At 34.3% G+C, this 288358-nt stretch overlaps 9 protein-coding genes across 25 annotated transcripts in view; 2 read left to right on the top strand and 7 right to left on the bottom strand.

Moving 5' to 3' along the window:
* Positions 1 to 9613, bottom strand: part of lap (like-AP180) — a 33920-nt gene extending 24307 nt beyond the window's left edge. For 5 of the 11 annotated variants that reach the window (XM_053759330.2, XM_053759332.2, XM_053759335.2 and 2 more), the window contains exons 1-2: positions 9335 to 9603; positions 2605 to 2747 (exon numbers count right to left, since the gene is read on the bottom strand). In XM_053759330.2, the coding sequence (XP_053615305.1) occupies positions 2605 to 2747; positions 9335 to 9485 (294 nt within the window). In that variant the 5' untranslated portion in view covers positions 9486 to 9603. Of the gene's footprint in view, positions 1 to 2604; positions 2748 to 9334 lie in introns of all 11 variants that reach the window. The other 6 variants (XM_053759327.2, XM_053759328.2, XM_053759334.2 and 3 more) reach the window with 4 other exon arrangements.
* Positions 9614 to 10462: 849 nt separating this feature from the next.
* LOC128678197 (uncharacterized) lies at positions 10463 to 13451 on the top strand. Its single transcript, XM_053759582.2, has 2 exons — positions 10463 to 10956; positions 11186 to 13451. The coding sequence occupies exons 1-2, from the start codon at positions 10711 to 10713 to the stop codon at positions 13298 to 13300; spliced, it is 2361 nt and encodes a 786-aa protein (XP_053615557.1). The 5' UTR covers positions 10463 to 10710; the 3' UTR covers positions 13301 to 13451.
* A 3166-nt stretch (positions 13452 to 16617) lies between these two features.
* On the bottom strand, positions 16618 to 81052 carry LOC128678198 (uncharacterized protein). The gene is made up of 5 exons (XM_053759583.2): positions 80908 to 81052; positions 26809 to 26928; positions 21512 to 21640; positions 19873 to 20025; positions 16618 to 18617 (listed from the first exon to the last, which is right to left on the bottom strand). The coding sequence occupies exons 2-5, from the start codon at positions 26924 to 26926 to the stop codon at positions 18424 to 18426; spliced, it is 594 nt and encodes a 197-aa protein (XP_053615558.1). The 5' UTR covers positions 26927 to 26928; positions 80908 to 81052; the 3' UTR covers positions 16618 to 18423.
* A 3920-nt stretch (positions 81053 to 84972) lies between these two features.
* LOC128678243 (uncharacterized protein) lies at positions 84973 to 87351 on the bottom strand. The gene is made up of 2 exons (XM_053759660.1): positions 87201 to 87351; positions 84973 to 86345 (listed from the first exon to the last, which is right to left on the bottom strand). Exons 1-2 carry the CDS (start codon positions 87214 to 87216, stop codon positions 86068 to 86070), a joined length of 294 nt encoding a protein of 97 aa, XP_053615635.1. The 5' UTR covers positions 87217 to 87351; the 3' UTR covers positions 84973 to 86067.
* A 1162-nt stretch (positions 87352 to 88513) lies between these two features.
* On the bottom strand, positions 88514 to 91070 carry LOC128678242 (trypsin CFT-1-like). Its single transcript, XM_053759659.1, has 4 exons — positions 90967 to 91070; positions 89950 to 90130; positions 89469 to 89724; positions 88514 to 88877 (listed from the first exon to the last, which is right to left on the bottom strand). Exons 1-4 carry the CDS (start codon positions 91004 to 91006, stop codon positions 88566 to 88568), a joined length of 789 nt encoding a protein of 262 aa, XP_053615634.1. The 5' UTR covers positions 91007 to 91070; the 3' UTR covers positions 88514 to 88565.
* Positions 91071 to 92705: 1635 nt separating this feature from the next.
* LOC128678241 (trypsin, alkaline C) lies at positions 92706 to 95026 on the bottom strand. Its single transcript, XM_053759658.2, has 4 exons — positions 94919 to 95026; positions 94252 to 94432; positions 93295 to 93550; positions 92706 to 93070 (listed from the first exon to the last, which is right to left on the bottom strand). Exons 1-4 carry the CDS (start codon positions 94956 to 94958, stop codon positions 92765 to 92767), a joined length of 783 nt encoding a protein of 260 aa, XP_053615633.1. The 5' UTR covers positions 94959 to 95026; the 3' UTR covers positions 92706 to 92764.
* A 6516-nt stretch (positions 95027 to 101542) lies between these two features.
* On the bottom strand, positions 101543 to 105852 carry LOC128678261 (transient receptor potential channel pyrexia-like). The gene has a single exon (XM_053759693.2). It carries the CDS (start codon positions 105815 to 105817, stop codon positions 102860 to 102862), a length of 2958 nt encoding a protein of 985 aa, XP_053615668.1. The 5' UTR covers positions 105818 to 105852; the 3' UTR covers positions 101543 to 102859.
* A 9732-nt stretch (positions 105853 to 115584) lies between these two features.
* Positions 115585 to 118280, bottom strand: LOC128678383 (uncharacterized). 3 transcript variants are annotated; one of them, XM_053759879.2, is made up of 3 exons: positions 118242 to 118280; positions 117796 to 117888; positions 115585 to 117448 (listed from the first exon to the last, which is right to left on the bottom strand). In XM_053759879.2, the coding sequence occupies exons 1-3, from the start codon at positions 118276 to 118278 to the stop codon at positions 115647 to 115649; spliced, it is 1932 nt and encodes a 643-aa protein (XP_053615854.2). In that variant the 5' UTR covers positions 118279 to 118280; the 3' UTR covers positions 115585 to 115646. The 3 variants fall into 3 exon arrangements, with proteins under 3 accessions (XP_053615854.2, XP_053615855.1, XP_053615857.1); XM_053759880.2 differs by having other exon boundaries at positions 118211 to 118276; XM_053759882.2 differs by lacking the exon at positions 118242 to 118280 and adding an exon at positions 117980 to 118191.
* Positions 118281 to 134490: 16210 nt separating this feature from the next.
* On the top strand, positions 134491 to 284307 carry smash (smallish). 5 transcript variants are annotated; one of them, XM_053759923.2, is made up of 17 exons: positions 134491 to 134718; positions 182510 to 182560; positions 212166 to 212412; positions 243783 to 243986; positions 249339 to 249478; positions 272131 to 272263; positions 272950 to 274596; positions 276251 to 276583; positions 276880 to 277212; positions 277776 to 277940; positions 279162 to 279218; positions 279711 to 280180; positions 280313 to 280436; positions 280924 to 281031; positions 281360 to 281478; positions 281941 to 282056; positions 282537 to 284307. In XM_053759923.2, the coding sequence occupies exons 3-17, from the start codon at positions 212308 to 212310 to the stop codon at positions 282722 to 282724; spliced, it is 4242 nt and encodes a 1413-aa protein (XP_053615898.1). In that variant the 5' UTR covers positions 134491 to 134718; positions 182510 to 182560; positions 212166 to 212307; the 3' UTR covers positions 282725 to 284307. The 5 variants fall into 5 exon arrangements, with proteins under 5 accessions (XP_053615898.1, XP_053615900.1, XP_053615896.1 ...); XM_053759925.2 differs by lacking the exon at positions 182510 to 182560 and adding an exon at positions 162653 to 162687 and having other exon boundaries at positions 272950 to 274422; XM_053759921.2 differs by lacking the exon at positions 182510 to 182560 and adding an exon at positions 162653 to 162687.
* Positions 284308 to 288358: the final 4051 nt, after the last annotated feature.

The raw sequence follows: 288358 nt of genomic DNA, 5'->3' as shown, positions 1-288358 counted from the left end.
TATTCATATTAGTTAATAGTTAAAAACATTGTTACGTTGTTAAGGTCGTGAGGTCAAAGATCTTTGAAGTTTTGTATAAAAACTAGATCAAGCATGAATATAGAAATCATTGTTAGTAACGTGTATGAGTCATAACATCATATGATAATGTTTATTCATGAAATACTAGCTGCGTCCCGAGGCTTTGTCCCCGTGAGAACGTCGAAATAAATAGTATTCTATGTGTTTTCTGTGTCTTCTTAGAAACATGATGCAGTGCACACGGTGAATGCGTTGACCGTGGTATAGTTTTCTAGAAGAATAGGTTCTATTTTTCATCCTCTTAGTATCTTCTTCATATTAAAATTGATAGTGACTGAAACTAAACACACTTTCAGCCTACCGAATTATATCGTCAACTGTACAATTTTGAACCACATGGATTGGAATTGACTTGACACGTGTAAGAACCCGTGAGGCGTCAGATATACCCTCTGACCTCTGCCACCACTAGTCAATAGTCGGGATGTAATGAAGAAGGACAAGCACCGTCCAACTTTATTGACACAAGTGGTTCAGTTGCATCGACGTTATATTGTTCCGTCTTGCATTGTAGCTAGGGATGCTACAGTTGATGTTTACGCAACTGTCCTGAAGAAAAGCGTAATATTTTCTATGTTTAGTAGAGGCGTTTCGTTTCATTATTATAACATAACGCGCTAATTAGATGATTAACACGTCGTTCGTGTTGCTAATGTTACATACGTAGAATTACGGTTTTTTTTAACTTCTCATTTTACCTCTTTATCCCAGGGCTGTGCCTTTCAAGTTCATAATTATTTTTTTTTTCTATATTTACTTAAAGGGGCTTTTGTCACGCATGTTGTATTGTAACCATGTCACTTGCGTCAGGTTAGCAACGAATGAACTGCTAACATATATTTTTTAGTTTTATAAGTTTTTTATGGACAGTTATAGAAGCAGAAAGGGGAGACCTTTATTCAAAAGCGGGACACAAAATAGAGGCAAGGTCACACCTAAGGCTCAGCTAATTGTCTAAAAAAATTGAATGAGAACTTATAAAATAGCCTATTCTATTGCCACAACAAGACTAACGTTTTTGCCTGGGGCTTGTAGCGACATCTAGACAATTCTCAAATCAGTTAACCAATTTATGATGAATAAACAATCTTATTAAAATATTAGTCCATCAAATTATTAGAAATTAAAAAAAAACAATCTATTATATTTCCACAAAAGAAAACATAACACGCCTTTTTTGAGCAGCCGTGTAAAAATAAAATTGATTATAATCATTAAAAGAGTATTCTGCAGTGATTAAAAGTAAACATTCTATAGTTAAAATGTTATCAGGCTTGTATCAAAGTAATAATGATGCTGTTAACGATGGCCCGATATAAATTTTCACTGAATTATAAATCTTATAAGGTTTCCATACAGGTATTTACATCTAACAGCGTTACAGCTAATGATATTGTAGGATGAGAGATGATATTGTAGATGAGAGTTGTAGTTTTCATAGGGTTCATAGAAGGTTAAATTTTGATACAACCCGTAATTAACATGGGTAGCAATAACGTGAAATCTGAAGAGACCTGTAAGGCCAACCATCAACTTTTTCAGAAGCATTCCAGCAACTCAGTCCAATTTAGGAACCTAAAATGAATCGCATTCATAGAAAAATTTAAGTCGATGGTACGAATTTGCGATGCATGTCAGTTTTGGTCGAAGTGGATCGCGTGAAGAGATGATGATAAGCCCCCTGCTATTCCCCCCGGGGATTAAATTTTTTAAAATATTTTTTCAATAAAAGACGACATACACGATATAATACTTATCGAACTGCGGTCAACTTCGCAGGATTATTTTTTTTAAAGTAAAGGTTTGACTTAAAAAATTTAGATTATTTGCTTTTTTCGTTTTTAGATTTGATAATATCGACCACAAAATGGCTGGCTGACGAGCTAGCTATTTTAGCATTCAAAACTATAGAAAATAATTCCATGTTTACACAATATAGCAATATTCCTATTAGAGCGAAGCCCTGGAGCGTAGCTAGTAATAATATTTAAACGTATTATGCAATTCTCTGCAAAGCCTACAAATGGAAATTACTCGTGATAGCGGTGCGTACAACCGGCAAATTAATATTTGATAACGCTGTTATGATAAAAATGTTTCGGGTTTACATAATCATCAAATTTTTGTCCAAACAATGGTCAATTTAGGTCTCAAGCTTTTGAACATAGATAATAATTTTATATTCGATTTATACATTACTAGCGGCCTGTCCCGGCTTCGCTCGGTTAAAACAATAATAAATTTTAGACCTAAACTTTACTCAGAAATTACACTATCTATTGGTGAAAATTGTACAAAAATCCGTCCGGTAATTTTTGAGTTTATCACGTTCTGTATAAACGACAGACAGGCGCGACAGGGAGTCTCTTATCGCGTTTGTCTGTCTGTCTTTTGATAATAAGGATTAGGCGGTTGATGTTTACGTAATAATTATTAGGTAATTTTCTATTGTAATTATGTAAAATGGAAACACTCTTAACATTGGCGACCCTCGACGACGGGATGCCCTCAAAATAATCTCACCTCATTCCCATAAGCTAGTAAATGATGTACGGTGATGAGCGCTTTGTACACCACCACCCAATTGGTGTTCTGCGTCCGCTCGACGAGCAAGTTGGCGAGCTGCGGTATCGATACATTCGGCTCGTTTGTGCAGTGGACTAGATCTGTGAAAAAATAAGATAATATTAATCATATGCACCATAATACGTCAACGAAACACACAAGGGTTACAAACCCACGTGTGGATACAAATCCACGCAACTAACATTTACTTGACGAGCAATCTGTTAAACGAATTGACTGCTTGACTGGGTATAAAATAAAATGCATATATAGGTAACTATTTAAATAACCAAATACAATAACTAATATGTCACTTTCATTGACTAGTTTTATTAATAAGGAGATATACAATTTTTTTTATTGAGGTAGCTGGTACCTTGGATTAACACATTAGGTTACTTTTTGTCATTAAAGTACGCGATTCCCGTAGTATTTGGACAAAAGGTTCAGCTAGTAATATAATAAATCCGAACAAAATAGAAATTCAATATGGTTTATGCGATTGCATTACCTACATAACAATATATCGGGTAGTTTTTAAAAACAGATACCAATGTATTTTAGTAATTTGAGATGCTGATAAAATTGTTTTTGACAAACGAAAAATAATTTTAAATCGTTTAACACCTATTGGTGCAAGTATATTTCGACTGACTTATGTATAATTAACCCAAAAATTCCCACGGAAAAACAATTTATTTTCAGCTGATATAATGACCTTAATATTTCTATTTTCTTTTCATCATAGGAACATAAAATTGGTCGGTCCCAATGGTTGACTGTTAGCATTGAATCCAGCTTTTGTACTTTTACTATTAGCATTTTGTGCAATAAAGTTTAAATATATATATAAAATTGACGCTAGAAAACAAGGCCATGAACGTTGAGAGGTCGAGCGGGAAGCGTAGCAAAATAAAAATCATTGTACGCTCGCGCTTGACCCCATTAACTAACAATACGTACACTAGCAACTGCATGCCATGGATGTTACCCTCATTAGACCTTTATGCGATGGTGATAAGGGCGAATTTGCAATGAGATCTGGTTTGTTGTGTTGTTGACTGTAAAGTTCGCGCCCGCAAGCGCGATGTGCGAAATAGATTTAATCTACGATTTTTATTTAATCACTCCGTATTTGGTACTGCAGGGCAGGTAGCCTATATTCAAAAACCTTGTTGTAAAGAGATAGGAGATCGAATTAGTAGACAGATAGTCCACCCAAAAGTGTACACCACCTCCAGTGGACCCAAAAGCGGAAAAGGTTCTGGACACCAGTTGACCACCCAACATTTTTTAAATGTTATGCGTAAAAAACAAAAAGAGCTTTTCCCGACCGATTTCAAGAATATGGAATGAGTCACGGTGAGGAATGCGGTGCAGGGTAGATACAACATCAAAAGGTTTATGTTATTCTGGACTCCAGACTAACGAGTCTGGGTGTGAGTGGTTTATGTACAACAAAGGTATTTTAAAGGGATTTTTCAGGGAATGAATAATGAGAATAGTATCAGGATTATATAGATACGCTTAAAATTGAACATTATTAAGTGTCTCCTAAGGTTTGTAAAACACACCGAATCAGGGCAATTGTTATGTAAAAAGTATTTGAAACAAACGCAGGTGGTGACACGTAAGTTCTGGCAGAGAACCAAACTTACTCTTATAAAACTTTAGCTTCGGCTCCCTTATTGTACAGTCAACAACACACCAACCTGCCCTATTTATTGCAAACTCGCCGTTATTGCCGAGCCATACCAGACATACTATTCACTACCAATAAATCATTACAATCAATGCCACTTATCAATGCAAGTTTTGTTAAGATACTACTGGATCTTTGTTTTTCTATCTGCTTAAGTCCCACTAGTGGACAAAAGCCCCACCTAATTTCTTTCTTTGGTGTTCTCTTAACATTTATTGTCGAATCCTCTAAGTCATCCGACCACTTTTCATAGGACATCTCTTAGTTTTAATTTTATTTATTCATGGCAACAGACAGTGATGTACAAAAGAGTAAAATTATAATAATATTAGTTCCAGTAGCCATTTTGACAATCTATACTATTATTATAAAGAGATAAGCATTTGTGAGTTTGTATGTTCGAGGCGGACAAATTCCGAAACTAATATATTTCAAAAATTCTTTCACCATTAGAAAGGTACATTATCCAAGATTGCTATAGGCTATATTTTAACATATAGTATTTGATAACTTACTGCGAATAAATAACAAACTCTAAATGGTCTAGCTAGTCTAGATGGAACAGTTAAAACAGAATTGAATTATCATCATAAGCCTGTGGAAGTCCACTGCTGGACATAGGGCCTCTCCCAAGGTGCGTAGAATTGAATAGTTATATTGATAACAATCACAACCGCCTACTCGTACCGACATCACTCAATGAAATTGTAGAGTTCGTTCCGCCGTCCATTTCGAGAATCATATAGGTATTTGTTATTAGTTGTGTATTTATTGGAAGCGGTGGTGGTGTAATGGTTTAGACGCCTATGAAACGAAAGGTCCGAGATTAGATTCCTACTCATGCCACGTGAGTTTGTACCAATATGTTTTCATAGACCACCTACATCCAACGTAGGAAAACATCGTGATGAAACTGTAGTCGAATAATTTATCATCTAGTGTGTGAAATGGAGAAGGCAATGTCAAACCACCCCATTAATATTGCCAAGGAAGAAATATGTGCTTCATTCTACTTAACAACCACGACTGAAGGAGATGTTTTTGTTATTAGTATATTCTAGTCTCCTGTCATTTAGGAAGCCATGGGAGTGAAAGACAAAACAACCAAATATCAAGTCTGCATTAGGGGACATTCATAGTCTCACTGCACTCATACTAAATTCCTAAAAAGTGATTCCTGATTGTTCTACCTTTAGTTATTGAGGTTGCATGTTAAACTCTCGCACGTAATAATCGCACATCGCACGTAATTTCTGTTGTGACTACAACTATTATAATAGGTAGTATGTATGAAGAACTAATGTAGCCTACCTATGAATCGATGCGCGCGTATTCTAGGATGCAATTTGATTGCCATCTCCACTTTCTGTGACTGTCTGTGAGAGATAATTCTAATCGATGGGAAGTAAAATTATATAGGTAGATAGTAAAATTAACTTTTTTCCAAAAATGAAATTTTTGACACAAGCTTTTATTGTCGACTGAGAGATCTTACTGCCTTTAACATGTGGCAAAAAATCATATGTACGTACATAGTTAACCGTTGATGAGTTCCCTCGTCGGAAGCGGATCCTATGTGCACCATAAGGTCATATATATCATAATAATGAATTGATGACAATAAAAGCTTGTGTCAAAAATGACATTTTTGTGAAAAATCTTATCTGAGAAGACGGATTTGGAAATTCCTGGTTATTTGCATCTTTTTTCAGAGTGAGATGACATCCTAACAGTTCTCTGCCGCGTATATCTATATCTATCTGTCTGTCCGTTCGCAATAAACTCAAAAACTACTGTATGGATTTTCATGGAGTTTTCAGAAATAGATAGTGTGGTTCCTGAGGAAGGTTTAGGTTTATAATTGCATGCATTGCATTAAATGCATTCTACTTGGGGTAAAAACACATTTTTTGATGTTTGCAACGCGATAACTTTCGAACCGTTGGTCCGATTTTGATGAAATTTAAAAGGTATGTAGGATCTGACAATGGAATTTTTAAGTTCGTGTGGGGCAAAAAAATCGGCTGAGCCGTTTTTGAAATATTCACAATTTTGTAAAAAAAAATATTGTGTTCGCGAGGTGAGTTTGCAAGTTTGAGGCGGGTAATCTCCGAAGCTACTAAACCGATTTCAAAAATTCTTTTTGAAAGCTACATTATCTGAGATTGCTATAGGCATATTTTGAAATAAATTAGTTTTCAGCCATATCAATGAACACTTATAAAGTAATCAGAAAAAAAAAGCGCTACCGAAAATTTTACGTGCGTGCGCTAGCCTTAATGTTGATTATACATGCATATAATGTACTACAAAAATATAGGTTTTTAATAGATCCATAAAAAAGTCAGCGACACTATACATCTATATTTTATATCTAAAATAAGGCATTTTATATGTAAAATGGGAATGTAAATTAAAAGGTGTATTTTGACAATTATTACTTACTACGCAAGCATATTAATCCTTATGATTTAAAGTTATTTCATCATCAAGATAATTTCATGAAGATAAATTGTGTTGCACATACGTATCGTGTAATTAAAAAATACGCACGCCCAATTAGTTTATGTAGGTAGGTACCTATATATTGTCAACAATATATAGGTACATACGTATTAACAATTACCTTCATGAAATTATCTTGATGATGAAATAACTTTAAATCGTAAGGATTAATATGCTTGCGTAGTAATAATTGTCAAAATACACCTTTTAATTTACGTGCGCGCAGTGTTCAAACACTGCACGCGCTGCCGCCGTGTGAAGACAAAATCATGTAACTTTAAAAAAGGTTTTTTGAGATATTTGACATTAAAGTTTTTAAATGAACTATGGCTTTTTAAAGTATTAACTGTCAGTGAATGTATATTTGGCTCTGAATTTCTACAATTCGACTTGGGGAAAAAATACATTTATTGTATGTATGTTTGTAACGGGATAACTTTCGAACCCATTGGTCTGATTTTGATGAGATGTAAAAGGTATATATAGAATCTGTCAATAGAATTTTTAAGTTCGTGGGGCATCAAAATCTGTTAAGTGGTTTATGAAATATTCACAATTATGTAAAAAAAAAAATTGTATTTGTGAGGTCTATGTTCGCGGTGAAAGTAAGTAAAAGTAGTTTATAAATATTTTTACCCGAGCGAAGCCAGGACAGACTGCTTTTGATAGACAATAAGTAGTTGGACCCAGCAACCCTATCAGTAATTTCACCTTGATAATAAAATAGTAGGCGGATATGAGAGGAACATCAGACGACCAGGCCATGTAAAACAACAGATAACACAGGAAATGGTCCCTGTTATCTGGTTTGGTTTCCCCACAATCGGAGCCTGGCTGGACACAAAGTAACAGATTAATAATCACTGTTTATTAGACATTAGATAGCTTATTAAAAACTAGCCTTTTACCAGCGGCTTCACCCGTGTGATTTTCTACGGGAGCAGTTATTTTCCCAGGGATGAAAGGTATCCTATGTCCTTCTACATACTTCAAACTATATGTATAGAAAATTTCAAGATGTTTGAGTAGATAGAGTGTGAAGAGATAACTACTAAACACAAACTACTAAACTACTTTTGCATTTATAATATTGGGATTTTGCTAATATAAAATGGTTAAAGCACCTTCTTTACCAACACAATATTGCCCATGGGATAAATATTTTTATTCTGTTGAAAAGTACTCTTTACAACATGGTAAAATGTACTGATCACCTGATGTCTTCCTATCTTTTGTGTCTAATGCCATGGAGCTAGTATGTAATAACAAACTTGATTTCTAGGTACCAAATTATTTTTTTTTGTGGTTTTATTTTGTGTGGTTTAGAATATTTGTTTGTGAAACATATGTAAGAAATATCAACATTTTAGTAACAAACATCTGATAAACTTTAAAATTTAAGTCCTTTATTAATCCTGGTTTTAGACAGTAAAGTTTCATATAAAATGTATCTCTTGGAAGGGTGAAATGGTCCCAGATTGGAAGGACCAATCACTAATGGTATAATAATCTGGTAGATTTTATTACCAAAATAGCATGAGTATCCTTGCACTAGTTTTTGAGTTTATTGCAAACATGACAGATAGGCAGAGGGCTTTGTTTTATAATATGTATGGATTTTGACCAGTATGTTGATACTTCAATTCGCCAAATTTATATTTGGTAGGTTGCTACCAAATATAAACAAACATCTGATAAACTTTAAAATTTAAGTCCTTTATTAATCCTGGTTTTAGACAGTAAAGTTTCATATAAAATGTATCTCTTGGAAGGGTGAAATGGTCCAAGATTGGAAGGACCAATCACTAATGGTATAATAATCTGGTAGATTTTATTACAAAAATAGCATGAATATCCTTGCACTAGTTTTTGAGTTTATTGCAAACATGACAGATAGGCAGAGGGCTTTGTTTTATAATATGTATGGATTTTGACCAGTATGTTGATACTTCAATTCGCCAAATTTATATTTGGTAGGTTGCTACCAAATATAAATTTGGCGGTGATGAAATTACGATACTTAAACAACGTATCTTCGCTATAAACCAGTAGGTAAGTACATATTAGAGTTCTTATCCTCTGGTTTCTTACATAAATCTTGCGGGTAGGTAGGCAAGTTAGCGTAAACAATCGATTTTTTTTGCGACTACGAACATGTTACATACTTTCCACCAGTCTTCAACATGACATAATGTGAAACTGTGTCAATAAATGGCGTGAGAGCGGATGATGCAAATATATTTCGACATCAACATCAGACGAGTAAATTAACAAGTTCAATATTATTAGCTAAGACAAAACATCGTTGCGATCTAGCGATAGGCTGCGAAAGGTAGGTAGGTATGTTCAAGATCATAGAAATGTTATCGACCAATAATGTTCTGGCAACCTGTCACCATTATTGAACGCAAAAATAATACGCCTCCGTGCAACTGATAGCGCGAATTATAATACCGTCGTGGTTAAAATATAAATACTTACAATCTAAATGTTTCTTTTTGGGTGCAATCATTTCTTCGGTGGTAGCTTTGCACACAGATTTTGCTAATCCTTGGCCGGCGATACTGTGGCGAGCGGCTAAAAGCCTATCGTTAATAGTCTGACCCGCCATCCTCACGTTCAGTCCTGACATAAACTATTTACACCCCAAAACGGCACTATTTTAGCTTTTCCAACAAATTCACAAAAATTATGACGATGACGGGTAAAAATATGTCACCGCCCCCCCGACTAGCACAATACTAAATTCAAGATGGCGTCGTCTGATTAATTTGAGTGTTGCAACCACGTAGTATTGAATGTTACAAGTAGTATAAACAAATGATCTTTAATCTGAAAGAGGGCATGTTACGCAAAGCTCAGCGCAGATGGCGCTACTGGTACAACTAAGGTACACAAACATTGCCAATGGAGGCAAAAAGCGCCAATTTTCAATATTGTTGCAGATTTACGACCAAAAATACCTACTACGCAATTGTAGTGCGAGTTTAAAGGAAAAAGAAAGGATTTGGTGAATTATCCTGAAAATCTATTTTAGGTTATATTCTGCATTATTGGGCAACTGTGGTCATAAACTGATATAAACTTGATTTTGACTGAAGATCTTACCTGTATGAAGTCCCTATTTCAATAAGTCTTCACGTGTGAAGTGTTCCGAGCTTCTTTTCGACCGTTTACTGGCTCGAAAATTTTACGGTGTGAAGCATATCCCATAGTTTTCGAAGTATTTTTATCTTATGGAAAACGATTTTTCCCTGTATTTCGGCACCTGAATATACTACATTTTTTGTGGTACACCTAACATGTTAGGTACACCTAACATACAATCTTCTCTGGCTGATAGGTTAGCGCCATAGTTTAGCTTAATATACAGTGTGTCAAGCAATGATCCATACTAATATTAAAAATAAGCAAGTCTGTCTGCTAGTTTCGCTTTCATGGCTACACACCCAATTAGTGGAAAACCATCCTATATGCACAGATTAAAATGTTTTTATATCTGTGCCTAGATGTCATAACTTTCGGTGTTGCCAACTTGGGCTGGATTGGCCAATACACAGGCCAAGCTAGCCAGCTGAGCTGCCAGCTGTATAATAAAAAAAAACTTTCGGGTCCGCAGCCAGCCATGTTGCAGTGGCGGCTGATCTGATTGTAGATTTTTAATTTGGTTTACCATTTTTACCAAGCAATAAATAAGAAAATCTTGAAGGAAAGGTACATAAAGGTTATTGGAATATAGTGATTAGATATAATTATATTCCAATAATATAACGAAAGAACTATAATATTGTCCATTTAGATATCAATAATTTCTTGCGCTTGCAAGTAATACGTTTAAAACTAATAAGTCAAACAAAATGGCTAAAGCCAAAAAGAAAAACAAGGTTAAGGTTCCGAACCAAGCTGCAGAGATGCCTGATTTGCCTGCGGATATCGAGAAAGTGATAAGTGACAGTGTAAAAGCTGCTGCCAACAGTTCAGTTGTTCCACCTGTGTTGATGAAAGTTTGTAGACTTTGTGGTGGTAAAGAGGGTCCTTTTCTCAATATTTTTGACCAGGATCAAAGCACTGCAATTAAAATTGACCAGTTGATGCCATTCAGGGTGAGTTTTAATATAGATGAAGCATGGAGTTCTGTTTGTAGTGTCGACAATCCCAGTTACCAGTTTAGCCCTGTATTAGTGGAGACCTAATAGAGTATTTATGAATCATACTCTTTAAACACTGTTGTTCATACACCTTACATTAATATCCTTCTCATAATTCATTGTACCACAGCAGCTTAGTTTTGTTATTGATCACAGTTTAATCTGTTGTAATATTCTTTTGTAGATTGAAGAAAATGATGATCTACCACACAAAATATGTTTTCGTTGCTCTGCAAAACTTGAAGAACTCCACGAATTTGTCAGCAAGTGCATAAAAACACAAGAGAATTTACATACCAACATGGGAAAGAAACCTCCAGTTATATCTAGAACAAATACAAGACAGATGTGGGAAGAAAAGCTTTACAAATCCAATATGACCAATGAAGATATATGTAATGCTCTTATTAAGAAAGCCATGGAAGGTATCAAAGATATATCTCGCAGTCCGACACCAGATGAAGAACCTGTTATTGCTCCTAAGAATGAAACTAGAATTGTAAATAAACCAGGTCCCTGGTCAAAGAAAGTTCTCAAAAAAATTGAAGAGGAAAACAATGTTCAGTTCAAGGAAGTTAAACTATCATTAGATAAATGTGATGAACTACCCAAAAGATCATTACGATCTAAAACTGCAGAGAAACCTCCAGAAAGCCCTGTTGAAAGGCGACTAAAACCTACAAGGGAAGCAACCAAGCCTGTTATCCAAGATTCCAGTAGTAGTGATGATGATGAGGTTGAAGAAGAACCCAATGTGAATAAAAAAATAACCAGCTTAAGTTTTGACTTTGATGAAGGACCAATTGACAACAAAAAGAATAAAGTTGAAGAATCCATACAGAAAAAGACTGAGCCAGAACCACCAGAAAAGCCATTTAACATTATGGATCATATTTGTATGATTAAGGTTAATGGTGTGGGTGTGTTATTTCAGTGTAAGTTATGCAATAGAAATTTCTTGAAGAAAGAAGTTGTCCAGACACATTCTTGTGCAAAGAATGGCATACCTAAAGTAGACCTCACTAAAAATATAAAACCACCGGAGCCCCCTAAAATAGCCACTGTGAAATACATAAACACGAAAGTGGATGATGCAAAGAAGGCTGTAGTTAAAGAAGAACCTGTGAAACCACCATTGGTGAAACCTAAGCCAAGAATAGGACCAGCTAGTAGAGTTAAACATAATAGTGACACAGGCAGTCAAAACCCAAACACATCCCAAAATTGTAATACATCCCAACAAATAACCCAGAACCCGCAACAATTTGTACAGCCAACCACTCCGAATCCTCAACCAGCGGCACCTGTTGTAAATTTTCCTTCCATGCCAGGCCTGAATGGTCGATTCAGACTAGTCCCTGGACCAAATAACACCTTTACCCTATGTGAAGATAATTCTATTCCAAGTACTATCACTCCAGCTCCTAGTCTTACAAACAATGTAAATGTAACATACAATGTTTCACCACCAATTAGTAATAATATTCCATCACAAATTAGTGCTCCCATAATTACAAATAAGAATGACACAAAGAAATCAAGAAAAAGAAAGTCAAATATTCCAGTAGAAGAAAATAGTAAATCTTTGCTTAAACCTCAGTTTTCTGCACAATCTGTTGTCCCTAATCAAGATATTATGAAAAGCAGATCGTTTATTGATTTAGTTGATAGCGAAGAGAGACCTCAATTCACAATTACTTCAAGGAATCCCACCCCAGTAGCACAACAGCCTGTTATTAATTCTGTTCATGACCAACCTTATCCCGTTGGACTCTTTCAAACTGTGTCCAGAGCACCAGAACCGCCGGCTTTTACAACTCCCGCTATGAAAAAACAGTCGTATACTATAGTACAGACAGGTAATCCTAGTAAACTGTTAATATCTACCAAACCACAGCCAGTTGAAGAGGCTCCAAAGAAAAAGAAGAAGCCGAAACTATCAAAGGCCCCAGAAGAAGAGAGTCCGCCGTCTTTTAATGTTACATTAGAAGATACAACACGGGCGAAAGATTCTGGATTTTTCACGTTTATCAACGTAGATCCATTGCTGCAGCCATCATATGTTTTGCCCACAGATAACATAATACAGGAGTCTCAAATATCAACCAGTACCGCTATGGTGCAACCACCAGCTGCCAGTAAAGACAAAGATAAGTATTCATGTAATATGTGTGATGAGACATTTTCGAGGGAAAAGAAGTTGTTGGCTCACATTCAGTCACATTTTACCAAGATGGATGAGGAAGATCAGCGAAGAGCTGAAAAATCTGAACCAAGAAAGAGGAGTAAGAGACTTTAAGTTGCATTTTATTAAGTTTAGTTTTCATACTGGGTGTATTCACTATGTGATCACAAGGAGATGACTACTTACTTCCCTCATATGGTTAAAATCGAGAAAAAATACAGGCACTTAAACATGACAATTATAAACTCGCTCTTATTATAAATATAAATAAATTATTCTTATGAAATATTCATTTTCTGTAATGTTAGCTACTATATTATTGAACTGAAATGGGATTTTTTGACATTATTGGAATAAAATTTTGTTTAAATAAACATTTATCCGCGAAAAAATTGACCACGAATAAATCGGAGGGGGACGGGAGGTCCATTGACCAATGAACCATGACACACGTGGTCATGGTCCAGGTGTATGAAAATTGTGACGTCAAGTTTATTTTAATGACAAATAATGTCGTATCTCCAACTCTTGGATACCGGTCAATTGCTGCAGTAGAATTTCTAACCGATTATAATTCTTAGTGATAATCACAGTGTCTTTCTCAATCTTGACAGCCATAAAATTAAAAAATGAAATGAAATGAATAATCATATGATTATATATTCGTGGCCAATTTATTTGGCCTAGAACCCACCTCCCATAGATGTCGTACGAGGCGACTAAAGGATACAAAGACTTAACAGCTGATAGGCGATGATAGCATTCTCAAAAAGAGTTGTCGTCAAGCGGGTGATCGGTTGTAAAATCATAGCCAAATCTTCCAAATTGAAGGGAAATTTTTTACGCTCACCCTGGCCTTTGGGGCGTCACTGCTCCGAAGGTGAGAGTACGAGAGAGCGTATAGGTACCTAGTTTCGTAACTAAATTTCGCCACGAATAATTATTCAAATAATTTTTTCCCATCTCTGCTAAAATAAACAATGCTGTTGTCAAATTTAAAGATAACATTTTTTCGAGTTTAACCATTTGACTATTCGCGTGGTCAGTTGCATGTGGTCACGTAGGGAATAATCCATATATGGTATAACTATTGTTACACGGTGAAAAATGTAGGTAGGGAAACTTATTACCACGAGCAAAGTAAGATCAAGGAAGATTGGTTACAATAATTTGGAATTTTGAAAATTAGAACATTCTTTTGGCTTTTTTGTCAATATCTGAGCTAAAATATGTGCCTTTGGCGATAAATGTTTTTCAATTTAATAATTTTGAATTATGAAATTGTTTCAATTTACGTACCTAAACACTTTTAAATATTATTTGTTTATTTACTAATTTTGACAATGTTACTATAAAAGTTTCATTCCAATTATTATTTTTATTTGTAACTTTACACCAATCGATTAGTTCATAATCTATCTCGCGAAATTGTAATGATGGGAAAATTGTTTACATCCGACAAAATGACATAGTTGTCGAATGTAAACAAACTGTGTTTAATGATTGAGTATTGTTTTTTTCCGGGATAAATCACAGGTTTAAAATTAGTTCGTTTTATTTCACACAAAATAAAGTAAAGACCATTTAAGATCATGTTAAAAAATTATAGGTCATATACAATTTTGCGAGATAGGATTATTAATTAACGGTATGTACATTTTGAGACGATAAATTAAATGAGAATTGTATTTAATAAAGAAAATAACCTAATACTTAACAGATTAGGTAAAAAACTTAATGTGACATTTCAATTTTTTAAAACAGTATTTTTGCTTGTTCTAAAATGGCTGTTTGTTCGTTGAGTCTATTCAACATTTTGTTAAATGCTTTAATTATAACGTCGGTCTGTATATAGTATTTAGTTATTAAGATCTGAATAGCAATTTATTCTTTGTTTATCCCAGAATTTTGTCCCATATAAAGAATTTCATGTCTTCTGAATATTGTTTGGTTTTTTTGGTGTAGAATAACTGAAGAATAAAAAATAAGTTATATTTGTAAACTTATCAAGTTTCTTTGACCAAATTGCTGGTGTTGTAGATAAATAGTCAGTTTTACTATCGATTCGATAGAAAAATCTCGAAATATCACAATATAGTTTTTGTCAAACGCGTGATCTGTAAATTGAATAGCGGCATATTGTATGATATTATTTTATGCCATGAAGACGATAAAAAAAAGTCACTTGATCAATGGACGGCCCATAATTAACATGAAAACCAGCAGTTGGTACCCATGCATTTTTCTGCAATTTGACAAGGGGATTCACAACCTTATGCCGGTTCCATACTATTCGCGTACAGTTCCCCAAATTTTGGTGAGTTGTATATCTGATTATACATTGCTGATTTTGCAACATGGTAAATAAGATCACTTATTAAAACTACGCAATGATTATGCATTCGCGTCGATTGTTTGGAGCCTACATTAGGTATTATTTAAGATTATTTTAACTTTTAATATCGGTATAAGGACACTGCCATAGTTTACGAAGAGATGTTAGAATGCCGGTTAAAAATCAGTGTTTATTATTATATTATTTATTTTCAAGTTTTTTTATACCACTGTTTGCTTTGAGGCAAACTCTTCCAATTCTTTGACCAATATAATTTCAACTAAGTATCATTATGAAAGAGACAGCAATAATTTTGGACCAAGAATTTCACAAGTGTGTGTTGGTCATTACACAAACTAAATGATCGCGTTATTCTCTAAAATTATATTTCATGTTTCACAATATTAGACTTTATTTTTTATGCATTAGGGAAGTAATTTGTTTAATGTTATTTTTTAAAATATATATGTTACAAATGAATGCAAAAGTAGAATTTATAAGGCGAGTTTGTAATGGTAGTCCTGTAAATATATTATGTAAGTATTATTGAAATACATTGATATAATTCATGATTTTTTTTATTGGACACTGGTACAGTCAACAGCAAATCAACTTACCCAAATTAATTGTAAACTCGTCGCTATTACCGCGTTACATAGAGGTTTATGCAGGGTATCTTGATGTGCTGTTGATTGTACGTGCGGTAAGATAGCAAGTAAAGTGTCATCTGCATTCTTACGAAAAAATGTCGCTCTGTGGAGGTGCATAGCCAAAACAATTCAGAAATTAGGCATTTTTAACGTAAAATGTATACTACTTTCAAATACTATAAGCAATCTTAATTTGGTTTATTTTTCTTATGAGGTAGCACACTAGCGCCACCATCAAAATTTTATCAATTGCTTTAGTGTAAAAAAAATCTTTGCAAATTATGCTACACTGTAAATGTTTACTCTAAAGAAACTTAGTTTTCACATAATAAAATACTTTGTCTAGTTTATCATGTAGAGATATTTGTAAATTTAGAAAAAGGAGATGGATAAAAGTGCGATGGTGGCGCTAGTGTGCGAGTGTGTTGTGTGAAATGAAACACCAATTCAAGATGATTCATTTATTGATTTGTTATTTAAGAACAATAAGCCATATACTTAGTTCAAAACACATAATACCATCTAACAGAGCTTTATTTTCTCCTGTAGACATAGACTATACTTAGATCTGACGCAAGTTAAAATTATACTATAGTTCATTGATATTCCAAAAAATTCTTAACATCTAATATGAAATCCTAATTTAGGGATGTCCGTTTCTATAGGGATCTCTACGGGTTTGAGAATAGCATTGAAAAGTTTAACTTCTGGCAAATACAGGCTATCAATACGCCCGTAACTTAATAGTAGAAAAAAAAAACTTTATTTTCTTCTAGTCTTAAGATCGTTAGTAAATTTTCAAATTAATCAATCATAAGATATCGTATCTGCCGAAGCGCCAACCTTATATCGTTTGTTCCTGAGTTTGACATCCACCTAATGATTTTTCTCAACTATAATGATGATTTTCAACACATATTTCCACAACGTTAAATTTACATTCGTAATTCGTTGTCTTCTTAGCCCGCATTTGACAAAAGTTTTGTATATATTACAGATACAATAGGTGACATGACATGACCATAAACAATTTGGCAGATGATAAATTTGATAAAAATGGTGTTATGCTAGGATCCATAGTTTTAACAATTTTGTCAACTAGAAAATTGGTAAGAATCAAATTACCAAACTTTGAGATTTTTTTTCCAAAATTCTTCAAATAAAATATTTGTTAATCATCGTATTTCTTATGATTTTTATTTTAGATGTTTTTAAATTTTTCTAGTTAACAATTTTGTGCCAAAACTTCCCCTAGCAGTTTTTGACAATAGTCATGAAAAGTTGAAGATAAAATACCTACCTACTAGGATATAATAAACTCTGCCACTACGCTATAACACCCCATAATCTAATATTTATTATTAATCACATAATTTTGATATGTCTGGGAAGTGCAGCACCGTAAACAACAGGCTTTATTAACTATATTTCAATTTTAATGATGAAGTATGTACCTACTAAATGGGACCTATAAAATGTTTCATAAACACTACAATACCGATCATATTAAAATAATTGTACTTTATCAACTACAGATTAAATCTATGATATGTATTTTACCGTTTATCCTACTCTAAGTTTACAGTGATATGTATCCATGGTCCTATTCTGGAATTTTCTAAAAGCCAGATATAAAGCGCATGCATTCTTTCAACGATTCTTAATATTTAATAATTCTAAGGACATTTTCTCTCGAACATAATCATTCTTTAGCTTTATATCTCGCTTATTATGAACATTGACGTATAATGGAGTCGCCTCTGATTTCGACGGGTAGAAAATTGAGATGGGGCGACGTTCATACTTATCCCTTCCACTCTTCACACTCAGCTATGGTCAAGATCGCCAGCCAAAAGATCAGCAAGAAGATCGCTAAACATTTTGAATGACGATGACGCGAGTAGTCCTCAACCATATCTGTTTTCGTTGACTACATTTCTATTTTTTTAAAGACAAAACAATGTAAAAATATATCAACTAGTTGCTATTAAAATTAAACCTTTCTAACTAATAAAGCAGAATGAATACCATTCGTCATCAGGTCGAGTCTATGTGGCCGGTTTTAGAGCTCGTCTGATCTACGATTGGGTCTCATCAGTTTAAAGAATCACATCATTCGCTCGGGAGAAAAAGTGACAGGAGATTTACTTCCTGTACCTTGGTGGATCATAGGGGAGATAGCTGTAGAAGGAGGGGTTAAGGGGAGCAAATTGGACGATGTGGTAGTATTCAGAGGCAGACTCCGGTGCTATTCAGTCGAGGAAACCGGTGTTAACCAGTTTCTCGAGGAAGAATTTGACGTCTCCCAATTCGGAGTCCTTGATGCCGAGAGATTTGAGCATGCCCAGATCACCATTCTCAACTGCCATGAACACGGAGCGGAGGTGTTCCAGGTCTGACCTCATGAGGTGTAATGCCGCGCCGAAGTCTTCGATCGTTTGGGATTCTGCAATAAATCAGAAGTTTTTAGAAGCTGTTATAATTTATTGCAGCGTTTACTTAAAACGTATATCTTCAAACATCATAATACTGCGTTTAAAAGTCAAACAAAATAACAACTTGATATTGTATTGGATTATTTGATATCAGCAATTAATGTGCAAAAAGGCCTCAAGGTGGGCGCCAACCACAGATGGTCTGTGGCGCCAGCCATCTACCCGCAATCTGGCAAGTATAAATAATCATAGACCTTCGAGCAGTTACATATATAATAATCGTATAATATGCTACGGTTAACAAGTGCTAGAATAACAAATTGCAATAAATGAAAAGATATAATGTAAAATGATATATTAATCTGCTAAGATCTGCTGACTCTCGTTGATCTAAAGATACGAATATCGATACCATATCTTTCAAAATAAATATTCTTTTATCTACTAAACCACCTAATACTTTGGGTAAAACCGTTTCTTAGTCTAGTAATTACAATAAATAATTCCGGACCGTAATATGTTCATCAATATTAAATATCTAATCCATAATTCAGGAACCACAATAATATATTTTATGATAGAAATTACTATGGGTAATTCGTTTATCAATGTTTGCGGTTTATGCTGACAATAAATCTTACAACAGGGGTTTACCGAATTAGGTACCAACAGTGATGCCATAATATCCGGATTATATTCCTGCGGTATTTCGCTAAGCCGCACCCAGATGTGGCATAAAATAAGATTAATTAGCATGGGAAAATATAGCCCTTATTAAAAAGTTGTACTATGATAATAAGGCATAATTAATGGCTAAAATTGCTACTGAATAAGGTCATTGCTGCTTTATTTCACTTCAAGTTTATTCATTAAAGTATAGCATGGTGTTAAATTTGAAGTATTTAAAGAAAAAAACATTTAACAATAAAACCTTGACTATCCATCGATTTAATTAAAATAAAAGAATTAAAAAAAACTTGCGTTTGTTGTATTCAATGTATATCAAATTTGCACACAAAATAATACAAAATACAGAAATTAAAAATAAAAGTTAGTGGCAACGGCCAACTTATCCCATGAAAGGAGCTGTTCCAGTCAAGTATTTTTTTATGCCGACTTCACACAACTTTATGAATTCGGTATACATTGCAGGTTTTTCAATACGGTAAATGGAAGCACTCATACAAACTATGCAATCGTATTCGCGTCGGCATCTGTCCGAGTTCGGCTATAGTGTGTTGCCGGCATTAAAATTACAAGTATTACCTGAAAGAGCAATGGCGACTTTCTCGACGCCCCCTAGCGGCGCGAGCGCATCCCTCGCCTTGCTGCCAAACAATTTCTCCAAGTAGTTGGGCCCGTGAGACGCCAGTAAGGACTGCAGGAACGACGCTGTTTCCTCTACTGGAGGACGTTTAGCTGGAAATAAGTTAAAAAAACAGTTTTTAAAAAACATATTTAGCTAGCCCTATCGAACCTTATAAAAGAATATATAATGGTAAGCCCTTCTGGCATGATAGTGATAGAGACGAACAGCAAAACCAACTAGTTTTTTTCGGCAATCCTTAGCAGTGGTTCTATTGAAATGCTAGTAGTTTGTTGCTATAACAAAAATTATTTATTTTTAAAATATGACGTAAAAGTGATGGTCTAATTTCTGAATAACATCTTTTTAAATGCCTCTGCATGGAACTTGTTTAATAATTTTCCACTTTGATCCATAAAAGACCGTCGAACCTTTTAAAGCCATGATCTGTTAATACAAAGTTTATGATTATTGCGGATGTTTTGTCTCACGTTACAAATATTTAATGTGTAAATACGATATGAAAAAAATAAAAATGTACTGAGACGCAACAGCGATAATTCTAATATATTTGAATAATTCTTGGTTTTATTCCGCAAGTAAAACGAATAGCTCTTATATCAGGTTCTGTGGGATACATTCTAAGTATTGGAAACTCCCAAGTGGAGAGGTATCTAAAATCGCTAGTAATCCTCTATACCTACATAACCACAACAAGGATATATTTACGGAACATTTAAGTAAAAGTACTTAAGAAGTACATATACGTATAATATATATATATATATATACATGTATGTAATTAGTAAATGGACGCCCGATGTAGCGTGATCGGGAACCGTGACTTTGAATTGATACTTTGGTGTGATAAATCTTTGCGGTGGTGTGGTTCAAACCCTACACCACCGCAAAGATTTATAATTTATTTTAACGAAAATAAGAAATTTGTGCCACTTGTATTTTTTTTAATGGAAAAAAACGTTTTCTGCTGGAAACGTTGTTCTAGCAATAAAATTTTAAACTAATAATCGGAGAGACATAATAACATTGACCTATTTTTATTTAAGTCCGTAGTATAGGAATAAGAATGTGTCCGTTGACACTTTTCTTAATGTCTATTTTAAGGGGAAGCCACTTCGTTCATGTGTCTTATAATACACTATTTTGATCACTACCTATTAAGTTTTGTTAGCTATTGTAGTTGAAATCATCATCATTAATTATTATAGTATCTTCATTTTCATAGTTGTATTCCTCATGGCTGAGGGTCGTGGTCATTACGTGGAATGAAACACACACAACAACTTTCTTGGCATTATTAATGGAGTGGTTTGCCATTGCCTTCTCCATTTCACACACAAGTTAATAATAATCAACCTGTGTGCAGGTTTCCTCACGACGTTTTCCTTCACCGGAAGCAAGTGGTGGTCGATGAAAACTACTATATATAGTCAGATTTGTATACAAACTCATATGGCACGAGTAGGATTCGAACCTGAGACCTTTTGATCCACAGGCGGGCGTCTTAGCCATTACACCACCACCGCTTCACACTATTATAATATACCATCTATTATTATTATAGGTTTTGTTACATACCAGCAGTGCAAAGCTTGGAGTCCTCATCATAGCCGTCGATGCAGTCCGGCGCGCCATCGCAGAGGTATTGGATCGAGATGCAGTTCCCGTCTACTGGGCATTTGAACGGCTCGTACGGGTGGCAATATTCTGCAACAGAAAGGGAGAATGCAGCGAGACATGTCATAGTGAAATTTGTTAAGAAATTAGAGTGGGTTACACCAGTCAACTTTGACGTTAACTTTAACCTGCTCGCTGCCGCTTATAAGACCAATTAGGTCGCTTGGTTTCGTTGTTGTGCGCAATTTAAAGGTTACGTCAAAGTTGATTGGTGTAACCCGCTCTTAGACTTTCCTAGGCACTTTTTACGTCATATTAAAAAAAAAACGAACGAAAAACACAGATTCAAAATTCAAAATTCAATTCATTTCAATTTAATTATTTTTCAATTAAATTTTTTTATGAAATTAGTCTACCGCCAACTTCCAAAGCGCAGGTGAAAAATAAGTGGCACAACCAACTCATCGTAGCCTTTTCTTCAAATCAGTTTTATTTATATATTAAAAATTAAGTGGATGAATGTTTACAGGACATTATTATTTATTATGTCATAATTTTAATTTAAAAAAAAAACATTTAGAAAGTCTTTCAGCCATTTTCTCTGAGAAATTGTGACAGGGATATTATTTACTGACTGAAGTGAGAAAGAAGTGGCAAGCAGAGAAATTATACCTAAAAAAGCTTTCAGAAAGCTTTATAAAAAAACTGCAAACGTAGTATTTTCGTTGTTTCGTACGAAAGGGTTGGTTAATTAGATCTGAATAAATATTTATTCCTTTTCATTTCGGACATTTGTATATTTTAATACAAATTCAGGGTTTCGCAAAAAATTTGTTCAACAAATACTTAGTATCATCGACGAAGTTTTTGAAAAAATGTAACATATTTATTTATTCAAACCTTTATTTGCGAATATGATGATGTGATGATGTCCGACTGATTTCGACATCTTCAACGATTTTGAACTCGCTGGTTTAATTAATCCGTGAACATAACAATTATGTTTAGGTTTATATTTCCAACAATAGTTCTGAATTATTAATAAATAAATATATACGGACAAATCACACAGATTGAGCTAGCCCCAAAGTAAGTTGTATACTTGTGTTATGGGATACTAACTCAACGATACTATATTCTATAACATATACGCATATAGATAAACATCCAAGACCCAGGTCAATCTGAAAAAGATCATTTTCTATGTTGCCCTGACCGGGGATCGAACCCGGGACTTTCAGTGTAGCAGTCCGAGTCATGATGACCATTAGGCCACGGAGGTCGTCAATTAATTAACAACACTATTAATCAACAACAATATTCACTTAGTGAATTGTTAAAGTATTAATTTCGGGTACAATCTAAAACTTTAGTCAAGAATTGGTTCAAGGACCTATGAAAGCAATTTGGAAAATTAAACTAAGATTTGTACGAGAAATTTCTAGAATATTAATAAAATTAGAAGTTAATTTCAAGAGATGAAAACTTATCGTCTGAAAACTTTAATACAACTGGATTAATATTAATTATAAAGTTTGCTCTATTGTATATTTGTAAATGTCAATTAAAAATATGTAGCCGAGGTATTTTGAAAAATATAGTTTTTATTGCTGACAAGAGGAAACTATCATCAAGATTTGTCAAGATTGAAACACCATTCTTACACATATTTGAAATACTTGTGCATTTTATTAAATACATCTTTATAATCGAGAAATGTTGGCTTTACAATGACGACATGGTCAAGGATGATTACGTTCGACAGTCCGACAACTAGGTATGCCGACGACCGTGCAAAGAGGAGACAAAAAAAAGACACAAACAGAGAGAGAGAGAGCATCTTCGAAAACAAAGCAATATTTCGCATAGTGATCTATGATGGAACAACCAGTCAATTAATCCAAGACATACTTACAAGTAATAAAAAAAAAATCAACATGTTTCAGTTTGACCGCAGTGTTTAGAACGTGTGCACAAAACGTAAATCCGTAGGCGGCTTAAAAAAAAAAGGGAAAATACAACACACAGTTTACGCTTGTTAGTTCGAAACACGAGTTGATTTTGCAGTCGACATTTTTAAACTTCCACACAGAATTATATTTCAAGGATTTGTTATAGCTGGAATAAATGTTGGAAAATATTTGTAAATTTATTGACTATATGTATAAACGTATAAAATGTATAAGATATATATATGTTCACTGGGCACGTTCGAATATGAACACAAATATACAAAGAATTAAATGTGTAAGTTTAGTGTGATGACAGAGAGAAAATGTGTAAACCAATAGGTCTCGTGACCTACAATTTGTGGTCAGTCTACGAGATTACAACTGGTTATGGCTGGCTGGTCTACGAAATTGTAGGATGAATAGTCTACGTATACGGTCTACGAGTTTGTAGACGGTCTACGAGTTTGTAGACGGTCTACGAGTTTGTAAACGGCCTACGAGTGTTGGAAACGGTCTACGATTATTATATACGACGTAAAAGTATTTTTAAAATGAGTTAAATTGATATGAACAACACAAAGTGCAATGCTATGTTGTATTCTACCTACTAGTACAACTTAACCGTCCTAGGTGAGCGGTAACGCGTAATTGCGTTGCCGACCCAGGAACACAGGCACGACACAGGGCCCGAGTGTATATCTCAAATGTTTATTTATAGTTATACTGCTAAAGACCGGGACAATCCGCACATATACGAATCTCTATCAAATTTTAATATATTTTTTTAAATTATTGACGAAATACATATATATAGGACAATGGTAAAATACTTGCCTCGGAACCGAGAGGTCCTGGGTTCGATCCCCGGTCGGGACATGATGGAAAATGATCTTTTTCTGATTGGCCTGGGACTTGGTTGTTTATTTATATGTTATAAAATATAGTATCGTTGAGTTTGTTTTTTACACAAGTCTTGAACTTACTTTGGGGCTAGCTCAATCAGTGTTAATTGTCCTAATATATTTATTCATTTATTTTACAGTTTTCTATTCGACAGAGTTGACACAATTAATTAGTTTTATATGATAAATTTTATTAAATTTGCCAATGAATAAAAATAAATTGACTAAAACGAGATAGTGGTGGTATTGATAAGCAGGGAGTTGAGAAAGATGCACACCCCCATCGCGTCATACAGCGTCCCGTCGTTCACCTAGGACGTCGGGTCAGAAAATATCACTGGGAGCCGAATCTACAAGGCAACCAAATCCGTCGCTTCGGAAATAACACGAAATGGAGAGGTATTTTGGTATTTCCATATTTGTAGTCGATGTCGAGCAAATATGATTTTTACGCTCAATTTGGACGTTTTCCCACGCCTGGTATTTGTGGTTAAGGTTTAAAATACTTTTTTAAAACGAATGTTGAATCATTTACTTGAAATATTAATTGCTTAATTATATAGACAAGCAAAACCTATTGATTTTTTTAAAATTTAAATTTGAAAATAAAAGAACAAATTATACAATTGACGACCTCGGTGGCGCAGTGGTGAAGTGCTTGACTCTGAACCAAGAGGTCCCGGGTTCGATGCCCGGTCGGGTAATGATGGAATTTTTTTTTTTTTCTGATTGGCCCGAGTCTTGGCTGTTTATCTATATATGTATATGTATATGTTATAAAATATAGTATCGTTGAGTGAATCCCATATCACAAGTCTCGAACTTACTTTGGGGCTAGCTCAATCTGTGTGATTTGCCCTAATATATTTATCATTTATTTATTTCTAATTTTAAATATTTGTAAGTATGAGATTATGTGTATTATGATATTCGTATGTGATTTTATTACCTACAGATTATATGTGATCAACTCTCGTTGGTAATGCTGTCCTTGCGTATCAGCTGTCTGTTTTGTCACAACGGGAATAGAGTATGTACTATTTTAGGGCTGAAAGGAATTGCATTAGCGATAAGTGCGCGTTTGAGCTTATTATGTTTGAGTTTAATACCTTGTTGAAGCTTATGATTCCTTTGTGAAATAAAGAGTTCATTTATCTATCTATCTATCTAGGGCGATAACCACATGCCATAACAAAGTTCAAATTTCTGTGGCAACATTCAGTGAGGCGAAAATCACAAAGTCAAATATTATAAACCGTAACATCAAAGAGCGCAGTAAAAATCCTAAAGTACAAGTTAAAATGTCAAGAATACATTGGCCACGACTTAACACACTCTGGGGGAATTACTTAATGACAATTTTCATGAATCTCCAATAGGAATACTTGATGAAAGGCTCATTCCGTGTTATTTAACGCATTTCAGATGTATAAATAACCAAAACCTTATAATAAAACACGCTAAACTTATCCTTATTCTCGAGTTACTAAGGTTGAGATTAAGAACTTTTAGAGATACGTACTTAGGTGTAATCACAAGAGAGTCGCTCGGAAAAACCTTTAGAATCTCTCTAAGTTGGTAATTAGTGCTAGACACAGAATTTGGAATTATAGAAGCCTCCTCTTTCTGATCTCCGCATGTTCCCGGCTGTGTTCGACGCCGTGAAGCCCGGAGTCAGGGTTTAAATAACTTTCAAAATGTGAAGATGCGGTGGTAATTTAACAACCATCCGCCAGTCTGTCGTCAACCCTCCTTGGGAACGATATAGTCTATCAGTTGCCCAGGCTTCCTATCCCTTAGTCGCACGACATCCATGAAAGGATAGAACTTTTACGTGGCTCACTCTTAACCCTACTCCTGTTACTGTAAATTGAGTATGGAAAGAGACCAGACCAGACAGACCATTATTCGGTTGTGTTCAACGCAAACGAATTGTTTTTTTTTTGTTTTGATTTATCATTTCTATATATGAATATATAGTGCAAGTGTGAAAGTGGCGCTTCTATTTGCGTTGTTATTCTAAATTCTGTGCTAGAATATGTCGTTAGTATATGTCAAGACATGCCGTTAAAGGTTTTTATTTAATGAAAAACAAAGAGATGCCGTTCATCTAACAGTGTCCTTCAGATAATTTCTCAATATAGTTAACATATTTTTATCTAAAGTTGAATTGACTTATAATTATTAAAATTTGCCAGCACTACAATTTAGACCGTGTATTTTAAGAAAGAAAATTAATAGTAATAATAATAAATTAATAAGAATAAAATAAAATCTCTATACTTATGTATATGTTCATTATCATATTCCTTATCATTTCTCATCATTTGGGATCGTTGCAATATGTACGTGACTCGACTTATTGACTCGAATTTGAGGCTAAAACTGTAGGGAGTCGTGTTACCTGATCTCTTATGATGACCATAGAGTTTGTTCAGGTCCAGAGCGGTGACAGTGTTGGGCAGCGCACAGGACACCGCTGCCAGTGCCGCAACCCACGCGGCTACGCGACACGACGACATCTCTGTAACAAGAAGAAATGTTAAATCATCACTACATATTATAAAATAAAGTCTCTTTCTCTGTTCCTATATCCCTATGTATGCTTAAATCTTTAAAACTACGCAACGGATTTTGATGCGGCTTTTATTTATATATAGTTGATTCCTGAGGAAGGTTTAGGTGTATAATTTATTAAGGTTTTACCTGAGCGAAGCAGGGACGGGCCGCTAGTACAAAGTCGACATCTACTTGAGGATCTGTGGTGGTTCTATTATAGGGCGGAACCACACACCAAATATTATGGTTAATACATACATATTGTCAGCCTGTTTCCCATGGAGGTAGCAGAGACTAGGGATTTCCACTCGCCACGATCCTAACAAATCTCACTCGCTTCCTTTATATACTCATGATAACTTTTTCTTTCGGTATATATATGCGTGTGTTTAGCAAATAAATTATATTTAATTGGAAATACTTGGATATTATGTGTAAAAATAGATAAATAAATAAATATATTAGGACTAATCACACAGATTGAGCTAGCCCCAAAGTAAGTTCGAGACTTGTGTTATGGGATACTAACTCAACGATACTATATTTTATAACAAATACTTATATAGATAAACATCCAAGACCCGGGCCAATCAGAAAAAGATCATTTTCCATCATGACCCGACCGGGGATCGAACCCGGGACCTCTCGGTTCAGTGGCAAGAACTTGACCACTGCGCCACCGTGGTCGTCATAGATGAAATAAGGTAAGCAAACTAATCATTCCCCATTCTGTAAGAGACGATGTCATATGCTATTTCAGGAACAACCTTGAACCTCTTTTACTTACACTTACGCATTTTGCGAATAGCAAAAATACATCTTGAAAACTTTGCAGATGCAAATGTAGGAGGTTGATACTAGTAGGAGTTCAAAATGTTTGTTTAAAACCGACGTAAGAAATCTTTTTCCATGTGTCGACTCGTTTAAATGTATGATGAACAATACGACGCCTTCGACACAACAATTATCTGTGACAGTAATGTTTCTTAAACTTTCGCGCATTGAACATATAATTTTATATATAAATTTATTAACGGGGCTTAGCACGAAACTTTGCGAATGTTTCTATGAATGAATATGTAATTATCTGCGACGTCACACATGCCCTTCAGTGTGCAGATGACAGGGCACACAGGACAGGACAACAAATGAGACATGGTGTGGGGAGAAATAAGATAATTTATAATTAAAAATGTAATTTTGTATAGAGCTAACGACAGTTACGGTTGGCACGGGGGGCGTGGGCCGAGTCGCAATCGTCTTAAGAATTATCTTTTAAAATTCTAATGGACGTTATTAAACTTTACCCATCTTATAGAAAAGACACGACATTAGTTTTGGAAATTAACTATTTATTTACGAGTCTTTATATTATTAATTTTTAATTATAAATTTCTTATTGTGTGAATACATTTAATAACTTATTATCTTTTTATATTTTAGACTTTAGTGTTCCCCAAATATTGCATAATTAAAATTGAACATTCAAGAAATTTACTCAGATTCAACGTAGATATAGTTACTAGTTAGCTCGTGTTTAAACTTTCCGTTAAAAGTTAAAGCTTAGTATATAGACGGTTAACTTTCGAGCTTTCGTGTGGTTTCAGCTCGAATTATGTTGGTCATAACTTTTAGCAGAAAACAGGATGAAGTTTAAAAGTTGTTGTGTCATAGTTTGCCGCTTTAGTGTGATTTAAGATCTTTTTAAAAGGACGAAAGCTTTTGACAGCTTTTATCTCTAGCTACACTAAATAGTTACTACATTTTTCTTTATTATACCTGAGTACTTAGGATATAATATAATGTCAAGGGATATAAAAATAATAGTTAACTTTTGGATTTGATTTGAATAAATCTTCGAAGGATATCACAAAAAATCATCATTATAATAAATGCGAAAGCCTGTGGGTATGTCACGCTCTCATGCTAATCCACTGCTGGGCCAATTGTGATGAAATTTATAATGCCAGCTCCACACTGTCGCCGAACTCAGACACACCCCGACGCGAATGCGTGAACATTGCGTAGTTAGTGTGAGTGCTTTTATTTACCGCAATGAAAAACCAGCAGTATATACTGAATCCGCCAAAGTTTGGCAAACTGTTCAACGACAGCCTGGAGCCGACATAATAGATTTAATTAATTACTTAACGTCAAACACAGGTTAATGTTCTTTTGTGATACATTTTTAACAGTTTTCAGTGTCCGGCTCACAATAGCGGTTACAACATCACGTTAAACACTCGAAACTTTTACTTTGAGCATCACGTATGATCCACCGAGAGGGCAAACAGACCTAATAAAATTACCCAACTGTTCTCGACTGAACGATCGATTTACCAAAGTCATCTTGAGCTGGAGTTTTGTTACCAAGTGGTGTAAAGTGGAGGCTTCTTATAAGTTTTAAACTTACTAATTGAAAAGGGTTGAAAAGGGCATATTCGTTGAGAAGTCTGTGATTTGTAAGTTTAGGTAGGTATAGTAAAAAAATCTAGTTCACTTTTGAGGCCTGAGGGCGAAGTGCGTGTTTGCATTCTCACTTCTCACCATCGAATCGATTCGAAGTGAGACGCAGCGAACCAATGACATTGCAGTGTGGTTGTCGTTGCGTCACAATAATGCAATGTGATTGGTTCGCTGCGTCTCACTTCGAATTGATTCGATGGTGAGAAGTGAAATGCTAACCCGCACTTCGCCCACTGTTCAGGTACACCGACATCGTTGCGTGCGCCTGCGCTTTTTCATGAAATTATTCGGCTTCAAACTCCATAAAAAGCGCATGCGTGACGCACTAATTGTGTGGTTATAAAATTTATAGGTACTTAAACAGGTAACATAAAAGAAGCTCAGTTAATAGTGTTGGTCCCTATAATACCAGAATGGTTTACCATTTTTATTTTATACAAATCGGCTATGTTACTCATATGTAGCCGGTTGGATGTAATGTCTGATCATGTCTGATACAGCTGTTTTAAAAAGCCAGTGACCTTCTGTTAAGTTACTCTTTGTGTCACACTCATGACGTCACGTTTAAAAGGCTCCATGAAAAATGAGGCGGTGTAAAAATATTCAGATCATTATGTGAAATGTATGGGACCACGTGATAAAAGGTTTTTTGAGGAATAAAGAGAGGAGTTCGTAGCAAAGTGACATGTAGCTTGGATTTTTTGTGTCGATGATTATAGATTGTAAAGCAAAGTCTATCCCAACTATTATTATAAATGCAAAAGTAACTTTTTACGTTCTAGCGATTCCAAAGAAAGTAGGCTAAGTACGGAGAAAAGAACTGTTCTCGTGGAAATTTTTCCTTCAAATTTCTGTGATAATGATTTAGCTACATAAATAAGCATGATATGATAGCAAATATTTTCTACTGGACTCATTCCGATGAAATGTGGTGAATAGGTAGAGTAAATCTTTGCATTATGGATACTTCCTATACCTAAATTCCTACGGGAACGAATTCCCGTTATTAAAAAGTAAGTTATATTATTAGGTCCTAGTCGTATAAAGTCTGTATAAAAAAAGTATATTAGCTTAATAGTGGTCATGTTATTCGCTTTTCAGAATCTCGTTACCGAAATATTGCTCTTTTACAGCCTTGTTTGGTGTCCCAATTTCCAACTTAAGTCGTAAAAAAAGTTATGTAAAATTACAATTTTTGCGCACGTCAGCACTTCTTTTAAATATCATTTGATTTGATGAGAAAATATTCTCAGTTATATGAAAACTAAAAAAACAAATAGGTAATATGTAATAGTGTAAATTATTGCTACCTGCAAGCAAATTTATCCAAAAACTTATAGGTATATCACATAAGGTTGTTTTCTACTGTAAAGATAGATATATAGTTCACCAACCATGTCAGTCTGTAGTGCGGGTTTGTATTTAACATCCCTCATCTTTGTTCTCGGTTGCGTTCGGGGTTGCGAAACCGCGAAGCCCGCGGACAGCGTAAAAATATCTTCTATCCTTAAAAATTTGAAGATTCGACTGTGATTTTACAACCTGCCGTCAAGTCTGACGTCAAAACTCTTTGGGAATACTATTATTGCTTATCAGCTGTGTGTTCCTTAGTCGCCTCGTCCGACATCCACAGATATGGAGTAGTCCTATTCTTAGGCGGAACCACACGCCACAGGAGATAAGAATTGCAAACCCACACTATATACCTAAATAAATGTCTATTGTATTTGGTCCAGCGGCTAGCAGCTCTATAAAATAAGCCGACGATAAACGACCACAGACAAGAAATACTAATGAGCATAAAGTACCACAAAGTTTTAATTAGACTGTGGAAAAAACAAGGAGTTTAAAACATTATCGAGTAAAATCTTTTTGTTATATATTGTTGACTTATTCATTATACCTAGTCTATATTCTGTTTTGCGATCGTAATAAAAAAGAAGATATGCTGGTGAATGTAAATTTGCTGATAAGATCCTAAGTTTATTTTACTAAAATAAAGTTTCTGGTCAATACTTAAAGTTATGATACATTATTTATTTCACAGACGGAGACAGAGAAGAAAATTACGCTTAAAAATAAATATTTATTTGTAATTATGGAAAACTACGCTCATGTCTGATATACACGGCCGAGATGTGGCGAATACATTGCTTTGTAACAAAATAAGGAAAAACCAGCAACGTATTTCGATTTACCACACACGGCCATATGTATATACTGACATCAAAGAGCTCATAGATTTGTAGGGCTACCTCCATTTTTTTTATGCTCCTGGGAAAACCGTAATGAAATATAGCCATTTAGGTAAAATGTTAATTTATCAACGAAAATGTTTGTTAGAAACAAAATATCACAAGCAAGAAGATTGCTTGTGATATTTTGTTTCACTAATGTTTAGTTCAAAGTTCAGTGACATTTGTTTCATCCGATGTCTATTCGGCCCCTCGAGAATTTAAATATAAATGTTACCATACGTAAATTTCACGTTTGTATTATTTTATTATTGTGTACTAGCTTTTATCTTTCGCGGCTTCACCCGCGTAAATTTATATATATATATATATATATATATATATATACCTATATATATATATATATATATATATATATATATATATATATATATATATAGGTATATATATACTATGGCCGCTTCCGCACAACAGCATTAAAGCATATTAGATGCTGAGCAAAGATTTAGTAGTAATAGTAGTAACATATAAAATGATTACAGACAACCAAAATAATTAAAGTCGGCATAATAAACAAGTGATAATAATAAACTAAACTTAAAACACGCCACGGTAACTTTAAACACGCCCAACATTTTAAAAAAGTGAAAAGTATTTGCGGCGCGGATGCAGCACCCAGTATTTTTAATTAAGTAGATACTCTTCACCTTATTTTTTTCTGTTTTCCCGTTTAATTAAATACTGCAAAAGACTCAAAATTTGTCTAATTAATTTTCCAAAATTTCATACGGACGTGCTTGTATCTCATTAAATTTTTAGTGCTTCTTATAATTATCGTCACGTAAATACGTTTAGTTGATTGAGTTAAGTATATTCGAACGCCAGCGCCAAATAGATTTTTACGTGATGCCTGTAGACGAAGTGTTAACGATGGCAAAAATATATTATAACCTACTTTTAATCACACTCCTTATATAAAATAGCGAACCAATGATAATGGAAAAACTTATGAATATTAACTTGGAAACTGAAGAGACTAAAGTTCCATCTGTGCTAACGATTTTAATTGTGAAATTGTTTCTCGATATTAATTTTACTTTATATTTTAATATGTTCCCGGTTGTATACGGGTTTATGAAGCCGCGAAGCCCAAGATCGACGTAAAGAATGTGGTTGGAAGAACCTGGGGCTCATTAAATAGTATTTTAATGATGAAGGTAATGTTAAAGACTTAATGTTTTTATTTGATGTAGCTCCAAAAAGATACGATCACGCATAAATAAATTCACATGGCAGTAAATGTAAATATTTAATGTACCTACCGCGCTGGCAAGGATCAACCATTTCTTAGAAATTCATATCAGAAATTCGTAAAGCATAACAAATTTATTGTGTATTCTCGTTTCGCAAAATGTTGGCATCCCGGCGCGTATTGCAGAGGTGAGATCCAAATGGATGTTGATTCATGCAAACATTCGTGAACTGCTGAAGCTGTTGAAAAGCTATGAAAAACATTGTATTGATGACATACCATAACATATGTTATTCATAAAAAAAGTTAAAATATACTCTAAGCTAAAATATGTATTGATTCTTTCTAGCAATTTCAAACATTATAAAGTGCGGCAGTGACAAAACATATTTTAGCAAAGTGCGTTATGTTTTAACTTGAATGAATAGCAGGGATTGTTTTCTAACAATATTTTATTAAATAGCAAATTGTGATGTCACCATCATCGAAACAATGAAAATGTATATGCCACCGGAATACATTTTTATACATTTTTCAAATCATCGCTACATAGTATAAAACTCTTTTTAAAAGTAATTTTTCGCCGTCTCTGTGTGTTTTTCTATTGTCTTTAAAACCTCGCAGTGATTCAAGAGGCAAGTTTATGTAACTGTATAATTATATTATGGTTTTACCCGAGCGAAGCCGGGAAGCCGCTAGTATAAATAAATCTAACTCTTTAAAAAAATGTATCAAAATATACAGGACTGTAAATATTTCTTTTATACATATATCTATTCGTACAGGACGAATTTTGTCAGGGTTGTTTTGCAAAATTACGAGAAAAAATTCGTTCCTAGTTTTTGTACAATCGTGCTACCGATCTAAAACTCTATGAGGATATTAACTCCCGGATTTTAAATATAGAACGTCAATCCCGCCGCCATTGTTGTTTCCCAGATTTTCTCCAGAACTATACCAGTTTCTGTTGAATTTTGGACAGATTCTTATCTCATTCAGTGTGCATGAATTATTTCACTAGACATTTCTTTGTAAGATAATTCTGAAAGGGTTCACTGATTTTCTTTTGTTTTTTTAATATTCTACATTTGTTTGTATTGCTACACTACGTTTTTAATCCGAAGAATAACGGAGCGATCACTTAATGAATTCCGTTTTACATATCTTATGTAATATGTAAAAGGAGGTGTCTAAGTACCTATATAGGTATAATTTATTGATTTACTTAATGATACTTTTGAGTCGGGTACGATACAGTGTGACCTTTTAGATTAATAAATAATATAGTATTGTATATATATAAGTAATAAGTACTTAGTTTGACGAAGCATATTGCGGATTTTAGTATGTTTGAATCCAAATTTATTTATTGGGTAAGCAAGTTTAGTAAAATAGTAAATACTTTTGCGTATTAAAATAATCTTAAAATAATAAATAAGTAACTTTTTCATGTGTTCATTTTTCGGAATATTGTATTTTACCGAAGTTGTACGATGTTCTAAAATGTACCTTGTAGTTCAATAGGTACTTACTAAGTCTGTTGTAAATAGGTACCGAAATAGGGATCAATGAACTCCAATTTTCCTAGAAAAAATTGGAGGTCATTGCTCGTGGCTTATGTTCCATAAAAGGGAAAATAAAAGGAAAATACACACGAGAATAAGCAATACGATATCCCATGTCAAGTTACTAGGTACGTTCAATCATTATGCCACGGTGATAGGTCTGGATCGCAATGAATTTATGTGGTTTGATGTATTGTTGACTGTACATGAGATAATCAGACGTCAAGCTGAAATTGCTCTTAGCTAATGAAACGGATGGCTCTGGTGTTTCTTTATCCGTGACAAAAAATAAATGCCACGTTGTTAATTTTACGAACACACATTTGTTAGCTGTGCATGTTTTGGTTAAAAAATTGGCTATTCGACTGTATTTAAATTATCAAACACGACAATTAAATGTCACGTCAATTCATCAGTTTTATTAATTACAAGATTTACTCTACTTTCGGTTTGATTAAAGTATTAGAAAGTTTTCTTGAGTCCAAAATCCGTAATGTTACAACACATTAATCTCATAAGGTTCTCTAATGGTTAAGATGCCCGCCTGTGGATCGAAAGTTTCCAGGTTCGTATCCTAATTGTGCCATATGAGTTGATATACCAATCTGACTCATATGGGTATAGTAGTTTTCATAGACCACCACTTGCTTCCGGAGAAGGAAAACATCGTGAGGAAACCTGCACACTGGTGGACAGTTTTAGTTCACTGGTATGTATGCGACTATCCGCCACTAGATGGCGGTAAGTAGTCGAGAAAAGTCATGTCAGATGCCTTTAGTCGACTTGAGTAAAATCTGACACCAGTGTTAGCAATAACGCACTCGATATGATGATGATGAGAGTACTCATACAAGTTCCATATAAAATATTGTTTTTGACATTAGACAAGAGTGTCTGATTTGACTAGTTGGAGAATAGCCAACTCTTTATTCAAGTTAGGAAGATGTAAGGTAAGTATGTACCATAGATAAAATTAATTTTCTTTCATCTAATGTTTGTATTCACTTACTGACGTCCAAAATTTACATAAAACAAAGTATATCGCCGACTTCCAAAGCATAGGTTACGAAATGTTGAATTTTATTTATTTTCACGTTACAAATTTTAACTACTAATAGAAAAGTTTAGTAATACATGTAAGAAGAAGAAGAAGAAGATATGTAAAAATAAATTTTTAATATAATCATCAATACCTACTGTTATTATGGTTGAATCTGGCATCAGTATTAACAGATTCCATTTTTACAGGAACATAATCAGAAAGTGACAAAAGTATAACCTAGTTATATAATTTTGATTCCGGGATGCGCGGAAATATTCTAATTTATTCAAATGATCCGCGCGCGAAGCGAATGCATTCATTATTCATGTATTTTCCAATACTTCCTGAATGCTACAAAAATACTAATTTGGCAGAAAGCGTAAAAATATATAACTACTAAAATGCATTATAAAACAAGTTTCAATAACGCATACAGTTCACGTCAAGCAAATGCATACATAATTCATGTATTTTCCATATTCCAATATTGCTTGAATACTATAAAACTACCAATTTGGTAGAAAACGTAAAATAAGTTAAGACTAAAATAATAAAAACAACTCTCGGAAACATATACAGCATCGCGTCTTCATACTTTGCGGAGTAGACAGAGCCGAGTGCTCCTCGAGTGATAGCTAATGTTATATAATATTAATACATATTTGAGAGTTAAGTGTAGTTTTTAATAATGTAAAATTTAAACCCATAATAATTATAAAATAAATAACTCAGTACTTAATTCAACGACGTAAATCTTATTCATAAATTTCCATTTTGAAATATTTCATTTTATTAACTTCAGTTAAACGATTTAAATGAAAAGATTAGCTGTCTAAGTTTAGTGTTCTTTTAAAAATATGATAATAATGTCATAAAGTTCTCGTAAAAAAAATTGTAGCCTGTAATAAACCAATAAACTGATTTATTTTCACTTCAACCCAGTTATTGGAAATCCATTTAGTTCGAACTGTAGCGTAGTTGCAAACGCAAATAAATTATAACCTCAATTTCTTCGAGCGTGGAATATCTTTTTCATTTTCTTGTTAATTCATTATATCAATAATTTACTAAGTACTTAAAAAAATATACCAAAACAGTCTCCAAAACCAGCACAGGCATTATATATATTTGGTATAATTTTTAAAAATTTATTAAATAGATAAACTTTTGTAAGTATTCGTAATACATTTTTGTAGAGAATATGGAGTGCCACATAAGACCTAGAATAAGACCACTGTCTTATTCTAGGGCGGAAATCGCACGCAATATACTAATATACTTCGTAATGTTAAAACTGTTATTTGAGCAGGCGATTAATCTTACTTATCCTTAATAACAGCGTAGGTGTTGTTATAATTTGCGCGCTAATGTGGGCGTAATTGCCGCGCCCATTTTAACACTTATTATTCACAATTCATTAACTATTTTAAAAATTGCCAACACTTAAATAATGACAAAATGCTTCGCAGCTATGGATCTTCCAAGGTGCAAGGTGATCTTCATTATCAATCATCATCTGTTCTCATAAGAAAATCCAACTTATGGTACGGTACAATATAGGTATTCCGAGTCTGAAACGGTTTTCTGACAGTTGCTTCGTCTACGAACATTTCGTCGACAGCATGTTTGGACATCGGGCGTTTGAACGAAAGAACCCTTCATCTAGAATAGAGGAGACATTCTGTAGATGAATCGTTCGTAGACGAAGCAACAGATTGTCGGAACATTGTTTCAGACTCAGGGAGTCCGCTCTAAGTACCTACCAATTCTTTTTGAAATATCCCCAGCATTTTTTGGGTAACAAATACATTTTATTGGCAATCATACTTATTTGCGAACATAAAAACGAAGCCAAGAGCAAAAGGATTTTGTCATAATTCGTCATAAATAAATATATTTTAGACGTTCAATACTTTAAAACTTTGAATACTTATGGATCCCTCAAATATCCAAGTTTGGCACGTGCGGATAATTTTATTGATCGTGGCCACTTGACACGAACCCGAAAAAATATACTTATTATATATATTAAATGTCTACCATTAATGATCTGGTACATTCCAATTTTATGCCGATATCAAATGAACCGAAATCCTTTTCTGAGTAAAAATTTTAATTAAACTTTCCCTGAACTGCGGTTAAAATATCGATTATGGCAACATTATTAATAAAATTGAATTTTGCGAAGGTCTTCATTAATGTCACAGTAATTTTAGCGAATACCTACATTTTAAGCTGAAATACTGGGTATGTTATTTTCAACAAAATGGCGAGGATTCCATTCGAATTATTTTAATTCGTGTCAAAAGAGATGTTTTGTTTGTCTGTTAATTCATTTGAATATTGTGTCAGTTTTCAAAATGTCGGCGTCATTTATTTGCGAATTATAACAAAAGCCAGTGATTATATTAAATACGTAAGAGTACGTTTCTGAAATGGGAAAATTAAGTTCTGGTCTATATTGGAAGCGAATTAATACATTTCACGAAGAATTAAGAAATATGGATAATAGATTTACATATTATATATTGGCAACCACGAAAACTGTTAGCAACACCTCATACACGTACCGTATCCTATGCACAGTCTCCGCTGTGCCGCATGCGAGTGGATCTCAACGCATTCCTGAACCAGGAACCTGAGTGTGATTTGTTCGTGGATGGATGGAAGACGCTTGTCAGGAATTGTTTGCAGTTTTGTGAGATTGACGAATGTGAGTTAACGTGTTTAGTATGATAATATTGTGTTTTTCTAATAAATTTTTGTAAGTGCCTATTTTTTCTTACTAAATACTTTAATAGGATACATATTGTGTTGTTAGCTAAATAAATAATTATAAGTCGGACTGGACTGTCGCGGTTGTGTGTCTGAACGCGATAAATTCAATAACTATCGGATATGGATTTTTACAGATTTTACCAATAAATAATGTGATTACCTAGGAACGGTTAGGTATATAATTAGTTACGTATTAAATAGAAGAAAAAAAAAGTGATGATAATAAAAGTCTAAACTGCAAAACAAATACTGAGATGCCGATAATGCTAAGTAATTATGCTTAGTTTATGACTTTGCAACGGCTATTCAAACTATTTTGAAATAAATACTTTATGAACTATATGATATAAAGCTAAGCAATATATAACTTACAAGCTTTTGCCCACAACTTCGTATGTGAGTAAAAATCCGATTCCCGTGGGAATTTCAGAAAATTCCTTCTTAGTGCTCCCCTACGTTGCCCGGGGAACCTACACACCAAATTTCAGTTTCCTACGAACAGTAGTTTCGGCTGTACGTTGTCTGTCAGTCACTCACTCAGTAACGCAAGAGTTTTATATATATATATATTAACTGTAACGTTTAGAAACGTTTCAACTGGGCTTCTGGAATATAATTTGCGCGAACTACAGTTTGCATATAGTCTGTGTAAGACGATATACAGACTGTGGTTACCACCCACACTATTCGAGTTTCGAGCGTATACCTTAATGAAAGGACAACAATCATTATATACAACCATTATGTACCTACAACTGTATGCTGTTTGCTGTTTCACTGGTAAATTATTTTGTTAACTATACTTATATACATATAATAAAACTGGAAAAGAGCTTTGTTTGTACATAAATGAAAAATAATTATGGTGGGTTTTATGGGACTAATAGAAGTCGAAACATTTTTTTTTTTAATTTTTTGTTTGTCTGTCTTTCTGTCTGTCTGTTTGTATGTTTATTTATCAATTTATGTACACAAAAAACATAAAATAAATTACATTATAAAAATGAGTACAAGGGTGCTACTTGTTTCAAATTATATGTTTGTTGGGCATCACGCAAAAACTACTTATTGGAATTTGATGAGATTTTCATAGCCGTATGATATACCTGATGGTCTAACTTAAAATCTGGTATAAGTTTTATCGCGTTTCGTCGCTTAGTACCAGAGATATTGAAAATAATAAGTTATGAGTGATCGAAGCAACAAAGTTACGCGGGCAAAGTCGCGGGCAAAAGCTAGTAGTTGGTAAAATGTATAAAATTAAAAGCATAATTCGCTGTGAAATTAATTACTAAAGTACTTAGTGCTTTCAAATCAAATTCAGCTTTCAGGGCACGACGCTTCCAATGGAAAATGGAAAACTAAAATGACTTGGAAAAAGATATATTTTTGTTTTATTTAACGTAAAATTACTATCATAATTTTGGACCATTTGGCTATATTATTATAATGAAATTTGATTTCCCAGAAGAGTTGACTTCAGGCGGACTGTTGTAAAATCAAATCAAATCTTTAAAAAATAAACATTTATTTTTTACACTGACCTCTGGCTTCGCGGCGCAACAGCCCGAAGGCAACCGCGAACATCCCAAGACCAGAGAGAGAGAGAGACAGAGCATAACCAAAACTTCTAAAAACTATTATGCTTTATGATGTGTGATATAATCGAAATAATGACTAACATTGTGTGTATCGTAGTATCGTCGATTTTACGTCTGTGAAACTACGAAATTAAATTAATTTCATTAAAGGTAAGTTATGTCAATGACAGCTAATTTATGTTTTACAGTAACTTGATATGGAAGTTGCTTCTAAGTTAGTTTCCGTGGAATTCTGTCTCGTTTGATGTATTGAAGGAAGCTATAACTTACGAGAGTTATTTAAATGCATTTTAAGGATTAAAGTATCCTATACTCCTCCACCATCTCATGTATGCAAAAGATTGGTTGAGTAGATAGAGCGTAAAGAGGTAACAAACAAACTTACACTTTCGCATTTACAATATTAGTCAGGATGAATTAGGACCATAAGATTAAGCAGATATAGCATTGTGGTGCGATGAAGTACACAATTAAAAATAAGAAACCAATATACATATTTAGATCGACCACTGCGACACACAGAGGTACTAAGTATATGTTGTGTGCTTGCAAAAACGCAACGGGAGCAAAACCACGGTGAGCATCTAGTATAAGTATTTAATAACACAAGTGAAACAAATATTTATAACAACCTCAACGAATCTAGTTAATTACAATATAAGTAAAACTATACAAACATTTCCCACTGGTAATTGCGGTGTACAATCTGTTCTGTTATATAAATTTACATATTCCCTATTAATTAACAAGAGCTGAATGTGAGCCATGTGATTACTGTACAAAAAAATAATATAGGTTTATAACATCAATTAATCATCAATGAAGCGGTGGTGGTGTAATGTGTAGGACCCGTCTGTGGATCGAAAGGACCCAGGTTAGATACCTACTCGTCGTACTCGCATGAGTTTGTATACCATCATCGTGAGGAAATCTGCATACTGGTTGATTATATATTTCAGTGTGCAATGGAGAAGGCAATGGTTTGCCATTGCCTTCTCCATTGCACACTCCACTCCAGTAGTGCCAAGAAAGTTGTGTGTATTTCATTCCATGTAATGATCAGGACCCTCAGCCATGAGGAAATACGACTATGAAGGGAGATAACATCAATATCAGTCATTTAAACGGTTATTATGACTGCAACATCCGGGACCAGTCGCTTAACTTGCCTTTTAAATCACGAGATCGGGAGATTGAGATAATACATATTTTATCACCCGTGCAATGACCGACCATAGCGAATTATCGCCTGTCGATGCGCCTCCATAGTTTAAACCCCCTTCCCGTGCTCCCCTCATTTTTAATTTTGTAAACATAAATATGTACGAGTAAAAAATAGTACTCTCGTTGAATTAATATCCCATGTCATTACAAAAATTCGTAGAATAAACGTGTACCGCTACGCGTTTATTAAGCACACAAATCTACGTAAACGTTCTATTGGTTACTAAATATATTCTTGCCAGAACCGAGCCACTTCAATGGTTATATCGGAAGCTGCCATCAAGTCAGTACGAGTACAGTTGAGAAATCGGGACAGGCGAGGAGATGAGCCATCGATTGCAGGGAAAAATTGAAACAACTAAAGTAAGAAAATAAATAAATGAATATGAAAATTACACTATTAATGACAAATTTTATTTAAGTAGACTATGCAAACATAAACATTAAACTGATATGAAAATTAAATTATTATTGATAAATTATAATTAGGTTGACTATGTAAGTATATACATTAAACAGATATTTTAAATAGTAATTATATAAATAGTAAATTTTTAACTGATTGATCTATGAATTTAAATTAAATTGAGTTCGTGATTTACAATTTGTAAACATTTATTTTGAGCGCGACCTCCTCTTATATATTCATGTTGCTGTGCCCGCCGGGGTCCATAAATATGTGCTTTTTTATATAATTTATAACACCATGTCAACTTTATGGTGTGCAATAAAAATATTGAGTATTGAGTATAGGACAAATTTAATAGCTCACATTTGACACTTCGTCAAAATTCATAAAATGTTACCATGTAAAGGATATAACATTTATTGTTCCAAAACCAGAACTACAAAAACCATAAAAAAAAAACAAGACATTTTTGACAGTTCTAGATATAGGCTGACAGATGTCAAATGTTACTTATTCAAGTGGCCCTTGAAGTTTGTACATGAATAGATATCAAACACTGCAGAAACATAAAGGCACGGAAATAGTGACGGCCACAAATGGGATTGCGAAGTTGGCGCAAACAGAGTTACTAGCATAACTCAGTACGTGTTACTGTGGACGTGTTTAAGGATAGGACGCAGTTGTTTAAGGATATAAAGGTCTTTCATACACATTCTCTCATGGGTTTGCGACCGGTTGTAAATAAACTCGAAGCATTTTTTTTAGAGACCAGCTTTTGTCTGCAACTTCGGTCGCGTGAATTTATCTGCCAAAGCGGAACAAACATTCAACCAGAACATCTTAGAACGGATTACAATTATTGTATTTTATGGATATATGTTGTTCTTATAATATGACAAGGTACACATGGTCAAAACCTCATGTATTATGATTGTGATACACCCGTACTTAGGTCTCTTATCGAAAGAATAATAAACATATAATTCTTTAGTATTTTATCTATACTATTATTATAAAGAGGTAAGCGTTTTGTGAGTTTGTGACTTTGTGCGTTTGTATGTTTGAGGCAGGTAATCTCCGATACTACCGAACCGATTTCCAAAATTATTTCACCATTAGAAAGGTACGTTATCCAAGATTGCTATATTTTATTTAAAAATTCCCACGATTTCAAAAATTCTTTCACTATTACAAAGGTACATTTTACTAATAAAATTAATAACATTAGTAGGATTACATAAGAGCTTCTCTTCTTCTTCATAGTCGTATTCCTTATGGCTGAGGGTAGTGATCATTACGTGGAATGAAATACACAGAACAACTTTTGGCATTAATAATGGAGTGGTTTGCCATTGCCTTCTCCATTTCACACACAAGTTAATATCAACAAGTGTGCAGGTTTCTTCACGATGTTTTTCTTCACCAGAAGCAAGTGATGGTCGATGAAAACTATACTATACATGAGTTAGATTGGTATACAAACTCATATGATACGACTAGTATTCGAACCTGGGACCTTTCGATTCACAGGCGGGCGTCTTAATCATTACACCACCACCGCTCCAGAGCTTCTCTAGTTGTCCAATAGTCTTGATACTGACGTGTTGCTTGTGCTTTATATCTCTGTTCTTCATCTCATAGATCAATAAAAAGAAAAAAATACCCGGCTCCACTCAATTTCCAATTTATATAATAGATTTTTTGAATATTACAGAATAATGTAGACTGCCAAATCCTTTTGTTCATCTTGAAAATTCCCGCTAACTTATATTGAAGTCTTGCTGGTTTGCTTTCTAAGAAATGTCGACATAAATGTCACTCAGAACAGAGACGAGAAACAAAATCGTGAAGAAATCTGAAATCATACTATATAATTTTATATCTTCATATTGTAGGTAAAATAAAATGTTCTTATCCTATTTATTTTTTTAAGGAAATTATTTATCCATCACAAATTCGAGTCAGAAATATTATTCATATCACGGTAAACGTTATGAATACATTCTGGGGATAATAAAGCTTTATGTATACTACTACCCACGCCAATGTTTGGACGCCACATCGCATATTAATGTCATTGTATACTTTATGTTCGTGTATCATGGATCATTAATGTGAAAATGGCGGCGAACGAGAAATCGTGTCATTTAACTACATTTTTACTAGCTGATAGATGAGAATTTCGGGTAAAAAGTGATATTCCAGGTTATATTCTACCCTTGTACCAAACATACATACAACACATACATCCTCACGAACTTTCGCATTTGTAATATTTGTAGTGCAGTAGTGGGAGCTAGGTTATCATCCTCGACCGCCACAAAGGGAAGATCTTAATTTCACCTGCCTCGGGTTAAATTTCACAAACTTAGGTGTTGACATTACCTACTTTCCTTCAGTTTCCATGAGCCAGTATCGGCTTCCAACTTCCATCTCCTCAACGATCAATTGCAGGAACATGATTTCATGCGTTGAATGCAACAAAATCTCTGTGACGATAATAAAAGCTGGTGGCGAAAATTACATTTTTGTAAAACATTTTTTTTCCAACGTGTCCAGAACTTGTTTGTTTTTGTGGCAGAAGCAAGTGAGATCTAAGGATATGCAAATGGGAGTTCCTAGTCTCCACTCCATTGACCTCTGCGTGAAACGGGTGTGTTTATAATTAACCCAAATGTGTGTTTATATTGGTGAATATATTTCGATTTTTGCGCCAGTTTAAAAATAGCACTCCACATTCAGATTCAGTACGCAATTTAATTAGGATTTAGGTATATTGGAGGCGAAACGAATGAATGAAATGAATGGTAAACGAAAAAATATTCCATCAGATTGATTCGGCGCGGAGGTGTCGTTATTTCGGGTTTGTACGCCATTCGAATACAAATTGAGTTTGTACAGTCGACTCAACATGAAACTCAGCAAATGTAGCATATTCGCCCCTATCACTGCCACATAAAGATCTGTGAATAGCAACTTGATTTGTAGTTTTGCAGGATTATGGTGAAAAAGTAATTACTGGAGTTTGTACATTCAAATTGTATATTACTTTATTTTTATCCATTCTAGTTGCATTTTATTATATAAATTAGCATAGGATATATTTCTTTATCAAAATTTCTAGAATTTTCTAACTCAATCTAAACGCTACGGTATTTTTTACAGGATTATTAAATGACTTGTTTCTTGACTATTTGAAAGGCAATCGGAATTGTCCGTATTCTTCATAGTCGTATTCCTCATGGCGTGGTCGTTACGTGGAATGAACACACATGACTTTCTTGGCACAATTAATGCCTTCTTTTGTTCGACATTGCCTTCCCCATTTCACACACAAGTTTATAATCAACTAGAGTACTTTCTTCACAGGAACCGAAAATCTGGAAAACTACCCAACGGATTTTAATCGATACAAAAGGAAGATTTATAGTTTTACCCGAGCGAAGTCGGACCGGGTCGATAGTTCACTAATAAACATCATTATTAATTTAGATAAGATCATAAAGTTTACAAAAAAATATGAAAATAGCCCAATAGAAAATAGTAATAAATTACCACAAAAAGAGATATCGATCATACCCGTATTTTTTAGTAAAATAAATGTACCTAATAGGCGTAATTATCCTCGATTAGTCGAAGGCTTAATGAGGATAATTTACCCCTATAATTGGGATAATTGCTTAAAACGTTCACGAATTTCTAAATAAAAAGAAAAGCCTTTTTGATGTGGAAAAGATTTTTCTGTAATAAGTTTTAATGTTAACTATCAACTATTAAAAGTTAAAAAACTACGTAAATAAAAAAAAATTAAATGTAACCTACTGCTGGTACCCTAGATGAAAACCCTGAATTTGAAAAAAAAACATTATTTAATTTAAAACAAATATGTCGCAATCTGGAGAGAATCCATTGACTGACCTTTCCCACATTTTGCCTAAACTAAGTAAATGTCACAACCCTTTCAGCTTAAGGATGTTTTTCTTGTAGGGCCAACGAGGCGTGAGCTCTGAAAATACAAAAATATGCTAAACTGGCATTTATAAGGGACTCGTGTCATTCATGCGAATAAAGTCCGTATAAAATCATGTACAAAATGTGATGTCATTGTATGTTGCTATTTAAAAACAAAGATCACTGCCCACTAAATTTTTTTTTAAGATTCTATTTATGGTAGGTACACGTCAATTCTACTAAATATAGTCAATGTTTTTTTAATTTATTTAAAAAAGTGAATAATACTGGCTGCTACAATTAAAAGTTTCTTGATTCATTCACTCGTATTGTATACAGAATTTGAACAAATTGTAATGCATGAAATTAGTAGGTACTCCGACGAAGTACTTATTAAATCCATTATGTAATGTCAATATTCCATTATCAATTTAAAAACGAGGACTTAAATGCGGCCAGTTATTTTATGTTCTTGTTTTAAAAGTAAAAATCTAAAATTTAAAAGTAAAAGATTATAGACATTATTGGTAGACATGTGATTCACAGAATCAGTTTGATGACTGCTCAAAATAGAATAATTGTTCTTTATAATTAAATATGTTGTTGTTATTTGTTAATTTAATTGACAGTATCGAAACACTTTCTCATTATTGCCTTTTGTTTTTTTTTTATGATTTTAAATTCGTACAACTACGATTTTGCATTAAATATGGTACCAGAACTTTGTTGCCGTGTTTAGATAGAAATATCTAATGTAGTACATTACAGTAATACCGCAATCTACTTAGGTAGGTAGCAAATTTGATCTGTTTGTGTTACGACAGAATTATACTGGTCTCATGAAAAAACCTATTTTAAAACATCTAAATTAATTACTAAATTAAATGCAAAAACAAAAAAAAAACTCAAAAAGGAACACCGTTTCAATTAGTAGATGCCAGCCGACATTATTTACTCCAAACACATCAAGTGGCTCTTTTCTCGAAGGAAAACAAATGGAATATGAAGTAAATAGTTTTATTCGGCGTCACAAAATACCCGGGGATTTTAAGTTCAAGCATTACCGTCACGCAATCTATACCGAGTTTTTAAACGCCAAAATGTGTGGTTAAAAAACCTGCTTTATTTGACAGACATCCGTCCCATTTCACGGAGTCGCTAGGTTTCAAAACAATAGGAAAATACGTTACGAACTTTTTTTGGTCTGAATATTTTAAAAACAAATGAAAAATATCACAATAATAAACTAAAATCTGTAGTTAAACTTACGTAACAAAGAACGTTACGTTAATTTTTGATGTTAGGTGTCATGTAAGCTACAATTTTTACCTTGATCACACAAATACCTGCATATTGACATATAAAATTTTACAACATAAGGAAATGCCTTACACAAACTACCTATAAGACAAGATTGCCCACAACATTACAGAAAATGTGAAACGCGGCTTCGTAGCGAATCGTAGCATCTCGTAGAGCTTCGTAGAGCTTCGTAGAGCCTCGTAGACAGTCGTAGCACGTAGCTTTTGCAATATTCCTTATATTCTTGCCCAATAGAATTCGGAATGGAATTGAAATTACAGGTTTAAAATAAGGCTTTCGTTGAACTGTAACGGTATTAAATTTAATTGTATTTCTAATTAAATAGCGATTCTATTTCAGAACAAATTATATATATACTTAAAGAAAATATCAAAACGACTGAAGTTTAACATTTTGATTTGGATAATTGCTAACATTTATGTCTTACTTTCAAACGCTATGATTAGGTAATTTACATTCTAACCTCAAGTTTAGGGATTAGAATGCTAGTTACGAACATTGACGTAGTAGTTAAAACAATATGAAATTAAATGTATTATGTAACGCAGCTACGCTTTGTTTGGAATCTATTTATTTTTTTATTTTTTTATTTAAATACACATAACAATTGTAGTAAAACTATACATAGTAGTAAAATTATAAGGTTACGATCTGCACTACAATTCAAAAACAGTGTACATACAAAGACCATATAAGAAAAATGCAAACAATTAAGAAATATGTGATAATGATATATAGATAAATATTAACTAAGAAATTTTGGTTTACAAAATCATAGACAAGATAAACATTAGCTGAGAATTTTTCATTAGGCTTTTTACCGGGTAAAAAATAAAATGTTTGAAGTATCTTAAATATTCACATACAATAATTTAAAGTCAATTATTGTATGTGAATTGACTCAATGTGAGATATTGAAATAGTGACGTCACTACGACATCACTGTCATACAAGTTCCAGTAGAAAAAAGTAGAAAAAAGTAGAAAAAGTAGAAAAAAAATGTTTTTGACATTTAGAAAAAAGTATTTGATTTGACCTGTTGTAAAAAAAGCCTATTGAGTAAAATCTCTTTCGACGTATTTCGCCTGCGCTGGCACATTTGCATCTACTGTCATAAATTTTAAAATTCTAAATCTGCTCGAACTGTTTGACGCGTAAACATTACGATCAAGCTAGCGAGGCAAGAGGCTGGCCGTTTATAAATTTAAAACATTAAATAAAATAATAAAAACAGACGCAATAAGGGTAAGTGCTCCATTTATTGTCAATATATATAACGTATCACCTAATCTTTATTTTAGATTTTTAATTTATATTTAATTGTTCTAGGTCTTACCTTAATATAAGCTTTATAATAAGCTTACTTTACTACCTACTGCCTAGTGCCAATTTACTATCCAACCCACGATAAAACCTCGACAATTAAATTATTTATCAGATGATTTTGTTATACTATTTCTTTTTGTTTTATGTATTTGACACACATGACACAAAATAGTGAAAGAAAGTGAAAAAACATTTTTTGATGAATAAAGTATTTTTTACATTATTACAATACCAATACCGAGATTGGTTGATAAACACCCAGTGTTGCCAGCCAACAAGAGACAGCGCCCTCATCAAATTTCTTTGTTTTCTTGACATATTTAATTTGTAATATATACATACAATTTAGTTTATTTTATTTAATGATAATAGTAATATAATACAATTTGAAATATTTGCCACATTCTTCGTCAAATATTTTATTAATCTAACAGGCCACCCCGCAGCACACCTGGCTCAAAAGTTCCCATTATACTGGCTGTATTGCCCCGCTGTATGGCGATGGAGATTTTTTGAGACCGATACGATACAGACCGTCTATCATTTAACCCTGCGACCTAATTCTTCAAATTTAGTTTCTTTGAAAATTTAGAATAGTTGTCTACTTCTATTTTAATCCTTAGTTCTTGGAGATAATAAAAACAATTGAGCAACGATAGGTTTGCGTCAGATCGCCCAAATTCAAATTCAAATTCAAATCATTTATTCAGAAATTAGACCTTCACAGGCACTTTTTCTCGTCAATCTTTATATTTATAGTTATTTCTCACAAGCTACAAACTACTGGCATTTCGGAACGACCACTGCTGAGAAGAAATGCCGAAAGAAACTCATTTGAACAGTGTTGGTCCCTATCATGCCAGATCGGCTTACCATTATTGTTTCTTACAATGTTTTTTTTTTTTCTAATAATATATAAAAGTACATAATGTACATAGTCAAAAGGTATATCAAAACAGGTTATGATTGTGATCCGAGTGCTGATTATGACTTATGACTGGTACTTTATATTTTTTTTATTGAATGGGAATCAAACCTGCGTCCTTAAGTACTACACTAAAGGGCTTGTCAGCCATGAAGAATATGTTAAATTACAAATCTTAATTACAAATCTAGTTTAACTGGCAGAAATTTCAGTAAACCATACAATGTTGTACGTGATCAAAGGAATTTGAAATTAACGGCAAAATTTGAAACGCTGAAGGCATTTTACATATTAATCTTTACACATAATAAAAGTGTGAATGTGCTTTGTCTGTACATAGGCGATCTTAAAGAAAAATAATTATGGGGGGTTTTTACGGGACTTATAGAAGCCAAAACCATATTTTTTTAAAATTTTTGCATGTCTGGTTAATTGTACCTATGTTTGTTCGCGAATCACGCAAAAACACTACTGGATGGAATTTGATGCGGTTGACAGTTGTATAGCGGATGGATTGTAAGCTATCTTAAAATCAAGGTAGGTTTCATCGCGATACGTTGGTATCGCGATTAATAGTCACGTCGCGAGTAATGCCCGAAATAAATGCGGGCGAAGCCGCGGGTAAAAGCTAGTATTAATAAATTAAAGACCTTGAGTAAGTCGATTAATGTAAATAGCCATTTTCCGTAATAATTAATTAAACAAGCAAACTTTGACGTTTTAAAGTTTGATCTGCAAGTTTTCAATATTTGAATACAGAATTTTGGAAGAATAAAGAGCCAGGCACCATTGTTACATTGCGACGTGTCACTCCGTTGTGGTTTTTTGTTTTCCATAGGTTTTGACATTGATGTGCGTCAACGTACGTCGAAACTAGGGTCGCGCTCCTAGAAATCCTTTTTTGTCCTAGTAACGTGAGGATGTTTGTCACTCAATCACGCAAAATCTACTGGACGAATTTCGATGATATTTGTTACAGACATTGCAGGGTAGAGTAGCATATATTTATTTGTTTAACTTTACACAATTGACCTAAAATATGTATTACTAAGTAAATATTTTACTTCAGGACTTTCAAATATATGATTACATAGCTCAACATCATCTATTTACAAGTTAATATATAAGTTCCACTCGGAATTAGGAGAATGAAAGCATTCTCCTAATTCCGAGTGGAATCAAACACCAAAATTTGTTCTTATTAAATTTGTGAAGTTTTGAGTTTCCGGATCGAAAGTTAAAGAAATTAGCTGAGGCCACCGGGATGGATTAATTAATAAAGTATCATCGTAAGACTTTGGAATCAAAATTTCAGATTGAATTCATCTTTTATCTCAGTTTCATCTTCTTCTTCCAAGACTTTTTGTATTATCATCCTACCGAAATTGAAATGAAAGAAGATAATATATGGGTATTTTCATATTTTTGTCTCTCTCTCACTCTCTTTTTCTTACCTAGCGTGTTTTCGATTGCATTCAAGGTAATGATGACAGGGGAATGACGTAAAACCCGGGATCAGTGAATATGTTACTGTAAAAGTCCGTATACAGGTAAATCTTAGGTTTTTTCAGAAAATCTTAGGAATTACCGGTATGGATTGGTAAATGTAAGGATTTTAAAATAATTGACGATTGAATTTAGTATATGCTAGGTTTTGCTTCTGACGGCTGGTAAATGTTGGTTTAGGGAATAAAATGATGATTAATTCTTATTAATCATTTATTTTTCAGTCAAAACCTTACATATTTTTATGTAGGTAACATAATTATGAGAGTAATTAATTAACTAAGTAATTAGTCAAATCCTTACCTATTTTAAATTATTTTCATTTGGTAAGTATTTTTATTTATAAATGTTTTTAACTTTTAAAGGTAATATATTTTAAAGGTAAGGTATAACCTTTAAAATACTTCTTAAATAGTAAAAAATAACAAAAGTAAATTTATTTTCTCAAAATCTACCGCGCCTTTGATGTAAATCTTATGGAATTCGAATCGCAAAATTGTTCGGACTGACATTAAGAGTTGGTAAATCTTTGGAATATCTTAGGATTTACGGTAGTTCGTGCTTTTACAGTAACATATATAATAAAATATAAAATTTTGAATATTCGGCTGTCATTTTAGATTGCGCTGTACATATTCATTTTACATGCTGTACCGTAAGGGTAATAACCGCTGTAAGGGTAGGCTGATGATGATGATTTTAGATTCCGCTGCCTGACGTCAATCCTTCTTGGGAATGCTATTATTGCCAAGGTTACGTGTCTCTTAGTCGCCCTGTACAATGTCCCTTAGTGGGTGGTGGTGGTATTACAGGGCGGAAACACACGCCAGACGCAGACACTTTTTCGTCAGCACATTATTTCCGAAGTAAACATATTCTCAGCTTGCATGCCGTCTCTTTTAGACACGCATAGCGAGATAGAGACGGAACTAGTGCTAACATTTTGGCTCTGACGTCATCCAGTCTATTACATATTCATTCAGCTCGCTTGCCAATCTCAGCATGCAAGAGCTGCAAGCTGTGATCAAACATGTAACATAATGTACGTCTGTGTGTAAGCTTGTTGTTACTAGATGTATTTGCGTTACGTTCGTGTTTGGAAAATTGCCAACAAGTTTGTTTGTTATAAATTTATCAAATTCAAATAATTTATTCAGAAATTAGAACTTCACAAGCACTTTTTCTCGTCAATTTTTATATTTATAGTTATTTCTCACAAGCTACAAACTACTGGCATTTCTGAACGACCACTGCTGAGAAGAAATGCCGAAAGAAACTCATTCGAACAGTGTTGGTCCCTTATCATACGAAAATAAGAAATATCATGAACACTAACTACATATTATTATAAAAGAAGGTCGCTTCCCTCTGTCTGTCCTTATGTATGCTTATACCTTTAAAACTAAGTTTAATAAAGCATATTTTGGCTTTTCTTTGTATTTTAATTATTTTTACGCAATAACATTTTGAACTAGTTTTACTACCGACGTTTGTGTAATGTGGAATTAACTTTTAAATCAATTTATTTTCTATTATTCTTCGAAATAAATTGAAAAAAAAAAGACATTCAATGTCGGATTTATTTCATGTAAGGGTTCTCTTAACGTGGCTTCCTATGATTACAATTAATACTTATAGTTCTGCCATTCTATTGCCATTCAAATTTTCCCTAAAACGGCAGAATTGGAATAGCATGGACATGCCTAGAAGAAGACTAACAATATTTTTGTTATAACAATAAGTTATTCAACAAAGCTTTATGTAATCGTATTACATAATTTGTGAAACTACAAATAAATATGAAGACCAACTTAAAGCCCAAAGTACTCTATGCTTCGTGATACACAAAGCATATAGTAATATTTCCCATGAGAAGCAGACGCGAAAATGCTATCACACATTTGTACAATGTTATGTTGAAGTAAGTTTATATCGTGTTTTATCTTTGAAATAGTACCAAAGGGATTACCCACGCCTTTGTTATATTCAACTCCGAATGCATTGAAGTATTCAAATGTGAGTACATTTCAAATAATATAAAACTACAAAATCTCTTTCAACCGCTTTATCTGCGCAGTTTTTGTTACTAAATTGTTTTTGTTATGGGAATAAAGGGTTGGAGTTTGCTCAGGGCTGTATAAGTGAAATAGGTCATGTTTTTGTATTTTCCAATTTGGGATTTATAAGATTAACCCAAATTTGTAAGGTGATTTTTAGTTTTATTACTATAGAATATAATAATCCATTTTTTGGTAAAGATTTTTATTTAACTAACAATGGATGTATGTAGAACGGAAAGTTAAGAATCCATTGACGTTAAGGTTGACGTTAGGCAAGCAGTTTGTCGTAAAATCGCAAAATGTTAGGATTAATTTTTTAAGCAGACTCTGGATTCCGGGGCGTCACAGCTGAGAATGTTCATGCGAGTCGGAGCGAGTGTGAGTGAAAAGAAACGAGAGAAAGAAAATTCAGGTGTGTTTTTCTTCTTCTTTCACTGATGTGGATGCTTTGCGTGACAGTACGACACCACGCCTTTAGAATCGATTAAGGTTTTTATATCTTTAAAATTAACTACGATAATATTATTACTAACTAAGAAAAGCGTATAAATATACAGTCAACAGCATATTAATCAACTATCTTTACCGTCAGATACTAATATACCACTTATTTTCCCTTTCAATGAATGTTTTCCTAACAACTTCCCTCAGAAACTTTCTCTTGCAGAAATAATAACCTGAACTGATCGCGTCCCTTTGATCCCTGCATAATGAATGTTGCCGGTAGATTGTGGGAAGAAATGGGTAAACGCCAGACTGAAACTGGATTGTTTCAAGACGTTCATTTTAGTCACGAAACATTTATAAGGGAAAGAGATACAGCAGCGAATTTTAATATGTCTATAACCTTCTCAAAACTAAAGTACATTTATTTATTATCATGTTAAAGACAATATAATTAAAAACAATGCATTAGGCTACGTACATTCATGGGCACACAATTTTTCTAGTCTTCGCAGAAAAGGCAAACAAAAAAAAATTATGGCTTAATGTCGTCAAGGAAGATATATGTACCAATTGTCATCATCATCATATCGATGTGTTATTGCTAACAGTGGTGTCAGATTTTATTCAAGTCGCCTAAAGGCATCTGTCATGACTTCTATGACTACTTACCGCCATCTAGTGGCAGGTAGTCGTATACACACTAGTGAACTAAAGTGTCCACCAGTGTGCAAGTTTCCTCACGATGCTTTTCTTCATCGGACGCAAGTGGTGGTCTATGAAAACTACTATTATATGAGTCAGATTGGTATACAAACTCATATGGCACGAGTAGGATACGAACCTGAGACCTTTCAATCCACAGGCGGTCTTAACCATTATACCACCATCGCTTCCAATACCAATAGCCTGACAACTAAACGAAGACCGTGCGAAGCGGAGAAGAAAAAGTAAAAAAGCGGAAAAACGCTCATATAAGAGAGAGGGAGCGTTTTAATATGCCAACATAATAAAATCCAAATAAGTATAGATACGACCCAAAATATATAAAACTAAAGTATAAACCTATAGCCATCGCGTGGGACGAAATAAAAAATAATATATGAGAAAACGTACAGGCGACAATAATGAATTAATAATAATATAATTATTCGTATGGCATTTAAATTTTATTTGTAAAACATGTACGTGATTTGTGATCTTCAAGTGTCTGAATTATACTTCTATTTCGACGAATAAGAATTGTAATTATGAAGTCATGGGAATCGAGTGTGTCATGCTCACTCAAATGGTCAATCTGGTGGTGGCGTCGTGGGCCGGGTCGTGAGGTTCCCTCTATTATGGTTGAGCTACGCGATGGCTGTCCCATGCGTCAACTCGTGAACGGGTGCTGCCAGAGGGAACTGGTCATCTCGTTTCTCATATATTTTCATGTAAGTTAATTGTGTTTCACATCGTTATATATATATATATTATGATCAGCACTCGGATCACAATCATAACCTGTTTTGATATACCTTTTGACTATGTACATTATGTACTTTTATATATTATTAGAAAGAAAAAAAAAACATTGTAAGAAACAATAATGGTAAGCCGATCTGGCATGATAGGGACCAACACTATTCAAATGAGTTTCTTTCGGCATTTCTTCTCAGCAGTGGTCGTTCCGAAATGCCAGTAGTTTGTAGCTTGTGAGAAATAACTATAAATATAAAGATTGACGAGAAAAAGTGCCTGTGAAGGTCTAATTTCTGAATAAATGATTTGAATTTGAATTTGAATTTGAATTTGATTTGAAAAATGTATTTATTTTTTCTAACTTTAGAACATTATTACACAAAATCGCCCATCACAAATAAAAGTATATTTTTCACTTGGACGGGATATTTTTACCCGTTTCTGAATACAGCTTGAAAGAGGCAGTGTTCTTGACAGTCTTTGTGCAAATCGTGGCATTGTTTTTTTGAAATGGATCATTAGGAAAAGGGTCGGGAACTCTGAATGGATCTACGGTAGAAAATATTGATTAACACTTTCTCAGAAGTAAGCCACACCTATAGCAGTTATAACAAATATACTTCTCTTGTCTCGTTGGGCGTCCGCGTGAGTGTTAAGTGAATTATTCTTTGACGTAGTCGATCGTCCACCAAGTGGCCCGATATTAACAAAACTGTTACACAATGTCCAGCAATAGAATGCTTGTATTGAATGCAGAGTTATGTTAGCCATATCAGAGTTATGTTCGCTAACCCAGAGTTATGTTAATCACATCATTTTATGTTAGCAGTATCAGAGTTATTTTGGCTATATCAGGAATATTTATCAGTGTCAGAGTTATGTTAACTATAACAGAGTTAGGTTAGCCACATCAGAGTTATGTTAGCAGTATCAGAGTTATGTTAGCTATACCAGAAATATTTATCAGTGTCAGAGTTATGTTAACTATAACAGAGTTAGGTTAGCCACATCAGAGTTATGTTAGCAGTGTCAGAGTTATGATAACCATATCAAAGTTATTTTAGCTGCTTGTATGAAAGGCATTTCATTCATAATTTGAGAACGTCGTTCTTGTCGATGTAGTTCCTTCCATCTCTTCCTATCCTCAGCCATTGTTTCGACCTCCCTGTACGACATTATTCTTTCGCCCTCCTTTATCTGGTCCATATAAGCCTTTATTGGCTTTCTTTTTCCTCTTTTTGCTTCTATTTTGTCTTCCATCATGTTTTAAATTAGATTATCATTAGGTTATAAAGAAAGGTATAGACCGGAATAAATGAAGAGCCATCGCAGGAGCACCGGCCAAGTCCGAAATTTATTATTATCTCCTGGTTATGACGCCAGCGTAAGCATCAGATTACTGTCTCACTAGTTCTCCCATTTTAGGACCAATTCACCCATGAGACTGAACCATAATCACGACCACTGTCAACAGTGACAGATTAAGATGTAGAAAAATAATTCTTTTTTGTTTCAATAACAATCTTGATGAAAATAAGAAGACACCAGCAAAAACGAAAACGTGTAACTGTAATTGTACCTATACATCGTCGTAAAGCAAATTTATTTAACTTTAATATGTATCCATTAACTAAATGGACTGAAGATCTTATTTACTCAACGAGCGTCGAAAGTGGAAACGCCAGTAAGTGCATTTTCACATTCCTCCTTGTTGTTGTTTGATATTTTCTTTGGAATTGCAAAATTTAAAGTTTCGTGTGATTTTGTAAGTGCCTTCTGGGGAAAAATCGGTATTAAACTCAATAAGAACGATATATAGAAGCCTGAAATTGTATGCGAATTGACTAACTGCTGTTTACGGCACTTTCATGTTTTACAAAAATATTAAATCTTACATTTGCCAGATTCACTCCGTCGTCATTATTGATTTCTACGTTACGATTCCCTGTTGTTTTTATTTTTGTGCTATCGAACGAACAAAATGTAGGCCGGAATGTACTTAAATATGTATTCTTTAATGTCGCAATAAGCATATTTATTAATAAGAGCATTAAATTCAAATAAAGCGGAATCATATAATGTTATATAAAATATTTTGTACGATAGCTATCTCATTCATTCCCATCAATAAAACTCAATCATTCACAAAATGTGCCTTTGTTTTTTCACTTCTTTTTGGGATCAATGGAGAACAAATTGGCATAAGTAGATTATAAAAATGCGAAAATTATTACGGAGCATATTAATATTGGATTTCTTTAGCACGTATAGATTCTTTACTGTGAACGCGGCTACTTGCCAATAGATGGCGTTAGTCGTCAAAGTAAGTGTAATTTTTTCTAAACAATATTTTAGATATCTGCACTATTTCACTATTCATATAACAACAAAAAAAATTCCCATTCGAATCTGCTGTCGGTATTTAAAAAAGCCATCCCGTGTATAGTAAGATTCTATATATTGGAAATTAAATCAAATAGGACGGCAAGAAAACGCTGGCAACTATGCAAAAAAGTTACAAAGGCACCAAACTATTCTAAAAGGAGCAAAAAGGGATAACAATGTAGATGATTCTAGAAGAAAAATGCTCAATCTCGATAAACAAGCGATTAGGGTTCCCTTTGTAGTTTTTAGCGAGCGTTCCTGTTACAAAACGATTTCTTCTTCACGGCTCTATGGAAAAATGAGCTGATATTTTAAGGCACGTGTTCAATTTTTCATTTTAAGTCCGCTATTTTGAAGCTACGTTTGTTAAAAGGCATTCTGCAAAAAAAGTGCCACCCGATTAGGGGTAAATTGCGTTTATATATAGTTTTGTCGGCAATTTGTGTCATAAAAATCCGTTGCGTAGTTTTAAAGATCTAATCATACATAGGGACACACAGCGAGTTTGTTTTGTACTATGTAGTGAAGAATTGACAGTGAGAAAAATGAGAGATGGGTCGTTTAGTCATTCTAGGATACATGTCCGGATTAATTCACTTTAGTACTTAGGTAAAAAAGATAATTAAAATGTGAGGAAAAATAAGTCAGAAAGCATAGCATTATGTATATCGCAAAGACATATTAAGTTACAATCGATTTATACTTTTGATTGTGAAGCACTTAATTCCAAAATTAAAATTCACCCAATGGTTGGCGGGAAGAAATTGTATTAGCGATACCTGTGCACTCATTAGATAGTTATCTATAGGTGTTAACCTTGAGTCAGGATACTACATTTTGGAATTCAATTTTATTTCCAAAATTCGTAACTAAAGCTTATTTAATACCAACAGAGCTCTTAAACAACGCTTTGATTTAGAACATCAAAATTCTCGACATATTCCTAACAGACCCATTTAATCGGATTTCAAAAGGTTTGTATTCCATCTAATTTAATTTTGCAATACGAAGCAATATAGTATGAATTTTTAAACGTTAAAGGATTTATAACAGACTAGCGGCCCGCCCCGGCTTCGCTCGGGTTAAAACGTAATAAATCATGCACCTAAACCGTCCTCAGGAATGACCGACCGCACGAAAATCCGTTCAGTACTTTTTGAGTTTATTGCGAACAGACAGACAGACAGACGCGGCAAAGGACTTTGTTTTATTATATAATATGTAAGGATAAAAATACTAATATGGAAGACACTTGCACCAATCTTTCAAATTTGTTTCATTTTCAGACACAGTATAAATGCCGCTGACGTTTAGACAAAATGTCGTACTTTCCCTTTATCCGTGCAGGTTAAAGTTAACGTCAGAGTTGACTGGTGAAAACTACTATAAGGAATTCAAGAGTCATTTTATTGAGTTTTCCCCTTTAAATTACATTTAGGATCTGGGAACCGGCAGCTGGCACAATACCCTTACTAGACCTTTTTCACAATGCTATTTATAGTTTTCGGCCGTTCCGTCGTAAGGGACATAAAAAAGCAAGTCTACAGAAAGTTTTTATACCTAATCTTTATGAATTTATATAAGATTTGTCAAATTATATTAGTTTCACATCTCAGAGTCATTGTATTTGTTCCACCCAAAGGTTAGCTGGAAGAAATTTCATTAGCGATAAGTTCGCCTTTACGGTAATTATGTTTGAATATGTTAATTTAATTTATGACTTCTTTGTGAATGGTGCAATAAAGAGTTCATGAATATTTCTATTTCAATTGAAATAGAAATCATAAAATTTTATGATGATGCTGTTTCTATGTCTCCATCTTTAAGCATCCGTTTTAATTACTATTTTTGTTATGTTAACAGATATAAGTTACTAAAGTAGGACCAATTTAATAAGTCACATTTGACATCTGTCAGCCTATAGTTCGAATTGTCAAAAAATGTCTTCTTTTGTTAGTATTATTAATTTCAAAGATTTTGGATAAACCTCTCATCTTTGATTTTTTTGTAGATCTGATTTTGTAACAATTAAATATTGTATGCCCTCCGTCACAAGGTTACATTTATGAATTTGGACGAAGTGTCAAATGTGACCTGTTAAATTGATCCTATTTTAGGTACTTAATTATATAATTTACTGACACAGACTCTTTAACAGATATAGACAGATATCTTTTTTAAATTTAATCAGTTTTAACAAACAGTACATTTATTGTTTGACCTATATGATCAGTTTTGTACATCACAGTTCCACACAATTTGTACACGTCAGTAGGTTTTATCAGCAATTACATAAACAAGGTCAATTTGAAAGCATTGACGTGCAGTCAACAGCATATCAACCCACCCAAATTCATTGCAAACTCGCCGCTATTACTGCGCTGTAGAAGTTCATACACGGTAACTTGATGTGCTGTTGACTGTACCAACCCCGATGGACTTAATTATAGTCTGTCGGCTAGTTCACACAATATACGTTACTAATGAATCTCGTGTCTCTAGTGTTGATTCACCATTCAACCGAAACATTTACTTTGTGTCCAATAAAAGCATTGCGAAAATGAATGTGAAAAGTGGGCCAAGTTATAGTATAATCGAGGCTTTTTTCGATTACCTAATGAACTGAATTAGACAAGTGTATTATACTTTCGAAACAAGGTAAATTTAAAATATTTCAAGAGCTCAATTTGGTTGGTATTGTTTGTAAATTATACGAAAAATATAACGATAAAAATTGTACTGTACGTGAATAATGTTTGAAAATGTATAAGACTTTATATTATGTAAATGGGTTAACTTTGTTAAAACAGCTATATGAGAAGATTAAATTATAACCGCTGAACCAAAAAAAAATCAAAAGCGCCTAATCATCCTGCTTAGATTATGTACAGAGTACTCTCAAATGTGAAAATCGGTCGATAAAATATCGAAAATCGAGAAATAATATACAATAATGACATTGACTCCGTGAAAATACCTGCATTCAAATTAAACCTTTACAATCTTGAACGTTACATATAAAAGTACACATAAACACAATTATTTTAAAGACAGTAAAATTAAGTTATTTAAGATTATTTTTTATTGCTTCAGAAAAACAACATCGTTATATTTTCTTTTAGCAACAAAACAGAAAAGCGTCTCGAAGGAAAGGAAGTACTTTAAATGACTCATCGCCGGGTAGTAATATGAGAAACTTGGCTGATTTACCGCCGCGCCGCTTTCACAGATAGTTTGTCATTTGTAGGCTGGGTGCAGAAACACTAATGAACGGGACCCTAAACTGGAACTAGGTTTGCCTAGAATACGAGATGAGCCATTGATTTGTTAAGTTCGGTCTGAGTTTATGAATAATTTGCTTGATTAATCCCATTAGTTGTTGTCTTGATTGCCTATATTGTTCGTTAATGCCGTTTTGTGGGAAATAAATGGTCAGAACTTGTGTAAATTTAGCTAATATAAGCAAATTTCCCAGGATCAACGATACACTTTGGCCTGATCACTCCATATTCTCCCGTGGATTTCGAGAAAGGTATATAAAGATAGGTAACTACAGCATTTTTAAAGAGGGTTGACATCGGACAGACAAGTCAGATAGCATAGGTCGTAAAATCACAATATATTATTAGCGGTCCCTGGGCTTCGAGGCGTTACAGTCGCAATGTAACCATAAATAAGAATGACAAAATCAAAATTATTTATTCAGAAATTAGACCTTCACAGGCACTTTTTACCAAGACTACAAACAAAAGGCATTTTCCTTTTAAATTAAATCTCAGTAAATGTGTGTGCTTTTGCACAAAATAATATCATATCGTATTCGTAATATTGTAATTATGTAGGCCTATTTATACAGAAGCCGGCAATCCTTTAAGGTTGTTTGCTACGCTGTTGTTAACACAAATGTTGCGCCAAGTCATATTTCCTTGTCCTCTTTGAATAATTAACGAATGCTTTGTCTCCGTGTGGAGATGTGCGCTTTGAATCTAAGTTTATTACTGAGGTGTTGCCAGGCTGGTATTGGGGGAGAACAAGGCAGGGTGCTCTAGGACCGCAAAATGGCGACCCTCAAAGACCCAACACTTTTTCCATAAAGTCAAAATTATGTATGTATGTATGTAGTACGGGAAATAAGAGTGATTGTTGGAATTACGGGCTTCATGATTATTCTAGAGGTATTTACGCGATTGAAACGCAATTGAAGTCCATCTTGCATTTCATTGACAAGTTCGATCGATCAATTCAACATTTTCGATTGTGATTTTCTGTGTCATTCACAGGAATCTAATATTTTTCCTCAAATTGGGGACAATTCGTGAAACGAACTTCCGTTGTGTATATCAGTGTGTTGCTATGATATAATATATTTATGACTTAATTCCATACATACGTTCATATTATTACGCCCGTTTCAGATGGTGGTAGGCAGATGACTTTATCAGGTGATAAAATGATGCATTAGTCACATGACTAGAGAGAAGGAATTTGTGAGTATTATAAAAGTATATTTTCATGTTACCAGTCTGTTAAAGTGTAGTATCTTCTTCTTCATAGTCGTATTCCTCATGGCTGAGGGTCGTGGTCATTACGTAGAATGAAATACACACAAGAACTTTCTTGGCATTATTAATGGAGTGGTTTGCCATTGCCTTCTCCATTTCACACACAAGTTAATAATAATCAACGAGTGTGCAGGTTTCCTCACGATGTTTTCCTTCACCGGAAGCATGTAGTGGTCAGTAGTATAATATTGGGCATTCTAAATCACTGCAGTGATTTAGAATCTCAGAAACTATTCTCACAAATTATTCTCAGAGTCAGTTCGTTTCGAATATATTATATATAAACTTTAACTTTACAAATGAATAACATTTTAACAGTATATCATCTATCTCATGTGGCACGAGTAGGATTCGAACCTGGGACCTTTCAATTCACAGGCCTTAAACATTACTCCACCACCGCTTCGTGGAGTAAAACAACGTAAAAAGCCGGCTTGTAGTAACTATTCATTCTCCATTTTACTCACAATTTTTTACAATTTCGACTAAAGTGGAGGCTCATGCTTTCCTTCACCGGAAGCAAGTGGTGCTGAATAAAAATATATGATTCAGACCAGACGCACAAACAGACAAACTCATGTGACATGAGTAGCATTCGAACCTGGATCCCTTCGATTCACTTAACGACTAAAGAAAAACTGGAAATGATTTCATGAATATAACTTTAGATAGACAATAATCGAACATAAACTTAAATTTCACCTCTCAAAGTAATATAAAATTAAATAAATAGCTTTCTATGAAAAATAAAAGATCCGGAACATATCGTACCAGATAACCGAACAGTTAAACCACATTTTGCCGATTAATAAGCTTATACCTTGGATTTTTCGAACTTTTATTACTGAACCGGGGATTATAGAAGGCAGTTAATTTAACTCCGGCGCTGAACTCGGCTTACCTGGAAAGATAAAGTGTTATTAAAGTTAGGTCAAGAGAAGATAGTTAACTAAGTATCTATATATAAAGTGAGCTATATATATACATAATAATTATGAGGGGTCTTTATGTGACTTATTAAGACATAAGATTATTTTTTAAATTTCTGTCTATGTATATTTGTTCGAGCATCACGCAAATACTACTGCATGGAATTGGATGTGGTTTTCATAGTTATATAGCATATGGTCTAACTTAAAATCTGGTATAGGTTTCATCGCGATACGTTTCTTAGAACACGTGATATTGACAATAATATTTTATGAGAAATAAATAAGCACGAAATAAACGGGGGCGAAGTTGCGGGCCAGTACGAAATACACCAGTATGAGAAATGACGTGAATATTTAACGTGAGTGATTTAGAGGGCGCCACTGTTGTTTACAACAAATTAATGAAAAGTGTTTCAGATTTTTCTGAAAATTAACCCTCAACCTCTTTGAAAAGGGGGGTGAAAGATTGAATGGAACTTAATAAAAATTTCAAAATAAAAAGCTGAAATTTGGTAAACATACTCTTTATAATTTTTCTTAAAGAATGACCGAGACTTTACTATGAAAATCACGCAGGCGAAGCCGCGGGCAAAAGCTAGTCTAAAATATATTATTTGTTTGTCAAATTCGTTCAACAAGTGAGAACAGAGTTGAGCAACTTTTCTCATTTCCCTGCACGGGACAGCTTTGAAACGACGGGATTTTACTGTAGTTTTGTTGAAAACCTTTTATGCCATGAGTTTATTTATCGTGAAAGCATAATCCAGTGGGAATTGTTACGTACTTTGCAGTATTAGAATATAAGTAACATAAAATATTGTCATGTCCCAATTCCCACATGTTCAAATTTTACATTAAGAAAGACTCGAATTGACGTGGACACATACTGGTCGAACACTGTTTAATAGCCATTCCTATTGGAAAATAATAATAATAATAAAAAAAAGCATGAACGTAGATTAAAAAATATATTAACATGAAATACCGTCGTAAATGTGACAAGTCGCATCACTAGTGAACTTAAACTGTCAACCAGTGTGCAGGTTTCCTCACGATGTTTTCCTTCACTAGAATCAAGGACCAACGTCCTTAAAACTACTATGCGTACATTATATATGAGTCATTTTGGTAAAAAAAAAAACTCATGTGGCATGAGTAGAATTCGAAATTGGGACATTTGGAAAAATGAAACAAATAAATTAAAATTTACATTTAGTTATAATCAAATTTAAGTTATATGTTATAATTTTCCAAGAAAAAAAAACTAACGAAAATGTTTCAAGACCAAACAAAACTGTAAGATACAGCTAGTGTAAGAATATTTTGAGCATCAAAATATCAACGTATATCATCCCATTATAAATTGACATATTTTTTTACTGAACAAATTTATCATCCAGCTCACAGGACAGAATAATTAAAAATCTTCCCTTTTTAATTGGCTGTTCTATTTGCCATTTGATTTCGCAAATATTATTTTATATTAATTCACAGACTGAATATTCACTGAATTTTATTTTAAGGTTCTTTCGTTAACAAATTATATTTCCCTAATTATCGTCGAAATGTTTTGTAGGTATATAGTAAGGTAAACTAATAACTACTGATTAAAAGACATTAAAACTAATAAAATGAAACTTATACTAAAAATAAAATAAATTTAAAATTATAAATAAAAAATGTCTCGCAGGTCGGTGGCCCGCAGAAGCCCAGAAGGCTGTAGTATTATCATTCAGGTATTTGAACACTAAATAATAAAAAAGGTTCAATTTCTCACTCTTTCTTATCAGAATGCGTTTATCGTAGTATTCGCGGCTGTGGTCTATTGAAGTTTGATCCCTGATCAAAAATCGAAACTTCAAATTTTGATGATTTGACAGCATTTTTGAGTCAATCCAAAAAGGAAATGAGACAAGTGAAGTTATAGTTCCCAAAGATGGAATTATAATGTTGCTTAAGTGCAAGACTCCTTATCCCTGATATCCTTGTCGATGACAATATCTTCAGGAGGATATGGAATGGTCTAGAGAGAGTCTCAAGAATTAATGAATCTATAAGCTATCACTAAAAGCACAGATTGTTTTAAACAAAAGCTTCAGAATCCCGATTGTGTGATAAAAGCATGAGCTACAAATAGCTTTGTAGAACGTCAATGCCTAAAAGCTCCGGAAATACGCTGCAATAAAAATAGGTTCCGTTAAATAGAACTGGCAACTGAAAGCTCTTCGGAAAAGCACAGCTGGATTTAGCTTTACAAGTCAAATCTGGCTTGATAATGAGAGAAAAATTTTAACACTGTATCTAGTTTATAACTAGACCATGAGGAGATTATTTTCAATTTCCGTATGTAACTTAACAACGATAATATGATGATAAGAGTTTAGTTGTTTTGTTTAATTGCAGTACGAAGCCTGGCAGAATTGGTAAACCCAAGAAGTGTTGGCTTGACGTCGTCGATGATGACATGCGTGACCATAATCTGACAAGTAGGGATGCCGACGACCGAGCGAAGTGGACACGAAAAAGCTGGAAAACGGACCCTGGGCTCCGACGCTCAATGGACGAGAAAGAAACCAGGAAAACGCTCAGATGTGTGAGAGAGAGAAATTTGATTTGTGACACAAGATGAATATATCGTGAAATAAATTGATCACAATTCAATAAGATTTTAAACTGTAATGTATAGGTATTATGTGTGCATGTAATACCAACAATTCCCTTAGGTCCTTAAAAATATTTTTTGCATTCTAAGACCCAATAAGTCGTTATCGCAAAAGGACATCGCCATTCCGCATTCACTGACAGTTCGTAAACCACTCCGTTTAATGAAAAATAAATATATAAATAACATTTCAGCGCACCATTACATCAAGTAAATTGATACAACTTTACTGTCGTGTCTAAAAATAAAAATAAAATTTAACTTTATGTCGTTCACGGTAAGATATATTTTTGATGGGTAAAACGACGGCTGATCAGTTTTTAGACGTATTGAAGTGTTTTCACATTATGCTTCTCCATGGCTTTTGTAACAAAAACAAGAATCACCTTTTTAATCGTTATATAGCGACATATGATATGAATATATATAAATATGAATGATAGCAATTATTAATCAAATGTATTATTTAATAATAGATAGTAAGTATTTGAAATAGACTTTAGACAGAGCTACTGATAATTACAGTATTCTAATTACAGTTTAGTATCAAAGGTTACAAATTGTTATTAAATATACACCCCAGCCAAATTAAGCTAAATGCCAAAGTGAGTTTCTATATCTGGTCAACTCTCCTCATATCTAAGCACTCGTCTAATCTTCTTGAAATTTCGCATGTACCTAATTACACATAAGGGCTACAGAGAATTACATAGGGTAACTTGCAGAAAATCTAGTAAAAAATATACAAAAGTAATTTGTTAGCATTAACACCAGCTCAACATTATTAACTGCGTACTCTACTGCGTAAAGTGTTTTTATGATGAAGATAACCAACCAATAGCGAACAATCACGCAAACGTATACTAATGCAGCAATATCGAGCGGACATTGACCTTTGGGGTCTTATTGTCATAAAACCCTTTATTACTGGAACGTAATATAATACACGGAATTATAAACATAACTGTTTATAATTCCTAGTAAAAGAAGACTCATGATTATTTAATGAAGTTTCGAAGTAAAGGTTACTGAACAAGATGTTGACTAAATGAGCGCAAACACTTTTTTTTATGTCGAGCAAATATTGTCATGGCCTTGCCAAAGAACCTTTTACGTTTTGCGTGGGAGAGGGAATATAAAACTGAAAAAGAATTGTACTTTTTGCCTTATTTACATATATATGTAAACTAAATAATTTCAGTCAGTCAGTGGGTGGTCTTTGTTGAGAACTCGCTCATACATAATGTCGGCTGCACGCTATCGCCAAACTCCGATGTCGACGCGAATGTGCAATGTACGTTAATGCACAGTTTCTATGAGAGTTTTCATTAACCATAATGAAAAACCAGCAATGTACGTAGAAACCCAAACTTGGCGAACTGTGTATAGCCGGTATAAAGATCTTTACACAAAGACCTTGGCAACTGAGAGCAAAGTTAAAATATTTGCCATGTAAATAATAGTTAATTGGAACGGGTCACATTGTAAGCCTTTCAATTAATTCCCGGAACGCGATAGGGTCGAAATTCAATGTTCAGACAAAGAGGTAGTACTAAAGTTTCGGATATCGATAACCTTTGATATTGTGAATATTTTAGTAAATTAATATTGAAATAGAACTATTGCCAATGAATTCCCAGAATAACCGAAACGTTGGTTTAATATACTATTTGTATGGCGAGGGGTAGTGTAATGACAATGGCGTAATAAAACTTAAAAAGCATTTTATTTTGTCTTTAATATTAATAACTTTTATTTCAGACGCTTGTCCATAATGTTGTAACAAAAAATTTAACCCCCAACGCTAAAAGAGGGTTATTATAAGTGTAATGTGTCTGTATGTGTATCTGTCTGTGGCATCGTAGCTCCCAAACGTATATGAACCGATTTTCGTTAAGTTTTAGCGAGTAATCTCCGAAACTACCGAACCGATTTCATAAATTCCTTCACTTCTTATCTCAAAATTTCTTCTCTTCTTCTTCTATCTCAAAACTTCACATTTTATCTCAAAATCCCCACGGGAGCGAAGCCCCGGGCAACATCTAGTATTTTTATAACTTCCAAACAACTATACATGTTCGTATAATGAGCCAGGGGCTTGTTATAATATATATAGGCATTGTTATATAAATATATATATTTATATAACAATGCCTAGATATGCAATTTATTCAGTTTTTTACTATTAAAATTGGCTTTTTCTATTTCTATGGGAAATCAGTTTTTCACTAAACTATATTTTTTAGTCATTACTAAATCACAAATGTGGAATAAGTTAATACTAACCCAAAATTACCAACTGTGGTGTCTTTTTCAATATTTTGAACATCTTAGCAGCATTTTCCAGTTGACCAAAAATTATATTTTGTTGAGATGTAAATAAGTGGTTCACAGCTTCATAACATAGACTATTTATATAATAATTTTATCTAGATCATACATATATATATATATTACAATTTCTCTATTTTGGAAGGTTGAAGTACTATGAAGTCTCCCTCACAATTCCTCTATTAAAACTCCTCTATTTTATAATGTCGGTTTATATGACACATATAAGAAGCACAGACAGAAATATATAACACACATTTTTTAAAATATAAGAATTCAATTCATAACTGAACGTTGGCCGTCGGCTCCATAAATTTTATTTTATCTAGAACTAGACTGAATAATTGTTCGACTGTTTTGTTTTCCGGTAATATTTCTATTGCGATTGTTTTACGTAATGGGCTTTATGTAAAAATCTATATTCGGTCCGGAATATTTCCCCTCAAAATGAAACTCGTTAAAACTCCGGGCCCGTGGAAACCACGAAAGGTCGCGGATAAAGTTTAAAATAAACTTATTTCTGTTACGAATAAGCGGTTGGGATTTATGTCTCCGGGGATTCTCTCCACATCTTTAGTCTTCCCTTGCACGTGTTTGTAAATCTGATTATTTCTACATGACTGAATTAAATCTTCATAGTCGTATTCCTCATGGCTGAGGGTCGTGGTGGCACAGCAACTTTGTTGGCATTAGTAATGGAGTGGTTTGCCATTGCCTTCTCCATTTCACACACAAGTTAATAATCAACCAGTGTGCAGGTTTCCTCACGATGTTTTTCTTTTACAAGTTTTCGGAAGCAAGTAGTAGTCGATGAAAACTACCTGTACATGAGTCAGATTGGTATACAAACTCACGAGTGGCACGAGTAGGATTCGAACCTGGGACCTTTCAATCCACAGGGGGGCGTCTTAAACATTATGCCACCACCGCTTCCTGAATTAAAAAGGAGTGTTTTATTAGAGTTGACTTAAAACCTAGTTATAACTAGGTTTAAAAAATATATTTTTAGCCTAGTTTTTAAGTGCTAAATGCCTAAAAGATACGTATCCAGGGTAAAAAAGGCAATGTGAAGTTTTTAAGTTTTGTAATATTATAAATTCGAATGTCTGCCTGTCACACTTTCAGGGTGGACACAATTTTAATGATGTTTGAAATGTATATTTAGAAACACGAGAATAAACATAGGCTACTTTGTTTTTAAAAATTCAACCCCTAAACTGTTGTACAAAGTTTCAGTATGAAAAACACTCAATTATTTCTGCCTTAACTAGAACAGTTAGTTCTATTATATTTAGAAATTGGTGACAACTGTAGGCTAATTACTAAGTAGGCTTAAACATATCAATATGACGAGGGGCCAACATTAAAATTTCAATTTCTCGAGCAAGTTTTACATAGATATTTACCAGCCAGTACCAGTAACCAGCGCTTTACATAGACAAGTAAATATATACAATACGTGTTCACATTATCATAGTATCTAGACTCTAAAGCTACCTATATAGGTATATAGGTAGCTTAGACTAGAGTCTTGAGGCATATAGATTTGGCTTTGAGTCAACATTGTTAGACATAGCCACAGTTTACGGTCACCGATCAAGAGAAGCTAATGAATCTAACCAATCAAGACATCCACCTGAAATGTGTAGGTAACATTAGTGATGCGCCATTCCCAAATTTCCCATTCCCTTTCCCGAAAGATATCCTTCAGAGCTGGTAACGTGTCGCTTCTGGGAACGAAGAATAAAGTATTGAGGCATAGAAAATCATTAAAGCATTAGTTTCCCGTGCAAACTTTGCCGGAACCATTCCCAGTTATAGAGAACGGGAATAGTAACATCCCTAGATATAAATGAAACGGCACTGGGACGGGAATTGATATTTCCCGCACATTAAGATATTCTTCCGGGAATGGGAATAGCGGATGTGATAACGGGTCTCCACTATCAGCCTTCCTTAATGTAGGATGGGCCATGACCCACCACGCCGGCCCAATGCAGATTGGTTAGCTATACAGAAGTGGTGCTATGAAAATGTGAGTTGAAATAAAATATTCCACGTAACACATTTCATGATATTACCTCGGTCATAGCTATACTATACTTTCCCAAAACGTGAAGCAACAAAATTGTTTTTTTTCAAAAGACGTGCGAATGTAAGTATGTATGTTATCTGCCCATTTTAATTTCAATACCTAAATGGCTCACTTCTTGAAATTCTATTAAAATATGCTTGGGATTTAGTGAACATACCAAAAGAATTGTGAAGTTGGAATTAGATTTTGTGAAAGCCAAACAAGCGAGTTACGATATTTTACTCGTAAGAGCGGCCCTCAGCCCTTACAGTGTAGTCTGAGGGTCCACCTTAATCTCAAAATCTATACATGCTACATATAAAGTCTTTACACCAAAATCTAAGGTTTCGCATAACAAAAAACATACACACACGTAGCACGTTGCTATCGTCCATTCTTTTCTTTCATATCGTGTAAAAAAAAGAGGGAACGTGTGGACGCAATACCGTGCTTAGTATTTTATGTGTCGTGGTAGTTACCCAAAGCTCTTAGAATGAACTAATTGTGTGCCGACTAACAACCTTTTCTTTTGTTACTCGAAAGGTATCACTTTACGAGATAAAAACGTCCAGACGTACAAAGCGGTACACATTTACAAAGAGTGTCCCTTACACCCTACACTGGATATAATTTAATATGCCCAATCTTTTCGGATAGTAATAATATTATGGAAGTGTTTTATCTTTTTCGGTAGGTTATATTTTTAAGGTAGGTATTATGTATTTATGTAACCAACTAGCTGCGCTCCGTGGATTCGTTCCTGTGGGAATTTCAGGATAAAAAGTACCCTAGATTTTGCGTGAAAGAGTAACAAATATAAACACATACGTCCTCACATACGTTCATGAGATGTGGACTTTCGGACGTTTATGTTTTTGTAGATTTCCACCGCGATTCGCTTTAACGAATTAATTTTTACGAAATAATTAATTAATGAGAAAATTCATTTATCGAAATAAAAATAAATAATGTACTATACTTATTAGAATCAAAATCAAATCATTTATTCAGAAATTAGGCCTTCACAGGCACTTTTTCAAGTCATATTCTAAATTAAATGATGTTTACAAAGCTACAAACTACTAGCATTTCGGAACGACACTGCTGAGAAGAAATGCCGAAAGAAACTCATTCAAACAGTGTTGGTCCCTAGAGGATTTCATACTTGATCAATGAATTGCACTAGAACTTACACATGCACTTATGTCAAGAAAATGAATAAATTAAACAAGGCGTTGTCTCCTGTTGGCTGGCTATACTGGGTGTTTATCAACCAATCTATACTACTCTATTTGGAAAAAAAAATATTCGTCAAAAATCCGTTAACTTCCCTGTCCTTCAGACTGTAAAAATAATATTAAATCCGTTTATTAGTAGCTATCAATAAGGGTTACGATTTGTTTGCATAGTTCCAAGACTGACTGATCAATGACAATAAAAAAAAAAATGTTTAGCGCTCGACTATGCCCTCTAGCCATCTAGAAGCCAAAATCCCGCTGAAAATATTTTCATTATTTGCTTTTCATGTTATAAAAGTTACATTTATTTGATAACTTTGACACTGATATCCATGATATCTACATGCAAGTAATCAAGGACATTTTAAGTCGATAGTAATAAACATATCGCGTGGTAAGAGGCGATTTAAATTCAACATCATTTTACAATAGCATAAAATTCCATTATGAATTAGTATAATACTTCATAACGCCATTTTATTGCGCATAAAATAAAGTAAAATAGCCTTGATTCGCATTTTTTGTGATGTGCAACGTCAGCTCGTACAGCAGAGAGGTGGGTGAACGATATATTTTTTATTCGGAAAATTAGGGCCAGTTATGTGAAAAAGTTACACACTGCAAGAAACAAAAAAATAGTTAGCTAATCCTTAGGTTCCGTTCAGTCCAGACTTCAACCTGCGCAGAAAAACGTAAAACAAAGTAGGTACGCCATTTTGTCTAAACGCAGGCGGCGCGCAATTTGATTTGAGGAGCAGACAGACAAACGTGGCAAAGGCCTTTGTTTTATAACATGTAAGGATTAGGACTCACGCAGCCGAAACCGTTGGTAAAAGCCACTTAAGTATATAGATGAGATACATACTTCAAGATATCATAGTGCGTTGGTATCACGTAATACGCAATATGTAGATACACTCGACCGCATCTCAAGTTACTTTGCATGGATCATTACGCCGTGGAAATAGTGGCGATTTTGGAATGAATTAGGTTAGCTTCGTGTGCTGCGTAGAAGAATATTGAGGCTTATATTGTTTCACATATATATATGTCAGTACGTACAGTATATTGTATGTGAGACAAAATAAGCTTCTATTTTCTTTTACGCAATATGCCGACATAACATTTATCAGAGCTACTAGGCATATAATAATATTAGGGAGGCCTTGTCTAACATTGTGGTAGTATACTAATGAATAATGTAATATTGGTGGGCGTAGGTAACACAATAACGTGATGTGGATGACGTGAAAATGTCTTGTGATACATGATATACAGTGTTTTAGGGAATATTTGTTAAAAGCTCTATAGATACCTATATAGGTATTAATTAAACAAGCAATATTTGTTATAAAATGCTAGCGGCCCGTCCCGGCTCCGCTCGGGTAAAAACATAATAAAGTATACAACTGAACCTTCCTTAAGAATCACACTATATATTGGTGAAAATTGCATGTAAATCCGTGAAGTTTTGAATTTATCGGACATCAAACAAACGGACAAAGGACTTTGTTTTATAATGTGAAAGTAAGATTAAGGATATGTAATCGCGTTTTCGAAAGCGACCAACGATTTCCAATACAGGAATTTGCGATTAAATGTTTGCGGGGGCAGAAATCGATGTAGTTAAGTCTCGATTCGATTTTTCCGTATTTTAACAAACATACCAACTGGAGCAACGTCTTTCGGAGAAAATATAAAATCGCAAAAAAGCAAAAATATAGTAAGAAAATCAATACGTGAGGACCACCATATCCTCCCTGGGTGTAACTAAGAGATATAGCCTCGATAGCTGAAAGGCAAGAACAGTATTTCCAAAGACGGTTGACGTCTGGTGAGCGTCCGGTCGTAAATTCGAATCTCCAAAAAAATTTTAAGCGATTCCAGGGTTTCGGAATGTCACATGCGATGAGAGAGAGAGAGAGAGAGAGAGAAGGAAAAATAAGCAAATTAAAAAGCAATAATAGATAAAATCCACATATTCAATACAAATACTATTCATGATAGTTTCTTCCACTTTTGGCGTGGATATAGAAAGGTAGTGTGACATAGGCTAGTTAATTTTGTAAAAAAAAAACTGTAAAACGGACTCTAAGCTCCGACGCTCAATAGCTGATGAAGAAAACGGGAATAATTTTAGAAGAGAGACAAAGAGAGAGAGAAACCTATCGCAACAACCCTGGCTGACAGAGGTATCCGCGTGATGGACGGCACAATAAGCCCCCTTCGCATTTCTCACGGCAACAGGCGAGATAGTGTTAGCGCTAACGCTGTCTGAAAACATTGTAGGTATTCCATTTTCACACAGAAAATCTCATGGTTTACAAGATTTTGGCTCGTAACTTAACTTAACGGAATGGTTAACATAATGGAAGTTAATGTCACATACATTAACTTAGTTTTAGAGGTTAACATACGGTGGCAAAGTGCTACTTTTTAAAATCTGATAGTTGTTAACAATACTCTAGAATACTTATATCTTATAAATACCAATCCAAATAGTCGTATTTCAGTAAGTAATTGACGACCTCGGTGGCGCAGTGGTAAAGTTCTTGCTACTGAACCGAGAGGTCCCGAGTTCGATCCCCGGTCGGGTCATGATGGAAAATGATCTTTTTCTGATTGACCCGGGTCTTCGATGTTTATTTATATATGTATTGGTTATAAAATATAGTATCGTTGAGTTAGTATCCCATAACACAAGTCTCGAACTTACTTTGGGGCTATCTCAATCTGTGTGATTTGTCCCAACAGTATATTTATATTTTTTTATTTTATTTAATCGTAAAATAATGGTATTTCACAAATTAATTATAGTAAGTCTATTTGGAAAAAAGAAACCAGTAGTTTGATTAATTTAATTTACCGTAAGATTACTCAGTAAGACTAGTTACGGCCATTCACTAAGAAACTGTCGCAAATTCACGAGAAACATTGGTTAGCATACGTTTTATTTGCTTAATGTTATTATTATGATAATGTTCTTCATATTTTCAAGAAAAACTTTCCAGCAATGTTCTTTAATAGAACAACAGAATACATTTTATTTCAGCAAACAATGTTCAAAACAATTTATTGAAACGGATTCATCCATTTCGGAGAAATTTCGAAGTTATATATACTTACAATTCTTTTGAGAATATTGGTAAGAGTAATTCTTACCAATATTCTCAAAAGCTGACATCCAGAGAATAGAATTACAGACAGACAAAACAACATATACAATTGAAATGTCCCAGAAGATTTAGGACACAAAAACGAGAAAATATTTACTTTCTCTCTGAAATAAATTAAGATATATAAAGGAAACCACGCGCCTCAGAGGACATACGAATCTTAGAGTGCTGCATTATTTAGATGTGAATGAACTTCGCTTATTTAATAGAAATAATGGATTGTAACGCTTTGATATTTTGTTACCAAAGTAGCTTGAGTTTTAACTCATAATCAAGAACTTCTGATGCTAGATCTTCATAGATCAACTCTTGAAAAATTACTAATAAACTAAGAATTACATAATACATTATTATCAAACAATTCATTGAGAAAATTAAAAACTGAATTGAATGTTTTGTTTTTTGAAGTTATTTGTAAAGTAAAAACAGTCACATTATTGTTATCCTAACCTACGACAAGCATGGCAACGTAAAGAGCCAGTAAAAATGTATGGGAATGTATTTATAGCATATATTACCGCCGAAACACACATGCATACACAGCGTCACACCATGTCGTGCTGCATGCCGCACTCAACTAGGACGCCGGGTAAGACAGCAGTGATAATTGTGTATCGACCATGTGATTTTGACCTGTTTCCCTGCCCTTGGCCCAGTGGCGTGACACCCTTCTGCTTGTTATGTCTGACTTATTTGTTTTAACATAGTTTGCTATGGGAATTTGAGAATATTTAATTGTTTTTAAAGTTTCTATCAAACCGAAACATTTTCTTAAACAAATAATAAAAAAATAAACATCTAAAAATATAACAACAACTATCTAAATGAATCATTAATTTATTCAGAGATTAGACTTTCACAGGCACTTTTACACGACGTATCTAGCGGCCTTAATAAAACTAATATACCTACAAACACTCCATAGATTTTTAAATATCTAGCTACATTTAGTTTGAAACGGTGGTGGTGTAATGGTTAAGCCGCCTGTGGATCGAAAGGTCCCAGGTTCAAATCGAGTCGTGCTACATGAGTTTATATACCAAACTGAATCATGTATAGTAGATTTCATCGTCAGAGAAGGCAATCACTCCATAATAGTGCTAAGAAAGTTGTTGTGTGGGAAAATACGATTATGAAGAGATGAGATATTTTGGACTTACCTATTTAAATAAAGGTTTATTTAAATAGGTAAGTCTAAAATATCTGCTACTATTCTATACTCTGTACCTACATTTCAAGCCGCAATGCCAGTAAATCCTATGGGGTTTATGTTAGCTCGGTCAAGGCTTTTGTTAGGCTCACTGTAGTTTGTGTAATCCGCAGAATGTTATGATTGACGTTATTTAGTTATTCAGTGTGTTGCCTATATCGTGGCAGAAAATTATAATAAATATGCTAACAATATGGTAGATAATTCCATATGACGTTAAGTTCTCTATTATGTTATTATGTGTAGTCAATAAAGGACTTAACGCTATTTACTTAAGTTTTTTGTGCAATAAAGCTTTAAATAAATAACAATAATTAGAGAAAATTTACCGTCGTTATGTTAAAAAGATACACATGTTTATTTGTCCTAATGGTTAACTGGGAAAGAATGATTTTCGCATCAAGATCGCCATTTGTTTATAAGTATGTTTTTACTTGAAACAAAAAAGTTTAATTAACAAAACATGTGCACGTAGTTTGTGTTTACATGGGAAAAGTTGACGCCGTAGTCCCGCAGCGTCGCTTTGCGTCGTGCAGCGTGTTCTCGCTCATGTTGGAAGACAGATGATTCAATTACCAAAATACCAGACGCAACCGCTATGTAACATATCGATTTTCATACATAAATTGACGTCAAATGTCAATACAACATTGATTTTCTTCGACGCTATGTTGAGTACGTGTGATTTGAACGTGATATTCAATACTCAATATTTTATAGCATCCACAAAGTTGATATGATGTACAATAAAAAGTACAATAAAAGTATATTTTGTGGGCCTTGTCGGGCACAGCAATTGAGACAAAATAGTGTCATAAAACGTTATGTAATTTAATAGAAACATTCGAGAAATGTCACAATAAATCTCAATTAAATAATGTTATAATTAACTAAATATGAAATAAGGTATAATTTAATAAATTATGAGTTACGATGTTCAATAGGAACATTCAGGACGTCAGGCTTTTGAGGTCTCTAGAAAAATCATTACATATTTATACCATAAACGAAATCCCAATAAAGATACTAATAAATTAGTTTTCTTCAGTTTGTCCCATACCATCTAATATTCTAAAAAGAACACATTCGATTAATTTCTCTTTTCAAATAAAATGAAAAGCTAAATCAAAATCGGTTCACCCTTTTGATTGTTACGATGCCACGGATGCCAGACATACACAGAAGCGTTATATGCAAAATTTACACGCAAGATAATTGAAGGTTATTTTTATTTTATTATGCCTGGCAACACACCCGTCTAGGTACCCAATAACACCTGGTAACACAAGATGTTCCTACCAGCTTAATATAGTACCATTACTAAGCTATAAATCTCTCGACCGGCGTTTTGAGCCCATATATTTCTCAATGTCACCGTTCGTTGGAGGGTTAACTCCAGCTTTCACGAGGTTTTTTCCGTTTAATATCTACAATATTATTTATATATATATACAATACATATTTACTAGCTAACCAGGGTTTACTAGTTGCTTTGTGGTGGAATATTTTTAAGGAAGTTAATATTAACATTCGTTTGTATAATTGAGATACAGTCGGTTGCTTTATGGCTGGTAAAGGAACCTGATAAAAGTTATACAATAGATCTAAATTAAGATTTAAAATAAAATAAAACAAGACATGATGAGATGAGGAGAAAGACACGTCTTCTCATAAATTAAATAAACCCACGTCGTCCCAATTCACTTTATACTTATAGGCACTACTCAATAAAATGAAACTAAAAACAATCGATACTTGAATCATATATTTTTGAATTAGCAATACACTTGGCTCCTAAATTAAAATTACTCAGACAGGGAAACCGATGGGAGAATTTTTTGCTTCAATTTTTATACCGGTCTCTAATCAAAATTTATTGCTAGCGGTAGGTAAAGAGTAATATTTTTGTATCTATGTTTTATCATGGTTTAAAATTATAGTGTTTGTTTATAATTTTTGTGTAAACTACTCAAAAAATTTAGTAGTAGTAGTCACGATTTGTCGTCAATACGAGTGTGGTCATGCGTCAAATCTCATAACAACGGAGCCGCAACGCGCTTCTTTATTTTCTGTGCTTCGGAAGACACATAATTATTCCGTCGTACGTTGGAAGTTGCTAATTAAAAACCCATTAATCTTTATTGGACCCATGTGCGTCATGTCATGGCTCATATTTACTCCTGAACCATCCAAAAGGATTGCCATCTTCAGCAGTTTGAACGCAAAGCTATGATATGCTAGAAGGTAGGTATACCTTCTATTTTAAGTTGTATTCGTGATAACTTTTCGTCTATAAAAATAACGGTGGATAATTTCGTATCAACTTGCTAAGTCTAGACCAGAATAGAAAATAGGTTATATCGATTCGACGTAAAGCTACCTCCACACAGGGTTAGGTTATCGTCTACCACGTCACAATCCAAGTGGAATTATATTATGTGTATTTTAAAGAGTTGAAAAACTTAAATTTGTAAGAGCGAGAGAACTGTTCTCGTTCTTTCAAATTATGCAAGTCAAACACTCGGATAATTGCAAAGGTTCTCATAATCATTTAATAGTTTATGTACACGCTACAAGTATGAGACAGACCATAATATTCTTTTATCTATGAGACAGATAATAGATAATAGGAGAGTAAGTCATCATCATTATATCAGCCCTTTTCTGCACACAGCTGACCATAGACCTATACTCATGTCCTATACTGATAAGAATAAGAAAAAGTTGGCGTAAAAGAAGACGTAAAGGAAGAGAAGTTGGCGTAAAGGAAGGAGGATGATCAATAGCGAGATGATACACTTTTTTATAAATACTATATGTTGAGCTATATATTACATATATCTATATTATTACAATAAAGAGGTAAGCGTTTGTGAGTTTGTATATTTGAGGCGGGTAATCTCCGAAACTACCGAATAGATTTAAAAAATTCTTTCGCCACTAGAAAGGTAGATCAAAGATTGCTATAGGCTATATTTTATATTAAAATCCCACGGGAGCGAAGCCCCGGGCAACATCTAGCATTATAATAAAGTTTGTATGTTTAAGGCGGGTAATCTCCGAAACTACCGAATCGATTTCAAAAATTCTTTCGCCATTAGAAAGGTAGATCAAAGATTGCTATAGGCTATATTTCATCTCAAAATTCCCACGGGAGCGAAGCCAATGGTTGACATCGTCGTAACAAAGGAAACTTACAATTAGATACCTTTAGACTTTGAAAAAATCTTATAACCGATGTATTTATAGCATGACAGAAATTCACAAAAGTTAGTATTTTTATATATTTGATTGATAGTATGGTCATTTGTAACTATACATCACTTGGAATGTCAAGGCAGTGACTATTTATTTCGTGGAAATAGCAACCCACTAGAAAATATGAATAGGGCCACTCACGACTATTAATTTAAATAACTGGGTTCCGAGAAATTGATGCTTTTAATATCATATCAATTTGGTATAACCTTTCCATTTATATATAGACTGCCATTAAGAACTGTTAACCTATGATGGTGTCCGTTTCTGCAGTTCTTACGAAAAATTTAAAGCATTTTGCATCGTCAGCCCTTATTGATGTACATTTTTTAAGGTTCCACATTTAAGATAGTTTTACGAGTGATTGTACAACTTCCGTTCTTTAATTTTAAGTACGGAACCCCAAAAAATGTATAATCTACACGAGTGGAACTCACATTTAACCGATATTTAGATTATAGTTTGAGTGAGTTTAACCACAACCCAGCCTGATAAGAAGCAAAGATGAAGTAATAACAAGATAGCTCCAAGAATATATATTCTCCTTTGCCTTAAGGATTCTTGTATCGTAGGTTTCTAAAACAACGACGTGTAGGAATCCAAATTTCCACGCGATCGAGGTTCCTTTCATCAGTTTTATTCAATTTATTTTGAATACACAATGGGAAAATTTTCAATTGGAAAAAAGTTCGATTGCGAGTGAATCGGAACAGAGATAATCTGTGGAGCCATCACGATTTTTTTCCGAGTAATCGTATCGCTATCGGCAAAATTAGTACGGAAAATGAACAACGCCTCTATCATACGTAAAAAAATCTGTTTATTTTGCTAACAATTTTATTATTAGATAGATAGATTTTTCGATATATACAATATTTCGATGTAAGTTCTCGCTAATATTCCTGATATCCCCGTCGGTCTTCTGAATTTTCTAGACCGAAAACCCTCGTCACCAGTTAATTCAGATATATTCATATTAGGTCGGAATATATTTTATAAGACAAGAGTAATTCATATGTACGTTATTATGCCCGTTCCTAAGTTAAATTAATACGAGTCGCTTGTAAAATAGGCTCATATATTATGATCCGTAAAGTTTAGCGCTGGTATGTTTTTATGTCCGTCCGTCTGTCACCACGCTGTATCTCATGAACCGCGATAGTTAAATAGTTGAAATTTGCACAGATGTCGTATTTATATAGGCGTTATAAAAGTTGGCACCTATACAAAAAACATAACTTCTTTATTTATAGTTAATGGCAAAGAATTAAAAGAAAGACTCGCAGTTGGATGGTTTGTTACATACTAGCTTTTGCCGACGCTCGTGTGTGCTTCCGCTCATAACATATTATACAACGTATCGCGATTAAACCTATATCAGATTTTACGTTAGACATCCGCCAAATCTAAAACTGAGAAAACTACATAAAATTCCTACTAGTAGTTTATACGTTATGCGCAAACAAACATAGCCCACTTATGGTTTTATTATGTACTAGTGGCCCGTCCCGGCTTCGCTCGAGTAAAAACATAATAAATTATACACCTAAACCTTCTTCAGGAAGCACACTATCTATTGGTGAAAACCGCATGAAAGTCCGTGCAGTAGTTTTTGAGTTTATCGCAGACAGACTCGGTTGAGGAGTTTTATAATATGTAAGAATAGATTGGTACAAGGCTAGTTGTAACCTTTCAACCCTTTCAAGGCTGGTTGTAACCTTTCAAGACAAATTATTGTTCAATATCATAAACTTGAACTTGTCTTTAAAGGTTATTGATAAGTATGAGTAAGTAACCCAACCATTAATCAACCATCAAACATTAACCCGCTACCGTTTTACCCCATAACTCTCTTCCTCTCTCTTATCTGAGCGTTATCTCGGTTTGTTCCTTAGCTGTTGAGCATCGGAACCCAGGCTCCGCTTTCCTAATATGCTCTGATCGTAAAATTGAAATTAAAACACCATTTACAAGCTTTTACAATAGGCTCGACAAGTTAGATTAGAATTATTCGTAGACTTGTCCAATCAGAAATTTCACATGCTTTGGCGTAATATAATTCTTTAAATGTGACGCAATTGAAAAACAAAATTGGAAAAATTCGCTTCTCGTATCGAAAGAACTTTCAGACTTGACCAATCATATCCTAAATCTAATTTCCATTTGAGTAATTTCGATTTTGTTGTAATCTGGTAAAAATAAATATTTTTTTTTATATACCAACATATATATATATATAACAAAGAATTTGTCATATACGGATAACGTACGTGTAAAACGTTAGTGAAATATAATAACTGTAACAAAAGGCCATATTGAACACGTTTCTTTCAACGCAAAATCATTTTATCCAAAAGCTCTGCGAGCGAATCGAAAGCTTTAGGTACTTGTTGATTACATGCGCAACACGTAGACATATTACATTCCTTTGTTCCAAAAAACGCGGTAAATAATTAAACGAATTGATTTTATATTAATTTTGTTCCGTATCACGGATACTTTCAAAATGAAATACTTATTCGAGACAAAACGCGTAAAATTAGATTTTTAAAAATTAAAAATATGCCGTTCTAAATTCAAACTCTTACCTGATACAGCCAGTGATGTTACAGCTGGATGATGGGATTTATCACAGTTTTCTTTCAAAATGTCATTTAATGTGAATTTTTTTTTTCGCCGTAGCGGCGCGCGTACCCTTTGGAGGTCGGGAATGGACTGCAACGTTACGCTTCGGAGTTTCAAATGGTACCTGTACCTGTTATTTTGTTGCTGAAGGCGGGGCTAGGGGTGAGACGGAACAGCTTTATGTTGCGTGTCACTGTTACATTTTCACAGATATTTTAGAGCTGTTTCAGTAGCTGAGATTCATGCAATTGTGTGTGTTTAAAAACTAACAGGTTGAACTAATAGAAATATTTAACTTTGGACAACTTTCGGCAGCAAAGCGCTTATGTCTTATTCAATAGTTGTCTTGTTCAATAGTAACTAGTATAACTCAGTTCACTCATAATAAGGCATTTATGATATTAAGATTGACTAATTACAACCAACATTTGAAATCGAATGTATAGTAAGGGATAGTAAAAGGAAATAAATAGTAAAGAAAACAGTATCAGGTTTCTAATAAATCAAAAGTACATTATTCTACAATTATTGTAATACAAAAAATACGGAGTTCTTTTGTTTCATGAAAATACCTGTTCCACATACAGTACCTTACCTACGAAATTACCCACATAATTTTGTCACAACGACATCTGTTATTCCCTAGACATATTTTCATTCCATACACGTCACATTTTCTCACCTTATACAATTGCTGTCTCTTCTCTCGCTCACACGTATTATTGAGGTAGGAAGATATGAATAGAAGGGAAAGAGACGGGTATATGTGCAAAATTTTCGTGTTAATGAGTGGGAAACATGAGTCAGTTTCGTTATGGGAATACTACGTAGGTGTAATTGCGTCGAAACTCACTGGTTTGGTACAAGACGAGACTTGATTTTTTCTGTTCAAAAAATTTCTGTTATCAAAAGTATTTGCTGTCGTATGGTTGTGTGGTGCGGTGTGTGCGGCGGTATGATGAAGCGGTAGTGGTGTAAGGGTTAAGACGCCCGCCTGTGAATCGAAAGGTCCCAGGTTCGAATCCTACTCGTGCCACATGAGTTTGTATACCAATCTGACTCATGTATAATAGTTTTCATCGACTACCACTTGCTTCTGGTGAAGGCGAAGTTTATATATTATTAGAAAAAACATTGTAAGAAACAATAATGGTAAGCTATCTGGCATGATAGGGACCAACACTGTTCAAATGAGTTTCTTTCGGCATTTCTTCTCAGCAGTGGTCGTTCCGAAATGCCAGTAGTTTGTAGCTTGTGAGAAATAACTATAAATAAAAAAATTGACGAGAAAAAGTGCCTGTGAAGGTCTCATTTCTGAATAAATGATTTGAATTTGAATTTGAAGGCAAACATCGTGAGGAAACCTGCACACTGGTTGATTATATGAACTTGTGTGTGAAATGGAGAAGGCAATGGCAAACCATTTCATTACTAATGCCAACAAAGTTGCTGTGTGTGTTTAATTCCACGTAATGACCACGACCCTCAGCCATGAGGAATACGACTATGAAGAAGATTGTGTGGTAAAATAATAGCGGCAAGTGTTATGTTTGAAGATCTTCATGGCCCAGTTGGTATGAACGATGAGCTGGTATGAATTGTGACGTTCTAGATCTGTGTTCCTAATGGCCGACTATTATTATATATATAAGAACAAATCACACAGATTGAGCTAGCCCCAAAGTAAGTTTTAGACTTGTGTTATGGGATACTAACTCAACGATAGGTATTTTATAACCAATACATATATAGATAAACATCCAAGACCCGGGCTAATCAGAAAAAGATCATTTTCAATCATGACCCGACCGGGGATCGAACCTGGTACAACGCGGTTCAGAGGCAAGCATTTTACCACTGCGCCACCGAGGTCGACAAATATATAGAAATAAACATTACGAAAAAACACATATATAAAAAACTCAACTTGCTATTTTACAGCCTGTATTTACATAGCTAAATTAATTTATTTAGTGAGCTGAAACTTAAGGGGTACTCTCATCTTCGCATGTTGTTTGCGTTAGGGGCTGTGATGCCGCCAAAGATTCAAAGATTCAAAGATTCAAAGATTCAAACATTTATTTGCCAACTATGAGTCATAATTACAAGCCAAGCCAGGGGTCAGCGTAAATTTTTAAACGTAAATTTTGATAATTCAATTTCACACAACTGCAAAAATTGACCACCTTTCACGCAACAAAATGACCACCACAATGAATGGTGGTAATTTTCTTTAATGCAATTGTGTGTGTTTTGTTTAATGCAAGGCGCTTTCGGTCTGTACCAGGTATACCTTCTAACATACATGAAGCTTTATATACTTTTTAAATATATACTTTAGGAAATTAGTTTCCTAAAGTATATATTTAAAAGATATTTCGTATACTCTCTCCCAGATAATACTAAAATGTGAACATTTTCGAGCGCGACTGTACCCTAATGGCTTGCGATAAAAACTTCCTAATCCCTACTTCTTTGAAACTATATCCCATATCGTTGACAATGTCGTTTCATAAATTAGATAGAAACTTAGTTTTTTTTTAACTTATTAATATTTATTTCTACCTACCGACTTTTACCGAATTTCATACAAACTACACACAAAACAACAAAGTTTCATGAAAAGTCGACCAGAGGCGACTTAATTGGCTATATCGCCAAAATATTGGTTCTAGAAATTAGTAATCTGGCATCGGTAAACACATTAATCACAATAAATATAATTATGTTGTTAAAATCAACTATTCTACATTGAAGAAGTCGCGGGTAAACAGCTACTAAAGATATAATATTCAACTCCATTTTTTACAGAGGTAGACTATGATAGAAAGGTCGTCTGCAGGGTGTCTCACTCTCATATATTTCAGCCGTCAAACAGCAGTGTTTGCTTTGTTATGTTCCTGTTTCAAAGATGGTAGAAGCAGTGTGTAACTACAGTGTGCTGTATTTTTGAAAATAATAATGAGATGAAAAAATTCTGGAATCGATCGGGAATTGAAGCCGCAAAACGTAAACGTAAACGCAAAACGTAAAGAGATGAATTAATTCAGCCGAACTTGCATGGCCTCGATAGCTCAGTGGCTATAAGATCACTGTCCCGGATAGACAGGGGCGCGGGTTCAATTCCCGCTCGATTCCAGGATTTTTTCATTTCATTATTATTTTCAAAAATAAGTTAAAAAGCATGTGTGACATGTATAACGAATCAATTTATACAGGGTGCTGTGTCATAACACCCTAGGTCATAAAGTCACTAACCCTGTGTTACTCCCCTGGTTTTGCAACCTTCTATAGGGTAAAAATTAATGTTTTTTTTTGTGGATCACCCTAGGAGAAGAAAAAGAGAGATGGGTATATACCAGGCATAGTTTCATTGATCGCAAGTGATTTTAGTGTGTATCTACTTTTGACCATAAATCTTATTTGTACCTCATAAGAAATTTCCTGCCGCGTACTCAAAGCTTAGGAATGTGCTTGCTCTGCTTTTCCTGGAGATTTTATAAAAGGGCGGGAGCATATGTGACCAGACCACTAATTCAAAGAGGTTGTTATTCGACAGTTATCTTCAGAGTTATGTATTTCAGGCTATTTCCGATTAGAATTTCCATTATCCAGACTTTTCAAGGGAAGAAATTCTAGAGAATATTGAATTTATCGGAGATCTCAGTGATTGGCCTCTCACAAGTCATAAGTAAGTTATTATCGCTCTCTAGCAGTCATATTATACACATGTGTGGTAATGAAAGACTGTCGACTGTCTGTCACACTAGTGTGAGACAGAAGTATCAACTAGTTTGCAGGTTTGGAGCCATGTTATAGGTTTAACACTGGTGTGCGTTTACGTAGTCAAAACTTCATAAAATTTCTGCGTTGTTCTGCGTTGTCTGTCGACGGACGACAAAATAACGGAGCGCGACTGCGCAATGGGGCATGACTGTTACTGAGAATGTTTTTTTCTTCTTTAAATGTAGATAGTCGGTGTAGATTATTGTTTTATGAAAGACGATAAAGATTAAATAAAACAAACGAACGGTATTCAAATTTAATTTACTCAAAGACCATTTCCACTTTTCACAAAGAAACATCGTACATACTTTTTACTTGCAATTTTCTCACTCTTTAACTCCATTCTACTCCCATTTTAGGTTCTATGCCATGGTACTTTGTTACTTATAGATAATGGAATAAAAGTCATTTTCCAACTCCTTTTAAAAATACAATTCACACTAATGAACATATTGTTCAAGGTGCACAAAAATGAGTTTCCAGCATTGAAAAGGTACCATTATTTAAATATGCTTACAAATAAACGCTGTTGTTTAAACATCATTTATTATTTAAAAATACTTACCGGCGCGAATTTCAGCAAAAACCGGTTAAAATGGGAAATCCCCTAAAACTACATATACTTAGAAGAATAAATAAGATTTTTAATGCAAAAATAAGGAGAAAATTATTTAAAAATCTTAGGACTTTCAATTATAATTAGTAATTAAAAAATAATTATAATAAAAAAATGAAAGGATGTACAAGTAAATGTTCCATCCAATTTATTTATAGCTAACTTTTTTTTTACTTAGTATTGTTTTGTCCACAGAGATTTTTATGATAAATAATAAATTTATGTACCTATGGGGACAAATCACACAAATTTAATTAGCTCCAAAGTAAATTCGACACTGTGTTACTTGTGGACACTAACCCAAGAATATTATATTTTTATAACATATATAGATAAACATCCAAGACCCAGGTCAATCTGAAAAAGATCATTTTCCATTTTGACCTGACCGGGGATCGAACCCATTCCCGACATGACGACCTCTGGTCGTTACATACAAACTTTACAAATATTGCAATAATCAACAATATTGCATTGCAATTTTATGGCTAAAGTTCGTATACTCGCTACCCACATATTACCATCTCCACACTGTCGACGAACTCAGACACATGCCGACGCGAATGCTTGAACATTTCGTAGTTAGTATGAGTGCTTTTATTTACCGCAATGAAAAACCAGTAATGTGTACTGAAACGGCCAAAGTTTGGCGAACTGTTCGACGACAGAGTGGGGCCGGCACAAAGCTTACTATCGAATCGTGAATTCATGATCGGACACCTTATAACTCCGTATGTGTCGAAGGGAATTTCTTCAAAACCGCATGATATAAGTTATAAAAGGCATACACTGAGACACTTAAGATAACCACTAGGGATCCTCCGAAGACAAAACTGAGGAAATTCCCGTCAATCATGTTGGTTCCATGAAGGCTTTTAGCAGTTCCCTGAAACAGATCCTTTGTTCCTGATCCGGCAGCTTTGCGCTCTTCCATCATTCGCTTCATTGATGATAGACGCTCTTTTAGTTCGTCTATGGATTCTAGCATATCTTCGGAGGCTGAAAAAGAAGAATTTTTAGATATTTGTTTAGTAGAATATATATAATCGTTGTACGATTCGAAGTAAACCTACTTAATTCAAAAATTAAATTTATTTTCAAATTTTGCAATAGGATAAGAAGAAGTAAACATATATTTATACATTGGCGAACTTATACTCTGTTTTCTTAACTGTACTCTTACAATCAACTGGCAATATTTTTACTTGAATCTGAGAAGAACTTGCTCTGGATAGAGAGAAACTGAAAGCGATGGAGTGGTTGCCCAGCAGTAGAGTTTAAAAATTCTACATTTAGATTACATTTTCATTAAATATTATTTGTGAAATGTAAAAAAAAAATATGAGAAGTTTCTGAAGATTCTTCAATACACCTTCTGTTTCCACCTAAATGTCGGCTGGAAGATAATGCATTTATGGATAAGTCCGTCCATTGCCCTCATCATTTTATTGAGGAGGTAACTACTACACATAAATATATATATATATATATATATATATATATATATATATATATATATATAATCCCGGCATTTTTGTGCGTACTTATTTTAAACAAGGTTTTGCCCGAGGCTTTGCCCGCGGCAATTTTTCGGGATGAAAACCCTATGTCCTTCTTCATACTTCAAACTACATGTATGAAAATTTTCAAGAAGAATCTTGAGTAGATAGAGCGTGATGAGGTAACAAACAAACAAACTTACTTTCGCATTTATACTTTTAAGTTACGAAGTTAGGATTAGGGTGACACTCCGTAGCCAACAGTATCTAACAGTGTGTAAACATATCACCAATAGACTAAATAAAATAAAAGCATTAATTAATTATTAAAACTAATCGAATTAATTAAACTTACCTTCTGGTTGGCTCATTTTTGTAAGAAAACTTTTATTTTCACTAAACAATATCCGAGCTGTCTGTTGTTTTCAAGGGCCCAAGCACATGATCCCGGTTTTGATATTCAAAGATGGCGGACGACGCATGCGCTGTAGGATTAGGGATAGACGGGAATTTATTGATCGGCGCCCCTGGAAACCTAGGGCGAGGTGCAAAGCCTATTCCAAAAGATATCTCCTTAATGATACTGGTATTCGTACAATTTATTCTTTGGTACATCATAAAATGCATAATAATGCATAATGTGCATGTTTTATCTAACTCAACAATAGTTATGTTGGACAATAATCCGTTACTTGCTCTAGTATTTTAAACGTATTTACGACGCGTATTTACCACTGTATTAATTTAGATAGATGAACTCTTTTTTACACAATTTATAGAAGACTAGCTTCGCCCGGGGGCTTCGCTCTCGTGGGAATTTCGGAATAAAAGGTACCCTATGTGTTATTCCAGGTTATATTCTACGCGTGTACTAAATTTCATAACAATCGGTCCAGTAGTTTTTGCGTGAAAGGGTAACAAACATACATACACACATAATATCCTCAAAAACTTTTGCATTTATAACATTAATAGGTTTGGAAGATTTCATGATTTACATACGAATAGGTAACTTTGTTCATTGTATCTTTTTTGTACAAAAAAAATACATGGAAGATTTGTCCCAAGGTTGTGATTTCTCCGTACCTATATATAAAAAAGTTTCCACTAGCGAAACCTATAGTAATTTTAGTAAAGTGTATAATTTTCAGCATCAGCCTCAACTTGAATAAGATTTACATCTACATTCGTTCCACAACACACGTCTAGATGGCGTTGTTAGTAAATTTTTAAACTTGATTCTTTTGCACTTAATTCTACACGTATTTTTCCCTCAGTTATATGATATACTTGAATAAGAAATACATTTGGAATACATTTAGATTTGAAAAGAATCAATCACATATTATGTAATTTTATATTTATTCTAAATCTATTTGCTTGCTATGACAATAACTGAACTGTATTTTGCAAACCATGTACCTATATGTGTACCCTCTTCAAAAGCAACAAAAAATATCATCATTCATTCAACCATTCATTCGTTCAACAAATGTATAGCTATGACTCACTTCCGCCTGTGCGTGGCAGAAGGCGTAAAACTTAACACCGCCGGTTTTATTGATGATTATATGGCATGTCGAAGACTATGTAAAGTGAACGAAAAAAAGCAAAAGGCAACTGAGAAACCGCTAGAAAGAGATAGAGAGAGAAAAGAAAGAGATAGACTAAAATTTCATAAAATGGTTTAATAAGAACAGTACGAGGTTCCATCCAGCGTTTACGTTGCAGTAGCGCTGATCCAGTTAGTGAAGGCAGCGACGTTTGTGCTAACTCCTGGGAAGTCGGGCAGCGCACAGCCCTGGCCCCAGGATATCACGCCGATCACGATATTGAGGTAGTACAAGGGACCACCCGCGTCATCTGTACATGCACCACGACCACCAACGCCAAGAAGACCAGAACAGATCATATTGCCGGTGATGTTTCTTGGAGATGGGAGCGAGAGGTAGGTCTGAGCACAAACAGAGCGGTCGACTGTTAGGACTTCGGCTTCTTGGAGGACGTCAGCATGAGAGGCTTGGCCCGTTGACTGCAGAAGAATATCATGTACATTATTACTATTAATAATATTGTTATGGGGTGGTCACAAATACGGCTGAAAATGTTTTAGTTTTAAACTGGTAACAAAAAAAGAGAGAAAAGTTTCCCCCTTTTGTAACCGTTTACAAAATATAGTTACATAGGTTGAAAGGAAACTGATTTGGAAATTACTAATTACTGTTTCATGTAAAAAGATTCCGAGGATAATATAAATAATATAATAAATAAATATTAGGACAAATCACACAAAGATCATTTTTCATCATGACACGACCGGGGATCGAAACCGGGACCTTTCGGTTCAGGGGCAAGCAGTTTACCACTGCGCCACCGAGGTTGAACTACTATTATGTACTTTTAAATGCAGGTAATCAGGTACTTTTAAATGTAAATTTTAAAGTAAAATGAAATGCAAAAGCAATTAAATTAACTACACTAGTAACATTATTCAATCGATATCATCTGCTACACTCTTTTAATCTGCATTTTAACTTATGGATGTTTCTCAGATATTTTAAGTTTGCTGTTCTAATTCATATTATAAGCAGATATTTATCAGCATTAAAAAACTACAACTTACCGAAGTAAGACCCCATCCGATATATTTTACAGGAATGTTAGCTGGGAATTCAAACCCAGGAGCAATGATAGTGGCCTGCTGAATGGTAGGACTGTACGTCAGCTGAGTAGCCAGTCTGACGACGGTGATGTCAGAGTCCAGGGTCATGTTATCGAAGTTTGGGTGGTTGATCGCGTGGAGGATTTCGAAGATAAAGCCGCTGGAGTTGCGAGTTGCTGTGCCAGCCCTGATACGGCGATCTCGCGCGGAATAAAGGCTGAAAATGTTAAGAACAATAAATATAAAATGTACAACACTCGACTAAACACTTCCCATCTTGGCAAAATTGAAAACGGCACTACTCTCGATGGCTACTAAATCTAACTAAACACTAATTTGCATCATGGGATGGACATAAACACAGAAACAAGCACAACACACCAGACTCGCACATCAATATCGGTGTATGTACAAAAGAAAATGCTTTCAGAAAAGCATATACCTTCCAGAAAAGCAATGAGCAGCCGACAATATGAAGAGTGAGTTGAGGATGCTGCCGGCACACTGCTGGGTCCAGGTGAAGATGGTGCTAAACTCGACTTGGACGGCCGAGGGATAGTTCTCGATTTCAGTTGCATTGCCTCCGATGATTCGGCTGGAGCCTGAGGCACTGCAGACTGTTACTGAAATGGATAAGGATACTTAGACTTGTTTTGGTTTATTTATAGACTTGTTTTATATATTTACTGTCTCCACTGTTTCTCTCTCATATGAGCGTTTTCTCTGTTGCGTCCTTAGATCTTTCTCACCTGAACTTCTTCCTTAGATGTTGAGCATCGGAGCCCAGGGTTAGCTTTCCTACATTCTTCTCCACTTCGCACGGTAAAGCATCCCTATTTGTCAGACCATTGGCGCGCATGTCATTCCTGACGACATCAAGCCGCACTAACCCAGGTGGATCATTAAGTCTACTATTTCACACTTCTTAGGTTTATCCCTCAAGCCAGGGCCAGACAGGAACGGCACAGCCAGACATTAGTTAACCCTTAACGTTATAATGCAAACTTAAATCGATGTACACTTTGATACAAATTTATCACCAAGTTTCATTGTAATGAAAGACATGTTTGAGAATGTGTTGAGAACTGACTGTTTTTTATAAAATTTTGAATAGATAAGTATTTATATTATGACTCGACGTCAAACATAAGCTACCGCGGGCGGAGTTGCCGGCAATAGCTAGCTCCCTGAATATACCTAATATTTAAGTTAATATGTATAATAAGCCTGTTCCTCACTCAATCAAAGTTCATCTCATCAATTTTCTTCAATGCGAAAAAGTTCCATCGATCGATGCGTTTGTTCGATGATTTTTTGTAAATGCAGTGCTAATCTATAGAAAAATTAGACAAAATTGGTGGCCTTAAATTAAATAAAAGTTCAATTTCTAAAGACATTAAAGAAAAACAAAGTATATAACTAATATGATAACGAATAAGATTATATTATATAAAAATACCTGCGATAACGGCCAGCGCTATGATAATCTTTGAAGCCATATTTATGAACAAATGCTACCGTAATAAAATGTTATTTGTCTTTAATTCTCAATATATAGAACATGTTATCTGTAATTGTAAAGTTTTATAACCCCTGCCTATTTAGATTTACAACATACAACATTAATCACGGTTCAAATTTCTTTTATATTGATAATCAGAAGTGTTTTCATTCAAGTTTGAATAATATGATAAAATTTTCGCTTACAAAATTTCTAAATTGGTTACACACCATTAATTTAGCCCAAGAAGTCGCTGTGTGTGGTGTTACATTGATATTGAATGGCCACGACCCTCAAACATGACAAATATAGATACTAGAATATTTTTTTACTTTTGCAATACTTTTTGATTTGCTTATAAATGTTAAATTTGTATATAAAGGGTATAAATAAATATGTATATACCCGACATACAAAAAATGAGAAGGTTTTGTGTTCGAGTGTATATTTATTTTGGAATCTATTTTTTTGCTTTAAATTTCCTCATTAAATTTCTTAAGTCCATCTATCTACATTATAACATTCTACATCTACCATTAAATTTTAAATAAATTATATATTATAGTTAACGAAGAGAAATTATGTGTTAGACCGTATTTGGGTCTATCTCAATTGGGAATAATTGGGATTTTCTTATTGGGATTGAAACTTATGAATAGTAAGATTTAATGAGCAAGTACATTCATAACGAGATTATTATAAGTAAATGTCGTCAAGACCTAAATCGTCGAATTTAATCGAATATTACAGACATTCCTCACTACTCTAGAATGAAACTATTGAAAAGAAAACAGCTGTATATTTCTGAACACGAGTCAAGATATGCGTATTGACTCAGTATTTTATATTTTAGGCTTTATATTCTGAACTAAAAGTCAACATACACCATCTTGAACTCGAGTGTTCAGAATCACCCGTTTCATCTTTTCTAAATGTTTTAGCATATTGCATGCACAAACACATTCGACACGTAGATACTGGCCACTAAAAAAGAAAGACCAAAAGTATTATTTGAAAGTAGAATTGTATTTTTTTTTGTATCGTATAATTAATTTGAGAATTACAATGGATCTACCGTAATACACACGTCCCTTTGGATACGTGATATCTTTCGATTATCATTGATAAGACAAACTTTAATGCCATAAAAGATAATAATTCGTACATCATAAAATATTTAATCATTAAATTCATTTTGTCAACGTATTTCTTTTCTATCACATTTTTTATTTACAAAACACTAGCTAGCATCAATTCTCAACACTTTCATATCACTCCTTCATTATTTGCAATTGGCATAACTTTCGCAGTACGTACACTATTGTGGCGTAACACATAGTATATCTGCTGTATGAACGACTTAACTCCCAGTACGGGTTAAATGTGTGCTGTTCTAGAATTATTGTGATTTTTACGGATTTTGTTGCATGTGCAGTTATAGTTTTACACTCCACTGTTTTGAACTGTGTAAATTATAATATCAAATGAACATGGTCCACACTAAGATTAAAAGAAACGAGCACATCGCGTCCAAAACCGCAAACTGCAGATGACAGAATGGCGTGGTAGGTACTATGCCACGACGATAGACAAATTAAGTGCTTGCAATGATTTTTTCGATAGGGATATACTGAGAAAATATATAGTCATGCCAGAAGTCGTTGATGATGATGACACAAATTAACACAAACGCAGAATACAATGTTGTAGAAGAATATATATTTTTACATAAATATCATAAAGTAAACGATATAATTTAGCTCTCAGCGATTTGCACGATCCAGTTGGTGTAGGGGGCGACAGCAGTACTGACTCCAGGGAAGGTCGCGTTAGCGCATTGGTGTCCCCAGGAGACAATGCCAATGAGGATGTTATCATAGTACAAGGGGCCGCCAGAGTCACCCTGGCAAGCATCGCGGCCACCAACGTCAAGGAGACCCGCGCAGATCATGTTAGGAGTGACGATCTGGTTGGGGAGCTGGAGGTAGCGCTCGCGACAGAGGTCGTTGTTCACTGTGTAGATGGTCACGTGTTGGAGCTGGCTGGAAGCTGGTCCTTGCCACTGTGAAAAATAAATTTCAATTTTCGAACCGGCTATTTACAAAAAGAAAATTGCATAATGATAAATTCCCTCGTCAATAACTGTATTGTACACACGATGTTTTAACTGCTACATGGTAGTGAGATCTCATCTTTCGATTTCAGGCGGGTGTTTACCACTTTTTTGTGTTAACGACTTTTGTGGATAAAAACCAAGCAAAGAGATATATAGGCTGTGAAACTTACGGACGTCGCGCCCCATCCAGCGTGAACGACGGGGAGATTGTCAAGGATGACAGTATCCTGAGCCACAATGGTAGCTTGCTGCACGACGGGGCTGTAGACCAGGGGCTCGCTCAGTCTAACCACGCTGACGTCACCGTCCAGCCCGAGACTGCCGTAGGATGGATGGTTGAATTCGCGCTCGACCAGAGCCAGGATACCGCCGGTGTTGCGGAAGGTTGAGCCGGCGCGGACCCGACGGCGGCTGGCGTCGTATAGGCTGGAATTAAATATATATTTTTGTTTATTTTTTGATTTATACAAATGTAAAAAGGCAGACTTAAATCCTACATATATTGCTACCAATTGAGTCGGTGTAAAGAAAGAAGATCTGTTATTAATAATACAATATTTATCAAGTTGGATTATGATCCTACTGTCACTAACTGTGACATGTAATACAAAAACAATCAAAATTATTTATTGGATAGGTATGTTTTCCCTACAAACACAGGAGAATTGTTCGTTTATAAATACATCTAGTTCATTTAGTATTTCATAAAAGTTTTAAATTATAGGATTATACGAGTTCAAGTTTGTTTCACCACATGCTAATTTACACTAAGTATATAAAACGGTCATTTAAAAAAATCTTTTTAAAAATGCACCAAATTTTCACCAGGCGAACCGCAGTGCTTGATGAGACTTATTATACTAAAAAACTAGACTAATAAACTAATTTAAGAACTTTATAGTTTTTCCATCTCTCTCTATCTTCAGTCATCGTTTTGACCTTCCTGTAAGACACCACTCTTGCTCTTTTCTTTATCTGGTCCATCTAAGAACTTCTTGGTTCTTTTCCTCTGTTTGCTTCTACTTTTCCTTCTATTAGGTCTATCAAAGTATCATGTCGTACAAGATGAGCAAACATTTTTTCACATATTCCTGAACTCAGTTCAAAGTATTTGGCAATGTATTTACATTCCAGCGAAACAATGAGCAGCAGATAGAACATTCCTAGAGTTGAGGATGCTGGCGGCACAAGACTGGCCCCAGGTGTTGGTGAACACGCCCAGGGATTCCACCTGGACAAGCGAGGTGTAGTACTCGATAGTGGTTAGCTCTCCGCCGACTATCCTTCCAGCGGCGTCCACATTGTAAGCTGTAACCGTGAAGATAATTTTAAAAGAAAAATCCTTGGACCTAATAATACAACACCATTTATTGCACAAATTTGACAATTAAATTAAGTATATGTAAAGAGGGCCTTATCGCTGTGAGCAATATTTTCCAGGCAATCTTTTGGAGAATCACAAGGAGAGACTTCTACAGCCGACTTGAATAAAATCTTACACCAGTATTGATAATAATGCACACAAAAAGAATATTGCAAGAAAGTAATAAGAGTTGTATTACCAACTATGTCTCTATAATATGTGCGTGTTCCTGGTTATAATTATCTGGGCTGTGATGCCGTAAAGGGGTCAGGAGCAAAGAAGATATGCGTGTGATTTTACCGTCGCCTACCTGACATAAATCCACTGGACAATGTTATTGTCGCATATGATCTAGCAATTATCTCACTTCGTACGACATTCACGAGAACTTTCTACACAAATTACACCTTACAACTAAATCTAATATTTACCTGCTAACAGCAGTGCAGAGAGGACCAATAGTCGCGCCATTGTTACTATAGAGTATGATCTGCTAGCTAAAATTTTATCATCTAGTTTTTTCCGTTTTATACCGTCAAAGGAATTGTTATCATCTGTATCAGTTGTAAAATTAATTTGTTTATGGTGTTTTATTGGGAGGATGACTGTATAAATAGATATATTTTGTGGTTCCGTAAACTATCCAATCACATAACATGTTTTTATGGAAATATTATTAGATTACATGTACGGTCCTTCCCGGTGCGGTGGTGGTGTAATGATTAAGATGTGGATCGAAAGGTCTCAGGTTCGAATCCTACTCGTGCCACATGAATTAGTATACCAATCTGACTCGTGTATAGTAGTTTTCATCGACCACCATTTGTATCCGGTGAAGGAAAAACATCGTGAGGAAACCTGCACACTTGTTGATTATTAACTTGTGTGTGAAATGGAGAAGGTAATGGCAAACCATTAATGCCAAGAAAGTAGTTATGTGTGTTTCATTCCTTGTAATGACGACGACCCTCAGTCATGAGGAATACGACTAATAAAGGTACATACTCCTCCTTTCATTTGATCGTTCATTATTAGATTGTTCATTAACAAAGATTTATTGACAAAGATAATGTATAGAGTAACGTTTTATCTTCGTTAAAAAATTAAGAGTTGATTAAAGAAGTTGTGAATGAACAGATAATTTGTATTTGTGTCAGGATAAGCTGAGACTATAGGATTTGGTATCAATTAAAACATTTATAATTTACTAGCGGCCCGTTCCGGCTTCGCTCGGGTAATACGCAACAAACCATACAGTTTTCCTCTGTTCCTGATACCTTTAATTTCCATATGAAATGAAAAGAAATACTTTAAAGCTTAGTGGTACTTTTAAAAAATATTCAAGAAAATAGGGTAAGTACGTGACCAGGTCAGAAAATTGTAAAAAATATGTGCCTACCTATGTTCTAAATAAAATAAATATAAGAGTGATAATTCTGAGACTATAACAATGCTGCTGGATCATAATACGAACTTTTAAATTTGGTTGGAAAGTCTTTTAAAAGTAAAATTGATGAAATTATAAAAATAAACTATTTAGCATAAACGCAATATTTAAGGTAGGTAGCTGTCGAACGAACATAGCTTTTTTTTTACTAAGATATTGCTCAATCGTGACGTCACGTTAGTTATGGATCAATCGTAACATCACGTTAAAGTATCATTTAGTATGGAGCATTTGGACGAGTCCAAAAATGGTTGTTCAATTTTGTCATATTTTTGAAAGCATTGTCATTTACATTTTACAGTAATTTTTTTCGGTAATTTCTAAACTATAAAAGCATAGTCGTCAATATTTGAACCCTAAAACTTAATTATATTAAGATATAGTGTCATAAAAGTTTAAACCATTATTATCGTGGACTACCGGTTGTCGATATCTATAATTATCGATTACAAGTTCAATAACAAAATACTCGTACGATATAATGATATATTGTATTCTTTTATTGGTCTAAGTAGTTTTAATTTGTAATATAGGTTTTATTATAAAAGGTACTTTAAAAGGCATTTTCTGTTACGTTTTCAGAGCGATGTTGAGAAAATATGATATGTTTATCGGTCCGATCTGTCTTTGGATTTGGACCACGGCGACCACTTCTATTCATAGCCGTTTTCTGATGTTCATACCCTCGTGAACGACTTACTTATGAATCCAATTTTTGCTCCAAAACTCCGGTGAGGGCACGTAAGTATACCATGAGAAAATATTTTTACAATATGTAGTCTTATGCATATTAAACGTTGTTCAAGTCGGTACATAAAGAATAGGAATAAAGATAAAAGAATAAGTTTTAAAAAAGTATTTAAAACCATTATAATATTAACGCCTGTTTTAATATAATCGATGACATTGTGTAGTGAAACTTTGAGGACATAAAAAGATCAGGCGTTTTCATACATTTCAATTCATCTAAATGTTGGTAAGTGATATTGATCGTAACCTTGTTGTCATTGTAATAATTTTTTTTTGCTGTAAATCCAAAATAAGGAACAGAAAGAAAGACAAACAAACAATAATAGCCCGGCCCCATTGTTAGTATATCTATTCCTACGCTGCGCTAACTTGTCCTCCCTTGCGTTGACGGCCGTCAGGTGTATGGAGTTTGGACGTCAACGTACGTCAATGTCAAAACCTGTAGAAAACATCGGAGCACAACGAAGCCGCAACGTACTTTGTGTCGTTGCAATGTAGCGCAACGTAGCAATGGGCTGACTCTAATGCCGGCTTCACACGCTCGTCGAACAGTTTGTGAAACTTTGGCGGATTCGAATGTATACATTGATGGTTTTTCATTGTGGTAAATAAATATACTCGTACTAAGTTTGCAAGCAATGTTCACGCATTCGCGTCGGCATGTGTCTGAGTTCGGCGACAGTGTGGAGCTGGCATAAAGGTACCTACATACTTATAAATAGATATAGACCTAACATTGTAGGTACTTTGAAATAGTCTTTCCAATCTAACGAAGGCAGTCGGCGGTACTTTGTGAAAAACAGTAAATAGTTTTGTAATTGCAATGTTATTTACGTTAACTAAGCTTTAGGAATTTTCGAGCCAATTCTTAGACTTAATTGAAGATTATTGCGCTCTTAGGAGCGGATTTGTAGACTGCGAAATAGATTAATTAAAGTTCTTAAATAATTCAAATCCTTTTCTGGTGTTTAATCTGATTTCCACCTCTTCCTTATTATACTTTATTTACTTAATTCTTCTTATTTTCAGTGTTTTGTTTTATTGCTAACACTAGTGTCGGGTTTTATTCAAGCATAAAGACATCTTGCCATGACTTTTACAACTATCTACCGACTTTTGGTGGCAAGTATTCGCATACACACTAGTGAACTTGAAACTGTCGACCTGTAGGCAGGTTTCCTCAATATGAAAGTTCACCGAAAGTATATGTGTGTTTGTTATTATTTCACGTAAGTATAATCTAATGAACGGATTGTTATATAATTTGGTACATGGTTATAATATAAATTAGAATGACACATAGGGTACTTAGTATTAGTTAGTAGGGTTTTATCCCGAAATTCCCACGAGCGAGCCCCGGGGCGCAGCTAGCTTACATAATAAAATAGTTAAGGTTGGCATCCAGACTCGGGCACGCCAAGCGGCGCCTCGCGTGTCTCCAACTGGAGCGAACTAATTACTTTGACTGTGGGTTAGGGATGACACACTCTTCTGCCGTGGCTGAGGAGTCATCACTATCTGTAGGAATAACACACTATAAGAGTAATAATTACATATATTTACTAATAAGAAAAAACGAAAATACTCGGTCAACGTCAAAAGAGATGAAGCACGAATATAATGATGTAGCGTTGAACCTTTTTGGTACGTCTATACTTTCAACACTGTCAATCAGCAACAGCCACTTAAACGTTCCCAAATGACTTGGGGCACAGCTCTTCTTTTCAGGCAGATACTATATTTTGAAGGGTTTGTAGTTTGTAGCTTGTGAGAAATAACTATAAATATTGACGAGAAAAAGTGCCTGTGAAGGTCTAATTTCTGAATAAATGATTTGAATTTGAATTTGAATTTGAAGGGCGCTCGGAACTTTTATTATTTAATCTTCACTAGCGGCCCTTTCCGGCTTAAATATATTGGGACAAATCACACAGATTGAGCTAGCCCCAAAGTAAGTTCTAGACTTGTGCCATGGGCTTGACTCGGGTAAAACCACAATCTTAATCCTAGTCCTAATTATATTATAAATGCGAAAGTAAGTTTGTTGCTTCTTCACGCTCTATCAACTCAACCAATCTTTTTGAAATTTTGCATACATGTAGTTTGAAAAATGGAGAAGGACATAGGGTACGTTTTATCCCGGAAAATTAACGCGGGCACCTAAACCTTCCTGGTTCCTGATTGATGAAAATCTCATGCAAATTCGTGAAGTAGTTTTTGAGTCAGACAGACAGACGCGGCAGGGGACTTTGTATCATAATATCTGTCTCCATTACTTTTATTCTAAGAGAGAGACAACCCTATCAGCTATCTCACATATCCCGCAATTGTCAACCTGCATACCTCCCTTATTTATAGCATCCTGCAGGTGAACGCAGTTCATGACATTATTACAGACAGACATACCAAAACTCGTGTAGTTGTGATTAGTGGGGGGATACTAAATCGCAAAGATGATTTGTTTGACACGTGTACAATTTTGGGTCGGACCATTCATTAGGTAGGTACTCATGACTAATCTACGATCTAGAATACAAACATATTTTTGGTTTCTGCACACCGCAAAAGCTATAAAATTGTACAGACTTTTCAAAATAAAATAAAAAATGTCATTTGTACCAGAAGTATCTACTCCAGGATGTCTGTAGGATCGCTTTATGGTGATCATCTATAGTCATCGCTTTTCTGGTGAGGAAGGAGGTAAATAAGGATTTTCTGGATCTCTTTTTCCATGTTGACTAGCTGTGGTTCGTAGTCTACCTAAACAACTCTAACACTACGCTTTTTCGCAGAGTTACACGAAGTAGAAGTAGACGTACACGACATGGATCATTGCCTGCCGGACATTCAGATCTAATATTAACTACACCCGTTCCAGAATCCACCTGCAATTTCACGTCAGGAATCTGTAACGTCACGACGCTTGTCGTCTTTATGCAGTCTTCGGTGATTAAATTGAGCATTCCACTGATTAATAATGCTGTTACAGAATAGCGACGGAATAGAAAGAAAGTCCACAAAATATCGCGTACATTTTTCACTTTAGAACAAATACTACTTGGGATAAAAAGCCTTGACAGCTGAAAGGTAATAACAGTATTTCAAGGATTAACATCAGGTGATTTGGCATCAGAGGTAATAAAATCATGTTCAATTCATTAATGTTCACGTATTTCTATTAACACCCACACTAATCTATACTATTATTATAAAGAGGTAAGCGTTTGTCAGTTTGTATGTTTGAGGCGGGTAATATCCGAAACTACCTAACCGATTTCAAAAATTCTTTCACCATTGGAAAGGTACATTATCCAAGATTTTTTGATATTTATCTCAAAATTCCCACGGAAACGAAGCCCTGGGCAACATCTAGTCAATTATAATTCTATGATAATTCTCCAACAAAAGCCTTTATCGCTATAAGTATTTTTTTGCGCATATGAATGAATGAATAAATTAACGTATTTATCAGAAAATTGACAGTCCATGTAATAAGACATCATTACTATAACTATTTTAAAAATATAATTCCCTTTTGAAGTGTATAATTATATAGATCTGCTGGACAGCAGTAGACTTCTTGTTGCTGGGATAATGTTGATGAACTGTGTGATAGTATGTCTTGTTCCTCACAATAAAAAATGCGATAGAGAAGAAAATTGCTCGCATATTGCTTGAACTCTGTACCTTATCTGTTTTGTAAAGCCACCAAAATAGCTGGCGCCAGATACTGGCATCAAAGACGATTTATTAATATCTACGATGTTATTGGCCTTCTGTAGGTTTACCTATTCGAATTTCTTCTTCTTCTTTTCAGTTCGGCTTGCTTTAGTTCCTTTAGGTTACTTTTCCCTATTCTGTAGCCCGCTATCTTTTGATGTCGCCTTTCCATCGGCGTAAACCATTGGTGGACAAGTGTTAAAACTGTCTGCCTATGATAAAAAGGTACCAGGTTTGAATCCACATGAGTTTGTATACCAATCTGACTGTTGAAACTGTTTAAGGAAACTCATGTTAACACACCAATATTCATAGAGAGTTTTGGGTGAAGAAAAATCGTGAGGAAACCTGCACACCGGTCGTCAGTTTAAGTTCACTAGTGTGTATTCGAGTAATAGGGATCAACACTGTTTGAATGAGTTTCTTTCGGCATTTCTTCTCAGCAGTGGTCGTTCCGAAATGCTAGTGATTTGTAGCTTTGGTAAACATCATTTAATTTAGAATATGACGTGAAAAAGTGCCTGTGAAGGCCTAATTTCTGATTTTTGATTTTGATAATTGCCACTAGACGCCGGTAGGTAGTCGAAAAAGTCATTTCACATGCCTTTAGGCGACTTGAATCTAACACCAATGTTAGCAATAATACATTGTAAAAGAATATAAGGCGATGTTCCTTTTGTTCACTCCACGGGTACGAAATGAAACTCTAATAAGAAAGCTAGCAAACAATACTAGGCTGCAATATTTACATCTGTTACTAACAACGATAGACTCCTATAAACTATACTGAAGTAGGTAGCTTCAATAAAGCTCTTTTGTTAACCAAGACAGTAGGTAGTTGCTCGCATAAACAGCAACTAGTGGCCGATAACAATACCACAGATTATAACCAACAATACACAGAACACAGGTCTAGGAATGCGGAAGACGGACCCAATGTCCTAGCTTAGCTTAACCGTGACAGATGAGTATGTACGGCTTTGACGCCACAAAATCGGTTTGAAAAATACATAATATTTTGTAGCACAAATGAGTTATCTAGTATACCTACGTAATAATAATTCCTGTCGTACACATAAAACGTAGTTTGTATTTTTCTAACGGATTTTTAATGAAATAAACTGACCAAATTATCGCGATCGGTTTTAAAACCACAGACGAATCTTCATTTTAATATTTTTTTTTATCTTCAAATCCTTACACTAGGCTTCGTTGATTCACATCTCTCTCTCGCTCTCTCTCTTATATTCACAACAGGCCGTCTGCCTGACGTCAACCAACCCTACTTGGGAGTGCTATTGTTGTCTATCATCCATCCACAATATCCACGGGACGATATGGGTTGCTCCTATTATAGAGCTGAACCACACGCCAGTACAAAATGAAATCAATTTTTAAAAATTATCATACATACTTAAAAATTGATTTTAAATAAATAACGCAAAAGGCGACAGGTTATAAAATCTTCAATTTTTTTTACGCTGACTCCGGGTTTCGCTACGTCACAGTCCCAAATGAAACTGGGAACAAGTGAGATGTAAAGAGTGTGTCCCATCGCGTCGTGTAGTGTACCGCAGCGCAGTTAGGTCAAAGCATTGTGTGCACGTCTAATTGAACGTGAAGTATGGAAATAGGACAGATAGTATAAACTAGGACATCTCATTTTTCATTTCTCTATGTACATGACATTTCTGACTCATATACTTCGATTAAATACACAAGTAAAGTTTTGTATACTTCATTAAAATTACAAAATAGTGACATGAATAATTATTATTATATCGTATAAACCAAACACATTCACAGCTTTCGCTTATCTTGGTAAAATCTTACTTTATATAATTATTTTGTGCTATATATTTTGATATAACATGGAAATACTTTTTAAAATTCCGAATATATCAAAGTTTCAGTCACTGAAATTCTTCTGAGTCTGACAAGAATCATTTAAGGCATGGTAAAACAGTAAACAAATATCCTGAGCTAGTAAAATTTCTTATTTAGAACGTAAGTGGCGCCCCTACTAAAATGCCAAAAGAACCTTGTTAGACTGCAGTTATCTGTCGTTCAGCCAAACAATAAATATCAACATTGATAATATAGCCAAACAGGACATTAGCACTTCATTGATGGACATTATAGTACATAGATATTTTATCAGAAATTTCAACAATGATGGTTCAATGATTTAAATTTCCATATTAAAAATGTATAAATAAACACACCGAGTTTAAATTACTCGATAAAAATGCCTTTTGCTATCACAAAAACATCTTTTCACTGCTTACATTATAAAACATTACTTGTATCCTTATTTAGTCTTAAACAAATACATACGTGTACATCACAAAATACCCTGACAATTATTTGAACAGCCACTATCTCCATTTAGCAGAAAATACCACCGTATCTTAATAATGTAAACACATTATTTTCAAATGGATTCTCATTATTTTCACTGATATCTTGAAATTTCATTATTTGGGAAGAAAACGGGTGATTCGTTGTTATAATGCGTTGTAGTTGTTGCGTAACTTGATGATCTGTGAATACTTGTGTCATGGTACTTAACCAATGTCTGTAACAAATGTTGCTGTTCCAACAATAATGTGTTCAAATGTCTCATCTCTTGATCTATCTTCTTCAAATTAAACGTGGTCTGATCAATCTTTTCTTGCATTCCCCTTATTTCGATATTCATGGTCGGGTCTTGTGTCTTTGGTTCATTCTTGAACTTCGAGGAATATCTGTTCTTATGCAATATTTCCTTTACTGACCCTCCAGACTTAATCTTATTCAACTGAGCCAGTTCATAAGCCGCCATCATTATATCTGTCGGCAATCTTTTTTCACGAGGATTGAGTGGTTTAACAATAAGTATAACTTTCCCAGCCTCAGGTGACACTAAGGCAGTTCTGTACACATATTTGTGAAGACATTTTGGTAGGAGTGCACTAAACATACCCATTTCTACGAACAATATTAGCTTTGTTTGTCTAACTAATTTCGATAACCCAGCAGTTTTGCGAAGACCTTGAATATCGTGGACTGCGATACCGACAAGCAAATTCATCAAGATAATAGTGACAAACATGAGGAACAGGATGAAAATAATTTGTGACGATATTTCAAATAAAAGAGGCGGATCTTCTTGTTTTACGGGATCATTTATAAGGATGCTCAAATTCAACTCCCCTACCATCATTGAAAGTGTAGATATGAAACCCATCAATGGATTGGAAAACATTTCCTCGTTTGGAAATACTACGCAAAAGCAAATAGTGAAACCCAGAAGTAAACAAATGTATGCTAAAAGTAGCTTCAGAAACTCGGTCAATACTTTCTGATACATCGCTACGTAATCACCAAACATTGGAAGTTGACCCATTAGTAACATCAGGTTTGTCCAAGCTCCTAAAACCGCATATCCGCCAACATGGTTTTGCCAGCTATAGTCTGCATTTATTTTGTACAATGAAAATACAGACAGAAGAACAAACCACTCCATAAGATTTTCAAATGTTGTAAAATACTGATGTATACTTGAATATCCAGTAATACCAGTCAATTTGCGCACTATTTCGAAAGCTGTGATACCGATAAGAATCCATCTCTCAAATTCGATCGGATTGTGATTCAACATTCCTCCGAGAAGAGATTGGGGTTGGCACAACTCGTTTTTTACTCCATATTTTTCAGAATATTTTCCCTTACAAGTTTTCACAACTGTTGTCAGGACGTAAATAGATAAAAATGATACAAATAAAAAGCAAAATATTAGTCTGGCTAAATAAAATTTTCTGATCTTTCGCCATTTCATAAACAAAAATGCTGAGCACAATGGATGTAGCAATATGTCTTTTTGGCCTTCGTCTATCAAACTATTTAAATATGTAATTTCTCGGGGGTAAGAAAATTTCAAAAGTTTTCCAAAATCGAACTCTATTTGTACTTCTTCGTTGGCTTCAGTTGGTCGACTGATGGAAATTCCATTATCCAAGTTATGCCGTAAAATAGTCAAAGATTTAGGAGTTTTCCTAGCAATTACGCTAAGAGCTGTGTGTCCTTTCTTGGATTTTGATGTTACATCAGCACCTAAAAATATCAAAGTTTCCACACAAGGCGTTAACCCGTCTATAGCGGCTATATGTAGAGGTGAATATCCATATACATCTTTCTTATTTACCTGTGCTCCCCAACTCACAAGCATATCAATTATATCAGATGCACGATCGGAGCGGGACACAGCAGCATGAAGTGGTGTTCGCTTATCAAAATCCTCAATATTCGGGTCTGCATTGCCATCTCTCAATAGCGCCTCGACGCATTCTAAACTTGAACATCTGGCTGCGAGATGTAGTGCTGTGAAACCTCTATGATTTAATGTATTTGCTTTAGCACCTTCTGTTAGTAGAAGCTCTACACATTCGGCATATCCACGAGAAGCTGCTAAATGTAATGCTGTAGATTCTTTATCCCGTTGTTTGGTCAGTCCATTTACGCTTATCTTTGTTTCCTTAAGCAAATATGCAAGACAGCGCTGTGAGCCAAGTTCTGCGGCTAAATGCAAAGCATTTAATCCTCCTGAAGTGACGTAACCCGGGTCAACACCTGAACTTATGAACAAATCCATGCACTCAACAGCATCTGATCTCACTGCACAATGAACCAAATTATCTTCACAACCAGCTCTTTGCACTACTGCATGAAGAGACGCTTCACTAGCAATAAGTATTTCGGCAACTTCAACTGAGTTCCCAAAAGCAGCACAATGGAGAGGCGTAAAGTATTTTGGTGCATAATCCACATCGGCTCCGCGAGAGAGAAGATATAACGCAGCATTTTTGGCACTGCTGAAAGCAGCTAAATGTAATGCTGAAAGTCCAGCTGGCTCCGCATAGTGTATATCGGCTCCTGCATCCAAAATAGCCGGCAAAAGTTCATCTCGTGTCAGAAAAGTAGCCCATAACAGAGCCAAATTGATCACAGCTTCCGGAGCGGAGCTGATATGTTCCTCAATATTTTCAGTTGTGATCAGTCCGCACTCGATGTCATCGAAAAATCTTCCAGCGCCGTAAGTGATAGCTCTTTCGCAGAGTCCACGTCGAACGGCGTCTTCGGTTAATCTTGCTTCTAAATCTGGGGCAAGCACGTCAAAACTTGCATGCATATTGGGTGCGTCGTCAGCCGGTGGAGAAGGGCCGACGAATAGGTAGTCTTTTGTGGAGCTAGGTACCCTAGCTGATTCGAGTAGGTCGATGTTTCGGACATGTTTGTATCTAGTGTTCAGAGGGATTTCTTCGGAGTCCCTAGTCCGGGAGCTGAAACTTCTGGACAGGTTGCTGCTTCTGACGGAGGTTCGGGTGGTAGGGACGCTCTGCCACGACATCTCTCGGTAACCGAAGTTGTCCATGGCTGAGGCGCGACTGCTCGTCAATACAGCATCTTGTGTCGCGCTATCTTATCTAGTTTGCTTACTGAAGTTTATTCAGACACTGCGTCGTAATTTATGACGTTGTGGATTATATTTTTGTACATTGTTTATGGACGGACATGTGTAAATAATTCACCTAAATATGAAACAAAAGCTTCGGCTATGTAAACGCATAAATGCAAAGAAAATGTTGCAAGAATTACTGAAACTCGAGAATCAAGACTAGACTTCAATTAAAAATAAATAAATCGAAATTATAATATTACATTATTATATATGCCTTTCTCTTCTTCTTGAAAAACTTATGTAAGTAGATAGTAAATAAAATATCAAAACCCATTTCATATACTAAAAAGAACGAATATGATTTTCTTCTACAAATACTTATCGCAAGTTAGGCCATGCCTTCACGCGACAGTCTCAAGCGTGATACCACGTGACGAATCTTTGTTTAAACTAGCTCTGCAAATGGTAAGGCTGGAACACACTGAACAAAATTTAATGGAAAGAGTTTTTATCAATCTTTTTTTTTCAGTAAATAACAAAACAGAACATTTCGAAAAAAAAAAACTTTTCGAAGAAGTTAAGTGTTAATCATCTTCAGAATCTTTTGATCACGTGCGTTTTAACCTTGCTTCATGGATTACAAATACTATACTGCTTGCTGTAAAACCGACTGCAATGCGGTCCGCGAGCTGAGAAGCAGGTGGAATGCTCGCCACGGCGGCATTTTATTTATTTTTAATTAAGTATCAGTTTATTTCCTGTGTTTTTAATGTGATAAGTGTATATCTAGGTATTCACTATATACCTAGAGTGTTACCACATTTCACAAATATGCGTACATTGTTTTAAAGATAGTACAATAACCTTGCTGCCTCTGTGTACGCGCGCATGTCAAATATTTACTCCTTTCTAGTCGTACTGAGAAAATAGTATTCTTTATTGTTTTTCGTAACATTATCATTGTTGATACATACTTTATTTAATCTTGTTCTTTTGGTCACGTGTTTGGATAAAAACTAGTTTTAAATTATTTTCCCTTGACATAATTAGTAAGTACTCCGTGCAGTAGTTAATAATTTCATGGCATTCTGATTCAAGCAAGTAACACACTGGATTTCTCTTTACTGGTGATCTGTGTGTACATCCATTAGACATGTGTAATTGTAATATATAATATCCATCTAATATTTGTATGTACGCCAAGTTATACACAGAATACATGAACGTAATTTTGTCTTGAACACCTGATGAGTATTACTGTATTCTTAGAAATAAATAACTTAATTTGATAAAGGTTGGACTGAGTATCGTGAAAGAAATAGATGATTTTGCCTAGTTCTTGTACGTAAATGGCTATTAAATAATAAAATAGTAAAAGTAATGTCAGATGCTTTTAGGCTAGACTTGAAGGTTTAGGTCAATAATTTATTATTATTTACCCGAGGGACGGGCCGCTAGCATAATATAATATGTCTCTCGCCATATCTAAGGTACTTTAGTAATAAAAAAACCGCTAGTAAGTTGACCAGAAATGGTTGTTTTTATTTTTGTGTTGTCCACGTATATTTACTTCTTGATATCAACATGCCCTAAAAATATGACAGTTTTTGTCACAGTATTTCCACGAGATAAACAAGGACGTTTTTTTTAATTCTTGAATAAATGATAAGTTTATCAGAAATGCAAATTGTTTACGTATCAACTGTAAATATCAATATTTTTCTCTATTGCTCTAGTGCTTAAAATCTTTATCATACCTTAGATATCTATTGTCCGTGGCTTCGCCCGCGGCAGTAAAAGTAGCAATGTAGCTCTTCAGTTTTCCGACTACCTCCACACTAAAAATTACCTACTTCTCAATCACATCTATATATATAACAAAACTGTAAGTGCGCTTAGTCTGTACATAGGAGTTAATAAAGATAAATAATTAAACGGGGATCTTTATGGGACTTATTGAAGCCAAATTTTTTGTTTTTATTTCTGTATGTATGTGTATTCGCACATCACGACGATCTTACCAACCCATCTCAGGCATCAGTTCTCTCCACATAGTTTATGTACGCCAATGAACCCAATCTATACTATTATTATAAAGAGGTAAGTATTTGTGAGTTTGAGGCGGGTAATCTCCGAAACTACCAAACCGATTTGAATAATTCTTTCACCATTGGAAAGGTTCCTTATCCAAGATTTCTATAAGCTACATTTTATCTCAAAATTCCCATAAAAGCGAAGCCCCGGGCAACATGTAGTTAAAATATAAATTGAAGAGAAAAATATAGGTATGATTTTATTATTTTCACGCCCTTTTGAATAGATACTAGCATTATTATATAAGTATTACCTAGTATGATTCCCTCTATATATTTAATAGGATGGTAAGATATCATATCAAGAGCATAGAGCGACAATCGGCGATCCATCTGACAGCCAACTCAGCCGGGAATCGAACCAGCGACCGTGAGGTGATAGCGCCAGCGTCTACAGGGTAATGTAGCGTGCTTAATGTGTACAGATTGGAAACATAGACGTTTAATCGCCAGTCTAAGTCTATTTTGAAGTTATTTATAACTATTGACTAACTATCCCCGGTCAGGTCATGACGGAAAATCATCTTTTTCTAATTGGCCCGGGTCTTGGATGTTTATCTATATATGTATTTGTTATAAAATATAGTATCGTTGAGTTAGTATCCCATAACACAAGTCTCGAACTTATTTTGGGGCTAGGTCGATCTGTGTGATTTGTCGTAATATATTTATTTATTTATTATTTATTTATTTCTTGACTTATCCGCCTACCCTTATCCCACTTTATGTGGGGTCAGTACAGCATGTCAGTCTCCCCCTTATCCCTGTCTCATGTTAACCGATTTGATACTCCTTTTCCATATTCTGCCTGTTAGGCAGAATATGACTGGCAAACTCCACACTCCGTACATCTCTTCTTCAGCATTCTCCTACTTCATTTTCTACCCGCCAAGTCGAGCAAAAAAAGCGGCACGGCCGTATGTACCATCCTTTTCTCGAAGCAATTCAGGTTAAATTTAACAATTTAAAATCCACTTTTTATTTTAGATTTTAAAATTGCAATTGTAAAATGTATATTTTTATAAGGCATATTAGTCAATAAGGCTAGGCTATTGTAAACATTTTTTTTCGTCCCCGTTACACATTAACTCCCGCAACTAAAATCTCAGGGACATGGATTACTGAAAATCAGCGTTATCACCAACAAATTATTGATGGGGATAACAGAAGCTGAGACTTTCCTTTGTCACCTTGCTATTACAAAATTTATCTCTAAAACTAAAATAAATATCAGGTATGATATGTTAAAGTATTGTAATACTAAATGTGGCAATAAAGTATTTTTTTAACTCTTCTTATAAGTTCATTCTCATCAATCTCCACCAACGAAACCATATTTCGAGAATCGCAAAATTAACTTAATGATACCAATTAACGATGCAGTTCACTTTAGGTCCTAAACTAAATTCCATTAAGATATAAAGCCTCTCTTCTTCATTCACGACTATGAAGTCATATTCCTCATGGCTGAGGGTCGTGGTCATTACGTGCAATGAAACACACACAACAACTTTCTTGGCATTATTAATGGAGTGGTTTGCCATTGCCGTCTCCATTTCACACACGTTAATAATAATCAACCAGTGAGCAGGTTTTCTCACGATGTTTTCCTTCACCGGAAGCAAATGGTGGTCGATGAAAATTACTATACATTGAGTCAGATTGGTAATATACAAACTCATGTGACACGATTCTATCCTGGGACCTTTCAATCCACAGGCGGACGTCTTAACCATTACAACACCACCGCTTCAAGCCTTGCAGATCTGTTATTTTACATAACTATGTCACGTGATAGTGAGATATATTGATTAGTTATGGTACCATGGCACCACCAAGTTATAGCTTCAGGTATTCAAACATAAATGAGCGTAAACACGGACTTACCTTAAGCAATTTCTTCAAGCTAAACTTTGTAGCTACTTACCTATTTTCTAACGAAAATATTGCATTGGTATCTTAGATCTTTTAATTAAAACCGGTTGACTGTTTGTCAACCCACCTTGGGAGTACTATTGTTGTCTGACAGCTGAAAAGGTTGGTCCTTTAGTCGCTTCGTACGACATACACGGCAGGATACGGAGTGGTCCTATTTAGGGCGGAACCACACGCAACTTTATATAGGAGACTTGTTAGTTTTAACAAGTGGTTTGGTAAATCAAATAGTACTTTTAAAGTCAAACGCATCTTAATGCTAATAGAGTTGAGTTTGCAGTAATTTTAGATAGCTTCATGTGCTGTTGACTGTATACAACTCGATCCCCGATTCATACCTACTCTGTTTTTCATGCAAGAAACCAGTCATCATATTTCGAAATAATCTAAATTGAATACCACATCGAACAAGCATTCCTGATTTATTGTTAATCTGTCTGTTTGTGCAACCTTATATCCGAAACAGAATGTTGATTTAACATTGTTATGATTCATATTTTGTTTGTTTCGCGTAAGAAACTTTGTTAATCAAAGGAAAATCAACGTCTGACTGATTTATTCAAATATTTATACACTTAACTCGCGAAAAGATAATTGGGTTAAGTATTCTCTTTTCATATGATGTCCTGATTTTGTTCTGTTTTTTGTTTATATTCTTCAAAGAATTTTTAGTTTTATTAAACATCAAATAAAAAATCTTACCTATATCGTGTTTCAACCTTCCTTCCTAATCGAGTGTGTGCAACACCAGTGTTAGATTTTATTCCAGTCGCCTAAAGGCATCTGACTTGACTTATAATTTATCCTGAAAACGTATTTGTAAATTAACCAAACGGTAATATATATCATATATAACGTATGTCTATTACTTAAAATCAATTCACGGGATGCACATTTAATGATAACAATTTTCAATTTGCGGATTTTTAATGTATTTTTTTTATTATTACAGTAAACCTACATTTTTATAGTGATTTATATTCATATTTTTTATTAATTATTTCACGTCAGCTTACTCAAATTCATTGCAAACTCGCTGCGCGCCCACGCCATAGTAGTTCAGGTTAACTTGATGTGCTGTTTACTGTACACTTAAAATTCTAAATAAAAAATGTTTAGGTGTATTTTTAATCAAAATATGATTTAAAAATACCCAATAATAGACAAGGTACATGTTTAAAATGTGAAATATTAAAGTAATAATATATCGTGACGTATTTATGGTTTTCTAGGATTTGTGTTCTGGTTTGTACATGTTAAATTTTTCCTTGTTTTTGGAAATTCTTAATTATATACATTTAGGCTATACAGGTGTAAATATATTTCTTCATATGATTGTATATCTATATAGCCCGCCGTATGAAAACATCCTGTATTATTATAAAAGTCGTATCATTTCCTCTGCTCCCGGACTAAAAACATCGTTAGCAGGAATATGATTTATGCGACAAGCGTCTTTTGCATTTCTTAATTAATATACGTATATTTTTTATCCTATTTGAGATGCATCCTGAGTGTAAAATATAAAGAGCCAGAAGAATAACTTGAATTTTGCAACATTTCGGGACCTACGACTTCGTTTTACTCGTCTTCATAGTCATATTCCTCATTGCGATATATAACGATATTTTTCACACTATAAATAGAGTGGTGTGCCGTTGTCTTCCCCATTTCACACGCTTAGTTAATAATTAAACAGAGTGCAGGTTTCCTCACGATGTTTTCCATCACCAGAACGTCGTCGTTTTTTGATATCCAAAATTTTAAATTTTTTACAAGTCAACCACATATCAAATTACGTTGCAAGATTCTACCCGAACAAAAATAGTTACCTATATAATAAAAATAGTTACCTATATACCCTGTAAAATAATAAAAGCTTTTAAAAATAGTTGTGCGCTATACTTGAATCGTTTTTTGAGTGTGCCTTCTGGTTACTCTTAAATTTATTTCCTGAGGTTCGTCCGTCAGATAAATTGATAGATTGTAAGGTAATAGTAATTTAACAAGGTTTAAAATATACGTATAGCCCTTTGATGTGTAACCATTACGGTTGATTGGAGGATATTAATTTTTAAACGTGTCAAGTCAGCTGCTGAGGTAGTGTAATTAAATTATAACATGCAATAGCGTGAGAATATGTAGTTTAAGAAACTTTTATTACCAGACCGACCAAAAAAGGAAGGTAATGGGTTCAGTTATGGTTGTGCCCCGGAATCCGCTCCCGTGGGAAATTCGGGACAAAATGCTAATGCTAAAACCGTCCATTAGATTTTGCGTGGAAGTGCCGTCTCACTCCACATATATCCTCACAAACTTTCGCATTTATGATTCTAATAGGATTACACGTAAGTCCAAACACGACACTTTATTATCTGCACATTCTGATCTTCGGTAAAAGACCATAGATAGAATAGGCCACGGAGTACAGGCAGTATGCATATGTCGAGACGACTCCTCTCGAGGGACGGAGGAGCACCTTTCAGTAGATCTTTTATGGATAGACTAGTGTTAGAGTATTCGTTATACGAAAAAAAACGTCATCAATTTCCCACAGTAAATATATTTCAAGAAATTAAGATTGGCAGCACTAAAAAAATCAAAATAAACACAGGTATAAAAGATAATGTAGTGTGTCACTATCTTTATATTAACGTACAATATTAGTTACAATTAAACTAGCTGTTTAATTATAACTGCCCGCCTAAAAATAGCCTATATCAGTCTCCAGCACTCCATCTGTCTCCACAAAAGTATTAAACACTAGATGTTGCCCGAGGCTTCACTCTCGTGGCAATTTTGAGATACAATATAGCCTACAGCAATCTTGAATAATGTACCTTTCCAATGGTGAAGGATTTTTTGAAATTGGTTCGGTAGTTTCGGAGATTACCCACCTCAAACATACAAACTCACAAACGCTTATCTCTTTATAATAATAGTATAGAGTCTCTCTCTCTCTCCGAGCGATTTTCAGGTATCTTCTTCAGCATCGAAGCCCTGGATCCACTTTCCTAATTTTGTTCTCCACTTCACATAAAAATGTTGGTAACATAACCCCTAATTCCCAAGTCTAACAGAACGTTAGGTGCGAAAACACTGAATGTCTGCAGTGTTGCCAACACAGCCAATCAATTTCACATTAACTTCCATTCATTTAGCACCTGCTGGAATGTGTACAAGGAGCCAATAAAAACGTTGTTTTTATTCACCGGTACGCACGTAGCAGAATGAAGAATTTACAGAAGTGTATTTATTTATATTTTGTAAACAACATAACAGTGTAAATATAAAACTCACAAATAGGAAACTATTATTTCTATAGAATTTTCTTCCAGTAGACCCGCGAAAGAAAACTGTAAATAAAAAAAAAATAGACAAATACTTTATTTCATTAACTTAAATGGTAAAATTTTACTAATAATATCAAAAAAGTATTAAAAGTAAGTACCATAAAAAAATGCCTGAGCTAGGATGTAAAATCATATGTAAAACATCCTGTGTATTTCTTTTATCTATGGTATTGACAGTAAGTTGATAATTATAAAATGGTGGTTTGATTTGTATTTCTCGCACCCATAGATTTACCGGAGTTCCATGCACGCATCATTTTCGATATGATCTGCTGACAATTAGCTGTCACATAAACGAATATGTGATAAAATGCGGAAAATGATAGAACTATAACACTGAAAGTCTAGCAGTTTTCTTCTTTTTCTCTCATACTCGCGTGTTCCCTGTCGCATATGCGACTGTGACGCCGAGACCCGAATTGCCGATCAATTGACCAAAGCAGTTGCTAAGACATTAGTTGTCTTATTCGACAATCACGAAAGGGATGGGTAATGATGGAGTGGACCTATTCTAAGGGACCACACGCCTAGGTATACCTCCAATTGTCATTAAGCTCTCATTATGAATGGCTGTTACTTTTGTAAGTTATTTATTCTGTGCATCATACAATGGGAGGTGAACGTACGTAAGGCTACGATTGTTGGCGCCAGAAATATATTGTTTACAGTAAATCAGGATGTTTAGTTCACGTGTGAAGCGCAAGGCATGCAGAGCATATTGTTTTTCATACGATCGTCAATAAATACTACAAATAAATCAGTTTTCATCGATGATTTTCAACAAGACGAAACGCCTCTGTAGAATAGCTTAGCGATATTTTGAATTCGTAATTTGGTCATGGATCAAATGGATTTTAGAATAAAAATATGTTCGATATTTAACGACGGCACAGAAGTAGTTTTAACACCGGCCGCCTGTCTGACGTCAACCCTCTTCGGGAATATAACTCTATTTATCAGTACATAGTACTTTAAGTACATGCAAAACAATAAAGTTCAAGGAATCGACTAAAATACAAATGAATGTGTGCATTCGATCGATCCGGTGTTGATTACTCGAAGTTACTCAAAATAAACTGCCACTCGACTCCAGGCATAAAACCAGTTTGTTATTGGCACGAGCTTAACTTGATTTGCAATGCTATTTTTAGCCCTCAAAGAAAAAGACGCCTGACGTGTGTTTTACACCTCGTTCGCACGTGCGTACAAAAATCTAACGTTAATGTTAGCGATTTTTTCGACATTCAACTTCCGACGAACCGCGCTCTAGTAGCTAAAGGACATTAAGGAAGCAATAAATTATTTGATTTTGATTTGATTAAAGTTAATAAATTAATATTCAAAATTCGACTTAGGGTGATACATAACATTTGGACTTTTTACGTCACGATGCACATAATGGTCGATTCCAATGATTTCTTAAAGTACTTAAAAGGCGCCCGTGCGATTCGGGCTTAGTGTATAGTATTCAGTGGCAAATTTGCAAATTTATATTTTGGTATTAATAATACATATATATAATAAATTTATATCTTGGTATTAGCAATTTATATTTTGTACTCTTGTGGCACGTAGGGTTCGAAACACAGGATATTTCGATCATAGACGGACGGTTTTGACGACTGGACCACTGCCGCTTCAGCCTGTTGATAAATACTAAGTGTTTCCGCAGTTCCGCAAGAATTAATAGCAATGTTTACAAGATGCCACAAGATTAGGAATGGCGACTCATGTTCTTTTTGGATTCTCGTATGTGACAAAGACTTATTACGAAAGGATATGATCGTTTAATATTAAGAACAAAGACTAAATTTAATGCTTAAATATTTAGGCTTATTTTCAGCTTTATCTTGATGTGTAAGTTTATGATTTTATACTAAAATTGGATTAGGATTTGACATACAATATCTGCGAACCAAGGCACGAGGCTTCGTTTTCATAAAAAATATGATTATTATTCTGTTATTTCAGGTATTTCTATCCGTTTAAATTTCATAGATAGTCGTCTAGTAGATTGGTATTACCGACGGTAAAATATTGTTTTATTTTTTTTTAAATTAGATTACAATCTTTGAATAAAAAATATAAAAACTTGTGTCACATGAATTTATGGTCAATCAAAATTACTAAACATACAAGAGTATTTTTAGTAATTTTAATGTACCATTAATTGCTTTCGGTGAAGAAGAACATTGTGAGGAAGCCTACACTATATAATATGTAGTTTATGATTTATTAGATAGAATATTAAATAGAGACGGCAATGGCAAACACCTCCATTACCTATTATTGCTCCGTTATTGTGTATTACATTCGACATAACGGCCACGACCCTCAGCCACAATGAATACGTATATATAATGAAAAAACTTGAGTGTACTTCACCTTTATTGATTGATTAATTGACATTTTTGAAACGACTCAAAATCGAGCATAGTCAGAGAGACCAACCTCGACATCCGAGTGAAGTAATTTATTTCTAACAAACAAAGACCCTTTATTCAATAGGTATTTTTCACTGAAATCATCTTTTGCTTTTCCTAACAAAACAATTTCCATCAATGTATTGATTTCATTGGCTACACCATCTTCCCATTGATGTTTGAATGTATTTAGTATGTGTTGCAAGAAGCTGCTTATTGACTTCGCTAGCTCTTCTCTATTCTTCTGATCCAAAGTCCATTGCTCCAATGACTTTATTAGTGTTCCAAACTCCATTGACTGTAAATCTTGACCATCTACGTAAAATGTTTTATCTAAAATATCCAACAGTATTCTTGCAGCTTTATTCTTATTTACCCTTTCTTCATTGGTATTGAATAGTAACTTGTATCTTGAAATTATAACGGATCTCATTAAATTCAGGGTGCTACGAATTTTAGGGACCTCAAAACTTTTCATTTGTTTCAAAATACCATCTAAAATATCTGATTCGAGCAATCTACCAACAAATTTCACTTCGCGCAAGAGAAGTTTCTTTGTGATTTCAAAAAATGTTAATAATTTCGAAGTAGGTAATTTGAGAATTACATGAATAAGTTCTCCTAAACGATCCGAGAAGCCAGGATATTCTCTGCACTTTTTATATTTCTCACATATGATTCGCATGCCGTTACTTCTGTGATCTCTGAAATTTGCATGGATTTTTTCTGACAACGCAAATGTATTTAAATCAAATACAGATTTATTGGTAGCATTCAACATCTCTTTGAGCATAGCTTTTTCTTTGCGGTAAAATAGAATACTGGAAATTTCAATTAGGTTAAGTAGTGTGTATTCTTTGTCTAGATCATAGTATAAAACATAATTGTTACATAATTCTTTTGCTCTTTCTCTAAAAGTGTTGACATAATCCGCAATCATCGACCTGATTGTTAAATTTGCATCTTTTTTTATATCGCATTTGTATGACAGATATTTTGCAACATTTTTAAGTTGTTGTACTCCCGACTTTGCCACGATCTCTGCCACAGAATGGAAAAACATTTCTTCTTCTTCTACAGCTTGAGGATCGGTGGTAAATAATGTCTGCTGTTGCAAATTTGCATTAAATACACGTCTCATTGCTGGTGAAGAAATTTTATTTCCTTCATTTTTATCTACCAATTTATTGGATTGTTTGTTATCATTCTTGTTTATATTTTTTTCATTAATCTTATGAACCGACTCATCAGATTTTTTATTATCAGTTTTGTTCATAATTTTTTTATCATTTTTGTCGATCAATTTGTCTGATCTTTTAATATTTTTATCCTTAGTCATAATTTTTTCATCGTTCTTAGTGTTTGAATCGTTTAGTTTTTTGAAATCATTCTTCTTCATTATATTTTCATCATGTGCTCGTTGCAAATGATCCACCTTATCGGACATTTTACCATTTCTTGTAAAAAAGTTATCATTATTCTTGTAAACCAATTTATATGATTTTACAACTCCATTATTGTAAACTTTTTCTTCTTCATTCTTAGTGACCAATTTAGTTGTATTTTGAACACCATACTTGTTCATTTTCTTTTCATATTTCTTATCTTTCGGTTTTTGGTGTATTACACTTGCATTAAAAAGCTTTCTCATCGATGGTTCGTCATCGTTTTTTTCATCATTTTTGTCATTTTTATTTATTTGTTTATCTTCATTTTTCATTAACTCTTTTATAAAGTCCTTTCCCAATTGAACCGTACCCTCAATTTCTAAGTCGTAACATAACGATGTTTGACGAATCGCTGTAACAATATGAATATTAAATAGTTTTCCTACCTGATTTAATGTATCTCAGAAACTACCATTGTACTATTCGTGTCGCACGTCTTTGCTTCTGTCTTCATATTCTAGATCGCCTACCTATTATCATAGCTTTCTTAATGATTTTGAATATTATATTTATTACTAATTTACAGCGTTTATATATACGAATGTTAACCTACCCTGTTAGTTTGTATTCGTTCTACTTCTTAGCGTTGCTATGTATAGCATTGCTCTGAAATTTAGCTTCTGGTGTAGTAGACAGACAAACAAATTCTCCAATTTTTTCATATTATTAAAATACTTGCGTTTATTTCGAAGTGCTTACCAGAAACGATGAAGCAAAATATGAGTAAATTCATTGCAACATTAAAGTTCGTACGAGTGCTTGATGTGAAATTCTCATTTACATAAGTACTTACTAAAAAAATATTTTAGTGATAACTTAAATGAACAAGCAGTAAAATTAACAGCTTATTCGTAAGATTTACTGCCTCGTAAATTGTACCTACTTAATTTTCAATTTCACTTATGGGCGAAAAGGAAAAAAGACATTCTTATAATGAGGACGTCATTCGGTTAGGTAATGTTGTATTATATTAGTTAATTTTCACGCTTGTGAATCCCAGTCTAGAACAGGAACACGCCATATCCACGTGGATGTTGTACGAGGCGACTAAGGGACATAAAGCAATAGCTAAAGAGACAAATAGGATGGAATTGGAACACTTTCACGCTCTTACTATATTTTCTGCATAAATCCACTCTCCTAACCTGAAATCGGGCAGGCAGCGGCAAGCACTACTTTCATAGTATATGATTTAAAATATTACAAAAGACTAAATATTAAGAAAGGTTATTTCGCGTTGCCTGATAAAAATCACACATAGGTGCTTTACGATATACCTACGTGCGTAGTCTGACCGCGCGAAAATTTAATATTTCCTTCTTATCGATTGTGTTATTGCTAACACAATTTTTTAAATGTTAAGTAATATTTATTTACATAAAAATTCGCTAGCAAACTTGACTTGAACCTTTAGAGAGTAGAGAAAAACAATAAAAAAAATATCGCTCGCATCCCTCACGCTCATTGCCGGTTTCATTCGGATCTGTGTTACCGCGGAGACCAGGTACTAACCCTGCTAAATCTTCAAAATTTTAGGGTTTATTTAAAAAAAAATAAACTTTAAAATTTTGAAGATTTGGCTGTTTGTTGCCTATCGGTTGCCAAGGCTGTGTCTCCTAGTCGCCTCGTACGAAATCCACGAGCAGGAATCCATTATTTCAGGGCGAAACCACATTCCTTTCCGAAACTCCCAAAGGAGAATTCCTATTATTAATATTTATTTTCATAAATGTATACACTAATCGATATTTAGACTCAAATTAACAAACATTTGCAATTTACCATTTAAACTCAACCTTTACAATTTATCAAACATTTACAATAATAAAACTAGATGTCGCCAATTTATTATTCAGTAATACAGACGCGCTAAAAAAGTTTATTAAATTAAATTGTCTAATAAATTATAACAGCCCTTGCTAACACCTGAGGGTTATTACTAACCAGAGTTGTGATTTAAGGCGAGTGCGTAGCTTAAGGGCAAGTTTTAAAACAGTACTTTGATATTAATAATCACTTCTATTTATCCACCACTAGGAAATCGTAACTGACAGGTTGCAAATAGGCTTTCGGTTAAAATGTAGGTTGTTACAAAGTGTTGTTGCGATTGAGCACGGAACAAACGACTTCCAATGCTAGATTGTATAAGAATTATTAACTATACATGAAGGGTTAGTTGCATAGTCAAATTTGACGTTGATTATAACCGGCGCGCCGGTTGACGCACCGGTGACGTTTAGACAAAATAGCGTACCTACTTTGCGTTGTTCTGTGCAAGTTAAAGTCAACGTCAAGATAGTACATAATTATTGTCCCAGTTTTTCCAAAAAAAGTCGGAAGAAAATTAGGAAATTTTGGGCCGTAGCGTATAGGTACCCATTTCTGCTCTTATTACCTGTTACCCGCGGCTTCGCCCGCTGTAAAAAGCATTGTCAACATAGTTGTGTTGTGCTGAGCTAAACTTCGCCAAAATTGGCAGATATCTGGAACATTTGATTTTTAAGCTACACTGTGGAGTATAGTGAGTTTTTTTTAATTAGATGTTTTAGTTGTTTTTTATTCGTCTAAATATATTTGACGACCTCGGTGGCGCAGTGGTAAAAGTTCTTGCCACTGAACCGAGAGGTCCCGGGTTCGATCCCCGGGTCTTGGATATTTATCTAGGTATATATGTATTTGTTATAAAATATAGTATCGTTGAGTTAGTATCCCATAACACAAGTCTCGAACTTACTTTGGGTACTGGGGTATTATTTAATCTGTGCTTTGGGGCTAGCTCAATCTGTGTGATTTGTCCTAATATATTTATTTGTTTACATGCAAGTTTACACACAACCTAAAATAGATATGTAAGTGAAAGTTGAATGATTTCGATATTTTATATATAAATATGTACACAAATAATATCAATCAATTTATTGCACCGTAAAAAGTATAGTAATAAACTTAGTACATAAAAGAAAATGGAACTGGGCGGGTAACGTTTGCCGTAAGCAATTACTAGCTTTTTCCCGCGACTTCGCACGCGTTCAATGTGTGCGTTCGCCCATAACTTATTATTGTATTGACATCTCGTTTCTAAGCAATATATCGTGATAAAACCTATGCAAGATTTTTCTTTGTTTGACCATTCGTTATACTGAGAAAATCGCATCTAATTGCGCCCAATATATTTACGTTTTGCGCGAACAAACATAGCCCACTTACAGTTTTGTTATATGTATATAGATATAGAATGTATGTATGATTTTTGCAAAATTGAAATCGCCAGCTAGCTATACCTACAGTACATTGTCCAACCGAGCACATTCAGCAGAAAACAGGTTACCATAAACTCCGGAACAAGTTAAACCTATCATCGCGTCTACTTAACATGATTTAAGGGCAATCCTCCTGAATCTGGACGTTAAGACGCATTGCCCAATGAGCTATATCGCCTACATCGCAAGCGGCGGTGCGTCAGCCGATAGCGGTGACAGCAACAATGTTGGTGCGTGGTGGAAGTTGTACACGGAAAGCGATATTTATTTATTTATTATTTTTATTTATTTCTACAACAGCAAAGCTAAGCTTATATGCTCAACACAGATATATATTACCATGATACCTTGATGTAAGAGCTATTAAAGATGACAACGACAAAACATTACGGTGATAAAAATACACATTTAGCACATTGAGACAAATGTCTATTTAGAAATATACGCTCATCAAAACCGTATCAATCCGCACACTAGCGCCACCATTACTTTACAATCTCTTTTTTCTTGACAAATTATGCTAGAATAGATAAATAATTTTCTTTGAACGTATTATAGTTTTCCAATACACAATGTAGTCACAGTTGAGTATATCGAAAACAGTAGCCACCGAAATCGGTCCGAGGCGTCACAGACACGCTCAGTTGAGTTCCGACGTGGTTAAAAGCATTTTCGCTTGTAACTTGCACCATACAGATTAGCCTCTGTCCTGTAAATCAAGGGACTGCTCTACGATCACTTAACGCGACACTAAGACGGTACTCAGGTTCGAATCCAGCTTTTATGTCGACTCAGGGTTTCCTGCGTTCCTGAAATGTTTAAATTCGTACTTATGTCTAGGAGGAATTTTAATCCTTCGCAATTTGTGATAAAATGTATGTACAGATTATTATAATACTTACTAGTGTATCTACAGAGATGTTTTTGTTATGATCGAAAGTCTTGGAATGAAACATACTTACGCAATGATTTTCTTAACAATGCTAATAATGGAGTGGATTTCCATATTCTTAAACTCCGTCCATCTTTTCCTTTTCACGAATGCTGGGACTGATTTTGATGATATCTGATATACATGTAGTAAAACACCCAAACATAGGCGCCATTTTTCAAAAATTGACCCCCAACTGATTATAGGTATTGGGAGATGAAAGTTTGTATGAAAATCATGTCTGTTCCGCTTTCGTAGAGAAATTCACGCGGGCGAAGACGCGGTTGAAGACTAGTTGACGGTGCAACTAACTAATCTTTATAATGTTGACCTCAGTATTGGGGAGAAAACACGACCTTGGGCGTAACAGCACCAAAATAGGGTAGGTACTTTTTATCCCCAAATTCCCGCGAGAGCGAAGCCCCGGGGCGCAGCTAGTTAATAATGACTTTAACTGTTTTGACCTGTTTGTATTTATCTATGCCAAGAGTACTTTACTGGGCAACTTTTATAACGGCTGCACAATTAAGTCATTACAACGAATTAGCAATAAATTCTCGAATATTCATTAAACCTAGTCGTCGAGGTATAACATTTAATGTCCGGTTTGACATTCGACTTTGAAATAACTGTCGCCTTACGTAATCCTATTGGTAAATGAGGCTATTTGTGTTAAAATCTAGAATGAGATTATTATAAGAAAAACTAATTTTCTTGCGTAATTGATACGAGTGTGTTCAATATCATTAGCGTTGATGTCATATTCATTAGCATACATAAACAGTACAGATTTTTCTATAGTCCAATGCGCAATAGACAGACATTGAGAGCAGCATTGCGTACAGCCACGACCACTCTGATCTAGTTACAGACAGACATAAAGACAAAAATTATAAAAAAATAACTTATAAGAATTCCATATTACTAAAACTTATACATTAATTATATAAACATATTTTTATTAAGAATATATACGTACTGACACGTTGCGCTGGATTGGGTGTGGATCTTGTTTAGTTAAAATTAGATTTAGTGCCATTAGAATTTTAGTTGATGCCGTTTAGTTTTACTTCACCAGATCTTACTACTTTTATAAATGTGAAAGTTTGTGGAGATATATGTTTGTTGCACTTTCACGCAAAATCTCCTGGGCGGATTGTTATGAAATTTTATACGTGGGTAGAATATAACCTGGAATTACCAAATAGGGTAATTTTTACGAAATTAACACGGGAGCGAAGCCCCGGGGCGCAGCTAGTTAATAATAGGTAAATGGATAGTGGCCACTATGGATAGTACCTACTTAATAGTCAAATAATTGTGGGCGCCATATTTGAATAACAGGCGATTTTGCACGCCAATCAATGGAACTTTTTGAATAATGCGGCTGTCAAACGTAATTATGTTTGATAACGATAATCTAGACATAGATATAAGAACACATTGAAGTGTTCTTATATCTGTGATTCTGGAATATTTATGAGAATAATGCTTGAATTTATTCGAAATACTAAAATTAAAACCATATTTTTATGCGAGTTTTCTATGCTTATCTCAGAAATATTAATTGAACCTTCTATTTATAAGTGAATTTTCACACAATTTACACATCACGGTCCTCCTCATTCTCATGCGCCAGATTTGATGAAACTCGATTGACTTTTCATTCGACTCTTTCGTGTCCTGTACTTCATTCATTTATAATACTTAACAAATTGTTACTTTGCTATAACTAGATATAATATTATAATATGTACCTATGTAAGTACATACTTTTTTCTTACATTGTACATAAGTGTGTACTCATTGTTTTTAAAGTCTGGAGTGTCTCTCTTTCATATTTTTACCCTGTAGATAACTGTCCATAAATACTTTCTTGAAACTACATAAAATTAATATGCATCCTTATAAGATACTTGTATACATATATTCGTATTCGACTAATCCACTATAATGCAAAGTAAGTTTGTTTGTTTATTTGTTTGTTGCTTACTTGCTCAAACTATATACTTGAAATTTTGCATACACGTAGTTTGAAGTTCCGAGAAGGACATAGGGTACTTTTTGTGCCGAAATTCCCACGGGAGCGAAGCCCCGGGGCGCAGCTAGTATTCGATAAATCACTTTAGACTTTCAAATGGAATCACGTTGGATCGCAACATGAAATAAACCTTATTTTATATTCAAAAGCAGGAATGTTTCCATTATAGCGAAACAGCCAACGACAAAAAAAACTACTGGGCGTAGAAAGCTGAAATTTGGTGTGTAAGTTCAGGGGAACACTAAGAAGGGATTTCCTGAAATTCCCACGGGAAACGGATTTTTACTCACATACGAAGTTGTAAGCAAAAGCTAGTTAACTATATATAGGTAATACACTACCAATTTGGTTTTGGTAGTTGATTACCTATACAATAACCAACTACAAATTTGGTTAAATTCATGTGACTTCACTACTGAAGATAGATATTTATAAAACGGACGAGAAGACGAGATGGTCGTGTCGTAATGTATCGTGTCTGTAAATGGAAAAACGCATTCAGTCTTTTACTTTTTGGATCCCGGCAATCAAATTTACATATAGTATCCAGCTACCGTGTGATTCGATACGCGGTATAATGATACGATATTATTGTAAGACACGATAAAATTGTCTGTGGGTTAACTAATTTATTGCTTTAGATTACATTTTAGTAAACAGTCTTGTTGGAACTCAAATCAAAGCTCTGGTTATCTTATTAAATAACTAGTGGCAAATCCCGGCTCGGACGGGTAAAAACACAACAAATTATGAAATTATACAACTAAAGCTTACTATAATTACTTTATCTACCTATTAAAAAACTCCACATCAACATACACAGACAGACAGCGGGAAGCGACTTTGTTTTATACTTCTTCTTCATAGTCGTATTCCTCATGGCTGAGGGTCGTGGTCATTACATGGAATGAAACACACACAACAACTTTCTGGGCATTATTAATGGAGTGGTTTGAAATTGCTTTCTCCATTTCACACACAAGTCAATAATCAACCAGTGTGCAGGTTTCCTCACGATGTTTTCCTTCACCGGAAGCAAGTTGTGGTCGATGAAAACTACTATATATGAGTCAGATTTGTATACAAACTCATGTGGCACGAGTAGGATTCGAACCTGGGACCTTTCGATCCACAGGCGGGCGTCTTAACCATTACACCACCACCGCTTCTTGTTTTATACAATGTAATGTTATTTGATGCTGACGTGGTGTTAGGCTGTTAGGTAGTTTTATTATGTAATGTAAAAAAAAAGTTAAAAGTGTTAAAACATAAAGTTTTCAACTTTTTATTTTTGTACATTTCGAAACTCTTTCATTCTGTTTGTCTGTTATTTTGTTTCTTGCATGGATTTAGTAAATACTTCGACTATTACCTATTTATTTATTAAGATAGATCTATGATAATTTATAGGATCCCCAAATATGTTGGGTAAGAGCTTGTAATCACGTTTTAAGATTTTTATTTTATACCTACCTATTATTCTATTAATCATAAAATATTGTATATGTATGAACGCGATAAACTCAAAAACTACCAGACGGATTTTTTTACGGTTTTCATCATTACATGGAGTGATTACTGAGGAAGTTATATTGATGGTGGTGATTTAGCTGATTGAATAAATTTAACGAATTATTTAATTTATAACAAAATCAGAATCATATTTCACAGTAAATAAATAAATAAATATATTAGGACAAATCACACAGATTGAGCTAGCCCCAAAGTAAGTTCGAGACTTGTGTTATGGGATACTAACTCAACGATACTATATTTTATAAATAGATACATATATAAATAGACATCCAAGACCCGGGCCAATCAGAAAAAGATCATTTTCCATCATGACCCGACCGGGGATCGAACCCGGGACCTCTCGGTTCAGTGGCAAGAACTTTACCGCTGCGCCACCGAGGTCGTCAAATGTAAGTTTTCCGGTAATACTTAGGATTTTTATTGGACAACGTTGCCCCTGATCTTCACGATGAAATGTTTTAAAACTGATGTCTCTCCGCTTGACAATCACAAATGTTTTACATCAATATCAAAAGTAGATCTAGTTTGCCTTCAGCTGTTTGCATGCATAACTGTCATACATAAAAGGACATACAGAACTTTCATTAATATATATAAATACTCTATGATACTATTCTATAATACTATTTATAATATGAATATACTACTCTATGCTATAATACTATTTATAATATGAATACTCATTAATTACATAACCGTTTATTTTGAACGAGAACGAATGAATTTTTACATAAATTTATCCAATTAGATTTGCACTTTTTAATTTTTAATGCCCGCTACACACTATGGCGGACCATTTCATACATACATTGCTGGTTTTTAATTGCGGTAAATAAAAGCAATCATGCAAACAATGGGATGTTAATGCACTCAAGGCGGCATGTGTCCGAGTTCGGCGATAATGTGTAGCGCCAATATAAAATTGAACAGAATCGATTAGTTCAATAATTAATTTTGGTTTAATTGTAATTTCAGTAATATAATGTTAGTTAAAGCTGTTTTGGGAACTTTCTGAAAACGTTTTTAGGTAATTAGTGAACAGTATAATAAGTAGGTAAAAAATTTTTACTATATCACTCAGCAAGAAGACATGATTTGCACCAGTCAACTTTGACGTTAACTTTAACCTGATGATCGCAAAACAATGCACAGTACGCCATTTTGTCTAAACGTCGACGGAGCGCAGGTTAAAGTTATTAACGTCGAAGGTGTAACCCACAGTCTTCTTGCTTAGTGACAATATCGTCATGAGACAGGTAAAGAAAAAAGCGAGCATCATTAAGTGAAGTACCTAATTAGCACACAGATATTAGAACAGTACATATAATGTTCTACCTGATATCTGTGAATTAGCAATGTATGGAAGGAAGTCCACCGACAACAGCCTAACTATAAAATTTTGATAATTATGTCAATGTTAAAATTAACATTGTCATTAAAATTCAATCAATTGCATCATCTACACACAAGATATTTTGTTTTTCTGTTAAAATGAGATGCAAAAAAGTGAACGCATTCCATAATGACCTTGACGACTCACAAGCTTTATCCAAATCCATTGGGCTAGTCATGAGAACATTTATATTATTGGCGCCATTTAAATGAGCAGAATTCAATACTTGAACAAACCGAACGCGTATAGTATTGAATTGGTGGAATTGAGACTTCAAAATTGGCCAAATAAATAGTATTAGTAGCTCCTATGAAGTCTTTGGAGCTGGTCAAATAAATACAGAGTTTACTTTCAGGTGCACTTTTATTCGCACGAAAGTCGACGACGGAAGGGGACATTTTTTAAATGTTAGCGTTAGTGTTGCTATATGCAAAAATATAGGCACAAAAATCTATAAATTTTGTGTTGGGAATTCCAACAAATTCAAATAAATCATGTTTGAAATAAATAACTGCTTCCATGGGAAATTCACGCGGGCGAAGCTGCGAGCAACAGTAGCTAGTACTTTTACAAATACTGAACATGTGAAACTAACCGCATGGCGTAATATTAATAAGCATCTTCAAGCCTTGATTGGATTAGTTCTCCGTGTTATCATGAGGCAATTTGCCATTTCCTATTGCTTGGCTATCGTTATTTTATTGCTGTTTTATTGCTAGATTCGATCTGTATGGTCGCTGTACTGTAAACTGGAAATATAGTATGTTAGCCAGCGGAAGGATTCTAAAGGCCAGTGCAGACTTGTGTAAGTTTATTAGCACTCGATCGCAATCACAATTTAACACTTTTATTATATTTTTTTCGCACTATTTTTAATTCTTCTTCAGAGTAGTATTCCTCATGGCTGAGGGTCGTGGTCATTACGTGAAACAACTTTCTTGGCATTAGTAATGAAGTGGTTTGCCATTGGCTTCTACATTTCACACACAAGTTAATAATCAACCAGTGTGCAGGTTTCCTCACGATGTTTTCCTTCACCGGAAGGAAGTGGTGGTCGATGAAAACATGCATGAGTCAGATTGGTATACAAACTCAAGTGGCACGAGTAGGATTCGAACCTGGGACCTTTCGATCCACAGACGAGCGTCTTAACCATAACACCAACATCGCTTATTTTAATTACTCTGTCATTAATAGCGAAGACCTGTGGGTTTAGTGCAGGTTTACATTTCACTTCTCACCATCGAATCGATTCGAAGTGAGACGCAGCGAACCAATTACTTTGCGCGATTGTGACGCAACGACAATCGCACTGCAATGTGATGACACCGGATTAACTCTCAGACCACTCAGAGAAAGATAATCTGGACGAAATCCTAACTATCCTGACTAAAAAATGAGAAAGTAAGTTTGTTTGTTATCTCTTCACGCATTATCTATTCAACCAATATTCTTCAAATTTTACATGTACTTTGAAGTATGATGGACATAGGGTACCTTTCATCCCGGAAAATTAACGCGGGCGAAGCCGCGAGCATAACCTAGTTATCGATAAAAGACAATCTGAAAGTAAATTGACCCCACAATATATATAACTAGTGTTATCTGTGACTGAAATAACTACAAGTATTCTCATGTTCAATCTATAACTTCAGAGATGTCAGCTCGTAAAGAAGATTAGTTATATAAATAAAATGTATACAAAGGTAGCATTACAGAACACCTAAGGTAAAGAAATAAAGTTCAAAATGTAAAATGTAAGTTTGATTTTAGTTTTTTTTTTTGTAAAATATCGTCACTGCTGTCTGTATGTTTTGAACGTTAAAATATTTGCAATTTTATTAAAAATATAATTTTTCCATGTTAAAAAAAGTGTAAGTTGGATATAAATATAGATAAACAAATAATTTAACTACTAACTACTATCTACAAAATCATATTTACGGTTTTTGATTTCGATGAACTCGACTTTCTTAAAAGTGTTTACTAAGAAAACACACATTTTAACATAACTAAGGGTCGGAAAACACACATTCTTTCACTTTGAAAATATATTGTAAGGTATATAGACTTTCAGAATAAGTAAGATTGGCAATTTTATTTCTATGCCCTCCCTGATCGATGCCAGTCTGTAACAATATTTAACTTTAGAATCCAATATTATCAGATAGATAGGTTGATATCTAGCAAGTGGCTATCTCTTTATTTAAATGGTATGGCATGTGATGTGGGCGGCTTCATCCAATTGAAACTGTTATTCAATATGATATTTATCGTGGCGTGTGGTTCCGCCTTAGAATAGGACCACTGCATCTATATCCTCCCGTGGATTTCGTCTGAGGTGGCTAAGGGACATCTAACCTTAGCAGCTGATAGACAAAGTAACATTCCCAAGGAGGGTTGAATTTAAAGAAAAGGATGCGGTAAACATTTTTCCGCTACTTCTTGGATTCCTTAGAGACCGGCTCCATTGCTAAGTTGCTCTCCGTCTCGTTTTCAGTTGTGTTGACGTCCGTCTACGGATCAACGCAGAAATTGTGTAGAACATGGATTTTGTAAGTACTTCGTGAGTACCTACTAATTTCATGGTATAGAGTTTCAATGTACGTCAATTCACGTCGATATCAAAGCCAATAAAAAAAATAAAAATATAGAAATAAGCCAATAAGAAAACAGTGTTCATGCTGCGACTTCAACTATATCGAAAATCTTATTTGACTTAAAAATTTAATCTTTACAATGGTGTTCCATCTTATCGTCTATCTATATAATATACTTACTAGGCGCCTTTAGAATTCTATAACATACATATATGTGGAATTTTGCTATCTATTCTTGACAGGCGCATTAGGTACTTTTACATAAGTGGCCTTGTATGGTCGACATTCTACCTCATCGTGCCTCTCGATTCAATAAATCTAAATCGATTTTTGCCGACTTTATGGAAAATCGATAGGGGATAGCCTCTATCGAAAGCCCCAATGTTTAAAGTATATGGGATTTTTTTTTTAATTTTCAATAATAATCATGAAAAATGATGAATTGGTTTTTTGTTATAACCTTGGGAAATGGATACTAAAGTGATTTTTTTCTCTGAAGATGTTATATCTTCAGAGAAAAAAAAATCACTCGTTATAAAATTTAATCTGGTTCCCTATTTCTCATGGAAGACAAGCCCAGGGAGCAACTAGTTACTAATAAACTTAAATATAACGAACCAAGATAAGGATCTAATACAATAATTACTTGAGGGATAAATGCAGCGATTACTCAAGAAACAGCAAGAAAAACCACTTATCGGTACCTACATCTAGAGACCTAGAATTTTTATAGAATTATCAGTAAACCAATGTGGAACGATCTCATCATGTGGAGCTTCTCCAATCTCCCTGTCGAGTATTCCGCCAACTGACCCCGGTGAATCTGGACCCACGGGATCATTCACGGGATTGACGAATTGCAATATTTAAAACTAGCTGCGTCCCGCGGGGCTTAGCACCTGTGGGAATATCGGGATAAAAAGTACTCTATGTGTTATTCCAGGATATATTCGACCCGTGTAACAATCGGTCCGATTTTGCGTGAAAGAGTAAGAAACGTACATCCTCACAAACTTTCAGATTTATAACATTGATAGACATATACAAATATTAAAAAGAGAATGTATTTTAGTTTGTGATGAATTAACTCAAAAACTACTGGAGGGTGAATTGTGTGCACATGCGTTTTGAACGCCACCGCGGGCTGTCATTAGTATTTATTAAATTGTACCATACACAGTAATCAATTTAATTATAGTATTTTATAAATAAGTAAAATACTGGTACAATGTAAATTTTATAAATGTATAAAAAAAAAATTCTTTATTAAAAAAAAATATATGCAACATTAATGAAACGCTACACGCCGCGTTCAAACAGTCGTAAAATTCACCCTGGATTGATTTTAATGAAATTCGTCACGAATATAGACAAAATGTTTAAGAGTAACATAGGCAACATTTTTATTACTACCCGAGCGAAGCTGCGGGCACAGTTAAAATGGGATTGGGTCGACCACTGAGTCGACAGAATACATCCCTGTCAAATAAAGGAAGCGAAACTTAGCCAATGAATCTAGAATCGCATGCGCAACTGTACTTGCCATTACAGCTTCCGGTCCTGCTCCGTCATCCAAGTCATACATTGTAAATATTATAGAAATGACGTAGGACGGAGGACGTATTACTTACCTACTTACCTAAGTATACACATATTTTGAAATAAAAATTACTCATATTACCTATAAAATAGTTTCCCTACTTCGCTTCATTAATTAGCAAAGACAATGTTTTAGTATTAAGTTCGCCATTTTCAGCCGTTAAGTGTCGGAGTCCAGGGTCCACTGTCCTACGATTTCGCCACTTCGCACAGTCTTCAGCATCCCTGGTTATAAGGCCATTGGCACGCATATTATCCTTTACGTCATCAAGCCACCACTCCTTGAGTTTACCCCTTCTGCCAGTTACAGGAAAGAACAGCATATCGGCATTTGTTTCTTATGAGATTTTCTGTTTCCATGAGACATCTTTAGAAGTTTCTGTATCTTCTCTAATTGTGTTCAAGGTGACTTGGAAAGTCGCAGTAATAATATTAGCGATAATCTATGCAATTCTAATGTATGAGGATACCCCGTATCGCATCTTTAATTAATTCGAATCTAAGGAATCTATATCTGGAGTAACTGTATAACATTTTTTTAAATTCTGTCCTTGGGATTAAATTGATGTTTTTTTTTTCTAAATATAATAACTTACTGACTGGCTACTAATGTGTGGGAGACTTTGAGTGTACTTATTTTAAAAATCAATTTCTTTTTTGTTCCCGCTTCTCGCTATTAGGTAAAGCCAAAGTTTTGTAAAAATCATTTTCGACAATCTTGATATTTTGTCACAAGCTTTTATTGTCGTCATTGAGTTATACAATTAAAAAATTATATCCGTTCAGCAAACCTCAACGGTTTCTTGTGTACTGACAATGTTCTCTAACTATCTTGGACCCTTCTGACCCATTGGAAATGAATGCAACAGTTTTTCCACGTGTTGAATGTAATTAAATATTTCTGATGACAAATTTTTGCATAAAACATGTTTATTTCTTATTCCTCTGAGAAATTTGCAGCAAACTTGCTTAAGCCCTAGTCTGTCCAACAAGACGCTTGTTATATTTAGTACTAGAGTTTATGGCATGCGGGTCGGGCAGTAAACAAAGCAATATATCATATTAATGACCCTTTATATCACGCTGTTTAGTTTTGGGTAACAACAGACGATGCTGCATCTCTGTGCCAAATCAAAATCTAAAGTCATTTAAAGTCTCGGCCCACTGCTAGATATAGGCTTCTCTTTTTTCGGGCCACTTTGTCCTGCGCAAGTCTCATCCATCGATTTCCCGTGACCAAAACAATGGCTTCTGACCAGCGGGCTGGTGGATTGCTAGTATCGGCTATAGGTATCAATCCGTAACTTCAAAGTTAAAGTATTACTTATGTATGGAGAGAATAGAAAAATTATTTCTGTAAATATTATTATAAATTCGCTGTTATTTTTATGGTGTAAAAAATGTTTCTTTCTGAAATCTGAAATTCATAATCATTATTGCTAGATTTTGCCCTTGAATGTCCCTCTATCGAAACAATTTCTCTATTCCGTATTCTGCAAGAATGGTTTTTTTTTATTTACATTCGTCCCGTGTCCCGTTCTGTTTCGCACAACTATCCTTACATCAAATTGACTTTGTAATGACGCTTGACTAGTTTCGACCGCGTGATTTTCCCAGGGGAACATTTGTTTTTCCGGGATGAAATGTATGTTCCTATGTCCTTCTCCATACTTCAAACTATATGTGTGCAAAATTTCATGAACATTGGTTAAGCAGATAAAGTGTGAAGAGGTAACAAACTTATTTTCGCATTTATGATATTTGTTAGGATTAGTAACGCACACAAAATTCTAATTAAAAAAAAAACAGATTCGGTCTTTAACCCAGGAGGTTACCCATCTCTATTCCTGTATGTCTGTTAAGACCTTTAGGAATTATTGCCGGTCCACTATACTTCTTGCTCTTAGGATCAGTATGCCTAATTGTTATATTCGCCAATTCTAGAGTGTATGCAGAGTGAGATAAGGTGGTATGCAGTTACAGAGTTGTTAGCCTGTTATTATGGCTGTGCATTTTTATTAGAAACATTTCTTTAAAAGGGGTGAATTTTTACAATCATCCGTTAAGAAGATTTCTTTAAAAGGGGCGAATTTTTACAATCATCCGTTAAGGTATAAAAATGTAAATTGGCGCAAATGTGCAAGAAATACTCGCCTTGATGCCAGTTCCATGCTGTCGCCTGAAAAATTAGCAATGTAGGTATACCCATTGAGAAGTTTGGCAAATTGTTCCACGACAGTATAGAGCCTGCATAAGATATCTTTTTCTGTATATTATTTAAACATAACTTTTATTATGTATCTAATTTGGAGCGAGGGAAAGAAGAAGAAGAATTTTTTGTAAATCTCTTGAACAACATTTGAGAGATGAGAAAATATGCCGGTGAAGCCAATTATAGTTTAAATTCCATTAAGTACTTATTCTGGGAACGGTTGTTTTCATGCGGTTTTCAGCAATAAATATTGTAATTCCCGAGGAAGGTTTAATTAAGTATATAATTTATTATATTTTTTCCCGAGCGGAACTGGTACGGGCCGCTGGTATACATATACATATAATGCTTTTAGTAAGTACATATTATTTTAAACAGCCTCTCAGGCTCATAAGTAATAGTATCGGATCTGTTCACAAGGTGATCTAGGTATTTGCACGTTCCACGATTGCTCTGAAGTTCACATTGTGTGAGTTGACTTAAAATACTGCATACAATTTTGTAAACGCCTTTGAAAATCTCCATTTTGATATCGATATCGGTTAATTGGACCAAGTACGAAGTACGAGTACGTTGTAAGAGTACTAGCTGCGCCCGGGGCTGCGCTCCCGTATGAATTACGGGATTAAAATTACCCTATGTGTTAAAATGTACTATTATATAATGTCCCAAGTGGAAGCGGTGGTGGTGTAATGGTTAAGACCTGTGGATCGAAAGGTCTCAGATTCGTATCCTACTCGTGCCATATCAGTTTTTATACCATTCTGACTCATATACAATACATACATAGTTTTCACAGCCACTACTTGCTTCCGGTGAAGAAAAATATCGTGAAGAAACCTGCTCACTGGTTGACAGTGTAGTTCCCTAGTGTGTATGCCAAAGTCATGCCACATGCCTTTAGGCGACTTGAATTAAATCTGACACCAGTGTTAGCAATAACACATTCGATATAATGTTGACTAAAAAAATCTCAACACGATATCAATAATCTATCATCGGACATGGATGCCACATGGAATATGAAATACGAATATGGAATGGATGACATGGAATTTCGATTACAATCAAGTCATTCGCCCAGTAACTCGACCAGTGTGAAACTGCTTATGTAATTTGTAGATTTGTTTATAAGTGCACTTGCTTATGCTGTTATGTTATATAACTAGAATGAACCGCCCTGCAACCTGACCGAGTAATTTATGTAGGTTTTACACGCAAATGTTAATAATATTCTAGATCATAAGATCTGACTGTGGAATTTACATGCAAGTCACGTCGCCTAGTAGAATTTTTGACTTGAATCAATTCGTCTTTGTCCTTATCCATTTATTTATTAATTCAGAAACAATGTTAAATTGCATATCCTCCCGCAAATGTGTTCCCGCTGTGGCAGTATTACGTGGTAATAGGTACCTATAGTATTCCTGACTGGGGTTGATGCCTGATGTAAAGTTTATTTAGGTATACAACGACCGGGTCTCGCAGCGTCACGGCCCCGAAGGCGACAGACAACACTCGAGATGACGCTGTGGTTGAGACAAATTAGGATGACAGCTTCTTAAGTAGCTTATAATGGTGTATAGGTATACACATTATGTCTTAGATTATTTTCCTACCTTCAAACAAATCCACTTAACATTCAAAATTACGATGCAACGAGACCACAGCGATCTAATAATTATGATAGATTATAACAACCTAGGCTAATGACTCCAGTGATCCCACAAAATCCCGAACTTAACCCTCAAATGCAGCCAGCCGGTTGAAACAAATCACGAACCAGGTACGGGCGAGCGGGCCTAAATGACACGTTCCGTTCCACCGACCAGTCCGCCGCGCGGCGCCGCGAAGTCAACACGTTGCAGGACTCCGTTCCGATTCACGCGCACCGGTGCACCGCTTTTAGAACTGATCGACCTGTAAAAACACAAATAACATCCGTGAATATAAACTAACAGTGTCCAAACAGTGAACTCGAACACCTGTGTCTCAGTGTCACATCACTTTTGAACCAATCTTTCTAAACATCTCCTACGGACCCCATCGCGTGAGTATTCTAAATTCTAAAGTTATTTTAACTGTTCTTTCCATGCTTTGCGATGCCATGCCGGTTCTTAGATGTATAGAGGTATTCGCGGTAAAAAAAATACTTGTCCGCGATCCAAATGATTGGCTACTACACCAGGCTCCGGCTGTTTTGTGAAGAAAACGCCTATCTAGGTCGCATTTCAAATTGCTGTCTGGCTGATTCTAAATGATATCTGTTTCGTCGAGATTTCATCTTGCGAGTTACTCTTACAATCGGTCGGTTTACTTTGTAAGTCGCCGATACAAGAGATATTTCATGAAATACCTACTAGATTCTAATTGCAATCTTACTGCATTAATTTTTACGACTTGTCAACAAAAAATTTATATTTTAATGAATATCAAATTTTTAACGTCATTATAGCGAAAAGGATGCATCTAGCTTTTAGATTTTTATTATATATTTATTTCAATAATTTCACATAAATTGGTCGTGTAAATGTTTCATTGGACACCACCAAGCTGCCCGTATTTAATTCTTATTTTTCATAGATATTTTTTTTATTTACATAAACCGCAATTTTAATTAATAAGCAAATAAAACGCCATGACCTGCACCAAACAAAATCATGATAATTCAGAATTTCCAGTTTTTTTATCATTTACATTGATCGGATTGATTGTAAAATGTTAAATTACCATACATTTGGTGTCACCATTTCAAATGTAAAAATTTGTATGAAATGATGGGGATTATGTACCTATAGGTGGTACTCCTGGTTATTGTTTTTTACGAATTTTTTAAACTGTTCTTTCATCAGGAAATAATTACTGACAATAGAAAGAAACTATGAAAATGAGCTTAGCTTGTGCAACCAGGATATGTATATTTATTTAAACTTTTTAAATTACTGTTTTAATTAATAATAATATTACCTATAATAGGATCTACCCACATCATACGCTTAAAGTGCACGATTATGTTCGTAGTCACAAGGAACCGAGATTTATCACTTAGTTATTAAAATAAGGATCATTTTGTCTGAAATACTGTCCATCTAGATAAAGTAACCATAACACGTGATCTTCATTTAAATATGGAAGAAGATTAACGAAAAAAACTAAAAAAACTGACTGTCAGGAAAAGCATACACGCAAGCATGTAGAAAGGTAATGTTAAACGAAATAAATGGAATTACACAAGTCTCTGAACTTTCTTTGGGGCTAATACAAGCTGTGTAATTGATCTATATATTCCTTATTATTGTTTACTTATTAACATCTTTGTACCGCTATTTCCTAGTTTCGTCTGTTCATCTATGTAGGTACCTACTTCGCAGGTAGGAGCGGTTTAGCTATTAATATTTGTAGCCAGTAAGCTCTGAAATTATTTTTATTTATTTATGTTTAATATACCTACATCTATATATACAGAGAGTACAACATTTAAAACTATTATTATTATTATCTAAGTAGGTATAATGTTTAAAAACATAGAAATATTGTGAAAAGATTTTTTTGTATTCTTTTGTAAAAACATGGAATCGTGGGCCGGGTCGTGAGGTGAGGAGATTCCGCTATTATGGTTGAGCTAGGCGATGGCTAACCCGGGGCGGGTTCCCATCTTCTCGCGATGGTGGGGCTTAGTAACCGGGGGGGCTGGTCCGACACAACCAGCCACCCCGGTGAACCAAGAGGAACCCAAGGCCCAGAGACTTTGGTGGGTGCTCTGGGCCTGGTGGACGGTCCCCTCAGTAGTACTGCCATTTGGATGTGGAAACTAGAGGGGACCAGAGGTGGGGTCGCGGGGGTTTGTCCTCCGCGACCACAGCGCGGCCGTGGGGCTGAACACGCTGCGGTACGGTGGGGCCGCAGGAGAAGAGGAGAGTCAGTATGTCTCTCGACGATCCCCCTGTCCTCTGCGGCCGAAGGGTGGCTGCCTCTGTATCGGGCGCAATGTGTGGGTGTCACCTGCCTATCATCTCTTGCGCCCGTACAGAGGCAGACTTGGGTGCCCTGTGGCACCCAAGATTTTGTGTGTGTCCTGTGTGTGTTGTGACCCCTGGTCCCATCAGGACCAGCGGTCGGTGATGCCCGCTCCCCCGTCAGCTTTCTGACTGGTGCGCGGAGCGGGCTTGATGGTCCGCGCCACGCTCGCGTGGCGTAAGTGGCGGGTGGTTAGCACTTGTGCTTGCTGCTCGCCCAGGTCGGGCCAAAAGGCCAGCCGGGGGGGCGTCGCAGTGAAATGCCTAGCGACCCCGTGACGTCCCCCATAACGACAGCGTGGAAACGCCCCAGGGGTTTAGTGGGTAGGCTGGGCCGACTAGCGGCCCAGGAGTCCCACACTCAGTGCGTAACAAGCATTCCCCTGGGTAAACAAAAAAAAAAAGGCGATGGCTAACCCATGCGTCAACTCGTGAACGGATGCTGCCAGAGGGAACTAACTGGTCATCTCGTTTCTCGATATGAGATGTATGACTTTTGACTATGTACATTATGTACTTTTATATATTATTAGAAAAAAACATTGTCAGTAGTTTGTAGCTTGTGAGAAATAACTATAAATATAAAAATTGACGAGTAAAAGTGCCTGTAAAGGTCTAATTTCTGAATAAATGATTTGAATTTGGAACTTGCTATCTGTATACTTTACTGCGTGTTATAGGATTAAAAAAAAAATCCTCCGAATTGACGACACACGAAAGTGTTGTAAACACGTGCAATTTCCAGTCGATATAGGTAGGTACAATAGCTGTGTATTTTAGTGCATTGAAAAAACAAGGCCATGTCAAATCGAGTATTCCTTACGTTAGATTTCGGCAAGTGCGTGATTGTTACTCATGAATTGTAACCCAACCGTTATTTCTAATAGAAAAAACTGTCGAGCACGAGTTTGGCTCACACAATAAGAGTTCCGGCCATATGCCATGGCCACTTACCTCAAAATATTGCATTTCCATCTACTTTGAATACCAATTTGATACTATAATTAGTTTTTTAACACATAAAATCAGTATTTTATCGAACACAGATACATTATGTTATAAGAATGAACCTATGTATCCCGCCGTAGAGAATGTTAACATGTTTTAAAATCCCTTTATCAATTCTCTAATCTTTTATAACATCTACACTATCTCTATGAGGGTATTCCCGGTCTTCCTCAGCCACAGTCGGAGCCCAGCATCCGCGTTCCTAATAATTATTTCCACTTTATCTTTTCATTGGTTGTCGCAGTCCTCTATGAAATAAAACAGACTTAAATATAACTTTTCCTTTTTACAAGTAGGCCCATTATGAAAAAATTGATTTGTTATACATGGCTGCGGTGAAGTTTGTTGCGCCGCTTCTTCTTCACCTGCGCTTTGGAAGCCGGCAGTAGACTTAGTTTAAGTAATTTTTGACGTCAATAAGTGATGTATATCATCCTAAATTGAATAAAGAATTTTGAATTTGAATTTGAATTTGAATCATGTCACACATGCTTTTTGACTTATTTTTGAAAATAATAATGAGATGAAAAAAATTCTTCTAAAAGAATTTTTAGAATTCTGCCCTTTTGGTAGTGGCATATTCAGACATTTTTCTGCGTGAAATCTCTTCCCATTGGTACGAAACCCAAATATATAATGTTGAGTAACCGACCCAGTACTGGGCATGGTTTCATATTGCGTCTAACTATTATGTCGTGCACGGAATGACTCTTATGATCTTATGGCGAAAGTATGGTGTGTGAAAGTTTTGTTGGTATACTGGCATTTTGTTTTACTTTACTAGCGATCTGGCTCGGCATCGCTCGAGTAAAACAGCAAATTACACACCTATAACCCATTCTCAGTAACCACAATGTATATTAAAAAACCAGCATCAAAATCCGTTGCGTATAGTTTCAAAAGTGTAAGAATGAATACATAGGGACAGACAGACAGACAAGCAGCGGTAAGCGACTTTGTTTTATACAATGTAGTTACTAGATTTTTATGTCAAGTCATTGGTGCTGACGACTTGTACGCTATATTTTTTTATTCTATGCAATGTATTATATTAATATTGTATTTATTTAACTAGCTCTTGCTCACGGCTTCGCCCGCGTGAATTTCCTATGGAAATTCCGTTATTTTTCCGTGATGGTAAGTAAAGGTAAAGGTAAGTCCATCTCCATACTTCAAATTACATGTATGCAAAATTTCAATAACATTGGTTGAGTAGATAGAGCGTGAAGAGGTAACAAACTAACTTACTTTCGCATATATAATTTTAGTTAGGAAAATAGTTCCAGTGGGAAAACGCAGGCGAAGCCGCGGACAAAAGCTAGTAAACGAAACTAATACGTATATTTTGTACACAAACCTAGTAAAGGTTGTATCATGGCTACAAGCGGCGTCGAAAGGTTCACTTATTCTTGCCATATTACATATAATAACATACTCGTACGTACATACACACATACTATTCGATGGATAGTTCTCACACGTAATACGCAGTTACCAACAAAATTGGTTTCAAAACTTCATTTAATTTTAAACTCTAACTCCGTGGGATAAGTATGATATTTCCTAGTTTTAAGAATAATGTAGTCATAATTACACAATTTTATTTAACTACAGTGCTACTGTTCAGTTGCACTATCTCTTATCTAAATTATTTAATACTAGCGGCCCGTCCGGGCTTCGCTCGGGTAAAATCATAATAAATTATACACCTAAACCTTCTTCAGGAATCACACTATCTATTGGTGAAAACCTTATGAAAATCTGTGCAGTAGTTTTTGAGTTCATCGCAAACGTATGTTCCCGTGGGCAATTCACGCGGGCGAAACCGCGGTCAAAAGCTAATCCTGATTTTCATGCGGCTTTCACGAGACTTACAGCTAGTCCTAGTATAAATAAGAAAGTTTGTGAGGATCTTATGTAATTTGGTACACGGGTAGAATATAACCTGGAATGTGTTAACCATACAGTGCTTTTTATCCCGAATTTCCCATGGGAGTGGAGCCCCGGGGCACAACTAGTAACTTAAAATACCTACAACTACTTAGTGTCGATTCGAATTCAATAAATAAAATGCCAAATATAAATTGCCAAGCACACATTGATAAATGGTAATAAAATTAATGCAAGTAAGAATGCAATAAATGTCACCTGCCTTTTGTAATTTAATGCATAATAATTTTAACGTTCCTGCAATAAATAATCTAAAGTTTTTTTCAAAAAACTTTTAGTAGCTTGTTCAGTAAACTACATCTAAAATTGGGTGGGTAATATTGATGTTTTTGCAATGAAAAAAATAATTAAAATTTAAAAATAAATCAATAATTCTGGAAATACAAATATATAGGTTGATATAGGTATTTGTAAATTTTACATAGGTATGTATGTATTCTTTTTGATTTATCATATTAAATTAGTGATGGTGAATTTAGGCGCATAGATATTTTTAGAGTTCAGTACCGTTATATTAAAATTTAGCACAGCTAGTAATTCAACGTGATGCATAGAATCTTAATTTTAATAATGAAAAGACACCAATATTGGATTTCATTTGCCTAATGCGAAAAGCGGATATAATTCAATTGAACTCCTTAACCGAATTATAGTGAATCGAAAGTTAAACCTAAAAGCAATGACCTACAAGCAACAAAAAATATTGTATTGGATACAAATGCTGAAATTGGATAATAATGACCATTTATAGAATAGAATTTCTAAATAAATAAAAATTTTGAACCACGTGCGTGCATGTATTTTGTTATTTAAATATCGATCGAAATCTATTTAATGACTGTGATATTGGGGCTGTGACGCCACGAAGTCCAGGGATAACATAAAAGTAACTGTTTGACGTCAACCTTTCTTGGGAATTGTATTGTATCTATATTGTACCTAACAAATTTTAAAGACTCTTTATCGCCTTCTCGTACGACACATGGTAGAATATAAGGTCTAGAGTGGTCTAATTCTAGGACAATTCTATGGTGGAACCACGCGCCAAAATTCTGATTTATTTCATCTGTCACCATTGCAAGTATATAGTCATCTTGTACAACAAGCTGGATCTGTACATTCTATCAATCTATGAGCTTTGTTACAGAATGCACATGCCTCTGAAGTACTAGAGCCCTTAATAGTTTGGGATTGCCAACTAATCAATGGGATGTATTAATTATATATATCATGTCATTTAAAGATCTATGAACCCACCCCCCATGCCTTATAATAATAATTCTGTGGAGTATTTTAGGAATTAATGAATGGAATATTATTTTTTTCGAAACAATAAAATATAGTACTCTGGGAATCTCTTTCAATCCTCTTTCAATTTTCAGCATTTCCAAATTCCTGTCGATGTTGGGCACTATAAAATAACTAAATAACTATAAAATCATAATTTTAGCGAAATACCAGTTGTCAATGATACTACTAACCTAACATATATGTTTTTACGATGGAAAGTATAGAAACATCATCTTAAAAGTAGGCAAAGTTTCCACCGTCGAATAATTAAACAAACATATTTTTATTAGCAAAACAGACAGACTTTTCTATCACAGAGAATTTGAATCCGCCATAACTTTTGTATTTCATTCACGATAAAAGCAAACACAATCATTGTCTTGGAAATGCCACGCGAATTAACCTCATTCTACAAAATTACAACTTTCGCTAAAATGCCTTGTTTTACATACAATTAAATGGTAATTTTTATGACCCATCGAATGTGACGTCACATCCGATGGCACTTCTTGACTCTTGAGGCACAGTTTCGTGATCATGAATTGTGTACAAAATATTGTTCCCTTTATGCCTTCTCTTCTTCCTCAAATTTTACTTCGCACAGCTGTGGTTGCGCCAAAAAGTACTTTGTTTTTTTATCATACAAAATTTGCCCTGTTTCACCTTGTGTGTTGAATTTCCAAAATTTCTTTCAAAAACCAAGACCTTTCTCAAGAGAGAATAGGCGGCATGTGGTGTTAAATTTAAATTTTACAATATTATTTGGAGCTCCTATTGCTTTGTTAATGTCTAGAATAATAAAATCACATAGTACAAAATAATTTCGCACTTATTTGACTTTCAAAACATTCATTCAAATTTACGATTAAATTTTAAATTATATAATACTAGCTACGCCCCGCGGCTTTGCTCCCGAGATAATTTCGGGATAAAAAGTACCCTATGTATTATTCCAGGTTATTTTCTACCCGTGTACCAAATTTCATAACAATCGGTCCAGTAGATAATGCGTGAAGAAGTAACAAACAAACAAATTTAGTTTTGCATTTATAGTATCAGTTGGGATTTCTCGAAAAACTTTAAAATTACTGGCACATCAGAACGACCACTGTTGATAATAAAAAAATAAGTATGTTGTAGTTGCGACTTTTCGAGAATTGGAACAAAACCTTTCAGATCCAATGCGAATAGACTTTTGCAAAGCCATCTATCTTTGATATTTATTGCACGAAGACTCACTTATTGCATGTCTATAACAATTTTTTTCTCATTTTCTGATGTGGCATTACGGCGAGCGATCAATATCGCGTTTCCTCTTTTTTAATTGTCGGTTAAGGTCGATTTCATCTGATTTATTTCAATTGGATTTCCTGGAGACAGTGGGTCAGCTGATGATGGCTTGAATTATTACTGCTGCTGTAATTTGAGATTTTAATCTGTCATTTAAAATGCATAGAAGCATTTATGTCTCTCTCTCTCTCTCTCTCATCTGAGCGTTTTCCAGGTTTCTTCCTTAACCGTTGAAATTCCGAGCCCAGGGTCCGCTTTCCTACTTTTTCGTCTCCAGTTCGCACGGTCGTCTGCATCTCTAGTTTTCAGACTATAGGTATTTATTTGTACCATCTTTTATGCTAACCAAAATATATTTTTTCTCGCCAAAATACAAATATTTTGTTGACCGTTTGAATACACCGAAATTTACAGTTTTATTCCCTACTAAGTAGCTTGTGCCCGCAGCTTCGCCCGCGTAATTTTCCCACGGGTAAAGGTAATTTATAATCTATATAAGTCTTAATTTATTGCGAAATATGTATGTATGAAAAACTAACAGATTGGAACAAAATATTTTTTTCCTATAGGTATCTTGTTTATTTATCCCTAAGGAAGGCCAGTGCCCCAGCAGTGGGGACGTTTAAATGATGTTTTGCCTTTCGTCAATCTATCAGAGCAAAAGCCACCCCAACTTCTTCCACACATTTCATGTACTTGGCATTTCTTGTCAAATCTTTTTAAGTCATCCGACCATCTATCTCGTTCTGTGTCTTTCTCTTTTCCAGCAAAACTGATGAAAACACCATGCAATCATGCAACTTTAAAAAAGAAAAGATGAATTAGGAACTGCTATTAATCAATCCAAAATAAATAACAATGACGAAGTTATTGCCATTTGCGAACGCCCATTGAAAAAAGGCCACAAGAAATTCATGCCGCGACATAAAAATATATCACTTCCCTTTTTGAGTCATCGAAATTTCATTCAACAACACAAAATTCGGCCATTGTACAAACAACAACACATCCTATATACCTTAATTCGCCTTTATTACCATCTCATAGGGTTTCAAGCGGGATAAATTGACTTGCAGACAACTATCCGTGTCAAGGTGCCGCCCACTCCGATTATCTCACTGAGACATATCGATGCAAACATTCGAATAATCGAGTATAATATATGGACCGGTTGCCCACGATTCCTTGTTAAAAATTGTGTTAACGATAACACTTACTGTTATTTATCGAATCATATTATTCTTCGGAGAAATGGGATGTTCGTTACTGTTGACTGAGTCATATAATCCTTGTTTCGAAAACGTTTTGGATCAAGGTGAATTGGTAAAAGATTGCATTCATTAAAACTAAGTACATCAGGTATAATGACTAAATAACCGTTAGTGTCTTGGGGGATATTTTCTTTGTATGTTTGTATTGTAACGCGACAACATTTTACCCGTTGGTCTGATTTTGATGAAATTTAAAAGGTATGTAGGATCCGTCAGTAGAATTTTTATGTTCGTATTGCGTCAAAATCGGTTTAAGTCGTTTTTGAAATATTCACAATTTTGTAACAACTCATCAAAATTTATTGTGATCGCGAGGTCTAATTTCGTGGCGAACAACTAGTGTTATGATCAATTTAAAAAGTACTTACGGAAGATACAACATCTTTTCTTTCTCGACGACCTCTTTGGTCATCATGCCGGACTGTTACACTGGGGATCCCGGCTTCGATCCCGGTCAAGTCAATATGGAAAATTAACTTGTTCAGATTGACCTGTGTAAAATAAAACATATTACCGTTAAGTTCATAACACAGGTCTCGAACTTACTTTGTGGCCCACTCAATCTGTGTGATTTGTCTTTTATATTTTTATACTGTACCAGTAGTATAAGTGGCTTTTTTCTTATGATTGACCTTTTCTGTTTCTCTGGATACGTCCTTGGTGAGTTCACGAGGAGTCCCGCCCCGGGGCCCCGGAGCCTCGGGGCTAGTGGTTACCTACTATATTTATCTTCTAGTTATTATCTCAATATTCTTTGTAACTGTTACATCAGCGATTTGAACAACCTCATTTAGAACATACAGTTGCCTATCAACACATGTTTCATCTCAATCCATACACGACAGCAAAACAAATCGCTCATACATTTTCTGCATTCATGCAACACGCGACTGTGATGCAAACCAAACAATGGTATTGTGAATTTGTGAGAATATACCGACATTGTTAGCCGACGTCGGAAAGGAGGGTAATGGTGCACGTGTGATTTTGAACTGAAAATTAGGAAACAAGAAATCATGTCAAACACAGACGAATATTGGTATGTGATAGAAACTGATGTAACCGTGACAGTTTTATGCAAGCGTGTCATAGTTCGAAAAAAGAAGAACATTTGACTTATCAATATGTCAAAGATATCCGTTAACTGTTAACTTTTTAATGCCAACATAAATGAAACCTTAAAAGTAATAATAAGGTTTCATTTATAAATAGATTTAACTTTAACACATTTTTAAACATCCAAATTTTTCCTGGCCGCCTAAAACTTTTGACTCGGGAAACTTTATGGGCATGTACTGCCTGGATTTAGTACTTTAAAAAACGGTTTTATAATCTTTTTTATGAGTTTATATCTCATCAAGCGTCTCGTGTGTATTCGACGACAAAATGTTGCGTTTATTACCTAAAGTAACGCTTTTAATTATATAACTAAAATTAACTTACTTGGAATGTGTTTTATAAAGAATGTCATACGTTATTTTATGAGGAAATAACCCGTGCATTGACCCGAGAGTTGAGTTTGCTAATTAAACTACAATAAAAACTGCAGGAAAGTTGGTCAGTAACAAGAGGAAATATAATAGTCCCGCTTTCGTGTATTGTATTTGAAAGGTCTAAAGATTTGCCAAAGTCTGCTAAATTCTTGTTACAGAAAGAAAATTAACTATATTTACATATAATCTATGTACTACAATTCAAAGAATTTCAAGAGGAAGAGGATGATAGAAGATAAAGACTATGCCTAAAAAAAGAAAACTTGATTTCGTCCCAAATTTGTTCGCCAAATTTTGCGGTTTCGATGTATATTGCTGGTTTTTCCCTGCACTAAATAAAATGAAGCGGTGGTGGTGTTAAAAAGCCCGCCTGTGGATCGAATGGTCCCAGGTTCGAATCCTACTCGTGCCACATGAGTTTGTATACCAATCTGACTCATGTATAGTAGTTTTCATAGACCACCACTTGCTTCCGGTGAAGGAAAACGTTGTGAGGTCGTTTATATATAATATATTCGAAACAAACTGACTCTGAGAATAATTTGCAAATACTCTGAAGGGATATAATATTGGGGATTCTAAATCACTGCAGTGATTTAGAATGCCCAATATTATACTACTGACCACTACATGCTTCCGGTGAAGGAAAACATTGTGAGGAAACCTGCACACTGATTGATTATTATTAACTTGTGTGTGAAATGGAGAAGGTAGTGACAAACCACTCCATTAATAATGCCAAGAAAGATGTGTGTGTTTCATTCCACGTAATGACCACGACCCTCAGCCATCAGGAATACGACTATGAAGAGAAATAAAATTGGTATCTTAAACAAACTACTTACACAAATGTACGTGTTAATTCGCGTCGGCGGCGTAGTTATTAAAACATAAAATTAGTAAAAGATTACTTAAAGAGGTAAGTGATATTTAATGATTAATTTTATGCTCAAGTGGGATAATTCCTGAGAATTCACACGGTGCTAGGCTATCAAACTCCTCGGAATAAAACGGTTTGTAGGAATCAAAATGATTTAACAGTCTTCCAGTCCTATTTAATGTTTACGTCAGATACCAGGTGGCGCTATTTTTAGCGAAAGCCGTAAACTAACTTTGTGGACTTCCGTCGATGAATTACGACGTTACGGATGAGTGTAACACGTGTCTATGGTTTTATTTTTGTCCAGAGACAAGTTACCTTTGTGTCTGTACGAGACTTTAAGGAAGAAGATAGTTATGGCTAAAGAAATTGCTTCTATGTAAGTACAGTTTATTTTAGATTTTTTATTCGAAGCGGCTCCGTTGTTTTCTATAGATTTTAACACTTACGTATGTTGACGTATTCGAACGTCGAAACTCCATACAATGTCTACATACTTATAATATATGTATAATGTTTCTAAATTTTTGAGTAGGAGATAATCTTCTGATTGATATCCAAAATTCTTTAACCTGTAGTCTTATTCTAGTTGTATTAGTATTTCGGAAAGCGGAAATTTGGAGGACACAAGATGTCTTGGCTCAAAAACATCAGAGAGTGGACGTGAGTCAAAACAACAATTGATCAGACTAGCTCTGGATAAGATAAAATTTACACACATAATGAAGAAGAACTCGTATTCTTCACAACTGAGGGTCGCGCCGCGGCCATTATATAATCTAATATCCACAACGACTACTTACATCGAATTGCAAATTAGAACATATTTTTTTTACCAGCCAATCAATATACAATACTTTTTCAACCTAAACGTAAAATCGAATCGGACACGGTCTAATGTGAGAAACACAGAACAATGCAAGCAAAATCCGGAAGGCATGGCTCATCGTTATAATGACTTCTACTTTCCAACCACCATTACATGTCGACCCGTCCATCTTCATAAAACACCTATAAATGTAGCCTGCTCGTAATCCAAAGGCGAGGCATGGGGGCTCGTGGTAAAATGGACGGTATGTCCACGCGAGTTTACCATTTCTTGTGTAGATTACTTTTTAACCTGTGGGAACATGTTTAATGTAATTTTGAAAAGAGATGCGTGTTGTCTATCTTTGTCTAAAGCATGAAAGTAAGCCACAAGAAGCACAGTGTTTAAGATCATAATGCCGTCATAGAACTAGTTTACATGTTGTTACAGTGTAATAGTTTACATGTTGTTACAGTGTAATTAAATACAATAGTTTTACAAAAACACTACATGTGCGTGTGGTATGGGTGTTCCTTTTTAAAATTTCGTTGTATGTTTACAAATTCAAGTAAATATTTAGGAAATAATTGTGAAAACTTCAGAGTGCAGAAAAAAAAATTGTGTAGTCCATATTGAGAAAGTGGAGGTAACATATCTCGAACACTCAATCTGTCAACCTGATGAACAATCGACCTTGATATGTGTTTAACATTTTTATTGTGAAGAATTTGGAAAAACTATTCACAATTACTCTTGATTTTAACGTTTTAGTATCCTCTCCACTTACTTACGATATTGTGTCTTCTCGATGCGGTATTCACTGTTGTATACAATTTTTTGAGAAATCATTTTTATTAGTATGTATAGCCGCAAGTATTAATATTGGTTTCCTATGTTTCTATAATCTAAGAAATATCTCCCATGGTTGAGCTTTGATGTGTTTATGCAATTTAATGCATCTGATTTCAATAATAGTCCCATTTGTCAAAGGCAACGACCAATTATACATTCTGTTAGAATAGCCCATAAACTTAAACTATGTAATCATTACATTTAATATAAAATATCTCCATCAAATAAGGAAAGAACAAAATCATAACTTTTCACAACAAATATATAGGTACCTTGTGATAAAATCGATAGTTTTCAACTTAAAAGTTATGACTAGCTGTGCTGCGCGGCTTCGCTCCCATGGGAATTTCGGGACAAAGAGTACCCTATGTTATTGCAGGTTATGTTCTACCCGTGTTTTTTTATAACATAATTACCTAACAATGCGTCCTGTAAAATTTGCGTGAAAGACTAACAAACATACACACATATACCGTCACAAACTTTCGCATTCATAATATTACTTTAATTATTATAACTTAGGATGACAATCGACGATTAGATAAAATGGCGAACATTCCGTTGTGCGCAGATTAAAGTTATCGTCAAAGTTGACTAGTGCGACACCGCGACACTCCCTTGTGCATTTTTTCCTGCCTTCCTCCTGTGCCTTATTTATTTTGTATCTGTGAGTGAGAGGCATTCTTAATGGCAAGGTCAGTTGGTTTGTAAGCTGTCAATACAAGACCGAACCTGACTGATGCATAATACAACAAAATATCGAAAACTACATATTTAGTGCACGCTGCGCGCTGTGTGGAATTGAATAACATATCTACATTGACATCTGAAGTTGTTTGTATAGTGTACACGCGTGGCATGAACATACATTGTATGTCGCTGGAGGACAAAGGAGAATGTAAAAATATGTTACAATTGAAATATTAATTGACATGACATGGGGCCTGAAAATCAGCAACTTTAACGGAACGATTCGACCTGAAATCAATCGCATTATTTTAAAAAAATATTGTGAAATAATTGATGTTAAGAATTGCAATGTTGATCATTCAATAGGTTCTGACAGGATCGTATTTTAAGAGAGACAGAGAGAGAGAGAGATATATATCCTTTAAGCCCCCAGAAAAGTTTATGGGAGAACCAGGAAAGTGTGATTAGGATAGATTTTCATGTGTACTAGATATAGAAAACTAGTTACAAAAAGAATAATTGACTCTTCTTCACATTAAGACAACATCCCATCATCGATCGAAGTAGAAAAATAAATATCCTTATTTTTTTTAAATTTTGAGTGTGAGAAGTTACTTTTTTGTACATTTTTCATACTTTTACACATTATTGCAACTCATTTAGCGTTGAATGAAACAAAACGACGAAACCTATTTCTGACAGAAGTTTTATGAAAATCTGGCCGATTTATTGGACAGAGTGTAACACCTTGTACGCACGGGAGTTTTGTCAATGTGTATAAAAATTCATTGGAATAAATTCGTGTTCATTCTGGTCTACAAATCCACTTTGGGGCAAAAATAATTTTTTTGTATGTATGCATGTTTGTAACGCGAACTGTTGGTCTCATATTTATGAAATTTAAAAGGTTATGTAAGATCTGCCAATAGAATTTATAAGTTCGTGGGGCATCAAAATCGGTTAAGTCGTTTTTGAAATATTCACAATTTCGTAACATTTTTTTCCCGCGTTTTGGACATAGGACGGTAGATCGAATATCGAATTTCACTTACGAGTATGGCAAAAGCGCTAAAATTGCGCTAGCGTTTTTTTTACTTCTGAGTGCGCTAGAGTCTTTTTTACGCCCGTGCGAACATAATGTAACTATTTTGTAAAAGAAAAAAATTCCATCTGTTTCCTTGAATCTATTCATAGAACACGTTTGATCTTATTGCTATATGTCAGATAGTCAACACTAAAAACAGGTTAACTTATTGGGTAAGAACGAGGTGAAGACAAGTTAAAATTACGTCATTCGGGAGTTACTTAACCTGTTACAGTCCAGTTTTAAAGTAGTAAAGTTTAGCTGGTTTTCAGAAATTACCTCGAATGGTTCATTATACAATAATACATTTTGAGCCTAATGGTCATCATGCCGGACTGCTACACTGGAGGTCCCGGGTTCGATCCCCGGTCAGGTCGACATGGAAAATGATCATCTTCAGATTGACTTGGGTCTTGGATGTTTACCTACAAGTATATGTTATTATTATCCTTTAACACAAGTCTCGAACTTACTTTGGGGCCAACTCAATCTGTGTGATTTGTCCATACATATTTATTTATTTATTTACATATGTAATATTAACTACTCAGTTCTCGCAGGGCCCGATCGCACTGTGATCTTACTGTTGTTCAAATAATTATCATCAAAGTTTAAATTAAATAAAAAGCCCCCAAAACGCTCTCCTATGGAACCACTCCTACTATTATTATTGACGGAAAAAGCGTGACACGTGATTCAATTTGATTTTTTAAGATTGCCCAAGGTCTTGGATGTTTATCTATATATGCATTTGTTATAAAATATAGTATCGTTGAGTTAGTATCCCATAACACAAGTCTCGAACTTGCTTTGGAGCTAGCTCAATATGTGTGATTTGTCCTAATATATTTATTATTTATTTATCTATTATGTAACAAAATATAGTATCGTTCAGTTATTATGCCGTAACACAAGTATCGAACTTACTTTGGGGCTAACTCATTCTGTGTCACTTGTCCGTATATATTTATTTATTTATCAACAAAATGCATCAAAAATGCACTTTGCAAATGTCATTATGCATTCCCTTGCATGACTTGAACGTGTCCTTGTAATCATAAGTTTTAAATCAAAATATACATTATTTTCATGACGTTAAAGTTTATAATGCGAAAATGCAGTATCCAAGGCGTGTTTCAATGTCAATCGTGACAGGTCGTATGCTTGTTTAAATAAATTAACCAGATCATAATCCCTTCTCGGTATTGTTGTATTATTCAATTATAATTTTACGTCGATATTTCATAATTTTAAAGTTATCTTGAATATTTAATAGTACAGCTGTATTTCATAGTTTATCTGCGTAAACATGACTCCTTTATGTAAGTAGTTAGCTTTATTTTTACCCCAAACAAAATATGGTACAAAATTAAGTGTTATGTTTGTCATTTACATGGTCACGCAACGCGAAACGGAGCGCGAAATTCATTAATAAAATCTCATTTATTCAGACAAATGTTGTCCACCAGTTGTATGCTTAATTCAGTGATAGACTATATAAATATTTCCTTATTCATTATTAATAGTTCCAAATATATTTGAACACTGAACACATTTACAGTTGAGTTTTTTTTAATTAGCTAAATTATGTCTTTGCTTTTTTTATAATACACTAGATGTTGGCCGGGGCTTCGCTCCCGCGGGAATTTTGAGATAAAAGCCTGTAGCAATCTTGTATATGCTTTTATCTCAAAATTGAAAAAAGTGAAAGAATTTTTGAAATTGGTTCGGTACTTTCAGAGATTATCCGCCTCAAACATACAAACTCACAAACGCTTACCTCTTTATAATAATAGTATAGATTTGGCTTTCATTGTCCGTACTGCCATTCCATAATTAAATTGGTAAAAAATATCTTACATTGTTAGGCTCGAAAGGATTCAATTCTTAAATCAATCAATTAAGGCATATTTTTTTCTAAATATGTTACTATTAACATTTACATGCTTTTGACAACGGCTAAATAGGCTTGTTCTAAACTATTATGTGGATATTGTATTATCTACCCTATTTAAGCAAACAAAATGTTTTGATTTTATTCCTGTGCAAAAGACATTTAGACTATACATTATGATATAGTCTAAATATAGTTAATATTCCTTACTGCAAACGTGTAGTTTTACAATGAATACTCCTAAACATTGCATATTTAGCAACTTATATAAAAGCACGTAATACACTTGTGATCTCAGGTAGCATACGTGCCTAACAGCTGTTTTGTCTGGGTGTGTGTACCCTTGTTTTACAGTTTTTGTTGCCAGACTCAAAGGACCCTATATTTGTGTAAGTGCACTCTTTGTGACAGACACCCCTTTGTAAGATTTTGTATGTAGATAAATATCTCAGCTTAGATTGCACTGTCAATGACCGAATAGAAACAGTGGTGATACAATGTTTAAGACGTCAGTCTTTGAAAGATTAGAATCCTACTCGCCACATGAGTCTGTATACCAATCTGACTTATAGTAGTTTTCATAGACCGTCACTTACTTCTGGTGAAGGAAAACATCGTGAGGAAACCTGATTAACTATTTTGTACTAGTGTGCATGTCCAGATCAATAATTAAAATAAAAGATTAACAAAAAATAAATAAATAACCAGGACAATACCCACTGTCTCACACTAAGCACTAAGCTTCAATCGCGGGTCCGATGGACACAAACATTGGCAAAACACACCCAGAACGGCAGACAAATATTTTGTGATCACAGGTACAAATATTTACCCTCGCAGGGGAATCAAAGCCGTAGTGACCACTGCGCCGTTTTAGAAATGAATGGAAGGAACTCCACTCGACTAGAGCCACGCTCTTAATTAGATAATGACTAGCTGTTTCACTCGTCTTCGACAGCGTAAAATTTTCACGGGAAGCTTTATTTTTTCGCGACGAAAGGTATCCTATTTACTCCATACTTCAAACTACAAATAATTATGCAAAATTTTAAGAAGATTAATTGAGTAGAACAGCGTGAAGAGTTAACAAACTTACTTTCGCATTTATTATATTAGATAATAATATAATATTTAGATAATAATGATGACGAGTATTCATTTGCGTCTTCTTACCACTAGATGGCGGTAGGTAGTTGTAAAAATCATGTCAAACTTGAATATATGAGAAAGGATTGACCGAAGTTTTAAAAAACGGTGTTTTTATTTTTGTTGTGGTCGGATTAAGAAGAGTCTCAAACGTTTTTCTGACAGTTTTTCGAAGCAATTGTCGGAGAACCGTTTCAGGGTCGATTAAAACACATAAATTTAGATGTTGCAGGTACATACAGCTAGTATACCTATAATGTTCTGGATCTCTATTCTCTTTTACTGTAAGTAGACTGGCTGTCCAGATATTAAAGTAGGTCTCTCTACAAAACACATAAATCATTTAGCAAACATTTCTCTGTATTTTCTCAATAATTATCTTAATTTTCCTGACATCAATCATACGTTTGCCGACCTGTCTGGCCCCGTCTCAGTTGTTTGTTTGTAAGTTTTGGGTGAATATTCAGAGTAATTCGTATTTCAAATTGTATGTTTGTATGAATTAATATATCGTAAGACTGAAAATAAAGTTAAAAAATAGAAAAAAAAATTCTTGTTATTTATATTGGATTTAGTAAATTTATTTTTAAAAATGTTCAATGTTATTCAGTGTAATAACACATAAAATTTATTTACTCAAATTTACACAAATCGAGGTAAAAACATTCCATTTTAAAATGTCAATACATTTGTAACATTCACGTAAGAATTTCTCGTACAATCTAAAGGAAATTGGCAGCCTTTCAATACACGACATGTACTCGTAATGTATATATATATATTTTCCCGACTTTCAATGTCACCTGTCAGTACCCAGGCAGACAGATACCTGGCTGGCGTTTTAAATTATAGTGTTTAACTTTGAATATATCCTCTGTTTGATTTATATATCAACCTTCGTAAGGATCGGAACGTGTATATAATGTGAAAATGAACAAGACGTATAATGCATCAAGATTATGTTTCTTATGTCAAGAAATAGCACGGCGCATAGCACCAATTCGAATAGCACCTAACGGATGAATTAGAGCACTGTTGACTGGTATACATACATAATTTATCAAGTGCTATTCGAGGAATAAAAATATAAATGCATACTTTTTTTAGTTTCATTCTTGCTACAAATTCACTGTCGTCACCACTATTTCGTTATTGTAACAATAATTAATTTATTTTAGAATTTGTCTGTGTTTTCTACTATAAGATACTAGGGCCCGTTTCACCGATGACTGATAAAGTGAATAGAAGCAAAAGTTGTAATCGAATAGATAGCGTTAAAAATGTGTTTCACAAGAGGATAGTGCTAACCAATCAATTCGGGCAGATTTATCTAGCGGTTCAGTTTATCTGTCAGATTACTAGGTATGTACCCTTAGTAATTACTATTCCCAAAGCGCAGTGTCCCACCGAATATTTGAACGTCGTCAGTACGTACCAGAATCTATTATCAATGTTAACCCACTTAAAGACAATGGTCAGTAAGGATTTGTGTCGAAAGTCGCGTATTTTATTGGCTTGGTTTTAATATGCAAATATTACGTAGGTTTTTCTTATTCTACCAATCAGGCAAACAGGCATGCAGCCCACTAGATGGTAAGTGGTCACCACAGCTTACCAACGCCTGTAATATCATAGTGCCCACCAGGGGGCTTACCATCATCTCTTAACGCGTTCCACTTTACGACCTAAACTGAACTGAATCGCTGAATTTGTACCATCGACTTAATTTTTAGTATGAATGCGATTTATTTTAGGTGCAGACGATCATTAGATTCTATTTGCATGTATTTTTTTTTGTGTGTAAGTTTTTTTCAATTTTCCTGATTTTTTTTCTTGGTTATATTTTAATTTATATGCGGCCAAATTGTGTAGTAGCGTAGTAAAAATAAATACAGAATAAAGTGAGAGTTATTTTATAAAAAATTTGTAAACGTTCCAAATTACTCGGCAAAAACAATGCAGACGAAAATATAATATTACATTTACCGTGAACTAGGTGCTCGGGGTCAATGCCGATCCAAGGCCTGCAATTTGGCAACTACGCCACTGGGTAAACAGAGCGATGACACCTTAATTTGTTTTTATTTTTGGTCCGTTTTTATGTTTATTTTGTCAGTTGTGTGTTCACGTTTTTAGTTAATGAATATGGAGCGACATTGCAGAATTGCATTTCATGTAGGGCGACTAGTGAACGAACCCCCGCCTCCAGTCGTCTCTTGGCCGCCATTTATGACGCACATATTGTTATATATAATTAATTGGCAATATACCTAGTATTTGTTAGTGAAGTTCAGTCTTTACCTCCAAGTCGCCCATCCCGACAAATATTTATCGCTGTCGTAAAAGGAATTTCTTAACTCCTTTCTTAGCCATAGAGCGTCGGAACCCAGGGCTTGCTTTCCTTCTCTTGACATCTTTAGCCAAACAATTGGCCATCATCAGTTAACAAATCCTATTAATATTATAAATGCGAAAGTTTGTGAGGATGTAGTGTGTATGTATGTTACACTTTCCGTCTAGCCGTTTTATTCTAATTTTACTTTAATTTTACTTTTTGCATGCCAGAAACGGCTAAGTGTGCGAACTAAAATTTATGTATTTCACCTCATGTACCACATTTAAGCAAATAAATTTCATTCATATTCATTCATTCATTCATTCATTCATTCATTCATTCATTCCACCAGTTACAAAATAATTAAGAACTTATTTTTCTTCTTCTAGATTAGACGCGATAAATTGTACTGTTTTATAAGAAAAATGTAAAGTAATAAACATCATTATGGATATCCCATCTTATATACAAATCAACACATATATACATGGCAATTAAACCGTTTAAAATAACAACATGACACTTGGAAGTGGCTATTTAAAACAACTCTTAATTATACTTTTGGTAATTAGCAAAAACGACTAGTTTGCAAACACATCGCTTCATTAATTTGATGTAATAAATTACGATTTTTAGTAAACCGGTACTTTTTTAAATACTTCATGAAAAAATATACGAACAAAATGATAAATCTATATACTGTTATTATTAGCGTTTGTGAGTTTATATGTTTGAGGTGGATAATGTCCGAAACTACCGAATCGCTTTCAAAAATTCTTTCACCATTAGAAAGATACATTATCCAAGATTTCTATAGGCTATATTTAATCTTAAAATTCCCACGGGAACGAAGCCCCGGGCAGCACCTAGTAAATAAATATATAGTGACAGATCACACAGATTGAGTTGTGATCTTTGAGTTTTGCAATTCGTGGCTCTGTCTGTCTATACATGATAAAGACTGTTACTGTATCGATACTTAATGAAAATATCACGTAGCTATATTTATTTTAAATATAATATTACCGTCGACACTACGTGTGTCGTATTTCTGTTACTTATATTTCCTATTCGCATAACGTCCTAAACACGGACAACGATTAGAGCGTGTGATATGATAACTGTTGACAACATTGCATAGATACGCCTAAAAGCATGCATATGAATATTGATAGTTACTCGATATGGAACAATATTACCATCGAAATAAAGCTTCATTAGTGGACGTGGTTTTTAATTAAACATATTGGTACCGTGAGAGTGTAATATATCCGTTAATGTATGTTAATATATGCGTCGTTAAAGTTGGAATTAGAACGACTAAGATATTTAAGACTATTTTGTTTGCTAAAAATGTTTGCTAAACTGGTCTTAGTAATTAATACGTTATTTGTAGGTATAATGAGAATGAATATGTTAAATTTAAGGTCCATATTTACATACATATGTCAGTAGTGAATACATCATTTTAATATATAACTCTGAAACTTATCTAGCAAGATATAACGTAATCTTTCTATACATATAATAAAACTGTAAGAGGCTATTTATATAGTACATAGGTGATATTAATGAAAAAATATTATGTGGTTTCTTTATGGGACTAATAGAAGCGCATCACAAAAATCTACTGGATGGAATTGGTTGTGGTTTTCATACTTGTACCTATAGCGGATGGTCTTATTTAATATCTAGTACAGGTTGCACCGCGACATGTTATTTAGAACCCGAGATATTGACAATAATAAGTTATGGGTGGGCGCATGAAAAAAGCGCGGGCAAAGCCGCGGATAACTAGTAATAAGTATGAATAAATGACTGGCGTTTTATGTAAGATTTTTTCAACGATTTTGTTTACGTTCTAACATTCTGATACTGATCTAAAAAGTGTTTTTTCCCCGTCTTACTATCGCATATACTTGAAGAATAAGTACGAATTACCTAGTGTAATTTTAAATCATCATCGTCACAGCCACATGAAGTCCATTGCTGGACAAATACATTTTATCACACCATGGCCAAAGATAAAAATATGATTGTCGTAAAATGTTTTCATTATAAAAACGAGATGAAAGAGAAAATATGAAAGTGCTGATTGGTTGCTTAGAGTAGCGTGAATTTGAATAAAAATAATTGAATGGTACGGCGGATAAGCCGAGGGAAATCTATTTATCAACGGTCCACAAGAAATCTAGGAAAAACGCTTCTCCTGTCACTTTTTGCAACATTTTAGTCAACTCGTAATATCTGTTAGTTTAGTTTTAATTTTTTTTTTAAATTGACAAGCATGAAGTAACTGTTTTATACCGAAAAAAAAAATGAATGAACAGTCTATAGTGAATTATACTAATATAGACACCAACAGAGCAAGTTATATTTTAATGCTACCTATGCGACTTGAATAAAATCTGGCATTAGTGTTAGCAAACTCGATACGATAGAAAATATACAGGTTGAAATTGGCAACATTTTGTCTACATGCTCGGTCCACGATTCTGAACAACTTTTAGTATGGGAGTAACTCCGAAATCACGAAAAAGAAAATCAGCTGTTCTATACAAAATTAAATAGCTGTAAGTTTTGAAAAATGTATGGATCAGGTGATTATTTTTTAATAATACACAATTATCTAAAACTCGAATAGCTTTTATTCAAAAATGTACTGAGATTCAACGATTTTACTGAAAGAATCTTTTACTGAGAAATAATCTTCTACTGAGAATTGTCTGAAAATTCTGATATGTCAGGACAAATTCTGAGATATGGTAACCTTAGTACCAGCCGACTTAAAAATCAATCGTTTATCAATTTAGGTCCAACAACGGGATGAAAATGTCAAACACATTTATGATCCCATCTTCCAAGATAGTCACGAGTGACAGCTTGTCACAGCAATAAAAATAACCGGTCAAGTGCGAATCGGACTCACGCATCAATGGTTCCGTGCTAACTTGTAAAAACAAAAACTTTCGTATTCATTCATCATATATGAACTACAAAAATAAATTGTTAATATCTCTTTATATACTTATATAATCTATTTATCAATATCTATAAATTATTACTTTTAATTTTTTGTATGAAACTGCAAAATATGCGACATAAATTGTCATATCTTTTGATGACTTTGACTAACAAGTTTTGTGTTTTTTTTAAATCTGAATAAAACCATAGAAACGAGTATTCGATAAGTATAAATCAACTTTGTGCCTCTACTTGAGATACGGACAATACGGATATTGAAGTGCTTCTACAAGAGTCCCGTTTTTCCTTTTAACGTACGGAACTCAAAAATTGTCGTCTCTAATTAATACTTTCGTGACTCCGACTGATAAGGATTAAGAGACTGACTTTGGCATCGGTGACCGGTATTTGGGGCAGAAGTGAAAGAACCATATGGAATTTAAGAATTGGTCGTTGCGAATACTAATTGACATTTGCCAGAAGCAATATAGGTACTAAAAAGTCATAAATCTTACTCGTATATAGCCTTGTATCCCCTAGGAATCGCTTAAAATATATATATAAATAGCTATCACATTTTTCATTTTCAATCTGACTCTGACAATATATGATTTAATGATATCTGCCCTCTAGTAGCAGCAAATTTTATAACAATCGGTCCAGTAAATTTTGAGTGAAAGAGTAAGAGAAATAAAATATGTACACACATCCACACAAACTTTCGCATTTATAATATTAGTAGGTCTGTAAGTCAGTTTGTTTAGGCGATGGAACCATAACGCCAGCAAATTGTCGTCTCTAATTTATACTTTCGTGACTCCGACTGATAAGGAAGGCTGATAAGGCCGAACTCAGACACATGCCGACGCCAATGCGTAAACATTGCGAGGTTAGTATGAGTATTTACCGCAATGAAAAACCAGGACCTGTACAGAATCCACCAAAGTTTGGAGAACTGTTCGACAACTTTGTGGAGCCGGATAAGAAGAAGAAATAACAGTGTACTTATATTAAGGTGTTACGATTGTAAGCGAGTTGAAATAATCGTGGCACGAAGAAAGACAGTTTTATATATAACTAGATAAATAAATTATAGCCAATGCCTGTTGCGACTTAGAAATAATTCCGAAGGAGGGGCAGTCTCTAACTCTGAGCTAGCGACTACCTTTATTTAGGTACCTTCTTCTTCATAGTCTTATTCCTCATGGCTGAGGGTCGTGGTTATTACTTGGAATGAAACACACACAACAACTTTCTTGGCATTATTAATGGAGTGGTTTGCCATTGCCTTCTCCATTTCACACACAAGTTAATAAGAATCAACCAGTGTGTAGGTTTCCTCACGATGTTTGAAGCAAGTGGTGGACGATGAAAATACATGAGTTAGATTGGTATACAATCTCATGTGGCACGAGTAGGATTCGAACCTTGGACCTTTCGATCCACAGGCGGGCGTCTTAACCATTACACCACCACCGCTAGGTACCTACATATCATGAAAAATGTATTTGGTGCTTACAATATTATTCTAGCATGACCTATGATATTAAACCTGAATTGAGACTTAAGAGTGGCACGGCTCAGTTGCCTCGGACTGCTGACACAGATCACGTTCGTGACAAAAACGTATAATACAGCGAATTTGTCTAACAGAACGAATCAGTCATACCCAGTAAAACTTAATGGAATTGAATTAATTTCGCTGTTAAGGTCCGATTTCGTAGCTGCGTTTCCATACCGCGCACTGGAGTGAAAATGGTTTTGTATGATTCAGGCAGGCCTTTAAATAACTAACTCCTTAAGTGTTTCTTTTTTATTATAACACTTATGCCAACCATACATTGATGTATGGTTGGCATAAGTGTTCGTTTAATGTAACCTTAAATGAAGCCATATTAGCCTAAATTTTTTGGGTAAATAAAACATTATTTTGTCGGTTTATTTTGTTCATTTATTATATAATTTGTTTTGTGGAAAGCATTATTCTTTTATCTATGGTGGAAAAGCTCTATAAGTTACTATTTTTACTACCTACGTTATCTGTTTAGCCGACTATCTTCCAAACAACGCATACGTTAAAATTTTATACAGTCGTGCTGTGTACACAAGTAGTGTGCACAGATCGTAAATCTAAATTTGTCTAATAAAGCGGCGCGTGCGCAGGCAACGGCATGATGCCTTAAAGTCAACCGGGTCCAACAAGAGCGGTACAACGGGAGATAATTATGAAATTGCCGACGTATTCATTTAATTTATTAACATATTTATATAAATTGCACAAAAGCAATTTATTACAAGTTAGCAGTTAATGGATACTTAATGTTTTTGCAATTGCTGTAAATATATTTTAATAAATTAATAATATGGATAAACTTGATTGAAAACTTGGAAGGTTTATTCTTGTTTTAATTTGTACTTCATTTTAACACCTAAGTACTTATTAATAACTTACGGCTTACTTACTTGAAGCTGTAAAATCGCGACTAGATATCAAACTATTTATTCAGAAATTACATATTCACAGGAACTTTTAAATATTTATTAAAATATTATTGTTGTACCTATTATCTAGTACTTTTGTACTTAGTGTCCCATTTGTAAGTATTATGTTTAGATTGTTTTATTTATTTAACTTTATTACTCTTCAGTTCTCATTGTCGTATTTCCACATGACTGAGGATCGTGGTCATTAAGTGGAATGAAACACACGCAACAACTTTCTTAACACTGTCAATGGAGTGCTTTGCCATTGCCTTATCCATTTCTTGCCTATAATAATCTTGGATAATTTACCTTTCTAGGTGAAATAATTTTTGAAATCGGTTCGGTAGTTTCGGAGATTACCCGGCTCAAACAGACAAACCCACTAACGCTTACCTCTTTATATTTGTACGTATTTCACTGGTTTCCTCAAGACGTGAGCGTTTTTATTATTACACTTAAATTTGGCTTGCAGCAATGATACGAAATCTATTCAACCATTCTTCACAACCAGGGCTGAGTGTCGCTCGTGTCTTCGAATTTGTCACGATTGCTCCAATGTGCGTGCGCATTATTTGTCACATTTTCTGACGTTTCACGAGAATATGTACCCTATGGAGGACAGCTTACGATGCATTATGCAAATCAATAATTATAAAATCCTGCTTAAAATATTATAAATGCGAAAGTTTGTGAGCATGTGTGTATGTATGTACGTTTGTTACTTTTTAGCGCAAAATCTACTGGACGGAATGTTATGAAATTTGGTACACGGGTAGAATATAACCTGGAATAACACTTAGGGTACCATTTGTCCCGAAATTCCCACGGAAGCGAAGCCCCGGGGCGGAGCTAACATAATAATAAAAATGAGCAAGTGAAGCGACATTCCTCAAGGTAACTTTTCTCGTGGAACGTCACATTTATTTGTTACAATTTATCTAAGATTATTTTCGTGATGTGGTTTGATGCCGAAATATTGATCTTTCACAATTACGGACATCTTAAATAAAATAACACAGATATCTCAATCAGTGTAGCTCCGTCTTTTCTCTCCCCGGATAAAATTGGGAATACGTAAGGATGAAAGAGAAAGGTTCAGAGTTAGTTCGGCCGATTTGTTACAATTCGACTGGAGCTAAGGCACATTATACTATAGATTTTATAGCCATTTCACAATATATTATCTTCTGGCGTAAGGTTTAAAGTATTCAATTTAGGAAAAATATACATCACTTATTGATGTCAAAAAAATACTTTAAACTATGTCTAATGCCGACTTCCAAAGCGCAGATGAAGAAGAAGCGGCGCATCAAATTTTGTCGGTCAAGTTTCTGGATCATTACCATCACCAAATTAGCTGAGTCCATAGATAAGAGAAATAGCTGAGTCATAAGCCGTAACCTCTTGGTCAATGGACTGGCACCCTTACACCTCGTCGGCCTCAACCCACTGGCTCACATAGGTGATGCGTGCGACCGCGTCGTTTTTGCAACGTTTTTGCTGCGTACGCGCAGATGAAGCGCGTTTACGCCGTAATTGGCTGAATTTGCGCTTTGTGGGTTTATTCCCGGACCTTGCAAGTAAAATAGTGAAGGTATATAAATAAAGGCGCTAGTTTAATTTGACAAAATTTTTAAATAGGATATTTTTTTATAAATCTCATTCATGTGTATTATATAATTTATACGGACATTGAAATTCTAAAAGCACAAGAATGTTACTATGTTCAATTATTTTATATGATATTTTTATTTATACCATTCACTACAAAATAACCCTATTAAAATGGGGGTGAATGGTATTAATAAAAATATCATGTAAGATAATTGATAATTGGCCTTTCGGACAAGTAGTGATTGCGTTGGAATTCCTCGTTGTTGTGCTCATTTCACAAACGCTCAAACTAAAAAATCACATCTGTCCGAGCGGTCACTAAGCTTTATTTCTATACACACAATGTTTTGTGTCTAAGGTTAAGGCTAATAGACGTAATGGCCTTTATTAACTCTTTCACTGGATTGAATTATAGAAATAGATAATTGTAGAAAGAGCTACTAGGCAATAATCTGTTCTTAAATATTTTATTACAATGTTGTTAGATTATTAAGTCTATTTGTTGGTACTATACATACAGATAGTATGAATGTTATGGCATAAATTAGAGTGGGTCGCACCGACGATTTTAACGTTAACTTTAACATGCGCAAAAACAAACGCAAAGTACGCAATTTTGACCTAGGTGTATGGGTTTTTAAATTATTTTTCTTTCGATATTTCTACGTGTAAAATACATTTGTTTTTCAGCTCATTGCGATGTGTATTCTTGTTTTTAATACAATATTTATGCATCCTGTTATCCTGTGCCTTAAAAGCGTAAAAATGTAAACCTGTAATTAAGATTTTATTTCATTTATTTATTAGCGACGATTTTACAGGCTGTAAAAAATCCATTATTGAGCTAAAAGAAGGTCCCAATGGGATTGTTTTATTTTTTTTGCATGTCTGACTATGATTTTTCGTTTTTTACAGGTGTGCATTTCGAGAATCGTCTTGTAGTTAAAACGGTAAGATCATTAAATAAAAATATCTTATGCGTTTTCCTGCGGGGTCAATAGCCTGCGCTTTTACGCAAAACCCTTCGGGCATCACAGCTCCGAATATGACACACGAAGATGAAATAGGAGACTATGTATAAATTAGAAGTATAAAATAAGCCATAGTAAAGCGGGAGCGGTTCGTTATGACTATACGAATGCGGTCGCACGCGCAGCTAAAACTGTCGCATTATAAAATAGAAAACATTCCGTCACAATCGGCTTGATGTCACGTACATTACGCATAACATCCTAGTTTACGATGTTTCAAGTTGTATACTGACGGACGATATGAAAATTTGTGTTCAATTTGTGAAAAAAAAAATCAATATATTAAAATGTGTATTTGAAAACTTCTTTCGTATCCTATCTCTCTTCCGATCGTATTCCAGGTTACTTCCTCACCCGTTGAGCGTCGAGGCTCAGAGTCTGCTAAAATTACAAATTTTGTCGTGCATAGTGATAATATAACATACTAACGTAAGCATACTTCTGTAGCAGATTGATAGACAGCGTAAAACTATTCAAACAATTTCTTAGTGCTTCCGTTTAAAAAAACTATTTCCAGACATTCCTAGGGAAACGGGATAGTACGTGATTTTGCACATGTATTAACGACGGTTATTATTTATATATTTATGTTGAGTAAAAGATAGAAAGACAGTAGTATATTATAGAACGTCGTAAAACCGGGAATACGATGAGGGACAAAAGAAACAACGTTTATTTTTAAAGTAAAAACAAATTCAACGCTTGTGCGGGCACGTATACTGAGTACAGACAGCATACCAATAGTCTTATAGATACCATACCAATAGACGGCGACCTATTTCAGAGACGTGAATTATGGTTCACTTAGAAAGTACAGAAGCGGACAATCCCGCATCAGTGATAATAATAATTATTTATATCTCCTTTGGATTAATCTAGATTCAATAGTTGCGATATACAACATCTTTGAGCATACAATTTGTTATATTAATGGGGAATTGAATTGGATGTAATCTAAAATCATACAGCTCGTAGAAACACCAGTGGAAATGATTGCTCATTTGACAAATAGCGAGGCAAATGATAAAATGGCTAGGGTTAGTCGTAGAGATCTAGAATCTTGGATTAGATTACGAACGCAGATAATAACTGTCACTTGCAATAAGGAAGGATAATTAATTCCCGATTGTGATTGTGGTTATATTAATAAGGGATTACTTACATCGAAATTTACTTTTCGTATCTTGTTCGATTGAGACTCCTCCTGGAGCTTAAGGGGAATAAATTCATATTAATTAAATAGACATTTTTTATTAGTACGCCAATATATCGTTTCGTCTCTCATCCGAGTGCGAAGTCCGGGTTGGCATTTCACTTCTCACTATCGAATCGATTCGAAGTGAGACGCAGCAAACCAATCGCATTGGGGTGTGGTTGTCGATGCGTCACACGGCACACTGTGATTGTTTCGATGCGTCTCACTGCGAATCTACTCGATGGTGAGATGTAAATAGCAAATTCGCACTGCACACACCGATCTCAAATCACATCAAAATCACCATTAAATAAATATATTAGGACTAATCACACAGACTGAGATAGCCCCAAAGTAAGTTCGAGACTTCAACGATACTATATTTTATAACAAATACTTATATAGATAAACATCCAAGACCGGGGCCAATCAGAAAAAGATCATTTTCCATCATGACCCGACCCGGGGATCGAACCCGGGACCTCTCGGTTCCGAGGACAGCACTTTACCGCTGCGCCACCGAGGTCGTCTTGTTATATCTCCTTGCTGTGACTATCCGCCTATTGTACGTCTTCCTAGTTATCTTGTTCAAAATTATATCTCGTTTCTGGCGCAATAAGGTGTTTTACTTACTTAAATTAATTAATTTTTAAATAAAATAGTCAACCACATCTTCATTGACTACCGGCACTTTGACAACTTTCTTTCCCCATAGCATTATCACTTCGTCAGTTTGTACCTTGTGTATTTATGGCATACTGTACCAAGCGTACGACCCAAATACTCTGGTCTAACGGTGCCTACCTGGTCAGTCTACACCTTTGTACCAGTGTTATGTGTTCCACTCTGACGGTATTGTTTTATCAATCGATCCATATTGATATGGTCGGTCTATATCGGTATGAGCTGGAGAACACGTTTAAGAGCATTAGGTGATGTTGATAGTTTTGTTAGCATCGGATAAAAATGTTATACTTTCATTGGAAATCCAAACCATTTTATTGTCATTCAATAAAATCTACTCCCATAAACTTATCAAAAACAGAGTCATTTACTTACAGTTTTTCAATTAAAATGTTACAATTACTTCTGTTTCAACAATACAACGTAAAAATTGCCGCCTCACTTGTACGTACACAGATAACATATTATGAATGTCAGCAAAGGAATCATAAACAAACTGACAGTTGACAGCTGTCAGTGAAAATAATCTGTAAAAATAAGCAAGCTAACACATTCACGAGTAATGTCGCGACATAAATATGTTTTCATATATTTTACTTATTTGCCACAGATATAAAAACATTACAGTGTTATTAGCCTACTTTTTTGTTATTCCATTATTGAGAGATCTTGTTGGTGTCATATTGTTCGATGATGCACGAAACGAACTACGTTCATTCGGGTACTTCTGTTTAGTTGTAGCTAATACACTAGTCATCTCATCGAAGGGAGGTTTTGACGAGAAAAAGTACCTGTTAACTCCAATTTCCTTCCATAGCATTATCTTCCTCAGTAAACTGCTAATCTCCAGAATCTTACGGGTTTTTAGCTTCGTAAATGTGACATGTTTCATAATGATTCCTTCTCTTTCTAGTCAAATCAGATCGGACATATTTATTAATAGCTTTCTCTAAACAATTTAATGATCGCTTTCTTATGACCTGTCGCGTCTGGTTTACCGGCTTAACGCTATATCACCTTCAATATCATCTAACAGGCGTTAAGATTGTCACCTATTTAATAACTGACATGTTCTTTCATACTTTCTACCACATCGCTTGCCACCTCAGTTCACATTTCGCCTATAATTACACACGGCTATATAGAATTATCGTACAGTTGACTAATTACAGAATTACCGTTAGTACGGTATGCTTATTGTCATACTTGGTAAGTGGAGCTGTTGTGGTGGTCATAGGTTAGGTTTTGACGAAGTTATTGCGAATGCTATATATAAACAGGTTAACCATTTATCATATAACCATATACCTACTTAAAGCCTAAGGAATCACTTTATCTATTCGTACAAAAATCTGTCCGTTAGTTTTTGCGTTTATCGCGTTCATACAGACAGAAATACTTAATATTTTTTTCCTTTTCTTTCGGTCTGAACTAGAAATAATTGAGACGTAGTAATAGTAAGTATATGAATGATATATAAATCAATTTGATACGCAAACGGAGTTATTTTTTGCCGTAGAATGCGTATGAGCATGATTATTGGCATTTTTATTATGGTGTATGGCCCAAGTGGAGAAGGCAATGGCAAACGATTCCATTAATAATGCCAAGAAAGTTGTTGTGTGTGTTGCATTCCACGTAATAACCACGACCCTCAGCCATGAGGAATACGACTATGAAGAAGATGGCCTAAGTTATTTAATAATGAATCTTTTTATTTTCATCAGCATTATGTATATAGAAGACTAGCTGCGCCCCGGGACTTCGCTGCCGTGGGATAATCGCGATCAAAAGTACCCTATGTGTTGTCCCAGGTTGTGTTCTACCCGTGTACAGTCGACCGCATGTCAAGTTACACTGCATGGCCCTTTCTGTAGTAGTAATAAGGGTGAGTTTGCAACGAATGCTTTCGACTGTACCAAGTTTCATAAAACTCCGTGTAGTAGACTTCGCTCGAAAGAGTAACAAACATACATACACATATATGTACATACACCCTCAAAAACTTTCGCATATTTTTTTTAAATTCAGTTAGAACTAATTAAAAATACTTACTCGACATAGACTTTCGAAGCTGTGACGCCACGAGGCTCGGGATCAGCGTAAAAAATTACCTTAATATATTTTACAGCCGGCCGCCTGACTGACGGCCTTGGGAATGCTATTGTTTGCCTATTAGCTGCCTTTGCTGTCCCTTAGTCGTGTCGTACGACATTAAGGTTTTTCTAAAACCTACTTCAGTGTAAAAATGATACATAAATCAATACCGTTCGGTTGCATTATTCAATTTTGACGTTAACTTTAACTCGAGCGCCAATAAAATGGCGTATTTTGCGTTGTTGTGCGCACAATAAAGTCAACATCAAAATTGACTGCTGCAAACGTATCTAATAGTTTTCCTTATAGAGTATATGACTGACACAAAAAGGCACTCGAGCACTAATTAAAATAATCACGCTAATAATTCGCAACTTGAACCACTATGTGTAGTTGTCTGAACGCGTGACGTGCGGTCCTGTGTGACCTTGCATCGGGGTGTAAAATATTGCATATATGTGTGACATAGCCGGCGGCGGTTACATGCCGTTATACTAAGTGACATACCTAGAATGCTGTGTGGCTTTCTTTGTGGACATTTTACGGCTTTAGGTTAGCCGATTAGTGCGATTCTAGGTTTCTTAAAGTGGTGTTAAATAGATTTACTAATAAGTGGGTTGTAAAGCCAATAGTTTACACCTGGGTGACCATTTTAGAATCTAAGTGGTGTATAGCCTCGATTATTTCAATATTTTTTTATCTGGCATAATAGGGACTAACACTGTTTGAATGAGTTTCTTTCGGCATTTCTTCTCGGCAGTGGTCGTTCCGAAATGCTAGTAGTTTGTAGCTTTGGTAAACATCATTTAATTTAGAATATGACGTGAAAAAGTGCCTGTGAAAGGCCTAATTTCTGTATAATAAATGATTTGATTTGTTGTTAATTTAAAAATGTTTTTGTCCAATTAACAAAGAGATAGCAATAATATCAGTAGGGATTTAATAATATACCCCCATAGGTCAATTTAAATTGGTTGTCACTCGACAACTGATAAAAAAATCGTGTTGCCAGTAACAATGATCGAACGGGGACACAAAAGTGGGATCCTACAATAATAACTGATTAAAATCAACCATCTTTCAATTTATACATTCTGCGCCGAAGCGTCTTTTTACCAGGGGACATTTTGCGAAAGGGACATTTTGCGTAAGGGACATTTTGCAAGTGTGAATATTATACTTATACAGTCGTATGAAACAAAATCATTGATTGATGACAGCCGGAGAGATAATCGTAGCGTGACGAAAAATAGTTTTTTCCCGCGCTCCTCATCGCATTACTGCACAGATATGCGGCTGCGCCAGCGGTTTCCAATGTGTGGAGTTATTTCAACTGTTTTTCTGTTTATAAACACCTGTGATATGTACTATATTATTGTAATTGTTTTTTGTTTATTGATAATTATTCTAGTGGGCGCTCAGAGGTGGCTTGAAGTTGAATAATTATGTAATTTCAGCAAGCACAAATGTATAGTGTCATGTAATTGGTATGTGGACTATTTTTTATTTCATGTCCATTCTTCTACTTCATTAAGTGCCTGCTAGCTATTGCCCGCGGGTTCGCACGCGTGAATTTCTTTTCCTCTTACGCAGAAGCGATTGCGCGATGCGATTGAAGCGATAAATGATTTTCATACTAAAGTTCACACTATAGACATTTAGGGGATGATTTTTGTGAAAAGAAGAGTAGCCTATGTTTCATCTGGGGTCTTTAACTACACGCATACCAAATTTCAACAAAATCATACCAGTAGTTTTGAGTTTATTCATTACATACAATAAAGCAAAAATATTTTTTTTATCTTATCTATATCTCATAATATTGGCGAAGACGAAACCTTCAGGAGTAACATTCAAGAGTCTTTAATTATGGTCTTACTTGACCGAAGCCGGGACGGGCCACTAGTAACTAATATGTATCACATTATTTTACTATCACATCTAAAATATCAGAAATATTTTTTGTCATCCTTGATACGTGGAGCGCTACTGCGCAGGCGTACCTAACTACGATATTTCACGTCTCAATTAGGGTCGCCACAGACAGTTATTGCGGAAGCGAGGCCTACTAATCAGAACATTGTACTACTGTCATATGTTCGCTGTTTTACCGGCTATAAAGAGGGCCGGTACTGTTTTCATAGCTCCAAGAGTACCTATATCATTTTATTTTAGATAAATGTTATCTTGTACTTTCATCAAAGATTGAACAGAACAAAATATATTTGAACTTTAATTACCACATTTTTTTTTTAGAATGTGACGTTAATTTTTTCCCCTGACATAGTCTATAATACTAAATAGTCTAATTAAAAAACATCCAGCTCTATAAAAATATACATATTCTTCGTACTGCGCTTCTAAATAATAACTATTTTCTTCATTTCTTATCGTGGGTATTGTTAAAAGCAGCTTCTTATTTGCGTGTCGATGGCAAATCTACGACGTGCTATTGAGTGTTATATGTTTTTAATTTAATATAGTTAATAGCACCGAAGTCTTTCATTACAAGATCAAATACATCAGTTATAATATTTTCTTTCATTTACACCAAATAACACATTGGTGTTTTTAAACGGATATAATTATATTCTATGATCGTCCGGCAACCACAGAAAACACAATTACGTAATTTCTTTTACAGTGGTAAGTTTCCTTTTAAAATCTGATCTTATTTTTTCACTGTTTGCTTCAGTGTCATATTTTTTAGTTGTCAGAATTTCACCAACTGAGGTTAGTTGGTCTTGGTACTTTCAGTCTAGTGGCTAGACTTATTTCTCTACCTATCACTGGTCTAAATGTCGTCTTATTCATAAAAAAGTTAACACAGACTTATATATTCCGTTCCGTTCCGAAATGCTAGTAGTTTGTAGCTTTGGTAAACATCATTTAATTTAGATTATGACGTGAAAAAGTGCCTGTGAAGGCCTAATTTCTGAATAAATGATTTGATTTTGATTTTGATTTTGATATTAACCTAAAGGGTAAGGTATAGCATATTTTTAAGCTAAGTGATGATGAAGATGATAAAGTGTGTTTTGTCTCGTTTTGTCAATGTCGAAAATTTTATAGTTGCATAGTGACGAATTTATTTTAGCTTCAATTTGTCAAAAAGTTGTAATCTTGATTTAAAAAAAATAGATTGAATCCAATGCGTGCCATACGATATGATAAATAATAAATATATAAGGACAAACCACACAGATTTAGCTAGCCCCAAGGTAAGTTTGAGACTTGTGTTATGGGATACTAACTCAACGATACGCGTATTATTAGTATAGTCTATAACATTAGACAAACATCCAAGAGCCAGGTCAATCTGAAAAAGATCATTTTCCATCTTGATAGGACTATAATATTTGTTCTAAACGCATCTTTATTGATCGTATTCAATTCAGTATTAGACACGTCAGAAAATATTTAACACCATACCAATGTTCTTACAATATAATTATGTGTACATACCAACGAAGTAGTTAACTTGATGAATCCATGAGAAAAAATTCGATCAATTACAGGGAATTTTTACTTATATTACTCAGACAATAGAGTTGCGCCATACACGCTTCGTAACATCGGCGTACAGCTCGTCAACCTACCCAAAATCACTGGAAACTCGCCGCTATTACCGCGCCATAGAGCCCATAGAGGTTCAAAAGGGTAACTTGATGTGCTGTGTACTGTACTTGCAAATATTCTGGCTATTTCTTGTGCAATATGTTATTGTTGTGAATATAACTTAAGTAATGCAAATAGTTTGTCTCTTTCTGAAAATCTTTTAACGTTATTATTAAAATCTGCAGTCCCGGCCTCGCTCGGTTAAAACCATAATCAATTTATACACCCAAATTTTCCTCAAGAATCAAAATATCTATTGGTGAAAACCGTACGAAAATCCGTCCGATAGTTTTGAGTTTGTCCCGTTCAGAGCGACAGACGCGACTTCTTTTTGTAATATGTAGTAATGTAATATGTATTTTTATGTGTGTTGCTATAATATGTACGTAATACTAATATAGCCCGTGACTTCATTTTCCCGTGGGCATTTTGGGATAAAACATAGCCTATATAGCAATCTTGGATAATGTACCTTTCTATAATGGTGAAAGAATTTTTGAAATAGGTTCGGTAGTTTGGAAGATTACCCGCCTCAAACATACAAATTCACAAACTCACAAACGCTTACCTCTTAATAATAATAGTTTAGATAATCAGTTATTTAACCATGATATTGCGATGAAAAGATTTTTTCAGATCATAATTTGTACTCTCTACTTAAAGTCCACAAATACTTTCACTTGAAAGCCTGTAAGTACTTATATAGTAAAGTAAAATGTTATTGCTTTCTCGTATAATCTACACTGACACTTGCATTAGTATATTTATGCTATAGATAATTAAAATAACACATTACATTGCCTAGTCATAACATAGCCGCGTTCACAAACATAGTTGGACAAACATTGGTCCAATGTTTCAGCCAATTACTATTCGTTTCTCATTATCCCGATTCCAACTAATATTATAAATGCGAAAGAATATAAAAGTTTGTTTGTTTGTTACCACACTTTATATCTACTCAACCAATCTTATTGAAATTTTGCATACATGCATACAGTTTGAAGTATGGAGAAGGAAAAAGGGTACGTTTCATCCCGGAAAATTAACGCGGGCGAAGCCGCGGGCAAAAGCTAATTAGTAATTAAAATTATTTTTATACAAGACAAAATGACAATTCCACTTTGTGTACGACTTTGTGAATCTTCTACAAAAGTCATATTTTTTCATCAGGTTTAATATTTTTGGTATATTTATAAGAAGTGGTGGTGATGTAATGGTTGAGACGCCCGCCTGTGGATCGAAAGGTCCCAGGTTCGAATCCTCGTGCCATATGAGTTTGTATACCAATCTGATTCTAATTTTCAACGGCCACCACTTGCTTCCGGTGAAGGAAAACATCATGAGGAAACCTGCACACTGGTTGATTCTTAACTTGTGTGTGAAATGGAGAAGGCAATGGCAAACTACTCCATTAATAATGCCAAGAAAGTTGTTGTGTGTGACGTAATAACCACGACCCTCAGCCATGAGGAATACGACTATGAAGAAGAGGTATATTTATAGAATAATACCTCCTCGGCTGCCATTCCAGGTGTCATTTAACGAAGCTCCATAGCTACTTTATGCCGCGATAATAGGGACGAATTTGTAATGATTTTAATTATGTTGATGTACTACATTGAATATAATATTTCTAAAAGACACAAACAGAAAATGCGCACTAAACGACAATGCCGATAATAAAATAAAAAATATATAAAAAATAATAATTCTCTGATTATTATCGACGATCTATACTTAGTATAATATTGTATATAGATATTATATATACCAGTATAATATTTATATATAATAATATAACATATGTTGGTAGACTCTACGTCGATTGGCCGCCATGTTTGGCCAACGTGTTAGACTTGACATTTATCGTACTAAATTGGATATGAACCTGTGACCCTTTTAGCTTACGCGTTTCCACTAATAGCTACAATAAAGTTATAAAACTATTTAATGTGGGAAATTCATAAATTTGAAATATCGACTATGGTTTAATAACTGCACCTCGCGGTGTTATCCGCGGTTTAATTGTATGCACAGCAGCGTTATATACTTTATAAAGCGCCATTGACTATAAGACTTTTAATCAAATCTTCCGGTAATCGCTTACTTTTCGGGATAAAAAGTACCCTATGTGTTAATCCAAGATCTCAACTGCCTCCTTACTAAATATCATAAAAATTGGTCCAGCCATTTGAGCGTGAAGAAGTAACATAGTCGAAACTTTCGCCTTTATAATATTAGTGTACAAAAAACAATTGCCAAGATAGATTTAACTAAAGAATTCTTTTTCAACTCAAACTAGAAAACGAAATTTCTTCTTTCCTAACGCACTGTTCAATATACTATCGATACTATTTTCCTCCCTGACAACCTTTCTATCGATGCTACTGCAAAATCTATAGCATTAACTCTTTTTGTACTATTGTACCTATAGAAAATCCATACTTCCATACTAATATTATAAAAGCGAAAGCCCGTCTGTCTGTTCCGCTTTCACGGCTAAACCGCTACCGATTTTGATGAAACTTGGTATGCACGTCGTTAGAGACCCCCGTTCAAACGTAGGCTACTTTTCAAAATACAAATTACAATAAAAAATCAACCCCCAATTATATAATGGGGGATGAAATTTATATGAAAATTATGTCTATTCTACTTTCGCAGAGAAATTCACGTGTGAATTTTTTAGCAGACCGCCACAATCCCTATTTAGTGGTGGTAGCAGTCTTATTTATTTATTATATTTTATTGAATTCACATTTATTGTTCATATTCGTTCATTTATTGTTCATATTCGTTCATTTATTGTTCATATTCGTACATTTATTGTTCATATTCGTCCATTTATTGTTCATATTCGTTCATTTATTGTTCATATTCGTTCATTTATTGTTCATATTCGTTAATTTATTGTTCATATTCGTTCATTTATTGTTCATATTCGTTCATTTATTGTTCTTTATACTCTCATCTGGGCGTATTCTTGAGAATTTTTGAGAGAGAGAAAGATCCCTACCCAAATTCCTATCGATACCTTACCATATTTTCGTCAACTCAACTATCGACTATCGATATATAGTCATCACTAGCATAAAAGCAGATTAAGTTATACCGCCATTTGCTCCGTGGGAATTGAACCCATGACACAAGGACGAAGTTTTGAATCTACGCCACACCCACACACACTCCTTAGAAGGGATTCGTGATATCAAGTCGTGAGAGCAAACCGTTGCTACCTTGCAAGCTATTTCATGAGAGCTGTCCACCTGCCAAATCAAATCCCTTCATCCAGATAATGTATAGAAAGTTTGGGACACTATCTATATATCTATATCTATCTACACAAAACTATAAGTGGGCTATGTTTGTTTGCGCTAAACGTAAAAACTACCGGATGAAATTTGATGCGGTTTCCTCAGTTTTATAGTTTATGGTCTAACTTAAAATCTTGTATAGATTTTATCGCGATATATTGACATTAATAAGTTATGAGAGAGCAAGCACGAATTAAACGCGTGCGAAGGCGCGGGCTAAACCTCGTAGGTTAATAAAAAAAAGAAACTATTTACGATATCGTCTTCCTTCTTTCTTATGTCGATCACTCTTGATAACCGCGATCATTCTGTTGTGGTAGCGCCGATAGTGCTGGAATGTGATGTTCTATGAAGTGTTCTTTACTGGTAGTAAAGAACGTGATGATCTGTGCTGCCCGACCTCTGGGACGGGCAGCACAGATCATAATAAGCCATGGCGAAACAGCAACTTTAGTCCAGGGTCTAAAGTTGTCGCTTTCTCAATGGCTCTCAATTAATTACTCCCTGTTGCTCGCATTCCTAATAGACCAGCGTCTATAGAAGACTGGGCAATAATGTCTGTCCAATGGGTCAGAGATTCCCGATAACAAAATCGTAGCGATATAATCGTAGATTTCCAAAATTAATTACTTTTATTACGATAGAGGAGCTTTTTATTGTTTACGTAAATATTGTCGATACGATTATGTACTTTCAAAAACTCGTGCTATTATTACAGAATACGAATAGGTAGAAGTACAAAACGTTAAAATAAATAAATATATAAGGACATATCACACAGATTGAGCTAGCCCCTAAGTAAGTTCGAGACTTGTGTTATGGGATACTACCTCAACGATACTATATTTTATAACAAATACATATATAGATAAACATCCAAGACCCGGGCCAATCAGAAAAAGATCATTTTCCATCATGACCCGATCGGGGATCGAACCCGGGACCTCTCGGTTTAGAGGCAAACACTTTATCACTGCGCCATCGAGGTCGTCAAGTGTGAAATTGTATCTCCATAGTTTTACTGTTATATTCTAAACCTTATTAGACGAGAATATCTATAAAACAGAATTTAACAAAGCTAAATACAGAGCGGTATGATAATCTGTTGTACAGTCGACTTCACGTTATACTACGCGAGTTCATTGCACATTTTCCTTCTTCACCGCGGCACAGTAGAAAAGCGTGGTAATTCGATATTAAGTGGTGTGTACAACGCACGCAGTAGCTGATTTGTGAATTGCAACCGCTTTTACGCGGATAACATAGAGTAGGTAAAGCTGCGGTCTTTATTGTCGAGAGATGCGATTTTAAATTTAATTTTGCAGAAGAAATAAACATATTTATTATTCGTTTCTCTTTTTTTTTGGTATCCTTTTACTTAAACATAACCAGTCATCAATCAACGGTGTGAGTGTGGTTTACGTCCTAGAATAGAACCGTTCCATCAGCTTCTATGGATGTATAGGCAACGATAGATTTCGCAAAGAGCGTATACAAGTATTGAAATAAAAAATCCTATTTTAAGTTTTAAATCCTTTAAAACAAATAGAGTATAAGAATGCAAATAAAGTACTTTACTTTATTTGCATTCTTGATGTTACTAATTATGAATTATATGGTATTAGCAGTGCCCCGGGACTTCGCTCCCTTGGGAATTTTGGCTCTCAATTAATTACTCCCTGTTGCTCGCATTCCTAATAGACCAGCGTCTATAGAAGACTGGGCAATAATGTCTGTCCAATGGGTCAGAGATTCCCGATAACAAAATCGTAGCGATATAATCGTAGATTTCCAAAATTAATTACTTTTATTACGATAGAGGAGCTTTTTATTGTTTACGTAAATATTGTCGATACGATTATGTACTTTCAAAAACTCGTGCTATTATTACAGAATACGAATAGGTAGAAGTACAAAACAAATAGAGTATAAGAATGCAAATAAAGTACTTTACTTTATTTGCATTCTTGATGTTACTAATTATGAATTATATGGTATTAGCAGTGCCCCGGGACTTCGCTCCCTTGGGAATTTTGGGATGAAAAGTACCCTATGTGTTATTCCAGGTTATTATCTACCTGTGTACCAAATTTCATAACAATCGGTATAGTAGATTTTGCGTAAAATAGTAACAAACATACATACATCCATCCTCACAAATGTTCGCATTTATAATATTAGAGGGATTTAATTTTAAAAGCCTCGAGACGCCCTCAATCAAGCTGCAGCCTTACCCGCCAATACCAAGTGACACATAGCCGTTCTTAGCACCAATGTGACTGTATTTTCTTCTTGCATCTGGGTTACCCTATTGGGATTGTAATAACGGAATCGAATATAAACTTCCTTATTAGCATTAGATATATATTTTAATTATTAATTTACGAGGCGATAATTCTATCCAATTTAATATTCAATTGTTTTATTGTAATCTAATAGCTCTGAGGGAGTTTGTTATCTTTGCAAACTGACTATGGTTGTTGGCTGGGCATAGGCCTTCAGGTTTACTATCGTCATCATCATTTTTCTGCTGGTTCCATTTCCTACGTTCGTATGATATTTCAATCCAACATATTTCCGATGGTTTCTCATTAATTGATGATGAATGAATGAATGAATTAAATGATGATGATATATTTTGATAATTTTAATATATTTTGATAATTTTAATATATTTTGATAATTTTAATATATTTTGATAATTTTAATATATTTTGATAATTTTAATATATTTTGATAATTTTAATATATTTTTATCATTTTAATATATTTTTATCATTTTAATATATTTTGATAATTTTAATATATTTTGATAATTTTAATATATTGTGATAATTTTAATATATTTTGATCATTTTAATATATTTTGATCTAGTAATGCTTCCCCGTGAAATTCGGTTTCTTACTCAGCTATATTAATAGCTGAGTAAGAAACCGAATTTCACGGAAAGCAGAATCTAGGCTCGACGATTACGTCGACCCTAGAGTCTGCTTTCTTGTTATTTATTCTTCTCTTCACATGATGTTCGGCATCTTTTGGCATATTACATTGTCAGTAATAATAAGTATGTAGATAATAATCCCGATGTCGAGACATCACGAAGTTTCTTTTAGCGAAAACTATAGGCGCTCAAATAAAATGACCACGCGCGACTAAAAAGTCAACAAACTCTGAAGGCATGAGTAGAATTCGAACCTGGGACCCCTTGACCACTGACGTGCCACCATAATCGGTCAACTTGAAACATAACCTGAGCTCACAATCTGTCTTGATTGCACCTAGAAATGTACTTATGTGTATTTCACCTCTGACACGCACCGAAGTCTATACCTCAATGTCGGCTGACTACCAAGTCAATCCATCTTTCTGGATAACTTCAGAAAACGATTCGACTTTTGCCCCGGCTTGTTATTGTGACTGATCGCCATAATTGACCCTTGCTTTTTGTCTTGCACCTGTAGGGTGCCCGGACGCGTATTTGCTTACACAGCATATGCGATCGTTCGACGGCGACCGGACCCCTTACTGCCTCAGTCACTCCTAGCGATCTGAATAAGACACACGCTGTTATTGAATACTGTAATACATAGGGCGTTTCGTCTGAGAATAAGAGAGAGAAAGAGACAGCATATGACACTGTGAAGGCATAATTTCGCAGCATCCCACATTCTTAATTGCTAACGGTAGTTTAGGCGTTTAGTGAGCACATACTAACAAAGGCATGTTCACTTTTAATTAGCAGGTGGGCGGTGCTAATATTACTGTTTCGTTTTGCCAATGGAATAGAAGAAGTTTAATCGACCTCAATAAAATCTGGGTTATCAATTATTCTATTTTAAAAGTCGTATCTAAACTCAGATTACATATACGATAAAGATTTATCCTTTGTAAAAATTGAAATACGACACATCTATGCTGCGGTGATAGCGACGAATTTTCAATGAATTTAGATAGCTGGAGTTCTGATGACTGTACATAGATCGAACGATAAATAATACAAGATATTTTTCAACGCCTTTATGTAGAAAGTAAGCAAAATGTGGGAAAAATATTGCAAATTTTTAGTAATTTAAATTGTGTCAAAACTATTGCCAATTTAAGTAAGTCACATTTTTTGCAAAGCGTTTGAGACATTTATAGCTTTATCTTTACACGCTATTAACATAAAAGCACTAAAAACAATAGCCATGCGTAGGCGCATCGAAATGAATAAAAAATGTCCCGTTGTCCGAAAACATTATCTCAAACGGCTCTTAATTTTATGGACGTGCGGAATTAGTTTTATTATTTACAACTGGCTTTGATATACAATTTATGAATGTTATTTTTTGTGAAACTTAACGTAACTAAACGTAACAAATAGATTCGGTAGAATCTCCGCCCGCGGCAAATAGTAGTGTCAGCTCTATAACTATCTCCAAACTAAAAATCACCTCAATCCATTTATTCGTGAAAGAAGGACAAATAAACACATTTACTTATTAGATATTAGCCTGTACAAAGTGCATGGATTACGTGCGTGTTCTACCACCGGCACACTATAAGACCTATATGACGTGTGTTCGCGATAAACTCAAAAAACCACTGCACGGATTTTCAAGCGGTTTTCACTAGTACATAGTGTGATTCTTAAGGAAAAAAGGAGCAAACCCGGGACGGGCCGCTAATATTGACTAATATATGTTCTTGACTTTTGCAAGTACGTAAAACGGTAAGTGTAAGTGATTTACTTACTCAGGAAACGGGAAACGAAACGCAATTTTCCAAGCTCACGCTTAGTTGTGGCCCTCTACTGTGGTTGTAGCCTCAGTTATAATCCGACCATTTTGTTAATTAAATTTAGCCGCATACTGACGGAGCATTGCCCTGGCTGTTTATTTTGCTTTTGACTGCTGACTGTTTTCCGACAGTTCAATGCTTTAGCCATAATACATCATATCAAACATATTATATATATCTTTAGCCATATGTTTCAGCCATAAGCACACTCATATAGACACACATAGCTTTTGCCAGCGGCTTCGATCGCATGAATGTAGGTTTTCATCACTAGAAGGATGCTTCAAAAATGTGATTATGCATTCGTAATCGTATCCTTATAAAGAATCCTTGCAAATTTTCAAGTTTCTACCTTTTAGCTACATTCAAACGACGCAGCGTTCAAATTTATTTTAGTTAAGTATATCGTTTATTTTTAGAAAGTTAGCTTAAAAAATCTGGAACCATCACTGATCTAAAATACCATGAATACAGCAATCTACTATTAAAAGATATTAATTAATCCTACATAATCAATTCAGCTCCATACATTTAGTCTTATCCAGAACTAGTCTGTATTGACAGGAGTCAATTGGACAGGATTAGACTCTCTGATGTTTTTGAGCGAAGACATCTCGCGTCCATCGACTAGCCTCTTTGAGTATACTATTTTTGTCCATCAGCTGTCAAAGCTTTATATTCCTAGTCCTCTCGTTGATCATCCATGGGATGATGGAGTGGTCGGTCATATTTAAGGAATCAGATGCCAAAACCTGTTATCATCACTAACATATTTTCAATTTTAAATTTTCATCATTAGGTCACGTTTAGCTGTAAGTTTATTTCCTGTTGTTGTCCTTTAATTCGTGAAACGCTATATGATAACCAGTTACGAACATGTATTTTTTTTCTGCTTGGCACTGTCTACCTCATAAGGGATATAAACGTGATTCTGTTTCTTTATCTTCAACATGTTATCTGCAGTTCTCAACTTGAGATATCCGATAAGAGTTATTCCCGTTTATCTGGCGTGAATTACAGTATCATATAGAAGAAAATATTGTAATATTCCTATATTTGCTTCTTTGTGATCATCTTCGATGGGATCATGTCATCATGGTGATTTTTTACTGATTTAAGTGTTGCTAATTGCTATCCCACTATCGAATAGTTGAGACTTGATACATACAATATAATATCGAAAAGTGGAGTTGATACTTGAGACTTGATAGTTTATTGATAGTAGTTGCGTATGGTTCCGCCCTAGTATAGGACCGCTCCATATTCTCCCATGGATGTCGTACCTACTATGCGACTAAGGGATACATTTATATTTTTTTTATATTATAACCAACTTTGGAATGCTAAGTTGGTATATTAGCCGAATAAGTCAGTTAATTGGTACCTATATTAGCAAAATATCAGCCGAATTTTCATTACCTTATTTTTTAACTCTGATTCGGGCTTGGACTCGGGTTTCGCAGCGTCATAGCCTCAAACGCAACCTGGAACATAAGTACAAAGATTTGAGAGAGATTATATACAGTTCAATTTAAAAGCTAGCGGCTGGGGCCGCGCTCCCAATTTCCTGCGGTCCCAGTCACACAACGACCCGAAATCATCCCATAATCAAAATCAAATCATTTATTCAGAAATTAGGCCTTCACAGGCACTTTTTCACGTCATATTCTAAATTAAATGGTGTTTACCAAAGCTACAAACTACCAGCGTTTCGGAACGACCACTGCTGAGAAGAAATGCCGAAGAAACTCATTCAAACAGTGTTGGTACCTAGAAGGGCTTACCATTTTTTTAATATAAATTTATGTATAATGCATAAAAAACTAAATATTATTTTATACAATACTGAAAACGTAAAAGAAAATATAAGAATCCACACAAAATACCGTATCTTAATGCTGTTACGGATATATTCTAATCAGCTTACAATAAGAGGTTTAAATACGCATGTTGCCCGATTGTTGGCACTTCCAATAAGACACGAGGTCTGCCAAGGCTAGACTTTTAACCCAACACGCAAATGAGGAGTTGTATAAGTTTAATGGCGGATATCTTTGGCGGATTTGGTATACATTGCCGCTTTTTCATCGCAATATTCACGCAATCGCATCGGCATGTGTTTGAGTTCGGTGACATTGTGGAGCTGGCATAACATGTATGTTTGTAGCATCATAGTTCTACAACAAATAAACTTATTTGAATGTTATTGTAATCGAGAGCTGAAGTTTTCAAGATAGTTCCTAGTTATGACTTCAAATCTGATAAATCAAAACGTAAAATCCAGTAATACTCAATCCTCTTGAGATCACCATGTGTGCTATGTTATCACTGTATAATAAAAAGTCGCTTCCCGCTGTCTTTCTGTCCCTATCTTTGAAACTTTAAAACTATGCATAGAGCAAAGTCGAGATGGGTCGCTAGTGATAGATAAAATAATTATGGCCCAAATTTTTAAAAAGTTAGCCCCAATTTCGATGCGACTCAAAATATATTTAAGAGTTATGTTCGATCGAATTTAAACCATCGAGGGACCAAATTGTCTACCACTAAAATAGGTATTATTAAAGAAAAATAAATAAATATATTAGGACAAATCACACAGATTGAGCTAGTCCCAAAGTTCGAGACTTGTATTATGGGAGACTAACTCAACGATACTATATTTTATAACAAATACATATATCCAAGACTCGGGCCAATCAGAAAAAGATAATTTTCCATCATGACCTGACCGGGGATCGAACCCGGGACCTCTCGGTTCAGAGGCAAGCACTTTACCATTGCGCCACCGAGGTCATCAATTAAGCAGCATACAACTGTCTTACCGTGACTAACTTCGCTTTTCCTTTTATGGTTTTTTAATTACTTATATTAAAATATTGCAACAAAGAATTTCCTTTGTAGTTAGTTGCAGCAAAGATTTCTTGCAGCGAATCACTATGTTGTGTCATTTGTATGCGATTACTTGCCGCTATACGCGGTGATTAGTCGTAAAAAGTCATGCCAATGCCTTTAGGCGACTGGAACAAAATTAGACACCAGTGTTAGCAATCAACACACTCGAAAGGAAAGAATGAAGAATATGTTTGCGTGGGGACGGAAGTATGTAATACTAAGCCACAAATGACCAATAAAACAAAAAAAATATTAATCTGATGTTATATTTCTTTTAAAATAGACTGAACTTAATTCTTTCTGTTTAGCCCAAATGACGAAACATTAAAATATGCCTAAATAATTCATTAGGACATTCACATCAGTATTTTATGAATGAATTTCTTTCCACCCACGTTTAAAAAAGCTATACATATTCATAAAAAGTTATGTATTAAAGATGATCTTTGGTCTTTGACCCCGAAACGACATTTTATATACAAACTTCTTCCCTACAGAAAGTTTAAATTTGCTAAAATTTTTCATTAAAAAAATACGGTCCATAAAATGCTATTTTTAGATGCGAAATTTCATTACATATTCATGTTTATTATACATTTTATTGTATCATTTAAAATGGCCGATTTAAGCTTAACCTTTTATATACATTGTATTTAAGTTGCTTACAATATATCACTGAATAAAATTTTTATTGTTTTTATTTCAAACATTACAAGTCTTTAATAAAATTTTATTAAAATCTTGTAATTTTTGAAACATATTTATGGCAATCAATAAGTTTTATGTTTTTTGCTTTATATATTTAAGAAAAAAATATTTTATATATAGTTTTTTGGCATATAATATTGCTAATAGCTACTTTTTTTTTAAAGAATGTCATAAATAAAGTCCTGTCATGTCTGTCTGTTGGCAATAAACTCAAACACTACTGCACGTTACTACGATTTTAATGCGGTTTTCACTAATAGATAGTGTGATTCGTGAGGAAAGTTTAAGTAGAATAATTTATAATGATTTACACGAGCGTAGCCGGAGCGGGACGCTAGTTTAAAACATATAAAAAAATGAATAGACAATATGAGGATATCAATAAAATTAAAATTTAACGAACTAATTTAAATAAAGAATATATAATATTTTTTATTGTCTTTTCAGGTACGTTGACCTCGATACTTCTACTCTTTGAACAATTAACAATCCACAACGGTGAGTCAATTCAAATATCGTTATCATTTTATCAGTTGTCACTGATAAAATGATAACGCTCAGACACTTATGCTATCAAAATACTACTTACTTCTTATATGTTATGTAGTTGCAAGTGATGTTGAAAAGCTTTTTTTTTTGTAGATAATATTAATAATGGTAAAAGTTACACTTGTACCATAAGACTTTTATTGTCGTCACTAAAATCCTTAAATGTTACTGATTATATGTAAAAATATGTGACAAAAAGTAAATGCAAAGTTTATATTCGTATCGTCACGTAACTGACAAGTTAAATAAGTTGATTACTAAATATTTGGGATTATTATTATTATATTACACAATTACTTACACTTAAAGTTAATTATTATAGTTCACCATAAAAAAAAATCAAATTGTTAAAATAAATATGTGCGTGTTTAAATCTATTATATTTTGAAAATAAATTTACTTACAGCGAGGTATTTACCAAAGTACTTATTTCAATTAACTAATTCTACCTAGTGGTGCCGCAGTGTTTCCCGATTAATTATTAAAAAAAATACTAACTTTTATGCACATTAGCGCCATTTACTTAATAAAGTGATCAGATTTTTTGACCAAATTCTACGGGGATCGCGTACTTTCGGGATAAAAGAACAAAGTAGCAGCTACGTCAACACCAAATTTCATAAAAATTGGCACAGCCGTTTCGCCTTTATAATGCCTATTAGTATGATTATAAACATAGTTAGTTGAAAACTAATTTTGCCCGTATAGTTTACACATTAAAGTTAATTACAGACCGGAAAAATAAATTAACCACAACATCAGGAAACCGGCCAATCAACGATATCTAACCAAACGAATGCAAAAACGGTAATAAAATATATGTGAGCCGTTATGTTGGAGATTCTCCATTCATAACGTGTCTCATTTAGATAAAAATCGTCGAAACTGTCATATGAATGTTTTGAGATTCCACCACTCGTAAATCTTAGCATTTAATTAAACTCCTTCTTATCCTTTCGTATTCTCCGTTTCTTTCAAAACAATGACACTTTGAAGCCCCCATTCTCTGTTTGCACAATTACAGTACCAATCGTTTAGTGAAATTGACTTCAATTCAATAGCCAATAAATTGGTACACATAACAAAATTATATTTTTCTACGCTTGTTTACTTTCATCACAATGCCATTCACGAAATTCCACGCTATTGTTGGATGTGATAAAAACATTGACAGTAACTGGGCGTGTGACGTCACCGAGCATTCTGATTGGTCGTCGCGGCGGCGGCGCGGGGAAAGTACAAAAGGACAGTGGTGCCCAACTATTGTTGTTGTCACGGTCCCTGCGTTGGCGGACAACTAAGCGAATTTGATATGGCATTGTTTAGTAGAAGGTCGAGTGGATTAGTTTAGTTTTTACATAAGTACTTACCAATTTAAAAAGTTTATTTTAATAAATTTGTTATATTCGTAAAGTAAACTATGTCAAAATAAGTTACATAAATTTTAGAGAAAAAAATATTTGTGTGAAAAGTCTTTTATGCTTTTTTATTCGAGATTATAATAGCAAGAACCTTTTTATCTTATCTGTCTTCTGAATAAGTGTTCTGGCAAATTGCAAGGGCAATAAATACGTTTCTTCTCTTTCTCTTTTTGTCTCTTTCTAAGTGGAAATTCGCATTGGGAATTTTATAACTCAATGCGAATTTCCATTCAAGTCATATCAGTAAGTAATAAAATTGTAAACTTATTAACTTATATGACTACATCCGTGGCGTAATGATAACCGCCCGTCCGCTATGTAGACGTTCTGGGTTCGATTCCCAGTGCGGGCAAATAATTGTAAATGATTACCTGTTAGAAATATAACTTGTGATCACTATTTACTATTTTGTCTGCGCCTGTGGGTGTGTTGTGCCCGTTTCTGTGTTTGTGTCTATTGGACCCGCAATACAAACTTAGTGCTTAGTGTGGGCCGTTGAGTGTTGTCCATTTATATTATTATTATTTCTATGCAAATATGGCACAAGGATCTCAAATGTTTATAAATAAAGTACACAAGCAAAACTCAGCTTTCCATCGAACAAGCGTCGATTATGCAGATGCAGTGAACCCTTTAATTTCCTGGTCGCGCGTGCGCACAATGCTAGTTGCGAAGCGGCCTGATACCGAACGGAACGGGAATATTACAAACTGACATGAATTTGTGTTTATTTGGTTTATTATCTATGAAAAAGGGTTAGATCACAAAGTTTACGATGTTTTTTTTTGGTATTGCATACATTTTCATTTTTTCCGTTACTGTCGTGATTAATTATCATTTCGTTGAACACCAGTGTACTATTAGGAAATAAGTATTAGAAGCGTTATATTTTAGATTGTTTTTGTTAGAACCTAAAAAAAAAAATGGGTAAATATATATATATATATTTATACATGAAAAAAAAAGTAACAAATAAACACAGACATTTATTTCGCATGCTCAACTTATATTATTTTAGTCTTGTTGTTGTATTTTTAGCATTGTTATTTAATAGTCTACTCCCAATAATTAAACAGGAGAGTCCTGGAGCACTGTGACACAGGCCTTGCCTAACACAGGCTCCAGTCTCCTAAACAGACTGTGCAACATTTTATGTAATTCATCTGTTTTTACTGTATCATGTTCTGTTTTGGAGAAAATATACACATTTTTACTTTACTTTACTTTAATTGTTTTCTACAAAACTGCACGCACAGTATTTCTTCTTTTACTAAAGTCTCTGATTATACATAGAAATTTGGTACACGGATAGGATATACCTGGAATAACACATAGGGAGTACCCTATGTGTTATTCCAGATATATCCCTATGTGTTATTTGTCAAATTTGTCGTCTGTATGTATGCAGTTCTAGTAAATAAATTAAAACTTTTTATCTATCTATCGAGCTATCGAGCGAAGGGCCTGGCGCAGCCAGTACTCCTATAAATAAATACCGTGAGTTGTAAAGCGTTCTTATTCGCATTTTGCTTAATGGCCGTCGACCCTGTGGTTTTGATTGTTACATAAATGTATGATTGTGTGTACGATTTGTGTGAAAGCGTGTTGAATACTGAACACGTGTTGGCGTTTCAGCATACATTGCGTCGGTAGTGCAGCGGTTAAGACGCCCTGTGATTAAAAGGTTTCAGGTTCACATCCTGCTCGTGTCATTAGGCCTTTCCTGTGAAGAACTCAGGATAAAAATTTTCTGTCCCTGTCATATTTTTAGTAATTCACTTTCGCATAGTTTTATCAAGTATATATTTTCCTTTTTATCTCAATATACATACAATAATCGAAATACTTCGATCTTTAAATTCATAATGGTGAATTTCATTACAGGGATCTTAAAAAATAAACTTATTAAGAGCGATTTATCTATTAACATTTTGCACAATTGTTGACAAGCCAATACATTCAGTAACCATCTCCATTAAATTAATTAAGCTAATTTCATAATCCGAACATTGCGAACACTAATTTGTGTTAATAGAATTACGTGCAGTTTCACCACTTCAAACAATATAACTTATTGCGTTGAACCTTCGCACGATCTATGGCGAATGCGGATTTCTTTTCACGTCGTCCCATGTCGCATCTATCAAGGTGATCGTCGTGTTATAATGTTCTTATTACCTCGCTGTGGTAATACGTTGATGATTGCATATGAAATCATTAGTTATTGCAGCGGCACCGCTTGCTAAAAGTATGTTGTGTTATTTTCATACAAATTTTCAACCCCTAGGAGGTTTAATTTAAACAAAAATGTTTCTTTATATATACGTTACTGTAATATTTAAAAGGTGAGACATATTTACGTATTGCAGTCTTGTCTGTGAAAAATAGAAAAGGGAAATTTAACGAATGACATTTTTTTGTCATATCAATATCAATTATAATGCTCAAGACCGATTGATGAACCTGATGGTGCACCCAGGAACGGCTCCTGACGTGGGAACTACTAAACAGTTTACTGCACGGACATGATATTTTTGTCACACATTAAATGCAATTGATTTCTCTGACAACAATAAAACCTCGTGTCAAAATATTTTAGTAAAAAACTTATTAATTTCAATGAACGCGCAAATTAATTTCTCTACTACCTAGAATATCATCTACGTAATACATCGGCCATAACTCAATGGTGTAAAATGTCCTTTAAAATTATGAACACAGGCTCACAGGGCAAGTACAAATTGGTATTGCACAAGTTCGACATTTAGCTGGTTAACAGCTTGATAACCTATAACCCTGTGAAGTCGTATTTGTATAAAGGAAACCAAATTACAACGTTGGAACTTGCCACCCGAAGGCCTACCACTAGGGATGCCGACGACCGTGCGAAGTGGAAACCTGGGCTCCAACACTCAACGGCTAAAGAAGAAACCGGGAAAACGCTCAGATGAGAGAGAGAGATAAAATAAATGAAATTAATAAAATTAATATATAAGTATTTTGTATTGACCTTGAAAATATTCAGCTAAACTTGATTGCGATTGAATTTTTAAACATTTCTCAAAGTTACAATAAACGAACAAAATTGACTTTCTTGTCAATTCCACCTAACATAAACAGGAAACTAGCACCAATTGAAATGGAATTCAATGGAAAAGGTATCAGGCTGTCTGTTCACTCTCACCGACTAAACAAAACACGATTATGTGGAGAAAATGGCGTAGGTCAACACGTTTTGCTTGGTTGCACAATGCTTGCCTTCAATACGAAAGTCTTTGTAATTATTTATTTGCATTTATATATAGCACTAGCTTTCGCACGCGGCTTCACCCGCATTAATTTCGTGCGTGCGCTAATAATTTCTTATTGTCGATATCTCGGCTTCTAAACAACGTATGGGATGAAATCTATACCAAGATGTTAAGTTAGTCTGCCCCCTATAGCTCATAATTCAAATAATCAGATTAATTGTCTGTCTGTCACGCGAAACTAATGGATGGAATTTGATGCTGTTTTCACAGTTCTATATGATGATGATGGTCTAAACTAAAATATTATGTAGGTTTCATCGCAATACGTTGCTTAGAACCCGAGATATTGTCAAAAATGCGAGCGTAGTCGCGGGAAAAAGCTAGTAATAATAAAATGGTATACTTTTTAATTTATAAATATTAATAAGTAGGTCAAAAAGGATTTCCGCGCTGATTCGTCATCCTCACTATTAGCACCGACTTCTTTGACAACGGTTCACTTTCAGATGATGTATCAAATTTTTTTAAATACTTACATAACCAAAAGCGGTGGCGGCCCAACGGTTAAACTGCTTACCTGTGAACCGAAAGGTCCCAAGTCTCGAATCCCACTCGTGCGACATTTTATTGCCAATCTTAGTCATGTTAATAAACTACTTTTTATAGAATTTGTCCGGTGAAAGAAAAACATTGTGTAAAGACCTGACGATAGACTGAAAGAAATATTCGTAAAAGCCGTATCCATATGCCATTAGGCGACTTAATACAATCTGTATTAAATCTTTATTAATAAAACACTCGATAAATGACTACCAGTACTACCTTATATACTGCACGCTACTCTTTCGGAATCTTAAAGCTCTGTCTACCCCGTATAATATGGAAGTAAGTCTAATTCGATTGAAATCCAGGTCAACGCTATTACTGAGCCCAAATTGCAACAGACATACAGACAATAGCTATATCGAATTAAAGACAATTGCCCTAACAGCCTGTTTTATTAGAATGAAGAAATTTATTTCATGCTTTGAAGTCCTATTTCATGTGAGAAAATGAAGAGGTTAGTAAAACATATCTCGTACCAATTATATTATTTCTATAATTTATAATTTTACTAGCGTCCCGTCCCGGCTACGCTCGGATAAAAACATAATAAATTATACGCGTAGTCTATGCACATACTAGCATATACTATTAGCATACCAAATTTTATCAAAATTGGTTTAAGATTTAGTTATAAAAGCGTGCAGAGACAGACAGCTTTTCACATTTGTAATAATCAGTATGGAAGTATGGACTATAGTTATCATAAATAGATATAATCTTGTAATCTCCATGTAAATAAACTTCGTAACTAGTAAAATAATACTATAAGAAATTAATCAAAATGAACACAAATTTAATGCGACAGTGACGTTAATTTAAACCCTAATGAATGTTTTGCATAAGCCTTTACAAAGGCTTACGACATCTACAATTAATTTTACACTCATAATCCGTTTGATGGGCATTTCCACACTTCCAACCGTAGATTTAAATAAGATATAGCATCCCCACAATTGGTCTGGACTTAGACTGTCTCTCTCATATAAGTGTTTTCCCATATAGCCTCCCCACAATTAGTGTAGAACTTTTAAATTAGTGTAGAACTATCAAATAAAAAAACAAAAATAAAATGGTTTCGCACGTTTAACTCTGTCTCTCTCATTTGTGTGTTTTGCCGGTTTCTTTCTGAGATATTCAGCGTCGAAGCCCAGAGTCCGTTTTCCTACTATTTCTTCTCTGCACTGGCATTTGCTAACAAAAAGCAGTGTTTTCAGATTTTCATCGAAATCATTTCCACAATTCACAACTCACTGGACAATTAAGAAGTCACAAGTTTTCAAGTTCATTCCTTTTGGAAATGAGTTACTATACTATTTGCCATTTTCCTTACTTCGTAATTTTCCTTAACAGTCCGCTTTCCTTGCTGGTCAATGTCATCAATACATTCGATTCGACAATTTCTGCAATTGGTATTTTTCTTTCCTTTAAACATAGTAAAAAATAATTGCCATCTGTAAAAGCACTTTCAATATTGAACACGCTCATTAGCAAGGCATGCAGCGTCTAATTTTACATATACAAAAAAAATTGTATGTTCGCAACGCATGTTTTCTCTCTCTCTCTATTTGACCTGTTGTGACCGAGTAATAATATATTTAACAAAGATTCTCACAAAAGACTCAATGTAATTTAATGTAATGTAATTTTGCATGCTGTAATTGTGTTTGGTCCAAGTTAAATATTTTGTGACATTCATTACATTCTAATATGTCATTTATGATTAAAAGTCTTACTTTTACTGCTAAATCATGAAAGCGTCCCCCGGCTGGTGGATAGGGGCCTTCTTTATGAATGGACAAGAAATATGGGCCGTACCCCTCGGCCCCTCTGCTTATTGTAATCACTACTATTCTATCATTAGTTTCAAAAATTTAATAGCAACCGAAGTTGCATTCATCTATATTTTAATAAAAGTTACATAGATGTATATAAGTATGTTATTTGTATCTATATTTTATCATATAAGTCGTAGGTTTGTTTTTTTTTCACTTTATTTGTCAGTTTTGTATTTCCTTTTAGTTGTATTATCCTATGATTATTCTTCATTCTAATATGTGGGTATATTTTGTAGCTGTGGTTGTATGTATATCATGCGGTGTAAACACTTTTTGGGAAGCAAACTTGTTCTAATTCTAGCTATATATTACTGTGTATGCGTTTGTTATTTGTTGTATTTTCCTGAAGAAATAATTAAAATTAAGTTTTACTAAAAACCGTAAATTACCTGTGTTGCAATTAGAAAATAAATACACACGACTTTGCCACAAAAGATTAGAGATTTCATTTATTTTTGTACCACACATCAATGTCAGGTTATGTCACACACATTAATAAGAATGTCAAATTGAAAAGCATACGTCACGATTAACATTGAAACAAGTGACTGTAATTATGTTTGTTCGTTCTAGAGTTTGAGAGTTGATTATACTCTCTGATTTATTTTACTACTAGCTGCGCCCGCTGCTTCGCGCCCGTGGGAATTTCGGGATAAAAAGTACACTATGTGTTATTCCAGGTTATATTCTACCCGTGTACCAAATTTCATAACAATCGGTTCAGTAGATTTGGCCTGAATGAGTAACAAACATACATCCTTAAAAACTTTCGCATTGTTGTAAAATTAGTAGGAAGGATTTATATAATTAGGACAATAGCTGACACAAAACAAAGCAAATATTAAAAACTCATGTATATAAACTTAGCCGTCACGATACCAGAAGAATTAACTCAAATATTTTATTACGTATAATAACTAGCATCATTAAAATCTCATTAAGTTCAGCAACTGTCAATAGATATTGCACAAAATGTCAAATGTTAACTAGTAACAAACAAGAAAATCTAGTTGTATGTCGCACTCTGAAATTTTGTAACAAGTTTTTGCAAGAATTTATTTTTGTACATCACACTAGTACCAGACTAGTATCAAAGTCATAGCATTTATTCAGAAATTAGACCATTACAGGCACTTTTTCACGTCTAATTTTAAATTAATAGTAATTCTCAAAAGTTATGAATTATTCTATTCCACATAGGCATTCCGGAACCAAAAGAAATGCCGAAATACATTAAAACAGTTTTGTTCGCAACATTAACATAAACGTGTTATTTTTTAGATATACTTTTTATTTCTAATAGTATAAAAAGTGCACCTATCGTAATAATTTAATTATTTTCGCAGTAATCCCCTTTTTCGCGATTAATTAAAAATTAATTTAATTATATTGAAAAACGTGCGTGCAATGATCATCGCATGCTCTGCTCCCCATTCGCCACCTTTGGCGTAGCGGAATGCCATCTCATACGTAATTGAACTATTCCCTGTTGGATTGAAGGACTAAAATTAAAAAAAAAAAAACTTGTAAATCCAATTAGCTAAAAGTCAAATATACCTAAGTAAATAAATAAATATATTAGGACAAATCACACAGATTGAGATAGCCCCAAAGTAAGTTATAACAAATACATATATACCTAGATAAATGTCCAAGACCTGGGTCAATCAGAAAAAGATCATTTTCCATCATGACCCGACAGGGGATTGAACCCGGGACCTCTCAGTTCAGAGGCAAGCACTTTACCACTGCGCCACCGAGGTCGTCAAGTAAAATTAATAAAGCACAATTTGCAACTTTCCGAAGAATGTGTAGGTAGATATTTTAATTGATTTGAAATTGTGAAAAACATATTGCAATATGATCATTTAATAGGAATGTGAATATCGATGATTTCCTAATGAGCAGTGTCTTAATATCCAGGTAAGAAACTTGATCCTATCGTAAATGTAATGTTTAGCATGTACAGCACCGCATTTCAAATTACCTCCTCCCTAGATTTCTATGCCGCGGTAATAGTGGCGAAATTGCAATGAATTTGGGTAGCTTGATGTGCTGTTGACTAAGTACTTACCAAGCTGTAACATTTTGATGTTCCTTAATACAACAGTATTTGAGAATTTTTACCCAAATATTATGTTCTTTTTATTTGTATGTCTGTTATGTTGAACATGTAGAATGTGGTATAAAATAATTAATTAATCTTAATTAAGAAATGCAGAAACACGGCAAACGCAAAGCGCTAGCTTAATGTCGTCAAGGAAGATACGCGTGCCAATAATCTGACAACTAAAGATGACGAAGTGGCCGAGAAAGAAACTGTAAATGCGAATGGCAATATACGATTACAGCAATAGTAACGAATTTGTAATATCCAACACAATTCAGATCCCTCGAATTTTGTCATGTCGCTGCAATATAAATTGTACATGAGACCTTTGTCTTTGTCATTTAATTTCTTTTGCCTTTCATATATATACTTATATATATTATATATTTCATATAAATATACTTACTTTATCCGGCAACAAATTTACAGAGTAGGCGACTTGATAAAATCGACATCATTGTTGAAAATATGAAGATGAACCTATTTAAGACTATGTTACAATAAGTTCTAAAGTGAACCCTACATATGTTTTATCTCATCAAAAGCTTAGTCATTTAATTAATGATAATATTGATCTTTCAACCTCGCTAGTTTTCCATTTACTAGGTATATATTATCAACTCATCAAGCAAAATAATATTTGTTGTGTCTAACATACTTCGAGACATAACATTCTTATCTTTAAAGATGTTAGTAAACCTAATTACCTAGCTTACCTAGATAGCTCCATTGTGTGGACTAAAACAGTGTTTATCATACTTAATCGTTATCGTAAAGAAACTGCCATGTTTAAACTTTCTTACATTAATTTCTATTGTTTCTGAAACAACGGATAAGTCTTAACTAACTAAAGTGGAGTTTGTTTGTTTCAATGCGAACAATTCTTTCATAGACTGTGCTATTCAGACTTTCGAGATCCCACAAAATTAAAACCGCGGTGCAGAGCTAGTAAGATATAAATAATTTCATTTTTAGATTTGATTTTAATAAGTAGTTATATTTTATATCTGCCTATACAAAATCAACGATCCTTTTCCGGTTGTGTATCTGACAAGTATTTTGTGTTGGTGTTTGGTTGCTTATTTACAAAGTACTATGTAATGTAAGATTCTATGAAGATAAAATGTATCTCAAACACCTTTATTTGCGCTAAAATCCCATTATTTCGTAATTTACATGTAGGTACATCACATATTTTATCTTATTAAGATCTTGTGTAGGAGTTTCAAATAACAATGTACGGTACATATACGATAATGAAGTACTTTTGAAATTGTACTCAAATAACACTATCACAATCTTAGATTTCGTTCGTTCGTTAGTTAAGTTTTTCTTCTTTCTTTAAGTGAAGTTGTGCATATAGAAGAAATCCAAACATAATATTTTTTCCCACTCCTGAGCATAGCTCTTTTCGAATCGTCCTCTTGGTGAAAGAGGCACAGACGTCTTATATACAGGTTAATTTTGTTAAAGTCAAAATCAAATAATTTATTCAGAAATTTGATTTTGACTTTAACAAATTATTATTATTATTTGTATCTCCTTTTGGGATTCACGGCACATAGTCCGGTCCTTTGAGAGGCTTGCGTGGGGATATGGATTCAACACGTAGAGGCCCTTTTGGAGAATTTTGATGTTGTGTAGGTCTCCCGCCAAGACCCGCTCCCGGATATACCAATGAAATGATATGCCCATGAACAGGTCTCGGCGAGAGTGTGAACTATTGCAGAATAATGGATAGAAGTACTGGTCTATAGAATGAAATTTGGATGGACTGAGAATAGGCTATTGCAAAGAGTTCGGTCACCTGCCATAATAATGATAACTGACTATTCAGTGGCAGGTGGTGACTCGTCGCTCACTGGATGGGCCCCTCAAATCAGTCGCCGCGATTGGCGAAAAAGGGGCAACATTGGCGTGTGCGGCTAAGGGTGTAGAGAGGTGAGTCTGCGGGGCGCGAAATCATGGTGATCCAGTCAGACGCCCCCGGCGTTATGACATTTAACACTTCCACCCTTCGAGCATATAGCTCTCGCGACTCCACTCTGGCCGGCCGGTGAAGGCAAGCCAGAGGTAGGGGTCCTGTTACCTCTCGGTTTCCACTCCGACCTTGGGGAAGGAAGGCGGAGGTGAGGAACAGGGGCCTCCCCTGGGAGCACTCAGGTCCGTGGGGTCGCTACTCCCCAACAGCTCGCCACAAGCTGCCCTGCGGGCTTATTATTATTATTATTATATAACAATGTAAGCACACAATAAAGTACATGGTCAAAAGGTGATGAAAGGAAAAAAATATGTATAATTAACCAAACAAAAAACGTTTAATAAAAGATAAGTTGACCAGTTCCCCCCGGCAGCACCCGTTCACGAGTTGACGCGTAAGTCAGCCATCGCGAAGCTCAACCACAATAGTCAGAAAAAAACTAATTCTTGTCTTTGTTAAAATTAGAAAAAATGACTGCGCGGCCACAGCGGTCGAAACGCTCTGTGAACCATACAAATACATTCTCCGACTAATATTTAGGTGTAAAATATAGTATGTAGTATGTATTTCATCTAGATTAAGAAGTTGACTGACGCTATAAACAAGTATTTGATAATAAAGTTTACAAATTATGAAAACAAGTGTTTCTTACTTCACATAAAACGTCATTTCGTATGCCCACAGTCAAAATATATGAGCAATAGCAATTGTGTAGGCAATTCGTAATTATCTCTAACATTTACAACAAAGTAAAGGTCGGCTAATAAAATTTTCTATATTTCATACTCTTTATTGCGATACTGTTAAGGTTGAATGTTAAACAGTTTTCTTGACGTTGTTGCAGGAAAAGGGACGCACAACAAATGTGCGACCATATTTAGGTAGGCGTGAAATATCGATATTTATCTAGTAATTTGTATGGCCATCTCGTAAATTCGCACTGAAAGAGGGACGATTAAGAGCTTTTGTTATATTATGTGATTATACATTATTGTATAAAAAAATATTTAATATTACAAATGCCAAAGTTTGTTAGGGTGTATGTATGTCACTCTTTCACGCTAAATCTACTAGACCGATTGTTATCAAATTTGGTACACGGCTAGAATATAACCTGGAATAGCACATAGGGTACTTGTTATCCCGAAATTCTCACGGGAGCGAGGCCCCGGAGCGCTGTTAGTATTATGAAATCATTTATTTAGAAACACTAGCTGATGCCCGCGGCTTCGTTCGCATGGCTGAACATATTTTGGTAAGGAGTCAAAATTACAAAGTGTAACGATATCTACACATACAAAAGGTGCTCATCAAACTGAAAAACTATATTTCTTAAATCTTATAACTAGATCATTATGACTCTTCTACAGGTGTTCCAAATTTTAGACTTTTATATCTCAACAGAATATGCGTTCCAGTTTTCAAAATTATTTATACCCTTTATGTTGCCCAGGATTAATAGCTATATAACAAAAAAGTTTCATTCAAATCGGCCCATTAAACAAACATACAGACAAACAGACAGATTTTTTTCATTCTCTGTTACTACAACTCTATCGCCTAATTTTGTTTTTATGTAAATGTATTCAATGTACAGATTTTTTTTTACTGTTTTATTATATGTATAGATAAACATATCTACAAAATAGCGTCAAAGACAGAAAATTTAATCATTATGCAAATAAAAAGTGATGTTAACTCTCCTTGGGAATGTTATTGTTGCCTATCAGCTGCCTAGGCTGTGTGTCTCTTAGTCGCCTCGTACGACATCCACGGGAGGATATGGAGAGGTCCTATTCTATTCCAATATGTGGCGTGTGGTTCCACGCACGCAAAAACTAATTCTTTTTATAATCTTATATATTGTAATACATAGTTAGTATGTACAAATATTTCAGTAGTCAAGTTGTCTAACTGACTAGCTTATAATATTGATAGAAGCAATGATATTCATTCACAGTCAAATAAACAGCCGTGTCATATTACATGACAGTTAAAAGTTGACCCACCTGATAAAGTTTCATTGCATTACCATATTGACGTCAGGAGTGCCTCAAGGCTCCTATTTAGGACCAGTTCATATTATCACAAAGAATTATATCGATTTTCGAAAAATATATATGACATTATCACGCTGTTTATATCTTAGATAAAATGTCGAGACGCTATAGATCACCTTGCAAAGTTATTCAAACAAGAATTGACGCAATCAAACAGTGTTTTTAATCGATAACTAGTTCGAATCATATTGCAAAACAGTTTTAACAATCGGAGATGTAGGTATAATCATTAGAAAACGTAATTTATATCATTACATCAACGATTCTCTTCTATTGCGTACCGTTTTGCGTGTTATTAAAAAAAGTTATGATGGTCTTCTCAAGGTTAACAATCTAAATCGATTGTTAACGCAAAATTTTAAAAACGTGCACAATTAAAACCGAAAACAATAGTCATAACACCGTGTAAATGCAAATAAAAACCAGTGATGCGTCTCAAAAGTGAATAACGTTTAAATGGGAAGCTTTTGTAATTTATGGTCATGCTCTGTTAACTACCAACACTACTCCATAGTCTATGGTCAAACGTGGCGGACGATAGGCCATCGACCTCGGGTCGACCATTCGCAACAAAAATTAACATTCACTATGGTCGCTTTAGCGTAATTAACGTAACTGAACCTATCGAATCACATCAAAGAATCAAGTTGTTCGAACCATACTTTATGTCTACGTGTATTTTCATTAACAGTTTAACTGGCATCAATTTCTCTACAAGTAATCAAGATTCACATATCTGTTTATTAAAGGAGCTTTTGCCTGCGGTTTCCCCCGCATGGATTCCCACGGAAACACATATTTTTCATGATGAATGTACCCTGCTCTATACTCTGAACTATATGTATGCAAAATTTCAAGAAAATTGGTTGAGTAAATGGTGTTTAGATAAGTGAAGTAAGATAAATATTTTGAGAAATAAATAATTATATTTTTTTATTATTCTAATACATGAATGTTAGAAAATCTAATTTACATAGGATCTTCTGAGGGCTGGTTTGCTTTTCTCTGTCTATTCCAAGTTAGACGGAGAGAACCAATCACGTTGCTGTGTGATTGTCGTTGCGTCATAATTGCCCAATGTAATTGGTTCGCAGCGTCTCATTTCGAATAGATTCGATGGTTAGAAATGAATTTCAAACCCTCACTAAGCCCTCACAACTCACTCTTAATTAATGTCTACTTTCTGTGAAAATCACATTGCATTTCAGTACACCTCCAATCTTTATTAAATGTGGCAACGCCATGATTATTATAACGCCTCTTAAAATTTGCCATTGTAACGGTAGCAACACAATTGCTGTTACGAAAAATCGGTCAAAACCGACACAGTGGGATTCATTATATCCAAGTATCAAGTACAAATCTAATTCGACGTTGGCAATAACTAACACCAGATTCTAAACACCCTTAAGGCCTCAACATAAGGTTGAAATTGCGATTGATGTTGCTACTGACCTCAAATGGGTTATCTGTTTTAATTTACTACGCTTGACAGACGGTAATCATGATGCATTGTGCGTACTTATACAATTTTAATACCCACAAAAAAACACGGTTCCGAATTTCAGCTACCGTATTGATTAAAGCTAACAATGTAATGTAATGAAATGAAATTGTATTTCTTTCAAAGTAATTTGATCTTGTAATTTATAACGGGATTTTCCTTTGATTATTCTGTTATCTCAGCCTGCATATTTACGCGCAGATCTAATTGATTGTAGCAGCGATGTTTTTCTTATCTATTAGGTTGCAAGGTCATTTGACATACTCTGATGGAAAACTTTTTAAAATGATAACGAATTGCATTCATGAATAAAGCTAGCTTTTCAAAATATCATCATTATTAGTGATTAATTCATTCATAAAGTATGTAAGTCAATTATATATAAGGAACACAATAATGATTTGTCTTTTACTTTAATTATTTTCTCCAGTTTTTTTTTTCTCGCAATCAAAGGTTGACTGGAAAACATACTTTTTAATATTGTTCTAGTAACTGCTATTACTTTTAGTAGTTCCAGTATTGTAGATGTATGCTTCCCGTGAGACTCGAACTAACAAATCACTGAGCCTAATAATGAATGCTTAACACTGAATACAGTTATTGATGACGGAGCATAAGAATTGAATGATATTTGCGTAACAATTGCACTTGTAATCCTTACAGAATCTCACTAAGGCATGAAATATTCAACAAAGAAGTGGTTCTGTTATACAGTTTCATTATTATTCAGGCTACGTTTGTGTATCACACCGCGTGATGCAATGGACCCCAAATGGCAAAATGCCTAGAGCGCAGCGGTCTAACAGATCGTTTCACCAGTCTCTACCCTGATTTTATCTGAGTCATGAACTAAATTTGCCAACCATATTTATTTTTGCATATCGAATAATCCATAAGACAACGGTCATATAGCATATTTTACTCGAAAATTGCCATTTGATGCGCTGCTGTTTTTAGCATTCCAGAAATTGTTTATTGTGCTATAATTTCCATCATCATACTCACGTATTTAGAGCAAGAAGTAGTTGTTCCCTTTCAACGTGTTTCTATTCATGAGCATTACTGTGTACATTAACACATCATGTCAATCTGAGGTATTATTCTGCGCAATTGAAATGGATATTTGATGTCCTTTAATTTCGTCGCACATTGAGACAATTTCGATTACTTCAAGCTTCTAATGTGGCATGTTTAGAGTATTATCTACGTCCTCAGTTTCACTTCATTAAGGGGCATTGTCTAACACTATTTATAGTTTAGCAACGGTAATAATGTTTGTTAGTTCAGCAATCGTTTAATGCGTTGTCTTGCGCTGATTCCGAGACCATTGTTTGGTAGGATTTATGGCATATTAGATTTATATTGTGTTGAGGTTTGGACATAAATATTTTGTTTGCAGTGTTTGGTACGCCTATAGCTATTTAGAAATTCAATTGAATCATGATTGTGGTATTGAAAAACAATAAATTGGTCATTCGTTCATGTTAGTGGCCAACAATAATTTCAAGCTACTAACCACTTAATTTGGTCTAATCTATTTAAAATTGAAGTTTGTATTTTAATATTTCAACCATTACGGAGGTAGTGGAAACTGTAAAGTATTAAATTAATTTGTATTGCATCCCATGTAACACAAATATATAAAATATTAGAAGCATGGCCCATTGCTACGTTGAGCTACGTCGCAACAACCGATGCAGCACGTTGCATATCCGTCATTTTGACATTGACGTGCGTTGATGTACACTTCATACAATTATTGTTCTGCGTTGTTCCGTCAACGGACGTCAACATGACGGAGAACGTCGGAACGCAATGTTCAAACGTAGTAGCCATGCCGCATTGCTAAATGCGGCATGGCTACTACGTTGTTTTTATGGTCACATTTTCAAATTCGAACGTACATTAAAACTAATCGATTCCACTACGTCTTCGATGACGCACAGACCGGCTATATGATCTGCATTAAGAGTAATATATTGCATAGGTAGCGTATGGTGGCACTTGTGAATACTTTTTGTCCTACTCGAGTTATCTTAGCCAGCCCTGTCATCCGCCCATTCTGTGTTCATCTTGATAAACAAAGAACTCCTTTTTAGATCCAATCTGCTGATAAATGAAGTTTTTCAATTTTTAATTACAACTCTACGTATGCACAAAATTGAGAAAATATTATTACATTATCAAGATTAGTCTGATACAGTCTGTGTATACAGTATTAATAAAATTATACATATAATTAAAGTTAAAAATATGTAATGATGAAAAATATGAAATCAGCAGCTCAGTTCATTACTTAACTTTTTTTTTATCTGTAAGTTATATTTTGTCAATAATTACACAAGATACCATATCTAATTTATAAACTCCATGACAATCCGGACCAGAGCTTTCTGGCGCCGGTGTACGAGGAGTGAAAATGGATAAGGGATGAAGAAGGAAATATATTAATTCAAGCCCTTTTTTTAAGCAAAGTTTTTGGTTAAACATAGTTATAACCTAAAAATCATGCCCGTGCAGTAAACTGTAAAGAAAATCTCTCGTCCGGGAGCCGATTGTGCACCATCAGGTCATTATCATAAAATACGTTGTCATAAAATAGAAGTAGTAGGTGATATTTAACTAGCAAGATTTGATTACAGACAGGCACACATTGGGACAAGTGAAACTAAATAAAAGCATGTAATAAAGATAAAACGTTATTAAATATTTTAACACGAACATTGGTCATGTAGATGGCTATCCGCTAAATTTTCACCGCACGACTCAAATGGCACTTTCTATGTCGTCAGCTAACATTTTGGTCAAGTCGTGATTCGCTACTGTACTATTACTAATGTTGGTATTGGTAAACACGTGCAAATCTTACAAGTTAGGGCCTGGGGGGGCTACCATGAAACGTAAAACAAAGACATTACGGCCACTAGTTCTCCCGTTTTTATCCTATTTTTCTTTGCGAAGTCTTCTCAGATCATCAATAGAATCCATTTTATCTACGTATATCTGTTATCTGTCTCTGTCGATTAATTTCTATCCATGGAATTAGTTCTCCGACGGAGTACCTAGTAATGTTACTATCTTTCTTAGCGAATTCTAACAAATTTTTAATTAAAAAAATATATAATAAAAAATTCAGATATCCAGCGGGAATCGAATCCTCTCTGCCTAACCGAAACAGTGCTCTTAACTACTAAGCTACGTAGGTCGATTAACGCTCAATTCCAGACATTTTTTTATCTCGAATCAAAATTATTTAAAAAAAAAATTGACTTTGTTATTTTTGCTAGGTGTCTGATTTTATTAAAGTCACCAAAAGACGTGACTACTTACTTATATTATGATTACTTACATAGAACAGCATTTACGAAGTCATCGATCATTTTAATAAGAACCACGCATCATTCTCACCTTCCCGCTTCTTGTATCCGTTGGCCTAATGAAGGGTCAATAGGCGAAAGTCAAAGAAAGCGGCAATTTTCTAATTAAGTGAATTTTATTTAATGCCTTTTCTAAATTTGACACAACGAGCATTCGTGGACACGATGCCAGTCGTAAAATTCATCAATAAGTCGAAGTATGCATTTCGAAGTTTATGGTCTTGTCTTGTTTTATTATACATACTTATTTACACAGTTATTGAAAGAGGCACAATTAATTACAATCAATCAATCATACTACATTAGAAAACTAAAGATTTGTTTTTTTTTTGTTTGTAAATAGTACATTCGAAACTACTGGTCCGATTCTGAAGTAATTCAGTGCTTGTGTTGTTTAAAATTGTATCTTGTTTTTGATAAAATAAATAGTTTTTACTTAAAAACAAAATACATTGTTAATTTTAGCATAGGTTGATAAAAGATTGCATTTTGACTTACTTTTAAGTAGAATCTAATAAAATGTTAATAATGAATGCTTAAAACCAGTACTTTTTAGTTAATAAATCCTAACGGATCCGTAAGGATTTATATACTATTCGATTGCTAAAATGTACTTAATCAGGTCTAGCTTTTGTCAATGTATCCGACAAAAAAGACCCACTTACTTTTTTGTCATGAAAATTATTGAACAATTCTATTGAAGTATTTCAATTGTATTCAAATGATTGGATCCAGACAAAGCAGCTGGTCCACATCTGACTACACCTATCATTTCAGAAAAAAATTGCAAAAAGCACACGACCTTTGAAATTCCTTCACGACATCATTCAATCTTCAACCATAATTATATCGTCATAGAGTAGAATTTTGTTTAACAGTAATTGGTTGTTAGGTTGTTTGGGAGGTGGTAAGGAAGAAAGGTAGAACAAAAAATGGAAGAACAAAATTGTAGTACGGACGACCTTGGGTTACCGTAGGCCACATTCCGGCTCCGACGGGTCGTTCCGTTTTTGTAGCCTGTTTTGATGGATGCCCCGCCCCGCCCCCTCTCTTGATACGAGGTTTTAGCTTTGGATGTTGGAGATCTTTCCTGTTCAGAATTTTTTACGACAGCAATTTTGTTATTTATTTGTTAGTTGAATACATTTGGCAATTTTTTTTTGTATTGTCAGCGCAAAAAAGGACGTGCGATTATTTTAAAATTTGTGCCGTTTAATTTAAACAGACGACATAAATAATACTTTAGTAGCTATAATCATTAATTTGATAAAGCATCAGCAATTTTTCTCTCAAGACTTGTTTAAATTATAATTGTTATTTTAGTAAATTGGCTTTCAGTCAAAATTGTACCGTTAAAGAAATCATAATACTTCAGTTTCAATGCTGTGGCAATTACAGTTTTCAAACACAATTTAAGAATGATTTATAATCTACATTCAACAATATATCGAGCTGCTCTAAATTATTCAAAAGTCACCTTTATTGCCATCACATAGGTAACAGTTCCTGCTGTACATCGACATGCCGCGAAAGTATTGTTTAAAAATATTAATTAACAACTGGTAATTTTGCTAACGAGTTAAAACAATAGGTAGTCATTGCGTCTTTTCAAGAGATATACTCTATTCGGCGTTATTACTTGAAATGAATATCCAGTTACAAGTGTAGTCGGGGACAGATAAAACTAAATCACCAACAAACATAGTAGTAAGGGGTGGTCAAGTTCATTTGTTCCCGACTGTACATCAACCTTACCAAAGTCATTGTAATGTCATGAACAATTCAGGGTAACTCATGTTGTAGTTGATTCTACCAACCAATTTTACTCTGGCATCAATAAAATTTTAATCGCTCCATCAATCAATTTTGTGAAGGAAGTTCTTGTCGTTGTAGTTCTTTTTATTTATCTCTCTTCATAGCTAATTGACTCACTTACGTCCCCTTCTTTTTTAAAGTTAAAGAAAAAACTGGAAAATTAGAAAAAATGTCCAGAAGCATCAAGATTATCTTGCATCCTTTTTCCTGCTAAACCTACTTTGATATTATCTAAAGAAAGCATCGTTTCGTATCAAGTGTCCTAAAATTTTCCCTCCTTTCTTGAAATACCTAAACAAATTCAATAAACGGTTACTTCAAAAATGTTTCTTGTAACAAGAAACTGCTGATAACCCATAAAAACTCTCGCGAACCTACATTCCATTCATAGCCTGCAAAACTTGACTGGCAATATGACCAAATAGGGACACGACACATGACACGATGTCACTGTTTATGGGCAAACTGTCTGGTCCACAACTAAACGTCATTTTCTTTTTATCCCCCGACGACAGGAGAAGGGGAGTTATAAGTTTAACTTGTCTGTGTAGCTGTATGTCTTTCCGTGGCTCTAACAACAGCAACCAAACCATTGGACCGATTTTGATAGTTCTTTTTTTTATTTGATAGAGATTTAATCGAGAGTTTTCTTATATATCCATTGTTTGGATAATGGGTGTTTTGCCTAAAAACTATCCCAATCCCAAGTTAGTTTGTTTGTTAACTCTTCACGCATTATCTACTGTACCGATTGTTATGAAATTTGGTACACGGGTAGAAAATAACCTGGAATGACACAGCGTACTTTTAATCCCGAAATTCCCACGGGAGCGAAGCCCCGGCGCGCATCTAGTTACTCATAAATGTGATTCAGTTAGCATTTTAGGAGGTAGCCCTGGTAACCTTCACCATCAAAAGTATATTTTTTAAAATTATTATTTACGAACTAGCTTTGCCCTCGCCTTCGTTCGCGTAAATTTTGTGCGTCCTCTCAAAACTTCAGCCCAGTGAATGCTAGCCCAGCGCCCTGGCTTTTTAAAAAAGGAAGTTTAGTGGAACTAACTACTCGCCGAGTCGTACCATATGCCTCGCGCGAAATTGGACCTCTGTAACAGATGGTGGTAACTTGCTGGTGCAGGAGATATTTTTTACTATACCCGGTATTAACAGGGTCGTATTTTTTAATTTATGCATTACTAGTTTTTGCCCGCGGCTTCGCCCGCATGTGTTATTCTGCGAAATAGGAACACAAACTTTCATCCCCCATTATAGTCAATTGGGGGTTGATTTGTAAAAAAAAATGTACCCTATCTTTGAACGGGAGCCTTTATCTATATGTATACCAACTTTCACATCAAAATCGGTCCAGCGGTTTAGCCGTGAAAGTGGAACAGACAGACAGACAGAGAGATAGACAGACAGACAGGCTTTCGCATTTATAATATTAGTATGGATAAAGTAGGCAAAAAGTTTCGTTTTATTTAGTTCTAATGCTATTTTAAAAAACCTTTTTTTTTTTTAATAGTCAATATGTCCCAGTGTTAGGCAAAGGCCTCTCTCTCTCTTCCACGACGCTCGGTCCAGTGTTATATCGCGCCATCCTTTGGAACTTATTCGTCACTCCAGCGCATGCGTAAAATCAGTCTAAAAAAAGTGTAGACTTAATAAAAGAAAAAGTTCCAACTCTGTAAAGATTTTTCCTACTAAGATTTTTCAAATCGATTTTTAATTCTACGAGGCTATAAAAATAAATAAATACATTTTTACAGCTGGATAAAAATATATTATAATAATTACTCGAAAATCTATCTAAACTCCTATATGTCTGTCAACGTGACAGACAACGGAGCACAACGTAGCGACGGGGCCTAGCTCTAATGGACCTACTCGTATGCCATCACTGCAGCGTAATTTTGGCCGATGAACCTAATTCAAAAACGCAAAAATGTTTTACAGAAAAGTGGTCACTTTTTCTTGCCTGTGGTTCTTTTGGTTCGTGTCATTGACTCCAATCTATTGTAGCGATCCATTATAATAATTTATGAATAAATTATCCCTACTTATTTATATCGATAACAGTTTACTTTGTGGATAATAACGTATCTTTTTAATGTACCCATCATAACCATCGTTAGATTAGGCGTGTGGTCCCGCCCTAAAATAAGAGCCCCGTGAATGCCGTATGAGGTAGGTATACGCCTTGACAACTGATAGATGAACAATGGCATTCCCAAGGAGGTTTTACATCAGACAAACGGCTAGTTGTAAAAATCACAGCAGAATGCTCAAAATTTTAACAGCCCCAAATCCCACCAAAAAACACGCAATGAAGACATAGAATCACTCTCGTCTAAGCATTTTTCCGGTTGCTTCCTCAACCGTTGAGTACACTGAAGCTATACAGGGTGATTTCTTATACATTGGCATTATTTTATCTACATGCTCAGTCCCAGGTAGGTACTGAACAACTTTTCGTATGGAAGCAACCTTGAAATCGCGAAAGAAAATCAGCCGATTTTGATCCTGTAGAATATGTAGATGCATTTATTATAAGGAACTACTGATTTCACATCATTTTTGTATACAAAACAATGGTCTAACTTTCCCCATGAGAAAAAAAAAACACCACAGATCAAACAAGATGGTAATATTATCGGGTCTATCGCTTTCCTACCGCGATATTTATTAGAAAACGCCGCTAAACAAGCATTTTCACCAGGTTTCCCTCTCGTGTTCGCGCATGCGTTTACTCCTATAATTAGCTTGGTAAAATTTATATAAGACCTACGTTTGCTAGTATCTATCGATGGAGGCACAGATAAACGAAGAAATTAATTTAATGAGAACTTAGTAAAATAGATGGTAATTTTTATTCAGTTGCATAGTATTTTCACGAGTATCACTATTTTATTTATATCATCAAGATCAAAAAAAAAAATACAGTTCAGGTATATACCTGAATTGTATTTTTTTTTAATTACCCAAAGTATCCCACTGCTGGACAAAGGCCTCCCCTGTACATTGCTATTTTTCCTTCTCTTGCGCGTAACAATTCGCACCATCTTTGAGCTATCTCGTTCAAGACCCATGTCTGTGGCTGTTTTAATCCACGATTCTCTTAAAAAATTGAATTGCACTGGCCAAGCCACGTGTGCAGCTGAAATATATACATACAAATAAATTTAATCACTATATCTTTAAAAAAATCTTTTAAAGGTTTAACATTGACCCAATCTGTTCCAGAATTCCAAAAATGGTCTATTAGTGCACTGAATAAATTTTTACGAGCCCAAAATTAGCTATTGAAATTTCATTCAATTACTTTTGCACACTTGTAGGTTACATCGTCAAATTTGAAGTTAACTTTAACCTACGCAGAAAAATCTAAAGAACGCCTTCTTGTCTAAACGTCAGTGGGGCGCGCAGGTTAAAATTGCAACTCACTTTTATAAGTTAAAAATATTTTACACGAAGCCGTCACTGGTCCCAGCCGAGATGTCTAGAGAATAAACTATACACCTAAATATACATAGATAAGTTAATTAGTTAAGTAAAGTTTACGCAAGAGTTGGTTCGTTGACTTCGACTCACTTTCCTTGGAATTCGTTTCGGGAAATCGCTAGTGTGAGTGCTAATAGTCAGAATTAGTGGGACAGGCTTTTAGTGCAACTAACACGAGTACCTACTGATCGAAAACAATTATATTACTGATGTATAGAAGAACGCCTTCTCCTTGGCAGATAATAGACAATTGGTCATAGCATACATAGCATTCCCAAAGAAAATTAACATCTGGCAGGCAATTTTTTCTGGAATCAACAGCACTTGAACAAAAATTACATCTAATCTTACAGGGAACTTAATGCCAATTACAGATTCTTATTTTGTAAATTGGCAATCGGCAGTAATTACAGCTGAATCTTCAAAATTTTAAGTATTTTTTTACTTTGACCCCGGGCTTCGCGACGCGCGACGTCACAACGCCGAACGCAACTAAAAACAAGGAAAGACGAAGAGAGAGATATTTGTGAAATTATTGACGATGATCCTAAAACTCATTTCCTTCCAATCTGTTGATAAACACGTCTCGTGGCACAAAAAGTGCGTTGGTCGGCATCACTCGCCTAGTGGGGGGATCCGTTATGATACAGTTTTTGTCATAAAATACTGCTATTTTGAAGCGCAACTTGTTGAATTGGTTCACGTATAATCGAAAGATTTGCGTGTTCGATCAAGACCAGTTAGCTTTAATAAAAACCAAAATTTTACTAAACACTTTGTGTTTTTCGTGTTTATTTTACAAGTTTCTATAAACCTATCAAAAGCTATGTTAGAGTATTATTAACCCTATAATTTCATTAGTACAAATTAAGTTTAATTAATTATTTTACTATTCACTTCTTTGTGTACTTAATTGGAATTGTTTATATTTTTGTTAAATAGTAATAAATATTTATCTCTCATTTCAATAAAAGTTCACAGACAAAAATTATAACCAGCCTAAGAAACCAAACTACTTCTTCATTTGTAAATTAGTGGCAAAGACAATCATGCAAACCTATATCAAATATATTATAGTAGATGATACAGATCGGTTCATAGATCCAACAAATTCACAAGATATTTGACGCAATTTTTTTTATTTTGCGTAATTCGGTAAATATACCTAGAAATCAATGGAACAAAATAATTGAAGTCTAATCAACGATTACTTATTACTTAATGATCTCCGAGTACACAGTAATGATTACTTTGACATATGAAATCATCCTTATTACTGCTGTGTGACTCAATAAATCGATTGAAAGTATCGTATGAATCGATCTTTTTATAATCGCTTGCACTCAATTACGATATCGATACGAATCGTCGAGCAATGGTTGAGTAATGTGACATCAGTGTGAGAGTATTCTTTTTGTTTGGCTTTTGGCTCATAATGGGTTGCAAATACGGTATTTTCTTATTTTTAAATATATATTTGTCTAGATTTTTTTTGGGTTACAGAGATGGCTGGTCTGCATTATCAAATGTAGGTAAAGGACTTCGCTGCCGTGGGAATTTCGGGATATAAAGCAATCTGTGTTTTATTCCAGGTTATATTTTACCCGTGTAACCAATTTTCCTATCAATCCGTCCATTCGATTTTACGTGAAAGCGTAACAAACACACATTCATCCTCACAAACTTTCACAATTATAATATTAGTAGTATATTATCAATTTTATCTCTGTTGCAATGAGATACCTATTGACCTTTCTAATGTTTATGTAGCAAATACTTTTTAATAAATAGGTAAAATAAGTGTTTTATAAATAAATTGGTATTTTCTTTAAGCTAAAAATCGAAGGAAATAGTGAAACGACATTGATGTGCATACAAACATACTTTATTTTTCTCTTAATTCACTTTGTATTTGTATTTAACGCCAGCAACCAAAAACATTGCGCAATTTGTATGAGAGCTTTTATTTAGCGCAATGAAAAACCAGCAACGTATACCGAATCTGCCAAAGTTTGGCAAAAACTGTTCGACGACAGTGGAGCCGTCATAAGAATCTAAAATGTCTAAGTCAAATTATTATTAATACAACTTGCAAAACTAGATACATATTTCGATAAATCTTAACAATATATTCACAAAATTTAATAAATAAAACTGTTAATGCGTAAAAAATATAAATCTTAATAAATAAATAAATATATTAAGACAAATCACACAGATTGATCTAGCCCCAAAGTAAGTTCGAGACTTGTGTCATGGGATACTAACTCAACGATACTATATTTTATAACATATACATATATTGATAAACATCCAAGACCCGGGCCAATCAGAAAAAGATCATTTTCCATCATGACCCGACCGGGGATCGAACCCGGGACCTTTCGGTTCAGAGGCAAGCACTTTACCACTGCGCCACCGATAAAAATATAAAAAGATCATAAGCAATATTATCCATATTAATCGCAGATTATGTGCAATGGCAATCAATTTTGTGATGAATGTCACGTTAAACTTTAAATGCCATATGAGAAGAAAACATGTTATTATGTTTCTCAAATATGCAGAATTTATTAACAGTTAACATATTTTACTAAATGAATTACAAAATGGTTGTAAAAACCAACATTTTTATATAGTATACTAGCTGCGTCCCGGAGCTTTGATTCGGGATAAAACATCGAGTTTCTGCTATCATTTGTACTTGTACTAGTTTTTAATAGATTTCCCACGGGAGCAGTTATTTTTCCGGGATAAAGGTGCCTACGTCCTCCATATGTATGCAAAATTTGAAGAAGATTGTTTGAGTCGATAGAGCGTGAAGAGGTAACCAACAAACTTAATTTCGCCAAGGATTTTACACACATAGAGAAATTCAATATTTGCCCTTGTCAATTTCTTAAAACTGTATTAGTGTGCTGTTAAATGAGCCTAGGACTCATTAAATCAATCATTAATATCGCAACCGTGTTACAACGTACACATAAAATTTATGTATGTTATTTTTAATCTATGTCATAGTGTTCATCGCGGATGTCTAAGTTCCTTTATCTCTCGCAAGATAAACGATGAAAGCCGTGTGATGTTTTATTATCCGAAAACGCTGAATACCTGCTAAGAAACAGGATTTGGTAGTTATTTAGTTTCTATTATTTACTGCGAACTTTAAACATACATGATTTTCATACAAACTTTCACGCCCCATTATATAGGGGTTGATTTTTATAAAAAAAAAAAAAGAAAAAAATAATTCGTAATTAATATTTTAAATGCTAATGTGTCTGTTCCGTTTACACGGCGAAACCACTGGATCGATTTGTTATGCATATAGTTAAAGGCTGCCATTCAAACATGGGGTATTTTTACTAGTGAAAATCAACCCCAAAAGACTAAATAGGGGGTGAAAATATGTATTCCGCTTTCGCAGAGAAACTAAAGCGGGCGAAGCAGCGGACAATAGCTAGTTACTAGTATATGTAATGTACCTACATCTAGTTTTAACTTTTTCTACAACCCTATATTGCGCAGAGTTGGCATCTTCAATTCGCTTCCTCTCATGAACTGGACCACCAATGCTCTTGTGTTCATCTGAAACTAGTTTGGTGCCTCTTACATTACAAACACATGTTACCAAATGACCTCGATCCTTCCTCATGCCTCTGATACTTAAATGTCACAAGTTAAACTTATAAAGACACACTTAGTGTAGGAATTTTAATATTCTGCTTTTTTCTTTGTCTTGTAGACGGTCATACGATATGTCTAAAGGATTTATTGAAGAATTAAAATGGTATTCTTACTATTTTAATTCCGTAGTCGGAAATATTCTTTTGCGCAGGCCGTAAAATGTAAAAAAAAAATTAACATACCAGACTCGGTGTCTTCACATCAAGTGGATTTAACGAAATTATTATCTTGGAATCATGTGTGTTTTTAAAAATTACAAAGAATTCGACCTCTGCTATTCAAAGCACATCATAAATATTCGGATTTATTTATAACTAGCTGCGCCCCAGGGCTTCGCTCTCGTGGGAATTTCAGCATAATAAGTACCCTATTTCATACCAAATTTCATAACAATTCATCCAGTAGATTTTGCATGAAAAAGTAACAAACATACACACACAGATACATCCTCACAAACTTTCGCATTTATAATATTAATAGGCTTGTATGAGTAGGAATAACCTTAATAAACTAAGAGAAGTAATGGACGAAGAAGAATGAAAGAAGTCTCAAGTTCACAAGTTCTATGAAAATTATGAAATTGATAATATGAATTGATAGAAATCTAGGATAAGTTTAACCTCGTGGCTACGAGGTTAGACTTATCCTAGATTTCTTAGAAGAAAACACCTATTAATATAGTTATTGAAAATTCAAAACACGCTATGAACAATAATAAAATTAAACTTAGGGTGGTCTATTTGTTTAGAGTAAACTACGAAGGAGCAGATGTTACGGAGATAATTATTTATAATAATGATGTTATTTTAAACAACTTCTTCCCGTATTTGTAAACAATATAGGTTTACACGTATCTATAATACCTATGAATGATCCGTGTAAAATATCTAATGACGAATTTTAAATAGGAATTACGCTATTCTAAGCAATAGCCTTGTTTATAAAATTGTAGATGATATTAAATCACTAGGCATAAATGCGCACGATACTATAGTAATGTAATATTGTTAAATATTATGATACATACCATCTTACTAGATCTATTGATAGAAGTCCCTTTCCATAAAACTATAACATTTGGAACCAAAATCAAGGTAGCAGGTCTAGGTCTAGTAGTCCTGTATAGCTTTAATATACATACCTTAACAACAAGAAAACAAATCAATAAAATCATAATCAAAAATATTTATTTTCCAAAACAAACGTGATCTTAAGACATACTACAATCAGTTTTGTTTTATGTGATGTTCTCGAATCGTACAATGCGTACTGCATTGGATTTTTAGGGTTTTTTGAAGTTATCAGACTAAAAGTTTAATTGATCAAGCAATAGATATAGTTGTGTATGTTACTTTTCTATTATTAAAAGTAACATACACGGATAGACATTCTAAAATGTATAGGTAAATTTATGACTGGTTTTGATAATAGCCTCAGTATTCAGAATAAAGTTTTACTTTAGAAAGTACAAAATCTTCCCAAACAGATAGCAAGAATTATCATGGCATACCTACTTAGTGCAAAATTAGTGCGTAAAAAGAACACGCGGAAGAGTGAACAGATGGACAAAAAGAAATTGGGTGGTTAATTATAAGAAAATGTCCCAGCAATATTTAATCCACTCTCCCTTTCTGTGTCAAAGCCCTAGAGTTCGTCCGTTAAAAATAGATGAGTTTATAAATAAATTGCATTCGGAACGGATCGACCGGTGCGTTTATTTTTCACTGCAACCCACATAACACAGCCGTGGAGATGTAGTAGCGACATATTTTCGAGTTAAAATAACGCATAGTGTTGCAAAACAACAGTAATTATATCACGTTATTTATCGATGAAGAAATTGTTATCGTTGCTTGTCATTTCGCTAACTCCGCCGTCCGTGCCTCGCTCGCAGCCGTCAGGCGTCAGTCTTGACAGCGCTGCCGTAGCGAGCGCATGCGTACTGTGAAACAATAACGGTTATTTTAATAATATCCGAACTATTGTGAACCTTATTGTCCTGTGTTATTGCCGTGTATCAGTCGACCGTGCAATTTTACATTCGGGTAATTAACGCACTCTCCTTGTTATGTTTGTGTTAGTTACATAAGACTTGCGAAAGCCTTAGTCTGTGATACAAAATCGGACGGAGTTGTGAACATTTCTTTTTGATTAGACGCGTGTTGCTTTACATTTGTATGGTTGTGCAAGACTTTTAAATTTGATATTGCTTTTACGTGCATTATCTTAGATCATCTAGTAGGCAATTCTTAGTCTACACTGAGTTTAACTTTTGAAATATCATTACATTTCAACACAGCTTTTATTACTACGGGTTTCTTACCTGAGGGGTACAACAATAAAAATGAGAGGTTTTTAGGTCTATATTTTGTGAAGACGTGTCTAATTCCCTTTTTTCTTCCACAGGTAAAGACGACGCGTAAAATGGACTGCGCGAACCGATAGTGAAGTGACAGTGTTGTGTAACGGTTAAAATAACACGTTAATGGTGATTATCGGCTGCTGGTCAGCTATGATGTGAGACAGTTTTTGTGGTAAAGTGGTCAAAATGCCATCCGACAGTGGATCAGCGTGGTCGCCGCCGGCCTCTAACAGTGAGAGGAGGTTGAGCAACTCTTCAGATGGCAGCGCCGGCAGCGGTTATTCTAAAGCTGTAAGTAATTATCTTTCGGCACAAACTCATGACTCAAATCCATATTAAAACCAACGACATTCCCGACACAAATCAAGAACGTGCTTAGCATTTCCTTCCCGTGAGTAATTTTATACTCGCAGATATAAAAGCTAAAATTATTTTAGATACATCAAAGAATAGTTTCAAAAATAAAGTTGAAAGAATTACTGTGGATAATAAAGAAAGTGCGAAGCAAATGCTTGAAACTGATAACAGTTGACGAGATTAGATCGCGACAGTAACAAAGATACTGATAATCTAGAAACTGGCCAGTGCTCTCATTGTGTAACAATCTTCCGCGAAATCATTCTATAACAGATAACACATACATGGAAAAACTTACTAGGCTAAATAAATTCATTGATGTTCTAAAGAAAATTTCAGCGCGAAAACATATTAAGCAATGCTTAAATTTAATTGTTTAAAAACATGAAGGTATTTCGATATTTTTCTGCAAATGTATTATAAGCAAGTTTTGACATACATTTGTGTGACCGACCAACTAAAGTCAACATTGTAACGGAAACCGAAGTATTGTAGCGATTGTCTCATCCGGACCATTTGTTTCGGTCTAAGAAACATCTACCATTCTATAGATCCATATCAAGTTATTGAAAAGACTATTGTCTTAAATCAATAGGCAAGTAAAATATATAACGCACAAGTATATAAATTGATGAATGACTGTTTGACGTAGCAAAGCAAAACATCGCATTGTAAAAGAACAGTTAGCCATCGAGATGAGACACAGATTACCATAAGACGTTGCTTAGTGTGTCACTAAACGTGAAGGATTTCAGATCAAGAATTTACCTCGTCACACTCTACAAAGTTCTAAAGAGGTTTTGTGGCTCAACTGGTACTAGATTCGAATGAATAGAACTGAATAGAGAGCAACAGAATTGCTGTTTCTATTAACTCAAAGCGGGCGCTATTTGCTATACAACGATTGAATTGATGGCTAATAGGACATTAAGTACCTCATGTATGTCAAAATTAATAAAGTAACATTTCACAATAGGTTTAAAGGATTTATTTCTCAAAAAATACAAGGTATTCACTTACTGAGAAACTTAAAATTTTACAATTAACAGTAATTATCTCGACGAGCACAAACAATAAAAACTTATTATTTATCTATATTACATACAATATTTATATTAGGTACATGCCACATACATTATATTAACTCATCAAAAAAAAATTAAAAAATATGGGGTTACTCGCGAACTCAAACCACGTACAAAATCTAGAGGATGCAGAAGAAACATTCTCACACACAAATTTTGAATTGAAATTTGTGTGCGAAATTGGAATGGAAATTGAATTTTGAAAAATTGGTATGACGTAAGCATTTCTTCTTTCATAGGTTGATTAGTGAAGGCTAAACCAATATTTGGCTTAAATTTGATAAATTCTATTAGTACCAAGATGATATAAAGTGTGCAAACCCAATGATGCGTTGTAATTATTTCATAGCAATCAAAGTTATGATTATCAAAAAAGCTTTTGATCATTCAAAATTTCTTTCGCGTTACCTTGAAGTTATTTCCGCTATTCTTACAAAATTGTTGTTAATATTCTGTCATAGTATTTTCGAATAACCTCGCGCATTGTTTAGTTGTCAATACAGACTTTCCTTATACGTGAAGTCAAATTCTTCGAAGTTTTTAAATATTTCCGATAGGGATTCTCCGAAATACTATATACAGTATATTTTTTGTGATCGAAATTCACTTGGTTATATACGTATCACAAGATAAATTATCAAATAACTTACCTAGCGATACCGGTTTTCAGAGACTAACTTCTGTAAGCAAATACAATCTCTCCTGTTTCAATTGGTGCATTTTCTTTATCTAATTTTAATCAAAAACGTTATACCCTGACAGGATTACTCTTTCGATAGGTTTAATTAATCCTTGCAGCTGTGTAGATAGAAAGTTTTATTTATTTATCAACTTTATTGCGTTGACAGTTTGGCGTACTCTTAGATTTCTCTTATGTATATTAGAAATCATAGAACAGCTGATGTGGCTTAAGCTGTAAGCGCTCTGAAGGGACTTCATTTAGTGCCGTAATTTTGAGATCAGAAGATCTCAAAATTACGGCACTAAATAAAGTCGTATAGTCGTATCGTTTTAACGAACTTATTTCTGTGAGCTAAAGATCCTTCATTGCTTAGCAGTTTTATGTGTAGGATGTAACAATTTTAAAATTTGCCCGACGTTTATTTTTGCAAAACGTATCGCTTATACGTACGTAGAAGTGACAGGAGTAATTGAGGATGTATCCAATCGATCACAATTAGAACATCCTTACTACATTCTCACGGTAATGAAGTGATAATTCTAGATTATCAACTTTATTTCCTTTGTCTTTAAAGTTCTAATTTCTTATCTTTGGATAAATAAGAAAAATCAGGTGTAGGAAAGTAATGGTATTGCTGATTTAAGATTTCGTTTACCTTCTCAGAAGATACAATTTTGCATCTTTGTAGGTAAATAAACAAACGAAATATTAAATACTAGTTTAGAAATATGAATTAAAATATTTTCGGTCTACAAAGATATTATAATTCATACTTCTAATTCGAAAATTAAACAATATGAAATTAAAAAAATATATAGTGTGCGTTTAACTTTAAAATGATTACTTATTAAAAGTAAGTTCAAGTGTCAAAATTAAAGTGTTTCTCTAATACCAGCGGCTCGTCCTGGCCTCGCTCGATTAAAACTATAAATTATAATCTAAGCCTTTCTTTTCAATCACAGTATAAGTATCTATTAAAAATCCCGCATCAAAATCCGTAAGAATTAAAATGAAGGTCACTCCACAACAACAACAACAAAATATAGGGAAGAATGAATTTATAAGTTAACAAAACTGATCATTGCATGTTTAAAAGTTATTAGTTGACTAATTTAAAATTACGTATATTATATTTGATATAGCATATTACATACGCAATGTGTAATTATTATAATTTGAACAACACTTTTTAATGTTCTCAGCGATTTGTATAAATACATAATTCGTAATAAACCCTGGCCGTTAATAAGTGAACATTAAATAAGTAATTAAATAAAAACTTTATTTGTCCATGTAAGGTCATACGTCGTTTGATTCCCTTTCGCTACAAAAATGGCCGTTTCAAGGCAATACATACTTACTTATCTTGTTACATATACGGTTATATATATCAGTTCATATTTTACGCAAACATAACATATATAATGTAAGTTTTTGAAAGATATCGAACGAAATAATAAACATTGCGAAAGTCAAGAAGAATGTTAACTGATAAGTAAGAGAAAAACAATTAATTAAAACTAATTTAAAAAAACCTATTCAATAAAAAAAATTAAGAATATCCAAGAAGAAATATAAAGCAGATTACATCATATTTTCAGATTTAGATTTCGTTTTCTTTCAGAGTGTGTTAAATGCTAAATTAAATAAATATATTAGGACAAATCACAGATTGAGAGCCCCAAAGTAAGTTCGAGACTTGTGTTATGGGATACTAACTCAACGCTACTCTATATATTTTATAACGAATACATGTATAGATAAATATCCAAGACCCAGGCCAATCCGGCCGACCGGGGATCGAACCCGGAACCTCTCGGTTCAGAGGCAAGCACTTTACCACTGCGCCACCGAGGCCGACAATAATACAATTCAACAATAATTGTGATAAAATCAATAAATCGGTTATAAGTTTAATTGCAAAACTTGAAATCTGACCATAATTACCCACATAGTTAAAACAAAAAAAAATTAAGTAGAACTATGCGAAGGCATAAATAAAATGCAAGTGCACATTATGGATTTGGTTTTTTTGCAATATCCAATCAGTTGCCTCACAAAATTTCAACAAATGTATTTTAAAGTACAGTCAACAGAATATCAAAAACGAAATCATGGCAACTAGAATGCCAGTGCCCATTTGGGGTAAACGCCATCTGGCGTTCTGTGCATGCAAAGGAGATACGGCAGAGAGCCCAAGCATGTAATGAGCTACATTTTGTACTAGAAATAAACTGAAATGCGAACTAGTGCTAGTTCGCATTTTCATAGGTTCAAATTCATCAGCAAAATTCCGAACATGTAATTGCTTCATTATTTTTTTTAATATTAATTTTTTAATTTTTTTAATTGCATTTTCATTTCATCAAAATTCCGGGTTCGGTTTCGGGTCCGGTTCATTTAATTTTGTTTTTGTTTTCATTACATTTTAATTTATGGAAAGAGGCAAAAGCGTTGATAAATCAGTATCATTTATTTTCTACGTCTTTGTATTGTAAAAAAAAATATATGTTGTTTCATATTATATTATTGTCTTCATTATCACCATAAGGCCTCTGTGACCCAATGCTGGATATAGACCTACTTTTGTTTACGCCAATCTTATCTACGCTGCGCTTTCTGACGCCAACTTTGCCACATACGCTTTAAGTCTCATTAAAAAAAAAACCTTTTTTTTTCCATACTACGACTATGACGGAGACTACGCTATGTACCTACATAGCGTAGTCTCCGTCTTGTATTTCCTCCGTTCGCCGCCCGCAGTCAGAATGAGATACGTATCCTTTAGAAACGGATGCACAAAAATGCACACCTGCCCTGTTACCACGGGAGCGAGAAAAAAAAACGAGGCTAAACGAATGCATGCTGGTCGAAAATATTGAGCGTTACAGAATTTACTACACAGTACTTGGTATACTTTCTGAATATTTTTAATACCCTTAATTTTTCTTGTATTTTTTATCTTATCTCAAAGTTAAATAAACCAATATATTAGGACAAATCACACAGATTGAGCTAGCCCCAAAGTAAGTTCTCGAACTGTGTTATACTAACTCAACGATACTATATTTTATAACAAATACATATATAGATAAACATCCAAGACTAGGGCCAATCAGAAAAAGATCATTTTCCATCATGACCCGACCGGGGATCGAGCCCGGGACCTCTCGGTTCAGTGGCAAGAAGCTTACCACTGCGCCACCGAGGTCGTCATTTAAGTTCATCAAAGTTAAATTAGAACTTTTTAGCTTATGAATAAAAATATAAGCAGAGCCAAAGGCGCTAGACCTGGATTTTAGGACATTATTAAGAATGTAATTTATTCGACTTCTCATCAAAAATAAATTCTGATTGTTTATCTTGAAGATCTTGTAGCCAAACAATTCGTAAATTTAACGTCCTTCTCGTCCAACCAACCAACAAACAAATTTGCCGAAAATGTGACACAGAAACCGACAAAAACCTCCCGTCTTCTTCAAACAAGACACAAATTTAAACAACTTTCAGTAAAGTAGGTTAAGTAAATGCGAGAAGTCCTTCGGGTGACCGTCAGTTTTTATCAACAAATTATCTTAAACAAATATCAAGTAATCAAATAATGACTCAAAATTTGATAAACTGAAGGATTTTACAAAACTAATAGTGTGGTTTAACTTAATAAATATACTGTAAGATTATATTTCTTAGATTAATGATCGTCAATTCTTGTAATGTAGACAATTCATAAAAAGTATTTTAATATGTTCAAATTAAGAATTCATAGGATATGACACAGCAAGGCAAAAACTCACACTGACTGGCCACACAGATTCCAAATAATTTTTTGCACAGATATATGAACATTACATTGAAGTTCTTATATCTGTGATATTTAGGCCCAGTTTCGTTTCAAACTTTCTATTTAACACGAGTTTATTTTTTATTCAATATTCTTTGCGTAACATAAATGCAAAAATCTCAGAAACCAGAGTAGCTATGTTTTCTTTGCCTACATTGCCTCGTTTATAGACGTCATAAACTTTTCTAGAACATGAACATTATCTGTTTGTGTATGATAATAAAATAGATATATCGAACACTCACCGGTGATAAGGACGGTGGAAATTACATCGTCAATGTTTTTGCATCACGAGACGCAACGCATGTATGTAAATGATAAAAGAAATCTAGAAATGGGGGCATAATCAGTTGCTATTTGAACATTTTAGCTACATTATATGGCAAATTGAGTACTACTGTATTCGAAAACAATTTTAAACAAAGACGTCGACTGTGAGACTAGAGTTTCGTTGTTGAATGTTCTATGAACAGCTAAACTTAAAAAGTAGACAGTGAAAAGTATCAGTCAAAATGCACATTTGCATATGGAACTAAGGATCTAACATATAGTGGGTAGGTATTCCAAATAAAACAACGTATAACAAAACAAAACGAACAGATTTATTCGATGAAAAGAAATCGAGAGAAATTAATTCGAGACAACGGCATTGAAAGATTAGATCTGCAGGACCCGAATTCGAATACGAACAATTAATCCAATCTACATAACCAGTTGATAAATCCAGTATATCTGTATCAGGAAGTATACAATAGGATTGTCGCATTTGGCCTTAAAAACTTTCATTATCAATTAAAAACACACTTTAAGATCTAGGTCTTATGTTTCACTCTTAAGTGCACGACAATCATGCTAAAATTACAAGCGAAACTGAATTCTCTTGTTGTCACAACAAAACTTAATTTATTCCCATGCTTTTCAGATTTCTTGATAAAGTTTTGACATAAGGAAATGTTATATTTTTGGTCCAGTCACAGATTGGTTTGACGCTAATGGGACATGTGATAGATTGAGGTCAAAACTGAGGTTCTATTAGTGACTGAAATTTGGATGGAGAAAGTAACATTAGACAATAGTAGACTAGACAATAGTCTTGGTTTGAATATTTCCACTGAAGAACGAGAAACTGTTTTGTAAGTTTCGTCCTGGTATGATTAAATTTACAAATATCCAAATTCAAATAATTTATTCAGAAATTAGACCTTCACAAGCACATTTTCACGTAATTTTTTATATTAAATAGTTATTTCTCACAAGCTACAAACTACTGGCATATCGGAACGACCACTGCTGAGAAGAAATGCCGAAAGAAACTCATTTGAACAGTGTTGGTCCCTATCATGCCAGAAGGCTTACTGCTTACATTATTGATTCTTACATTTTTTTTTCTAATAATATATCAATGTACATAGTCAAAAAGTATATCAAAACAGGTTATGATTGTGATCAGAGTGCTGATTATATATATTACACAATTAACTTACACAAAAATATATGACAAACGAGATGACCAGTTCCCTCTGGCAGCACCCGTTCACGAGTTGACGCATGGGTCAGCCAATTCCAAACAGAAATTAAAAACAAAAACACAATTAACTGCCACTAAAACCTCAACTTTGTTCTAATATGCCCTTAGATCTATGGACATTTTTTCATGTCTTGAGTTAAATTCGGGTTACTATTGCTATAGCTGTGGTTATCTCAAAGGTTTCTTCAAACTCGTGACCCGATTCTGGCATATTCACACCCCAATTAACTCCAGCGGAAGCCGTAGAGCTACCTCCATTTAGCACTGAAAGAATGTAGGACAGTATCCTACTTTTATTGTTTACGTAGCCTGCCCAAGGCCTGTTGGTGTGAATAGAGTCTTTGAGTAAGATTTAGGACACGCTTGCAGCACTGGAGTTTCGTTTTACGAGATTTTTATGTCCTTTTAGATGTCGAATCGTCTATTTTGTCAGAATATGTTTAATTAAACAGAAAGTTTGTGACCAAAGCAGTTTCAGTACTATTGCTAAGTGATTTCATCATTGCTCGTCTACCAAATCGTAATCCGTTCAGTCAAAGCATCAAGTTTGGTTGTATCACCTTTGTTTATAAGGTTCAGATAATCAATCTAATAAAAAATAGGTACTTTATTTATGAGATGCTATTTTAGTTGCATTACAAGCTTTCTAAAGAAATTAATATTCTCTATGAAAAAATCTTGCACGTGTCAATTTTGTCAATTCGATATTGGTCCTAAAGGTTGAAACTGACAATAAAAATCAATCAAATGTAACTATATTCTATACTAATTGTATCCCAGGGTCAAATAAAAACTTTTAGTCACTATAAACTAAACATATAGTCGATGTTACTCCAGTTGTGTTTTTATCTCACATAAGAAATCAATGGAAATAGACCGCGAGGTAATCTCGGACAAGGCCATAGATGTAAAAACTCTTATTGTCATTCTTATTATTGTAATGATTTAAATATAAGAAGTTACGTCATCACAAACTTTAAAATTATCTGTTACTTTTATATACATAACATGACATATATGTATAACACACATAATCAATATTTTTAATCGCAAATTTAGCTTTTTTTAGAATGTTGTATCTATTTGTCCGTTTTGTTTTAGTATTTTTTTTATCAGTTTTAGTATTATAGGTATCGACATTGTTTAACATTATAGTATGTAACTTTGTCCTACTACTTTTGTCTTATAATCTTCATCATCATCAACATCCATTTAAACGTCCCGCTGGGGCGCAGCATTTTTTATGGATGGATAAAGTACTTATTCTATTAATGAACATATTCAAGATTATGGATAATTATGGATAGCTATCCATAATCTTGAATATGTTCATTTCAATCTTGTATACAAAATTTTGCATAATGACTGTTATACAAAATAAATAAAAATATGTGGAATTGACGCGTTAAATACTTTCGAATTCTTTCTTACTTAAATTGAGGCGTGGAAAGTAAACAAAATACAAACGAGTATGTGTTGATTCGAAGTGGTATTATTTGAATAATCATGTTTTGATAACATAAAGTAGTCAACAGAAACATAAAATTTAATTATCAGTAGATAAGGGAGAGAAATTATAATTAAGTTTTATGGGTTATCGATAACCCTAATTTATTTATTAATTACGGACAACTGTACTGAATTATGGAATGATAAAGCATCGTTACAGGATGTTCTTCCACTAATACCTGCAAATCCTGGTGTCATCTATGGGCGGTACAATCTGGAAGAACAAAATTGAATTTAATACATTTCACCTTGTAATAATATCACGCAAATGTTCATTGCATAAACTTTTTTAGTCTCCTTTGTTTACATTGGCATTAATTCACCAATTATTTACTGCTTTTTACATTATCCACTATTAAGGTAAGGACGGATTACTAAGGTTGACTGGAAGAGATTGCTTTAGCGATAAGTTCACCTTGTGCCTTTTCTATTTTATTTTTGTGTATATTTCTCTCTTTTGGCAATAAATAACATTTGTATTGCGAAGCTCTCACGTCTTCTAAAGCAGGCAGTGCACGGTGACCTAGCTTCAATTGTCCTGACGTTTTCTTAGCAATTGATGCTAGTTAACGTACTGTTAACGTAATAATAAAGCTTTAAAAAACCCAATTTCATTAGAAAAACTAAACGTAATTACTGCGTCTCGTAATGTTGATAGTAATGAAACCGGACAGAACCTTTCACCAATAAAAACTGGCCAAATTATAAAGCCACGCCATAAATCACCATTCCAATGTTAGACAAGTGTAATTAAGAACCAGTTAATTATATAGGATATTCATTTACAGATATTAAGTAACACGCACGTCGCACACATTTACGATAACGAGCTATTGTGACCAATATGGTTGTGGCTACTTAATCGCAAATAAATATTATTAATATATAATTTAAATCTAAATTTGAGTAATTGCTTTGTTCATTGAAATAATTTTGCAGAATAAGTATTAATTTCAATATAAATGAAAACTTTGAAGATTAGCTAAGATTCTTATGAAGCCAAAGTCATTGCAGAAACTTGGAAAAATTCGTTTACAACAAAGAAAATAAAAGTCGCAGGTTGTACATGGATGAGAGAGGCACAGGACAGAGGAGGTTGGCATACGCGAAGAGAGGGCTATGCTCAGCAGTGGGCACAAAGAGGCTGAAATGATGATGAAAGAAAATAATTAACATTGATACAATATTTGGAGCTAAATATTTTATAGAAGCTTAAGGCAAAATACCACTTGCTCACATAACAGGTGAAAATATAAACAACAAAGTAATAGCAACCAAATATGCGCCCAACAAAGACATACTTATAAAAAAGAGCACTTCATTATTTAGCAGACTTTAGTGCCGGTGAATCAACAGATGTCTTCTAATTTGTTACTGCTCGTCTCTTTGTCTCTTAATTAGCCAATTCATCTCACTTGTGACGACTTTCATGTTTTGAAATCACTTAGTCATGACTCGTTGCTTGTTTAAACTAGATCGCAGTCACAGGTAGATTTGCGACTTTGTTGGAATTATGCAAAATGTCATTAGAATTTCGCCTAACTACAAAACTATTACGAAGACCATAGTAACTCAAAAAAATGTATCTCTGACTGAAAAATGAACTTTATTTTCTAGATGATTATGATGATAATGGATATTTTCGTAAATCCCATCAACTATCTGCATGGTGCTTCAAAACAAATTTTCAAGGTCTACAATCTCATCACGAACCCACAATACCTCTCACACTTGACAGTTTATCTAAAGATGCAAAGTTTGTAATTAAAACTTACGTCATTCGGACGACCTTTCTGTCAGTCCATCGCACCATTATGTTTATGGTGATCAATCAATCGGAACCCTAATTAGCAGTGTTTTGAAAGTCCATTTTCGTGTCTTCTCAGTCAGATCTAAATAATTTGGGGGTTATACTTCTTTTTTACTTAAAAATTCCCAAAGAAATTTTCCTATTTATTTCAAATTCTGTGACTTCAATGCTTGCGGTAGGTACATTCTTATTTGGCGCATTACCTAGTTTTTTATCGATAATTTCTTTACTGCTTTCCAAATTCCAACTATATACCTACTAACCTTATTGTTGTGTATGTTCGTTGTAATTATAATTGCTTATGTTTCAAAATTCCATAGGTATTTTTATGTGGTGGTCAAATGGTATAGAATTTTTTAGTTAAAATGAGTCCTTGATCATTGATGATGACCTCATCTGATCATGACCTCAAACGTCTAAAATATATATTTTTAATGATATTAAATTATTTTGTCATAAAAACTTTCTAATTTAATTACTGCACAGAAAATATTAGATTGTACTACTATACTTGTAGTGTAATTACATCTCTATTTAAAAACCTTTGTAAATTGCATAATGACTGCTATTAACACACCAAAATTATTTCTATTACGTCCTGCTATGTTTGAACTATGAGAACGAATAGTTGGATCTAAGATAAAGCAGCGTAAGGAATTTACATCCATTTAATCTTAAGATCAGCATCATTGTCTACTGACATTGGTTTGTACTCTGAAGGTCAATTTGAATTTGTTTTATCTACAGTTTGGACACAGGCTTCAAATCTCCGTCAAATGTATTTCTCATTTCATTTTCTTCGTGTTGTTCAAAGAAATAGCAAGGTTCTTTAATTGTCGATGTATAATTATCGTGGTTTGTAATAGCTTCTTTTATATTAGTTTGTTTGTTATGAGTTATTATGAAACTTTCGGCTTGTTTAGTTACCCTTTGATTAGACGTTTTGATAATTGACTCAAGCTCGTAAAGATTACTTTATGCTGAGTATAAAGGTTTTTGAAATTTTTTGTATGGACAAAAGTGAATGAACAAATATTTTTTTTTCATTTCTCTTAGTTAAAATATGTCTAAAAAAACCAAGACATTCCTTCAAATAAAAAGAAAAATATCTATATAACTGTAGCTTGTGAGTTGCAACAAATTTACACAAGTACAACACAAGATAAATATAATCTTCAGATTCCCATAGCAATAATAACAATTAATCCGACTGCGAAGCAATTTTCGAATTTGTGGAATTTCACACAACTCGGGTCAAATTTAGCACACAATGGGTTATTGAGGCAAAGGCCACAGCAATTAGTTTTTGTTTACCATTTACGTCAACAGATGGCGACGGAAGAGCTCATTGCAGTCAATTGAGGATCGGCATCTTTAATGTTACGCACGACACCAATTGACTTTCTTTTTATGCAGTTAAAGTTCATCAATGACCCACATGCTTTTGTTTTACCATTGTTTAAATAATTTCGGGATTAATAGGTAATTTAATTCGGGATTAATACCTCTCCACTCAAACTAGAAGTCGCTAAAACTTCCTCTGCTACACTCTTACTCTTTTGTTGCATTTTTAAAATCAATTGTGTTTTAGTCACTTCGGATATAGATATTATTATTTTACTCTTTCTCTTTCTCATCTGAGCGTTTTCCTGGGTACTTTCGACAACTGCAATGCTATGGCAGCATTGGAGTTCAGGGTATTCTTAGCCCGTCGATCGTGGATAATCAAGACACAATAGACAAACTCTTGTTTGCACCGGTGGTAAGGTAGACATCAGACGACTGGCCACTAGCACGTATATCATCCTTGATGACGGAGATAACAGCGTCGCTATTCCTATCCATTTCCAGAGGTTCCATAGCCATGGCATTTTTCTTTTCTCCGACATTCCCTTTTCCAACGATTTTATCAATATTTTTGTTTTGTTTCCAAATACTTACTATCATTATACTGTACAGTCACAGAGCGATGAGCGCGATTTTTGGGCAGCTTTTTGTAATATTTTGGCGTTGATCACTATTGATTTTAGAAGTAGAAATAGGACAAAGTAAAGACTGACTTCAGAATATTCAGCAATATTTTATTTGTTTTATAATAAATCTGTGTGTTGTTTTTGATAGATATACCTACCTAATTGAACAAGAATAAGCATACATTATCGAAGAAGTATTTTCGAATGCTGATAATATTCTTATGAAATTGCATCACAAGGTCAGATTACTTCGACATAATTCAACAAAAAATGCAATCTTGTTATCTGAATTCATCATTAATCATTCGGAGAATTGATCCAAGTTTTAACAATAAATTAACAAAACATATCCCGGCAAGTGTCACTTTCTGTTTATGCTGAAATGGTTATATTCTCACTATGTAAAATTAAAAAAAAAATATTGTTTTTTTTTTGTAATTATTAGGTATATATAGTAGGTATTTATATAATAAGTGGCATTACTACTCAAAAGATGTACTCCCGAAAGTGCTTACTTAATACCTGTTTATTATTAATTTTTACTACATTTTATATATCGACCACTAACATAAACAAACGAAATCGTCGAAAATAAAAAAATAAAATGCTTTCGTCGTCGATTCGCGGCCGTGGCTTTTGGACAAAAACAAAAGAAAGTGCAGTTTTGAGAGTGAAATGCATACGAACTCATTTGCACTGGATCGTGGCCATATTTATCCCTAGTAAGGACTGGTTTCGCTTTTACCGAGCGTAGCGTTCGCTGTGTTATAAAACAAGTTTTATTTTTTAGGCACTCGAAATTTTATGAATGAATGTAATCGTGTAATAAATTTTATTAAAATTGACGAAATTTTATTTAACAAATTTAAACTCAGTATATTTTTTTCATAATAAATGTGATTTATTACTACGATTCTGCTCAAATATTACTGATTGTTAAAGCAGTTTACGTACAAAAAATTTAAGCGAAGCGAAATTTAAAAGATTTTTATGCAAAATGAAAAGTAAATGACAAATGACTTAGATTTTTGTGTTGTTGCAGTGCTTCTCGCGCTCGGCTTGCGATGCTGTCAGTTAAGCCTCTTTAGCTATGGTTGGTCATTGAATGGGTGACCAAAAATGTTTTATCTCGAGCCTCGCCGTGCTTCGGAAGGCACTAAGCTTATAGTCCAGGCTGGATTTGCATTCGTTAAAATCCGTGTGGAGTCATGGCTTATATTCTTTATTCTTCTAAAAAGAAGGCCAATGGCACAGCAGTAGTGTTATTAAAAGAGCCACTTTTATATAAAGTTGTAATGTAACTCAAGTAGATAGTTTAGTCACTACATAGTACCTATAGAACAAAGTAGTTTCCTGCTGTCTGTCCCTATGTATGCTTCTTTAGATCGTTGAAACTACGCAACGAATTTTGATGCACATTTTTTTATAAATACATATAGTGTCATCTTTAAGGAAGGTGTACATGCGTATAATTTATTATGCTTTTACCCGAGCGAAGCCGGGACGGACGGTTAGTTTAAAATAGATGAATTTATAAAAAATGATGATAAAACAAAAGTAAAAACTGGTAATGGAGTCTTGAATGTCGGATGAATGGTGATTATTGCAAATGATTTGGTTTATTCCGTATCATTAGCATCAATTTGCATGCTAAATAAAGCTAGACATGGCACCTGGGTAATGCTTGCGCACATGGACTTAGCTACTTACCTTAGATAGGTTAAAAATTTTAATTAATTAAATAAATAAATATATTAGGACAAATCACACAGATTGAGCTAGCCCCAAAGTAAGTTCGAGACTTGTGTTATGGGATACTAACTCAACGATACTATATTTTATAACAAATACATATATAGATAAACATCCAAGACCCGGGCCAATCAGAAAAAGATCATTTTCCATCATGACCCGACCGGGGATCGAACCCGGGTCCTCTCGGTTCAGTGGCAAAAACTTTACCACTGCGCCACCGAGGTCGTCAAAATTGTATTGACTTTTAAGAAGTTATCGCACATTCAAATTGCTTTTAAAAAGGCGACACACTGTTCAGTTACTTGGAATTTTCTAGTAAAAAAATGGTACAAAATAAAACACACTATTATATTGTCACTCGAAATCGATTTGACGTCAACTAAGTTAATTTTTATCGACTACTTATCAGTGAAGGAAAATGTCGAGAAGATTAAAAAAAAAGAGGAGGGCGTATTATTTATTTTACTCAATAATTTGTAAAACGACGACCAGTCAGACGTTTATATATAAAGAATTAAATCTGTATGAAGGCTCGAAATCTATCTAGCATAAGGAATATAAGTGAAAATTTATGATATAGATAATAATAGGAATCTCGTTGAAAAAAGTTAGAAACCTTGAGACGTCAATATTGTGGGAAAAAAATCATTCTCCTGTGTTCCTAGTTGCATTGTTGATGTGACTGTGATCAATAAATCTTTAAATTTCGAATTCTTGTCTGTGATTTTATGACCGGCCGCCAGTCGGCCCTGATGGCCCTCTTTGGGAGTGTACTAAATTTGTAGTCTAATATCCTGTAGTCTAGGCATTAAGCACACACCTGACTGACTAAATAAATGCTTTAAGTGTACACGAATGCGCGAGATTTGCACAAATTACCCATTAAATTTGCATAATTATGAGGACAGACAGACTCGCAGTCTTATCAGTAAATGGCTTGGTATGTAAGAAGATATTCCAAGGAGCTAGAAGAACTAGACATACCCAATGATTGCATCAAATTCTAGAAACTGGATAGATTTCCTTGGAAAAGGGTAACTATATAATCGATTCCTTGCTTTTTAGTTGAGAAAAGTTCAGTAAAAAACTTGTACATAAATTTAGGAACTGTTTACATGCATAATACGAAAAAAAAATCAAATCTGAAACCCAGAATCCAAGATAATATGTGTCACACAAAAACATGAATATTCATTTAGCAAAATCTAAAAAGAAGTCTTAAACATGTTGCTTATTATCGTTTTATGACTTTTCGCAAATTATGTTTATGTATGAGTCGTGACCAGAAAAATGTTAGCCGAAATTAAAAATGACAAAAGATAAATAAGCAAGTATGCGGATGTATTGCAACATTAGCAAATCTATATATAATCACTGACGCAAACTAAAGTGTATTTCGTATGAATATCGATTGCAATTATCCGAATTCCAAGCCGTGCGCAAAAGGTCAAGAACGGATATAAATTTGATGAATGGTGTATTGTAAACAAGTGGTAATACTTAGGTTTGGAAAATGCCCCTGATAGTCTATAGTTAGCTTATGTCATCATCATACAACGAAAAGTCTTTGAGTTCTAAAATTCTTAGGGTAAATAAAGGTAAGTACTAAAATACATATTTGTAGTAGCAAAAAAAAAATGGTGATAGTAAAGACAACATCGCAAATACAAGGCTGTATTGTGTTGATTATGCATAGGATAAATTATTAATTTACTGTTATAACATGTTGAAGATTTAAATTGAATTACCTAACTTCTAAAACATTATATTTTGAATATTTAATTTTAAGATTAAATACGAGATTGAAGTCAAATGTCATAGACTTAATGAGCATCAATATTAGCATATTAACTGCGTAGAAAAAGAAAAATGAAATGCCGTGTCTAACATTGCTTGACCTTCAACAACTTGCTAAACACGTAGTTGACTCACGAAAAAGTCCTCCATTGTACACCTATATTTATGAATGCCATTGGATTTTATCTCGAAGACACGTAAATCAGAATTTTTAAATGCAAATCGATGAAAACAATTCAGCGTAAATGAGTTTTTTGGCCAAGCCCACAAGATTAAACTTTTGTTACAAGATATCGTGTGAACACTCCCAGACTTGCAAACCCTTCTATTTCGGGGAGTGGAGCTGTTCATTATATCTATTGAAGGTACATGGAAACTCATTATATTTTTGCGAATGAAATACTCGAATCACTTACTCGAATCGAATTACTTGAAGTTATCTACTTCAATTTGAAAATTAAGTATCGAATGCTCTTTGATTGAAAACCGTTAAAGATTTATTCTGACAAATATTTTGTATGCAGTTATTATAAATTTGATTTAGATCGGTAAGTTCGGAGAGATAAAAATTCCTATCGTAATTATGTTAGTCTAGCATCTATTGTTTACAAAAGTTTTCATTTATAAAGTCACACGTCTCAACTTAATCCACTCAATATCAATGATGTCGTGTAACTATGTTAGTAAGATCATCTCACCAATTGTACAAACAAATAAGTATGTTACCGAATTGTTTTTAGTTCACCGGGTCAGGAGATGTTTGGTCAGGTGCTTGTAGAAAACAAGACATTGCATATGGCTGCAATAACAAAACACATCATACTTACTTGACCTTTAATTACTAAGGATGCCGAAGACAGTGATGGAGGTGAGACTGGATGCAATCGGGAACACGTAACGATGAGAGAGAAAGAGAGAGATGCCGATGACCGAGCAGAAGAGGGAATGTAGGAATTCCGATCTTGGATTTTGATTCTGAGGAAGAAATCGGAAAAACGTTCAGAGAAAGAGAGTGGTGATGGGAGACGTGTCCAGCATTTTGTTGTGTTTTGCATAGGTCATTTCAAAATCTGTAAATCAATAAATAATATTTCCAACTAAATGATTTTATTTTTGTATTATCACACCAAAATCTAATGTCATAAATAAATCACAAAGTGTTTAATAAGATCTCTTTTACTTGCTTCAGAGAACTTTACACGTTGTGTTTTTTATCTAAAACCTGAAGCTTTTTATTCCAGCTCACCAGAATCTCCATTGTCCAGAAATTATTTTTAATTAGGCAAAGATCAACAGCCTGCGTTTCCGTCTATCCTAGATCTGCCCATTCTATTAAAATGTTGAGGTTTAGCCAAGGAGATATCGGGATATCTCCTTGCTTGACTATTCATATCTCTTTATATTTTCCCTACATTTCTAATCAGATGGATAATAATAATGAGCTCTCTAGCCCTCTGTGCCTCTCCCTTGAGAATATTCGCGTGCAAAAGTCGACTTTCTCCCTCCAAGGTCGCGTGTACTGTGTCACTGTATCTAATAGTCCATTGTGCATTGTTCATCTGTGGGAAACGTAGTTACTACTAGTTTAATTAGAGTCGTACATACTTGTAAACGTACTTGTATTGTCATCAGTGTTATGTAGTATTACTCCAAGTTGCAGTTTTTTTATCTCAATGATTTTTCTTGTATGTAATAATGTGGGAAGCCTGTTTCTTTATTTTGTTCTATATAATTTACATTATAATATATCTTGTCAGCGATTACTTACATTAACATTATTGTTGAGACGTGTTCTTTATTTTTGTAAATAAATCTTTAGTTGTTTGAAATGTCTACTGAACTTCCTATTATTCTGAATAACGATAAATAAAATTACTGAAAATAATTACATAATAAATTATCGGTAAGACGAAAATAATACTACATGTTAGAATTTTAAAACTCGAGCCAAGTCAACTTAATCTGCCTGTTACCGAAAGAAAGTGAAATTTTCTCATCACTGCCAGAATAATCCGTAGCAACTAATCCTTAGAATGTGAAAGTCAACTTTGATATGACAAGTGACACCGGCTTACTATTGTCAATAGCCTTTGAAAAAGTGGAGCACATAATCATGCGTGCTAAGTACAGTTACTCAGCAAATGACATAGTCAACAACACATTAGCTACACAAATTCATTGCAAATTCACCGCTATTGCTACCTCTTAAAGGTCAATGCAATAAGACTGTTCAGTTGTCTGTACTATTTTGTAGTATCTTATCTTGAAGTATCGTGTATATTGCTTTTGTCATCTGTCCGTTTGTACTCGTATAGCTTCTTTTCATTCTTTAAGTCGTATTCCTCATGACTGAGGGTCGTGGTCATTACATGGAATGAAATACACACGACGACTTTCTTGGCACTGTTAATGGAGTGGTTTGCCATTGCCTTCTCCGAAACATTTCTCGGAACCTTGTAAATAAATAAATCTATTAACGTGTACCCCACCTAATGGACTGATGTCATTGCAACGTTCAAACATTGGACGACCTTGTGGAGTTTGTGGGTGTATCCAATATTCATTGAGAAACTTGCAATTTTTAACATTCATCTCTCGCGTATTTTCAGAATTTTGTTTATTTGTGAATTAAATTAGCGCTATCTAGTTACTAGATTTTTCACAGATGTGAAATCATCTGTATATGGAAAGCGATCTAATGAAGATGACCTTTAGTACGAAAAATATCGCACATTTACGAATGTTCCCTAACCTCCTTTCACTGGATTCAGTTTCTGTGAAGAAGATCGTTTTAGGGTCAAAAGTAGACCTTAAATCAGACCTTAAATGGTACACAAGAAGTCGCAGATCACCTGGCCAATAAACAAATTTATTTCAATTAAACGTACTTTTATCGTCACTAAAAAAATATTTCAATTAAACGTACTTTTATCGTCACTAAAAAAATATTTCAATTAAACTTTCTTCTATCGTCACTAAACAAATTCATTTCTTTTCAACTTCTATCGTCACTACATCGTTCTCCTCTGCAGAATAGTTCCATATCTTCTTATATGCTTGCGATTCCCCAATAAGACAATTTTACCTTCTTGAATGTTACAACCTATTTCTTGATTCTTGAAATCGGTTTCACGATCTTCAGCGATTTCGGTAATTATTTTTTTATCCAAACTGGCAACCTACAAATTCAAACAAAGAATCATGACCATTTCAACATCTAACCGGAACCATTTGCCGCCGGCTACCGCAAATCCGTACAAATGCCATATAATGTTGTAATTGGATCGGGTACGTGTTCCAACGGTGGACGGTATAGTACTCTTGACGAGACGGTAAATTTACCGTTCTAGGGAAGCGCCAAGTTTCATTAAAACTTTCTACAATATTATTTAACTTACTCCATGACTTACAAATGACATCACGATAGAAAATGTTCTAATTAGGTCTTGTAGATTTGTTACTTTGGAATTCGTGATGCTTTTCTAAAACAATGATCTTCTAATACAATTTAGCCATACTGTTGGTATTTTGTGATACATAAAATGGCACTTGAAGAAGTCGACATTGTATTAAAAGATCGCATAAGTAATGAATGGAATATTGTGAAAAAATATAATGGAAACCAAGGCCAGTCGAGAACAAAGTCTATGACAATTTACGCATTTGTCAAAAGTATAGTTTATGAACATTATTGCGCAAATAGTTATTTAACAATTTGTAAAGAAGGAAACTTATGATTTTTCTTCATATTTCATGAGGTAACGCTTGAAATTATAAGACATTATAATGATGAGAACAAGCTATTCAAGACCATAAAATATATAATAGTTACAACTCTATACACAAACATAAGAACAAACTTTAACACAGGATCGGAACAAATGGAAGAAATGGAGGGAGTCCTTTTCTCACCAATGGGATACCGGATGGATGGCTCTAAATAAAAATACAAAACATGAAATATTTAGGACCTCATCCATCCTTTTATGATATCAATCCTTGTATGACATCAAAATGATTATGACGACGATTAATTACGATCAATTCAATCGTTACAATAAATCTAATACTTCAAAACCAATCTCACATCGTACATCGTACATGAAAGTATTTTTATAATACAAACAATTTTAAGGGTACCAATTTCAAACTTAACTACCATTATCACATCAATATAAATCTCAAAAGCAGTTAATAAACAGCGACCTTATTCATTGGAAGTTAAACTTGCATTAATAATATATCAAAGAATTAGTTGTTCATTAAACGTGGTCCCATAATGAATCTTTATATACAGCCGTAGTATCGGTCTTTCATTCACTATTATGAACGAACAAATCTCTCATTGATTGATTTTTATATTACTCAACAGACTCAACATACAGAGTACTCGTGCTTAATTCTCTTGTGGGCTGGTTTTCTGTTAGGCCTTTTGATTAGCAAAACAATAATCTGAGATTTGTCGTACAATATTCAGGTTGTTTAATCTCTAGAAGTCATTAATCAGTTGAGTTTGCGACGTATTGTTTCGATAAACTTGTAAGCTATTGGGCATAATTCTGTTTTCTATTCATTATAAAAAAACTTATTTCCTATATCATCAAATGCTTTAAAGTTAATTTAATTAATACTTAGCGGCCCGTCGTCGGCTTCGCTTGGTTAAAAACGTAATAAATTATATATCCAAACCTTCCCGGGAATCACACTATCTATTGATGAAAACTACATGAAATTCCTTGCAGTCTCAGTTTTATATTACGTAAGGATAACCAACATCGATTTAACTACGTACTACATACATTCCATGAAATTAAAATTAAAAAATTGAAGACTTACCAAAAATAACACTATAATAATTTGGTGAACATAATTATCGCCAGTGAAAGTAAGGTGACAGTTTTATTCTGCTGACGCTACCCTTCCCAGCGTCCCGCTTATCAAGTAATCAAACATAAGAACACGTTGACCGATAGCGGGGTCAATGATCGGGTCAGACTGCGCCTACGCACCATTCAACTATGTTACGTGTAGGTTTTGTTCCTACGTTTAGTCCAATTTACATCTCATGAATGGTACCCTTGGAAAAAACCTTCAAAATTATGCTGATAGTAATATGCTATAATACAGAAATTTTTGATTGTAATTTGGTAGACACTAGTCCGAGCGCCAAGTTTTGAAAAGTGTGTGGTTTAGGGTGTGATGCACCAGTCAATTTTGCGTCAACTTAACCTTCGCACCGCTGAAGTTTAGGTAAGATGGCGTACTTTGCGATTTTCTACGCAAGCTAAAGATAACGTTAATTGACTGGTGCAAGCCACTCTCAATGTGGTAACACTTATTTGTAAAAATTACTATGTTCAAGATCTTGCAAATAATTCTAGATATTGCATAGAAATAATAAGATGTAAATGAAATCAATTTTACGGCGTGTCGATCCAGTCCCAGAATAAGACCATAACCACTTGAAGATGTAATCGTACCAGGCCAGTACGAGATAAAAAAGCCATGACATATTAAACTAAATGAATTCCCAAATATTGCCAGGCAGGGTGGTCAATCGTAAAATAGCAGATAATCAGCTTTGGGGCGTCACAGTTTAGAATAGACTGAAGGTTGTTGTAATAGTCATGTCGCCTTTAGGCGATTTGAATAAAATCTGGCACCAGTGATAGCAACAACGCACTCGATAAGAAGTAGCTCGCTCATTGTGAAAGAAAAGAAAGATTTTAAAATTAAGTGATTACTTGAAAGCAATAACTGTTCGATTATTAGGCCACGTCTGCGATGTGTCTTTGCGAACTTGGCCGACACTATACCGAGCGTCTAAATGGATACAATTTCTTCGTTTCACTTCATCTCCTATGTTGATTGAATGGCTTTTGACATAAACATAGCTATTGTGACCTTAGAGTCATTTTAATGACACTTTCTACAGAAAATTCAATCTATATTATGTAGATGAAGTTACTTTTATTGCTAATGTAATTCTATCGTTCATATTTTGTAGATATATTTTTATTTTAAAGTCTTATAATCAAACACATTTGTACATTTTATCGTACTATATTGATGTAGTAATTTAAACATACGAACCTACAACTAAATTTATAGAAAATATCAAAATAAACGGAAATTAAACCGTTACCAAAGTGAACAAAAAAGGACTTCAAATTTGTTCGTGGCCCACCAGTGGGTCGCGGCCCACAGTTTGGGAAACCCTGTGCTAGATGGTGTAAATGTAGTCTGAAGTTGACAGAACATTATGTAAATTGTCTCAGAGCTGGTCCGAGATGACAACTCAAATATTACAACATCTTTGTTTGATCTTGTGACAAAACGTTTAAAAACCAACCTTATTCCAATAGTTTTAAAGCTTGAATTTGTTTTTAAACATTTGGGTGAGTCAGAGGTTGTTGACCATGACCCTTGCGATTTATATGGATGGTTGGCGTATGAGTATTACAGGTATTTGGACGCGGAACTGTGAAGTGTCAGGTAAAACATGTTATATGTTTGCCGACGTGCAAAAAAATGTTTATAGTGTCAACTTTCCTTTATATAGCTACGGCCCTGGTACGGTACGGTGCTTGGCTCCCATCTTGGCTTTAATTTCGGGATAAAAGCTACCATATTTTGTAACAATCTGTCCAGTGACAGTTCCAGGCTACATTCTACCCGTGTTACTAAATTTAATCGAAATCCGTCCTGTAGATTTTGCGTGATTAAGTAACAAAATTCACATCTTACTACTTTGTATTATTTAAAATGCGAAAGTTTGAATTTTAAATAATACTATTTATAGTAGTAGGGTTAATACTAAATCGATTAACAACAATTTTACTGGAGGAAAGCAAACAAGCATCTGGTTTTACGAACAGAAGTCAGAGTTTGAATATCACTGACTCATACTCCGTGAATACATACTATTTTTGTATTTATTTTATGACTTCATAAAGCGGTAACTCCCATAAAAGTTAGTCTCGTAATGAGTGTGCATACTATTAATGTTTGTGGAATTTCTCTACGGAAATATACAGTATATAACCTACATCCGAACTTGGATGAATGAAAAAGGAAATGTAGCAGGCAAAATGCTAAAACGAATCTTCCTTTCATCAGCAACACTCATAATATTTTTCAGTATACCTTTTGACCATGTACTTTATTGTGTACTTACATTGTTATATTACTGATAAAAAAATATACATACATTTATATTTAAAATATGGTAAGCCCTTCTGGCATAATAACCAACACTGTTTGAATGAGTTTCTTTCGACATTTCTTCTCAGCAGGTCGTTCCGAAATGCTAGTAGTTTGTAGCTTTGGTAAACATCATTTAATTTAGAATATGTTGTGAAAAAGTGTCTGTGAAGGCCTAATTTCTGAATAAATGATTTGATTTTGATTTTTCATTCCTTTTTGTGTTGCTTTAGCTCATTTTTGCGGTTGTTCTTCACATCTTCTACATGTGTTTCATTGTTCATCATTTCATCGTCACGTTACACACTCGGAAGTCTTTGTGTGCAATATTAATAGGGTGGTTTGCCATTGCCTTTCCCATTTTACACTTTCTTTCATCCGAGCGTTGTGCCTGTTTCATTCCACGGCCGTAAAGCGAACGCTGGGCTCCGCTCACGTTTCTCTTTCTGTTTGTCACATTTTGATGGCTAAACCACTACTCCGATTTTGTTGAAATTTGGGATAGATATAGTTAATTCGGGTCATTAGCTATTCTATTCTATATATATATATATATATATATATATATATATATATATATATAATTTATTAGCTCTGCTAATAAAATTGTTATTACATTAATTAGCTATCGCTAACAAATTTAATTTTATCATAATTTATATTAAACATATCGTGGTATTTCTTTGATCTACAAAGTCCAATGGAATTCTCAAATACCGCCATAATTATATAATTGACTAACGACTAAAGATTCTAGATTCTCTAACAAACGAATGACCACAGTCTGGCATTCTCACTACGTAGGTAAGTATTGTTGCTTTTTCTTAGAATTTCCTGTGCGTTCGGAATGTTAGAGGAATCTTTTAAAAGGCCTGGCTTAAAGGAAGTCACTAGTTGACAAGGGTTGGTGGTTCATTACCACCTTCAGGATTCCTGGCCACAAGTTCAAACAACGTAATGCTATTTGTCGTGAGTTTCAATAATGTAGTGATTATTACAATAATTATACACGTGTACACAAAGCAGTTAAATTTCAAATTCATTGCCTAGGACGGATAGTTTAATAATTCGGTATGTTATTACATCACGCTAATTGACGTTGGTAAGAAGGGAAATTGAAGTGGCATCGGATGGATGATGTAAATCGCATAACGTCGGAATGATAGGCCGAAGAAGTATTATGACGACCTCGGTGGCGCAGTGGTAAAGTGCTTGCCTCTGAACCGTAAGGTCCCGGGTTCGATCCCCGGTCGGGTCATGATGGAAAATGTTCTTTTTCCGATTGGCCCGGGTCTTGGATGTTTGTTAATGTATTTGTTATAAAATATAAGTCTCGTTGAGTTAGTACCCCATAACACAAGTGTCGAACTTACTCGATCTGTGTGATTTGTCCTTATAAAAAAAAAGTAACAACTTGGGTCCCAACTGATGGCAAGAGATTGAGAGGCAAACCGGAGGATGAGATGGTCTGATGTAGGTACTGTCCTGATCTTCGATAAGAAATGGCAATAATCTGGCGAGGGATAGAACTGGTTTGAAACAGAAAAGGGAGGTTTTTACTCAATAGTGGGAACTGATAGCTACCTATATAAAAATATTTTATTTTAAAACGTACTCTTTATTTATTTAATACTACCGGCCCGTCCCGACTTTATACAGGTAGTTTTTACCTGTATAAAGTCGGGACGGGCCGGCCATAATAAATTCTCTTAAACCTACTTTCTAATCACACTATCTATTTACAAAAACCTTTTAACCGGTAATTTTTGAGTTATCACGTTCACACACGTTCTGTGTGTCGCGTGTGTAAGGATTTTATCTGTGTGTTCGCTTTGAATTAATTGTTTTTCAATAGAATTGTGCAGCAATAGGCAACACACGAATGTGTGTGAGAGAGAGAGGCCCATTGTGCTATATTTCTATGTTTACACTGATATATCCCAAGATCTAAAAATACCGTTGGACTAACGCGTGAAGAACAAACATCCTCTTTTGTTTCGTCGTGGGCGAGACGTAGATAGACGTAAAAGGTAGGTGCTTAATAACTCGTGTGACATTTCCTTAAACTAAAAATATGAGGATATATTCTCATATTTATTTTTGAAGTATAGATACTTCAATAATTTCAAAACTATGTGGAAAATATTCGACTAAGGTAACTTGGCCATAAAAATCTGGACCCACTGGTCGAGTTGAACATTCTCGAAAAATTATAGGGGTCAGATAGTCAGGGGGCGATCTTGAATAAGTTTTTCCGTCTCTTTTTGTTTCCTTTTCCACCTTCTGGCGTCATTTAGTGGCTTTTGGTTGTTAACTTACTCGGTAAATAAATGAACAAAATATATTTTACTACATTTTCAGTTATTAGAAATACTAATGGCATTATTAAGTAAACGAATGTAAACTTTAAACGAAATCTAGCCTCTTTACTTTAATAACAAACTTGCTCAAAACTTAACACCATGATTGCCAGCGTCAAAAACTCAATGATTTAATTTTTAAACGCGTTCGCTCCACTTATATTAGATAACAGATAATACATGAGCGCAAGCACAGCCGCAGCACGTAGCTAGTTGCGTTAATGTTAAAATTTCACACGTGTCAAATTGCGTGCTGCGTTGTATATTGATGGAGCGCATTTTATAATGTAAAGGTAGAGACACACTAGGCGCTCTGTTTAATTAATTTTATTTTATAAGTTTGGATTGCTGACAGCAAATGAATATTATTAAGGATTTTATTTATTTCATTCATAATATTAAATATATTTGTAAACTGAATTGAACTTATTTTATAACTAAAAATTACAGTGAATAAATTATAGTGAAAATACAGTAAAAGTGAAGATTTTGAATCAGACAACTTGCAGTGTAATCTGTTTAGTTCACTTCTAGTGAATAAACGTAAGTTTTAATCTACTAACGATCATTCTACCTTCCGAAATTGAAACGCCTCAAATATTTCACATCGATAAAACATTGATAACAAAGTAGGAGAAATCGTTATTACAACATTCAGTTGACGAGTTTGACGCACAAGCGAAATTACGAACTTTCCATAATAATAAAGTTACATAGCAAACAATAAAAAAGATGTGTAACCAGTACTAAGATATGCCCAACACGGCAATTACTGCTCACGACTTAATTCTAAAAACCGTCACGTTTTAGGTGAAAGTCCTCGATCATGGATCGCACTTGGCGCAGTATCGCGCGGTCTTTGTTGTCAGTGTGTCCTGTGCCTTAATTGGTTCTTTTTTTAATTGTAAGTTTTTGAAAAGTGATTTATTTTATGCCATTTTTTCTGCATGGCCTGCTATTTTATCTTTTTTATTTAAAGATATAGTATACTAGCTTTTGACCGCGGCGTCCCCCGCGCGATTTCCAACGGGACCCGGATTTTTCCGGGATGAAAGTTACTTCAAACTACATGTATGCAAAATTTAAAAAAGATTTGTTTTGATCATAATATAAGATTATGGATATACCTACCAATTCAGAATTTCTTTTTCGAATCCAAATTAATACCGTTTTTATTTTAGATTTCCATACATTCATTGGTATATTTGTGTCATGCATATTCGTTTTATATCTTAATCACCTATTAACGTGTTATTACAAACATTGTATCATCATATTTTTTTTACAAATTGAAACGATTAATCATCAACTTTTCCTTTCTTATTACCAGTTATGCATATACTCGACGAGTTGTCTGTCTCTTTTATCGTAGGCGCCATTATCGTTAGCGAAATCTCGTCCGAATAGGTCAAGCAGTATTTTTCCCTTATAAAGTTCAACGTACTTACTAAGCGTAAGACCCAATTAAAGAAATTAGTATATTACTTTTTTTTTGTATACAGGTTTCTGAATATAAGTATCAATTGGGGATTGTCATAATCTACACATTTTATTTTTAAAGTGTTCTTTTTTTGCTTTAAAAAAGTATGTGTAAATATGTTAATATGTAATTTATGTAATAGTATCCGACGCATTAATAGCTAATATGAACAAATAGTCGCAAAAACTTAAAATACATACACATAGTTTAACACTTATAAAAACGCAGGTTAATTAGATATAAAATTAGTATATAATAAAAAATACATATTTGTTATTTGTGTGGCTTATTGAAGAAATTCTTATAAATCATAGCTGAAGTTTACTGGCTTCCTAAACATTACCCAAACGACATCATCTACTATTACAACACGCAACACGAGATAGAGATAACGACTAATTTATTGCCTGCCAGCACTGTATCTATCAATTAATTCCTTACCGCTTCGAATATTTTTACGTCTAAAATAATGCTGTTAATTATCACTACACATTACTTTCCCCTCTCTTGAGACTGGCTGGAAAACTGCGAAAGTTAGTTCTTAACTGCGCACAGAGTAAACGCGCGTGTACGTATAAAGACATTAAAAAGAAAATTTAAATATAACAACACCAGTGACGAATAACAGTGTCGAACAGTGAACTAACTCTAGGGTTCTAAATTTAAACCGCATACCGAACGGAAATTTAGAACGCCCAACGGATTGCATGATTCTAATTTTAAATCTGAGTGCAGCTGCCAGTGTGAACTTTGTTCGTAGGGATTCCGTTTTTCTTTTTTTTTTACGAGTCCGTTTTGGGTAGTTGATTGTTTTGCTGAATTAGGTCTTGTCTTGTTGTCAGCTAACTCTTAGTTAACGAGCGTGTAGTTGATACGTACCTACTGATAAGCGTGTTCGTTCGATTGCTTTGTAATTGGCATTGACAGTGAAAGTGTTTGATAAGCTGTCGTCAGACTAATCGGTAAATATCAATATCATTGTTTTCGGTGTCAAATGAGTACGTTTTGATACTTTCACTGTTAGTATCGAATACATTACTGGTACGAGAAATCTTGTTTGGTGTCCAAATTCAATTATTATTAACAGTTGCGTCACAATCGCGTGTATTTAGATGTATATTTGGAGTTACATCAGCAGTTTTGCTAACCAACAATTACCATTGAGTGCGTTATAGAGTGTTTTAAGATCATTATGTTTAAGTACATTGTTAGCGATATTGACGTAATCAATTTCTATGTTTTGGTGTAATCTTATTTTTATCGTAGGATGCAGCTGAAGTCTTATTATATGGTCACAAAAAATGTATTTAAAGCAAGAACTTTCTTTAGCTGTGAATAGTATTTTGGAAAGATTTGTTAAATGAATTGATTGTCATTATATGATTGAAATTGAATTACTGTCGATTTGCAAACTAGTCAAAATATTCTAAGCACATGCTGCAAGCCTTATCCTTATAAAATTAATAAGAAAGAAAGATAATGCTTTAAGAAAGAAAATCTTATAAATATAACACACTACATCAAATGATATCTCAAGATTTCCACATAAGTAACGAACGAGTTTCCTTCACTTGTATTTGATCTTTAAAACAGGTATAATTATAATAAAATTCACGCTTTCTCGCACATAGGGACCGATAGTATCACGTTTGTCTGTATGTAGACCGTTATTGTGAACATTTGGTACAGTGGGCTGTCAAGTTAACCAAGCTGTCCTTATGCGTTGAAAATAGAGGCGAATTTGCAGTGAATATGGGCTTATTAATATGCAGTCTGCGATTTATCATCAAACACTTTACCGTTTGGATTGCATATATGTTGTTCATTTGATATGTATCACTGAATAATAATCTGCCTCGAGCTTTAGTCCTACAAGATAAAATAATATTATAGTATCTAATACCGTTAGCAGCAGTGCTTCATTCAATAACTAATGAAAACAGTCTTAAGGAATTAAATTTTCATACGTTTGTACATTTTACTTTGAATACGTCCTTAAAAAGATTTACATCATAATGTGCTAATGCAATGTGCTATTGCAATCTAGCTACGCTGCTGGCCTTCCAGCACTTCTTTTCCTAATCCTAGGCCACCATTTGGTCATTTTACTCCCAAATTCCAATAATTTATTCAGAAATTAGACGTTCACAGGAAATTTTTTCTCGTCAATTTTTATATTTATAGTTATTTCGCACAAGCTACAAACTACTGGCCCCCCTGCCAACTCCATCCCATAAAGAAGACTTACATACGACATGCAATTTTATTTCTGGTTCATCACTAGCAGACATTACCAAACATTTGGTCAAACTATATCATTAAATTCTTTTATCCCGCTGTAAGGTTTACATCATTATTGTAGTTACCTTACAACAGGGGTGATATAGTCAACACGTGACAAAATATCTTGAAATGTTATATGACAATATTATTATGGTTGACAAGATCTTGCCCGGGGCTTCGCTCCCATGGGATTTTTGAGATAAAACATATCCTATAGCAATCTTGGATTATGTACCTTTCTAATGGTGAAAGAATTTTTGAAATCTGTTCGGTAGTTTCGGAGATTACCCGCCTCAAATATGCAAACTCACAAACGCTTACCTCTTTATAATAATAGTATAGATTAAGGGTGATTTACAGATCTGTCATACTATTATTGTAGCTATATTGTTAGTTATTAGATAGCATAGTTTTAAACTAAGAAAGAACATAACCAAGCCGCCTATCCGAATCTACTACCACTTTTTGTTCCATCCATTGTTACTGAAGCACACATCTTTACATACATTTTTTGCAACACATTACACAATAAGACAGACTTCACGTCTAGCACACGCCCGGGGCGACCGACATTGTATAATCTCAGGTTAAAATTCAGAATAACATCATAATTTAACATGTTTAATGTTAAATTTGACATCTACAAGAAGATACACGTAATTGACATGTTTATTATAACCAGTAACCTAATGACGAAAAAAAAAATCTAACAGAATGATGATAGTACAGAATTGTTCTTTCAGTAGAATGTTGTTTTGTTTGTGTGTTTTTGTTGTTCTTTCTGTTTGCTTGCTTAGTAGGATAAAAAACACAGAAGACAATAAAGTACACAAAGCTAACATTTCTCTAAAACATGAAAAATGAAGTATTATATAATGATGGTAAACTCGATAACCATACAAACCGATATAGCAAATACTTCACTATAATAGTTCTTAAATGAATTGACAAATAAGACTCGGAGGGAAAGGAAGAGATAGATCTTCTATTACACATCCACGCCTATTTGCCACTAGGTACCGTCAACAGCGAAGGTCAAATGCCAAGCAACTGTGACCTTTATTAGGTTCTACAAAAAGACGTCCATTTACTTCAGAATACGTCTAAAGCGATATCGATTTACTTGACCCAAACACACAGACCAACACAGTTTTCTTCATTCCACTAGATCCACATCGGAAGATACTTTCTAGTTACGTGAACGTTTCCCGTATTGCGGGATGTTTTATTGCATTTTAAGTGCACTGATGGCCGTTTTGTGTAATGTAAATTACAAAAATAACAGTATGCATAATATAAAATAAATAGATGAGACGCACAACCGCAGAGTTGTATGGTTTTGAAATTATCGAGATTACGATTCGGGATGTTACAAAAAAATTCTGTCGACGGTTCAAATGCTCCTAATTATTATACCTATGTAAATCTATTGCTAAATGTTGAACTCATTTTTTTATTTTTTTTTAAATATATATATATATATATATCTAACTAAAATAAGAATGTATGAATTCTGCTAGTCATAATTCTTAATTTTTTTTCAATAACTAAACAAACAGCTTTCCTCATGATAAGAAAGAATGCTTTCAATTATCACTGGTCTTTCAATGATGAATGTTATGATGAACAGATGGTTCAATCTGTCAGGATATAATATTCATGCCCGTCAATCAATCCATCAAAACATTTACTACACATATTACCTTTCGTGGTAGTATCAATACAAATGTCAAAAACGTCTCCTTTCATCAAGGTAGTCTGAAAGAGATTGCACTAGCAATAAGGACGCCTATTGTAATTTTCTTGTTAACTCATTTTGTAGATCACCCACCCATCAAATACTCCGGGGATTTTCCACTTTCTTCTCAAATAGTCGAACGTAAACCTTGTATCTTGTGATCGTCCCATCAGTCGGTCAACGGAAGTCGGCCCACGGCCGGAACGTTGCTTTTGGCGCAATTTTTTTATTTATTTACTTATTATATTCTTCTTCCACAGACGACAGACAGCGCGGACTTTCTCGCGACCCGTCCGCACACAGCCGCGGTTATCCCGGGCAAGCCAGCTGCAAATCCGCTACAATTCGTCCGTGTCGGCCCCGCAGACCTGGGCAGCCGTGCGCGGGAGCAGCTTAGACGAGCTGAGCTTGCAAAGAGGACTGAGCCCGCGCAGAGGTTCGAAAGGCAAGAGGATTGGCAGTCGGTGAGTTCAAATATTTTGATTTGTTTATGGATGATGTTATAGTCCCTGTAAAACGTGTTCAATGTTCAATTGAATCAAATATGCAACCTATCGTGACATCATTGGCAATCAACTTGAGTTTATGATAATGAGGAAGCTTCCAATGATGATCGATCACCTAGTATGTAACATGAAGAAGGCAAAGTCTAAAACCACTATTATTTATTCTTATTGCATTACTATGTCGTTCATATGATTACAAAACCACAAAATTAATAAATATTGCCAAGAACGTGTTTCATGTCACTTAATACCAACATCAAGATCATCAGCTGATAAATTAGAAACGATAGAATCAGAATATTATGATATGAAGAGTATTATCAATATCTAAATTTGACTCGTATATTTGAAATATTATACCTAATTTCAATAAATCACTATCTGAATCCCATCCAGAGAAATATGTCATCTTTAATATTAAACTTTGGAATAGTCTATCTGGATCTAATAACAAACATAAGTGTTTGTTTCAATATTTTTAGCCATAGTGTCATAATCTAGTGTTAATTCCATTATTTTAATGAAACCAGCTGTTTCAACCATTACAAAACAAAATGGCTACCTACTCGTATATCTAAGCAGTTTCAAAGAACATTGGTGTCAAGACATCTGACATGACTCAGATAGTGTTTAGTAATTAGACAAGTGAAGTGTTCAATGGGTCTGATTGCAAAAGATGTGTTATAACACCCTTCATCTAATTCTGGTTTAATTGACAGTTTGTTAATGATTTCTTTTCCCGAAAAGAATTCTCTGTTAATGAGAATCTTTGATTTATATACTAGTTTCACAATCACTATAAAACGTTCTATCGTTGGACATTCTTTACGTGTTTCTGCTTACGTCTGTTCACTAGGTTTTATTGGTTCCGTGAAATGCTTTCTTCTCCGTGATATTATTGATTTATTACGTGGAAGATTTATTGAGTGCATAATTTTTAAGTCCACACTAACCAAACTTGTTTAAATATGTGCCGTAACCATAAAATTTATTATCTCTTGTTAAAATAACTCTTTTTTTTTCCTATTCGCCTTTTTCCTTAATTTTTCTGTATTTATTGTAATTACAAGATGTTGCCCGGGGCTTAGGCGAAGCGAACTTTCTAATGATGAAATAATTTTTGAAATAGTTTCGATAGTTTCGGAGATTACACGTCTCAAACATACAAACTCACAAACGCTTACCTCTTTATAATAATAGTATTGATAATATAGATTACAAGTCCATCCAAGTCCAAGATCTAAAATATATTTACTTACAAAATCAATTTATGAATCTACTGTTCATCATTGTTTGATTAGTGACCTTCAAAGTAAACGAGTTAGTCAGTGACAATAGTAATTTCACTTTGACACACCACCGTCAAAAGGAAGCCAAACACGGGGACAAAAACAAATAACAAAATTCCTAGCAGCTCCTATAACTTATCACAGTAACATCTCTGGTTTTATTGGCGTGTGAAAAAGATAAAGACGGAGCCCAGGGAATATATAGTAACAATCTTAAAATAATTGCAATTTGTAACTTAAAAAATATTATAAGTTTGCAAAGGTTAAGACAGTAGACATTAGATATGATAGAAATGGTCGTGATAGGAATGGAAAATTCCAAAATGTTGATACCTTAAATACTTATTTAAAACTTAAAAAAACAAGACAAAAAGGACCTATATATATAATATAATATATATATAAGGACTATAGGACCTGTTTCTAAATTAAAAATAGACTGTTTCTTTTAATTCATGCATTTAATTTATGTATCTTTTATGAGTCTTCATTGAATATTCATTAACGAATTCATTAAATTTAAATATAGCACAAAAGAAAACACAAAAGAATATTTACTTCACTTTTAACTCATATACATTACTAATTGATTCTACTATTTTGCATACCACATTATGTAATTGTTGTAATTAGTATTAATTATTAGTAGTAGTTATTAATTATTGATATAATTATAATTACTACCAGTTGTTGCGACCGAAGCCTGGCAACACAAGGAAGGGAGGCGCCGCGACGGACTTCCGTCGCTCGCCGTCTTATATTAACTTACATCTTTTACGCACCATTGTCCAAAGAATAAATTCTAATCTACAAACTCAGCGCCTTATAAATACAGTCCAGTCACAACCTTATATTCAAGCCTTCAACTTTCAATCTGTTTTTAGCATAGTTTAATGCGAATTAACAAAAAAATATTCTTGATAGTCTTATTAGCTATGTTTTATTTTACGTAATATTTTTATATGGTAGTAGTTGCGCCCCACGATTACACCCCCGTGGGAATTTCTAGATAAAAAATACTTTATGAGCAGTTTATATTCTATCTATGTACTGTCTGTATGTACTAGTATCCCTTCAATCATGATAGGCACCAACACTGTTTAACCCGTAGATTGCTGAGAATCGAGACAATAGATGAAAAATTGTTTGGCCGGCACATTTGCACCGGTTCGCAAGGTCTACGTTAAATGAGTTTTTTTTCGGCATTTCTTATCAGCAGTGGTCGTTCTGAAATGCCAGTTAGTAGTTTTTTTGGGAAATACTATAAAATTTAAAATTTGACGTGAAATTGTGCCAGTCAAGGTTAATTTATGAATAAATGTCTTGACTTTGACAGTCAACCACAAGTCAAGGTACCCTTCATGGGCCTCTATATCGCAGCAATTTTGGACAATTTACAATAAATTTGCATAGGTGTGCTGTCGGCTGTACTCAAACATAAATTTACATGACTGTGAACGATCATCGCAACCAATTTCTTTGGATGGTTTGAATGGTTCTTTAAACCTTTGTTAGCTACAGTGCGTCTTTACTTTTTAAACTCTCCGATCATTTGTTAGTATTCATTCCGTCTCTTTCGATCTACCGGAAACTGGGAAGCCGCAGAAATGCTGTTTCCTCCTTGTTTTTTTGTTTGTATAAAAAATCGATAAATGGATTTTAACTTTTTTGTTTCCAATCAATATGACTTTAAGTTGTAGCTGTTGGCCATTGTGTTTCAGATGTTCCTAGAAGTTTGGTTTATTTTTGACTAAACTTCTAGTGTTCTGTCGAAGACGCATGATATGATTTTGTGTTAAAAATCTACACTAGTGAAACAGTCAGTTATTAACCGTACAAATTTCAGTCAACTTTGACGTTATCTATACATAACCTTCGCAGAAAAATCCAAAGTATGCAATTTTGTTGCACCAGTCAACTTCTGGTGCAACTAAACCCTTAGACGACTGGTACAAAAAGCCCTTAACTTAACTCCGTCTTTTACATGTTTTTAAATAAAAAGTTAAATAAAAAATACAGATATACATAGAATATATGTTATAGAAAAAACGTCAAGAAATACATCTGCGATTAATATTTCTTGTCTCGAATAAAGAAAAAAATCTCGACCCTCAAAAAATCTCTATTGATGAGAAATTACAAAAAAATCTCAATTTAAAAAAATCGGTATACTAATCTGTGGTATTCAACTTTATTTACTATTTTTTCTTAATTTCAGTATGGAATGTTGAGCGCCAGACATTAGCATGTCAGATTCCAATGGTGCAGTAGCATTAACAGTTATTACCTAGATTGCAGTGCTTAACCATTGGTATTGTGCAATCCTCACAACTTAGGAACAACTTGCGGCCAGTTAGAGTATACTCTGGACTGTTTTTTTGTGGTTCAAGATGTTGACTTCTGTATTGTATTTTATTGTTGTTACCTTTTGGTAAAATTCGTGTCAGATGCTTTTAGGCGACTTGAAAAAAGTCTGCCACCAGTGTTAGCAATAATACACACGAAAAACTGCAAGACTTTTTGTTATAATATAATATATATAACTGCAAGACTTTTTGTTATAATATAATATAAATCTACTAACTATATCTCAACAAAAAAATAATATCTCATAAAATTTGGCCCACTAGTTTAGCCGTGGAACACTTGACAGACATGCAGACAAAGTTCAGCGGTTTAGCCGTGAAAGCGTGACAGATAGACGTACGTCGCAATTATAATATTATTACGCATAGTATGAATAATCCGGATGAAGCAGCCTTATATATATAGCATTGTAGCTATTTTCCACTTGTACCAAACAAGATTACGCCGTTTAAATAGTAAACACCGTCCAGCGAAATTGGAGAAAAAAACTTGACAGAAATCACGCAATCACGCGCACGCCATCCTCCATAAGTATTGCGAATTTTATGGACATTTTAAGTGAGGATCTAGACAGATAGATTAATAGTCTGCTTGGTATCGATGATGCAAAAATACGCGATAAAAATCTATGTTAATCGCTCATTTTTCACTATATTTGAAATGTTTTCGATTTCTTTAAATATTTTTACGTAATGTTTCACTTCAAAACTTTATGTTTAGATCTAAAATTTAGATAACTTCAGCAAAAATTCTTACGCTTTGAAGAGTCGACTGTGCCTCTATAGCCGACAGTCGGAAGCCAATTCTCCGTGGGAATACTATTTCTTGCTTATCAACTACCAAAACTGTATTACGTCGTCTCGTTTGTCATCCATAGGAGGATATGGAGTGGGCCTATTCTAGGGCGGATCCACACGCCACTTGGGGTGTTTAGAGTATCCTTGAATGTTCATACGACACTAAAAGAAACAAACTCTAGTCAGCTGATGTGCAGCAGGTTTCCTCACAGTCTTTTCCAAAACAGTTATTTTTTACTTAATTCGTATTTATTGCCGCGTAATAGAATTATGTGCATGTGTAATGTGAAATGCAGGAATTCAATGAACTATTTGTACAATTGCTAACATTGTATGTTAGGCAAAAAAATGTAGTATTGTCACGTTTTCGTGTTACACCCAGCGTGGCGCCAATCAGTTGATTGCCATGTTTTTTGCATGAGTGCATTCAAGGTCCTGCACTTTGACGTTAAATATTTTTGGTTGAACAAGTTGCTAAAATAAAATCAAGTATAAAATCTTCAGATCATCACATAATCAAGGCAGATAAAATCTGATATATTTTTGGTTCTATAACTGCAAGACGAAATACATAGAATTTCTCTTTCATGTGTGTTTTATTGACGTTTGATTTAAAGGATTATACCTAATTACAGCCAGATTTACCGCTAATACCTATCATATTATATTCTAACAGATAAATCTACCTAAAGTGATTTTCCAGTTAATCCTACCCAGCACTTGTGAAACACAATTTTTATCGCTATCTGTTCCATATAGGCATTCAGATACTATATCAGGGGACACAAGCCCTGTTCAACCCAATCATATCCAGCACTTCAACACTGCAGTAAATAAACCTGATGTTCCACTTGCAGAACCTGGACAACTGGAAGTCGTCGCGTCGGAAGCGCGTGGAGCACATCATAGAACGTTGCGTGGAGGTGCGTCGCATGGAGAACGAGCCCAGCCAGCCACGCGGCAAGTCCAAAACCTTCAACGAGATGCTGGAGGAACGGTCAGTACTGATACTTTATTGAAGTAAAAAAAAAACTGGTTGCACTCCGGGAGTGCCGGCAGAAGTGAAAACATAAATATGAAGGTGTTGCATTTTTGATGTCTTACGAATTTCAGAGCGACTTGTTCGCTTCATAAAAAAAAAACCTCGAAGAATTAACTTATGCAGGCTACTCTCTTATTACAGAGTTAGAGTTATTAGAGTAAACTAAACAGTGAGGAACTGCGCAGGTCTCTTCACAAAGCTTTCTAAAAAGTGAATATAAATCATACGAAAACCAGACCCATCAACCAAATAGTTTGTCGATGATCTATTCTCAGTTGAAAGCCTGCATTTCTATACTGATAGTCATAATCATAAGAAACGAATCTATATAACCTACTTAGTAATATCTACCGTAAATTGATCTCAATATAATAATATGAAACAATTTGCCGTTTTAATAGTACCGATCAATCATTATACTCGAATCTGGACTAAACGTAACGAATTAACAAATAAAACGTAATTACAAGTTGGCCGATACAGCAATCTTACATTATTTCTCAACTGTAATTTGTTCGCAACTATGTACAGAATGTTATAAATTATGTAACCACACAATCACTTTGAGCCCTTAAGTAACTTGTTGAAAATATTTACAAAATAGAAATCGTTTGTATGTTCTAACCTTTTCAAATTAGATAAGTTGTTAGGTGTAGAGGTTTCTATGTTTAATTTTAGATAAGTTGTTGGTGTAGATGTGAATTGTGTTTTACACATATACATAAGTATCGCTCTTGGTACAATTGCATCTAATGAATTGCAATCAACGAAATCACTTTATAATATAATAATTAATTCAGCATGTATTTAGTTCATATTAGTAAAAACTAAGAGAAAAGAATTAATAGTAACATGAATAATGAAAAAGAATTAGAAACATACATTTTCCATTTAGTTTTGGCCTACCACAATTTTTGTAATAAAAAAGACTATTCTGATCAAAATCATAGAATATCTTCTCAAATAGCTTCTCCTCCTATGCAGATTGTCAAATTAAATTTGGGAGAAGACTATATAAATTGGCAAATTCTTTTCTTAGATGATCACGATATACATGGCTATCGGGTTTCGAAACTTTTAGCTTCTCTACGCCGCGTCATATGATATGATAAAAACGAGATTCACATTAGCTGTATAAGTAACATCTGAATTTCATTGTGAGCACCGTGTCAACTCAATGTTATCTTCGTATGAATTATATAAAAATGCTCATTGGTAGGTAGTAGCATTCAGAGACTGGCGTCAGCCGTAACTCAATATCGATGTCATTCGCTCCTCGTATACTGCATAGTATATGCAGCGCGTGTAGTGTGTCTGTATCTAGATATATCTATGTATGATTGGGATAAAACAAGCCAGTTTCTTCAATTTCGAAATTTAAAGACATAATGAAAATTCCAAACTTGACATTACATTCTTGGACCAAACTATTACCGAAACAGAGGTCAATAAATTTTTAGGTTTATATATTGACAATAAACTAAAATGGAAGACGCATCTAGATTACTTACGCAAACGGTTAAATCAATACTCATATGCACTCTCAAGACTACAAAAAATTGTAAATATAAATACTGTTCTAACAGCATATCATGCGTATGTAGTGTCATCATTAAAATATGGAGTCATATTTTGGGGGAACTCAACTGACAAAGAAATGATATTAAAAGCCCAGAAACGTTGCATTAGATCTATTTTCTATTTAAAACCAACTGACTCATGTGTACCATATTTTAAAAAGCATAAGTTGCTTACCCTGCCCTGCATATATATTTTCGAATGTGCTCTTTTTGTACACACAAACAAACATTTGTTTTCACATCACACCAGCGCGCGTCATTGTACCAAAGTTATTCAATATGCATGTAAAACAAAACTAATGAGCAATAGTGTATTTGGCAAAGCCCCTTTAATATATAATAAATTGCCGAAATCGCTACAATTGACCATAGATGTGGGTAGTTTCAAAAGAAGCCTCCACGATTTGTTAGTTCAGAAATGTTATTATAATCTTAATCATTTTATGAGTGACAAATTGTAATCTTTATTAATTTAATTAGCTATTATATATTTAATTATTCTGACTGACATTTCTATGATTTAATTTTGATTTAATTTTATTTTAAATAATGTTTTCTAGATTTAATAGGTACTAATATTGACAAGATTATGTACGCCTGCCAGGCAGAAAACAGAGTTCTGTTATATTAACATTTTTATCGAGCCATTGTACCTGTTTTCACGAATAAATGAATTTTGATTTGATTTGATTTGATTTAAATTTCATTATTTGGTGTCTTAAATTTAGAAGCAATGTTATATAAGTTTATAACAGAATCTTTTTATTTGGAGATATGTTATGTTTTTCGTGCTTGGCTACAACGGTATATATTTTTTTCATTCATTTTCTTACCGACCCCGAATCAAACTATCAATAATCATCTGAGATATTCTTTATTTCTTCTTTCGTAGCAACAATATTAAAAATACCAAAAAATAGTTTTCTCATTACATAATTCAAATATCATTGCCACTAGATTAGTTGTAAGGAAAGTAAACTAGAAATCTGTGCCTATAAAATTGTAACGTGAAAGGAAATCTACTTTCGAGGCGCGGTCTCAGTTACGTCCGTCGCGCTCGGCGGTCACCGCACGACTGATCGGGTTTCAACGTAATTAGACCCGATTTTGTAATATTTTAATCCGGTAATTTTATGTCTTATTTTAAGTAGAAATATATGCGTCTCAATCGTCTTCATATGTTCCCGGGGTCGAGACACCATGAAGCCTGGGTTCAGCGAAAAATAACCTTGAAATTTTGAAAAAGAAATAGTTATAGACGAAGAAAGAAATAGTAAAGGTATAGTATGAACCATATAGATGACAAGCCGAGAGCGAAGTCAGGAACAACTTAATACTTAGTGTTGCATTTAACGATAAACATAATTACACACGTTTGTCCATTCTCATATCACTCTCGTAATTTGTTTGATATCTAAAAAAATAACTTCTGAATTAATTTTAATCTATCTTTGACATTTCTATTAGCACAAGTTCTAAATAATTGCAAAGATAATCAATATTTGTTTAATTGCATAATTTTGATTAATCACCTTTCGTAACAGTGAGATGTAATATTGTGAATTCGGATGTCCGGATAGCAACACGGTTTAGACTAGTCGAGTTTTTTGGCATGTTGTGATAGAAAAAAAAATTCACACGGTATGTCAGATAAATAAATCAAGATTTTCCACACATGTGTTAGTCTCCAGAATAATTACGGGATAAATAGATGGGTTCGCACGCAGTATTTTCGTAGTTTTAAGTCCAAAATTTTTGTGAAATAAGTTGAGATAATACTGGCTTTAAGTATTACTGGAATCTACGCGGGTTCTTTGAAGATCAATAGCGCAAACATGCGTTTGCGCTATTGGTATGGTATTGATTGATATGGTATAGAATAATCTATGGTATTCTTGGTATCCCATAGATTTAAATATGTCTGTTTTATGTAAAAATTAATCGTGGCTCAAAAGTATGACGTAGTTTACGTACGGACGTTTTTTATTTATCTGTACTTACTTATTTAAAGAATAAGAACATCTTATGAATAGTCTAGCCTAGTCTACTTACCTATTGTGAAATATCAACGTTTGTTAAACAAGACGTCAAACTAATTAATGAGCATTGATCAATCGATAAATTGAACTATTCGATTCGGTGAAACACCAAATAAATCATTCTGTTTACATTGAATCAGTAATTTCACTGTTGAATAAATTTCTTTAGTCTTATGTAACGATTAAAAAAACTGAAGTTAGAAGTGACAAATATAGTTGTAAGAATAAAATGTTAAGTGTAGTTTAATTTTTTTTTGGGTATTTTTTTTTTATTTTTATTTTATTATTATAATGTAATTAGTTATGAATGAATAATTATTTCTTTTATTATTGAAATTGCTAAGATTTTTATTTGTGTATTTCAAATTCATCGAGATTTTTCACCTTTTAAAAATCGGGTCATTTAATAGAATACTAGACTCCCAGTTTAAATATTTAAGTTAACATAAGGGACCATTCTATCTATATTAACTATGTCATATTATTCTATCTATATTATCTTAGCTCTTTAACCTGCATAGATATTAGCAATATCTCTGTGAAACAACAATCAATTTCCAAAGTATGTTTCTGATATTATAATACTTGTATTACTCAATAATTCTCAACACGCATTATGAAAAGCCTACTTTAGATTCGATATCAGATTCCTTATCTGATCTAATGTGAGATATTCCGCCATTTTGTTTTAAAAGATCACAATCTAATAAAACAAAATGGCAGAAAATCTCTAGAACAATTCTATTGCCGAATAATACGTACTTGTGTAAATGTGATCATGTTTAATGACATCTAGGTGACAGACGGATTTACCCTTTACGTACGGAACCCCAAAAAGAGCAGCGGCGTTAACCATGAAAGGTAGGCAAAGCGTGAAGTACAGCTCATACAGCCGTCCCGCTCTGATATAGAACACTTTCGGCACCAACAATAAGCATTGAAGACTGACCACAGACTATCGGTGACAGACAGAAACAGAATACTTCTTATTTGTTCACCGCGTGTCCTTTGTCGCTCTGTGAACGGTGTGGAACGTCAGTACTTAAGTACGGATTGCAAAAAAAAATCCCCTTCTCTATATTAACATGAGTACTTACCTACCTAAATAATTTGAGATAGTAATATTTACAGTTTTCATTAATGTTTTAAGTTCTCATAGCTCATATCTATTTTAAAAATATCTATTTAAAAAATATCTACTTTAGCCTAGCGCAGAATTCGCTGGTTAACGTATAAGTTGGTACTTTAGTTATTATTACAATGTTATTAAGTAGGTTACATTCTTTTTTGTAAATAAAAAATATTATTCAACTGTTTTACTGTTACGAGTATCTACACGAAAGTTGCATTTGTTTGGTTTACCGATCTCCAGTCCGACTTGGTAGAAATATTGTTAAAGCATTTAGGCGTACATAATTTAGGATTACAATTTAAACCAGCACCTTAAACTGGATTTTGAGTAGGTAGATTCATAAGTTTTCAATGGCTGAATAATTTTGAAAACACATAAAAAAGTAAAGTTTATCTCGCATCTTCGCTTCGTTAATGCCCATATCTATAAAAATAATCGAAATCAGAAAATACATGGAATGATTTCTACTGTTTTTCCAACGGTACTTCACACCATCAGCCGCAACTAGGTCGTTCGCTGCTCCATCTCGTATTCCAACTTATGTAATGTCATTACAAAAGGGCTCTATTTAAAGCAAATGTAACATAAATGACTCACTATGTAATATGCCATTAAAGGGAATGAGTACGGGACTTTTTGATGACATAAATCATCACTTGCATGATCATAACCTAGTTTTAACTGGTTTAAAAATAGCAATTTGCACCATGGGTTTCACAGTCAACTTTGACGTTAAGTTTAACGTGCGCAGAAAAACGCAAAGTACATTGTAGATATAAATTATGGTTAATTTAATAAGTAATTTTGTACTGTAAATATTAGTTTTCAATACACAATAATATGTCCTAACTATTTATTCATTGAAACTAGACTGACTTTTCTTTAAATTACGTAGGGAACAAATGTTTGACTATATCGCTCCCGCCTGGCCCTGGCAGAAGGGAGAAACCAAAGAAATGTTGGCTTGATGTCGTCAGTGATGCGTGCTAAAGGTCTGACAACCAGGAACGCCGACAACAGTGCGAAGTGGAGAAGAAAAAGTAGGAAAGCGGACCCTGGGCTCCGACGCTCAACGGCTGAGGAGGAAACAGGGAGCACGCTCAGATGAGAGAGTGATTGCATAAGTTAAATCAATATTAACAATGACACATTTTGATGACGACGTTGGCTTCATACCACGTCAAAAATCATGATCATTACGCTTAAAATCGCCAGAGAATTTCCAACTTTATCACCGAGCGATAAGAGTGATTTATCGATGGGAGAAAGGCTTCGTGTCGACGCGAATCAGTAATTGGCTGTATTTTGCAACTGGTAATTGCACATCTGGTTCACTTTTGCAAATTATAGAATTCTCTGTAATGTAATTTTGTATTACCAGGTTGAGCTATATTAGGGTTTATAGCATAGAAAAAAATAACATACAGGTTGCATGATGGTAAGCAAATACTACAAGTCAAGAGTCTAAATCAGCGTTATCGACTTTTTAAGAATCGATAAGGTAATTTTGGAGTTTTTTGAAACACCGCTCTCTGACATCTTAGAATCGTTTTGATCGCTCAATTGTTCTTACTTCTTAGAAGGTGAAGTTACGAAAAACCAAGATGGCGACTGTGAGATGTTATTTGAGAAAAAATATATATTTACCTTCATAAATACGAGATTGATGTCAAATTAAATGAAAAGTGGGTTTTTGTTTTTTATATCTTTGTTTTTTTTTTATATACATTAGGTACTAGTTTTATTTTTAACCCCCGACGCAAAAAGAGCGGTGTTATAAGTTTAACGTGTCTGTCTGTGTATCTGTCTGTGGATCGTAGCTCCCAAACGGATCAACCGATATTCGTAATTATTTTTTTGTATCATAGATAGATCTTATCCCGAACGTTCTTAGCCATGTTTCATGAAAATCGATACAGCCGTTCAAAAGTTGTAGCAAAATTAATATTGCAAGTCGGGTTTTTTTTAAATTTGTCTAACAAATAATTATTCTATTCTAATAATGATTAAGCATTTCGCCTCCATCATAGAAATTGCCTCATAAGCGTACATGAATTGCATTAATTAACCTCTTTAATACATCCTTGATCTTGTGCCTCATTTTCCGCATTCATTCATATATAATTGTATGTCATTTCTATAATGAAATCTGATATAACACTCTTAGGAAATTGCGCTTCTATCGTAATTACTTCACTGATGACTAAACTTAATAAGTAGATGTTTAGCTGTGTGATTTAAATATAACGAAAATGATTGATTTAAATTTAATATCTCAAATACTAAATATGGCATATGGTCGAACGTCTTTGGAGGAACGTTAGAGCCAACACTATATACCTATGTTAACACGACATAATGTATTTTCCAAAATTTTCTCCTATTTAGAAATACATCACTACATAGCATAAATCAAAGTCTAATTTTTCCGTGTTTGTCTGTTTTTACGCATCTGTCTGTTTCTTATTTCCACGCAACGGATTTCGATGTTGTCATCACTATTAGGTATAATTGGACGATTTGTTCCTGAAGGTTCATACATATATAAATGATCCGGTGCGAAGTCGGGCCAGGCCGCTAGTTTTGTATATTCGAACGGAACTGCATATATTAAAATTATAGCTGGTGAAAAATTTGGTAAAAAATATTTTACTAGAAAAAAAAAATTAATCTCTTAAATCTTTAAAAAATATTTATTATATCTTACTCATTATTTTACTTTTCTACTGTCTTAATTCAAATAATGTTGAAGTTTTTACGCTTTGAATATTTTTTTGTTAATTTTGTACGGGAAATCCATTCATCCAATCCACAGTCCCCTAAAAATAACTCCAAGCTTTCTGTATCGCTGCTTCAATTACTTGCTACGAAAGTTGGTATTAAAAATAATTACTTAATGTGCTAAACAGCGGCTGCCTTATCTTTATTAGTACGGTTAATCCCTTTTTAATTGCCCCATCTACATTTAATATCGGTTTTCTTAACGTAATCATGTTAATGTTGCACTAAGTATAGAATGATTGATTGTAACTTAGAAAAGTATGATGCTTTTGCTACAGAAATAAAATAAAAAAAGTTAATGGATAAAGTGTATACTGTACTATTCATCTTCTTAGAATATAGTATCATTGTTAGTATCACATAACACAAGTCTCGAACTTACTTTGGGGCTAACCCAAACTGTGTTTTATCCCATACTAGCGACCCGTCCCGACTTCGCTCTCGTAAAATCATAATAAATTATACACCTAAATCTTTCACAGAAATCACACTGTCTATTAAAAAAACCAGCATCGTGGCGTAGTTTCAAAGATCTAAGCATACATAAGAACAGATAGCGTGAAGCGTCTTTGTTTTATACTACGTAGTGATTTATATTACTTATATTCTTCTCAGAGTACCTTCTCGGCTAAATTTGTGAGAATCAGATATGATTCTATACTACTGAAACATGAAAAATATTAAGGTAATTGCTAGTGTTTGAACATAGAGCATAAAACAAGCAAAGAGCGTTTGGTTACTTCGACTATAAATTTAATAGTAATTCTCTATATTTAACTAACCCCATAAATGCTCACAATAGGACAATTTAGGATTTAGAAAGCAGGCTTCTGATCACGACCGCCTGACGTCCTAATGCCTGTCTACCCATCTGCTTGTCTGTCTGTCCGTCCATCTGTAAAGATCACTTTGATCACTTTAATCGATTGTTTTTGTGTGTGTAGTCTAGAATGGCCAAGGGTGAGACGTTTTTTAGATAATTTCAAGAGTGAGTCGCGTTTCAGCTTCTATTTATAAAGTCTTAATAAGTGATGGAGGATTCGGTCGCTTTATATAAATAATAACGGGTAATGTTTAAGATATATTGACGCTAGTCATAAAATTGATTACCGTTCAATTACGTACATGATTTGAATCACGTCTCTCGTGAAAATTGAGATCCAATGTATCACGCGGCCTCCTTATTAATTTCTATGAGGATAGTTCTCTTTATAGGGCCCTTTCTGCGTGAGGAGTCTAAACGACTGCTTAATCAGCCAAGCTATAATCCCAATCAAAGTGCTAGTTCTTGTAGTAGATTAGATACTCCTTTGTTTGGGCTTCCGTATACTAGCATAGATCACGAATTAACAATTAGGTTGATATATTTGGCCTTAATAGTAGATACTAGAGATGCCGATGCCGATATATATATATATATATATATATATATATATATATATATATATATATATATATATATATATATATATATATATATATATATATATATATATATATATATATATATATATATATATATATATATATATATTATAATCAGCACTCGGATCACGATCATAACCTGTTTTGATATACCTTTTGACTATGTACATTATGTACTTTTATATACTATTAGAAAGAAAAGAAAAAAAAAAATTTTTTTTGTAAGAAACAATAATGGTAAGCCGATCTGGCATGATAGGGACCAACACTGTTCAAATGAGTTTCTTTCGGCATTTCTTCTCAGCAGTGGTCGTTCCGAAATGCCAGTAGTTTCTAGCTTGTGAGAAATAACTATAAATTTAAAGATTGACGAGAAAAAGTGCCTGTGAAGGTCTAATTTCTGAATAAATGATTTGAATTTGAATTTGAATTTTGAATTTGAAGACCGTGGAGAGTGAAGAAAATGTAGAAAAACGGACACTGGTGTCTGAAACGTAACAGCTGAGGTAATCTACAACCACCTACAACTCAACCGAGTGTTTACTGCCTTCTTAGTTCAGAATCCGGTAAATACTCAGGAAGACCATATTTTTTCACACAGTTGTATAAAAAGCTCAGTATAGATAGTGAATTGTGATAATTTTGAGCCTTTTTTGCGACCACACGTAACCAAAAGAAAGTATTGATATTCCGGTAGGACATCGAACAAACACGTAACCATGGCAAACACCACTTCGACACTTCCACCGGCAAGTAAAGATCACCTACAGCTACGATCGCTTTCCCGCCTATACTGTATCATTATCCGTCGGGGTGCTCTGTAATTGTGATCTCAGATAACACGGCACTTTCTAGACCAATACCCTCAGTTTTGCTTGGTTTTTCTCCGTTTCACTTCCATTAGTTTACATAATGCGCGATATTTTGCATTTTTGTTTCCTAACAAGGTAGAATTTTTCTTCAATTAAGGAAATTATCCTTACTAATTCTCTAAAACACTTCTGTTCCTCTGTCAAATTTATTGTTTACAATTTGCACTATAGGCAAACTGTAAAAATTGTAGAAAAAATAGCATACTGTATCAGGATTCAGGAACATAAAAATTCGTTGGCCAATGAACGATCGTCGTGACGTTAGGTTTCTGATGTAGGGAGGTTCATATTTGTTTGTTGCGAATAGTTTGCTAAAATAGTTTCATCAAGTTTTTATCAATAAAATTATTTATTTTTCCGTAAAAGGTATAAGGGTCTTGCTAAGTTTCAGTATAAAGATATCCTATTTTCGTCGAAACAGTTTCGTAATTTTGGCGTAAAAATGCTAACAGAAAAAAAACAAAGTCATATATGAATTTATTTAACTTCTCTTAACGATTTCTTCAAGCGAAATTTCCATGCGGCTCTTCCTTTCTGCATTAAATCTGAGAATGAGAATAAAAACAAAATGGCGGGTAGATAAATAAAATCTCCTCCATCTAACAATCGAGGCCCGATGTTACCAGCCAGTTACGCAACCATCATTCCGCGGGCATAGACAGCTGAAACAAAACAAACACCGTAGGGTTGCCACCTCTAAGATTTATCCTAAAAAAAAGCTAAGTCTTAAGATGCAGGAGAAGAGAGGAAAGGAGACTGGGCTCCAACGGTATGTGCTGTAAAATAAAAATCGATAATGCGTAAATAATGAGAAGCATTAAGCCCATATAATTGTCCTTCTGTTATGGAATACTAGCATTATGTGTCAAAAATATATAATATTATAGTACTAGATGTTGCCCGGGGCTTCGCTCCCGTAGGAATTTTGAGATAAAATATAACCTATAGCAATCTTGGTTAATGTACCTTTCTAATGGTGAAATAATTTTTTAAATGGGTTCGGTAGTTTCGGAGATTACTCGCCTCCAACGTACAAATAAATAAATAAAATAAAAACAAAATGTTTATACTAACTCACAAACGCTTACCTCTTTATAATAATAGTATAGATAATAGATAGTTAAGAATAACGAATTTATCTTATGCTTTTGAATTTGATTGGAGTAAAATACATAGGTACGAAGAGAAATTACAAATTTCAAAAATTTTACTAAATATTATTTCCCTTGTCATTTATTTCCCGAAGCTGGACAAAGGGGTCCCCTAATTTTAAAAATAAATATATAAATCATAATCATAAATTGGTATAAATAAATATATTTGTTGATTTCGATCAGTATCAGTTTCTTATACAAATTCTTTAGAAGCGTATTTATTTTATAAAAAAAAATTCAGACTTTTTCTAAAATGGCAACCCTAGCGTCAGGGACATAACTCTAAGCTCTATGGTAGCTCTTACGCGCATTCCTGCATTTCTCGATGTAGATGCACGCCACTGTTAGTTTATGATATCGCCACAGACCATATAGGTAGCCTGCTCTCGCCTTTTTAGTAAACAGGTGTGTCAGTGGCAGGCGGAAGCGATTTTTTTTTTCTTTTTTTCTTTTTGATTTACCATTTTAGGCTTAATTTCAATAAAATGCGATATTTAAACGCTTTTAATTAGTATGTAGTACTTCTAATGAGTGCAATAAATATGTTCCATTCTAAATAATGGCAGATCTGCGGTATCGATTTTTCTTTTAAAGAAAGCTAATTTGATTATGGTTTGGCTCGATTTACCAAAGAGATAAAAGTAGAGGTAAATAGATTTACCTCTACTTTACAAGATTTTGGTAAATCGAGCTAAACCATAATGAAATTAGCTTTATTTATAACATTAGCTAATATTATAAATGCTAAAGTTAATGAGTATGTAAGTGTATGTTTGTTATTCTTTCACACAAATCTACTAGACGGATTATTACTAAATTTATTACACGGGTAGAATATAACCTGGCATAACATAACACATAGTTTTTATCCCGAAATTCCCACACGAGCGAAGCCCCGGGGCGCAGCTATTATTATAATATGTTTAGTGGTTACGCCAAGATGACTAGGAGAACATAAATTTAGAAAATAAATACCTACTTAAATTAACGTTTCATTATGGATTATGGATGGATAATATAAAATGTAAATTTATTTAGGTTTATTTGTAATTAATTGATTTAGGTAACCTATTCAACGTTTATCAAATATGTTTGAAATACAATGTTGAAGCAAACAAGGTAAATTTGTTTCAGAAGAGTATTGACAACTGCCTAATCCCATTACTTGCACCCCACGCCACGCCCATATTTGTCAGAGCCAGTCAGGAATGGAGCATAGACAAGCATAGACCATATGGCATCAGGAACTGTCACATAATTGTTATAGTCTGTGGTACATGATCATATTTCAGATGCGTCGGCGTATTGCTCAAACCTTTCTATGTAATATTTTAATGTCTTTCCTGCCATATTAAGTGCGTAAACATAAATAGGTACATACATAAAATATTATGGTGTGGTCATGTTGTTATGGTAAAACTAGAAATGATAATTTTAAAATAGATATACTAAGTTTGAAATTTTTCAGATTCCATAACAATGTATTATCATGATAAGCATGACCTGATGATGCACTCAGGATCGGCTAACAGCGAGAGAGCTCCTCAACTAGTCATATAATGGACGCACGGACATGGGTTTTTGTCATGGGGTTTTATGGCCAATAGATCTCTCTGACGATAATGAAAGCCAGTGGCAAAAATTACATTTTCGTGAAAAATCTTGTGAATTTGTATGTTTAGTATTTCTCAAATCTAGACAACTAGACAACACACGATAATGTGAAAAGAAAAAACAATATTGATTAAAACATTTTATTTAATTTATGATGCAGCTCTCCTCGTTAATTTAAATCTATTTCTTTATTTTGCTTACATGCTTTGTAAATTTATTGTTTAGATCATCGAGCATATAAATGGTAAGAATCCTCGCGCCGCTGCAATTAAAATTGTGCGTCGGTTGCCTGCAAATTGTGTAAACAGAGACACCAAATTTCAGGTCAATTGGTTAACAAGAAAATACATAAATTTTATATAAGAGTTGACCCACCAAAGCCATTAAATAAAGCTAATTAAATCCTTACTGAACCCAATAAGATAGTAAACACGAATCCCCACAAAGATCAAGACAACACATAAAATTGTTTAAATCCTTAGAAAATGGCATAGTTCTACTTTCGAATAATTAACATGTTGTATCCTGTGGATTCTATCGCTGTAATAACGTTATCTGAGCCGATAACAAATAAAGTTATGTTTTTATTCCCCCGGTAAACTAAGCAAGATATCGTGGGCCACAAATAAGACTCTCAAATCTAAATTACTTCGTTTCCAGTGTTCGCTTGTAAATAAATGGTATTAGAGTGAATAACTGGGATATACCGTTTGTCAAAAGAGGCTGTATATTAAACAGTATGTAGTGTATTAGTCAGTCCTTAGCTTAATTTACATTAAGTATATAATTGTTTAGAATAAATGTATGAGTAGAGCCTATTTAAAACAGAATGAAAAAAAATGTTAATTCTAAACTATAACATCACTGGGTGATGGTTGTGTACTTTAGGTACTTTAGTTCCAAAAAAATGCATGAAAGCGCGATTCCCTTTGAAGATCAATATAGCTTTCAGTAAATTTTAGAATTCAGTATACTAGTAATTTTCCACTGGAATTTTAATTATATTTATACTTACGTAGTTGAAAAATGTGACACTTAGAGTAATATGATATCAGGACGTACGCAGAGCCACTGTTTAAATGATATGGGGCGTGGTTTTGAGGTTATATTTGGGATTTGTGATTTGTGTGGGTGTCTCGAAAACATATAGAAAACAATATATCCAGAATGGTCCGAAAATTTAAGCTTTAATACAAATATACCACTAATAAATACTTATGCCTGACAATCTAGCTAGCTGCTTCACAAATATCACCAAACTGTTAAGATTCATCCAGGACTAAGCTCTTTTACCAGTGTTAAAAGCGGGGAAATAAATTTGCCAGCCTTCACTTTAGTGTTTCAATAACTCGATATTTTATTTTACCTCCTAAAAACTAACCTTATCTTAATTGAAATCATTTCAAATAATGTTACAGCACGAAGCAAAAATATATAACTCACATATTTGATAAAAATAACACCGAAAAAGAACCAAAAATATTTATTACCGCGTAGGCTCACAAAAAAAAAGAATGAGAAATAAAATCATCATAAAGTACATTTAGTTGTATTTTCATAATAAAACAATGTCTGACATTGGTGTATGAGGTAACGACACCCACGACGTTGTGTATGAGCCATCATTCGTCAACACCCACATGGTGAATAAATACTCAAATGCATTTAATAAATAAACAATGTTATTGATTAACACCAATCACGCTTAACACGCAGTAGGTAACACAATCCTAAAAGTTTAGGCTTTCTTTAATTCTATCCAAGTCGCCTAATTAATCTGATACCAGTTTAGCAATTAGCAAAATAACTTATCACGACAGCATTATTGTTACAACTGTACGTCAAAGACACTATACATCATTATTGAGATACGAACATGAATCCTATCCTACTAATATAAAAATGCGAAAGTTTGTGAGGATGTATGTGTTTGATACTTTTCCATGCAAAACCTACCAAATGATTGACCATGAAATTAAATAGTTTTCATTGTGTTTGTAATTAGATTTATTCGTATTCAATGAGTATATTATTCCATTTCATCAATAAGGTCGCTTATTGCAAAACACGTATGTATTTCGACAGAAGCAATTTATCACATTTATTTATGTAATTCATACATAGATCATACCTTTTATTTCACCTGTCTATTTAAATTAAATATTTCCTAATTCTTATTGAAATTTAGGTATAAAAAAATATGACGATTTTGGACATAGATGGATTTGATTTGATGAATATAGAACCATCGAAGTTGGAAAATGAGCTAGTTTTTACTTTTTTTTATTTAATATGCAATGTAAGTTTGTATATAATATGAAGGTATTTTTCTTCGGGTGTAATCTAACAACCTATCGGTTGACTGTAAGAGATCCCTACATGGGATAAGTCCGCCGTTGTACAATGTATCTTTCTTGTATTAATTTTGATTAATGTGCTTATTTTCGTGCAATAAAATTATTACAAACAAACAAACTTAATTTTGAGTAATTAACTCGTTTTTTTTTCAAATTTAATTAAAATCTGTCCAGCACGTTTAGCCGCGAAAGTTTGACATATAAGATTATCGCATTCATGAAGTATTAGTATCAAAATCGTACAAGTTTGTTTGATTTTTGCGCCTCATCGCATTTGGCCATTTTGTATTTCCATAAAAATGGCTGGTTCGTCTCCTACTTGCATTTGCGTTCGGCCATGATCGCTTTATTCTGGGTTAATCGTTGCTTTCCATCAAACGTCATGTTAATAGTAAGGCTAGTATCATACTGGAGCGTCCCTTTAATTCGATGTACCTATGAAGAAGATTAAGAAAATTCTCGCAAAAAGAAATAAAAATCTTATTATGTAAAGAATTCTTTGCCATACTCGAATTTTTCACGCTTATGACAGTAGATATAATCAAACATTAGTCCAACTTGAAAATATATCCCTCAGTGTGCAAATATTTATACAAGTAATTAAATTGTTCAAAATATGAAACTTAAATACCCTAAAAAGCAATAAATAACATTTTAATATTGTCGGAATTCTGAATTCCGAAGTATGAATGAATATTTAGATACGTAAACGTCGCATCTAATATTGTCATCAAATAATAAATTGAATATGACATGAATTCATATCGGAAATCGTTGGTTTCTAAACAATTTCGTGCTTTTTCAACTTTATGACTATTTTATTCAGACTTTATGAACCAGTGTGTTCTCGGCCCAGTGAGTAAAGAGCTACACAGAGTCACATTCCTATTCTGCAAAAAAGTGTCTTTACATCGCTTCCCGAGACCCACACCTATTGCAGTACACCCACTTTTGGCGGGGAAAGTCGGACAAAAAACGTGGTTAACTTGTGTATGATAATCGTATGATTGCTTGATGATAATGAGACATACATACGTGTTTGTATGGCTATTTCTGAGAATAACAGAACGCGTTGTCTACCTATGTAAGTGTATTTCGTTTCTCTAATGCATATAATGTGATCAATTTGAATTATTTAACCAATCAATGACATTAAGTAAGGAACGTGCTGGTCACTTTCCTAACAAAACCTAAATTGAGAAAATTATACGAATTAAGATAATGCTGAGATCAATAGATGAATAATGAGAAAAAAATCGATCGAATTTTTCAAATGAATGTTCTCTAATGAACTGACTCTAATGAATGTTAAGAATTCACGTTCGATTTGCATACGTCTGATAATAAGTACGTGCTTTTTAATTTTATTTTATCTATAACAATCGTTGTTATTGCTAGTTAAGTGTTAGGTTAGTTATATACTGGTTGACATGTGTCTCAGTCATCTAATTTCAGCCGTCAAACAGTATTTATGTATCCCGCTTTGAAGGGTGAGAGAGGCAATTGTAGTGTAATTACAGAGTTCTGTAGCAAAAGACCCTAGGTCACAAAGACGGCAACGCGCGTTGGACACCCTGGCCTGGTGTTTTTGCTGTTCATATGCGCCAACTTCACCCTGGGTTCTGGCATAAAATGGAATTTGGTCGTGACTTATGATGATAAATTTATATCTCATTATTTAGTTTAAAAGCAATTCAAATTTGGATGCTAGTTTGTCTTCGTCTCATAACAGAGCTATACAAATAACCCGAGCTATAAACTACAAAGAAACATTACAAAATAAAAGCTTATTTTATCTATGGTGCTGGCAGAATCATCAGCGTCACAGAACGACCAGCTCGTCTGTGATTTATTGCTGAGTCCGGACCTTTTTTCTATCATTTGCACTAGTACTTTTATTGTTGTTAAGTAGGTACCTAATCTACAACATAACTACAGCGCGTTGTCTTGCATTTTTTGTCAACCATACCATGTATTGTGTAAATAATAAAGTAAATATTAAATTTACTTACATGTACAAAATCAAAATATCGCCGGACGCAGGTGTCGATGCGAATGCATTGCGTAGTTTGTACGAGTGATTTTATATATATATATATATATATATATAAAATCACTTTTGATTTTATATATATATATATATATATATATATATATATATATATATATATATATATATATATATATATATATATATATATATATAAAATCACTTTTGATTTTATATATATATATATATATATATATATATATATATATATATATATATATATATATATATATATATATATATATATATATTGTACACGTAAGTCAGCTATCGACATTATGTTACATTACATTTAAACTCGGAAGACATTGCACCTACATCGATACATCATAACGGACGTGCCGACTCGCACTTGGCACACACGAACACTATAGTTTCGTGAATTTTTGCACGAATCGACCCTCGTTAGAATTCCTTGGAATTCACGTTTTGTATTGAGAGCGATAGCGGATTAGATAGATAGATTTTTAATTTCCTAGATTTTTATATTTAATAGATAAAATATCGTCATCGCACACGAGATGGGGCGTGATGTTCTATGGTTTATATTTTAATCAAAATTGTATTGCGATGTAATGCATACCTACATTGCAAAAATATGGGGCTTTTAGATAATTATAGATATGTATACCTATGTAATTCTTATATGTAACTAAGTTAAATATAGCTTTATTATAAAATACATACAGTGCCTTAAGAGAAGAGACATCGAAAAATTAGTAGAAGGTATAGTTGTCTTATCCTTTGTGTAAAGGTTGATTAGGTAGTTCAATCAATTCCTTCTTTACGAGCTTATTATCATGTACGGATATCGTTCTTTTATGAGTCCATCGCGCCGTTCACCAAAGGTCATAGACCCCGCCGAAACCGCTTCCTCTTGTGACTCACGCCAAACTAATGTGCAAAGAATTGCGTGAAACATAACCATTGTAGTCTCATATAAATCTGTGATTATGTGGCAATTTATGGTGAGAATAAGGGAAAACAGTGTTGGTTTGTAATTAAGTTATTAGTATTTAAAAATAGCAGCTTTATCTAGGTAGATACAACAGCTGTAATAAAAATATATACATAATATAATGTTGTGACATTTTATAATACATGCCAAATCGCATGAAATTGTGTCAAAGAGCGTTATTATTAATCAATCAATAATTGAATGATGCTGTTATAATTTCTTAGACGTAACAGTTTGTAAAGTCCATAATACCGAATTGCGTCAATAAGTGGCAATCCTAAGGTGAATAAAGACGTTTGAATCGAATTGACTTTTACAATCTGCGCAGGAGTAGCAACTGAAACTGTTAGAAATAATATCTGTTCGTCATAGACAAGTGGACTCCTGTATTTAGTTACATTTAGTTCAGTCTATTTTAAATGACTTTAATTTATGTATGTCTATTTTAAACACCCGGGTGATTCAGAAAAACTGTCTGTCGACAGATGTAGACACCTAGACACATCAAATTACTATTAGTTTTCTCAACCGAAAAAACATTTAGTATGAGTAGAAATAAGTAAATAAATTGTAAAAAAAATACAAACATCGTGATGACGATGAACTTTCGATGAATCGTTTTTTATGGGTTAAAAATAGACAAAACATTTTTTTATTCGAGGAAATTTACTACTCGTCGAAGTACTTACTAAATCCATGAAATGGACAGAGACGAGAGGGTGCATATAAAAAAAAAACAAATGTTTTTATTCTTTAAAATATTTTGAATATATTTAACGACCACTATTTTTCTGCAGTTTTTGTTGCGAATGAATAAACAAAGCAATTTGCTTCTAATTAGACTTACATTTTTTCACTTATAATGCTATATATATCTGTTGCAAATTTAAGCTATTCTTGCTCTTTTTAATAGTATTTACTGTGTAGATAGGCACACGAGTCAACGTTGTTTTCATGAGTCTTGTCATTTCATGTCTGTCTGTCTGTCAACGGTACCGCATTTTATGTAAATAACTTTGCAAGCATAAAAAGGATATAGATAAACACTGTTGCTAACATTCTAGAAGTTTTCTTATGAGTAGATTTTATTTGCGTCATAGAATTGCGATTTCACAACATTGTGATATACTTTTTCATATTCGGATTTTATTTTATAATTGCTACAAATAATGGCTTAATTTGGTAATTTTAAATATAATTATTCAAGAGAAGTTTTGAATTGGTCAAAAAGTTCATGGCTTATTTCAATAATTTGATGGATTAGTTACGCTTTTTCTTAAATTCGCATACCTATGTACCTAACTCTTTTTTATGATTTCCAGTTATCTATTGTATCGTTTAGAAATGACACCTATTTCTGCTCATATAAATATAATAGATAATAAATTGCACAGAACTAAAAGTATCATTACCACATTCCGCGCACGCGCAAGCCGCAAATTCGGCATCAGTGTAGCCCCGGCATTACTCTGGAATTTGGCATTACTTCGGAATTTACTTCGGGCGATTACATCGTGATTTCCGAACGCACGAGTCTACGTCACGAACGGCGGCGTTCTGTTTTCAAATCCCGCGAAAATTATCTAATTTTTGTTATCTTTTTTACGTATTTCCAACCAGCAGTCCTTCAACTTTTACAGAACGATTCCAATGCAACTCAGTTCAATTTAGGAACCTAAAATGAATCGCATTCATACAAAAAATTAAGTCGATGGTACGAATTTGCGATGCAGGTCAGTTTAGGTCGTAAAGTGGATCGCGTAGAAGAGATTTGGTAAGCCCCCAGTACTGTGTAGCTATATGTCGCACTGGATGAAACTCTATGCGAACATAATAAGGGCGAGTTATGATTTCAGCTATGTTAATATGACTGTATTTTTTGGGTTCCATACAAATATGTACATAACCAACCGTAAGAGGATGAAATAGCAAGTCTTATAAATTTATTGAGGGTTATCGATTTGGCAAGTAAATTGCACAATCGTTACTTTACACGTCATTATTATTAAAGTTTTACCAGTTCTAGCATTGTTATGCCGGCTATAATTTATAGCGAAACAGTTCACTGAACTTTTGCGGATTCGCCATACATTGCTGGCTTTTTCATTGCGGTAAATAAAGCATTCACAGACATCTGAGTTCCGCGTAACTAGTATGAAGCACGCATTAGAGTAATCGTGACGTTGAGCCTTCAAGGCGTTTATTAGTTTGCACTTATGGTAATATTTTCATAATGATTCTTCAAAAGTATTTGGTTATAACTCATTACTCATGATCTAACCTAGCTTTTCTGCGCATTTGCCCGATTGATGTCTTATGGAACCATTGTACCTATTCTTAAAATTCGATTAGATGAAGATATCTCTCTAGATTTGATTGAGGATCGTAAACCCGTCTTTGACATTTGAACACTTCCAATTAACCTATTGAAGCCAATCTAATTCCCATTTGGTCAATGAATTCACTGTTTATTAATAAGCATGCAAATTATGTTTTCTTTCCAATTCAATGTCATCGTGATGTCTCATTGTACAAAGCATTAGTATTTAATTTATGGATATTGAACTAATAAATACGTACATGAACCCTGAAAGCATAACTCCTTATTTGGTCAGTGATAGACTCATATATCTCAGCCATTTTCGGTTATAGTCATAGGGACTGTTTAAATTCGTCGCTCTTATCTTCGCAGTAAATATTCTAGAGCAGAAATGACATGTCAGGGTACTACCGATGTTAGTTATACTGTATGAAAGCAGGTGGTCTCCTTTTTTGCGTTTAACTCCGATCCCCTGTGCTCCTCAAAACCATTGATATTATTCTACATACATACATTTTGTATACTACATACTTACTTGTAAGAAACACTATCAATTTTTTTTCCGCACTAAGCATCTCCATTCAGTCCTTTGTGCAGCCAAATTTTCCCAATATTGCAACGTTTCATGTGTCTTATCTGAACGTCTTTATAAAATCCCATAAATCGCAAAACGGTCGAACAGCTGCTTTCTATCCGAGCACAAGTGTTACGGCGAAAGTAAACGATACGACAACGTGGCTTTTGACCAATTTCACTTTTCTCGTGTTATATCACACGCGATAATGTTATTCATTAGTTGTAAAACAAATTTCGTAACCGCGACATTCACCTTGACTGTTTTCACTGTTCCGTCGAAGTCTTCGACTTTGTCATCTATTTTATGGTCATTGTTCAATATTTTTATTGTTAATATCAGATTTTACATAAGGACCATCTAAAATGTCAAGTCGTCATTGACTTAATTTTAGGCTAACCTGATTTAGCCTAACCTTAAGCATTTGCGCCTGCAGGGCGGCGATTTTCTTACAGTTTTGAATTTTTTAAAAGAAATAATAAAATGATAGGTTTTCGTTAGTTTATCCCTTATACTACTACTTTTAGATCCACGTGACGTAATTAGATTTTCAAGCCACCTTCTCCTATTTTTTGTTTAATTTTCATATTTTTGGCAGTTTTCTCGAAACTTAAGTAAATATAATGAGGTAATTAAATACTTATTAAAAAACTGAATGTGATGGAATGTAATCTTATAGCTTCTAAACATCCACAATAATAGCTAATCATTAATTTTATGTGATTAACAATAAACTGTTGATTATTTTTTCCAGTGTCATCCAAAAATTACCATAATTTGCAGAATACCCATAACTTACTATTCGAAAGGGAAAGTTAATTTAGAGGTTATGTTACACCACACCCGCATACTTGGAGAACGATGAGAAAACGAACCTAATGGCCCAGCAAATCATTACGGCGATATTTGTTTAGCTAAGTAATCTTACAGAATGATGAATGCGGTCGGCGACGTCACATTTGGGCTGCGGTCAGACCAAGAACGGCCGTATTCAGCCTGCAGACTTTATACGGAGAGTTTTTGATATGCAGCTCTTTAACTCAAGATGATGATGATGAGATAAATTTTGAAGATTCGGCCGCGATTTTACTGGAAGGGGCGTCAGTACCTGCAGTAGTTGTCTTTTGCAGGAGATATGTCTCCATTTTATAAGTAGTATTACTAGTGTAGCTGCGTTGAAAATGTAGATGCATGATAGCATACCAATTCTTGGCTTTATCTAAAATTCAAACTTTTCGCATTATTTATATTATCCTGCGGGTGACGCCTTTGGTCATGTTAAATACTATTAGATGAAGACACAAAATCTGACAGTTGGTCAGGTGTCAGATTTTTATCCGATTCGCCTAAATACATATAAGACGAGTCAAATAGACAGAACAGGGCTAAAATCGGTCTCCTTGCGTTGTAAAAGTCCAATCCCCTGACAACACAATTACTAGTGGCTGAGAATATGTCCTAAGATGACTTATTACAAACTAATTATACATGGACTTGTTGAATGTTAGTCTCGTCTATTTTAAGTTTACGTCACTTAAGCTTCCCAAATGTCAGTCTTATTAAAGCAATAATTATTGTGATGTATACGTTATTTCTTCGAGAATTTAAAAGAACAGAACCTCAAATGCTTCTAGTCTATATAGTTTATGTAAATGTCTTTTTAAACATCGGTCTATTTTAAAATTGGTGGTGACCACTACGACATTACTAAGTTCATCAAATCAATTGACTAATGGTTTCTTTATTTCCAGTGCCGGGCGCAGAAGGCGGAACCCCCTCGCTCTGTATGCTGACGATGACGGCCACGACCTGAGCGACCTCGGCATCGGCACCTCCAGCACCAAGAGCAGCCTCAGCGAAGACTGCGACACACACAGTTTGGCTGTAAGCGACTCTTTACTTCTCTCTCATCTTCACATGTTCCCGTCCGGGGCTGTGGCGCAGCGAAGCCGGGATCAGTTAATAAATAGACTTTGATATTTTGGAGATTCGCCTGTAATTTTACAATCGCTCGTCTGTCTTACGTCAACCGTCCTAGTAAATGCTATTTTTGCCTCGTAGCTGCATTTATTTTCTAAGTATGAGAAGACTATGGCTTAGATAACAATAACATTCCCAAGAAGAATTGTTGTCAAACAAGCGGTCATAAAATGAGAGTCATCATGAAGTATTTCGGAGACAACACGCTACATGTAAATCCTTTCGAGACATATTATCGATAGTGTAATGAGTCTAGTTGTGCCGTGTCACGTTGCATTATCACGTTTGAAGCTCATTGAGAATACCGGGCTATTTAAGCGATTATTGATAACACGTAAACCCACTTTGATTCTGACCTTATTTTTAAACGCTAAGGCCAAATAGCGATCATCTTATCAAGAATATTTTAAATCTAGAAGTAGGAAATCTTATGGCAAGTGAAGCATATTTATCTTCATAGGTGCGTCATTTGATTACCCTATGAACACAAAGTGGTTAGTTTAAGTCTGTAACACATCAATCAAGATAACTAGTTTTCAGGTAAAATATATCAGTATAAGTAATTTTAAAACTATTATTACGGTTTTCAGAGCGATGGTATCGACCTGGATAAGAACCATTCTGATGTCGACAACCTTTCAAACAGCGGCAAGGATCGCAAACTTGGCTCCAGTGCCAACGAATACGACACCTGTACGACCACGACCATCAGCTCCCCCGAACCAGAAGAATACACATACGAGGGAGCCATTGAAGGATATAAATCAAGAATCATTTCACAAACTAATAGCAACATCATCAAAACGGTCGTCAATAACAACTACAAAGATAAATCACCCGAAAAATTGAATGGAGATCTAAACAGGATCAGAACATCAGTGAGCAATAAAATCGAAGAGAAAGTCTCATCTTTCCAACAGGAAAGGGCCAATGATAATAAAAATAACAACCAGAAAAAAGACTTACCCAAAGTTGATATAAACAAACGAAGGGAGCAGTTTGAAAGGGAAAATTCTCAAGAGTCACAAACAAATAAGCCAAAATTACCTGAAATTGCAAACAAAAAGTCAATCAAAGAAAGATTATCTAGTTTAGAAAAATATACGGAAGAGATACAAGTTCAAAAATCTACAACTGACCTGAATAAATTACCTGTTGAAGTTAGACCTCTTAAAGAACGCCTGTCTTCGCTAGAAAAAGTAAAATCAGGATCAACAGAAATTGATAAAGCTAAAAGGTTGTCAAACGGAGACCTAAATACTACAAAATCACTGAAAGAACGATTATCCTCATTGAAGTCGCAAACATCAGAAGAAGATATAAAAGTACCAAAAATTGAAGTAAAAGATGTGTCAATGAGTCTTAAAGAAAGGTTGTCTTGCCTCGATGCTGCAAAAAATAAAGAAATACCTAAAATATCAGTTGATGTAGAAATCGAAAAAATGGAATCCAAAATCGACAATGATTCTAAAGATAAATTGTCGGATAGTTCTCTAAAATCTAGTTTGTCAGGTATTGAGAGTCAAATGCAGAGTTTCTGTCGGTCCCTTGATAGTTTAGATATGAACGGACAGTCTTCTCCTAATTCATTTGAAAGAGTTCAAAGTTTCGAGGACTTTGATTGTGCTGAAATACAAAACAATACTATTCCAAGTGACATCGAAACCGAAGATAGTGGAATACATACAGCGAGAGACTCGTGCGCTCCATCCGATGATATTGCTGATTTGACACAGTTGGCATCGCCTATCGGAGAACCGATGATGGAAATCTCCGAATATGAATCATCTAATGAAGATGGCATGCCAATATTGGAACCGACCAAAATAGAAGAGCCAATTGAAAAACTACGTGAACCTGTCAAAACTATATTTGAAGATGTTATAGTAGAGGAATTTGAAGAACAAGAAGTCAGCAAAGCCGAAGATACCGACAGTGGTAGTAATTATATTCAGGCTGTATCCCAACCAGAAGAACTTAGTGTTACGGAAGAAGTTACAGAAATTCAAATGGACAAAGAAGACGAAGATACACTCAAAAGTCTGGAGAACCAAGATATTAGTGTAAGTTTAAATGAGCCGTTGTCGACTTCATCGGAGGGTGATACGGTGGTTTTTGAAGGGAAAATGACTATACACTTGAACTTGAATGAAATATGCAACAAAATGAACGCTGGTGCTGGGAACTGTAATAAAATTAGCACTACTAACGACTCTGATAGCAAGAGCATGCCAATGGTAACTGTCTCTAATATTATAACCACTACTAACATTTCACCAAAGAATTCCATTAAAACGCTAAAAACATTAACTGATAGTCATATATTGCTTACTAACAAATTAGCTGATGTAACATGCACATCTCAATGTTCATCTACTGATTTAATTATCGGTAGTAATGAGTCACATAATAATATCCCAACTAATAACCACAAAATTTCTAACGACAAAACCAATGAAGTCATTAATGACACATGCAGTGCCACCAAACCTAAACCCGAGATTACGGTAAGTAATCAAGATGCTAATCCTTTTTGGCAGAAAAGGACCAAACGTTCTGTGGAACCTAATAGACGAAAAACTATCTTGTACATAAATAACAAAGTAACAAAAACAGTAGCAAATAATATGACCAATGTTAGTGCCAAGAATGATAATATCAATTAGGAATTAGATTTAGTATCACAATTAGCTCATTTTCTTCTCATACATTGCATTTTAATGCAAGCTAGATGAGAACTTGTTGATTATGAGTAATATTTTCTAGGATTTTTATGATCTCACCTTAAATTTTCAGTCAGGTTCTTTCATAACAAATCATGTGTGTGACTAAATCACAAACGTATCAGTAAAACACATACTTAAGACTAATAAAAACTGTTTGAAACCCGATTCGTTGTAAAGTAATACCATATCATATTCATCATAATTAATCGTGCTAAAATTATAACACACGAAATTCCTAGCACTAAGTAAATCATATTAGTCATTCGTGCATTATTATCAATTGTACTTTAATTAGAATATCGTAAACAGGGTCATAAAAGTAGTGCCCATTATTAGTAATTTATTTATTGAATACTTTTGAACAATCATTGAAATTTTAAACCTAGCCCCCACTATTAGAAACCAGTTCATTAGATAATTTTATTCGTAAATCGTGATATTTGTATATTCATATTATCAAAATATATGTTACACTGTTATGTATGGGTTTTATTTATTATATGTATATGTGACTCCACCTCTCATCTTAACGACATAAATATTATCATGTTCGACTGCGTAATATTGCATTGTGTCATTAATCAATGACTTGTGAATTTAAATGAACTTTTATGTAAATCAGGGTGAAGAACGCATGTACTAGATACATTATCAGTAGGCATATCTTGTTCAAATACATTTTTATCTTGCCACCGCCTCAGATTATGAAAGGCGCTCTCAGAGCGCAGATGTAACCTGCTTTAATTAAAATTAAAATACATAATTATTTCGTTCTGATTCCCTTGTGCTAGGTCTTGTTACATCAGCTTTTGGTGATGGGTTAACAAGGTAAGCCACGATGGTTACGTGTAGTTTCGCTTCATTTAACTTTCATTTTCTGCGCATGTTTGCCAGTTTATCATTTATGTTTCATGATTTGCATGCATTTATTTTGTATGGTTTTGTATCTACAGAGAAAATTATTTAATATTTGCATGAATAAAATTGTGCTCTTTGACTAAACTTTTTATTCTTTTCATAACTATGTCAGTGATGATTTTTCTAAATTATATTTAAGTGTTTTAATACGAGCTCTTTATAAATTGATGCTTTAGAATATTATCGTCTTAATATATGTGTAATATATTCAGCCTGGCTTCATATTCACGTGTTACAAATTCTTCAGGTCATTGATGCACTAGAATTGGCTTTCAAAGAGCTCGATTCAGAAGATAGTTTTGAAAACACCAGCGGCATGGATTCTACAGAAAACAATGTCAATGAAAAAGTTGACAGTAAAAATGTTAATGATAAATTTGAGAAGCTCTTAGATTTTGAAACGGACGAGAAGATAACTGTTGCACCGCTGTACGAGAACATTGACATTTTTTATAAAAATTCAATTGATGGTCCTGAAGCATTCCCATTAGATTTGCCAACTAAAGCCTTGGAACCACCGAAAGAAAAACCACCACCACCGCCTATTGAAGAAAATACTGAAGATGAACTACTAGGCAATGTAAGTTTAGACTTTCCATTATTATTATCATGTAAGATGTACTAGTGACCTTGTTACTTATACTGTGTAGACTCAATGTTTATTGACTAATAGAGATTCTAATCAGAGCATTACCTTTACACATGCCATTGTATTGTTATCGCATATCATCTTCCTCATAATAATTTGCTTTTCATAAATTTTCTCCTCGTATTCCTTTACAATAAATATTCTAAAACTTTCTATGATTCATGCGAAGAATCTCCATATTGTGTAAAAGGAAAAGTTGTTGAGAGAACATTTTGTTACTTTTTCAGGGCAATTTCAAACATACGAGCTCGGCGCGTCGCATCAAAAAGGAAATTCGCAATAAACGCACCAGCTTCCTTGGCATCGAAAGTCAAGACGACAGCTACCTTGACGCAGATCTCGCTATGGTTCCTCGTCCAGATATAACTTCCTTCCTTCAAGAAGAGACTAAAATTGAAAAGCTACTATACAAAAGGACGCTGTCGCATGATATGGATGCTAAGTTGAGGGAAAGCAGGGATTCTGGTGTGGATGTGGACAGAGGACCGTCAGCTGAAGCGTGGTACAAGGGGCAGTCTTCTCCGGAAACTTCTAATCCACATAGCAGACAAAACAGCGAGGTAAGTTTTGTTCAATTTGCTAATTTTATTTAGTAATAGGTGCAAGTTATGATAAATATAGGAAATTAATTATTTATCATGTTGGTCTTTACTAATTACGTTTACCTTTTGTACTAATCAGATACCATCATGGAAATACATGTGATAAGTACTTAAGATAAGTTTTATTTCACAAACAACAATAACATAAAGTAGAACTACTTATCTACTACAGATTTGCAAGTTAGTATGATGATTGTAAATATCTCTCCTTTTATTTATTCGTTTCATAGTTAATTTTTATGAATTATTAATTTATCAAAAAATCTGAAACGACAATAAATAATGTAAAACAATGTATGCTAATCGCATGCTTTTCCGAAATAAAGTTAGGTACAATGTAATGTAATTTTATTTTAAGTGTTAGGAATTAAGATTATCAGCTGAACAGATACTAACGTAGCAAAAAATAGAAATTAAAAGCTATTCACAAATCTTCAGTTGTAAAAAATATTTATACATGAATAGAACTGACATATTGAATAAATAAAACTTTAAGGGTAATAAAGAAAAATCTTTTGTAGCCGTATACACACGTCACTGTCACATCAGACGAAGAAGAATTAGCGAAAAAACAAGACGAACAAAAATTCACGGCAAACTTAAACACCAAATTGAGCGAGCTAACAGAATCCCAGACTGACGACAGCAAAATAGATAATTTGGACAAGAAACTACAACATCAACAGGTAACATCTTAGGAACTGGGATTACGTTTCTTCCTTGATGAACTGGGATTAAGGTTTCCCGATTCTTTCCTTACTTAGACATTCTTTCATAAAAGTAGTAGTTGGTGTTCCTCAAGGAGCTATCATAGGCCCATTTATAAAGCTATTATTTAATTATTGTATGAATTTTTGCTTGGTTCGATATTATTATTTCTGTTTTTATTTAATTATCTTTCAAATCGTTTCATTTTCAGTGAAATATATTGAGAAGGAATATTATTTATTTACGATTATTTACCAATTTATTTTAAAGAATAGATCTCTCGTAGTGATAGTACTAGTTTTTGTAGTTCTTTTAGATATTTTCTCGAATTCTTCCTAAGGAGTGATGGAAACGAAAAATATAGTTATCTAACTGGTAATGGTATTGAAGGTTTTTTGCACAGTTATAGCTTTTAAGCACTGATATGTATCACAAATACTATATGTAAAGGGTTGACATATTGTACATAGTTTTCTTAATAATACCACATTTCAAAAAATACAAAAAATAAATAAATTATATATAAGATACCCGTAATATCTCAAGATATAATACGTTCGATCTTACTAAATGATTATGTAACTACAAAATAATTTGAATTGTGGTACTGGAAACATATTTTCGTATGTAATGCCGCTATAACATACCTGCTTTCTAATGCTTTTTTGTATAAATTACCATAATAAGCGCGCACAGTTGTATGTAAAAAAGTACATTGCATTTCGAAGTAGTCACTTCTAAATACTTGTTGAATTGATTATGCAAACGAATAATTGATGTTTTATTTTTTTTTTTTCAAAAATAAATATTTATGTTATGAATTTATCGCTTTTTTATTTTTTTTTATGCACCTTGTATCTCCTATGCACTTGCATGCTCATAAATGCACACTTATTTACTTCTCCATAGCTACAGTGATTGAATATTCTTACAATCATCATTTTTATTTTTGGTTTTTATTTGTAACAATATTTTAATAATAATTTTGTTTTTTATTAAACCGTAATATAGCCATAGCCATACACTACAGTTACGTTTATTTTAAAAGATATTAGTAACAAGATAAAATCCATCAATCAAAATGTTATCTTTCACACTATTAAGTGTCAATATTATGGTTAAAGCGGTTCGTGCTAAGCCCGCCATTTTATCGTGTGTGTAAATAACTTTTCACAAGATGGCCGCGGTGTAACTTTCAGACGCGTCTCACTAACGAGGATTGGACAGACGGGCACGTTGACGATGCTCATACAAAGGTGACTCACGTTTTACCCTCAACATTTTAAAATTGTTTTGATGAATATGGACAATTTATCACATTTCATTCATTTCGGCCTGAAAATCATTAATTAATAATTATTGATATCTTAGATTTTCAAGTCGAAAATGTCTACGCTAAAATTATTCATGGGTTAACACTACATTTTAAAATTCAAACAAAACTTAGTTATTAGATTCATATTGTTTGTCGAACAGTACCCTTAGTTCGTTTACATGGCAGCTCATTTATACATTTTGGCTCTATAAAAGAAGTCCATATTAATCAAAAGAATCATTGGATCTCTGTCAATAATAACCATATTGTCACAACAGTATGGAGTCCCAATCTAACTTTACATTCCATAAAACATCATTGATAAAACATTAATGCACGCCAGCTTTGCGCTAACATTTGTCACTAAACTATTACTAACCAACCAACAAACCAAAGAGAAGTTAATAATACCGTAACAAATTCCAAAAACTAGGAAGTCCTTCGTTTTGAAAGAGAGCTACTCCAACTCGAACAGGAAGAACTGAGAAGACAGAGAGAGAATCTCCTTAGAGACCAGAACAGGATCATTCAGAAGTCTGTTCAAGACATATCCTCTGTGCCGAGTTCACCTGAGAAGCCTCCTTTAAATAGGCCAGCAAAAGCAAGCCAAAATCACCGACATTCGATGCCAAATCTGCTGGTCAATGAGCCATATACTGCTGTGGCACCAGTTATACCTGAAAGGCCTGTGATAGACGATCAGAATCTGAAGCGAAAGCCGTTTGTTTCTGAGGAGCATATTCAAAGGCATTTTGGAGTGGAAGAGAGCAGAAAGGTGTTGTATGAGGATCGGAAGGTGGTGGAAGCGGTGAGGAGACCAGTGCCGTCTGTAAGACCGCAGCAGCCGATTATGCCCCCGAAACCGAAGAGCAGAGAGTCCATTGAAAGGGAAATTACTATGAGGTAAGATAATCCAAAATTTTAATAAATTACTACTCACTTATTGACTTTTAATAGGAGAGGACTAATATAAAGTTATTTCTAACAAACTCAGTAATGATATATTACTCAAATTCCTAATGACGTAATTTCCAGAAGCAGCCGCGTACCGTCTGCAGTGGAGTACGTCAACGTAGACCGGACAGCAGTGCAGCTGCGGCAGAAACCGGCCGTCAACGGGAACAGCCAGTACCAGTCTATGACCAGGCATACGCTGCAGGTACCTAACTATCTTAGGAACATTATTTATTGTTATGAGATGCCACAGTAAATATAGATTGGATATAAGTAAATTGAATCAGTAACATTTTTCAGAAACACTCAATCAGCCGTCACATCCTCACATGGCGATTTGACGCATCGCCATTCAGCAGGGCGATGCGTCAATCGGTGAAAATATTAACTACAAATTGAATTAAAACATAAAAGAGACTATTCAACATAAAAGTGTAATTTGATGAGCGAAAACACCTATTTTATTTCATTTGATCACAACAGTGTACATTGTATTTGAACATACTCAATAATATGTATATTAACTACTTAGTAACTAGGCTTGTTCCACTGTACAGCGTGTGGGGAACGAAGCTTTGCATGCCTAACTTGAATACTTATATCTTTTCACGCTATTATTATCTCCATAATGTAATTTCTAGGGAAATTTATGACAATTTATAACAATAATACCGAAATGTTCCTATTTGTAGGCGCTGAGTGCGGCCCCAACACCGAAACTGATCTCAAACACAGACTGGATGCAATCTAGGAACAGAAAGCCGTCAAATTATAACTACAATCAACACTGGCTTATACAGGTAATCATCTTTATGTAATCAGATCATCATTTTTACCAATAGAGATTAAACAATGAACGTAGATAGCTATTGCCAGCGGCTCCGCCTTGCGTATTTCCCACGAGAACAGTTCTTTTTCGAGATGAATGTCCTTTTCCAAAGTATATGCGAAACTTCAAGATGATTGGTTGAGTAAATAAAGTGTGAATTGAGTATTTGTGATATTGATAGGATAAATAAATTGAAACGAAGAGGCACTAAAACCAAATATGTTATCTTCCAAAGGTACATGTGATATCTTACTACCAGATGTAAGTAGGTACTTATCATGTTTTTCACAATGTTCCAGGAGGCGGAACAGAGACGGATAGACGAGCAGAGAAACAAGATGCGCGCGGCACAACGACACTCCTACCACCAGGACATGCCCGTGCAGAATCTACACAGTATGCTCCCTCTTAGCACCAGGTAAGATTACTTCTGTTTCAATAGTCGAGGAATAGTTTTTTATCACTGGCAACATTCAAAAACCCTGGAAAAATTCTTGTTTTAATTCGATCAGCAAGAATGGGCTTTGAATCGTTTTGAATGTGTTGAAATGTGGACTAGTTAAAGCGATTAAATTTGCCAATAAAAACTCTGGTATTCAAATTTAACTTAGAATGATATACATCACTTATTGACATCAAAAAATTACTTAAACTAAGTCTAGTTCCGACTTCCAAAGCGCAGATGAAGAAGAAGTGGCTGAACAAACTTTACCGCACACTTTTAATCAATTAACATATGTATAGAAGTGGTCCATCTCCAATTTTTTAATATTAGCAAATGTGACATGTGAAAAAGAAGCAAAAAAATCGAATTGCTATTTCCAGCCAGCATCAGCTGTCATGGACGGAAGAAAATAAAAGTGTATATATGTATTTTCAGCCAGCAACAGCTGTCAGAACTGAAGCGGCCGCGCGCCGCGCAGCCCGCGCCGCCGCGCGACGACAAGCTCAGCGTCAGCGGGAAGAAGAAGTGTTCTCATTGCGGGGAGGAACTGGGTGAGGAGATTTTTTTTTACTACTTAGTACAATTTTTTGAAGAGATCTAAGATCTAGTTATTCCCTGTATTAGATTAGCAAAGGAATTGCCGTTGATAAATTATATTTATAAATACGTTATGGAGAATGATCGTAGTGTAGTAGTTTAGTTGAAGTTTTGTGGTATGTATTATTCATGTTTTTGATGGAGTTTTGTATTGATTTATGTAATCATCCCTTCTTTATTTATGGACTGGATTTTAGATGGCAGAGTGAAGATTCGACCAACTGCCAAATGTGTGTAAATTATACTGGCCATTTCACAGCTGTGAATGATAGGCACATTTTGCAAAGTCAACCACATTATTATTGTTCAAATTCAAAATTTTTTATTCAACTTAGCACGGTATACATCAATTACTAAAGTACTTAATACTACTTAGTGGACTTCCACTAAATACCTCCATGTTTTTCATATTGAACACGAAATGTGTTCCCCAGGTCGCGGCGCGGCGATGATAATCGAGTCTCTGTCGCTGTGCTACCACGTGTGGTGCTTCACGTGCGCGGTGTGCGGCGCGCGGCTCGGCGATGGCCGCGTCGGCGCTGACGTGCGCGTGCGAGGGAGACGGCTGCATTGCCATCACTGCTACTCCAGTGACGACGGGAGGAAGTTCTCTTGTGTTTAAATTCACATGTCTTATAGCGAGCGACGGTAGTGTTATGATTTATGGAAGTTCTCACGTTTATTTAACATCCGGGGAAGACGCTGTGTTGTCGCGGCTACTAGAAGAAATGGTAGAAAATAATCTTGCCAAGATAAAGTTATATTTGAATATGGAATCCATTAGTGCCCAGCTTGATAGCGCCACTCGTTATTTTAATGTGAAATCTGTATTAAAAAATGGGCTTCAAAACATTTGGATGCAATATAAGAATGAACAATTCAATACAAGATGTAATTGAAATTGTTTTGTTACTAATCTGATTTTTGTTAGTCCATAATGTCGATAAAAAAGTAAATATCACTGTTACTAAAACTGACCTATCAATGATAAATATATTAAATTAACTATTGATATATAAGTAGGTATTTATCAGATCTGAAAAAAATATGAAAAGTGGTGATTTGAACTTTGTGATGTAGCTTGGTTATACTTGTAATCTACGTAAGGATGTGTGAAAGTTGAGAAAACTTTTACACAAAGTTGAATGATCTGCAATAAACGATGGATAGTATCTATAAATAAGATATCAATAACTATTGAAGGAGATCTTGGAGGTGTCATTGAGGACTTAAAAAAGATTGCTATATGGCAACAAATGTCAAAACTAACGTGACAGGCAATTAATTTGTTATGTTAGTTTTACGATAGCTAAGAAATACGTATATCTAATTTGGTAATGCGAGCGAATATTGACATAGGCGTGATAGTGTCCTACCATGTCGATTGTCAACATGCGCAAACGCACTCAAAACGTCTCGGCGACTCAGCTAGTTCCTGAGTCGGCTTTTGCACGCTTTTGTATCTACTATTAAAAAAAAAAACTTAATTTTTATTTACCCACGAATACTGGCCATAATAAAAAATAATAAAAATGGCATTAAAATCCGATTTCTAGGGAATCTTTCGTTTTTTTTTTTTCAGGACATTTCTTGTCTCTGGTTCAGGTTATTTTATTGGTTATGGTAGCATTTCAGTATTAAGTTATGTGTTTCAGTTTCTACTTTAGTTTTGTGCCATGTCATATATTTTTTTCCATTTAATAATAACACAAAGTACATAATATCTTTACAGTTCGAAGAGTTAAAATACAAGTTTGAAAAATTTGTAATTATGTTTTTCCGGTCTAAGTTAAGATTGTATTTTCGAATATAAACTGTAATATTTTGTAAATAGATTTTTAATTTATATCTTAGTGTGTTTTAATGTTTAGCTTTAATAGTTAGTATTTTAGTTTAAAAGAAACATTTAATCCAAAAATGTATCATTTAATAATGTTTTTTTTGTATAAATCTTATTCAGAGTTATATTTTGTATTTTACATCACTATAAACTGTATGGTTACTTACTGGGTACCTTTACCTTATTACTAAACTTCCTTTACATATATGATATGAACCCTACCTATTCAAATATATGTACCTTACCTACAATATATGAATTATCTTGTGATTCTTACAGCCTTGTAGTTATGTCTATTTGAACAACGTGTACATTATATGTCTATAAGTAATTCACACTGTGTAACAATAAAGATTTTAAAACAGTTTTTTTAGTTATTGCAACCCAGTTTCCTTGAAGAATAAAACATACCTACTATATAAAAAGTTAAAACACACAAAATGTCAAGAAAGTGAAGAAAATAAATGCTATGTCCTGTTGGCTGGCAACACTGCTGGGTGTTCAACAATCAATCTTGACCGTTTCGTATTGCAATGGTAGTTCGAAATCGTTTTATTTTTCAGTTCGTATCAGACCGTACTTTAACCTAAACTATGTTTTATTTCTTCAATTTTCTGTCAATTTTAAATATTATAAATAGAGATAGTGACAGAATATACTTTAGCTTAAATTATGCTTTATTTTTTTTATAAATTGGGTTTATAATTTTTTTTATAAATTAAAAATATCACTTAGCACCGCCATCACATTTTTGTCAATTTCTTTTAATTAATAGCAAAAGAAAACCTCAGGAGATTACACTATACTAGAGAATTACAGGTTTCTATTGAACACAGTTGCATTAATTTATTTAAAAAACGGTGGTTACCAAAATCCTTGTCGTACATTTGGAAGGGACATTCATGATCACAATCCTAGCTAATATTATAAATGCGGAAATACGTTCGTTTGTTAGTTACCTATCCATTCTTTATTTGCTCAATCTTCTTGTAATTTTGCATACAAATTACATAGAATTATATAGGGTACCTTTTATCGCGGGGAAATAACTGCTCCCGTGGGAAATTCACGTGTGTGAAGCCGTGAACAAAAGCTAGTCGGTCGAGCAGTATTCCTGGAAAGATCAGCAGTCAAGTAGATGATTACCTTTAATTCTTGTTGATCTAGCAAGGAAGTACCTATTTACAGCAAATGTCCGTGATATGCACGTGTATTAGGTGTTTTGTTACGAAGACACTATTGCTCACATGTGTCCACCACAAGTCAACATGCACACTTGTTTGCATCTAATCAGCGGCATAGTAGTCATAGAACTATTTTAGTAAAAAGTCCGCTACGATGTATAAGTTAAGATGCGACTCATCAGGTGCGCTTCCAAACGTTTGCGTTTCGAGGAACACCTAAAAAATGTTGTACCTCAAATAAAATGTGTATTTTTATGTAAGAGAATGAATGCTTCTCCTTATTATTATTTAAGAGGTTTTCTCTTTTAGGTGGAGTATTCCACAATTCCTCCCTGTTGTCGGTATTTTAAGGGCGCAAATACGACCACTTTTCTTTCCTTTTCGTTGGTTCGCATAACTTTTCTTTGATCTTATTTATATCATATTCTTCCTTTTACCTTTCTTTCGAGGTTAGCCCAGTTAGTTTAATTAATAAATATAAAGCCAATAAGAACAGTATATGAACAAATTGAGTAAGAGATAATTAAAAATTCAAGACCGTCAATCTGAAAAAGATTATTTTCCATTTTGATATGATCAGGATCGAACCCGGGACCTCAAGTGTAGCAGACCGACATAATGACCTACAGAGGTCATCAAACATACACTGTAATTTGGTACCAGATTCAGTCTAGATTATATACCATTCAGTGGCTAATCAGTTTCACGATTCCTCACATAGTCATGGGATGGCCAAATGGCCATACGCAATCAATTGGTCAATGGCGAACGGAAGCCGGCGTCCGCCATTGATCCAAGCACTTCCGGTCTGCCCCTGCGACCTCGACCATGTCCGTGGGAAAACTGGCGGCTCATTTTCTTTTTTATCGATTTTTTGTAGAACAACGTAAATTAAAATGACAATATTGAAACATTTTTGAGACAAGCTATGTTGTTGTCAGAGATGTTATTGCATTCAATGTGTGACAAAAAAATCAAGCCCGTTCAGTAAACCCTTGAGGAGTTTCGTCTTCGAGAGCCGTTCCTGGGTGCACCATCTGGTCATACTTATCATTATAACGGATGGTCAAAAAAACTAAACGTGTGTACAACATTTAAGCTCATCTTGTAACTCAAATCGGTTGAAGACATCTGCTTCTTTGGAAGCAGATATCTTCAACCGATTTGAGTTACAAGATTCCACTTGAACATACATATCAAGATAAGCTTGTAATGAAATATCCCAACTATATTATATATGCTTTGTGTTAACTTTCTATATTTTGTATTGGTTCTTCTTTTGGCCCTCTGTATTTATAACTAGGTATGTCTTCCTGGCGATTGACTGGAAGATGTCCCTCCATGCGATAAGCCAGTCGTTGTTATCACTAGTTGTCTTTTTAGGGTTCCGTACCTCAAAAGGTAAAAACGAATCACTTCGTTGTCTGTTTGTCTTTCTGTTTTATGAAAACCTGGAAAGGTTTACGGCCAACCCAAACCCAACTAGGCTGGGGATGGGTTTGCGCCGGACTATTTGGGAAGGAACTGGGCAAATACTGGAAACCGTAAACCCATCTCTGTTAAGCCAGTTACAAGGATACATAAATAGATATCAGTTGCATTCATTATGTCTTGGTTATTTCTTGTGTATTGTGGTAAATGAGGAAGGGCGATTGCACACCACACCGCAGTGTAGGAGAAACAATTCAATAAATTCTAAATAGTAAATGAATGTTGGACCTAAATAGTAGATAAAACACGTTTAAAACCAATTTAAAGTTACCTTAAGTATAACAAAAAGCAACAGCACATACTTCTCTCTCATCTTCACATGTTCCCGGCTGCATTTGGGTTTGCCTAAGTCAGCGTAAAAAATAAACTTTTAATTTTTTTTTAAGGTTGGGCTGTGATAAGAATTGACCTTAATATAGGAGCGACCACACGCCACGCCTACCAAACTAACATCTATACATAGCCTACCAAAATTCAATGAAAACTAGCTTTTGCCCGCGGTTTCGCCCGCGTGAATTTCCCATTTTATTTATTCGGCATGGCAGGTACCCTATGTCCTTCTCCGTAGTTCAATCAATCAATATCATAAAATGTAGGTACAGAAAGGTGTTACAAAATTATAGTATTTCCCATATACATTTTACCTCTTGCGGAGGTATGCAAAATTAAGTACATGTAACATATATATGTAATATATGCAAAATTTTACTTACTTTCGCATTTATAATAGGTATTAGTTGGGATTCGTCGCTATTATGGCCGCATAGTTTCAGGTAAGTAGAGTAAAAGCTATTCAAACAACAAGAAATCAAGTTAAAACGTATAGTTATAGGAAATAATAGTCCCTTGGGGCCCTGATGCAAAGATGTTTCAAGAGAAATCAGATCAGATAAATTCGTGAGCTGGCAGATTTTTTGCTCAGCTTATAAATCTCGCAATATAGCGAGGAAACACTGCCAATGTATTGGGCACTATGCCTCCCTGAAGCGCGTTGGAAGATTTTTTTTATAGTTTGGTTTGTGCAATGATTTGTATATTGCATTCAAGAAATAAAGGAAATATGGTTAGATTTATAGTAGGAAGTATACAGAGTTTTGTTTGGCTTGTTTTCTGTGGCTTGCGAATGCTGTGTTGACTCATGTAGGTACCTGACTGAACTGGACCTGGCGTCATTATATTGCAATCAAAACTAGATTACTTAGATAATTGGATGAAAAAATAATATTTAGATTTTTATTATAGGTATCAAATTAAATTTATATTGTTGAGAAAATTGAAGTAGTTGAATTTTTTTATCGAGCTGTATATTAATGATACTTGTTCAAAGAGATATTGATTTTCCAAAAATATTTTTAGAGTGGATACTGTGCTCCGACGCTCAACGGCTGAAGAAAAAACCGAGAAAACACTCAGATGAGATAAAGATTTTTAAAAAGCTGCCGAACGCAGTAAAATGCATTAGTATGTCACTCTCCAACCCTCTATTTAAAGATGCCCAAACCAAAAATTATATTAACCCATTGCTCCGTTTTTACTTGAAAGAAGGACAAAATATATACATAGGATTTCTTACACATACATAGGATAAAATAACTTGAACATATATACTTACTACTTTAGTAACTACTACTTTAGTAAGTATATAAGACACATCGAGTGTGAAGTATAACGCATGAAGTTTAGACTCCTAAAGAATGGGCAAGGATATTATGAGCAAGAAACTGTACTATATTTTTTTCCT

Source organism: Plodia interpunctella, chromosome 19 (genome assembly GCF_027563975.2).
Source record: "Plodia interpunctella isolate USDA-ARS_2022_Savannah chromosome 19, ilPloInte3.2, whole genome shotgun sequence".
Classification (NCBI taxonomy): Eukaryota; Metazoa; Arthropoda; class Insecta; order Lepidoptera; family Pyralidae; genus Plodia; species Plodia interpunctella.
The sequence above is the reverse complement of the archived record's forward strand: the minus strand, read 5'-3'. Positions and strand labels throughout refer to the sequence as shown.

Excerpts from the sequence above, each read along its gene's own strand:
- LOC128678241 (XM_053759658.2), bottom strand. The coding sequence starts at position 94,958 with ATGGCGCGACTATTGGTCCTCTCTGCACTGCTGTTAGCAG. Across the intron at positions 94,433-94,918 it reads CTCTGCACTGCTGTTAGCAG|CTTACAATGTGGACGCCGCT; the intron begins GTAAATATTAGA and ends TCACGGTTACAG. Across the intron at positions 93,551-94,251 it reads GCTCATTGTTTCGCTGGAAT|CCTATACGACGCCAGCCGCC; the intron begins GTAAATACATTG and ends ATTTAATTCCAG.
- LOC128678198 (XM_053759583.2), bottom strand. The coding sequence starts at position 26,926 with ATGTCGTCGTGTCGCGTAGCCGCGTGGGTTGCGGCACTGGCAGCGGTG. Across the intron at positions 21,641-26,808 it reads TGGTCATCATAAGAGATCAG|AATATTGCCACCCGTACGAG; the intron begins GTAACACGACTC and ends TTTCTGTTGCAG. Across the intron at positions 18,618-19,872 it reads AGTCGCCATTGCTCTTTCAG|AATCCCAAACGATCGAAGAC; the intron begins GTAATACTTGTA and ends GATTTATTGCAG.
- LOC128678261 (XM_053759693.2), bottom strand. The coding sequence starts at position 105,817 with ATGGACAACTTCGGTTACCGAGAGATGTCGTGGCAGAGCGTCCCTACC.
- LOC128678383 (XM_053759879.2), bottom strand. The coding sequence starts at position 118,278 with ATGAAAGTAGTGCTTGCCGCTGCCTGCCCGATTTCAG. Across the intron at positions 117,889-118,241 it reads CGCTGCCTGCCCGATTTCAG|TAAGTACTTATGTAAATGAG; the intron begins GTTAGGAGAGTG and ends ATATTTTTTTAG. Across the intron at positions 117,449-117,795 it reads ATTTTGCTTCATCGTTTCTG|CGATTCGTCAAACATCGTTA; the intron begins GTAAGCACTTCG and ends ATATTGTTACAG.
- smash (XM_053759923.2), top strand. The coding sequence starts at position 212,308 with ATGCCATCCGACAGTGGATCAGCGTGGTCGCCGCCGGCCTCTAACAGT. Across the intron at positions 280,181-280,312 it reads GAAAGGGAAATTACTATGAG|AAGCAGCCGCGTACCGTCTG; the intron begins GTAAGATAATCC and ends CGTAATTTCCAG. Across the intron at positions 280,437-280,923 it reads TGACCAGGCATACGCTGCAG|GCGCTGAGTGCGGCCCCAAC; the intron begins GTACCTAACTAT and ends TCCTATTTGTAG.
- LOC128678242 (XM_053759659.1), bottom strand. The coding sequence starts at position 91,006 with ATGGCTTCAAAGATTATCATAGCGCTGGCCGTTATCGCAG. Across the intron at positions 90,131-90,966 it reads AGCGCTGGCCGTTATCGCAG|TAACAGTCTGCAGTGCCTCA; the intron begins GTATTTTTATAT and ends TATCCATTTCAG. Across the intron at positions 88,878-89,468 it reads TCGGATGGGGTCTTACTTCG|TCAACGGGCCAAGCCTCTCA; the intron begins GTAAGTTGTAGT and ends ATTCTTCTGCAG.
- LOC128678197 (XM_053759582.2), top strand. The coding sequence starts at position 10,711 with ATGGCTAAAGCCAAAAAGAAAAACAAGGTTAAGGTTCCGAACCAAGCT. Across the intron at positions 10,957-11,185 it reads ACCAGTTGATGCCATTCAGG|ATTGAAGAAAATGATGATCT; the intron begins GTGAGTTTTAAT and ends ATTCTTTTGTAG.